At 58.0% G+C, this 265,582-nt stretch overlaps 24 protein-coding genes and 2 non-coding genes across 37 annotated transcripts; 11 read left to right on the forward strand and 15 right to left on the reverse strand.

The window, feature by feature from the left end:
• Positions 1-4,702: 4,702 nt before the first annotated feature.
• On the forward strand, positions 4,703-6,907 carry FIGNL2 (fidgetin like 2). Its single transcript, XM_054397130.1, has one exon. The coding sequence runs from the start codon at positions 4,721-4,723 to the stop codon at positions 6,905-6,907; it is 2,187 nt and encodes a 728-aa protein (XP_054253105.1). The 5' UTR covers positions 4,703-4,720.
• A 3,235-nt stretch (positions 6,908-10,142) lies between these two features.
• Positions 10,143-10,826, forward strand: TMDD1 (transmembrane and death domain 1). The gene has a single exon (XM_054397073.1). The coding sequence runs from the start codon at positions 10,143-10,145 to the stop codon at positions 10,824-10,826; it is 684 nt and encodes a 227-aa protein (XP_054253048.1).
• An 8,242-nt stretch (positions 10,827-19,068) lies between these two features.
• Positions 19,069-59,645, reverse strand: SCN8A (sodium voltage-gated channel alpha subunit 8). 5 transcript variants are annotated; one of them, XM_054397062.1, is made up of 26 exons: positions 59,364-59,645; positions 54,734-54,852; positions 53,209-53,298; positions 52,871-52,999; positions 49,969-50,060; positions 46,671-46,892; positions 45,633-45,696; positions 44,534-44,675; positions 43,621-43,827; positions 42,813-43,054; positions 42,045-42,477; positions 41,409-41,544; positions 39,937-40,175; positions 39,362-39,535; positions 35,565-35,921; positions 33,567-34,037; positions 32,915-33,032; positions 32,092-32,246; positions 31,474-31,647; positions 27,172-27,294; positions 23,313-23,597; positions 22,598-22,651; positions 22,260-22,397; positions 21,502-21,606; positions 20,840-21,110; positions 19,069-20,216 (listed from the first exon to the last, which is right to left on the reverse strand). In XM_054397062.1, exons 1-26 carry the CDS (start codon positions 59,643-59,645, stop codon positions 19,069-19,071), a joined length of 5,970 nt encoding a protein of 1,989 aa, XP_054253037.1. The 5 variants fall into 5 exon arrangements, with proteins under 5 accessions (XP_054253037.1, XP_054253038.1, XP_054253039.1 ...); XM_054397063.1 differs by having other exon boundaries at positions 42,045-42,404; positions 42,767-43,054; XM_054397064.1 differs by lacking the exon at positions 49,969-50,060 and adding an exon at positions 50,265-50,356 and having other exon boundaries at positions 42,045-42,404; positions 42,767-43,054.
• Positions 59,646-68,104: 8,459 nt separating this feature from the next.
• Positions 68,105-71,040, forward strand: LOC128979007 (putative methyltransferase-like protein 7A). Its single transcript, XM_054397074.1, has 4 exons — positions 68,105-68,153; positions 69,293-69,390; positions 69,493-69,978; positions 70,804-71,040. The coding sequence occupies exons 1-4, from the start codon at positions 68,105-68,107 to the stop codon at positions 71,038-71,040; spliced, it is 870 nt and encodes a 289-aa protein (XP_054253049.1).
• A 1,955-nt stretch (positions 71,041-72,995) lies between these two features.
• LOC128979069 (putative methyltransferase-like protein 7A) lies at positions 72,996-73,952 on the forward strand. Its single transcript, XM_054397165.1, has 2 exons — positions 72,996-73,499; positions 73,716-73,952. Exons 1-2 carry the CDS (start codon positions 72,996-72,998, stop codon positions 73,950-73,952), a joined length of 741 nt encoding a protein of 246 aa, XP_054253140.1.
• A 1,006-nt stretch (positions 73,953-74,958) lies between these two features.
• Positions 74,959-78,436, forward strand: TMPRSS12 (transmembrane serine protease 12). The gene is made up of 5 exons (XM_054397075.1): positions 74,959-75,454; positions 76,086-76,284; positions 76,897-77,168; positions 77,755-77,897; positions 78,191-78,436. Exons 1-5 carry the CDS (start codon positions 74,959-74,961, stop codon positions 78,434-78,436), a joined length of 1,356 nt encoding a protein of 451 aa, XP_054253050.1.
• A 3,844-nt stretch (positions 78,437-82,280) lies between these two features.
• Positions 82,281-86,616, reverse strand: ATF1 (activating transcription factor 1). 2 transcript variants are annotated; one of them, XM_054397159.1, is made up of 7 exons: positions 86,503-86,616; positions 85,761-85,889; positions 85,006-85,103; positions 84,607-84,737; positions 83,576-83,755; positions 82,897-83,056; positions 82,281-82,508 (listed from the first exon to the last, which is right to left on the reverse strand). In XM_054397159.1, the coding sequence occupies exons 1-7, from the start codon at positions 86,614-86,616 to the stop codon at positions 82,364-82,366; spliced, it is 957 nt and encodes a 318-aa protein (XP_054253134.1). In that variant the 3' UTR covers positions 82,281-82,363. The 2 variants fall into 2 exon arrangements, with proteins under 2 accessions (XP_054253134.1, XP_054253135.1); XM_054397160.1 differs by lacking the exon at positions 85,761-85,889 and having other exon boundaries at positions 86,503-86,613.
• A 7,066-nt stretch (positions 86,617-93,682) lies between these two features.
• Positions 93,683-135,989, reverse strand: DIP2B (disco interacting protein 2 homolog B). Its single transcript, XM_054397144.1, has 38 exons — positions 135,902-135,989; positions 120,568-120,639; positions 118,110-118,253; positions 117,622-117,747; positions 115,503-115,715; positions 112,763-112,912; positions 112,298-112,417; positions 111,853-112,050; positions 111,527-111,618; positions 111,305-111,415; positions 110,898-111,021; positions 110,176-110,285; positions 109,563-109,665; positions 108,660-108,724; positions 108,299-108,392; positions 107,871-107,990; positions 107,133-107,247; positions 106,558-106,697; positions 105,628-105,764; positions 105,277-105,357; positions 104,648-104,775; positions 104,250-104,364; positions 103,562-103,763; positions 103,109-103,218; positions 102,722-102,802; positions 101,419-101,542; positions 100,891-101,012; positions 100,163-100,274; positions 99,625-99,734; positions 98,948-99,078; positions 98,038-98,206; positions 97,051-97,221; positions 96,856-96,917; positions 96,651-96,708; positions 96,131-96,205; positions 95,192-95,369; positions 94,800-94,923; positions 93,683-94,330 (listed from the first exon to the last, which is right to left on the reverse strand). The coding sequence occupies exons 1-38, from the start codon at positions 135,987-135,989 to the stop codon at positions 94,078-94,080; spliced, it is 4,728 nt and encodes a 1,575-aa protein (XP_054253119.1). The 3' UTR covers positions 93,683-94,077.
• Positions 135,990-141,844: 5,855 nt separating this feature from the next.
• On the reverse strand, positions 141,845-157,512 carry LARP4 (La ribonucleoprotein 4). 5 transcript variants are annotated; one of them, XM_054397150.1, is made up of 16 exons: positions 157,483-157,512; positions 152,216-152,357; positions 151,104-151,262; positions 150,729-150,804; positions 150,131-150,267; positions 149,607-149,710; positions 149,013-149,123; positions 148,118-148,171; positions 147,327-147,536; positions 146,977-147,080; positions 144,792-145,025; positions 144,396-144,444; positions 143,689-143,847; positions 143,385-143,506; positions 142,980-143,148; positions 141,845-142,398 (listed from the first exon to the last, which is right to left on the reverse strand). In XM_054397150.1, exons 1-16 carry the CDS (start codon positions 157,498-157,500, stop codon positions 142,066-142,068), a joined length of 2,181 nt encoding a protein of 726 aa, XP_054253125.1. In that variant the 5' UTR covers positions 157,501-157,512; the 3' UTR covers positions 141,845-142,065. The 5 variants fall into 5 exon arrangements, with proteins under 5 accessions (XP_054253125.1, XP_054253123.1, XP_054253126.1 ...); XM_054397148.1 differs by having other exon boundaries at positions 143,385-143,524; XM_054397151.1 differs by having other exon boundaries at positions 152,216-152,354; positions 157,483-157,500.
• A 3,248-nt stretch (positions 157,513-160,760) lies between these two features.
• BAZ2A (bromodomain adjacent to zinc finger domain 2A) lies at positions 160,761-172,270 on the reverse strand. Its single transcript, XM_054397076.1, has 27 exons — positions 172,153-172,270; positions 170,671-171,252; positions 170,098-170,283; positions 169,369-169,548; positions 169,300-169,318; positions 168,423-168,531; positions 168,206-168,307; positions 167,917-168,124; positions 167,737-167,798; positions 167,145-167,210; positions 166,869-167,060; positions 166,523-166,777; positions 165,786-166,000; positions 165,599-165,673; positions 165,342-165,498; positions 165,195-165,254; positions 164,980-165,115; positions 164,255-164,871; positions 163,765-163,990; positions 163,501-163,656; positions 163,263-163,426; positions 162,717-163,000; positions 162,512-162,644; positions 162,285-162,431; positions 161,972-162,201; positions 161,698-161,841; positions 160,761-161,223 (listed from the first exon to the last, which is right to left on the reverse strand). The coding sequence occupies exons 1-27, from the start codon at positions 172,268-172,270 to the stop codon at positions 161,055-161,057; spliced, it is 4,992 nt and encodes a 1,663-aa protein (XP_054253051.1). The 3' UTR covers positions 160,761-161,054.
• A 1,685-nt stretch (positions 172,271-173,955) lies between these two features.
• On the forward strand, positions 173,956-174,855 carry LOC128979011 (translation initiation factor IF-2-like). The gene is made up of 2 exons (XM_054397077.1): positions 173,956-174,084; positions 174,295-174,855. Exons 1-2 carry the CDS (start codon positions 173,956-173,958, stop codon positions 174,853-174,855), a joined length of 690 nt encoding a protein of 229 aa, XP_054253052.1.
• A 1,679-nt stretch (positions 174,856-176,534) lies between these two features.
• Positions 176,535-180,020, reverse strand: ATP5F1B (ATP synthase F1 subunit beta). The gene is made up of 10 exons (XM_054397155.1): positions 179,876-180,020; positions 179,131-179,304; positions 178,624-178,798; positions 178,363-178,484; positions 177,950-178,134; positions 177,707-177,865; positions 177,460-177,582; positions 177,120-177,332; positions 176,824-177,025; positions 176,535-176,741 (listed from the first exon to the last, which is right to left on the reverse strand). The coding sequence occupies exons 1-10, from the start codon at positions 180,018-180,020 to the stop codon at positions 176,644-176,646; spliced, it is 1,596 nt and encodes a 531-aa protein (XP_054253130.1). The 3' UTR covers positions 176,535-176,643.
• Positions 178,206-178,279, reverse strand: LOC128979072 (small nucleolar RNA SNORD59). Its single transcript, XR_008489446.1, has one exon. It is a non-coding gene; the product is annotated as a small nucleolar RNA SNORD59 (small nucleolar RNA).
• On the reverse strand, positions 179,006-179,080 carry LOC128979073 (small nucleolar RNA SNORD59). The gene has a single exon (XR_008489447.1). It is a non-coding gene; the product is annotated as a small nucleolar RNA SNORD59 (small nucleolar RNA).
• Positions 180,021-180,693: 673 nt separating the features above from the next.
• Positions 180,694-188,943, reverse strand: PTGES3 (prostaglandin E synthase 3). Its single transcript, XM_054397167.1, has 8 exons — positions 188,784-188,943; positions 184,493-184,606; positions 184,315-184,384; positions 183,396-183,494; positions 183,119-183,208; positions 182,668-182,730; positions 182,224-182,248; positions 180,694-181,529 (listed from the first exon to the last, which is right to left on the reverse strand). Coding segments are annotated over exons 1-8 (483 nt in total). The 5' UTR covers positions 188,786-188,943; the 3' UTR covers positions 180,694-181,509.
• Positions 188,944-190,657: 1,714 nt separating this feature from the next.
• On the reverse strand, positions 190,658-199,297 carry NACA (nascent polypeptide associated complex subunit alpha). The gene is made up of 8 exons (XM_054397166.1): positions 199,264-199,297; positions 198,788-198,859; positions 192,352-192,437; positions 192,165-192,242; positions 191,612-191,758; positions 191,303-191,431; positions 190,933-191,055; positions 190,658-190,778 (listed from the first exon to the last, which is right to left on the reverse strand). Exons 2-8 carry the CDS (start codon positions 198,855-198,857, stop codon positions 190,764-190,766), a joined length of 648 nt encoding a protein of 215 aa, XP_054253141.1. The 5' UTR covers positions 198,858-198,859; positions 199,264-199,297; the 3' UTR covers positions 190,658-190,763.
• A 650-nt stretch (positions 199,298-199,947) lies between these two features.
• PRIM1 (DNA primase subunit 1) lies at positions 199,948-202,594 on the reverse strand. Of its 2 annotated transcripts, none has more exons than XM_054397156.1 (13): positions 202,492-202,594; positions 202,045-202,202; positions 201,834-201,940; positions 201,663-201,736; positions 201,297-201,433; positions 201,168-201,226; positions 200,985-201,094; positions 200,799-200,890; positions 200,571-200,715; positions 200,417-200,486; positions 200,256-200,338; positions 200,071-200,169; positions 199,948-199,967 (listed from the first exon to the last, which is right to left on the reverse strand). In XM_054397156.1, exons 1-13 carry the CDS (start codon positions 202,592-202,594, stop codon positions 199,948-199,950), a joined length of 1,257 nt encoding a protein of 418 aa, XP_054253131.1. The 2 variants fall into 2 exon arrangements, with proteins under 2 accessions (XP_054253131.1, XP_054253132.1); XM_054397157.1 differs by having other exon boundaries at positions 200,571-200,708; positions 200,789-200,890.
• Positions 202,595-203,367: 773 nt separating this feature from the next.
• On the forward strand, positions 203,368-205,088 carry LOC128979066 (retinol dehydrogenase 16-like). The gene is made up of 4 exons (XM_054397161.1): positions 203,368-203,683; positions 203,902-204,160; positions 204,560-204,723; positions 204,871-205,088. The coding sequence occupies exons 1-4, from the start codon at positions 203,368-203,370 to the stop codon at positions 205,086-205,088; spliced, it is 957 nt and encodes a 318-aa protein (XP_054253136.1).
• Positions 205,089-206,346: 1,258 nt separating this feature from the next.
• On the forward strand, positions 206,347-208,067 carry LOC128979067 (retinol dehydrogenase 16-like). Its single transcript, XM_054397162.1, has 4 exons — positions 206,347-206,662; positions 206,881-207,139; positions 207,539-207,702; positions 207,850-208,067. The coding sequence occupies exons 1-4, from the start codon at positions 206,347-206,349 to the stop codon at positions 208,065-208,067; spliced, it is 957 nt and encodes a 318-aa protein (XP_054253137.1).
• A 1,258-nt stretch (positions 208,068-209,325) lies between these two features.
• On the forward strand, positions 209,326-211,127 carry LOC128979012 (retinol dehydrogenase 16-like). Its single transcript, XM_054397079.1, has 4 exons — positions 209,326-209,641; positions 209,860-210,118; positions 210,663-210,826; positions 210,907-211,127. Exons 1-4 carry the CDS (start codon positions 209,326-209,328, stop codon positions 211,125-211,127), a joined length of 960 nt encoding a protein of 319 aa, XP_054253054.1.
• Positions 211,128-214,877: 3,750 nt separating this feature from the next.
• On the forward strand, positions 214,878-215,975 carry GPR182 (G protein-coupled receptor 182). Its single transcript, XM_054397158.1, has one exon. The coding sequence runs from the start codon at positions 214,878-214,880 to the stop codon at positions 215,973-215,975; it is 1,098 nt and encodes a 365-aa protein (XP_054253133.1).
• Positions 215,976-221,958: 5,983 nt separating this feature from the next.
• Positions 221,959-224,094, reverse strand: ZBTB39 (zinc finger and BTB domain containing 39). Its single transcript, XM_054397154.1, has one exon. It carries the CDS (start codon positions 224,092-224,094, stop codon positions 221,959-221,961), a length of 2,136 nt encoding a protein of 711 aa, XP_054253129.1.
• Positions 224,095-230,568: 6,474 nt separating this feature from the next.
• On the reverse strand, positions 230,569-237,889 carry MYO1A (myosin IA). Of its 2 annotated transcripts, XM_054397145.1 has the most exons (28): positions 237,767-237,889; positions 237,509-237,624; positions 237,274-237,368; positions 237,090-237,194; positions 236,933-236,979; positions 236,684-236,747; positions 236,517-236,615; positions 236,321-236,424; positions 235,842-235,989; positions 235,642-235,760; positions 235,470-235,556; positions 235,298-235,363; positions 235,065-235,169; positions 234,713-234,775; positions 234,391-234,591; positions 233,972-234,198; positions 233,695-233,895; positions 233,506-233,599; positions 233,140-233,289; positions 232,975-233,043; positions 232,311-232,397; positions 232,029-232,103; positions 231,802-231,936; positions 231,585-231,691; positions 231,369-231,501; positions 231,142-231,294; positions 230,941-231,068; positions 230,569-230,692 (listed from the first exon to the last, which is right to left on the reverse strand). In XM_054397145.1, the coding sequence occupies exons 1-28, from the start codon at positions 237,887-237,889 to the stop codon at positions 230,569-230,571; spliced, it is 3,225 nt and encodes a 1,074-aa protein (XP_054253120.1). The 2 variants fall into 2 exon arrangements, with proteins under 2 accessions (XP_054253120.1, XP_054253121.1); XM_054397146.1 differs by lacking the exon at positions 232,311-232,397.
• A 3,045-nt stretch (positions 237,890-240,934) lies between these two features.
• NEMP1 (nuclear envelope integral membrane protein 1) lies at positions 240,935-244,966 on the reverse strand. The gene is made up of 10 exons (XM_054397080.1): positions 244,863-244,966; positions 244,086-244,381; positions 243,389-243,510; positions 243,083-243,293; positions 242,719-242,791; positions 242,494-242,587; positions 242,225-242,339; positions 241,844-242,069; positions 241,404-241,577; positions 240,935-241,139 (listed from the first exon to the last, which is right to left on the reverse strand). The coding sequence occupies exons 1-10, from the start codon at positions 244,964-244,966 to the stop codon at positions 240,935-240,937; spliced, it is 1,620 nt and encodes a 539-aa protein (XP_054253055.1).
• A 2,138-nt stretch (positions 244,967-247,104) lies between these two features.
• NAB2 (NGFI-A binding protein 2) lies at positions 247,105-249,920 on the forward strand. The gene is made up of 6 exons (XM_054397163.1): positions 247,105-247,902; positions 248,115-248,248; positions 248,850-248,901; positions 249,170-249,311; positions 249,479-249,679; positions 249,826-249,920. The coding sequence occupies exons 1-6, from the start codon at positions 247,105-247,107 to the stop codon at positions 249,918-249,920; spliced, it is 1,422 nt and encodes a 473-aa protein (XP_054253138.1).
• Positions 249,921-251,495: 1,575 nt separating this feature from the next.
• STAT6 (signal transducer and activator of transcription 6) lies at positions 251,496-258,559 on the reverse strand. The gene is made up of 21 exons (XM_054397147.1): positions 258,444-258,559; positions 257,940-258,078; positions 256,016-256,099; positions 255,810-255,927; positions 255,660-255,697; positions 255,354-255,502; positions 255,096-255,227; positions 254,788-254,976; positions 254,622-254,709; positions 254,402-254,524; positions 254,174-254,266; positions 253,821-254,027; positions 253,650-253,744; positions 253,395-253,531; positions 253,154-253,300; positions 252,888-252,957; positions 252,541-252,648; positions 252,342-252,443; positions 252,159-252,239; positions 251,755-251,895; positions 251,496-251,673 (listed from the first exon to the last, which is right to left on the reverse strand). The coding sequence occupies exons 1-21, from the start codon at positions 258,557-258,559 to the stop codon at positions 251,496-251,498; spliced, it is 2,535 nt and encodes an 844-aa protein (XP_054253122.1).
• Between the last annotated feature and the right edge of the window lie 7,023 nt (positions 258,560-265,582).

The raw sequence follows: 265,582 nt of genomic DNA on the forward strand, positions 1-265,582 counted from the left end.
CAAAAGGCTGAGAAAACAAAGAGAGGCCCCCAGGGCTGGCCAGGAGATGGTGAAGCTGTGGGTGCTGAGGGCAGGGAAGGTGGTCCACGGGCACTGGGGATGGAGGCCATAATCCCACAGGGTGTGTGACAGGGACACACACACAGGCACCATGAGAAAGAAGCTGCAGAAATGCTGCAAGAGAGGACTTTTTTTTTTGCTCAGTACCCTGCGGAGCTGCTGCCCAGCAGAGCACCCAGGCAGAAAATAGAACCACGTTGTGCAGAGCTGGATGGGGCTGGAAGGCTCCTCGGAATTAGAGCTAATTAAGATTGATTCGCTGCGTGCAGAAGCTTGAGCTGGAGCATTGCTGCTGCTGCTGCTGCCGCGGACAGGCTCCGCTGCACGGAGCAAATTATCTCCCTGATGCAGCTCCCTTCCCACAGCCACCGCAGCCCCCGGCACTGACTCCTGCCCAAGACCAGAGATTGGAGAAGATAGACCGGGGGCTGGTGGCTTCTGCCGTGGCTTTTGCCCCTCAGGGGAGTTTGTTATTGGAGCTTCATCGGGAAAAACACTCTACGAGGAGGAGAAGGCTTGGGCAGGGGTGGGGGTGGGGTGCTTGCTCCTGGGGCCCCTTCCTGAGCTGCGAAGCATCTCCTGTGTTTAATGACCTTCATCCAAGGGCTTGTGGGGAGTTGAAACGTAGTGGCAGTGGGAAAAATCAGTCCTCTGAAGTGCTTTTCAGCCTCCTGGGTGTATTACAGGAGTTTGGAGACTCCCTCCACCCACAGGGGCTACCCATGGCACTCAGAGTGCTGGGTGTGGGTCAAACTGTGGCTCCCCGCGGTGCAGCATCTGGGCTCAGTGTCCAGCCCTGTAATGCTTCGACTTTGCTGCTTCTCATGATCTTGTAGTGGAAATTCCAGGTCTGGCATCCTTGAGGTGGGATCCCACCTACATCCTACCACACAGCATCACAGCTGCTGGCTCTCTGCTGGCTGCAGTCTGGTGGGGGCCATCAGAAGAGCATGCCCCACCCACCCCCTTGATCCTCCTTCTGCAAGTTCAGGTGGGGTCAGTCAGTCCCTCCCCAGTGGGGATGTGTTTGCAACAAGTGGATTTGGATGGAGTGAGCTCAGGACAAGGAAATTTTGAGAGCTGCTTCTGTCTGCTGGCAGCACAACCTTTGTGAATTGTCTGCTCCTGGAGCACAGCTGGAGGTGGTGCAGAGATGCCTGCCAGCTGTTTCTCTATGGACCACTTGAGGGTGCATGCTCAGAGCTGGGGTGACCTTAGAGCATCCTTCCAGTACCTGAAGAGGGCTACAAGAGATCTGGGGAGGGGCTTTTTAATAGGTCCTGTGGTGACAGGGCAAAAGATAATGGCTTGAAAGCAGAGCTGGGGAGGTTTAGACTGGATATTAGGAAGAACTTCTTTAAGTTCTGTGAGGGTTGGGAGACACTGGAAGGGGTTGCCCAGGGAAGTGTTTAGGACCAGGCTGGATGAGGTCTTGAGCAACCTGAGCTATCAGGTGTCCCTACCCATGGCAGGGAGCTTGGAAGTGGGTGGTCTTGAAGGTCCCTTCCAACCCAACCCATTCCATGACCATCAAAGAACATAAACAGCAAGACAGAGGCTGATTTGGGTTTGGATCCCTTTTATTGCTTCTTTCTCTCCCCTCCATCATCTTCTGTGCAAAGGTGGATTAAAAATTCCTCAGATGCCCTAATTGCCTCAGCTCCTTAGGGATCATTCCTGTATTTATTGCCATCTAGCCTGGCTCTGGGCATTCCCAGGGCCAGGCTCTCTGTACAGTTTCCTGATGGTGACATTTAGGTGACAGATGGGTGATGCTCAGCTGCTGCCAGCCTGCAGCATCCATATGAATTTTTCATTTGCTGGCTGGGTGCTGGGGCAGCACAGATGGACAATGTCCTCTTGGTCACTGGCTCCTGGTTCAGGCTGGTGTCCAGCTGCTCTGCACTTGATATATGAGTGGACAGAGAGGATGCTGGAGCCTGCAGCTTGTGCTGGCTGGGGGTATGGAGGTTGTTTCTCCAGGGGGTGGGGCGAGGGCATAGTGGGAGTTAGGCTAAATCCTTTTAATGTCTGTACATTGCTCCAGCTCTGATTGCAAGCCCACATAGGGTAGGAGGGGAATGTGGTGGACAAAGAAATACAGCTTCCCAATGGATTTGTCAAACAACCCCAATGTGCCTTGGGAAACCAGGTTTGTGCTCCAGCAGCCTGCTAAGAACTGGGCTGCAGGGCGAGGCAGGGGGTTTGAGCCTCTCACCCTTTGCAAGTGCTGCCAGGTGCCGTGCTTGGAAGGGACCTGCAAGATCACCCAGTTCCAACACCCTGCCATGGGCAGGGAAACCTCCCACCAGCCCAGGTTGCTCAAGGCCTCATCCACTGCTCCCTCCCAAGGGCTGGGAGGCTTCTGCAGATCCGCAGCAGCAGATCCCTTCCAACCTGATGCAATATGGGAATCTGTGACTGTGGTGCTGGGACATGAGCAGAGCAAACTCACATCCCTGTGTGTCCTTGGTGTGCTCTGCTACGAGGGCTGTGGATGAGATCTCACAGAGTGCCAGGTTGGAAGGGACCCCAAAGGTCATCTGGTCCAACCTTTGCTGGACGCAGATATCAGACTTTTGACAAGGGCCTGCAGTGGTAGGACAAGAGGGAACAGATTGAAGCTTGAGGAGGGGAGATTGAGACTGGAAATGAGGAAGAAATTCTTGCCAGTGAGGGTGGGGAGACACTGGAACAGGTTGCACAGGGAGGTTGTGGCTGTCCCCTCCCTGGAGGTGTTCATGTCCAGGCTGGATGAGGCCTGGAGCAACCTGGGCTGGTGGGAGGTGTCCCTGTCCATGGCAAGGGGCTGGAACTGGATGACCTTTAATGTCCCTTCCAACCCAACCCATTCCATGAATCCATCAACTTATGAACCTGAGCTCCAACAAAGCCAGCCCTGGGCTGCTGCTGGGGGCAGCCCTGTGTCCCCCCAGCCTGAAATCCCCCAGGCAGAGAATTTCCTGAGGGGGGGGGTTAGGGGGTGGGAGTGCACCCCATGGGCAGCGCCGAGCCGTTGGACACCCTCCGCGGAGCGCCTGGCTAGAAAGCCCTGAACAAAGGCCCAGTTGAGAGCTGCTGCTGAATAGATTAACGAGATTTCCATAATTAGGGCGGGTGGGAACAATGGGATTCTCCCCTGCCCAGCCCCCCCTGCCTGCCTTTGTCTTGCACTGGGGATAATGGGCAGCAGCGAGGGTGGGAACCAGCCTGGCCATTTGGTCACTGGACAGTAATTTTCTCACACTGCCAAGGGGAGCATTGAAACATCTGCCCTGCTCCACCGCCTCCTCCTCAGCCCCTTGCAACCCCCTGACAACTTCTCCCTGCCTGCTGGCCTTCCCCCCTCCTCCTCCTTTTCCAGGCCTTTGGGGGTTTGGGCTTTTCCCAAATCGTCTTTCATAGATCCGCAGAATCATGGACTGGGGTTGGGTTGGAATGGACCTCAAAGCTCATCCAGTGCCAAACCCCCTGCCATGGGCAGGGACACCTCCCACCAGCCCAGGTTGCTCAAGGCCTCATCCATCCTGGCTTTGAACACCTTGAGGGAGGGGGCAGCCACAACCCCTCTGGGAAACCTGGGACCATGGTTTGGTGGCCAGGGTGGTGTTGGGTTGATGTTGGGCTGAATGCACTTGGAGGCCTTTTCCAACCCAACCAATTCTCTGAGATCCAAGGCAGGAGCTCAGGGCTCTTCTCCCTTGTGCTCATTAAAAAGGTCCTTTTCCCACAGGCTGTGTCGGGGCCGTGATCCATCAGGAGCACTTTAATAATGGGCGGTAAATGCAGGGAGGATGCCAGATAAAGGCAGGCAAAGCTGCTGAGGAAATCCTCTTGTGGAAGTTTGATATCCAAAGTGGAAGCACAAATGCCTCCTAAGTCAATTAAAGCATCCAGTAATCGAATTGTATTGTGCTCCCAAAGTGGCTTAAAGGCTGAGAGCTGCACCATGTCCCCCCCTGGCTCCTGTCTCAGCTGTCCCTGGAGGTGCTGGGCAGAAGGACAAGGCGGGAAGGACTCACACTGGTGGGGGGCACTGACACTGTGAGCTGCCAGGGGCCACCTGGTGTTTGGGGGCTGGAGCAAGGAGGATGCTGCTGACCTCAGCATCACCATGATCGTAGAGTCAGAGTGTTGGTTTGGTTGGAACAGCTTCCTGAGATCACTGAATGCCAACCTTCAACCCAGCACCACCATGACTCTTAAACCATGTCCTGAATCACAGAGTCCTAGAGTGGGTCAGTTTGGAAGGGACCTCAAAGCTCATCTGCTCCAACCTCCTGCCATGGGCAGGAACACCTCTCAGCTAGACTCAGCTGCTCAAGGTCTCATCTGACCTGGCCTTGAACACCCCCAGGGAGGAGGCATCCACAGCCTCCTTGGGCAGCCTGTTCCAACATCTTCCCTCCGTTGCACTGAAGAACTTCGTCCTCAGCTCCAGTCTAACCCTGCTCTGCCTCAGCTCCAAACCATTCCCCCTTGTCCTTTCTCTAGACACCCTCATGAGAAGTCTCTCTGCAGCCTTCCTGGAGGATCCCTTCAGGCACTGGCAGGTAGCTCTTAGGCTCCCCTGGAGTCTTCTTTAGGGGGACCTGAAGATGCCTGTCCCTGCTTCTCTGCTCTCACCCTCAGCTCTCCTGTCCCCTCAGGTCTGTCGAAGATGCACTGGTCACCAGAGCATGCCCAGTCCCTAAACCAGTGGCCGGAGCAGCACCTCGATGTCTCCTCCACCACCTCCTCACCAGCACACAAGTCCGACCTGTACCCCAGCACCCGGCAGCGCTTCAACTACGCCTGGGCCAACGACGACATCTCGGCCCTGACGGCCTCCAACCTGCTCAAGAGGTACGCGGAGAAGTACTCAGGGGTGCTGGAGGCGCCCTACGAGCGCCCGGTGCTGAGCGGCTACGGGGACGGAGCCTTCGCGGCAGTTAACGGCCAGAAGGGGGACGGCGAGCCCTGGCCGGTGCCGCACGGTTCGGACGGTGCCTACCCCCTCACCCCCATCCACGATGGCCTGCCCGGTGCCAAGGGGGTGGTGCCGCCCCCCGTCCCCCCTAGCGGCGGGGCCATCGGGCTGGGCGGTTCGCCCGTGGTGTCTGCCAACCTCAGTGACCCCATGTACCCCGGCAGCTCCTGCGGAGGAGCCACCGCCAGCTCCGGTGGGCTGGGGGCATCTCAGGAGTACCCCTCAGGCTATGGTGGCACCTATCTGCCCTCCAGCTACTGCACCCAGCCGGCCGCGGCGCTGCCCCCCCCGCATCCCCCTGCCCTCCACGGCTCAGGGCTCCTGCAGCCCCCGCACCCTTCACCCGCCCTAGTGCCAGGCTACGGCTCCTCTGGCCCCATGTACAACTACAGTGCCAGCAGCTACCCGCCGCAGCCAGGCTATGGCACCATCCACCCTCCCCACCCCTCCGCTTCCTACCTGCCCTCCGGCATCGCGGCGCCCACCCCAATCCCGGCCCCACCGCCCCCCGCTCGCCCACCCGGAGTCCCGAGTTACGGCTACCAGGGTGCCGGCTTGGCTCCCTTGGCCGTGCCCCCCCTTGGCACCGAGGCAGCGGGCACCCTGAAGAGGAAAGCTTTCGACATCTCGGGCAGCGAGGACGCAGGGGAGGGTCGCTATCGGAAGTACAGCTACGAGCAGCCAAAGTCTCCCTACCCCCTTCCGGACAACGGCGAGTGCCGCGGCAACGGCTTCGGTGGCAGCGCCGAGTCCCCGCAGGTGGCCTTCAAGGCCGGGAAGCGGCCGGCCGGGGCCGGGGCCACCGAGGAGCACGGCAGCAAGTACGGTGGGCAGGCGATGAAGAGCGTAGTTTCGCCTCCCTACAGCGCCGGGGACGCTCCGCTGGGGTCCACGGAGCCCTTCGAGAAGTTCAGCCCCCCCCTGGCCAACGGGGAGCGGGCAGCCGAGCCGGGACCCCCCTTCCGGCTGCGGCTGCCCCTCAAAACGCCGCTCTTCGGTGGCCCGCCGGTGGAGGAGCAACCCAAGAACGTCGACCCTCTGGTCCTGGAGCTGGTGAACACCAAGATCGTGGACCGGGCGCCGCCGGTGCAGTGGGCGGACATCGCCGGGCAGGTGTCCGTGAAGGCCACCCTGGAGGAGGAGGTGGTGTGGCCGATCCTGCGCCCCGGCGCCTACAGCGGGACGAGCCGCCTGCCCCGCACCGTCCTGCTCTTCGGTCCCCGCGGCACCGGGAAGACTCTGCTGAGCCGCTGCATCTCCTCCCAGCTGGGCTCCACCTTGCTGAAGCTCAGCGGCACGACCCTGCTCTCCACCTGGAAAGCCGAAGCCGAGAAGATCCTGCAGACTGTCTTCTTCGTGGCCAGCTGCCGGCAGCCCTCCGTCGTGCTCCTCACTGAGGCCGAGGCTCTGTTGGCGGCTCGGGCTGCTGAGGACGGCGGCCAGGTGAGCAACCTCAAGTCGCAGCTCCTCTCCTACCTGGACAACGTGGCTACCTCATCCGAGCAGAACGTGGTCATCATCGGGACTACCTCCCGGCCCGGCAGCATGGACGAAGCCTCTCACCGGCGCTTTGCCAAGCGTTTCTACATCCCCCCCCCGGACAGCCTGGCGAGGCGGCAGATCCTGCACCAAGCCCTGGCCCAGCAGAGCTCCTGCCTGAGCGAGCGGGAGATGTCCTCCCTGGTGCAGCACACCGAGAGCTTCTCGGGCAGCGAGCTGGTGCTGCTGTGCCAGCAGGCCGGGGCCGCCACCCTACATGCTCTGCCCACCTCCTACCAGGACTTCGAGAAGGCTTTCTCCAAGGTGCGCCCGGCTGCCTCCCCCGAGGAGCTGGACCTGTTCCTGGAGTGGGACAAGATGTACGGCACCAGGCACTGACGGCAGGGACAGACCCTTCACCCCCACCCCAGGCTTTGCTAGGGGGTGGGGGGGGGACTGGGTTTGGGACTGATGGGCGCGGGGTTTGGAGGGGCTGGGTTGGGGTCCGTGGGTTCCTGCGCTGGGGGTGCAGCCTCCCTCCCGCGGCGATGCGTGGGGCCAGCCTCAGCAGCACCCACGGCGTCAGCTCCTCCGGCTGGCCTCGGACTGGGATGGGGTCTGCTCTTCCTCGGGGGGACTGGGATGGGGTCTTCTCCTCCTCGGGGCTTGGGGAGCTGTCCCCCACCCAACTCAGGATCTCCTATTTATTATTTTCCCATTCTCTGTCCCCAGAGCAGCGACGCAGGGCCGGAGGCACCTCGGGATCTGTGGGGTGCAGGAGCTCCCTCATCTCTGAGCTCCCCTCTCCCCACTCCCAGCTCCCCAGGGGCTCCGTTTTTATTATTATTAACTTTTTTTTTTTTCAGAGAAATACCTCAGGGGCATCCTGGGAGCAAAGCAGCCTCTTGCCCATGGCAGCCATGTCTGGAATGGGGGTGGGAAAATAGGGGGTGGGGGGGATGGGGTTAATCCACACCCAAACCCTGCCAGGGGGGTTTTGGGTTTAAAATGCTGTAGATTGTTTAATATCCTAGACTTGGGGGGGCTTTATTTTTGTAAGGTTTGTAGGATTTTTGGGGTTTTTTTTTGAGGGGGTGTGTTTTTGTTTTATATTTTTTTCAACTACTCAGGAAAATGAAATACCTCAGAAAAAAAAGAAAAGAAAAAAGAGGGGAAAAAAGAATGTTTTTAAAAACTGTTTTTATCTGCTCAGAAATGGGGGGAGAGGAAAAAAAACAACAAAAAAAGGTTTTAAAAAGACTTCTTCACACCTGGGATAAAGCTGCCTCAATTTTTTTGGTTTTGGGTTTTTTTTTGGCTTCCAAAAAATGGTGGAAGAAGAAAAATTGAAAAAAAAACAAAACACAAACCAGAAACTTGAAGCTGTTACAAAGATGCAAGTTGAATGCATTTTGGGTGTTTTCCATGCCTCTTATGCCAGAATTTTATTGGAATTTGTATTTTTGCTGTTGTTGTTGTTAATGTTGGAATTGTAGCTTTTTTGATGGAGCAAAGAAGTCTTCCAGGGCAGGAGGAGCAGGTTGGAAGCACCACTTTTGGATCAGGTTGGATCTGTCCATCAGGTTGGATCTATCTACCAGGTTGGATCCATCCATCAGGTTGGATCCACCCATCAGGTTGGATCTATACACCAGGTTGGAGCTATACACCAAGTTGGATCCATCCTTCAGGATGGAAGCATCCATCATATTGGATCTATCCATCAGGTTGGATTTATACACCAGGTTCAATCCATTCATCAGATTGGATCTATTCATCAGCTTGGATCCATCACCCCCACTCCCCCAGCAGCTCCCACTGAACCCCGCAGCTGGGGACTGGGGGTGCAGAAAGGTGGCAGCGAGCGTGGAGCTGGGGTGGGGCTGATCCTCCTCCCAGCATCACTTCTCAGCTGGGCCATGGGAGCCACCAAAGCTTTGCTGGGGGAGACTGTGGTGCTGCTGCTGCAGGGATTTGGAGCTCCCTTCTCACCCCCAAAAAAGGGATTTTTGGCTTCTCACCCAGCACTAGGAAGCCCACAGCACAGGCAGGAGGTGCAGAAATCACTTTTTCACTCTCCCTCCCCTACCCCCATCAGGGCTGGGTGTGGACTGTGGGGTTTAGCCCTGCATGTTTCAAGTGGCTGGGCTGTGGGGTTGGGGCTTTTAACAGAAATAAGGAATTTTTTAGTGATTGTTTTTCATTTAGAGCTCTCAGTTGAACTGGGGAGGTGGGGGAAGCTGCTCTGAGGCCATCCTGCTTGGAGCAACCCCCCCATGCCTCCCCATAACCTCAGGGTCTGCATTCAGGTGCAAGGGGGATGCACACCATGGTGGTTGTTCCATGGTGGGAGCGAGGTGGCTGCCAGTTTGGGGCTGTTTTCCCAGGATTTGGGGCTGATTTTCCAGGATTTGGGGCAGTTTCCCATGCAAACAAGCAGGGCAACGTGCAGGCAGCTGCCTGCCTAGGGCATTACCTCAAGGGAGGATGTAGAGGGGGGGATGCAACTCCTCCCAAAAGTGGTACTGGGTTCCTGAAGACCTTTTTTTTCTTTCCTTTTTTTTAATTATTATTATTATTATTAATTATTATTATTATCCTATTTGTACACTTCTCTGTAACCATTTCTACCTCATTTTGCAACGTATTGTACATGAAATATTTAATTCCTGGCTAATGAACGGCGGAGGCGGCGGTGGTGGCGCTTGCGCTGGAATTGCTCTACCTCAAGAAATGATGCTGTATTTTAAAAGAAAAATGATATGACACAGTATTAAAGAGATTACCTGAACCACACACCCCCCGCCCTCGTGAGACACCTCCCTAGTCCCCCTCAAGCACCCCCAGTCCCCTGAACCAGGCCCCCTGATCCATCCCCCAGCTGTCCTCAACCAACCCCCAGCCTTCCTGAACCAAGCCCCAGCCCTCCCGATCCACCCCCAAGTCCCCTGATCTATTCCCCAGCCCTCCTCAGCCAACCTCCAGTCCTCTCGATCCACCCCCAGCCCTTCTAATCCACCCCAGCCCTCCCCATCCACCCCAGCCCTCCCCGACCACCTTCCATCTCCCCTGAACCACCCAAAGCCCCCCCTGAACCACTCCCCAGTCCTATTGGGGTTCTGCCAGGAGGTCCAGGGAGGTTATCCTGCAGGGTGGTGTTGGCATCCCAGGGGAGCAGAAGCTCTTGGCAAAGTGCTGGCAAGGAGTGTGGGGGGAAGCAGCCAGCAACCACAGCAGGCAGGATACCCTGGGAAGCAGAGGCTGCTGTGCCTGGGTGGGTGGACAGACGACAGAGGAGATGCCCAGAAGCTCTTCTCAGCCAGCATTAAATCTCCAGCGCTTTGGTCTGGCTCTGATGGGAGTCTGGGGACCGTTTGTTTATCTCCGTGTCCCTGTGGTGCCCAAAAGGCCTGCTCAGAGGGGCTGAGCTCAGGAGGGATGGCAGGGGGGATGCCAGGCTGAAGACCAGCGGCGTGGACAGGAGGTACGCAGCCGGGGTGGGGACAGGATGGACAGACAGGACACAATGGGTGAGGGATTGAGTCCCTGGAACACGCCAGCTTGTGAAGTCAGATGAAGGCGGGGGTCGTTCTCTGCTCCCAGGCAACCCCGATGCCAAGGGGCACCCCCAGCCATGCTGGCACCTGCGGGACTCATCCTGCTCTTGCTGGCAGTGGGCGGCCAGTGCGAGGACACAGTGGTGGCCAGCGTGGGCCGGCACACCATGAGCCGCATCGTTGCCCTGCTGTCCCCCGCCGAGTGCCGCCAGCTCCGGGGGTGGCTGATGGGGCCCGAGGAGGCGCTGGAGGAGCAGCACCTGGAGCAGCTGTCGGAGGAGAAGAATCCGATCCGGCCCCGGCAGCGGCGGCATCTCCGAGGGCCCTCGCGGTGCTCGGCGGCGCTGCGGCATTGGCGGAGCACGGTGGGGGCGGCGGTGACCTGGGACCGGCTGGCGCGGGGGCTGCGCCGCATCGGCCGCGCCGACATCGCCCGGGAGCTGGGCAAGAACCTGAACCAGGACAGGAGCCTGGAGCTGCGCAGGAACGTGGAGGACTACGGCCGAGCCCTGCAGGGCCTCAGCTCCGGCCTGCTGCTGCCGGGCGGGCGGCAGAGCGCAGCGCGGGGCAGGAGGGCACTGCTCGGGCACCTCGGGGAGCTGCGCTTCGAGCGGCGGCCGCAGCCCCCCTACAGCCGCAGCCTGCTGGGCTGGGTCACCCCCCTGGTCTCGGGGGTCCTGGGCGGCTTCCTTGCCTCTGTGCTGCTCAGCCTGGTCACCGCCTGGTCCTGCCGCTGGGCACTGGGCTCTGGTGCCGCCTGAAGCTGAGGGTTACCCAAACTGGTACCCAGAGACTGCTGGAAGGAAAAAGCAGACCGAATAAAGCCTTGTGGAGGGACTGAGATCAGAGACCGACCCTGTGAGCTCCGGGCAGGGAGGGTCCCAGTCTAAGCTTGGGTCCTGATGGAGCATCCGGGGGAAGATGTCCCCCAGCCACCCTCATCCTCCTTGCCTGCACTGGAGGTGGCTTCAGTTGGCACTGGATGCCTTTCCCCACCTTCGATGAGCAGCCTGAGTCCCTTCAGGGCAGGGGCTGGAGCTGGATGCCCTGAGCCTGACTTTGTGAAGCCATTTGAGGGGTGGGTGTCAACATGAAGGTGCCAGGCACTTATCAGTGGTGCCCAGGGGACAGGACAATGGGCAATGGGCACAAACTGGAACTGGTCAGGAAGTTCCACCTGACCAGGAGGAGAAAATTCTTTGGTGTGAGGGTGCTGGAGGCCTGAAGCAGGCTGCCCAGAGAGGTTGTGGACTCTCCTTCTCTGGAGGCTTTTCAAATCCACCTGGCTGTGTTCCTGCGTGACCTGCCCTGGCTGCTCCTGTTTGGCAGGGGGGTTGGACTCACTGATCTCCACGGGTCCTTTCCAACCCCTGTGATTCTGTGATCACAGGAGTGCTGGTGGGTTCTACCCCTCCAGAAGTGACGACCTGGCTGTGCCAAGGGGCTGTGGGACCTGTGGAGCTGCAGGGTGGGGTGGCTGCTGCTGTGCAGAGGTGAACAGAAGGACAGGGCAGGCAGGAGGAGTTGTTAAAACCAGATGGGCACAGCTTTTTATTGCAAATTCCAAAGTAAAAAGATGTACAGTACAAAGGAACTCAAAGTTCTGACAGCAGACTCCCAGCCCACTTCTCTACCACATCCCTCCTCCTCCCTCCCTTCCCTGTCCAGTTTCATCCTCCTCCTTTCATCGTGTGAGACAGAACAGAGAATAAAAACCCAGGAGTGAAGGTGGGGAGCAAGTACAGCATCAGGAACAGGGAATACAAGGGGAGGGAAGCTTTGGCCCAGCTGGGCAGGTGGGCAGCAGGAGCTGTGCTGGCTCACAAGGACCTTTGTAGCAGCACTTCTGTCACCAGCCCACAGGCGCCCAGCTCCTGCTGCACAGCCCTTGGTGCCCCTGGCTCTCGGTGCCCTGCACTCAGCCCCTAGTTAAGCCTCACAACACCCCTGTGAGATAGGGAGAGGGACCCCCAGTTTACAGCTAGATGGAACTGGGACAGGAGGCTGGAGGGAGGTTTCCTTCCCTGTGCACACAAGGAGATGCTGATGCACCCCTCAGGGAAATGACAACAAGAGCAAAGTGGTACAGGGGGGGAAAAGGATTTTATGTTGTTTAATTAAAAAGATTGAAGTCATCTGGGTGCCATCTGGACCTGGCGAGGTGCAGGACAACACAACCACACTCTGTGCCCTGCAATGCCAGGGGTTTGCTGAAGCTGATTGGTTTTATTTGAGCAGCAAAATTCCCACCTCCTCCCCCCCCCCCCCCCCCCCCCTTTTTTTTTTTTTTTTACTAAATTGAACCCAAACTCTGATGGGAAAAATCATCTCAAGATGCCATCCTCAGCCATTTGACTTGCAACCACTTCAGGGGAAATCCTGCCCTCCAAGGAGGCACAGCTGGTACCTGGAACTTGTGTCCTGCTCAGCTGTTTGGGTCAGAAGTGGGAGAATCTGGGCTGGATAATGGCTGCAGCCCCAATTTAGGGCCCTTCAGCACCACTGAGCAGCAGGACCCTGCACTCATGCCCCAAGAGTGGGGGAAGGTCCCCACTGACCAGTCCTGCACAGGGCATCCCACTGGATGTATAGTTTCTGGGGAGCCCAAGCTAAGAGGGGTGAGAGTCCTGGGCTCACAGTGCTGTGCCCAAGTGAGGGATGCAGAAGGAGGTGCCCCTGGTTCCTGCCCTGCATGGCCAAGAGCAGGTGGCTGCTGGGGAAGGTCTCTCTGGCCTCTCTAGGTCTGCTGTGGCTCATCTGCTGAAGTAACTTCTGGTGCAAGTGTCTGGGCTGCAGGGTAAGAAATTGCCTGAGTTCCTCCCGTGCCAGAGCAGGGGCAGCAGCAGAGCTGTCCTCCATGCATGCAGCAAAGGGAGACATGCTGGAGGGCACCCCCCTGCTCCCCACACAGAAGCACTGCACAGGCATTGACCCCCACCCCTGACAGCATCAATCCCCACGGCCCCAGGGTGGGCAGCTCAGGATGGAGGAGAATGAGGCTGAACCACTGTGCACTACCAAGCACCCAGAGCCACAGCACCAAACACCCTTCCAGCAGCTCCTCCTGAGGCTGAGCCATGTCCAGCTCCAGGCACCCACAGAGCCCCAGCACCAAACACCCTTCCAGCAGCTCCTCCTGCAACTCCCTCTGCTCACCTGAGCTAAAAGACCACTACAAGGGCCTGGAAGGAAGCCTGGAGGAGGTGGAGCAGGGGGAGGAGAAGGCAACCAGTCGAATAATTGGGACACCAAGACAACCTGAACCTTGTAGAGTGAAAAGGGTAACATTTATTTAATTTTCTTTTGGCTTATAGTAACCTTAATTGTTAAATCATCTTGGGTAAGATCATTAAGAGCCACCATGCAATTTCTAATACACTAATTAATCTTCACTATTAATCTTTTACAGCTTGAACAAGTTTGGTTGTTTTAATTTTTTTCTTTCTTTCTTTCTATTTTTTTTTTCCTGCAGAAAATTAAAGAATTCAGACTGGGGTTGTGGCCTCTGTGGACTATCAGTGGTTTGGGTGGGTTTTGTTTTTGTTGTTTTTTTTTTTTTTCTTTTAATTTGGGGTTGGTTCAATGTTGGCTTCTCTTAAGTTTCAAAAAAAAAAATGTGAACAGGAGAAAAAGTGAAGAGAGTAGCTTTGGAATTTGTGGTTTGTGTTGTTGGGGTTTTTTTTATCACCCTTCCCTCTGCCCTTGGAAGAACTCAGTCAGAAATGAACCCCAAAAAAAGGAGGATTTTAGAGGTGGGCGAGGGAAGGCAGCTCCTTGTTGTAGTCCTGAATTTTTGGCTGTGCCTTTTTAACAGCCACCTCCCTCACTCCCCTCCCACAGCCCTGAACTCAGGACACCTTTTTTCCATGCACACCTTTGAATGCAGAGAGCTGTGTGGGGACACCAAGGTGGTAACACCAAGGTCCCTAAGGCTCCTTGACCAGTTTCCTCCTGTCCTTGGCTTCACCCAGAGCAGGGATGCAGCCCCAGCCCTGTTGCTTCAGCACCTGGGAGATGGGGTGGGTGCAGGTCTCTGCTCTGGGAAGGACACTAAGAGAAGGGAAGGGACTTTGGACAAGGGCTTGGAGTGACAGGACAGACGGGGACGGATTGGAGCTGGGAGAGGGGAGATTGAGACTGGAGAGGAGGAAGAAATTCTCTACAGTGAGGATGGGGAGACACTGGAACAGGTTGCCCAGAGAGCCTATGGCTGCCTCCTCCCTGGAGGTGTTCAGGACCAGGCTGGATGAGTCCTTCAGCAACCTGGGCTGGTGGGAGGTGTCCCTGCCATGGCAGGAGGTTTTGAACTGGCTGATCTTGAAGGTCCCTTCCAATCCAACCCATTCCATGACTCCATCCCTCTACAAAAAACAAACCCCCAAACTCCCTCCCTGTGAGACTTTGCTTTGAGCAGGAGGCTCAGCTCCAGGGATGATTCCTTCCCACCCTCAGCCAAGGCTGACACCAGCAGCAGCCTCCTGCACTCAGCAGAGCTCTGAGTGAAAAGAAGCAAATAAAAACAAATCAAAATATCTCTCCCCAGAGGTTCGAAGGGACCTTTTTATTTGGAAAGTAGCTGAATGAAGTTGCCAGCAGGAACTCTGAAGGTAGCCAAGCGTCACCTACGAGCCATGAGCCCAGCTGAGGAAGGGTCATGGAGCAGAGCCAAATCCTTGCATAGAAGTGGTCAAATTATTGCATATTGGAACCAAAAGAGAAGAGATTCTGCTGCCGCAAAGAGCACTGCAAGAAAGCTTAGGAGCTTCGAAATCTACTTGGGGAGCAGGGCCTTGACTGTCTGAGGTTTTGTTTCTCCTTTTCTTTCTTTGTCATTTTTTTGGTTGTTGTCTTTTTCCCCCCTGTTTTTCTTTGCTTGTCTTTTTTTTTTTTTTCTGTTTGTCTTTATTTTCTGTTTGTCCTTTTTTTTGTTTTTTATTTTTCTTTTCTGGGTGGTGGTGTTTTTGTTTAGTCTCTTTTTCCTGTTTGTCTTTTTTCCCCTATTTTTATCCTGTTTCTCTTTCTTTGTCTTTTTCTCTCTTTACCTTTCCCTTTCTTTACTTTTTTATCTTTTTATCTGTTTTTTTCTCTTTGTCTTTTTCTCTCTGTGTCCTTTCCATTCTTTACCTTTTCCTTTCTTTTTCTTTCTTTGTCTTTTTTTTTTGTCTCATTTTTCTTTCCCCCCCTTTTTTTTTTGTGGTGCCTTTTTTTCCTTTGTTTGTTTACAGTTGGGTTTGGTATTTTTTGGTTTGGTTTGGGGTTTTTGTTGGTTTCATTTATTTCTTCTATTCATTGGGGGCTGTTTCCTGGCTATCTAAAGTCTAAGGAAAACAGAGAAATCTTAAAAAAATAAAATTAACCATGGGCAGTGGCAGAAGCCAGAAGCCATTCTATCATTTTATTTCTTTTGTAGTTCTTTGTATTTACAAAAAGCATGCTGATAAAATAAAAGGATATCTTACACTATTTATAATGTTCTCTTAAAAAGTTCAACCACATTTCACAGCTATTTTTGCCTCTTTTTTTTGCTTTTTTATCTTTTTTCTTCTTTTTTATTTCTTCCTTTTATTTTTCCTTCCTTTTTTTCTTCCTTTATTTTCCTTATTTTTTGTCCTTTTATTTATTTTTCTTCCTCTCATTTTTCCTTCCTTTTAAATTTTTTCCTTTTATTCATTTTCTCTTCCTTTTATTAATTTTTCCTTCTGTTTGTTCCTTTTTTCTCCCCTATATTTATTTTTTCTTCCTTTTTATCTGTTAGGTTTTCTTACTTTTTATTTTTTCTTCCCTCCTTTTTATTTATTTTTCCCCCTTCCTTTTTATTTATTTCCCCTCCCCCCACCCCGCTTCTTTTTGTTTTCTTTTTCTGTGTTCTGGTTTGTGCTGTATTACAACGTAGCCTGTACAGATGGATGGGGTTTTGTTCCTGTCTTTATTATACAACTGATTCCTAGGAGCAACTGGAAGGGAGCAAGAGCTGCCAGGGGAGCGAAAAACAACCCAAAAAGGTTCCCTTGTGTTGGTGCTGCTGCTGGGTAGCAGCAGGAGCTGCTGGCACTGCCAGGGCGATGGCTTGGACAGTGCCGCCGTGGCACAGGTGGCTGCTGATGGCTTCCTGCGTGGCTTTGTTTTGCTAAGTGACTCCTGGCATTGATCTGGATCGTGAGATTCTGCAGACTGAGCTTCACCCCTCGAGTGTTTGCTGTCCTGGTTTGGTTTTGGTTTTCTTTTTCCCTGCTGTTCGAGGGACCCTGAAGTTGGTCCTTGCTCAGCCCTCGCTTCTGCCAGCTGCTGCTGAGCCGCGGGCGCTGCCCTCCTTACCCTGTGAGAAGACCCAGGCTGGCCCTGAAGGAAAACATCTCAGCCAAAAGCAGTGGCTGAGAGCTGGCTTAGGTATGAGGCCACCACGAAAAGGGAGCTGGGGATGTCTGAGTCTGACGCACAGAAACGGTTGGGCTTGGGGCGGGGATGGTTCTGTGGCTGCTGCAGCGACAGGGCTGAGGCAAGAGGTAGCTCGGGGTCCTACCCAGCCTGCGGAGCCTTTCGATGGAGGTGGGAGAAATGGGAATAAGATGAAGGCATCCAACAGCTGCTTCTCCACCTTGGTGCCCCAGGATGGAGCCCTTCCTCTGCTGCTTCTGGTTGCAAACCCTCCTGGCTACGGAAGGAAGGAAGCCCAGGCAGCGGCAAAGCAGAGCAGCAACAGCTGCTGCCAGGGGAGGAAGGGCTGAGGGGTTTGGAAAGCTCCTGTGGCTCCACCTCCCACCCAAGGCAGGAGTCCTGATGGCTGTGGACAAGGGAATGCTGTTAACCATGTCCCTGCCCCCCTGAGTGGGACCAGTTCGGGCAAGCTCTCCAGATTCCTACCAGCAGAGATGAGAGGCTGCTGGGTTTAGCACTTAGCTCAGAGCCCAAAGGTGTCCACACTGCAGGGTGGAGACTGAACCATCACCAACACCAGGGACAGACACTGCAGGACATGAAAGGACTGAGTGGCACTGAAGCCCTGGAGCTTGGTTTAACAGTGACATAGCAGAGAGATTCCTGACAGTGAGGGTGAGGAGACCCTGGCACAGGTTGCTCAGAAAGGTCCTGGATGGTGTTCAAGGCCAGGTTGGATGAGGCCTTGAGCAACCTGGGCTGGGGGAGGTGTCACTACCCATGGCAGGGGGTTGGAACTAGGTGGTCTTTAAGGTGCCTTCCAAGCCAACCCATTGCATGAATCCCTAAAGGAGCCATGGAGTCATTCCCAGTTCCGATTACCTCCCCTTGGCTGAGGTCCAGAGCAGCATTTGAAGTTTTGGTCTATTTCAGAGTGAAAAAAAAAAAACCAAAAAAAAAAAAAAAAAAAGAAAAGGGATGAATGGCTGGGGGGAAAAAAACAACCCAACCCAACAAACAAACAAACAAAATTATTTAATCTGCTTCCTTTTGGTGTTGGCTTGGAGGTTGTGTTGGTTTTTTTTTTTGTTTGTTTGTTTTTGTTCCCCTACTGCAAGAACTTGCTAAGAACTGAGCCGGGTGAGGGGCAAGGATTCTCCTTGAAATTTTATCTCTCAGTACAGTGCAGGGTGGTCAGTGGAGTGCCTCAAATTTATGGCTTAACAGATTGCTGTGGACAGGTCCTGGAGTGTCTGGTGGTGGTGGTGGTGGTGATGGTTCCTCGTGCATGGTCCTGGTCACTGCATGCCCTCATGCAAACTGCTCCTCTGCACTGAACAAGCAACTTTTGGGTAGGGGTGAGGGTGGTAGCGGGGTTGAAATCAGCCTGAGCTGGCTTCAGGCTGAAGGTACCCAACTGCCCCAGCTCCCAAAGCAGGTAAAGGCCAAGTGGGAAGTAGAATAGCTCATAAATAGCAAATAAAGGATGGCAAGTAAATGGCAATTCAATGGCAAGGGCTCAGTGGGGGACGTCCTTCTGGAGTTTTTTCCCTTTTTGTTGTTGTTTTATTAACTTTTCTTCCTTTTTTTTTTGGCCTCCTTTTTTCTTCATTTTTGATTTTTTCTTATTTTTTGTTGTTTGTTTGCTGCTTCTCTAAATGCAAATCTAATTTTGCACGACCCAACCCTTTCAACGTCATCACTTGGAGGTTATTTTGTTCTCCTTTCAATAATAACCAATCAAATCTACTTTTGCATGACCAAAACCCTTTCAACATCATCATTTGGAGACTATTTTGTTTTTCCTTCAATAATAACCAAATCTACTTTTGCATGACCAAAACCTTTCAGCATCATCACCTGGAGGAGGTTATTGTGTTCTCCCTTCAATAATAACCAATCAAATCTAATTTTGCATGACCAAAACCCTTTCAACATCATCACTTGGAGCTTATTTTTTTTTCCCTTCAATAACAACCAACCAAATCTACTTTTACATGACCAAAACCCTTTCAACATCATCACTTGGAGCTTATTTTCTTTTCCCTTCAATAACAACCAACCAAATCTACTTTTACATGACCAAAACCCTTTCAACATCATCACTTGGGGAGTTGCCTTTCCATAATAATCAAGAAAACAAAAATCCTTTTTTTTTTTTTTGGCTGCCTTGGAAAAACAGAAACAAAACAAACCTAAAATAAACCAAAAGATGAATCCCAGCAGCAGGTTCTGTGGTGTTTGGGGTGTGTGTGGTTTATTTTGCTTCTTTTCCTAAGTTGCACTGACTGCTGTGGAACATGCAGTATCCACCTGCCCAGACAATAGAAAATTCATCTTTTCATGATGTTTTGTTTTTTTTTTTTCATTTTTTGGGGTGTTTGAAGGTTTAGAGGGAGGTCCCTTGGACAGGTGGTGGAGATGCAACGCTGGCACACAGTAAGCAGATAGGTTTGGTATAAGATTTTCAGGGAAGTGTCTTCCACAGCGGTTCTGGGTTGATACATCTCAGGAAGTTTGTAAACAATCTGTGTTTGGTTTTCTGTTTGTTTGTTTATTTTCACTTGCAAATAGGTTGAATTTGTACAATTCTGCCTGAATTCTCAGCATTTATTATTTTTTCCTGTCTCAGCACTTGGATTCCCTGACATCTTTTGGTCTTTTGGCTCTCTCTCGTCTCCCCTCCTCCGCCCGTTGCTGCTTCTCCTTCTCGGGCTTGGTGACGCTGTCGTAGGAGGGCAGGGAGGCGGTGGATGGGGTCCCTTCTTTCTTCTCCCTGTTGGTTCCACCATTTTCCAGGTTTTTGGAGACAGGCCTGCGGCTGATGAAGCCTCGTCTGGCCAGACGGACCCTGTAAGCCCTCTGGATGACCACCGCCGAGACCTCCTCCTGCTTGCGCCGCAGCGTGGTGGTGATCGGCTCGTAAGACACTTTGGAAGGGTTGGACGCCACGAACCTCTCCTCCATCTGCTGCCTCAGGATGTCCAGCTCCCCACTGTCCCCCAGGACACGTTTGGTGAAGGCAAACAGGATATCCAAACAGTGGATCCTGTCCCCACTTACCATAGGCAGGTCCATAGCGATGAGTTCGATGGTGTTGGGCTTGGGGACGCGGAGGGGATGCTCCAAGGCATCGGCAAAGTCTGCCAGCTTGCTGTACTCAATGAACTGGGTGGCATCGGGGTCGAACTTCTCCCAGATCTCATAGAAGGTCTCAAAGTCATCCTCGCTCAGGGGGTCGGCGCTCTCCTCCGTCGCCACACTGAAGTTCTCCAGGATGATGGCGATGTACATGTTGACCACGATGAGGAAGGAGATGATGATGTAACTGACGAAGAAAAATATCCCCACCGAGGGGTTCCCACAGTCCCCCTTGAAGCCGCTGCCGGGGTGCTCCTTGTCCAGGTCGCAGTCCGGAGGCCGGTTGAGGATGGGCAGCAGGAGGCCGTCCCAGCCTGCCGAGGTGGTGATCTGGAAGAGGCAGATCATGCTGTTGCCAAAGGTCTCGAAGTTGAACATGTCGTCGATGCCGGCCTCGTGCTTGACGTAGGCAAAGTTGGACATGCCGAAGATGGAGAAGATGAACATGACCAGGAAGAGCAGGAGGCCGATGTTGAACAAGGCAGGCAGGGACATCATTAAGGCAAAGAGCAGGGTGCGGATCCCTTTGGCTCCCTTGATCAGGCGCAGGATCCGCCCGATGCGAGCCAGGCGGATGACTCGGAACAGGGTGGGAGACACGAAGTACTTCTCAATGATTTCAGCCAGAAACATTCCTAGAGAAGAAGGGAAAGGCACAAGGGTGAGCATGGAGGCATTCAGCTCTGCTGCTGAACATAGTCAAGGGATGGGGAGCACAGAACACCTTGGCCACATCTTGGGCCGTGAAGATGAGCAGAGGGCTGGAGAACCACCCCTGTGGGGACAGGCTGGGGGAGCTGGGACTGCTGAGCCTGGAGAAAGGAAGGCTCCAGGGAGACCTTAGAGCTGCTTTCCAGTACCTGAAGGGGCTTCAGGAGAGCTGGGGAGGGGCTTGTGACAAGGGCTGGGAGTGCCAGGATGAGGGACAGTGGCTTTGAGCTGATAGAGGGGAGACTGAGACTGGAGATGAAGAAGAAAGAGTGAGGGGTAGGGAGACTCTGGCACAGGCTGCCCAGGGAGGCTGTGGATGCCTCTTCCCTGGGGGTGTTCAAGGCCAGGTTGGATGAGGCCTTGAGCATCTAAGCCTAGCTGAGAGGTTTTCCTTCCCATGGTGGGGAGGTTGGAGCAGATGAGCTCTGAGATCCCTTCCAACCTGAGCCATTCTATGAGTCTAACACATCCCCATGGAGCTCTACTTTGTAAACCCAGAGTCAGCCTAGAGCTCAGAGCCCTCCAGCTGCTTTGGTGTCTCACTTACCCACAATGGACAGAATCACAACCACGAAGTCAAAAATGTTCCACCCGATGGTGAAATAATAGTGCCGCAAGGCGAACATCTTCAGCACACACTCACAGGTGAAGAAGATGACAAAGACCAGGTTAATCCAGTACAGGATGTCTTCCATCTGCTTGCTTTGTGTGTCTGTCTCCACCATCATGGTCACCATGTTGAGGCAAATGAGCATCATGATGACTATGTCAAAAGCTTGCTGGGTGACAAAGTCAAAGACAGCTCCTTGGATGCGGTTCTGTGCAAGAGGAGAGAGAGTGTGAGCCAGGAAGGCTGCAGCAGAGCTCCAGCAGCAGGCACCAGAGGTGCTCAGCACACCAGGGGATGTGGCCTCTTGGCACATGGAGGCTGCCCGGGGAGACTGTGGCTGCCTCCTCCCTGGAGGTGTTCAAGGCCAGGCAGGATGAGGCCTCTAGCAGCTGAGTCTAGCTGAGAGGGGTCCCTGCCCATGGTGGGGAGGTTGGAGGAGAGGAGCTCTGAGGTCCCTTCCAACCTGAGCCATGCTGTGGTTCTGTGTCTGAGTCATATTGAGAAGAACATGGAAATATGGAGACCAGCAGCAGCTCGACCAAAGGATCGTTCTGGAGCTAAAGCTCCTTTGGAAGTCTGCTCTGCTCTAACCTACTCACCAGAGGTCGAGGGATTGGTTTTTGAGGCTTCTTTGAGCCCAGTTTTTTCATGGCATTGTAATACTTCTTCTGTTCCTCTGTCATGAAAATGTCTTGACCTCCAAAGTAAAGGGGCAGAAAGGAAACTGGTTACAATTAGCTGCAGCACCAGCAGGGAAAGGTAAAAAAAAAACATCCTGGCTAAGTCAGGAGGACACCTGCCAGATGGGAAGCTGGTGGCAGCTACTTTAGACAGAAAGAATTTGTTCCAATAGCTAAGGTGCTCAGAATCTCCCCTAGAGAGAGCTGGGAGCAATTCCTATGGCTGCCCTGCATCCTTCCCCACCTCATAGGTGCTGCCCACAGGCAAATCCTCAGCTTAACTTGCAGAGAAGAAAAGCAGCACAGGACAGAGAGAAAGCAAAGGAAACCTATCATTAGCCTGGTCTTACCTCAGGTCTTAGCCTGGGATAAAACCCCCAAAATCTCTCATTTCCAGCCTGTGGACCTCAGCCCCGCATAAAAACACTCAACAGAAATGCAGGAAAATGTAGCCCATGGGTAACAGTTTTGAGTTTCCCACAGAGCTTTAGGCTGCCTCTTGTTTCTCCTGAGCCAATTCTCTGTGAGGCTGGGGAGGGAGCGATGCAAACAGTGCCTGTGGCTCTGTGTCCCAAAGCTCTCTGAGGGGAGGTCTGCCCCAGCCTGAGGCTCCTTGGCCTTTATGTTGCAGCAACCCCCTGCAGGCTGCAGCTCCCCAGCCAACGCAGATCACTTATCTTCTTCTTTTGCTGATTGAAGTTATCGATGATGACACCGATGAACAAATTCAGGGTGAAGAAGGAGCCAAAGATGATGAAGATGACAAAATAGATGTACATGTAAATGTTGTCCTCGTACTTGGGTTGCTCTTCTTGCTGAATGGGAGATGAGAGGAGAAAGAAAAGGCAGTTCAGAGTCAGTGCAGGACTGGCTGTGCTTGGGGAGCAGGAAACAGTCACAGAATTCAAGAGAATAGAAAGGATTTGAGGTTTTGGTTTGGTTTGGATTTTTCACTCTTGATTTTATCAAAGCAAAAGGAACTGCTGGGAGCAGACTTTGTGCTCATGCTCTTTACCTTTCTGGAGTCTACTGCTGCGTACATGATGTCCATCCAGCCCTTGAAAGTGGCCTGGCAAAGGAAAAATTCAACATAATTGACCCAAAGAGCAAATCTTTGGCAGCCAAGCCAAGGGATCCCTGGCACTCCCTGGGGGTGTTCAAGGCCAGGCAGGATGAGGCCTTGAGCATCTGAGTCTAGCTGAGAGGAGTCCCTGCCCATGGTGGGGAGGTTGGAGGACTTCTGAGGTCCCTTCTAACCTGAACCATGCTGGGATTCACTTGGAATGTGGAAACCTCTGGGCTTTGCTTTGGGAATTACCCAAACTGTGTGAAATCATCTTCCAGCCACCTCCTCCTCCTCCTCCTCCCATCCACGCTCTGGGCACCACCTCAGGTATCCAAACTCCCCAGGCACTGGTCCTAGACCACAGACTGATGACAAGGATCAGGCAGCTTGGCCTCGGGCTGGGTACCAGCTGAGGCTGGGGACCACCAGGGGTCCAGGGGAAGCCTGGAGGTGTTTGTGGGGCTGAGAGCTGTCCCATGGAGAACTTGTTGCCCACCAGGACTGCCAGGTCCTTCTCCACAGGGCTGCTCTCCAGCAGATCACCTCCCAACCTGTACTGCTGCTGAAGTTTATTCTTCCTTCCCAGCTGCAGGACCCTGCACTTATCCTTGTGGGACCTCATGAGGTTCCTCTCTGCCCAGCTCTCAGTCTGTCCACAACTTACTACTTGCAGCAGTGCCAAGTATCCTGCCCCCACGTTGTCGAAGTTGATTTTGACATTCTTCCACCGGATCTCCGTGGAATTGGGAGGCATCAGAGCTTCGCAGTCAGTCTTGTTGTTAACAATTTCGATCTCAAAGCGCTCCTCCGAGGTCTCATTAAAGCAGTAATGATATTTGCCAGCAAACAGGTTAACCCCCATAATGCTGAAAATCAGCCAGAAGATAAGGCAGACCAACAAGACATTCATAATGGAAGGGATAGCCCCAACCAAGGCGTTGACAACCACCTGTGTTGGAAGGGGTGGGAGAAAGTTTCAGTATAAACCAGGAAGGCAGGAACCAACAAGCACCAACACAGCTGCTTTGGGGGGGTGGAGATTGGAGGTGAGGCCACTGAGGGAGCCCTGGACTCTGCTCCAGGCAGTGAACTTATTCCCAGCAGGAAGAGACCAAATTCTGCTTCCAGGCCACCTAGCAAAGGGCTGCCTGAGAAAGCCAACAGGCCAGGGGCTGGCTCTCATCTGGGGCTGTCACTGCTTTCATCAACAAGTGGTTTAAATTGGTTGTGGTTGCCAAAAGGGAGAGAGGGGAACCTCTGCTGTGTGAGGCTCAGGCTCTCTTCTTAGCACCAAACAGGCTTCTGGCTGCAATTTTTCCCTAGAGCCATGTCTGAGGAAGCTTTTTCCTCACAGATTTGCTGGGGTTCAGCAGCCAGTGGTCCTTCCAGCCATTCCCCACTCTCAAAGGAGGCTGTCACCACCTCAGAGCCTGCCTCCTGCTCCCACCAAGCTCTCCAGCAACCTGCGTGGCATGGGCTTGGGTGGGGCCAGGAGCAAGCCCTGGCTCAAGACGAAGCTGTGAGCACTGCACACATCCAAAGCAGAGCTGCCAGCAAGCAAGGCCAGGCAGCCAGCTGACCATGCAGCTGGACAGACTCCAGAAGACAGAAAAGCCACATTCCTTCCTCTGAGCTGCAGCACAGGCAGTGGGGTTGGGCAGAGCTCCTCTCTTCCAGGGTCTCCTAATTTTAGCTGCTCCCAGTCTGGAAGCAGCATGTCCCTAAGCAGCCCTGGCCAACACATGACAATGGAAGCCACCAGGCTTTTAATAGAGTCAGGTCAGCAGCTATTAAATCTTTGATGATGATGAGCTCCTAATTTAGATTCCTTTAATAGATGAACAGAAGCTAAACTGGTTTGACCTCTCTGCCTTCCTTTGGAGAGGCTTCTCAGCTCCACAGTGATTCAGGAGGCCTCAGGTAGTAGCACCTGAGCCACAGACTGGTCCTGGCCACCATCAGTTGTCCCCTTCTCCTTCCATCTAGCACCTGTTTGCTGGATGCAGCCACCACAAGCATGTCAAGCTCTGCAGCAAGCACCTCATCCCAGTGGGCATGAAGGAAAACTGAAGACAGGAGGGATCTGGATGGGAAGTGGCACTGCAGCAACCTCATGGATTTATCACTGCAGGCCCATGGAGGTGTAAAGCCACAGGCCACAGCACAGCCTTCCAGGACACCTTCTCTTTCATCCTCCCATCACGCAAACAGGACCTCTGCTGCTGACCACCAGCACAGCAGCAGGACAGCTTTTAAGGTTCGAGATCCTTCAGGTGCTGGTTGGTGGCTGCAGCTCCTCATGGGAAGCTATAAGAGTGGCAGAACCTGCTGAGATGTCTTCCCCAGGGGCACCCTGGAGCTGAGAGGAGGAATGTGGCTTTTGTGTGCAGACTGTCACGATGCATGCAGGTTTCACAGCACCACTGCCAAACCTCCTTGAACTAGCAAGCTCTGGATAATGCAGATTGCTATGGAGTAGAGAAAAGCAAAGAACTACTCTTCTGTTTCCTTTGCCAAGCCAATTCCCACCTCTGTACCCTGCCTCAGAAGGCTTCTTCTGGGTTTCTTTCTGTCTGGATGGGGCAGATTTTTGTCTTCAAGTCCAAACCAAGGGACTTGGGGTCAGAGCTTTTCTTCCTATCACTTCCCCTGGAATCTGAAAGCTCCTGATCAGCTTTTTTTTTGCCTTTCTCACACTGGATTTGCTCAGCAAATCCCAAGGAGATCAGCTGGATCCAGACTCTGAAATAAAGCTGCAACTTCCCTTTTCTTAACCTGTGGCAGTTTAGGCTGGGTGCCCCCTGCCACTGCCGCATGAGATACACCTCTGGTGTCCTGGGTGCCCACCCACAGGGGTGGACACAGGAAACGACGTATTTCTACCCATAAATCCTGCACCCTATAAGGCCATCTGCAAAGTCATTCTCTTGCTCTTTCTTCCCTCTCTGCTCCCACGGGAGATGTCCTCTCTTATCGGGTAATGCCGGGGGAGTATCCTCAAGGCCTCTTAGGCCTGTCTAGGCCTAATGCCAGGAGGAGAATGGAGGGGGGGGCAGTCTCAGACCTGGCCAGCCTGAGACTTGCCTAGCAGCGGGAGGGGGAAGAAAGAGCCCTGGGGGGTTTGGGTTTACCCTCAGGTGGGAAGAAGGGAAGGATTGGGAAGCTTTGGGAATTCTGTGAGGGGTTCTGTACGCTTTGGGATACTCTTTGTCACTATGCTTTGTAGCTTGTAGTTCTCTGTAGCTTCACCAATTGCTTTTCCATTTAAACTTTCCATCACTCTCCAATCCGTTTGTGTGAGTCTCATTCTTTTGTCCCTTTCGGGGCAAGAGACGATCTGTCTGGCCCCAAACCAGCACATAACTAAAAAGACTTAAATTTTTCCTCTTGCAACAGCTCTAACTGTGAGCTGAGTGGGGTCTGGCCCAACAGCCAGGAACTGGGAACCCCCTGACACAGCCTGGCCTTTACCTGACAGAAACATCCAATCCTTGTGTGTGCTCTTCTAGGATCATTTCAATTCCAAATGGAAAAGAAAAAATAAACAAACAACCCAAAAAAGCACCAAACCCACAAAGGATCGGTGGCAAAGTGGGGGAGGCACTGCAGTGACCCCCAAGCCCCCAGCCAGTGGTGCTCTCTAACAATTTGAGGAAATCTTTGTTGAGTTCAATGCTTTGCTTGTGCTTTCTGGCTCATTCCACAGTGACAAGGACAGGGGACCATAAAGCATGGGAAAAAAAGGGGAAGGAGTGGAAAGGAAAAGCTTCACCATCAGACAAGGCTTCCAGTCACCACCAGACTGGACTGAGAACAACAAGGTGCAACAAGAGGAATTAAACCAAAGCCTTTGGGGTTTTTTTTTTGCTTGTTTTCAAAGAGCTGAGCTCCCCACCAGTCCCTTCCTGAAGGCTTGAGTGATCCCAGGAAGGAAGCAGCCTTCCACCCCCTTGCAGGCAGGTTGCATTTTGATCAACCAAAAAAACTCCAACCCCAAACCACCAAAACTCTCTCAGATCAGATTCTGTCAATCCAATTCCACCAGCAGCCAACACCTAGAAGGGGGCTGGAGACAACTGAGGTGGTTCAAATTCTGCTTCTTTGCACCTGGTGATTCTCCCTAGATAAAAAAAACCAACAAACCCAAAAGTTACAGCTGAGAAGCCCCCTCGGATGCTAGAGGTCAAAGCCAGGCTCGATGACAACAGCCAAGTGTCAACATCACCTACGAATGGCAGTGGATTGGGCCAGTAATTAATGTAATGAGGCAGCTGAATGCATCTCCCCTTTCGTTTAAGAGGGGAGGGTGCAGCAGTGGGCAGGGTGAGAGGACATCCACGGGAGAGGTGATCAGAGTCAGCAGCTGCATCATGAGATTCTGTTTGGAACTTTTCTTTCCACCAGTTTTGATCAGTTCTAGCATGCTTTAAAAAAAAAATAAAAACCCCAAACGAAAAACCAAACCCCCTCCCCCCTCCCCCTCCACAGGCATGCAGAAGGATCAGCTGCTAATGGCATCTTACCCTCATCCCCTCAAATCGGGACAACGCTCTTAAAGGCCTCAAAGCTCTTAGTGTCCTAAGGGACTTTATGGCACCTAGTTCCGAGTAGCCCAAGGCATTAGCTATAAGGCTGACTAAAGAGACCTACACAGGAAATAGAACACAAAAAAAAAAAAAGAGGGAAAAAAAAAAGAAAAGGAAAGGAAAGGGAAAAAAAAAGTAAAGGAAAAAATCAAAATGGAAAAGAAAAGAAAATAAGAGAGAGAAAAAATTTTAAAAAAAGAAAGAAAAGAAGAAAAAACAAAATAAAAAAAAAAGAAAAAAAGAAAAAAAAGGTTCCAGACTGTTAGAATGAGTCCCCTAGCACTGCTTGCCCAGCCCAGGCTGCCAGCCTGGGTGGCCCCCAGAATAAATACCGAAGACATGACACCAGCTGCCTACTTCACTTGACTGAAACGACCTGGAAGGAAATAATGTGGTTGAGAAAGGCATAAGAAAAGAACAGAGGGGAGAGAGAAGTGAGAGAGAGAGGGGCAGAGACACACAGACGAGGAGGGGGCTGGCCGAGGAAGAGCCCGAACAAAAACCTTACCCTCGCCCTTTCCTGTCTGCAGGATCCCAGCGGCTCCCATTAAACTTAAGCCAGACAAATTAAAGGTACCTATGAGAAAGAATACAGATAAATACAGACACTGCACCCCACTGCACCCCACTGCACCCCACTGCACCAGCAAAGCACCCAGCTCAGTGCTGCTCTGTCCTTGGCAGTGGCCTTCAGGGATGGGCTGAGGGAGCTGGGGGTGTGCAGCCTGGAGAGAAGGCTCCAGGGGGACCTGAGAGCTGCCTGCCAGTACCTGAGGGGATCCTCCAGGAAGGCTGCAGAGGGACTTGTCCTGAGGGTGTCTAGAGACAGGACAAGGGGGAATGGTTTGAAGCTGAGGCAGAGCAGGGTTAGACTGGAGCTGAGGAAGAAGTTCTTCACTGTGAGGGCGGTGAGACTCTGGCACAGGCTACCCAGGCAGGCTGTGGATGCCTTCTCCCTGGAGGTGTTCAAGGCCAGGTTGGATGAGGCACTGAGCAACCTGGGCTAGTTGAAAGATGTCCCTGACCATGGCAGGAGGTTGAAGTAGATGATCCCTGAGGTCCCTTCCAACCTGAGCCACTCTAGGATTCCCCACATGAGTCAATGGAGAGCTCTTTAGATTGGATCTGACATGACTTGGCCATGTGTAAGGAGCATCTACAGACACCAGCATCCCACCAGCTTCCTGTTTTAGCTAGCAGCACGTTACAGACACAGATAAGAACAGAGATGCCAACCTCTTCAAGGAGCAAAAGGAAAAAAAACATCAACGGACAAGAACAGATAATGGAAAGCCAGAGATCTCCTCCTGGAGCAGGCAGGGGCTGAGCTTCCTTCTTGGAACAAGACACTTCCTAGTTATCACTCTGGTTTAAAAGGGATATTAAGTTAATCATGGGAAACTGATTACAAGGATGATTCTTCTTCCACACACGCACCAGAGAAATTCCAGGACCAGATTGCAAATGCAAGGCCAGGCTGGAGGAGGCCTTGAGCACCCTGGGCTAGTGAAAGGTGTCCCTGGCCTTGGCAGGGGTTTGGAACTGTCTGAGCTTTGAGGTCCCTTCCAACCCAACTCATTCTATCAGTCTGCCCTGAAATACAGCACAGGGGAGAGGCTTCACTGACTCCTCACTTCCAGAGCTTCTTCCTCCTGGCTGCTGGGCAGGACACCAGGGCAGTGAACCAGCTAAAGGCTGGGGTGGCTCTCAGGGGGTCTGTTCAGTGTTATTCCCTTGGGACACTCCAACAGCAGACACAGCAGGCAGCGATGGCAGGCAAGAGGGACTCCAGACTGACTGAAATGCAGAAGCTTTCATTATTACCCAGACAATTCTCTTCACAAACAGACCCAGCAAGCCTGGGGAGTCAGAGGAGGAGGAGGAGGGTTACTGACAATGCTAGCAAACCTGAAAAATAACATTGGAGAGGGTTGTTACCAGGCAAAGGTTGAGTCCCTGCTCAGCACAGCTCCTACCCTGCCTCCGTTCCAGCCCCATCTCTGCTCAAATCCTGAGTTGTACCAGGAACAGGACATGGTGCTGAGCTGAAGATCCACTGAGTAACATTTTGCCATCTGTTTCACACTGCAGACAAAACTGAGCAGCTCTCCTGCCTACCAGCTGCAGGTGAAAGGAGGGATTCCTCCTACGGCACTGGGAATGCAGGAGCCTTGTTCCAAGTTGGGTTGGTCCTTGAGCAAGATGCTGAATTGGGTCCCTGAGGCTGTGGCTGCCTGCTTCTTGGAGGTGTTCAAGGCCAGGCAGGATGAGGCCTTGAGCAACCTGAGCTGGTGGAAGGTGTCCCTGCCCATGGCAGAAGGTTGGAACTGGCTGATCTTTAAGGTCCCTTCCAACCCAACCCCATTCCATGGATCTCTGAACATTCCCCTGCTCAATCCCTCTGCCTGGGAACTTCCTTATACTCACTCCCCCTGCAGCCAGAGAATTTGGTAAGCAAATGCAGCTTGTAGCACAATTGTCAACTGAACTGCTCTGCATTCCCAGCAGCTGGAATTCCACTCCCAAATGGGAAGCATAAGGGCTGGGAATGTTATTTCTGTGCTCAGCTGCTGCTCATCTTTTTAATTCAATACCCCAAAGGATTTCATCTGCTGAAAGCCTTCCCTCAGAGCAGCGCAGAGGGAGGGCTGGCAGCTCATGGCCCTCCCCATCTCAGCACCTTGCTCTTCATCTTAAGGCAGTGAAGGAGACCTTGGGATTACTGTCAGCAGAGTTACTACTTCAGGCTGTGTGAGGAGGAAAGGCCTTGGGGGCATCAGAGAGGACATTGGTTAAAATAATCAAAATATCTCAGAAGAAAGTTCAGCTCTCCCCAGGAAGTGGCGACATCCTGAGTCACTTCTGCCCCTGGATTCCAAGCATAGTTCCTCCACCTACTCAGGAATATTTCCAGAGTGATCATGGCAATGAGCAGCAACTTGGCATAACTGAATCATATCCAACATGCTCCAAATGAAAAGCTTGGGAAAAACTGGAAGTTTGGGTTTTTTTCCCCATACTTGTTGCTGGATGTTCACTGAGGACACCAAGACACAGCTGGCTGGGAGGAAATGTCAGGGGATGGGATAGTGGTCATGGGAGCTGGGTTATGGTTGGATTCAATCATCTTAATTAAAGGTCTTTTCCAACCTTAATGATTCCATGATTCTGTGTTTTACAAGAGAGGCACTTGGGATTCTAAAATCCTTTGGATCCCATCACTTCCTGCCACCTTGGGCAGCAGGAATTCAGCTGCAGTGCCCTTGCTGCATTCCAGGGCCACACTGATTGCTGACTCTCCTCTCTGGTGGGGCTGCTTCTCTCAATTCTCAAATTCATTCTCCCTGCCAAGATGTTCTGGGGGGGAACCCCAGGGCGATCATGGACTGGATCTGTCCAGACCAAACCTCATGCTATGATCTCCTACCAGCAAGATTTGCCTTTGTTGTTTGATGAGGTCCTGCTTCTATCTGCTGGGCATCAGAGCTCCTTGACAGAGGAGGCGAGATGTAGACATTAAAGGTGGTAGAACACTGGAGCAGGTGGCCCAGGGAGGTTGTGGAGTCCCCTCCCTAGAGGTGTTCAAGGCCAGGCTGGATGAGGCCTTGAGCAACCTGGGCTGGTGGGAGGTGTCCCTGCCCATGGCAGGGGGTGGCACTGGCTGATCTTGAAGGTCCATTCCAACCCAACCCATTCCATGAATCTCTGTTGTTAACTTTTGCATCCTGAGCTCTGAAAGCACTCAGGACTGTCCCAGACCCCTGTGCCCCATGTTCAGAAGAACAGATCCTGTTAGGTGGCAGGGTGGGGAGAGTCTGAACCCTGCCTCATCATCCCCTCATTAACAACACAAACTAATGACCACAGACAGGAGGTGTCCCCAAGGAGCCCTCTGTCTGCACAAGCTCTGCCCCTGGTCACACCTTCCAGTAGCTTGAGGTATAAGCAGAGCTCTTAGAAACAACATTTTCAGTGGAGCAGAGGAGCTCCAGGGCTGGGAAATCCTCCTCTGTATCTGCAGATAGCTCTGTAGGAGCTGCTGGGCAGCAATTCCATAGGCAACATTCCAAGGGCTCCAGGGTTTTATCCTCCTTGGTTTGGAAACCTACAGATATTGAACCCTCAATTAAAGCCAGGATCCAGTCAGGAGACTCCCCAGGAGTAGACAGGAGCTCAGCAATTCTTCTACCCAAGAGTTTTTTTTGTTCCCAGCAGAAGTAAGGAGGGGAGGATACATACAGCCACGATGAGGAAATCCAGCCAGCACCAGGCGTTGGTGAAGAACTTGACAAAGCCATAAGCACACCACTTGAGCAGCATCTCCAGGATGAAAATGTAGGTGAAGACCTTGTCTGCATACTCCAGGATGGTCCTGATGGTTTTCCTCTGCTCTATGTAAATATCCTCAAAAGCCTGTGGGGAATAACCAAGGCCCTGGAGTCACCACCTTGGGGTCATTCCACAGCTCAGCCTCATCAGCCAGAAGCTGAAACACCCAGAGCTGAGATGAGTACTGGAATCACAGCTCTGGTATGGCCCAGGGAAGGGGGAGCTGCCCCATCCCTGTGACCAGCCCAGCTCAGCTTGTTTGTGGCTCTGAGCAACCTGCTCTGGTTGGGGATGTCCCTGCTCACTGCAAGGGTTGGACAGAGTGAGCTTGGAAGGCCAGGCAGGATGAGGCCTTGAGCAGCTCAGTCTAGCTGAGAGGGGTCCCTGCCCATGGCAGGAGGTTGGAGGGGATGAGCTCTGAGGTCCCTCCCACCCTGAGCCATTCCAGGATTCTATGACTCCCCAAATTCAACTTTCCCAATCAGCTGTGCCCTGCTTTCACCCCACAGCTCCCTGCACATTACTCACCAGAGCACCACTGCTCAGGAGGATCATGAAGATGATGAAGGTCTCAAACCAGTTGTGCTCCACAATCAGGAAGCAAGTCTTCCTCAGGGTCCACCAGGACTTCCCCAGCCCTTCCTCAATGTTCACCTGGCAGCATTTGCAGCGCTGCACACAACCTGCAGTGGGGACAATGACAGAGGAGCCTCAGCCCAAGGGCTGCCGGGGGGGGGCACAGAATTTAATGTCAGAAGAAGAAATTCCCATTGTTTGGAAGCAGTTTTGATGCCAACAACACCAAACCTGCCAAGCTCCAGTTCAAACTCCTGGGTTCCTGGAGACTTTAGGATGATTTTTGCCACTTATCAGCCTGACCCCTGAATTACCACCACCCTGTGCCCAGGCTGGGCTCTCTCTAGTCAGGGTGGTGTCCACACAGCTGGCAGAAGGGGAATGGAAAACTTGCTGCTAAAATAACCTTGAACCACTTTGGAGCTTGCCATGGGAATAGCTTGAATGGATCAGCTGCAGAAAGGCATTGAGGCCACTGAGGAAAAAAATAAACCTGGACCAGAAGCCAGAATCTGATGCTTCTGAGGCCTCCAGGCTCCAGCTGTGCAGCAGAGCTCAGATTGCCCTGCCAGGGGTCAGCATCTCCAGCTCTGCAGTGGCAACTGCACCTCCATGGCCTGCACTCTGCAGATGCTTCTGAACTAGTGCAGTCCTGATGCAAGGTTCAAGAAAGGTCTCAAACAAGCTGGCAGCCAACCCTGGTCCAGATTGAGACCTAACCTCATCAGACAGGTCCTCCAAAGAGCTCAGAGGCTTCCAGTCACAGTCACCTTACCTTCTGTGAAGCAAGCATCTGGGTCCAGGTACTCCTCTGGTGCCTCCACAGGGACTTCTTCCACTTCAGGCTTTATGTCAATGGTGCTGCCCTCAGAGGAGCTGGTGTCATCCAGTTTCTTGAACACCAAATAAAACCCAACTCAGCTCATGATGAGCTCCCAGCAGATGCCAGGCACAGCAATTTCCTCACCAGATTTACTATAAATTTCCTCATCCAGCCTGGCCTTGAGCACCTCCAGGGAGGGGCAGCCACAGCCTCCTGGGCAACCTATGCCAGTGTCTCCCCACCCTCACCGCCAAGAATTTCTTCCTCCTCTCCAGTCTCAGTCCCCCCTCTCCCAGCTCAAATCCATTCCCCCTCATCCTGGCACTCCCAGCCCTTGTCCAAAGTCCCTTCCCAGCTCTCCTGGAGCCTTTCAGGTACTGGAAGGCAGCTCTAAGGTTTCCCTGGAGCCTTCTCTTCTCCAGGCTGAGCAGCCCCAACTCTCCCAGCCTGTCCGCACAGGGGAGGTTCTCCACCCCTCTGCTCATCTCTGTGGCCTCCTCTGGATCCTCTCCAGCAGTTTTCTGCTGGCTCCATTTCGTTCTCCCTCCCTGGATGCCTTCAGGCACTCAGATGACCTGGAGTAACTTTCAGCCTTTCCCCCTACCTCTTTGCTGCCATCAGGATCTGTGTCACTGCTGAAATCCTCTGTATTGAGGTTCTCAAAGTCTGACTCCCCCACGGCAATGGGCACCCTGACGGTCAGGTTGGGGTTATTGATGAAGGACATGTGGTCCTCGTCGATGATGTACTTCTCCACGCTGCTGCCGATGCCACTGGTGGTGCCATTGCCGTTCTTCTGGTAGTCAATGTCCCTGTTGATGTCAGCCCCTGTGTGGTTAGCAATGCAGTTCACTTTCTTGTCATAGAGCTCGTCCAGAGGTTTGACCTCGTCTGCCTCTCGCTGCTTGAAGTGAGCCTGCATGAACTCTCGCACCTTCGCCTTGGTCCAGGCGATGCCCTTCTTGATGCGGATGACAGAGATCTGCAGGTTGTTCATCTCCCCGTCGTCGTCAGTGGCTGCCAGGTTGTCAGCACTGAAGGAGCTCAGCAGCAAGGCCAGGAAGAGGTTCAGCACCTGCAAGAGGAGAGGCCACGCTCGGCAGGTGTGGCAGGCAGGAGCTGTGCTCCCCCGAGCGGAGTGAACCACCCAAGTCCTGCTGATGCTCACAGATTGATTGATCCATGGAATGGGGTTGGGTTGGAAGGGATCTTGAAGATCAGCCACTGCCAACCCCCCTGCCAGGGGCAGGGACACCTCCCACCAGCCCAGGCTGCCAGGGCCTCATCCAGCCTGGTCCTGAACACCTCCAGGGAGGGGGCAGCCACAGCCTCCCTGGGCAACCTGTTCCAGGCTCTCCTCACCCTCACTCTCCACAATTTCTTCCTGCTCTCCATCCTCAGTCTCCTCTCTCCCAGCTCAAATCCATCTCCCCTCATCTTGGCACTCCTATCCATTGTCAAAAGTCTGTCCCCAGCTCTTCTGGAGCCTCTTTCAGGTGCTGGAGGGCTGCTCTAAGGTCTCCCTGGAGCCTTCTCTTGTCCAGTGATAGTCTCCAAGACTTATTTTGTTGAGAAGTGCTCTGAGCAAGCTGCCAGCACTGCTCTGAAGCAGGCAGCTGCTCACACTGCCTCAGCCTTGCTCACACTGCCTCAGCCTTGCTCACATTCTCCTCCATAGGCTTTTCTCCTTCAAACCCAAGCCCAGAAGGAAACATCCTGCTCCATCCCAAGCTCCCACAGTCCAGGCGGTGCAGCTCCAGCAGCCTCTTGCACACCTCCTGACTGAGCCAGTGGGCAGAAACTTCCCAGCTCATTTTAACAGCTCAGGACGTTCCTCTGCTCACCAAATCACTTCCCCTGTTGGCATTTGAAACCAGGTCTGGCTTCTTTTAGGCTTCTGTTACCCACCCAGGCAAGGTGTGGGGGCTGTCCCCTTTGACTGAGGGGTTCAGACCTCCTGCTTGTCACAGAATCCCAGCATGGTAGGGGCTGGAAGGGACCTCCAGAGATCACTGAGTCCAACCCCCCTGCCAGAGCAGGATCCCCTAGAGCAGGTTGCACAGGACAGTGTCTAGATGGATCTGGAATGACTCCAGAGATGGAGACTCCACCACCTCCCTAAGCAGCCTGCTCAGGGCTCCACCACCTTTAAGTTAGAGAAGTTCTTCCTCATGGAACTTCTGATGTTCAAGTCTGTGCCTGGTACCCCTTGTCCTCTCCCTGGGCAGCACTGAGAAAAGCCTGGCCCCATCCTCCTGGCCCCCTCCCTTTAGGTATTGATCAGCATTGATGAAATCCCTCCTCAGTCTTCTCCAGGCTGGAAAGCCCCAGGTCCCTCAAGTCCCAGCTCCCTCAAGTCCCAGCTCCCTCAGCCTCCCTTCCCAGGAACATCACTGCAAAGGGCTTGGCTGCTTTACCCCTGGCCAGCAGCTGAAGCCCTGAGCCAGCACAGCACAGCTTGAGCTTTGCCAGCAGGGCTGCCCAGGGCCAGGGAGGACCCCACCACAGCTGACACACCACTGGCTAAGTCCTGGCCATCTCCCCACCTTCTCTCCCACCCAGAGGCAACCACCAAAGCCCCACGCAGTAACCATTTACTGACCACCAGGTTTCCGATGACCATGACCATCATGAAGACAATCAGGCACATGGCCTGGCCTGCCACTTCCATACAATCCCACATGGTCTCAATCCATTCCCCACACAACACACGGAAGACAATAAGGAAGGAGTGGAAGAAATCGTGCATGTGCCAGCGGGGCAGCTCACACTCCGGATTGATCTTGCAGACACACTCCTTGTAGCTCTTGCCGAAGAGCTGCATGCCCACCACGGCGAAGATGAAGACGATGATGGCCAGCACCAAGGTCAGGTTCCCCAGGGCGCCCACTGAGTTACCGATGATTTTGATCAGCATGTTCAGAGTGGGCCAGGACTTGGCCAGCTTGAAGACTCGCAGCTGGGAAAGGGGAAAAGGAAGGAAAGGAAGGAGGGAGAGAGAAGAGGAAGAGGGAGAGAGAAGAGGAAGAGGGAGAGAGAAGAGGAAGAGGGAGAGAGAAGAGGAAGAGGGAGAGAGAAGAGGAAGAGGGAGAGAGAAGAGGAAGAGGGAGAGAGAAGAGGAAGAGGGAGAGAGAAGAGGAAGAGGGAGAGAGAAGAGGAAGAGGGAGAGAGAAGAGGAAGAGGGAGAGAGAAGAGGAAGAGGGAGAGAGAAGAGGAAGAGGGAGAGAGAAGAGGAAGAGGGAGAGAGAAGAGGAAGAGGGAGAGAGAAGAGGAAGAGGGAGAGAGAAGAGGAAGAGGGAGAGAGAAGAGGAAGAGAGAGAGAGAGGAAGAGAGAGAGAAGAGGAAGAGAGAGAGAGAGAGAGAAGAGGAAGAGAGAGAGAGAGAGAGAAGAGGAAGAGAGAGAGAGAGAAGAGGAAGAGAGAGAGAGAGAGAAGAGGAAGAGAGAGAGAGAGAGAAGAGGAAGAGAGAGAGAGAGAAGAGGAAGAGAGAGAGAGAGAAGAGGAAGAGAGAGAGAGAGAAGAGGAAGAGAGAGAGAGAGAAGAGGAAGAGAGAGAGAGAGAAGAGGAAGAGAGAGAGAGAGAAGAGGAAGAGAGAGAGAGAGAAGAGGAAGAGAGAGAGAGAGAAGAGGAAGAGAGAGAGAGAAGAGGAAGAGAGAAGAGGAAGAGAGAGAGAGAAGAGGGAGAGAGAGAGAAGAGGAAGAGCGAGAGAAGAGGAAGAGCGAGAGAAGAGGAAGAGCGAGAGAAGAGGAAGAGAGAGAGAGAGAGAGAAGAGGAAGAGAGAGAGGAAGAGAGAGAGAGAGAAGAGGAAGAGAGAGAGAGAGGAGGAAGAGAGAGAGAGAGGAGGAAGAGAGAGAGAGAGGAGGAAGAGAGAGAGAGAGGAGGAAGAGAGAGAGAGAGGAGGAAGAGAGAGAGAGAGGAGGAAGAGAGAGAGAGAGGAGGAAGAGAGAGAGAGAGGAGGAAGAGAGAGAGAGAGGAGGAAGAGAGAGAGAGAGGAGGAAGAGAGAGAGAGAGGAGGAAGAGAGAGAGAGAGGAGGAAGAGAGAGAGAGAGGAGGAAGAGAGAGAGAGAGGAGGAAGAGAGAGAGAGAGGAGGAAGAGAGAGAGAGAAGAGGAAGAGAGAGAGAGAAGAGGAAGAGAGAGAGAAAAGAGGAAGAGAGAAAAGAGGAAGAGAGAAAAGAGGAAGAGAGAAAAGAGGAAGAGAGAGAGAGAAAAGAGGAAGAGAGAGAGAGAAAAGAGGAAGAGAGAGAGAGAAAAGAGGAAGAGAGAGAGAGAAGAGGAAGAGAGAGAGAGAAGAGGAAGAGAGAGAGAGAAGAGGAAGAGAGAGAGAGAAGAGGAAGAGAGAGAGAGAAGAGGAAGAGAGAGAGAGAAGAGGAAGAGAGAGAGAGAGAGGAAGAGAGAGAGAGAGGAGGAAGAGAGAGAGAGAGGAGGAAGAGAGAGAGAGAGGAGGAAGAGAGAGAGAGAGGAGGAAGAGAGAGAGAGAGGAGGAAGAGAGAGAGAGAGGAGGAAGAGAGAGAGAGAGGAGGAAGAGAGAGAGAGAGGAGGAAGAGAGAGAGAGAGGAGGAAGAGAGAGAGAGAGGAGGAAGAGAGAGAGAGAGGAGGAAGAGAGAGAGAGAGGAGGAAGAGAGAGAGAGAGGAGGAAGAGAGAGAGAGAGGAGGAAGAGAGAGAGAGGAGGAAGAGAGAGAGAGAGGAGGAAGAGAGAGAGAGAGAGGAGGAAGAGAGAGAGAGAGGAGGAAGAGAGAGAGAGAGAAGAGGAAGAGAGAGAGAGAGAGAGGAAGAGAGAGAGAGAGAGGAAGAGAGAGAGAGAGAAGAGGAAGAGAGAGAGAGAGAAGAGGAAGAGAGAGAGAGAGAAGAGGAAGAGAGAGAGAGAGAAGAGGAAGAGAGAGAGAGAGAAGAGGAAGAGAGAGAGAGAGAAGAGGAAGAGAGAGAGAGAGAAGAGGAAGAGAGAGAGAGAGAAGAGGAAGAGAGAGAGAGAGAAGAGGAAGAGAGAGAGAGAGAAGAGGAAGAGAGAGAGAGAGAAGAGGAAGAGAGAGAGAGAGAAGAGGAAGAGAGAGAGAGAGAAGAGGAAGAGAGAGAGAGAGAAGAGGAAGAGAGAGAGAGAGAAGAGGAAGAGAGAGAGAGAGAAGAGGAAGAGAGAGAGAGAGAAGAGGAAGAGAGAGAGAGAGAAGAGGAAGAGAGAGAGAGAGAAGAGGAAGAGAGAGAGAGAGAAGAGGAAGAGAGAGAGAGAGAAGAGGAAGAGAGAGAGAGAGAAGAGGAAGAGAGAGAGAGAGAAGAGGAAGAGAGAGAGAGAGAAGAGGAAGAGAGAGAGAGAGAGAAGAGGAAGAGAGAGAGAGAGAAGAGGAAGAGAGAGAGAGAAGAGGAAGAGAGAGAGAGAAGAGGAAGAAACAAAAAAGAGAAGAGAATCAACACAAAACAGAAGAAAACAAAACAGAAACCCCCCCCCAAAAAAAATCCCCCCAAAAAACCAGAAGGAAACAAAACAGAAAAAACCCAGAACAAAACAAAACAGAAGAAACCAAAGCAACAAAGCAGAAGTGGCAGTTTAGTTGCATCTTAAAGAGGGGACACCAGGCAGAACCTCCTGCCCAGCCCCGACCCGGTGTCACACAAACACAACCTGAGCTCCTGCTGCAGCAGGCAGAGGCACCAAGGGATGATTAACCCCCTTGGAGTTTGGCCTCCTGTGCTTAGTTATCTCCCAGTGGTCTCCCTGGAGCTTCTACCTTGCTTTGCAAACCCTGCAGCATTAAGAAGCCAGTTCCAGAGTCTCACCACCCTCCTACTGAAGAACTTCTTCCTCAGATCCACTCTAACCCTGCTCTGCCTCAGCTCCAAACCATTCCCCCTTGACCTGTCCCAGAGAAAGTCTCTCTGCAGCCTTCCTGCAGGATCCCTTCAGGTCCTGGCAGGCAGCTCTCAGGTCCCCCTGGAGCCTTCTCCTCTCCAGGCTGCACACCCCCAGCTCCCTCAGCCTGTGCTCACAGCAGAGCTGCTCCAGCCCTTGGAGCATCTTTGTGGCCTCCTCTGGCCTCACTCCAGCAGCTCTGTGTCCTGCTTCTGCTGGGGACACCAGAACTGGAGGCAGGATTGGTAGTGAGGTCTCATCAGAGCAGAGTCAAGGGGCAGGATCCCCTCCTCTGCCCACACTCCTCTGGATGCAGGCCAGGATATGCTGTGCCAAGAGACCTCCCAAGTCATTCTTCACTGCCTAAATGCAATCAGCTGTTGCTCAGACCTTGTAAAGAGCAGTTGTGAAGAGGAGACCACAAACATAACCCCCACTCATCACTCTCCTCCCCTCAAGCAGGGAAAAAAAACCAAAACTGGGTTTTGTCCTTCCTTCTGTCAAAGCTTCCTAGGAGCTCCCAGGTTTGGCATTCAAAGAGAAGCAGAAGAGGAAATACCAATCGGAAAGATCGCAGCACAGAAAGTCCTTCCACATCTGCCAGGCTCAGCTCCATTAAACTGAGGGAGACAATAAATCCATCAAAGATGTTCCAGCCTTCTTGGAAATAATAGTAGGGATCCATGGCAATGAGCTTCAGGAACATTTCTGCTGTGAAAATTCCAGTGAAAACCTGGAGTGGAGAGGAGGGAGACAAAGGACAGGCAAAGTTTGGGTTTGGTTCTCTTTCTGATCTTCAGGCTAAAGATCAAGCAAAGCAATTTTGGTCACACCAGCTCCAAGGTGTGGCAGTGCCCCCTGCTCATCTGCAGAGGTCTCTTCTCCTCTGGTGTAGCACCAGCAGCATTGCCCTGCTCTGGCAGGCCAGGGATTTACAGATGGATTTTAAAGGCACTAACAAATCTGGCCAGAAAAGTGCTCCCTCAGCAACCATCTCTGAGCTGCCACAGGCTGCAGTGAGGGCAGGCTCCTGCTGCTCAGTGCCCTCTAGAACCTGGGCAGTGCCCTCAGTCCAAGTCTACATCAACAAGCAACAGAAGCTGTGAGGGGCAGAGCACTTCCCACCACTCTTACCAGGTTTCCAACAGCCAGCACGTGTTCAAACTCTGGGGTCATGGGGTGGTGCTCCATGGCCATGAACAAGGTGTTCAGCACGATGCAGATGGTGATGGCCAAGTCAACAAAAGGATCCATGACAATCAAGTTCACTATCTCCTTCAGCTTGATCCAGTATGGGTGGCACTCCCAGATCAAGAAGGTGTTGGCAAATTTGTACCAGCAAGGGGGACACTTCCTCTGGGACTCCTCCAGCTCTGGAGTTGCAAAACAAAACCAGCAACAGAGTTCAGTGCTCAGCTGCAAGGCTGCTGGAGCTGCCTGGTGCTCAGCACAGCTAAGATCCTGTCTGGCCATGCCTGGCAGGAGCCCTTCTGCTGTATGCCTGCTTGCAAAGCAGCTCAGTGTTCTTGGCCCCACATCTTGGCCTCACACCTAAGGGGCTCCAGGGTGCTCAGCAACAGCTTGAGACAGAGTTACTGAGCCATGAACATCAAGACTACAGCCAGAACTGGAGGGGCTGGAAGGAGCCTCTGGAGCTCACCCAGTTCAGCCTCCTGCTAGTGCAGGTTGGCCAAGATCAGGTTGCACAGGAACACACCCAGGTGGGTTTTGAAGGTCTCCAGAGGAGACTCCACAACCTCTCTGGGCAGCCTGCTCCAGGGCTCCAGTATCGTCACTCTGAAGAATTTCTTCCTCATCTCCACTCTAAATTTACCCTCATCACAGACTCCCATGGGCACAGAAATGCCTTGGACAGACCCCTGGCATGTGTGGGATGAGAGCTCAGACTCAGGCCTGGCAAAGCTGCCCCCAAAAGTGGCATCTAGAGCCAGCAGAGGGTGGGACTTGAGGCTCAGGGGTCTTGCAAGGTTCCATTGAGGCTTCACAGCTGTTGGTACTGAGGTGGGTAGGGAAAGGTCCTCTGCATTCCCTTTCCCATTGGCTCCCTGGTTGCTTGGTGTTCAGTTGCCTGGGAATTCTAAAGTGGCAAGCGAGGAGCTGAGGAGCTCAGCACTGCAGCCTGAAGGCGTTGGCGCAGGAGGGGAGCAGCAGCAGAACTTTGCTCTGCTTCTGAGTATTTTTAGTTTTTCTCCAATTTTATTGCAGGAGACAACAGGAATTTGAGCTCATCAACCTCCTATGGCTGCTGCTCGTCAATGCTTGCTGGGTCCTGCATAACAGATTTGGAGTCTCAGCTCTGGGTGCTGCCCATTTCAGAATTCCCACCAGCCTGGAGTCCCTTTCCCTTTCTGACAGCTGTCAGCTCAGCTCAGCCTCTGAAGGGGACCTGCAGGAAGGCTGGGGAGGGGCTGTGGCGAAAGGATCTTCTGTGACCAGGCACAGGCCTGTCCCTGCAGAGGGACAGCCTGCACAGCTCCAGCAGAGGGAACCCAGGGCAGAGGTGGGGTGAGGAACTACCCCATGGGGAGGTCCTCTGCCTTCCCAATCGACCCCAACACGAAGGGCACAGCCTGGACCATACCTACCCTCCACAAGGGTGTTGGTCAGGCCGGTCATGACACTGTTGGTCCGATCCTTTCTTCCATAGGATGCATTCACCTGATCCATGGAGACCAAGAGGGACCCTCCAGGCTTCTTCCTGATTTCGATTTCAGTGGTGCCCTGAAAAATTCACCTGAAGATTAACACAAACTCTCCATCCTCCCAGGAGCTCCCACACCCTCAGCCTAGGAATGTGGCACCTTTGCTGCTGCTCTCCTTCTCGCTTCCCACCTCACATGAGGTTGGTTCCCCTCTGCCAGGCTCTCAACAGCTCCTTAGGAATCACCCCAGCATACGTCAAGGGTTCCTGCTCCTATCTGTTCTCACTTAAGGACTCCATTCCAAGCAGGAAGCCAGGAGGAGAAGGAGTTGGGTCATTGATTTTTGAAGAGAAAGGTGAAGCCAGAGCAGGGGGTGCTGAACCCAGCACTGACTCTGATGGGAAGCCAGAGCAGGGGGTGCTGAACCCAGCAATGACTCTGATGGGAAGCCAGAGCAGGGGGTGCTGAACCCATCACTGACTCTGTGCTCACTCTTGGGGCTGGGGGCAGCATTCAGGAGGGGAGCAGAGCCCAGCCCCGCGCTGCCTTCCTCCCTCTGTGCTCAGGACGCATTTTCACCTCGGGCAGGAGGCGTCCCCCAGGCATGCTGGAGGGGGGGCCCCCGATGAGGGACACGACGCCGTTGCAGTCCACGGTGCTGTTGCGCTTGAGGCTGCGGCGCAGCGCAGGGAAGATGCGGGAGGAGCGACTGCCCTGGCTGTAGCCGCTGTAGCCGCTGTAGCTGCTGCGCCGGTCGCGGCCGCGGATGGGGATGAAGAGGGAGTCCCGGCGGCCTTCGCTCTCCTCCACCGTGCTGTGCTCGTCGTCGGCGAACTCGTTCTCCGAGCCCGGGTCGCGGAACCGTCCCTTGTAGCTGAAGATGCTGCTCTTGCTGTTGTGCCGGGAGAGGAAGGGGGAGCCTGGGATGCTGAGGAGGGACTGGGGGAGAGAAGGAGATGACAGCGGTGTGAAGGGATGGGAAGGAAGAACTGCAGAGCTCTCAGAGGGCTTTCTGCCCTTCTCCAGCTGTGCACAAACCACCCCTGCTTGGACAACAGCCGTGGGCAGGGACACCTCTCAGCTAGACTCAGCTGCTCAAGGCCTCATCCAGCCTGGCCTTGAACACCCCAGGGAGGAGGCAGTCACAGCCTCCCTGGGCAGCCTGTGCCAGAGCCTCTCCACCCTTCTACTGAAGAACTTCTTCCTCAGCTCCAGTCTCACCCTGCTCTCCCCTCAGCTTGCCCACATCACCCTGGCTCAAAGCACAAACATTAGGGAATGTTTGTGGGAATGACAACTACCTGGTTCATGATGGAGAACTTCCTTCCCAGCCTGTTGTCTGGCAGCCTGAATGCCTTCCTCCTCATACCATCCTCGGACTCTGACTTGAACACCTTCTCATTGTCACACTTCTCATCCCCCTCTGACAGTTCCTTGTCCTTCCTTTTTTTCCTCCGGTTTCGCCGCTCCTTGGCGCTCTTGGAGCTGAGTTTGGAGATCTCCGAGGAGCTCTGGGACATCCTTCCCCCACCATCATCTTCCACAGCATCTTCAGACACTGTCCCTGCTGAAGTGACCATAGCAGCAGCCTGAGGGTGTAGGCAAGAGAAGGGGAAAAATCAATCAGATCTCACCACGATCAGTGCTCTGTTTTCTGCTCAGAGTGTGGCTCGGTGCAGGGTTTTGGGGCAGGACTGAGGTGTTTGTTCTCTTTCTCTTAGGAGCAGCTTGCAGCCAGGACTTGTAAAAGGTTTTACAGCCTCCTTCTGCAGGTAGTAAAACCTCCCTCAGTCCCTCAGGGTTGTTTCTGAGCTCTCCATTCAGGACTAACCAAGATGCACTGCTCTGTCTTGCAGAGATTCCCACACTGAGCTTGGGAACACTGAAAATTCCCTTCAGAGGGAGGGAGTTTCCCATCACAGAACAAACACTGCAGGCTTGCACACAACCCAGGTCACAGCAGCAGCAGGGCAGAGACACTGCACCATGCCAACCCTGGCCAGCAGCTGACACAATGCCAAGGCAAGCCAGACACAGCAGGGCTGCATTGTTTGATCCTACATCACTGCTCTGTAACCACAGGCAGAGAAACCTTAAAATATCCAAATGAATCAAAAAAGAAAAATCCAAAGAAAACAACACTGAAACCACTGACCTGGGCCTCCTCCTGCTGCTTCTTCAGTTGTTCCAACATGGCTTTAAATTCTGCCTCCTTCTGCTCTGCCTCCTCCAGCGTGGCCTGGTTCTGCTCCTCGTAAGCCATAGCTACCACAGCCAGGATGAGGTTCACCAGGTAGAAGGACCCCACAAAGATCACCAAGACAAAGAAGATCATGTAGGTCTTCCCTGCTGCTCGTAAGGTCTGCAGGGAGAAGACAGAATGGTGAAGGGAAGGCAAAAGTAAAAGGGGAAGCAGCCTCAGAGTGCCCCTTGATAAATGGACTGAGCCCAAGTTTCTTGACCTGGATGCCTTGAAGGAAACATCCTGGTGCTGGAGATTTAACAGCTCAGCACCCCCTCTGCAGAGCACCAAGGCACTGCACCCTCCTTAGCCACAAGCACTAAAGGTGACATCCTGCTGCTTCTCTTAAGGGAACATCCAGCCTGGAAGTGTTCAGAAGAGCATTGTGGGACCCGAGGCTTGGACTCCCTTAACACAGAACCCAGCAGAGGAAAAGCCACTTCAGTATCCTCAGGTTACAAGGAAACAACTCTGCCCTCCAAAGCACCTCAGTACCTTCTGTGAGCACAGCTGAAGTGCTCACAACCTCCTGCAGCAGCCTTGGCCAGAATTTATTCCCAGGCCAGCTCCACACCCCCTGAGGACCTCCCCATCCATCCCTTCTGCACTTCCAAGCACAACATCCTCCTTGCAGGCAATGTTCCCTTCCTCCTCCACACACCACAACTCCTTCTGCAGCTTCTTCCAGGCAGGAGGAAGAAAATGAAGCTTTGTCACCTTTCCCCTTGCCTGCTCTATCTCCAAAGCCTCATCCTGCACAAACCAGAGGACCTTTGGAGGCCCCTTCCAGCCCAGCCTGTTCCATGTCCTGTGGAACTTCACTCACCAGCTGGTACAAGTTCTCCCAGAAGTCCTGAGTCATGAGGCGAAACAAGGCCAGGAAGGCCCAGCTGAAGGTGTCAAAGCTGGTGTAGCCATAGTTGGGGTTCCTTCCTGCCTTCATGCATGTGTAGCCCTCTGGACATTGGCTGTGAAGGAGACAAGAGCCATTGCAGCTCACCCAGGCAGGCAAAGGCACAGAGCAAGCTGGCAGCAGGCATAGGAGGTGAGGGAGGGAGAGAGGGAGGGAGAGAGGGAGGGAGAGAGGGAGGGAGAGAGGGAGGGAGAGAGGGAGGGAGGGAGGGAGGGAGGGAGGGAGAGAGGGAGGGAGAGAGGGAGGGAGAGAGGGAGGGAGAGAGGGAGGGAGAGAGGGAGGGAGAGAGGGAGGGAGAGAGGGAGGGAGAGAGGGAGGGAGAGAGGGAGGGAGAGAGAGAGGGAGAGAGGGAGGGAGAGAGGGAGGGAGAGAGGGAGGGAGAGAGGGAGGGAGAGAGGGAGGGAGAGAGGGAGGGAGGGAGAGAGGGAGGGAGAGAGGGAGGGAGAGAGGGAGGGAGAGAGGGAGGGAGAGAGGGAGGGAGAGAGGGAGGGAGAGAGGGAGGGAGAGAGGGAGGGAGGCTTTCACAGCACTTGTCCTGCTCCTGGGTCAGACAAGGACAAGGGGCTCAGAGGAGCTCTCTTGAACAAGATGCAGCAGTGTGGAGAGGAGAAAGGGACAGCTTGGGCCACAGAGGGACAGCTCTGGCCAGAGAGGAAGAGCTTCTGCCAGCCTGCAGCTCTCCAGGCATGGGGCAGAGTGGCTGGAAACTGCCTAGCAGAAAAGGGCTTGGGGGTGTGGGTTGACAACAGCTGGAGATGAGCCAGGGGGTGCCCAGGTGACCAAGAAGGCCACCAGCAGCCTGGCCTGGATCAGCAACGGTGTGGCCAGCAGGAGCAGGGCAGGGATTGTGCCCCTGGGCTGGGCACTGGGGAGGCCACACACTGACTACACATTGACAGTAAGAAGCAGGAAACCTTCTCCATGGGCAATAGAAGGAAGCAGAAGGAAATATTGCAAAGGGTTTGCCAGCATCAGTGGTGCTTAGAGTCTCTCAATGAAGCTCAACACTCACCCTGCATCTGAGCTGTTACCACAGAGCAAAGGATCAGGGGCACCAGGAATTATGTAAAAATTTGCTGAAGAAGATGAAAAAGAGAAGATTAGAAGGTGAAAAAGCAAAGGCTGCAGACACACAAGAGGAGCCAGAGGGGTTTCCATCCCAGAGCACTCTGAAAACCTTCCCTGAAGACCCCTGGAGATCCCCTGCTGATAAATTTATCACTAAATTCCCTCAGCTCTCAGATCGGTGGCTCTGTGAATCCTGCTCTGGAAGCTGGGTTGGACTCAATGATCCCCACAGGTCCCTCCCAACCCCCAGACTGCATTAAGGTGGAGGGGACCCCTCAAAGCTCACCTTGTCCAACCCCCTGCAGTCAGCAGGGACACCTCCAACCAGAGCAGGCTGCCCAGGGCCACATCCATTCTCTCATTCCATGATTCTGTTCCCTGAGCCAGGGGTTTTCACTGGACCAAGCTGGACACCCCACACCCCACTGCATGTCAGCAATGGAGCAGCAGCAGCTTCCCTGTGCAAATGCTGGCCCCAGCTCTAGAGCCGGTTCCAGCCAACAGTTAAGTCCTGGTAGTGTTGCCAGGATCATTTCTACCTCTCTGCAGTGGAGCCCAGGGGAATTTGTGCTGTGGACTCAGGAGCGACCTGCACTGTGGTGTCCCAACAGGGAGGGCAATGCTACAGTGCTGCATGGGGAGCAAGGGTTAAGTACAAGTCACACAGAGGACTTCTGTGGTAAAATCTACTCTTGGCTTCTCTTCCATCTCCCCAGCCAGAAAAGCTGATGCAAAGTGTGGATTGGTTTCACAAAAATCAGTGCAAATTCCAGGCTGGATGAAGCCTTGAGCAGCTGGGTCCTGCCGGGAGCCCCTGCCCAGGGTGGGGAGGTTGGGACAGATGAGCTCCAAGGGCAGCTGGAGCTGCTCTGGGATTGCAGCAGAGGAGAGGAGAAGGCTTTGGGAAGGGTCAGTGCTGGAGCTGCTCTAGGATTGAGGGAGAGGAGAAGACTCTGGGGAGGGCCAGGGCAGCAATACCCACACATGTTGTTGGTGTACTCCTCCCAGTCGAAGCCCCTGGAGCCGTTGTCCAGGAAGGTCTCATTGACGTTGATGGGCCAAATGACACACTTGTTCCTCAGGTTGCCCATGAACAGCTGCAGCCCAATCAGAGCAAAGACACTCAGGCAGAAGACTGTCAGGATCATCACATCTGACAGCTTCTTCACAGACTGGATCAGGGCTCCCACGATGGTCTTCAAGCCTGCAGAGAAGGAAATGGGAGTGGAGATGACTCCTGAGGAATGGGGAGGCAGTGACAGCCCCAAGGCAGGCAGTGCCTCCCTGCTGCTGTGTGCTGGCAGAAGATGGGGGCTGGTTGGGTTCAGGGGGACCACCTCTGGGGACCTCATCTAGGAACCACCTCTGGTTTTTCCATAGGGAACACTAAAGGTGATGAATGTCCCAAGCTCACCACTCTCAGTGGTCAACCAGCAGTAGTTAGAACAAAAGAGCTGAACTGGGGGTGAGTCAGAGCCAAGGCTGCAGTGAGGGTGAGGAGACCCTGGAACAGGTTGCCCAGGGAGGTTGTGGCTGCCCCCTCCCTGGAGGTGTTCAAGTCCAGGCTGGATGAACAATGTGGGCTGGTGGGAGGTGTCCCTGGCTTAGCCCTGGCTGATCTTCATGTCCCTTCCTACCCATCTATGAAACCTTCCTATGCCAGCAGAGGTTTGATCCACAGCAGGAACCCCAAGATTCAAACCCACATCAACAAAAAGGGATCCCTGGGGAGGAACCTTTTCTTAAAGTGGCTTTTACTTCAACCTTCCAAGCTTCCCATCAGTGCCAAAGGTCTCCTCCACACAGAGCAGTCTCCTGCAGTTAGTTCTGGCTGCCCACCACTCCCACCCCCCCTGCATGCTCATCTGCACCACTCCCAAATGCACCACTCTGCACATGCAGCATCTACCCCAGCACCTGCACTGCTGCTTTGGATCTTGCTCTCTCCTAGGCAGAGAAGGGAATTTGGAAGCCAGGTGATAAACTGCCAGCTAGAGCAGCCCCAGGGCACAGGGCAAAGACAGCTTCAGTTGGGGTGTGGCAGACCCAAGCAGCCTGGGTCCTCTTTTAGGAGGGTCACAGGCTGGTGACAGGTGGAGGCTGATGGCATTGGGCAGTTCAAGCACCAGGAACCAAAGTGCCAATGGAAAAATCTTTTGGGGCACCACAGAGGTCTGCCAAGACATGAGGTGGCAGCAACAACTTTGATGTTGTAGCTCAGAGATGCCACAGCCTGCTCCTGCCACACAAACCCATCCAGACCCTCCACCACCTTCATGGAATTTTGCCCACAGACTTTTAATGTTCCCCACTTTGATCTTGTCTGAAAAAAAACCAACCACCCCACACTGAGGATGATTGCAGTTACTGGCAGCAGATGTAGCTGGCACTCCTCAGAGCACTGAGCTGAGTTTCTCCTGAGCTCAGCAGTGGTGAACATTCCCATTGTGTTCCATGTGCTGAAGCAGAAGGGGAACCACTTTGGGCTTCAATATGAAGTGGCTGCTAAAAAAATCACTTCTTGCACAGCACTAAATGCCAGAAAGAGCACTTTGTGCCTCAATTCATCTCAAAGAACCCTACAGGCCAATGGCACAAATGCTTTGCATTCCTCATTCCTGTGGTTAGTCACAGAAGGGAAAGGGAAGCAGAGCTGCAGCTGGGGGGATCCTGTCCCAGCTCCTCACAGCCAGATTCCAGCCCTGGACATGCTCAGTGTGCTCAGATCCCCACAGCTGTGGGCAGCAAATCTTCCCTTTGGGGATGCTGTGTGAGCCCTGAGTATGGCTGCAGAGAGCTTGGAAGAGCTCAGCTCTGCTCCTTTGGAATGAAAGGGGGGGAAAAAAATCCATTTGTTTGGAGTAGGATGGAGAGAATGCTACAAAACTGAGTTGCTCTGCTCCACAGGGCAGTGCTGCCAGCACAGCCAGCAACCAGCTCCCTGGAAGCTGCATCATCTTCACTTTGGAGGGTGGAAGCTTTTCCTGGAGCAAGCCAGTCAATACCAGTGGCAGGCTGGCAGAATCCCAACTGCACCTCAGATCCCTCCTGTGCAGGGCTCCCAGCAAACACCAAAGAGCTTTTGCTCTTTGTGCACTGCCAGAACACTGAGGAAGGCTAAGGAAGAACATTTATCCCAGCATCAGAGTCCTGTGTGGTGCAAGGGAAGCAGGCGCAGCATCATGCACAGCAGCCATGGACTTCTGATGGGTTTAGCAGTCTGGAATGGGGACAAAAGGGTTGGGTCCCTACAATTCCACAGCCTCTTCTCTGGCTATGTGCCTGGGAAAGCAAAAGAACCACGAGCAGGGAATGCATCATGGAAGAAAACACAAAGGAACAGAAGATCCAAACTCCTCAAGTGGTTCTTTGGGGAGGCTCCCTCCAGACAAGCCAAGCACCTGAGAACTGGCCAGCTGCAGTGCCTGGAAGAGCTGAGCCTTGAGCCTTAAAATCAGAGACACTGCTGAGAATCCAGCTGCAGGAACCTTCTCTAGACAAGATTTCAGGCTCAGAAGCACATTCCCAGCCCATAATAGGCTCTCACACTGAAGGCAGGGGCACCCAGGCTAAAAGTCTAGAAGTAGCTTTGTGAGTAAGCCCAGCTCTGGGGGTGGCTTGGGGGCTATGGATGAGGACTTGGGGCTTGCTGGAAGCATAGGCAGCACTTTGGGCCACACTCTCCTGCCTGCACTGATGGCTGGCAGCTGGTTCCACCACAGCACAGAAATACAAAAGCTGGCAGTGCCAATGCTCCACTGAGCTTCACCTACCCCAGGTGTCAGCACCAGTCCTTTCTGAAGGGCTTGAGGTGTTCAAGGCCGAGCAGGATGAGGCCATGAGCACCCTGGGCTCGTGGGAGGTGTCCCTGCCCATGGCAGGGGGTTGGAGCTGGCTGATCTTTAAGGTCCTTTCCAACCCAATCCATTCCATGGATCTGTGGATGAGTCACTGAGCAAGGAACCATTCAGCCCGTGCAGGGAGGCAGTGCCTGGCCCTTTACTCAGCTGGACCCAGACTTCAGGCCTGGCTTTCATTTCAGAGCTCAGATAGCCACAGGTGTCCCCAGGGCTGAAGCAGGACAGAGCAGCAGTGAGTTCATGCCACAATTTGATGTCCCAGAGGCCTTGAATTCAACCTCCTCCCTTCACAGACTGCCAAGCCCATCAGAAACATCCCAGTGCCACGTCTGAGAAACAAAGCAATGCAGGACAGGAGCCATGGAAAAGAGACAGACAGACAGACACAGAAACCAGGCTTCAATGCTGAAGGGTTCTCACCTGGAATCACAGAGATAGTTTTCAAAGCTCGGAGAACTCTGAAAGTTCTCAATGCTGAGACATTCCCAAGGTCCACAAACTCTGTGACATATCTGCAATGAGGGAGGTCACACACCAAAAAAAAAAAAAGGGGGAAAAAAAAGGGAAGAAAAAAAGAACAAAAAAAAAGGAAAAAAACAAACCCACAATGACAATACACACACCAAAAAAAAGAAACCAACCACTACAGACAAAGCAAATACAGCACTCACAGGGGCCTGCACCCAACAGCTAACACCAACCGGAGGCAGCCTTACCTGGAATTACAGAAATAGTTTTCAAAGCTCTCAGAACCCTGAAAGTGCGCAGAGCTGAAACATTGCCTAGGTTTACAAACTCTGTTATATACCTGCAGAATCAAACCAGAGTTAATGGCACCCTTGGGGTCACCTCCCCTTGCACCTAGACAGCTCTGTCTGCAGGGTACAGCCTGGGCGCTGGGAAGGCCTGGAGGAGAGGCAGGCTCAGGGTGGGAGAGGTGGGGGAGAGCTCAGAGCCTGAAGGCAGCTTGAGGCTCTCCATGCTGCCAGCAGCTGGTCCAGGTGCGTGGTTGGATGCCTGCAGCCTCACATTGAAGAAGCTCCCCTATGAGGATGGGCTGGGAGAGTTGGGGCTGCTCAGCCTGGAGAAGAGAAGGCTGCAGGGAGACCTCAGAGCAGCCTTCCAGTGCCTGAAGGGGCTCCAGGAGAGCTGGGGAGGGACTTGGGACAAGGACTGGGAGTGCAAGGACAAGGGGGGGATGGCTTTGAGCTAGGAGAAGAGGGGAGAAAGACTGGAGAGGAGGAAGAAATTCTTGACAGGGAGGGTGGGGAGACACTGGCACAGGCTGCCCAGGGAGGTTGTGGCTGCCTCCTCCCTGGAGGTGTTCAAGGCCAGGCTGGATGAAGCCTTGGGCAGGCTGGGCTGGTGGGAGGTGACCCTGCCCATGGCAGGGGTTTGGAACTGAATGATCTTTAAGGTCACTTCCAGCCCAAACCATTCCTTGAATCTATGAATTTATGAATCAATTTTATGACTTGAAAATCCAACAGCAGCTATCAGAACTGTGAGCAGACCTTGGTGACATCAGCTCCTGGCAGGGGGTTTGGTATCTTTGCTCCACTTCATGTTTTTAATATAAATGCTTTGATTTGCATCCTTCCTTTTAATTCTTTCTGCTTTACTACCTGTTGGTGAGCCACAGGTACCAGCATCCCCATTTTACAAGGGGATGAACCTGAGATACTCAGAGGATAAGAGGCTTAGAGCAAGGTTAATGGAGTTCAACTTTATCACCACTCCAAACCAGAGTATTTCTTCTGGGTTCTCTGGGGAGAAGCAGGGAATGGGGGAAAAAGAAAAAAAAAAAGAAAATGCACAACATTCAGGAAGTCTCAAAAGTGCTTCCCAAAGCCCTCCCAGCAGGATTTAAACCCTGCAGAGGGTTGGTGCAAACCAGGATCAGTTGGAGGCCCACAGGGCAACCTCTCTGGTGATGAGGAGGTTACAGAGTTAGATCAGCCAGAGGCTTAGCACAGTGATCCAAGAGCAGTGCCTTGGACCTTTTTAAAGCTAAATTACCAAGAAACAAAGGAAACAACCAACCCAGAGGTCCAGGTGGTCTGGGGGAGCCTCCCCAGCACAGGAGGGTTTGTGCACAGCAGGCCCCCAAACTAACCCCCAAGTGTCAATGAGCTACTGGAGAGCTGCCTCTTGCAGACCACCTCCAACTCTTTGCACAGCATTTAAAGGCACAACTAAAAGGCAGGCAGGAAAAAAAAAAACAACAACCAAACAACAAAGAGCAGGAAATTCAACAACCTTGAGTGCAGAACCCAGCCAGGAAAAGGCATTTTCAACCAGGACAGCATTTTGCTACAATTAAATGCAGGTGCTCTGAACCCTTGACAAGGAGGCTCCTGAGGCTTCCTACATGACCCCCCTCAAGTTTTCCTCTGCTGTTGTTGACTAGAGGAGCCCAAACATGGCCAAAAACAGATCCAAAAGGGTTTATTAACAAAAGAAATCTCTTCCACTGATGTCTGGGGCTGCCAGTGCCACACACCCAGCTCCAGGAGCAGCACTGAGCCTGAGCAAGGACCAACCCAGGGCAGTAAGGACCAACCCAGGGCAGTAAGGACCAACCCAGGGCAGTAAGGACCAACCCAGGCACCCAGGATGTACCTCCCAGCTCTGCCATGAGCTCAGACACCACCAGGGCTCCTCCCTGGCAGACTGAAGAAAGCTGAGCTGGTAGAAGAGAAAAGAAGGAGCAAGGAAAAGAAAGAGGAAGAGTCCCCTTTGCTGGCACTGCCAAGGAAAGAGCTTCCTGAGGGCTCAGCCTGAAGCTGCACCCCAGGGAATTCTCACATGGAAGCTCAAGGACAAAAGGAGTGGTAGAAACCAGAACTTGAGGGAATTTGGCTCCTGGTCCTGTGCACAGCAGCCCCAGCTGCCACCCTGGCACAGGAGCAACCTCGAATGCCAGCCAGCTCCCAGAAAACAAGAGGTGCTCTGCAGCAGCAGCAACTTCCACTGACTCCAGGCAGTTAGTTTAGATCTAGTTAGTTTGTTTAATTTAGTTAGTTCAGACTTGGTTTAGATTTAGTTCAGGTCCAGTTAGTTCAGGTTCAGTCAGTTCAGACTCAGTTCAGATCTGTACCTGTGCCAGGCTAAAGCCTTCTTCTCTTTTCCCTGTTCAAGGCTAGGACCCTACGACCTCTGCAGGTCCCTTCCAACCCCCAGCCAGAAAATTTGTGAGGCTTCAATAACTTTTCCTTGCTGTTGCTCTTTTCTCCTTACACACTCAGCCTCTGCCCAAGGGCCTCGTCCTCCCCTCCCTATTTGCCAGAAGGAGCTGAGAGGATCTGAAAGCTCAACTTACGCCATCATGATGACACTGAAATCCAACCAGTTCCAGGGGTCACGCAGGAAGGTGAAGCCATCTATACAGAAACCTCTGGCAATGATTTTCACAAGTGACTCAAAAGTATAAATTCCAGTGAATGTATACCTGGCAGGAGGCAAAGAGAGAGGAGTTTGTAGCCACAAAAGGATGAATCAAACCACGTTTGTTTGGCTCAACCCAGCGGATGCGAAAGGAAGCTTCAAGATAAAGGCAACAGGGGAGTAGGGACAGGGAAAAGGAAAAAAAAAAAACAACAAACCAACCCCAAACCATTCTGTGAGGTTCTTAAAAACACACAAAAAAGTTTTACTTACTCCACATTCTTCGACCATTCAGGTGGGTTACTAAAAGTCATGAATACACAGTTGGTCAAAATAGTGCACATAATGATCATGCTAAATACTGTAGAATGGAGTCAAGGAGCAAAAGGACTCCAGGGTGGCTCTGCCAATCCCCTCCTGGCTCCCTCCAGACCACTCCACTGCTCTAAACCCACTCCCCCAAGCTCCAGCCTGTTCTCTCTAGACTACAAACAGAGCCAAGATGCTCCCAGTCAGCATGAGAAACAAGAGCAGGGTGAGTGTGTGGCTGCTCTGTGTGGCACTTTTAGGTCACCTTTCAGTTGATTTGATCTTTTCTAGCACTGCCCTCACAATCCCCTAGTCAGCTGCCCACAGGAAAATGCCTCCCCAGGGAACTGCAGCTCTGCAGGGCCATCAGGACACAAGCAACAGGGCAGCAGCTGAGGGATTAGCTTGGAGGAAACCTTTCCAAGCAGCTGGGCTCTCTCCATGTGCTCAGGAGGTGGAAGGTGCTGCACTGAGTGGCTGCAGGAGCGTTGCAGGGACAGCAGCACTTCAGCACCAGAGCTTGGAGTGGATTTTAGCCACTGGATTGTTAGCAGAGTGGTGAAATCCAGGGTCAGCCCCAACGCTGTTTGAGGTCCCCAACCATTCAGGCAGATCCAAACATAGTTTAGATCAAGGCCCAGGACCCACTGCCAGCATCTTGGTCTCACTCTGACAGCTCTGCACCTCCCAGCTGCATCCCAGCACATCCAGAAGGGAGCAAAGACAGCAGTGACCCAGAAGCCAAAGCAAACATTGCCAGTCTCAGATGTCAAACCCACTCTGGAAAGATGGAAAAGCTTTTTCTGCACCTGAGATGCAGGAAGTAAGCACAGAGCAGCCTCTAACCCTGCAACTGAGTGCTTTAGAGTCACTTCCTACACATTAATAAATAAACAAGCAGGGCACAGCAGCTCAACCCAGACTGCTTGGGGATTTACTCTCCTCATATCCCCTGCAGCTGATGCTCCTGAAGCTGCCTGAGCTGCCCAGAGCCCTGCAGTGGAATCTTTAGGGATAGCTTTGCCATTAGGAGGAAGTTTGAGAGATGCCAAAAGAGCAATAAATGTCTGATTACACAGAAGGGATCTTTGGGCTCCTTCTCCAGCTACTGTACTCTACCACTCCATCCCTTCCAGCAGCTGGGCAAAGCTCAGATCCTCTTTGTCTCCAGCACAGCTTTCAATCAGGGCTGTCCCAAAGCTGCTCAGTGCCTGTGCAGAGATGGAAGGAAGGGCACAGGCAGGGAGGATTTAGCAGGGAAAAGAGACCCAGGGTTGCCTGGTCTGCCTGTACCTCAAGGCCTCTGCCTTCTCCTCTGAAAACATTCAACTTTCTGTGTGTGCTCTGAGGCCAACTCCACCTCCCCAGGTGCAGAGCTGTAACTCCTAAGCCACTTTTTGAAGAGAGCATCAAGAGGACAGAGGTTGAGAGGTTTTGTGCCCTCAACATCCAAGGGTCTGAAAGAGCTCAGCAACAATAAAAAGGATATGAATGTATCAAAATTTTAATTGCTATTCTTCTAAACAGATTAAAAGGACTTAAAATGTACAAGGCAGGTGTGGCACTAAATCGGAAGAGAGTTTTCCCTCTGTTTAGTACTACAAAGGTCTGCAGAGAAACAAAGGGAGAAAGAAAAAGAGAGAGAGAGAAAGAGTTAACAACATGGAAATCAAAGCAGGAATTGTGCACAGACAAGCAACTCCCCCAGGCAATCCCCAGCACTTTCTGCTTTGTAAAAGAGCAATCTCCTTGTGGGGGCTGCTGTGAGCATGAACCACACCCACCAGGGACACCAGGACCAGCCCTGCTCCAGAGCAGTCACTCTGCAGCAGGCACCTGCCAGAGCAGAAGCCAAATCTGCCACCTGAGAGCTCACAACTCGCCAGGGGAGGAGCAGAGGGGCAGCTGTGAGCACATGGATTGGGTTAGAAGGGACCTCAAAGATCATCTCCTCCAACCTCCCCACCGTGCCCAGGGACACCTCCCAGCTGGACTCAGCTGCTCAAGGCCTCATCCAGCCTGGCCTTGAACACTCCCAGGGAGGAGGCAGCCACAGCCTCCCTGGGCAGCCTGTGCTAGAGTCTCCCCTCCCTTACTCTTCCTTCCTCCTCTCCAGCCTCCATCTCCCCTCTCCCAGTGCAAAGCCATCCCCCCTCATCCCAGCCCTTGTCCCAAGTCCCTCCCCAGCTCTCCTGAAGCTCCTTCAGGTACTGGAAGGCTGCTCTGAGGTCTCCCTGGAGCCTCCTCCTCTCCAGGCTGAACAGCCCCAACTCTCCCAGCCTGTGCCCACAGGGGAGCTTCTCTAGCCCCCTGCTGCACCAACTGTCTGCAGTCAGCTGCTCTCCTTGCCTTTAATTAGTGCCACGTTGAGGCTCTGTGCTTTATACAGAACCTGTGGCATGAATCACCTCACCATGAGGAGAAACCAGTCCCACCCTCCCTCCCCAGACTTAAAATACAGCCCTGCTGCTGAGCATGCCCAGCCAGCCCACCCCAGGAAGGATCACACCAGCCAGATGGGGAGGCAAAATTAGAACCCTGCCTGCTTAATACCAGCACAGGCAGAGCCCCAACCACTCATCCTGCAGCAAGAGGAGCCAGGCTGTGCTGAGGAGCCAAGGCCCCTTCCCAGCACCATGTGCCCATTGTTCATCTTCTCCAGCAGGCTACAGCACCAGCAGGGCAGGGTAGACCCAGGGAGCTGCCAGGGATGGAGCAGAGCTGGGCTCGCTCCCGGCACCAGCCCACCACTTGGCACAGCCCCCAAACCTCCCCGAGCCCAGCATAAGGGAATTCACCAGGGCTCTCTGCCAAGGCAGCCACTGTGCCTCCCCAGGAGACTCACTCTGGGGGAATTTGTCATTTCCCTCCTAGTAAAGCAAAGTATTTGAGCTCATTTGGCTAAAGGAGACCATTGAGCAGTAAATTATTTGAAAGGGGAATCAAAATCAGGTTGAGCAGGGAGGGAGAAGGATTTGTTAGCAGGACCTCTGCTGCAGCTCCCAACACAGGCACTTAGAAGACAACCCTGGGCAGCTCTGGAATGGCAGCATCACGAATTAATGCCCAGCTCACCCTGGCACCGAGCACTGCTCTAAAAGGCTCTGAAGGTTTTCCAAACTGCAGATTACAGAGGACACCTCATGGTGAGCCCCAGCTGCCTCTCCTGACCCCACAAAGCCACCACACAAATCTTGTTTAAATCTTCCCCCAGTGTCCACAGAGCCATGGAATGGGCTGGGTTGGAAGGGACCTTCAAGATCATCCAGTCCCAAGCCCTTGCCATGGGCAGGGACACCTCCCAGCAGCCCAGGCTGCTCCTGACCTGACACAGAGCAGCTCCCTGGTTCCTGTTCCATGCTCTGATTTCTCTTTCTAGACCTCAATGCTCATTGCCTTTTCCCAGCCTCCAAAGCCACAGCCCAGCTGAGTCCATTCCAGTCCTGCTCATCCATTCCCAGGGGTCCCAGCTCTGCTGCTCCAGTTCCCCCCTGTACCTCTACAGCCCCCAGGTGAATCTCCTCTGGGTGTTGTCAACAGGAAGAGAGCACAAAGGCCAAGAAGTGTTTGGCAGCTGAAAACCTTCTCCTTGTGTTTTCTTTGTGCTGCTGGCATGAAAATTCCTTTCCAAAATGGCTGCAGGCTCTTAAAATGCTGCCTGGTTCAGGTCCAAGAACATCCTTAAGCCCTTTTAAGATCTGCTGAGGCAAAGCTCAAAACTCACAGGAGAAAGGTGATAGGTGGGGAAAGGCTTTTTGCAGTCATCTTCCTGGAGATGAAGCCTGCTGCAACTTTTAGAGGTCTCAGCTTGGTGATAAGAGCTGTGAGAAAGGCTCTGCCCTTTTAGCTCTCTGAGAGCTGGCTGGGAAGCTCTGCTCTGCAGCAACCAGCTCAGTGCCCACCATGACAGAGGGACAGTAGGGCATCCAGAGGGACCTGGACAAGCTGCAGAAGCAGGCCCAGGTGAACCTCTTGAGGTTCAGGTTGGCCACAAGGAACAATTTCTGTCCTGCAAGAGTGGCCAGGCACTGGAAGAAGCTGCCCAGAGAGGTGGTGGAGATGGTCCTGTTTCTCCCCTCTGCTCCAGTGACCTCCCTGAAGTTCCCAGCCCATTCCTGCCCTTGCAGAGCTCTTTCTGTCCCCACAGAAGCCATCAGTGAAGGCTCCCTGCAGCACATGCTAGAGCCAGAGGCACCTCCTGCAAGCTGCTTCCTCACATCCCTCTGACTGTCCCTGGTCCATGCAGCCAAGGTGACATTCTGGACCCGAGGGCCCATTTCCAAGGCATGCATGTGACTGGAGGAAGCTGCAAGTCACTCCATTGGCAGGCACTGGAGACATCCTCAGGTGCTCATCTGCAAGCTCTAGGTGACCTCCCACAGTCCCCTCCAGCCTGAGGCAGCTGTGGGAGGCAGAGAGCCTCCTAAAATCACAGGCTTGGCTTCTCCACTGGGTTCAATCCACCTCAGCTCCCAGCACCTTCAGGGACCTTCTCCTGCCTTGGAATTGGAGCCATGGCAGGAGCACAAGAACCTCTACCTCGTGCTGTGGCAAGCGTGAGATTCATGACGAGTGTTCAGCCTGGAGAGGAGAAGGCTCCAGGAAGACCTCAGAGCAGCCTCCTGATGCCTGAAGGGGCTCCAGGAGAGCTGGGGAGGGACTTGGGACAAGAGCTGGGAGTGTCAGGACAAGGGGGAATGGCTTTGAGCTGGGAGAGGGGAGACTGAGACTGGAGATGAGGAAGAAATTCTTGGCAGTGAGGGTGGGGAGACACTGTCACAGGTTGCTCAGGGAGGCTTTGGCTGCCCCCTTCCCTGGCCAGGCTGGATGAGGCCTTGAGCAGCCTGGGCTGGTGGGAGGTGTCCCTGCCCATGGTTGTGTCCCTGAACCTGGGACTCCTGAGTCCCTGTGCCATGGTTGTGTTTCTAGGTCACTGTTTCTCCTCTCAATATCAGTTACCAGGCTGCTGGAAAAGTTCAGCTTCTCCATCAAAATGCAGTTTCAGTTCCCTTAGCTAAACCAAGATCTCTGTGTCCTGCTGCAAGGAAAATCAACCAGCTGGTTGCATCCTCTGCATGCTGCAGGTGGAGCTGCAAAAGGAAAGCTCTGTGATGCAAAACCTTCTGGCAAAGGCTGGAGAGGTGAGGGAAAAAAACAACCAAACAACCCAAATCTTGGAGAACTTCCCAAGATCCACACAGATTCCCAGTTCCTTCAGGGAAAGGCCTTTTTTACACCCTTCAAACAGGAATTCTTGGTGGGAAGTCAGGGACTGCTCAAAGCAGCAGCACACACCTGAGCCAGCCCCGTCCTGAAGTGGCTGCAAGAGAAACAGAGGCAGGGAAATGTTTGCCTGCTGCTGTGGGAAGAGCAAGAACAGGAGGCAGGAGGCTGTCAGGGTTGTGGGAGTTTGGCTTCCATCTCCAGAACCTTCCATTCCATCTGCAGCTGCTCCAGCTCAGGGCAGTTTGCATCTCTGCATGGCAGCAACAGCTCTGCGAGCAGCTAGGTGCAGGGAGGTGCAGCTGCCTCCTGCAGGCATGGGAGATGCCTCCAGAACCAGGGATGTGGCTTCCTGTGCTCCCAAAATGGAAGATTTATTAATAGCTTTGTGTTGGGAGGCAAAGACGGAGCCTGGCAATGTGTGAGAGCCAATGGTGGTCCCTTTTGCCTCCTGCTTCTGGTGGAACCAGAGCCAAGAAGCCTTTGCCCAGCACTGCAGGCTGTGCCCACTGCCCTGGCAGCAGTACCAGGAAGAGCAGGGCCCAGCTGGCCCTCACATGGTGGCCACTCAGCTCCATGAGCACCAGGAGGGCACAGAGCAGCCCTGCTGGGGTCTGCAGCAGCATTTCACAGCAGCCACTCTGTCTGGCTGCAGGTGGACACCACCCTGAGTGCCCAGCCCTGGTTCTCCTCACTCCACCCAAGACCACCAATCCCTGTTACAGATCAACCTCTCTTAAACCCCGAAGATCTCCATACCAACCAAAGCAACCATCCAAGCCCCATCCAAAGACTCCACTCTTTGTCTTCTACTCAAACCAGCCCCAAACCTGCCACTTCCTCCAGAGAGAAAAAGAAAAGAAGCTGCTTTGGGGACTCCTTCCTTGCAGACTCACTTTCTGGGTCATATAATAAGGGTCAAAGTCCTCCAGTGGTACAGCAACCAGGCCTTTGGGGATGTCCCCGTAGATGAAAGGCAAATTCTTCCCTGCCTCAAGGTCACTGTTGGGTTTGGGTTTGCTGTCCTCATCCTCGTCCCGGTGGCTGCTGTCCTGCTTTGGGCGCTGCTTCTGCTTCTTCTTCAGCTCCGCGATGTGCTTCTCGATGTTGGCCAAGGACTCCGGGGTGAAGGGTTTGAAACTCTCAGGGCCTGGTGGTGCGAGCAGCCGTGCTGCCATCTTTTCATCCTGCAGCAGCTTCTTTAGTGGTGGTGCAGCCCGGGCAGGTCAGCTCTGCAGGGGAGCAAAGAGCACAGCAAAGTCAGAGGGAGCAGAGAGAGCAGCGAGAAGCCAAAGGCAGGGCCCTGGACCTCGAGTCAGGGAAGCATTGAGGTTGGGGAAGGCTTTTGAGGTCATGGAGTCCAACCATGACACAGTTACCACGGCCACCAAACCCAGCTACAATTGCCACCAAACCCAACCCCACTGTGGCCAGCAAACCCAGGTACCATGGCCACCAAACCCATCCACAATTGCCACCAAACCCAGGTACCATGGCTACCAAACCCATCCACAATTGCCACCAAATCCAGGTACCATAGCCACCAAACCCATCCACAATTGCCACCAAACCCAGGCACCATGGCCACCAAACCCAGGTACTATGGCCACCAAACCCAACTACAATTGCCACCAAACCCAGCCCCACTGTGGCCACCAAACCCAACCACAATTGCCACCAAACCCAGCTACAATTGCCACCAAACCCAACCCCCTGTGGCCAGCAAACCCAGGTACCATGGCCACCAAACCCAACCCCACTGTAGCCAGCAAACCCAACTACCATTGCCACCAAACCCAACCCCACCATGGCCAGCAAACCCAGGCACCATGGCCACCAAACCCAGGTATCATGGCCACCAAACCCAACTACAATTGCCACCAAACGCAGCCCCACTGTGGCCAGCAAACCCAGCTACCATGGCCACCAAACCCAACCCCACTGTGGCCACCAAACCCAGCTACCGTTGCCACCAAACCCAACCCCACCATGGCCAGCAAACCCAGGTACCATGGCCACCAAGCCAAACAACATCATGGCCACCAAATCAAATTACCATGGCCACCAAACCATGGCCCCAAGTACCATGGCCACATGTTTCTTGAACACCTCCAGGGATGAGGACTCCACCACCTCCCTGAGCAGCCTGTGCCAGTGCCTGCCCCTGCCCATGGCAAGAGGTTGGAGCAGATGATCTCTGAGGTCCCTTCCAAGCTGAGCCATTCTCTGTGCACTCAGAAGCTCTCCATGACAGAAGGAAAAGTGGACAACGTCCAGGAGCAGAGCTGAGAAGGGCCTTGCAGAACTTCCACCATGCAAAGCAGAGGGACCTTGGGCACACACAGCTCCTCACCCCCCTGCCCCACTCCTGCACAGCAGCAGAACTTCATCAGCATCCAGCCACCTGCAAACCTTCTGCAGCCTTGGTACCTTTTGCCAAGCTCTCTCTCTAGAGAACCAGCAACAAGCAGATCTTGCATGTCTGAGCTCCTGGTACCTCTTCAAGCTTTTCACACTCCAGGAGGAAGCCAAGAGAGGAGAGGAATTACAGAAGCCCTGCACTGATGCAACAGCACTGCAGTGCTGCAGGCTGCAATACCACCCAGCCCTGCCAGGGCTTGGCACTTCAGGGAGGAACCCCAGCACCAAAGCAGGAATGAAGGCAGGAGGAGAGGCAAAGCATCCACAAGTCCACAGCATGGAAGGGATCCAAAAGCTGTGTGAGATAAGGTCCCTCAAGTGAAGAAAAAAAAAAGATCATCCTAAGGCCAGGTATTTTACACGGCACCAAAACATCTCTGAAGCCTTTGGGATCTCTGGAAGAACTTCCCAATTCCTTGAAAACCATAGGAGTGAATCATAAAAATTCCACCAGCAGCCAGCACAGCATAGCAGGGGTGGGAAGGGAGCTCCAGAGATCATCCAGGCAGGACCGCCTACAGAAGGTCACAAAGGACCCAGGGTAGATGAGGCCTTGAGTCCAGTGGCACTGTTCAAGTGTGGTATCAGCCACCAAGGATCTCTGCAGCCCTTGGCTTTGAGGACCACACTGTGTCCAGGTGGGAATCTTCCACATGGTTCCCATCTCAGGTTTTATTTGGAGATCTCCCTCCTTATGTAACTGCAGAGCACAGCCTGGGCTGGGCTCATTTCAGAGAGCCTTGGCCACGTGCTTTTAGAGGGATACCAACAGAGACTCAAAGAAGGTGGCAAAAGGGAGAAGGGAAGAGCCAGCACCTTGGCCACATCACCTCTAGAAACACCAGGGAGGGGCCTGCTGACATTGAGGAAAAATTCCTTCATCCTGTTCCTGCAGCATTTGCATTTCACTCCCAAATTCCCCACATCCTGTGCAGCTCCAGAGCAGTGCTGGGGCTGTGCACTAATTGAGTGGCACAGATCGAGCTGGGAGCTCTGCATTTAGAAACCAAAGTAGCTCAGGGACACAGCACAGGAAAGAAGAGAGGGGAAAAGGGAAAATAAAGAAAGAAATGAAGGCACAAATGAACACCTGGGTTGGGTGCACAGCCCAGCAGCTGGAGACAACCAACTGCTCTGCTCCAGCAGGATCCATCCCACAGGGAACTCAGCTGCCTCCCTGGGAAACTCCCCAGGCTGGCAGTGTCCTTTGATTATTGCCCAGTGCTGGTCATGCTGGTTGGAAGTGCTGAGGCTGAGCACAGAAGTGCAGACGCAAACAAAAAGGCCTTCTAGGCCCTGGGGTGGTTGATTGAAGGATCAGGAGCACAGGAGGTGCTTTCTTCAATCCCTTCATCATGGAATGGCTTAGGTTGGGAGGGAGCTCGGAGAGGGGAGTCAGGACTTTGTCCCAGGCACCTGGAGCTTGGTGCACAGAAGCCCCTGGGGCCATGCTGGGTATTTGCCCACAGATTTCCTCAAAGACCAAAGATTTCACACCAGGAAGAAATGCTGAGCTCAGATGCCCAGGAAGGTTCCCAGCAGTCCATTTACTGGCACATTATGAAATATTCTAATCAATTATTCAAGCTGATTGTCAAAATAAATTAAAAACGCACTTTTGAGGCAATGTCTTTGCTTTAATACATTTCTTCATTTATTAATTTGCAAGATTCAGTCACTCCCAGCAGGTCTTCCAGTTCCTCCAAGACAGAGCCCTTCAACATGAGGCCAGGCTGAGGGAGCTGGGGGTGTGCAGCCTGGAGAGGAGAAGGCTCCAGGGGGACCTGAGAGCTGCCTGCCAGGACCTGAAGGGATCCTGCAGGAAGGCTGCAAAGGGACTTTGCGTGAGGGTGTCTGAGACAGAACAAGGGAAATGGTTTGGAGCTGAAGCGGAGTCCAGGGTTAGACTGGAGCTGAGGAAGAAGTTCTTCAGCAGGAGGTTGGCGAGGCTCTGGCACAGGCTACCCAGGGAGGCTGTGGCTGCCTCCTCCCTGGGGGTGTTCAAGGCCAGGTTAGATGTGGCCCTGAGCAGCTGAGTCTGGTTGAGAAGTGTCCCTGTCTGTGGTGGGGAGGTTGGAGTGGATGATCTCTGAGGTCCCTTCCAGCCTGAGCCATTCTAGGATCTTTTCTTATCACTGAGACAAAAATCACTCTCCCTTAATGCCAGCTACTGCCAGCCTGCCTCACGTTGCCATCCTGCTCCTGATTTCCTCAGACAGTCAATGAAAAGTTCATCTCCTGCTGGAAACACCCCTGGGAGAACAGCTTTTGGTGTACAGCCTCACCTTTCCAGGGTACTTTCTTTCCTCCCCAGGTGGAATACACCTGGGCTGAAGGACCTGTGTGGCACTTCAGTCACATCAAAGCACTAAGACTGATTAAATCCACAAATGGCCTCAGGACCAGGACCCAGCTCTGCACCTTCACAACCAAGCTCCTCTAGTTCAGAGCTGGCTCCTCTGAAGCAGTCTGAGGTTTAATGATTTTGAGCAAACACCTCTTAGACTTCCACAGAACCACTGGGAACTCACCAGGCCTGGAAATAAAGATACTTTTTATTATTCCTGCCTTCAGAATCACCATTTCCTCACCAAGCCTTAGGTATAAAAAAAATTATTTATGCCTGGGCAGTCCCTTAGCCATGGAAAGAAAATGAGTGGCAAGTTGAAGCTCTGGGGACAGCTACAGAAGCTTTTCATGAGAAGCTCCAATTGCTCTGTTTTCCAAGCAGCCTTCCTCAAAACCCAAGGCCAGAAACATCATTTCTAAGGCCAAGGAGGGGTAAATGTTGCAGAGTTTGCCCCAAGAAGCTGCAGGAGCTTCTGACTCCAAGCAAGCAGCATCAGGGACACAGAATCACAGAATGGCTCAGGTTGGAAGGGACCTGAGAGCTCATCTACTCCAGCCTCCTGCCAGGGGCAGGGACACCTCTCAACCACACCCAGCTGCTCAAGGCCTCATCCAGCCTGGCCTTGAACACCCCCAGGGAGGAGGCAGCCACAGCCTCCCTGGGCAGCCTGTGCCAGAGCCTCCCCAGCCTCACTCTAAAGAATTTCCACCTAATCTCCAGCCTCAGTCCCTCTTCCAGCTTCAATCCATTCCCCCTTGTTCTGTCACTCCAAGCCCTTACCCAAAAGTCCCTCCCCAGCTCCCCTGGAGCCCCCTCCAGGTACTGGGAGGCTGCTCCAAGCTCTTTATGCTTGCTCTCAGCTCAGGTACTTTTGTTCTGTTACTTTACTCCACACCTTCTTCAATCCAAACCATTTCTTTGCACACAAGGCTCAGATATTGATCCCAGTGTGGCTGTGGCTGTCAATGGCCACTGCAGGCAGTCTGGGAGGAGGTGATCAATGGTGAATGGGAACCATGTGGCCACAGGGAGACAGCGTGGCCAGGCCCACACACGGCCTAGGGGCCACGACACGTCCCAGGGGCCATTGAAAAGGAGGCAAAAGCAGCTGAGAGGGAAAGCCCCAGCAGCTCCTTTTAATGGAAAAACCAAACCCACCAAGGCAAGCAGGCAGCAGCAGGAGGAAGGCGATGCCATGACTTAGATTTTCCAGCTCCTTCATCTTCACTCAGTGCTGACTTTGTTTCTGGTTGTTGCTTGGTTTGTTTTTTACCTCCTCTAACGGAGGGTCCCAGAATGCCAGCTGGGAAGGGCCCCCAAGGCTCCTCTGCTCCAACCTCTCTAGGTGATGTGGAGTTGAAATGAGCTGGCCCAGCACCCTGGCAAGATGAGTCCTGAAACTGCCCAATGTAGGGGAATCCACCACTTCCCTTGGGAGATGACTCCAGTGTCTGGCTGTGCTCATGGGGAAACATTTTCTTCTGAATTCCAAGGGGAATCTCCCCAGCAGCAGCCTGTCCCCATCACCCCTTGTCGTTTCCCTATGTGAAAAGTGATCCTCCATCCTCCTGCTAGCCACCCTTTACATCCTGGCAATCACAGTGCATCCACACTCAGTTTCCTGCAGCAAGCAGTCACTGCCCTGCCCGTTCAAGCCCAAGCTCCCCTCCCCTGCTCACAGAACCTTCACACCATGACAGTTCCAGGGATCCATACAGCATCCATAGCAGCACCCAGCCGAGCCACACGTGTGAGTTATGTAACTGCTGAAGTGATTTGCAATTGGTCCAGGTTCCTTCACCCGGGGTGGGCGACACCCGAAGAGCTGAAACAGGTGACAAAGGCTCAGGTGGCCCTTCAGCCATGCTTGTGATTTAAACAGTCCCAAAGCTGAGAACGGAGCCTTTCTGTGCACACACAGCGAGTGGAAAACGCAACTCGTGGAGCTCTGAGAGGCCACACAAGTCCTTGGACGGGTCCCTGCATTACGGAGCACGGAGACCAGCCGGGGCTCCTCCGTTACTGCTCCGACATGCATCAACCCGTCTCCTGCCGCTCGCTAGCACCGGCGGCTATGTACAGCCTACGAGCAGCCACAGCAGCTCTCTGGCCCCAAGAAACGGCCAGAGCCCACGGGCGGCGACGAGCGGCGACGAGGGATCCCGGCTCCGGGAGGGCCGGAGCGGCCGCGGGGCCCGGGAGCTGTCCGCTTCAGCACCGCCCGCCGGGGCCGCAGCGGCTCCGCCGGCACCGGTTCCACGGGCACCGGTTCCACCGGCATCGCCCCTTCTTACAGGAAGACGAGGGGCAATAGCGAGGGGAACTCGCCCCCAGCGCCGCTCTTTCGGGAAGGTGGAACCATTGGGGTTACCTCCTGCTCCCCACCTGCCCTGCCGCACGGTGCCTTTTGCAAGAGCATCCATCACAACCACAAGAACCAAGCACTCTATGCAAGGATATTTCCAGGCCCCCTCCCTCCTAAACAAGCCTGGCAGCCATCACCCATCAGAAACCCACGGATGTGATGCTTCCTTCCCTTTTTTGCCTCAAAAGACACCACCAGGAGTGGGCACTCAGGCCCCTTGGTCCTCATAATGAAGCCTACCCCCACGTGCAATGAGGATGCAGGGGGTGAGGGAGTTCCCCTTGGGGGTGGAATGCTGCAGTGTTACAAGGCCCAGGTTCCACAGCCACACACAGCACTCTGTAAGCTACCCCCAACCTGTCCAGCTCCTCAAGGATCCCACACCAATGCCCTAGGACATGGCACACATGGAAACCCAGCGGGGGATGAACCACACCTGGGATCCTTCTCCAAAATCCAGCTCAAGGCCCTTGCAGCACTCCAGCTCCAGCTGTGCCAGCCCTCAGGCTCAGGCTTTGTGCTCACACCCCCTCCCCTTCCCGGCAGACTTTCAGACTTCACCTCAGCTCATCTGCAGCTACTGCTGTGGAGCTCTCTTCCAGCTTCCCCACCCCCACATCAGCTGGGCAGAATTTGCACCAGAAAGGGGAGGGGGGGAAGGGAAGAAGACACACAGATTTTTGATAGGAAAAGAAAAGAAATAAGCTTGTGAACATGCAATTCTCTCTTCTCGGGAAGGGAAAAATAAAGTAAAATAAAGCTGCCCTCATCGTTCCCCCTAGAAGCTGCACGGTGGAAGGAAGCACGAGCACAAACCGTGGTGCCTACATCTGGGTCAGGCTGGAGCCTCAACGCTGCCCCAAAAATCTCCCCCCAAAAACTCTGTCCTCCAACTTCTCCCCCTCTCCTGGCAGCAGGAGGCTCAGGGTGCCCAGAAGTAGGAGAAAAGCAGGGAGGTGGTGGAGGGCTGGCAGCAGCTCTGCAGCGAGGGCTGTGGGGGGAAGGGATGCCGAGCAGAACTCTGCTTCTCCTTCCTCTCTCCCTCCCCATAATGCAGACAAAGATCATAGGCCGCAATTTAGGGGCCTGGGAGAAGGGTTCCCCGGGCTGTGGCATGCATGGAGACGGAGGCCCAAACACAGCTTCCACTGCTCCAGCCTCAGGGTGGGTGTAGAGGGAGGTGCCCCCTCCCAGCAGCAGCCTCCCAGCCGGGGACAGGCTGACCTCGAGGCCGCAGAGCTGGCGGGAGGGCTGCCGAATCCTCCCCTCCTTCCCCGCGGGGCTGGGGGGCCCTCGGGCTGCAGGCGAGAGCGGGGGCAAGAGGATGGCCGAACCTTCCCCCACTCGGGGCAGGGGCCCCAGCTGCTGCTAGGGCGTGGAGGGCGGCGTTGGGTAGGGAGAGAAGCGAGGGTCACCCCGGTACCCCGCTCCCTGAGCGGGGGCATCCTTCGGGACCCAACCTCGTCTGAGGGATAGAGAGAGAGGAAGGGCTCCCGGCGCACCCCGTCCCCGCAGGCAGAGTTGGGGCAGGGGGCTCTCAATATCCGTGTCCCCCCCAACCCCAGAGCCAGCTCCAGGCTGCACCAGAGATAGCTCCCGGAGCCCGCCCAGGGCTGCCTTAAAATCGCTCTGCGGCAAAGCCCCCGCCCGAGGGGGGGCCGGGGGAAGAGTGCGCGGAGAGCAGGGGAAGCGGCGGGGGGGGGGGGGGAGGTGAAATTACCCAAAAAAATAATAAATAAAACAATGCGGGGAGCAAAGGCTGAGGCACCCCGGGCGCCCCCCGCCCGGGGCTGTCACTTACGGTGGCGGCTGCACTAATGCGACTCCCGTAAGGCGCTGCCGGACTGCGGAGGTGGGGGAGCTGCAGGAGGAACTGCGGTTGTCGCCATCTTGGTGCGCTGCCTGCGCTGCCCCCCCCCACTCCTCATCCCCTGCCTGCCCGCCCCCCGCGACGTGCCGGCCCCCGCCCCGCCGCTGCCTGCCGGTAACCGGCTTAGGGAGCGTGGCAAAACTCCCGTCCGCACCGGTGGGAGCCGACAACATCTTACCCCGAGGAGCAGCCCGCGGAGCTCAGCCCTACCTCGGGGGAAGGCGGACCGGTGCCCCCCACCCGGACTTGTGCTCAGGGAGGAGCGGGGCCTGCCCGGCCGGTACCGGCAGCACAGCTCTCAGCAGCAGCCCTCCCCCGCCGTACCAGGAACCGGCGCGGTGCCGGTGGGAAAGCCCCGCGGAGCTGCTGGGTCCTGCACGGGTGGGGAGGGGGCGAGGGCGCCTCGGGAGGAGCCATCGGCAGGTCCTGCAGCCGAGGTGCGCTGAGCCCAGCGCTCGGATCCGGTGCCCGTGCGGCACGGGCTCGAGAAATGGGGGCGAAAGTCCTGCAAATGACCCCCGGGCCGGTGTGACCGATGACAGATGTCATCGACCCATCAAAAGGAAAACTGCATCAGCCGAACACTTTTTCTTCTTTCTTCTCTTCTCTTTAGAACGCCAGAGCGGTCAGAATGGCTGGGGAAAGGCTGAATGAAACCGAACACAAATCCCCCCGCAGAGGTGAGCTGGGACTATGGAACTGGTCAGGGTCCCCTCGTGTCAGTGAGGCTCAATTAGCTGAAAACCTAATTAATTCCTCAAGGCAATCCTTGAGAGATCTGTTGAGGTCGGAAGAGACCTTTGAGATCAAGTCCAACCACTCGCCCAGAGCTCCCAATCCCACCACTGCAAATGTGAAAGAAGTGGAAATGAAATCACTGAAACGTGTTGGGAGGGGGGGCGGAGGGGGGCAGAAAGGGATAAAAAACTGCTGAGGAACAGGACAGCACCTCCCAAACACTGAGCAAGCATCCAAACACGAAACTTAAGTCACATAAGGTAAGAAACAAAGACCTTTTCCACCTGGTTAAGGGAGCTGGAAGCAGCCCGTAGCAAAATCCCAGGCTTGTTTTGGCTGGAAAAGACCCCGAGGATGATCAAATCCAATCTAAGATCATCAGATGCAGCAGCACGCTTGGGTTTCCAACTAGGGCACCCCCAGAGCTGCTGGGAAGGGTGGGCACAGGTCCCTGCGGGCAGACACGCACCAAAAATACTTCAAGGACATGCCAGGGCCCCGAGGGGGCTATTACAGTTAGCATCAGGTGGCATTAAGCAAAGTGCTTAAAGAAAGAAATAGGTCACTGCCCGCGAAAGGTGAGCAAAACAAAATCAACTTCCTAAATCGACCGAAGTGGTCCTGCCACAGCCCAGGTAAGAGGCAGGAAGTTCCACACAGTCCTGATCCAGAGTTACCTCCATCCAGCTGGCAGAACCATGGAGTTTGTTAGCCCGACCCAGATGGAGAGGGAATCCTCAGGAAATGGGCAGGGGAGGCAGCCAGCAGCTGCAGCTGGTGGGTTTGCTCGCCTGGAGTCACAACTAAAAGGCTGATAACAAACACAACCTCCTGCTTGGGCTGAAAAGAGAACAAACATGCCCAGAAGTTAGGCACCAGAACTAAGATAATTCATAGGATCCCAGAATGGGTTGGGTTGGAAGGGACCTTCAGGGGTTCCAACCCCCATCTGCCATGGGCAGGGACACCTCCCACCAGCCCAAGTTGCTCAAGGTCTCATCCAGCCTCGCCTTGGACACCTCCAGGGAGGGAGCATCTCTCCTAACGCCCAACCTGCTCCAGCTGTCCCCTCCCCGCTCAGGTCCCCTCCCCACTCAGGTGTCCCCAGCAGCTCTGCACAACCACAGTGCTGCCACTTTAAGAGAGCGCCAGGACAGACGGACAGGAGGACGCATCCGGGTCAGATGTGCCCCTAGGAACAGTCCCGGCTGCGACGGGACAGGACGGGACAGGTTGGGGTGTTCGTGCCCCTGCTGTCAGCCAGCTCCAGGGATGCTGCTCGTCCTCCTCCTCCAGCGCTGCCTCCAGCTCCTCCTCTTGCCCATCCACGCTCTGGCCTGCCTGGGCTTGTGGGACTCCTGCTACAAGAAAGTCTTCCCCTACGTGATGGCCAAGGTGGCTCCTGCCTACAACCAGAAGGTCTACAGCCAGAAGCAGGAACTCTTCAGCAGCTTAAGGAGATTTGCAGGGCCCTCAGGCCAGCTCAGGTTGCTGGAGATTGGCACAGGCACTGGCACCAATTTCCAGTTCTACCCAGCAGGCTGCCGCCTGACCTGCACCGACCCCAACCCCAACTTTAGAATGTTCCTCCTCAAGAACCTCTCGGAGAACCAGCACCTCAGGCTTGAACGTTTGGTGGTTGCTTCTGGCGAGGACCTGCACCAGGTGGCAGATGGCAGCATGGATGTGGTGGTCTGCACCTTGGTGCTGTGCTCTGTCAGCAGCATCAGGAAGGTCCTGGAGGAGGTGCTGAGGGTGCTCAGGCAGGTGAGGTGGGGAAGCAGGAGGGGGGCTGGGGATGCAGAGCTGGGGAGACAGAGGACAATGCTGTGTGTGCTGACCTAGATTGAGGATAAACAGCAGCAGCTGCCCCGGGCCAAGAGGGAGCTGAAAAACAACCATCCTGCCACTTACCCACCCACATGGAATGTGCTGTGCTGCTTCACCTGCAGAGGAAGGAAGCAGCTTGGCTGCTCCCTCTCTGCTTTCCCAGTCCCATGACTGCTGCACTGCCACATGTGCAGGTCTGGAGCACCTGGGACACAGTTCCTCAACCCAAGCAGCCTGGCTCCTGCTCCTGCACCTGGGCAGCCTTAGACTAGAGATGAGGGAGAAATTCTTGAGAGTGAGGGTGGTGAGACACTGGAACAGGCTGCGGAATCATCCAGTCCCAACCCCCTGCCATGAGCAGGGACACCTCCCACCAGCCCAGGTTGCTCAAGGCCTCATCCAGCCTGGCCTTGAACATCTCCAGGGAGGGGCAGCCACAACCTCCCTGGGCAGCCTGTGCCAGTGTCTCCCCACCCTCACTGCCAAGAATTTCTTCCTCATCTCCAGTCTCAACCTCCCCTCTCCCATCTCAAAGCTGCTGTCCTTTGTCCTGTCCAAAGTCCTTCCCCAGCTCTCCTGGAACCCCTTTAGATACTGGAAGGCTGCTCTGAGGTCTCCCTGGAGCCTTCTTTGCTCCAGGCTGAATAGCCCCAAATCTCCCAGCCTGAGTCCAAGTAGTTTATCCAAGATCACCCAAGGCAGAGAAAAAATCCTGCTGCCTGCAAGCCCTTCTAATATTTTTTTTATGGCACTGATTTCCAGGGTGGAGCTTTCTACTTCTTGGAGCATGTGGCTGCAGATCACTGCAGCTGGACCTACTTTTGGCAACAGGTCTGTGACCCATTCTGGAAGTACTTTGGAGATGGCTGTTGCTTGAGCAGAGAGACACAGGAGGAGCTGGAGAAAACCAATTTCTCAGAACTGGATCTGAGGCACTTCCATGTCCCACCTTGCTGGATTCCCACCAGCCCTCACATCATTGGGTATGCAGTGAAATAAATGACCCTGAGCACCATGGACTCAGCAGCTCCCTGCAGTGCTCCCTTCTTGCTTTACAGAAGGTTTTGCACCCTGCCCTTGCAGTCAGCCCCTCCACAGCAGCTGCCTACCCAGAATAAAAGTCTGGAGAACTTCCTGAGCACCTGTAACTCCTTCACTCTTCCACTTGTTCATTGGTTTTCTGGAGAGAGCTCTGGAACAGAGGCAAATGGCACAGAGGTCTGGACAACAAAAAACGTTGGAAGGGACCCTCCAGGGTCACCTTGTCCAGCCCTGTTGCAGTCAGCAGGGACACCTCCAACTAGAGCAGGTTGCTCCCCATCAGGTTTGACCTTGAATGTCTCCATGGGCTGGGGACTCCACCACATCTCTGGGCAACCTGTTCCAGTGTTCCACCAACCCTCGCTGTGCAGAACCTTCTCCGGTGTGGCTGCCGCACGGTGGAGATCTGCAGGCAGGGCTGGGTACGAGCAGCCCAGCTCCGAGGCGGCCCCGGGCAGCGTTCGCCGCGGTGCCAGCAGAGGGAGGAGACAGCTCTCGGGATTTTCCTCGGCAAAGCCGAGCGCCCTGGGGCGCTGCTTTCAGGAGGGTCCTCACCCTGCACCAGGCTCCCCTCCAGCACAGCAGCTCGGTTCCAGGGATTAAGCGACGCTGCTGCTGCTGCTGAGCCCTTTGGAAAAGCACCGCGAATGCTGAAGGGTTCACAGAATGCATCCAGCTTGGAGAGGGCTGCCCAGGGTCCAAGTCCTGCGAGGAGCAGCTGAGGGAACTGGGGGTGTTCAGCCTGGAGAAAAGGAGGCTGAGGGGAGACCTCAGATGGGGAATTTCAAGTTCTGAGGGTCCAGGTGGGGAACTCAGGCTGTGAGGGTTGTAAAACTGTCCAGGGATTTTCATAGACTCACAGAATGGTTTGAGTTGGAAGGGACCTTGAAGCTCCCCCAGTTTCTTTGTCTGAGATCCCTCTCTGGAAGCCCCTGCCTCAGGGTGCAGCACTGTTAGTTAAAGGACTTTACAGAAGAATCTCTTCGGGGTTTACTGATTCATCCGGAACTGAGCCCAGGGCCAGGGTGGCTCCACCCCGTAACAACCCAGCTGGCAACTCCGAGCAGGGGTCAGCTCCCCTGGCCAGCTCTCCCAAGTCTGCATACTGGGAATGACATCCTGAGGTATGGAACATCCCTTTGGCTGCCCTGGACGTGCTCTCTCCCAGCTCCCTCCCTGCTCATTGTGCTCCTGCTGGTTGGCAGTGCATGAGAAACTGCAAAGTCCTTGACTGGGGCTAAGCAGCTACTTAGCAACAGCTCAAACATCAGCGTTTTATCAACACCCTCCTCATACTCAATCCAAAACGCAGCTGCCAGGGAGAAAGTTAACTCTGTGTCATGGCCCAATGCACATTGAAAGATTTATTTCAGGTGTCCAAAGCACGGAGGGACTGAAAGCTGCTGTTGCAGAGAGAGCACAGAAGGAGGAGTTCAGGGTGGGAAAGAAATTCCCAAAGGGAATGTTGATCAAACTCCTCTCGAAACGCCTGCGGCAGCCCCGGAGCTCAGCTTCATGGCTCTCAGCTCACTCCAGCCAGGGGAGGCTGCTTTAAGAGGTGTGCCCTGCAACCTGAAACTGCCAACCGCCGAACAGGGGAACCTCCCGGCGCTGTGCCAGGTGCCATACGAAGTTGTACTGCTCAGCACACCCCAGTTGCATAACAGCCTGTCAGCTGCCAGTGCCGAGAGGCTACAGCCACTGGTTGCTGTGCCCTCCTGCTTTGCCCTCCCCAGCCTGTGACTGGACTTTGAAATCAGCTTTGGAGAAAAGGCTCCGGATCAGTGCAGGGAGCTGGAGACCCTTCAAGAGAACACAGCAAGCAGTGAAAGCAGCTCTGCCTGCATTCCAGGGGCTCTAACAGACAGGAGAATCAGTTCTGCTCAGCGCAGATCCTCTGCCCCACGCCGGAGATGGCAGAGCTCAGCATCCTCTTGCTCTGCGCCTGCTTGGCAGTGCTTGCCATGCCCATCTACCTCCTGTCCTTCCTGGGCATCTGGGAGCATTTCTGTGAGAAGTTTTTTTTCCCTTACATCTTAGAGAAGATTTGTGAAACTCACGATAGGAAGTCAAAGCCCCACAAGCAGGAGCTGTTCCGTAACCTACCCAACTTCACAGGCGCTTCGGGGGAGCTGAGGCTGCTGGAGATCGGCACTGGCCTGGGTGCTAACTTCCAGTTCTACCCCGCGGGCTGCAAGGTGACCTGCACGGACGTAAACCTCAACTTCCAGCGAGGCCTCCTGAGAAACATGGGCAAGAACCAGCACCTCCACTACGAGCACTTCCTGGTAGCTGCAGGAGAGGACCTGCACCAGGTGCCCAGCAGCTCTCTGGATGCAGTCATCTGCACCTTTGTGCTCTGCACCGTGAGGAGTGTGGATGAGACCCTGAAGGAAGTGCTGCGAGTGCTCAGACCAGTGAGTACCTAACACAGCCTCCAGACCAGTGAGTACCTAACACCCCCTGGGTGCTCAGAGCAGTCAAGTCCCTTCCAACCTGAGCCATTCTGTGCTGAGTGAGCAAACTGCACCTGCCCTGCTGTGTGTCTGAGAGGAGGTGGGACGGAGGGAGAAGTTCAGTGCAACCCTGGTGTCCTCTGCAGCTCTGTGAAATGACTTCTTTGTCTTCCCCAGGGAGGAGCTTTCTATTTCTTGGAGCACGTGGCTGCTGACCCTTCCAGCTGGAAGTATTTTTGGCAGCAGGTCTGCTTTCCCACTTGGAAACTCATCTTTTGTGGGTGCTGCCTCACGAGAGAGATCTGGAAGAATCTCGAGCAGGCCAAGTTCTCAGAGCTGAAGTTAAAACACATCAGCATAGCCCTGCCCTGGACCCCCATCCAGCCCCACATCGTTGGCTACGCTGTTAAGTAAGGCACAGGACCCTGCCAGGCCTCTTCCCTGCCCTCACAGCTTCCTTTGCATCAACCCCCCTGCAGCACAACACAGCCTAACCCCAGCATGCCAGCCTAGAAACCATGGTGAAGGACTTGAGCTTTCTGATGCAAGCTTCACTGAGAAGAAAGGGGCAGACTGCTGAACACCTTCGAAGCCTCACCAAACCCCAGCGCAGCCCACGGAGGATCCCAGGATTTTCACAGAACTCTTTGGGTTGGAAAAGGCCTCCAAGAGCATCCAGTCCAACATCAACCATAGCCACCAAACCCTGTCCCCAAGTGCCATGGCCACAGGTTTCTTGAACACCTGCAGCGATGGGGATTCCACCACCTCCCTAGACAGCCTGCACCAGCCCCTGACCACTCTTGCAGGACAGAAACTGTTCCTCGTGGCCAACCTGAACCACCTCTGGGGCAATTTGAGGCCATTTCCTCTCATTCTATCACTTGCACTTAAAGAGAAACTTCTCTGGTGTGAGGGTGCAATGCCTTGGGAGCAGGCTGCCCAGGGAGGCTGTGGAGTCTCTGTCTCTGGAGAGCTTCCAACCTCCCCCAGGGCCGTAGTGACTCTGAGCAAGCTGCTGTGGGTGCCCTGCTGGAGCAGGGTTGAGCTCCAGGAGGTCTCTTCCATTCTGTGGTTCCAGGAACTGCAGGGCAACATAAAGCAGCTCAGCAGGCAGCAGACAAATGCCTTGAGGGAACTTCTGCCTGCATCTGGTGTGCTCCGGAAAAGGATCCCTTTGGAGTTCCCCACGCTGGGCAGCAGCCAGGGCAGGGTGAGCCATGGAACTCTGCCCCTCCCCACCCTCCATCACGGCTGGGGAGGTTCCCGTTGGACTCCGGAAGAAAATTTATCAGCATGAGAACTGCCAGAGCCTGGAATCGTCTCCCAAGGGAAGCAGCAGCAGTCCCTGCGGAGTGCTCAGCTCGGCAGGCTGCTGGGACAGTTCCTTCCAGCTCCGCCATCATCGAGCAAGGACCGGATGATCCTTGGCGTTCCTTCCAACCTGGCATTCCGGGATCCTGTGCCCCTGTTCGCGTCCCAGCCCCGCCGCAGGCGCTGCCCTCCGCCGCTCACGGACAGCTGCTGGCGCCGGGGCGGGGGCGGACACCGCCTCGGCCTCCCGGGTCCAACGCCGCCCGCGGGGATCGCTTCTAACGCCTTCTGCAGCCAGAGCAATAAAAGCTCCGTGCCCGCGGGGATCGCTTCTAACGCCTTCTGCAGCCAGAGCAATAAAAGCTCCGTGCCCGCCGTGCCGCGCCCGGGGCCGTTACTTCGCGCTGCGCCGCGCCCTCGGCGGGAGCCGCCGCCGCTCCCTGACCGTTGGGGGCGCCCCAGGCCGCGCCGCCGCCATCTTGTCCGCCTCGACGGGAGGCTGCGGCGGAGGATGGGCCCCGCCACGGCCCTCCTCCCGCTGCTGCTCCTCCTGCCGGGCTCCCTGCCCGCCGAGCTGACCCCGCGGGCTCCCACCGAGCCGGGTACCGGGGTCGCTGCTCTACAGCGGCTGTTGGAAGGGCCCCGGGAGGGCAGGCGGGGCGGGGAGGGAGGGGGCAGGGGGCCAGGGTCGCACACACGCACAAAACTTTCGTCTAATTAACAAAGCAGCGGCGGCTGGAGCTGGCTGCCCCGCGCTGAGCGCAGCAAAGCCACACACAGGAGACGTCTGTGAGCGAAAAGTGTCTGTAAGCACCCCGGGGGGTGTTCAGGGCCGGGCTGGGTGAGCCTGGAGCAGCTGAGTCCGGCTGAGAGGGTCCCTGCCCGTGGCAGGAGGTCGGAGCGGATGAGCTCTGAGGTCCCTTCCAGGCTGAACCAGTCGAGGATTCTGCAAACGAACACATTGGACACAACCTCGCTTGTAGAAAATTCTCAGCATCACCAGAAGCTGCTGGGCTCCCACTGGAAACTTCTGGAGTCCTGCAGATATACTTCAAAGAAAACCACAACCAAACCTCCTCCTTCCCCTCCTCTTCCTCCTCCCAAACCAACAGCAGCAGCCTCCAAACAAACAAAAACACCCAACCCAATCCACGCCACCCCTCCCAAAGTGCACTGAACTGCCCCCAGAGCTGTGTGCCTGAGCAGTGGAACTCTCTGGGTTCTGTTTTGCAGCCTGCGGTCAGAGGCCATTCCTGGACAGGTTCTCCGTGTCCCGGATCGTGGGAGGCCACAACGCCCAGGTGGGAGCCTGGCCGTGGGCCGTCAGCCTCCAGCTCTCCGGAGGTCTCTTGCATTACTCCCACGTTTGTGGTGGGGTTTTAATTAACGAGAACTCAGTGCTGACTGCTGCCCACTGCACCACGGGAAGGACGTACGTAAGATGCTCATGGCTGCTCTGAGAGGGCAGCACCTGGAGTGGCTCTGGCGTGGGGAAGGGAAGGCTCCAGGGTGACCTCAGAGCTGCATCTTGATAGCTGAAGGGGACCTGCAGGAAGGCTGGGGAGGGACTGTTCAGAAGGGACTGGGGTGACAGGACGAGGGGCAATGGTTTGGAAATGGAGCAGGGCAGAGTTAGGTTGGACAGCAGGAGAAGTTCTGCACCATGAGGGTGGGGAGACACTGGAACAGGCTGCACGGGGATGTGGTTGAAGTCCCATCCCTGGAGACATTCAAGATCAGCCTTGGTGTGGCCCTGGCCAGGCTGAGCCATTCTAGGATGCTGCAATCAGCTTCAATCATTAATCTACATTTGTCTGAATTGGGCAAAGGGAGCATTTCACAGCAGGCAGGATGGTCCTGAGCCACACTGGTTGTAGAAAATGCTTAGTACAGAATTGTCAATGCTACAGAATTGTCAATGCTACAGAATTGTTGCTGCGTGTCCCTAAAGGTGCAGGGAAACAATCAGTTAGAACAACACCAGCAAGAAACCTCTGCTCCAGGAGTGTAAATAAAAAACCCTCCATGAATTCTCTTCTCTCAGGGACCCCTATTACTGGAGAGCTGTTTTGGGGGTGCACAACCTGTGGAAACCTGACAAGCAGACAGCCAGAAGAAGGATCAAAAGCATCAGAGTGCACCCAGGCTTCGACAGGCAGTTCTTTGAGCACGACATTGCTCTCTTTGAGCTGGCTGCTGCCGTCAGCTATAGCCCTTACATCCAACCCATCTGCCTGCCCCCTGCTCACCTCCACCCTGGCAGGGACAACGACACCAAATGCTTCATCAGTGGCTGGGGACGGACAGCAGAGAAAGGTAACAGCTGGCAGGTGGAGTTGAACAGCTCCAGAGCTGGGGTGGGCAGGGAGGTTGGATCAAATCATCCCTAAAGGTCCTTCCAACCTGAGCCATTCTGTGAGCCTGTGAATATTTCACTTTTTTACTTTGTTCTGCCCTGCTGAGACCTCACCTCCAATCCTGCCTCCAGTTCTTGTGTCCCCAGCTTGAGAAGGACACAGAGCTGCTGGACTGAGGCTAGAGCAGGCCACAAGGATGATCCAGGGGCTGGAGCAGCTCTGCTGTGAGGCCAAGCTGAGGGGGTTCAGCCTGGAGAGGACTCCAGCAGGACCTTATAGCTGCCTGCCAGTAGCTGAAGGGATCCTGCAGGAAGGCTGCAGAGAAGCTTTTGCTGAGGGTGTCTGAAACAGGACAAGGGGGAATGGTTTGAAGCTGAGGGAGAGCAGGGTTAGAGTGGAGCTGAGGAAGAATTAGGCCCTGTGTTATCTGCAGATCTAGAGACAGAACCATGCTTTAAACAGGGAAAAGGAGCAGGGTGAGAGCTGCTGCACATGACAGAAACTTGACCTTTTTTTTTTTTTTTAAATGCTGCCTTCTGCTAAAGGTAAAATTTCAGCTGTGTTAAAAGAGGCCCAGGTGGAAATCATCCCCTCCAGTGTCTGCAGCGGTGCTGAGGCTTATGGAGCTCTGGTGAACAGCAACATGATCTGTGCTGGCTCTCCTTCAGGAGGCACTGACACCTGCCAGGTGAGAGCAGCCTGCAGGCAGGGCCAGGCTGGCTCTGGGGAGGAAGTTCTGCAGGGTGAAGCTGGGGAGACCTCCTCCCCTGGGGTGTTCAGGGCCAGGCTGGAGGAGGCCTTGAGCAACCTGGGCTGGTGGGAAGAAACCCTTGGCTGTGCCCTGCTCCCAGCCATCCCTGTTGTTATTGATCCCCTCTCCAGTTATTGATCCTGAACTGAGCTGATCATAAAGAGTTAGAGAGCAGAGGTATGAGCACTGCTGGATGAAGTGCTCCTAGATTTTGTGCTGTTTATTTCTAGGGAGACAGTGGAGGACCCCTGGCATGCTACTACCCCAGCACAGACCAGTACTACCTGATGGGCATCGCCAGCTTCGGAGTGGGCTGTGGCCGGCGGAAGTTCCCTGGGATCTACGTCCGAGTGTCCCAGTACAGGGCCTGGATACAATCTGAGCTGCAGCTGAGCAGCAAGGCTGAGAGTCTTGTGAGCAAGGCACTCAGCACCCTCCTGGCTCTGAGCTCTATAGCACTTGTGTGGACCTTCTAAAGGGGTGAGTCACCCCCATGCCACCCCCTGGAGCTGGCAACTGCTTGGGAATAAACCTGAGAGAGGAGGGACTTCTGCCTGCTGCCTCAGAGTCCTGTTTACAGTTAGAGTCCCAGCATGGCTGGATTGGAAAAGCCTCCCGGAACCCAGCCATTAACCCAGCACTACCGTGGCCACCAAATCCTGTCCCCAGGTGCCATGGCCACAGGTTTCTTGAACATCTGCAGTGATGGGGACTCCACCACTTCCATGGGCAGCCTGTTCCAGCCCCTGACCACTCTTGCAGGGCAGAAGTTGTTTCTCATGGCCAACCTGAACCTCCCCTGGTGCAACCTGAGGCCATTTCCTCTCTTTTATCGCCTGCTACTGCCTTTGATACCCCTCCGAACAGGAGAGGCCACGGCAGCAGCCTTGACCCTAACAATGAAGCTGCCACAAAAGCCTTCCCAGCTGCCCCTGCCTTCCCAGCTGCTCCCTCCAGGAGCCTTCCGTCCAGGAGCCTTCCCTCCTGTCCCTGCCCTCCGGCCAGCAGCGGCTCCGGAGCCGCTCAGCAGCGATCCGGCTCTGTAGCTAGCAGAGAGCTCCCCCTGCTGGCCGAACTCCAGTGCAGCACAGGACGCGTCCGGCGCCAGGGCTTCAGCTGGCTGAGAACTGAATCAGACAGGATCAGAGCAGGGGACGGCTTGTCAGGGACAGCGAGGGTGAGGAGACACTGAACAGGTTGCCCAGGGAGGCAGTGGCTGCCTCCTCCCTGGAGGTGTTCAAGGCCAGGCTGGATGAGGCCTTGAGCAGCCTGAGCTAGTGGGAGGTGTTCCTGCCCATGGCAGGCGTTAGAACTGGATGGTCTTTGAAGTCCCTTCCAGCCCAACCCCTTCCATGGATCCATGAATGAAAATGAAAATCCCCAGGCAGCTGTTATCAAACCCCAGAGCCTCCATTTATGGTGCTGACCAAAACAGGTCTCCCAAAGGAATGAGAGCACAGCAGAAATCCCACAGAAATCAGAGCAGAGCAGAATTCCATTTCTGGCGACTTTATTTACCAAGGTCAAAATGTCTGCAACCATCCAATTGCTTGAACAAATATTTACAGCTCATACAAAGCTTTTCCTCCTGTTTGGAAACAGCCAGCAGAGGAGGATTAGCTACTACAGCTCTTACTCTTAGGATGTAGAATTTTACTCCCTTGCAATCTAGATTTGGAAGCAAATCCAGAGTAAGTACTTCATGGTCAGTGATTAAAGAGCAAACTCCTGGTACTATTTCATATCCCCATGATGAGGACTAAGCTGCTCTTTCCCAAGCACTACCTTAAGAGGATAAAAATGGACTAAAGTTATGCCTGGCAGCAGGAGGTTGGTTTCACTTGCTGAGTACAGAAAGGAGTGGCCACCAGCTTTTAACTCTTAACACTTGAAAGCTTTATTTCTTTATTTCTTATTCTGTATTACAAAAGAAGGGAAAGGAACAAGAGCACAGGGTGAGGATCAAAAGACCAGACAGAGGAGTTACCAAATCAGTTTCAGTACTGCAGGTCAAACCCTCCTAGCACACCTGAGGGGACATGGCAGGTCCTGCTCTTGGAGGTGCTGAGCATGTTCCAAGCTCTTCCACTGGCAGAAAGGAGGCACCAGAAGCCTCTTTTGGAGCAGCTCCCTGGCTCAGGACTTTTTCCAGATGTGCAAGGAGAGCAGCTCTGTGCTGCCAGCAGAGTGCATGCCCTGCAGGTAGGCCTGGGGGACACGGGGGGGGGGGGTGGGGGTGGGTGGAGCATGCCCAGCCCAAGCAGATTCTTAGAAACTTCAGGAAAACAAAACAAGTCCTTCCCTGCCCACCCCCCTGCCCCAGGAGGTGATTGTGGAATGCAGCAGAGCTCTGCTTGCTCACAAGTCCATTCATGAGTGAAACACAAAATGCTGGCTGGCCCTTGGCTAAGCAGGACCCAGGGAGGGGCAAGCAGAGTGCGGAGCACTCAGCCCTGAGCTGGCACAGCACACATGGGGCTCAGGCAGCAGGCTGGCAGCAGAGCCCAGCCTGAAATTTCCACTGACAGAACTGGAGACAAGACCCAACCCCAGCTCTGGGAACAGTGCAGAGTCCTCATGCAGCAAGCACTGCACACACAGCAGCACAGAGGGGGGAGCCTGGCTGGCATCCTCCTTGCTCAAACAGGGTCACCTAAAGCAGGCTGCCCAGGGCCACATCCAGAGAGCTTCTGAGTCTCTCCAAGAATGGACACCCCACACCCTGAAGTCCCAATCAAACCTTTAATTTCCACCTGGAACCAGCTAAAAATCACTCCAAGCAGGATCTCTGCCAGCAGTCAGCTCCAACCTGCAGGCATCACCACCTGTGGGGACACAGAGCCCTGATCTCCGGTTTGGGGTTTTTTTCCCTAATACACTTTAGGATCCTTTTTTTGTTTGTTTGGGTTTTTGGGGTGTTTTTTTGTTGTGGTTTTTTTTTTTTTCCTACAGACATACAAAATTAATTCAAATATCTCTTCACACCAAAGAGGATCTCATTTGACTCTGTACTATCCATAAAAATATATCCTTGAAAATCTGCTTCACAAAATAGTTAATTTGCTTACTAAAATGAAAGCTTAGAAACTGTCAAAATCTGTGTAGAAATTCAAGAGCAGGGTTGGCAAAGAGCAACAATTCAGCTACAAAATAGAGCAACCTTCTCCCTGTCTTCAGTAGAGGTTTGGCTTACAAACAAATATCATCTCCCTTACAAAATGAGTGCAGAGGTTTTGCACTGCTGCAACACACAAACCATCCACAGAACCTCAGCCACCCTTTGGTATTTATCTGCCTTTGCTTTCAGCTCTATTTGGTTTCAGGCTCCCAAAGGACAGTCGCAGCTCCAGCAAGCAGTGCAAGGTTCCACTGCTCATAGCAGCAGCACCTGAGCTGGGTCCACTTCTGGATGTTCAGAGTGCCCAGTGACCTCCAAACTCTGTAAAACCTTCATCACCATGGAGTCATCCTCCAGAACCTTGCTCACCAGCACCTGGTTCCAAAAGCTTTCCTGTAGGAGATCCCAAGGCCATCAGATCCCAGCCCACCTGGGCTGCAGGGGCTGGGTGACCTCCAGCACCCAGCCTGGATGAGGCCCATCCACAGGAGGCATGGGAAGGGCACCAGAAGTACTGAAAGAGCTCTCAGGTTCCCTCATTTCCATTCTCCTCTTGGAGCAGGTGGGAGGAGAGGCCCTCCCCATGCTGAGGTCTCTGTGCCTCAGGCATCTCCAGGACTGGGCCTCACTGGCTGCTTTCTTGCAGATCCTTCCCAAATTGCATAAACACAGCAAACATTCGGGAAAAAAACAAAACAACCACCACAAAGCCCAAGTTTGGAACCTGTCAGCTGAGAAAGAGTGAAGAAAGTTGATACCTCCAGCAAGCATCAGCTGCTGCTTTCAGCACCTGTGAGGAGCAGCTCCCAGGCTCAAAGGAAAATATTTACAAAGAACTGAAAGAGTAAGAAGGACTGGGGAAAAAAAAAAAAAGAGGAAGAACTGAAAATCCAACTGGTGCTAAATGAACTAAATGCCAGCCACAGAGGGGAGTCCACTGCAGCCACATCTGAACCAAATTCTCCAGGACAAGAGGAACTTCCAAAGGGATTTTCATCACCTCTCTGTCCTCTCACTGCAGCTGCAGTCTTCACTTGAGTGTTTCCAGTTGTGCCAGCAGGAATTTTGCTGAGGTTTTCTTGTTTCCTTTTTTTTTTTTTGTCTGTGTCACCAACAGGTTGTAATAAAATCTGAGTCTTGAAGCTGTGAAATTTGGGTAAAGTTCCTTTTTTTTTTTCTCTTTTTTTTTTTTTGACCTTTCATCTAGTTTAAAAAATTCAGTCTATAAAAAACCCCAAAAATTCTCCTCTGGAATCTCCACAGTCCACAGAAGTTTGACCTTTCCTTACACACTTTTATGGCAGTAAAGATCTTTCAAAGTTTTTAACTCTTCAATGAGAGTTTTGTTCTGGTTTTCCAGGACTGCCACTCGGTTCTCCAAGCACTTCACATATTCCTTCTTCTTCCTGCGGCACTCCCGAGCAGCCTCCCTGCAGCACACAAAGCAGAAGCTCTGAGCTGGGGATGTTTGCTGTGCTGTGAGGCTGAGCAGGGCCAGAGCATGGAGCTGGGCCTGCAACCATAAGCAAACCAAACTGGAAAGGACAGGTGGAGAGCAATGGAGGCCACTGAGATGGGCAGGGGGCTGCAGAACCTCCCCCGTGGGCACAGCCTAGTGGGGGGACACCCCCTGGGGCTGTTCAGCCTGGAGAGAAGGCTCCAGGGAGACCTTAGAGCAGCCTTCCAGTACCTGAAAGGGCTACAGGAGTTTCAGTTTCCAGCTTCAATCCACTCCCCTCGTCCTGGCACTCCAAGCCCTTGTCAAAAGTCCCTCCCCAGCTCTCCTGCAGCCCCTTCAGCCCAGGGGCCCTCACTCACCTGTTCTTCATCAGCCTGATCTCTCGTTTCAGCTGGGGGTCATCTGTCTTGCTGGTCTGTGATGTGAGAGTGACTGGAGAGGTCATCACCACAGTCTGGGGCAGGGAGGTGGTGGCTGGTGTGGTGCGGATCTGGTAGGTCTGCATGTCCCCTGAGGCAGCTGTGGTGACAAGAGCAGAGGGCACAGAGATGTGGCAGGGCTGGGAGGCTACACCTGAGGCAGTGATGCTGGCTGCTGCTCAGCTCAGGGACACAAACTTCACCCTGCCCCAGGAACATCCTGACCCCCAAACCATGCTGCCAGGGCTGAACCTTCATTTCTCATGGCAGCAGGAGAGGGAAACCAGGGACAGTGCCAGCTCTAGGCAGGGGGAAGGGGAGAGGGCCCCTCAGGGGCTGTGGGCTGAGCAGCTTGGGCTGGCGGTTTGCTGAGGGAGGTTCAGGTTGGACACTGGGGAAAAATTTCTTCCCAGCAAGGGTTCTCAGGCCCTGGCACAGGCTGCCCAGGGAGGCAGTGGAGTCCCCATCCCTGGAGGGCTTCAAAGCTGCCTGGATGTGGTGCTGAGGGCTGTGGGTCAGGGGTGGTGGCTGAGCAGCAGTGGTGGCACTGAGCTCTGGGTGAGTGCTTGGGCTGGATGGTCTCCAGGGTCTCCCCCACCATTCCAGGAAGGGTACTCACTCTGCACAACCACCTGGTTGCTGGGTACGAGGATCTGCTGCCCATCAGAGGTCTGTGCATACTGCAGGATAGTGGTGCCAGGCTGTGTGCTGCCAGTGCTGGTCATGGTCAGCGTCTGCAGGCCCTGCACACCCTCGGTGCCCGCCCCGGCCAGCTGCAGCCCGTTGGCAGCAATGGCAACTGCAAGGGGAGCAGACAACAGCAGCTGCAGCTGTGCATGGCAGCAGGCAAAGGGCAATCTGCAGCCTCTGCAGCTCTGCCTGCTGCTGGCAACACTGCCATGCCCGGATTGGCCAAGCAGGGCAGAGGTCTCCTGGGAGCATTCAGAGGAGTGTGGCCAGTAGGGCAAAGGAGGTTTTGCCCTCTCCCTCTGCTCTGCACTGCTGAGGCCACAGGTGCAGTTCTGGGGTCCTCAGTTCAAGAGGGACAGGGACACAGCAGAGAGAGTCCAGCAGAGGCTCTGAGGGTGAGGAAGGGACTGGGAATATCTGAGGCTGAGAGCCCTGGGGCTGTTTGGTCTGGAAAGGGGAAACTGAGAGGGACCTTGTTAATGGTTATGAGTATCTGAGGGGTGGGGGCCAGGCTTGTGCCAGTGGTGCCCAGGGACAGGACAAGGGGCAATGGGCACAAACTCAACATCAGAAGTTCCATCAAACATGAAAAGGAACTTCTGGAACTGAAGGGTGCTGGAGCCCTGGAGCAGGCTGCCCAGAGAGGTTGTGGAGTCTCCATCTCTGGAGTCATTCCAGACCCACCTGGATGTGTTCCTGTGTGACCCTCTCTAGGTGGCCCTGCCCTGGCAGGGGGGTTGGAACTGGCTGATCTTTAAGGTCCCTTCCAATCCAACTCATTCCATGATTCTCTCATCCTGAGTCTCCTGATCCCAGGCTGTTTCTATGCAGTTACTTTATTGCCTGTTGGCTAAAATCATCAAATCTTTCTGGTTTCACCTCTGTCAGATCTGTACCAAACCCTGCAGCTGAGGCAAGATGAACCCAAAGGTGTGCAGGCAGCAGGTTTTGGTCACATACTGTACTGTCCAGTGCTCGTCTGGTAGATAGGTGTGGGAACAGACATAGAGGTGACCGTGGAGACCCCAGGACTCTCCTCATCTCCCTTCCTCTCACGACTATCTTCAGAGGAGAGATCCTTCAGAATTTTTCTATTAAAGACAAGAAAAGAAAAGCAGAATTCATCAGCCAAACCTGCCCAGTGCTCTGCCTGCTCTGTGCAGCAGAAACAGAGCCTGAAACGTGCAGGTACAGCTCTTGGGGTTGCAATGTTGTCTGCTCACAGGAAAGGAGAGCTGAGGTGGTGACCTCAAAATGTTTGCTGTGTGACCCCAGTGCATGTTGCAAGAGAGAGAAAACCCTGAGAGTGTGAGAGCAGAGCTGCAGCAGCTGCTGTGTGCTCCTCCCCCCAGCACTCACCGGTAGGAAGGTCGCCGAGCGAGGATACCACGAGCCTTCTGCAAGGAGCCGATGCTGTCCGAGGAGTCCTGAGAGTCCTCACTCTCAGACAAAGAGACCTGCAGGACACAGCCCAACTGAGCCAGGACACCCAGAAGAGACCCCAGAACCACACAAGGGCAACCAACCCCCTGCCAGAGCAGGGGCACCCAGGGCAGGGCACACAGGAACACAGCCAGGGGAGGCTGGAGGCTCTCTGCACAAGGAGGCTCCACAACCTCTCTGGGCAGCCCGCTCCAGGCCTCCAGCAGCCTCACACCAGAGAGGTTTCTCCTCCTGTTGAGGTGGTTCCAGTTTGTGCCCCTTGTTCCTTGTGCTGTCATTGGGCAGCACCAACCAGAGCCTGGCACCTTCATCCTGACCCCCACCCCTCAGATATTCACAGACACTGATCAAGTTCCCTCTCAGCCTTCTCCTCTCCAGACCAAACAGCCCCGGGGCCCTCAGCCTCTCTTCACAGCAGAGATGTTATAGGCCCTTCAGCATCCTCACAGAGTCATGGAATGGGTTGGGCTGGAAGGGACCTTAAAGACCATCCAGTTCCAACCCCTGCCACGGGCAGGGACACCTCCCACCAGCCCAGGCTGCCCAAGGCCTCACCTAGACTGGCCAGTGTCAGCCTGCACTGTGGCAGGGCCTGCAGTATACCAGCAGCCTCCCCAAGCCTGCCACACACAAACCCCAGCACTGCTGCCAGGCAAACAGCCTGCACTCACCTGCACTGTCTGCACCTGAGGGGAGTGGATGACAGAGGAGGACTGAGCTGTCTGAATGACTCCCTGGACCTGGACTTGCTCCCCAGGAAGCTGAACAACTGTCAGGGGTGCAGGACCCCGCAGAGACATCTGCCAGAGACCAAAGGATCATTCACTGAAGCGTCTGCAGGTGCAGGCAGGCAAACCAGCTGGGGACAGGCACACCTGCAGAAGCTTCTGTTCAGTGTCATTATGTCCCGGATGGAGCCCTTTGAAGTGGGCATCTTGGGGACACACAAACAGGCTGCAGAGTCACTGCCATGCCTTAGTTCAGGAGGAAATGGGAGCTCTAGAATCTTGTGCATTAAAATGCTGCAACTCCAACCTCTGGAGTTCTGAAGGAACCACAAGGAAGAGATCTCTTCAGAGCCACAGTGCTGGGACTGAGCCAGCAGGGCTGCTTCCATCCAGCTCATGGAATGGCTCAGACTGGAAGGGGCCTCAGAGATCATCAACTCCAACCTCCTGCCATGGGCAGGGACACCTCCCCCTAGCCCAGGATGCTCAAGGCCTCATCCAACCTGGCCTTGGACTGATCCTGCGCTGTCCATAAACAACTCAGAGTCTTTTTCTGGGCAGCCTTTAGGGTTTCTTTTGTTCTCTGTGTGTTTCTAAACCTCAGGAATCAGTACAGTCTGGGGGACATTGAAAGGATGACTCTTAACTACCTCAAGTGTTTGCTGAGATTCGGGCCAGGCTTTACCTGTTGAGCAATATGAGAGAGCTGAGCTGCCTGTAGGGTTGTACCTTGTCCAGCTGCTGCCTGGGACGGCGTCACCGAGCTGTTGCTGCTGCTCTTGTGCACCTCTTCCATCATCAGCTGCAACACAGGAGTTAAACTCAGGTCAGGACACATCTGAGCAGCACTGCCCTGCTCCCCTGATGCTCTGGAGAGCCTCACTGCACACTGCTGGCAGCCCACCTGCAGATTTTTAATGATCTTTTTGTCCTCTGCTGTCACTTTCCATGAAGGGACCTTGAAGATCAGCCAGTTCCAACCCCCTGCTATAGGCAGGGACACCTCCCACCAGCCCAGGCTGCTCAAGGCCTCAATCCAGCCTGGCCTTGAACACCTCCAGGGAGGGGGCAGCCACAACCTCCCTAGGCAACCTGTTCCAGTGTCTCCCCACACTCTCTCTCAAGGATTTCTTCATCTGCAGTCTCAGCCTCCCTTCTCCCAGCTCAAATCCATCCCCCCTCATCCTGGCACTGCCAGCCCTTGTCCCAAGTCCCTCCTCAGCTCTCCTAGAGCCCCTTCAGGCACCAGGAGGCTGCTCTAAGGTCTCCCTAGAGCCTTCTCCTCTCCAGGCTGAACAGCTCCCCCAGCAGCACCCAGCCCTGCTCTGGAGCAGCAGCTGTGTCCCATTCTGCCCTGCCAGCTCCTGCACACTTGGCAGCACTGCCTCACATCTACCCCTGCTAAGGTTCACTGTCAGAGTTTCTGCATTTCCTGGGTTGCTGTTTGGTGTTTTGTTGGGTTTTTTTTGTTTGTTTGTTTGGGTTGTTTGTTTGTGGTTTTTTTGGTGAGAATAAACAAGTCAGGTCATGAGAGGCATTCAGAAAACCAAGATGCATCTCTGAGTAAAATAATTCTCCAAGGCACCAGCCAAACCTGTTTTCAAACATCTGAGGGTGCACAAATCCAAACAAAGGTTCAAGATGCAAGCAGGGAGATGCAGTTCCCAGTCCCAGCCCCTGCAGAAGTCACTCTGTCCCCAGCTGGCAGCCAGGAAAGCCTCTCTCAGCTCTAAGGTTTGATGTGGAACTGTTCAGGGAGTCCTGACAGCATCCCCCCGGCCACACTGCAGGTTCGGTGATGTAAAGAAGCAGGGGGAGAGGTATGGGAGAGTGGGAGGAGCAGCCCAGAGCACCAGAAGCTGCTGGGTGAGCATTAAACATTTTGTCACAGAAGGGCTGAGGCTGCTCAGGGGACAGTTGCTATGAGACTGGAAGTGACATTTCTTTCTGTGGAAATGTGAGTCATTGATTTTTCCCTGCTGAGATAAAACCACAGCTCTGCAGCCTGGCTTGGAGGGGAGAAAGTCAGCAGCGACCAAGAGCAGGATCTTCTGTCTCAGCCTCCCCTCCTCAAGATTCAATCCACTGCCTCTCCTCCCAGCACTACCAGCCCAGGTTAAACCTCAGCTTGAGTCTCAAACATCTTCCTTTAGAACACAAACAGGATCACCACACTTCACTGTGGGCAAGTTTAATTTATCCTCCCAAAGTTCATCTTTCTCCTTTAAACACTAAGTCTTACTTTGAACAACCCCTCAAGCACCACGACCACCCCCGTGGATGGCTGAGGAGAATCAATTTAAGACCAGTAAATAAAATGTGACCTTTTGGAGGCTTTAACATCCCCAATCAGCTGCCTTCAGCAGCCAGAGCTCTTCAAACACTATTAGCTTGATTTTGGAATCAAGACACTTGGGGAAAGTTTGTGTTTTCTCCAGAAGGTGGACAGAATTATGCTTTTTTTTCCAGGAATCTGTGACAGGCAGAGGAAAAGTGCAGCACAACCTCCCAGTTCATGCCAGCAAGCAAGTGAGGAGATTTGAGTCAACAGAGCCAGTGACGGGTTTGGAGTCAATTCCCCAACCACACTCATGGATACTGCTCGGGACTCCAAGAACACTTCCCAGTCCTCTTCCACTCACCCGCCCCGGCCCAGCCTTCTGCAGTGAAATGAAGCTTGATGCCCATCCCCACAGCAAGCGGCTTCAGCAAGCCCGCAGCCTGGAAACGTCTCAGCTGTAGGGACGCAGGGCTCGGAGCGTTTGCGAGCGGAAATCACCGCTGAGATCATTGACAAACGACCTGCGCCCAGCCGCCGTGAACCGACCCCGAACTGACTGCCTCGGGTGCGGCAAGGCAGAGCTCACAAACCCCGCGCCCAGCCAGGGCTAACGGCAGAGGCGATCGGCGCCGCCCCGGGACCACCGCTGCTTCTCCTCCGTTAATCGCAGAGGTCTCTGCGGAGGAGACCCCCGCGGCCCTTCCACTGAGTACCGACACAGAACCGAAACTCCCGGGCCCTCGGCGCCCGAGCTCTGCGGGGGCCCTCTCCCCACCCGCAGCGATCCAGGAGGCTCCTCCGCGGCGCCGACCCTGCCCCGAGCCTCGGGCAGCGGCACCCGGAGCGATGCGCGGCCTGGGCCCGGCGGCAGCCATAACACCTCGCCGGGAGAGCGGCGCCTCGGGCCCGGCGCACCTGGCCGGGGCGGCGGAGCCGGAGCTCCCCCGGGGTCCTTCGCAGTGGTCGCCGGCCAGGAAGGGCCTCGGAGGGCCTCGGCTGAGGGGAGCGACCGCGCCGCAGCCCTGTCCCCGGCCTGTAGCGGGGCTCAGCCATTCTCCCGCGGCCCTGAGCAGAGGAGGGATAGCGCCGAGGGCTGGGGTGAACGATTCGACCCGGCTGGGCCTGGTCTCGGCCCGGGGGCGGCGGCGGGAGCGGCCGGGCCCCGCGAGGCGGGGGGAAGGGGCGGGCGGGCCGAGGGGAAGGGGGGCGGCATCCTCCCCCTCCCGCCCGCGCTTACCTCAGAGGCTTCCCAGACCCCGCCGATGACCGCGCGTGGGGAGAGCCGCGCCCGCCTCCGCCTCAGGAAACCGGCGCCGGCGGCATCGTAAACACGGCAGGGCCGCGCGGGACGCTCGGGGTGGGCGGACTGCGACCATAGAGTCCCCGCGGAAGCCTCGCCTAGAAATCCACACCATAGAGTTTCCGCAGCATAGAGCTTCGCAGCCGGAAGCCAGAGCGGCCGCTCCGGCGCCGCCTCCAGCTGGCGGTCTCCATTCGCGGGACCATAGAGAGGCGGCGGTAGGGAACCGGTGGCAGAGCGCCGCCGCCGGCCCGAGGGCGGGAAGCTGCGTCCGGCAGCCCAGGCAGCGCCGAGCGCGCAGGCCGCGGCCTGATCCCGGCCGGATCAGGAGGCTGCTCCCCGCCCAGAGATTTGCCTTCGGCTTCGACCGGAAAATGGATCAGCGAAGGTGCGGAGCGGGGGCTACCGCCTCCGCCAAAGGCCCCTCTTGGCCTTGCGGCACCGCCGTGGGCCTGTAGCCCGTGGCTGCCTGGCTTTTGTTTCTAACCTTTAGCACAGCTGGATTAGGGAAAAGGAATCTTGGGCACTGCACAGGAACTGCTTCCGACTAAGCAAAGGTCAGAGAGGTGGAGGGGAGAGGATTTTGGCTACAGTTCCTCATTGGTTTTGCTCCTAACAGCCCTGGGGTGACAAATCCTCCTCGCACAGGGCCTGTGCCCCCAGCACCCATTAGGGTCACAGAGCAAAATGCAGGATTTAATTCCTGTCAAACACATCAGCTCCAGGCAAGCACCAGGAGGGGTGGAAATCTTCCACCTCGTTTCTATCTTTTTCCGGCTGCAGAGCCTGGATGCGACCCAGCTACTGCCACATGGTTGGAGGAGCAGGCAGAGAGTTACAGAAGCCCAGACTGGGTTGGGTTGGAAGGGGCCTCTCAAGGTCACCCAGTCCAAGCCACCTGCAGCCAGCAAGGACATCCCCAACTAGAGGAAGCTGCTCAGTTCCATCCATCCCCATCTGGCATGGCTCCAGGGATGGGGGCACCTCCCACTTCTCTGAGCAGCACTTCCCTCTCACCTTCCCCAGCAGACTGCTCCCCACTGTTTGCTTCCTTCAATCCCTCAGAGAAACAGCAGCTGAAGAGCAGAGCCAGGGATCAGGCATCAATATTTATTAACACAAGACAAAGGAAACACAATCAATGCGTTAATGAGACACTGTCCAGCCAGGTGTTAAAAACAGAGAGCTAACCTAACTTTAAATAAATAAAAACTTTATACATAATTACATAATGCTAGAGCCTGTGTTTGACAATGGTAAACAGGTTGAGAGAAATTAAAAGGAACAGAAAAAAAAAAAAAACGCATCTAGGGCTAAAATTGGTCTCATTTTTACAACCTTCTGCTTTAGGACAGTTAGTAGGACACAGCCTAATGACACTGATTTAAATCAGAAGTGCAGTGCAAATGGTAACAAACCAGGAGCTGACGTGACCTGTACCCACGTTCGGCCTAGGGAATATTCAAAAACAGTTAAGACATACAAAATTGTTGAGTTCAAAGTGTTAAGAGGTCCTAGGATTAAGTCTCACTGCAGCTGTTCACTTGGAATCTGATGGCCAAGAGTAGGAAATCATTTGCCTTCTGCAAGTGGCTAAGCTGCAAAGCCAGACTTGGTTTGGAGAATCTGGGACTCGGCAGTCATGGAAAAGCATCCAGCTGGACCTGGATGTGCAGCAGCAGTGGCACTGCCAGGCTCTGGCCCTGAGCATGAAGCAGCAGTGGCACTGAGCATGCAGCATCCATGGCCCTGCCAAGCTGCTGCAGTGCCTCTGTTCTCAGATAGCACAATGCTGAGCAAGTGTTGGAAAGCAAACCCAGTCCCATCTTGTGAGAGCCTTCCTGCAGCAACCAAAGAATCATTTCCCAGTCTGGAAGAACAAACTGCCCCCAGCCCCAGGGCTGGCAATGAGAACGAGGTAGCACTTAGTGCTGTACAGTTGGGTACCTCACAGGGATGTTGTAAGGATTTGGTCAGATCCTCACCTACGGAGGAAGAAACGGAAGGAGTGAGATGACCTCTGGAAGGTCTGTGGCAAGCCATGAGCAGAGCTGGAGTCAGGGCTTCCAGATCCACAGCTCCACTCTTCCTCATCTCCTGCTGCTTTTCACTGTGCCAGGCACAGCCACAAGCACTCAGCCAGGTCACAACTGGGCAGCTGCTCCTCATCACTTCTTGGCCAGCAAGGATGGAGCCTCTCTCCTCCTGTGAGCTGCACACTGAGAGCTCTCTAACAGAGAATAAAGAGTGAGAGCAGACAGCAAATTTGCAACATCAAACCTCAAAGTATCAGCACCTAGCCAAAGAAAATCAAGGGGAAAAAAAACCCCAAAACACCAACCCTAAAGGACTTCAGTGTATCACTCCAAACCAGCACTTCAGAAAGTCATCCTGCCACAGCCTGGGAATCTCAACCAAATCAAACCAAATCAATCTGAAAAGTCAGGATTCAAGCATTCCCAGAGCTGCATTTCAGAGCCACTTCAGTGGACAAGCCAAGAGTTTTCCTGAAGCAAAAACTCAGCTGTGAAGCTTCGAGGAAGAAAAAGGTGGAGACCATCAGAGTTTTTCTGTGGGCTGCAAGGGAAGTTTGTTGCACAGGAAAACACAAAGCAGAGCTGCATGGCAAGGCTGCTGTGCAGGAAACAACAAACAAACAAACTGCTGAGCAGAGGTAAGGAGAAGCCTTTGCTGGGTGCAAGAGGAGACTTGTGCCCGACACCCCAGAGAAGGTGCAGCACCAGCTGTTAGTAACAGCTACCCCCTGGCATTTTCTTCACTTTGCAACCAGGTTTGTTACAACTAAGCACAGCCCAGGAGCTCCTGCAGAGCTGTTCTGGGATGCAGAGCTGCAGGAGCCCCCCCAGCATCCCTGCTGCTGCCACAGGGACCCTCCCCAGCACAGCCCCACAGCAGCTGTGGGGAGACAGAAAGGGGTCCCAAAGCTGCACCTCAAGCGGAGCTGTTAACAAAGAGCTCTTCAAAGATTTCCCAGAACAGCTTCCAGTTTCTGAACCTATCTCCTACCAGGGATTTTTCAACAGCTAAGTTGTAACAGTCCTGTCCCCAGTGAAGGACGAACAGGAGGCTCCCAAGGCCAGAAACGGGCTTTGCTCACAGCTCTGCTGCTGAAGGCCACAGAAGCTGCAGAGGTTGTTCTGTAAATCTTCTAAAAACTGCCTAAAACCTTTGCATGAGGTAATTGTGAACACCTGAACCACTTTATTTACACTGCAGACCACCTCTGACTCACAAAAAAAAAAGACAACCCAGCAAACCTGCTGCAGCCTCTGGTATCAACTCTCATCCCTGGAGCACCTCTGCTGTGAGGCCAGGCTGAGGGAGCTGGGGGTGTGCAGCCTGGAGAAGGCTCCAGGGGGACCTTAGAGCCAGGAAGGCTGCAGAGGGACTTTTCCTGAGGGTGCCTAGAGACAGGACAAGGGAGAATGGTTTGAAGCTGAGGCAGAGCAGGGTTAGACTGCAGCTGAGGAAGTTCTTCAGTAGGAGGGAAGGGAAGACTCTGGCACAGGCTGCCCAGGGAGGCTGTGGCTGCCTCCTCCCTGGGGGTGTTCAAGGCCAGGCTGAGTGAGGCCTTGAGCAGCTGAGTCTGGCTGAGAGGTCCCTGCCCAAGGCAGGCGGTTGGAGCACAGCTGAGCGCTGAGGTCCCTAAGCCAGGCTGTGAGGACTGCAGAAGCAGGGAGCTGTGCTGGGTGTCCATCTACAGGAAGGTTTGCTTTAAGTAGAAGGTGCTGGAGTGGCTGGGGGCAGAGGCTGGCACTCAGGGGCATCGATCCAGGGGAGCATCTGGGACTTGCACTGCAATCCCTCCCCAGCTCCATGCTATTGATTCAGTTCAGCCTCTTTGATGTGCCTTGAAATCAGCTTTCTGCATGCTCTGAGACACTTCTGGCCAGCAGTAGAAGCCTGGACACTGATGGGAGAGGGCTGTGGAAGGTGTGGGGATTAACTATGACCAAAGAGAGCTATGCCAAGCACCACAGAACATCTCCTGTCCTTCAAACCTCTACCTTCAGCTGCCAGCATCAGCCAAGTTAATTTTCTAAGTGAATTATACAGAAGAATATTTACATATTTAAAATATAGGCAAAAAATTACTTCTTTTCTTTTTTAATTCAAGAAATGTCTCTGCAAAAGGAACTCTGAGAGTCTGTAAGGTCTGGACGTGGGCATGGCACAGCTGTCTGTGATCCCATGGAATGAGTAACTACAGTAAAGATGCCAAGGACATTAGAGAGCAGGGAACTGCAGAACTCTGGTGACCCTTTTCTGAATAGTTTTTTATTATCTTAACTAAATAAAGCCTCCCCTTATAGAATCCTACCCCAGGTATTAGATAAAAATACAAATATGTACAGCAGGGTGACCAAAGGAACACTACTGGCAAGGCCTTGGGACGCTTGGAGCTCACACCTGTGCCAGCTCTGCACCTCTAGAAGCTAAGGTTTCAGTAAACTCTGCTTCCAGAGATTTTCCACTGCCTGCCACATCTCCTCTTGTCTGCTGGCACTCAGAAACCACCTCAGGATTACCACAGGATGAGATGAAGGGAACATGGCAGCAATCTCCACCTTCAGATCAAGTATTGGGCAGTTTTTCACCAGCTTCGTTTCCACAGCCACCCTCTGTCTCTTGGTGGCTCCACAGAGCTCCTGGCTGTGTTACATGTTGTAGGCTACATAGATGGGGTCCAACTGGTCAGCCAGGAAGCTGTCTCGGAGGTGCATTCGTTGCTTCTCCCCCCTGGAGTTGATGGGAATGACTCCAGGGTCCACCACCACCACCACACCCACGATCAGGTAATGCTCCTCCAGGACCACATTTGTGACCAGAGGGACCAGGTCCAGGGCTTCCTGCTCACAGCCACACAGCTCCACCACCACCACCAGCAGGTTGGTCCACGTGAACACAGCACTGAAAGGGAAAAAAGACAACCAGGAGTCAGTCCCTTCCCAGACACAGAGCTCCCAAGACTGAACTCTATCCTGAGCTGTTTCCCACCTGCCTTGGGCTGCACTTCCAAGTGACCCAAATCCAAGAGGGCCAAGTCCTGACATGGCAAAGACCAGTTCAGAGAATCACAGAATGGGTTGGGTTGGAAGGGACCTCAAGGATCAGCCAGTGCCAACCCCCTGCCATGGGCAGGGACACCTCCCACCAGCCCCGGTGCTCAAGGCCTCATCCAGCCTGGCCTTGAACACCTCCAAGGAGGGGACAGCCACAGCCTCCCTGGGCAACCTGTTCCAGTGTCTCCCCAGCCTCTCAAGAATTTCTTCCTCTTCTCCAGCCCCAATCTCCCCTCCCCCAGCTCCAAGCCATTGCCCCTCATCCTCATTTTCTGGCTGCTCAGCTCAGGCTGAGTTCCCCTCTGGGGCTGTTTTACCACTCAGCAATGCTCCTGTGAGTTCGAGAGACGGAGGTCTCGATGTCGATGGGGTGGTAGCGCAGTCCCCTCAGCTCCAAGGTCTCATCCAGTGCTCCAACAACATAGAGAGCATCGTGGCGCTCTGCAGAGGAGAGGTGGGAGGTGAGGAGCATGGAGACCACAAACCAGAGAGTGAGCAGGCAGTGAGTGGTGTCTGGAGAGGGCAGGACTGGGTCACTGCCTGGAGCCGCAGTCACTAAGGCTGGAAAGATCTCCAAGATCCAAGCCAGCGCCTCCACAGCCACACCCCAAAGTGCCCCAAGGGACGGCAACGCCCCCAGCTCCCTGGGCAGCCTCAGCCAATCCCTGCCCTCCCGCCCCGCGCAGCTCCTGGCCGGGCTGGGCCCTACCCCCGCTGGCGGCGGTGAGCTCCGTGCGCCGCACGAAGCCGAGGTAGCCGGTGCGAGCCCACAGCGTCTGCGCCGCGTCGCCGAAGCTGAGCCGCGTGTTGAAGTGGTCTGCCTGCAGGCTCTCGCTGTCGTAGATGGTGTAGTAGCCACTGGCCGTGTGGGGGCTGTTCACCCAGATCTGCACAGCAGCAGGGCCACAAAAACCCCTCAGGGGCTGGCAGGGGAAGAGCCCTGAGAGGCTTCTCTGCTGCTCAATGGAACTGCTCCACACTTAGCTCCAACCGCCCAGCAGCCCAAACCCTTCCTTCCCTCCCAACCTTTTTCCTTCCAACCTTTTTTCTTTCTGACTTTTTTTCTCCTCAGCCTATTTTTCCCTCTTACCAACCTCCATTTCTCTCCCCAATTTCCTTTTTAATTACCAAGCTTTTTTCCTCTCCCCAACTTCCTTTTTCCTTCCAATCTCTTTTCTTCTTCCCAACCTTTTTTCCTTCCAATCTCCTTTTTCCTTCCCAACCTTCCTTTCTCTCTTCCCAGCCTCCTTTTTCATTTGGATCCCAATCCAGAATTCCTTTTTTTCCTTTTTTCAAACATGCACCTGGCAGATCCCTCTCCTAGTGCCTGGAGGCTGTACCAAGGCAATCAGTGATGGATTTTGTCAGCCTGCTGAGTCCAAAACTTGTTCCCTTGGAATCAAGGTAAGGAAGCAAAATGTAAATGAAGATGACCTTGAAGCCACTCAGACAAGATTCAGCCTGGACTAAACCTTCCTTCCCATCAGGATTTACTTTAATAAACCCAAACCAGTCCAGCAAGAATTCAGCTTCACAAAGTCTGCAAGCTGTCACCCAGCTGTCACCCAGCACCTCAGAGTCACACACATGGGCTGCAGCTCAAGCAGCAGGCAGCAGAAGGTGCCCAAAGAGGGAAATCTGCACTCACCTCCCCCAGGTGAGAGTCTCCAAGAGGCCCCTTGGTCTCAGGATTGACAATGACTACTTTGACTCCAGGCAGAATCTGAAGAGCAGAAGAAGGAAGATCTGACCTGTGAGTTATCTTCACACCCAGCTGGAACACAAAGGCTGCTCCTCTGCCTCCAGGAAACTGCAGCTAGGTATGGAACATGCTGGGACACAGCCCCTGAGGTGTGCTAATGGCATGAAGGAGCTTGTGTGACTCATCCCTGAATGCTTTGGGTTGGAAAGGACCTTAGGAACTCACCTCCTCCAATTCCCTGCCCCAGGCAGGGACACCTCCCACCAGCTCAGGCTGCTCAAGGCCTCATCCAGCCTGGCCTGGAACACCTCCAGGGAGAAGGCAGCCACAGCCTCCCTGGGCAGCCTTCTCCAGTGTCTCCCCAAGCCTTCCAAGCCCTCCCTTCCTGGCACTCTGTGATTCCCAGCTACATCCACAGGGTAAGGGGCATAAGGCCCAGGGGCTGTGTGCCAGGCCAGGATATTACCTTCCCAGACTCAGAAAGCAGCAGGCTCTGTGGAGCTCCTCGTTCCACCAGGCGCACTCTGAGGGTGAGAGAAGGTTGGGAGGGAAGAGAAGAGCTGAAATCTGCTGCAGGGGGGAGAGCCTGAAGGCAGAGAGCTCGAGGGGGAACAGCTCAGAACCACTACAACATTTTACAGAGCTGTAAAGTTTTGGCAGCCTCCCTGTACCTGTCATGTCTCAAGGATTTCAGATCCACATACACCGTGGTGGGATCAGGCCCAGACGTTCCCTGAAGAGTTAAAAACAAAAAAAAAAACAAAATAAAATGAAAGCCTCTGCAGAATCAGAGCCTCATGGAATGGGCTGGGTTGGAAGGGACCTGCAAGATCATCCACCAGCAGCCCTGGGGAGCAGTTGGTTACCTGTAAGCAGATGGCCACATTGACTCTTGAGCCAAAGGTGGTGCTGACAGCCCGGGGGGACAGCCCAAGGTCCTTGAAGAGCTTGGAAAAGGAGTGGGTGAGGGAGACCCTTGGCCGCTCCTCGGCCACCACCACACACGTCCGGACGCAGGACAGGTTAATGCCTCGGGCCTGGGAAAGGCACAGAGCCAAGGGCTGGGAATGCTCAGAGGTCCATGGAATGGTTGGAAGGGATCTTAAAGAGCAGCCAGTTCCAACCCCTGCCAAAGGCAGGGACACCTCCCACCAGCCCAGGTTGCCCCAGGCAGCCCCAACCCTCCCAGCCTGTCCCCACAGGGAGGTTCTGCAGCCCTCTGCTCATCTTTGTGGCCTTCTCTGGACCCTTCTCCAGCAGCTGGGGTGTGGGCAGCCCTGATGGGGGCACCAGACCTGGTTACCTCTGCCACACTGCACCAAGGCCTGGCCCCTCACCAGAAGGGGCAGTTTGTGTTTTATCCCCAAAAGCAGGGCACTGCTGCAGCAAAGCACTTTCTGGAGCTATTTTCCCCCCTCCTCTCAGCTCCAAGCAGGACACAGCTCTGCTTAGCAAACTGCCTCCCCTGTGTGCTCTGCATCCTGTGCTGGGCTGAGCCTCCACTGCAGACTCTTACATAAGCAATTCTTCTGCAGAGCTTTCTGCTGCTGCCATCCTCTCTTCAGGGTTTGCCCAGCACTCTCTGACACTCAGTGGCAACCTGCTGCCTCCCCTGCCACACAGACTCTGCTCATCCCAACCCTTCTCATTTCCTGGGGCTGCAGACAGCATTTTTGTTGTTCTCTCATGTTTGAGCAAGCTGTGGACTGGAGACTTGTAGAAGAGGAAGGCTGCTGGATTCAGAGACTCATGGAATGGCTCAGAGGGGACCTCAGAACTCATCTCCAACCTCCCCGCCATGGGCAGGGACCCCTCTCAAGCAGACTTTACATAATTCAGGACTCCTTTCTTACCTTTAACATTTCAACTTGGTTTCCAAGTCCCTTTGTGCACAGTTCCATGACTGAATAGGAACAGAAAGTGTCCCTTATTTTGTACTGGCTGACAGTAGATAACCAGAGAAAAAGGTTGGATTCCAGCTCCATAGGAGGAATTAAGATTGACTGGTGTCCAGAATACACACTGGGAATGAAGAACAGCAGGGTAGGGAAACATTTTTGTCAGCATGGAGATACCCTGAGATTAACATTCACTGCTTTTTCAGGTCACATCCACAGCCTTCCTGGGCAGCCTGTGCCAGAGTCTCACCACCCTCCTGCTGAAGAACTTCTTCCTCAGCTCCCCTCTAACCCTGCTCTGCCTCAGCTCCAAACCATTCCCCCTTGGCCTGCCTCAGACACCCTCAGCAAAAGTCTCTCTGCAGCCTTCCTGCAGGATCCCTTCAGGTACTGGAAAGGCAGCTCTAAGTTCCCCCCACAGCCTTTTCCTCTCCAGGCTGAGCACCCCCAGCTCCCCCAGTCTGTCCCCACAGCAGAGCTGCTCCACCCCTGCCAGTTTCCCCCTCACAGGTCTGCACTGGCAGAGGGAAGGAAGGGAACTGACTCAGCCCCAGAGTTTACAGAAGGAAACCTCCCAAACTGCAACAGATCATCAAGGAGGAAAGGCAGGGGAAAGGTTCTGGAGCCAGAAAGATTTGGCAGCACAAATCATTATCACCAGGCTGGGCTCACACCTTGCCAGCCTGCAGGCAGAGGCTGCTGTTGCTGTCAGCCCAAGACAATTCTGCCCTCACACTAATTACTTCTTTTGGTGATGTCAACATCCTCTGCCTGCCATCACCCCAGACAAAGCCAGGGGCTGCAGGCTGCCCTTCACAGCCAGCCAGGAGCTGAGCTGCTCCCTCCTTCCCCTTCAGAGTCCTACCTGCAAAGGCACCAGAGCACAAAGCCCAGCCCACAGTAGGGGTCCAGGCAGATGGCGATCTGCCGGGAGGAGTAGAGCTCACACTGCAGCTTGATGGCCCTGCAGAGGCCACTGACGGCCGCATGGGACATCTGCAACACAGGGAGAGGGCAGCAGGGACTCAGCACTTCAAAGGACTGCACCAGGACAGGGAGGCAAGGACCAGGACAGCAGATGCAGAAGTGCTGGCAAGGCAAACCCAGGCCTCTGCTGCCCTGAACTCCACGGCAGGGGCAGAGCAGTGCAGAACCCTCTGAGCCACAGCAAACCAGAAGTGGTGATCCCAGGAGCTGCAAAGCTTTGGGCACTTCAGGCTCCAAACACAGCTGAGGAGAGTTCAGAGCTTTCATTTTTTTAGTTTCTTATCCTCTCCTCTGTCAGCTGCATCCCTCTCCTGCTCTTGTGGGGAGGGAAAGCAGAAGCTCACAGCTTTGCACTACTCTCTGCCAGGCAGCTCTCCAGTGGGAGGCAGCAGCAGAGCTCCTGATGCCCACTGCAGAGCTCTTAGCAGCAGAGCTCCTGATGCCCACTGCAGAGCTCTCAGCAGAGCTTTCCCTGGAATCTCTCCAGCAGATCTCTGCCTCTCCTGAGCTGGGCAGCCCAGAAGTGGGCAGAGTTTCTCAGCCATCTGTCTGTACCTTCACCCCTGTCAGCATCCCTGTTGTGGAGACACTGAAGTCCAGGTATGCCAACATCTCAGGCGTGGGTGGTTTGTAGAGCTGAGCCAGTCGCTTCCTGGGCAAATCATCTGCAGAGGAGAAGAGCAAAGCTTGGTCACTCCTGACCTCTGAGCTGCTGTGTGAAAGCAGAACGCAACTCCAGCAGCCCAGCAGGGATGCTAAAGCTTCCTGTTCAATTCTCCTTCCCAAGGAGACAAGACTCCTGCCAAGCTTCCCATGTGGAAAATGATTTCTCCTCAGGGAGAGGGTGAGGAGACCAATTTGCTCTTAAGGCACTGCAGAGCTGTCTGCAAGGAGGCTTCTCAGTGCCATCACTGCCACCACACAGCTCCACAAATGCAGAGGAGATGTCAGGGAGCAAGGTCAGTCCCAGCTCACACCTCAGACTGCTTTTTAAACCTTCCAAGGAGTTCTTAAGGGCCCCTGAAATGAGGGACAGGCCCTCTGGAACCAATAGCAACCCCCAGGCAGAAATCTGGGGGCCCATGGAGCTCACCTGTGTCGATGATGGTTGGCCAGGTTTTGACATCCACAGCAGCTGCTGCCTCTCTGGATTTCAGCAGCCTCATTAAGGTCTGGGTTGTGAGGATGCAGGCAGCTTTGCTGACCTGGAAAGAGAAACAGGGACTTCTGGCTCTCTACAACTCCCTGAGAGGAGGCTGGAGCCAGGTGGGGGTTGGGCTCTGCTGCCAAGCACCAGGTGACAGAAGGAGAGGAAATGGCCTGAAATTGTGCCAGGGAAGGGTTAGGTTGGAGATATACCCCTGGCAAAAGTCCTTTCCCTGCTGCCCTGGAGCCCCTTTTAGGTACTGGAAGGCTGCTCCAAGGTCTCCCTGGAGCCTTCTCCTCTCCAAGCTGAACAGCCCCAACTCTCCCAGCCTGTCCCCACAGCCCTCTGAGCACAGAGCCCAATCAGCTTTCTCCCCCATGGCCCTTTCCTGGTTCCTGGGCTTGGAAAGCAGCTAACAGCAGGATCTGCAGTCGCCCAGCAGGGCATTTCAGGTGGGAACCTCCAAGGCTGGCACCTCCTGTGCCACAGCTCCTCCTGCCACACACCCAGAGCTGCCTCCCTCTCGCCTGGACAGCTGCAGACCCTCTCCTTCAGCTCTGGGATGTGCTTCAGTGGCTGCTGCCATGCAGCCAGCAGGGGTGTGAGAGGCTGGGGCTGGGTTGCTGCTGGCAGCAGGCTGGCTGGCAGCAGGCTGGCAGCAGCCTGGCACTCACCTCCACGATCATCCTCACGGTGGGCAGAGTGGCGCTGAGGCTCTGGGCGTGTGGCGGCCGCACGGTGACAGGCACACAGCCGGCATACAGGCAGCCATAGAAGGCAGTGATCAGCTCAATGCCTGCAGGGACAGCACAGGGCCCAGGCTGTGGGTGCAGGGCAGGGCTGGCTGCACACCCTGCTGCCAGCAGCCTCTGCCCTCAGCAGCTTCTCTCCAACCCTCAGAAGCAGCCACGGGCACCGGCTGCCCCCATGGCTCCGAGGTGCAGGGGGAGCAGCACAGCCAGGAGGCCAGGAGGGCTTGGGACAGGCAGCTGGGAAAGCAGAGGAGGTTTGGCTTGTCCAGCTCAACACAAAAACACAGCCTGGGTCCTGCCAGCCGTCCCTGGAGCTCAGAGCAGGGCAGAGAGTGATGCAGCCCCCAAGGCACTGCTCCCCTCCTCTGTTCCCAGAGCTCAGTGAGGTCCCAAAGGAAGGCCAGGCAGCATTCCCAGAGTGGGATGCAGTCCCCAGCCAAACTTGCTCACCAGGAGGATAGAGAAGCACCACGTTGTCTCCTGCATTGAGATGTCCTTTGTCACACAGCACTGATGCAATCCTCTCAGCCTTTTTGTGCAGCTGCAGGCAGGTGGCTGTGCACACAGTGGTTCCCTTCAAAGGAGACAGAAATGCTCTAAAGGAGGGCCTGGCACAAGACCTGTGCCAGTAAATGGCTGCTGCAAAAAGACAAAGGAACAAACAAAATAACCCAAACAAACCCAAACAAAGCAACCAGAACTCCCCAGCCAAACCCAGGACCCAGCTGGCTGCTAGTGTCAGTCTAGAGCTACTGCTGGCAGAGCTATGCCTAGAGGCTGCTGCCACTCAGGGAGCCACTCATCCACTACAGCATCCAGAAGAGAGAGATGGAGTTAGAGCTGCTCTAGAAAGTTCTACCTTCCAGGGAGTCAGTTCAGGTCTTCTTGCACCAAAACCTTGCCAGAATATACTCAACACCATTAAATGATACAGGAACCAGTGGGACCTACAAACAGGCTCAGTTTTAAAAGGAAGCACTGAACCATGGCAGTCCTGCAGGGGAGAAGACCTCAAGGCTCAGGGGTTCCAGTTTTAGGTTACAAATCCATGGGCAAAACCCAGCACAGGGACTAAAGAGAGAACCCTGGAGTGGGCAGAAGGTTTTAAACAGTCTCAAACTTGTGCTGAATAACAAACAATGGCTCAGGTTGGAAGGGAGCTCAGAGCTCCTCTCCTCCAACCTCCTGCCAGGGGCAGGGACACCTCTCAGCTAGACTTAGCTGCTCAAGGCCTCATCCAGCCTGGCCTTGAACACCCCCGGGGAGGAGGCAGCCACAGCCTCCCTGGGCAGCCTGTGCCAGAGTCTCACTGCCCTGGTGCTGAAGAACTCCTTCCCAAGCTCCACTCTAACCCTGCTCTGCCTCAGCTCCAAACCATTTCCCTTGTTCTGTCTCAGACACCCTCAGCAAAAGTCTCTCTGCAGCCTTCCTGCAGGATCCCTTCAGGTCCTGGCAGGCAGCTCTCAGGTCCCCCTGGAGCCTTCTCCTCTCCAGGCTGCACACCCCCAGCTCCCTCAGCCTGTGCTCACAGCAGAGCTGCTCCAGCCCTTGGAGCATCTTTGTGGCCTCCTCTGGCCTCACTCCAGCAGCTCTGTGTCCTCCTTCTGCTGAGGACACCAGAAGTGGAGGCAGGATTGGAGCAGAGCAAAGGGGCAGGACCCCCTCTCTTGCCCTGCTGCCCACACTCCTCTGGATGCAGCCCAGAGCTGTGGACCTTAACCAAACCCCAGCCCAGCTTGGCCCTGGGCTGTACCTTGGCATTTAACAGAAGGAAGAGTGGGTGGTCAGGAGTTGCTTGAGCTCTCCACTGCAAGACCTCTGTCAGGAACTGGTGCTGGAAGAGAGAGGCAGTAATTAACTGCTTGTGCTGCTCCTGCAGAGGCTTCCCACTGCTGCTCTGTCTTCAGCTGCAGGGTGAATTGTTCCTTGTTCTCCAGCTGTAACACATCACAGGGTCCCAGAATGCCAGATTGGAAGGGACCCCAAGGATCATCTGACCCTGAGTGGAGCTGAAATGAGCTGGCCCAGCCCCCTGCCAATGTGCAGACTGCCCAGCATAGGGGAATGCACTGCTTCCCTTGGGAAATGGTTCCAGTGCCTGCCTGTGCTCATGCGGAAGGATCCCCTCTGCCTGCCTTACCTTCTTCACCAGGTCATTGTCCTCCAGCTGCCCAAGATCCCTTCCAGAGGCCTGGGCAATTCGCTTGCCAGCCACCAGGTTGCCAACCATCACAGAGGCAGGGCCCACACCTGGGGACAGAGAGCACCTTTAGGGCTTGGAATGCAAAGGGGAAGTTGCTGGCCCAGATCTTCAGCACAGCAAAGGTACAGAGATCCTCTGGAGGCTCCCCCTGCTCCTGGGCATGGGTGCAAGAAGAGAGGCAATGAAGCCTCACTGATGGGATTCAGGCTCTGCTGTTCTGCTCATCAGCAGGGAGCATCCCAATGAGGTCAGAGGTAGGAATCAGAATTCCTGAGTGAGGCCTCAGGCACGCCCCAGCCACAGGTCCAGAGCAAGGAGGAGGCTCAGAGGCCTCACAGCCTGCTGGGTCTCAGGCAGGGCACAGCCACCACTGGAAGGGGTTGGTGTTACCTGGCTGCTTCTGCCTGGGCTTGGGCAGGTTGGTCACACAGGTGTGAGGACACATGAGGATGTTGCAGGGGTGCAGAGAGCCCTCCAGAAAGTGCTGCTTGGTTTGGGAGATGTGGATCCCTCCCAGGGGAGTCTTTGGCAAGGTGTTGGCTGGCACAAGAGCAAGACAGTAGACACCCACTTGGTGAATGCTGTCAATGGCCTGCAGAAAGGGAAGGAGGGCACTGAGCTCTGGCAGCTCACTGCACCAGCTGCCCTGGCACACTGCAGGCCAGTGCCTGTCAGCATCCCTGCCCTGACTCTGCTTCAGGTCCAACAAATCCATTTTTACAGCTTTCATGACCAAACCCCCAAACACACAAAGTCATCTGAGAGCCTCCTGCTTGAGCCAGAAGCAGGAACCTGCTCTCTGGCAGCCTGAAAGCAGAACTTTGAGACCATTGTGAGCCAAGAGTCAAAGCAGAACTCCTGAGCTTGAGCTTCCTGGTGGCCACTTCCCCAGGGCCTGAGCTGTGTGCTGCAGGCACTCTCCCAGGGGCCCAGAACCTAAGAGAGCAGCTTGTGCACAGCAGAGGCACCCAGCCTGTGGCCTTCTGCCAGGGTGGATCCTGAGCCTCTGCTCCCTGTGGCCTCCCCTGAGCTGCCCACACCCTGCAGAACTGCTCCTCCTCCCCTGCCAGGGGCTGACCTGCAGCACTCGACTCATCCACTGGAAGCTGTCCTCCTCGGAGGCATCCGGCCTCTGCTCTGCCACCACTACGATCCTCTCGTCATAGAAGACAGACACAGAGAACACAGCAATCCTAGGAACAGGAGAGAGCCACCCTGGCACAGATCCCTTGGGAACAGGAGCCAAGGAAACAGACCAGAGCCAGAACTTGGGAAAAAAAACCCAAAAACCTCATGGGGCAAAGACAGAGGAAAAAAAAAATCCATCAGACAATTCCAACTGAGTCAGAAAGGAAAGAGTTTGGGAAGTGCAAGGGATTCATTCCACCTCCTGGTGCAGCTTCCACCCAGCAGTCCCCTGGCCTCTCAGCCTGCCCCACTGCTGCTGCAGCCTGGGGCAGGGCTTGCTGTGCTGACCTTCCCCTGTAGACTGTCTTGATGGACTCCACTGCCAGCCCAGTGGCCACAATGTCATCGGCGTTGTGCCGGCGCCCGCTGACCGTCAGCAGCCCATCCATCTTCCCCACCACAAACACCAGGCTGCCCTGCCAGGGGAAAGGCTTCTGTCAGCAGCAGCCTGCAGAGCACAGGTGCCCACAGGTCTCTGGTGACTGCCACAGCTCATAGCTGCCTCCAGAGCAGCTGAACTGATGTGAATCCTGAAAGCAGTGAGCTGGGGGCTGGGCTCTGCTCCCCACTATCTGGTGATAGGAGGAGAGGAAATGGCCTGAAACTGTGCCAGGGGAGGGTCAGGTTAGCCACGAGGGACAACTTCTGTCCTGCAAGAGCGGTCAGGGGCTGGAACAGGCTGCCCAGGGAGGTCGTGGAGTCTCCATCTCTGGAGACATTCAAAACCCAGCAGTGTGACCTTCTCTGGGTGACCCTACTCGGGCAGGGGGGCTGGACTGGATGATCTCCAGAGGTCCCTTCCAACCCCCACCCTTCTGTGATCCTTCTGCACCCAGATGCTTTTCTTTTCAACCCTGCAGGCTCCCAGCCCACACCAAAGCACAGAGCAGTGCAAGCTGCCAGCCTGGGTCACCTACAGGTCCAACAAATCCCAGCAGGCCGGAGCGGACGAAGGGCACCTCGGCCACCGGGGAGCCCGCAGCGGTCACAGGGATCACCTGCAACAGAAGGCAGCAGGCTGGAGGCAGAGTGGGGGCCTGAGGAGAGCACAACACCTCCCACTAGGCAGAGATGAGGACAAGGGGAGGTGTTCAAGGCCAGGCTGGAGGAGGCCTGGAGCAGCCTGGGCTGGTGGGAGGTGTCCCTGCCCATGGCAGGGGGTGGGGATTGGGTGGTCTTGAAGGTCCCTCCCAACCCAACCCAACCCAACCCAAGACCATCAGCTTTGCCCAGGAAGCAGGGACAGATGCACTCTGCTGCACACCTACCTCAAAGGTGTTCTTTGTGACCCCTGCCAGCCCATAATACATCATCCCTCCTGCTCTGGAGCTGACACAGATCTCCCCAATCTCGTCGGTCTTGCAGAGCTGGGGAGCTCCATCAGGCTTCACTATGCACATCATGCCTAGGGCACAGCACAGCTCGTCAGAGGCTTCCCAGGGATCACAGCTGAGCTGGGACAGGGGGGACACCACTGCCTGGGGGCTGCCCAACCTCCCCCTCTGCTGAGCATGAACATGGGAGGAGGCACCAAGCAGGCCTGCTCCTTGTGGACATGGCACCTGGGGCCATGGTGATCCTCGGCTGACCTCAGCTGGACTCAGTGACCTTAGAGGTCTTCTCCAACCAAAACTCTGCTATGGTGAGACCTCACCTGCAGTACAGTGTCCAGCTCTGGGACCTCCAGCACAAGAGAGACATGGAGCTGCTGGAAAGGGCCAGAGGAGGCCACCAAGATGATCAGAGGGCTGGAGAACCTCTCCTGTGGGGACAGGCTGGAAGAGTTGGGCCTGGAGAGGAGAAGTCTCCAGGGAGACCTTAGAGAAGCCTTCCAGGACCTGAAGGGGGCCTAGAGGAAGGCCGGGGAGGGACTGCTCAGAAGGGCTTGGGGTGATAGGCTGAGGGGCAATGGTTTGAAACTGGAGCAGGGCAGATTTAGGTTGGACATCAGGTTCTGCACCATGAGGGTGGTGAGACCCTGGCACAGGCTGCCCAGGGTGTGACTGAGGCTCCATCCCTGGAGACACTGCTGTGGCCCAGGCAGCCTGCCCTGGTTGGAGATGTCCCTGCTGACTGCAGGGGGGGTGGCCTTGGAGGGTCCCTTCCAACCTGAAGCGATCTGGGAATCTTTGGACCAGTTCCATGACCCTAGAACCTCTCAGACCATGTGCAAAAAGGAGACTCCTGCAGACTGTTACCTCCTGGCATCACATGGCCAACATCCTGCACAGTGAGAGCAGAGTTCTTGTCCTCATTGTTGACTCGAATCACACCGAAGCTCAGCCCTTGCATGGACAGGATGGCTCTGCCAGGCAGAGGAGCCCCAGGGACCCCAGGCCTGTGGAGGACACAGGATCAATAGAGGGGATCAGGCACACAGAGGCTATTATTAGACTGGGCTGAAGCTCACTCAGCAACAGAAACAGTGCAGATCTCAGGCTCTCTTCTCTGGATAACAGCCTGAAAAGTGAGGTGGCAGCAGGGGCTGCCTCCCAGGAAAGCCTCATGGGCAACAGAGAAACCTTTGGGCAAATGCAACCTGCAGCCCCCCCAGGAGCTGTGCAAGTCAAGAGCAGGACAAAGCAGGGCACAGCTCTGCCAGGCACTGCTGAGCTGTCACACACCTGAGAGGACAAAAGCTCTCATGAGAAAGGTTTCACAGCTCAGCAGCTGAGCACACAGCCAATGGCAGCAGAGCTTCTTCCATGCTCAGGTCACCTCTGACCAGCTGCTGTGAGACCAACCCTCAGCCTGACTGCTGCCTGCCCCTTACCTGCGTATGGCAATGGTCATCGCTTCTGGAGAGGTGGCACAGGGACAAATTGCCTCTGGCTTAAGCCCATGGCTCTGAAACAAGCTCAGGAAGGCATCACAGGAGGAAACAGACCCTGGAAAGAAGGAAGGGCAGATGCCACCATGACTGGATAGAGAAAACTGTCTGTAGAATAACCTGAAGTGCTGAGCACCCCCAGAGCACCGCTCCTGAGAGCTCCAGACAGCAGCTCCCCAGGCACCAGGGAGCAAGGAGCTGAGCTCAGAGCCTGCCCAGTGGGAACTGGGAACAAGCAGTCACTGCCTGTTCACTCCCAGCCTGCTTCAGAGCTGTTCCAGACTGAAGTTTCAGCAGGCTTGAAACCCTTCCTGGACGGATCAGTGCAGGCAGGGAGGGACTGCTTTCAGGCATAACCAAAACAGGGCCAGATGGTGCCATGCAGACAAACGTTCCAGGAGGCCACAAAGGAGGAGGGCTGAAGAATCTCTGCTCTGAGGACAGGCAGAGAGAGCTGGGGGTGTTCAGCCTGGAGAGAAGAAGGCTCCAGGGAGACCTCAGAGCAGCCTTCTAGCAACTGAAGGGGCTGCAGAGTGCTGGGGTGATCCTCAAGGTCCCTTCTAGCCCAACCCATTCCGTGCAAGACCCCAGAAACTCTGCAAGTCTCCACAAAAGGAGCCAAGCTTGGGCCTGTGAGGCAGAGCTGGGCAAGCCCTGGCCAGGGCAGCAGGGCAGACTCACAGGGGTTGGCACCATCAGTCACCACCAGCATGCGCAGCGAGCTCAGGCTGACGTCCCTCTGGTCCCTGTGAGCCATCATGGCCCAGTGCAGGTCTCGGCACTTCACCAGAGCCACTTTAGCTGCAAACCAGCACACAGGAACCCCATATCAGGACAAAGAGAAGCTTCCCATGAGTCATTTCCACATGAAGACACAACTCCAACACTCCCAGGTGAGAACATTCTGACTGAAGCCTTCCCTGACTGAGCCTGCAGCAGCAGCGAGCTCAAATCTGCTGGGGCACGCAGGGCACCTGCCCACCCCTGAGCCAGGCTCTGCCACTCTGGCAGCCTTCCCTTGGCAGGGGGTGGGAGCTGGATGATCTCTAAGGTCCCTTCCAACCCAACCCATTCCATGGACCTTCCAGCTGTGGGGCACACAGAGGTACCTTTGTGGGCATGGACTCTCTGCACCCAGGAGAGGGGGCAGGTTTTCATCACAGAGTAGGGCACACTGATGGTGTGCAGCTTGTTCATTACATTCTGGAAAGCAGAAAAGAAGGGTTTTAGGTAAAGGGATGACAAAAGCAATCCTGAAGCACAAATAGGAGTCACCCTCACTCTCCTTCACCCCTCCCCCTGGAGGTGTTCAAGGCCAGGCTGGATGAGGCCTCGAGTAGCCTGGGCTATGGGAGGTGTCGCTGCCCATGGCAGGGGGTTGGGACTGGGTGGGCTTTAAGGTCCCTTCCAACCCAACCCACTCCAGGACTCTCCGAAAGGCTCCAGGAGGCCTCTCCAGGCCCAGCTCACCGTCAGAATGCCATGCCACAGGCCTGCATCCTTCTTGAAGTCCAGAACATTCACTATGGTTTCACCTGGGAAGAGAAAGGTGAAGCTTGGAAGTGAAAGGTGCCAGGAGAGCTGTGAGCTGCCCTCTGAAGCCATCACTTGGCTCTGTCAGATCTGCTCCAGCAGGTGCAGATGCAGCAAGTGCAGAGCCTGGTTTGGACATCTCAGCAGTCAGAGCTCCTTGTTACGCAAACCACAACTGAGCAGCACCTCTGGAGCTGGAGCAGAGCCCTCAAGGTGCCAGGGAGGGACCCTCCCAGCCTGTAATGCACAGCAGCACAGCAGGCAGGGCCTGGACCTCCTGAAGCACAGGCAGCAGGCAGGGGAGGAGCAGAGAGCATCACTCAAGCACTGCCTCCCAGGAGCATAGGGAATAAAGTGAAGGCTTCCAAATGCCAAAGTCTGCATTTTCAAGCAGTGTGACACATAGCTCTGAAGAGAAAGCCTCAGTCATGGATACATCAATCAGCTTCCCAGGGCAGCCCAGGCTGAAGCACATCCCACAGCAGAGCTGCAGTGAGGCCAGAGGAGGCCACAAAGGTGAATCAAGGGCTGGAGCTCCTCTGCTGTGAGCACAGGCTGAGGGAGCTGGGGGTGTGCAGCCTGGAGAGAAGGCTCCAGGGGGACCTGATAGCTACCTGCCAGTACCTGAAGGGATCCTGCAGGAAGGCTGCAGAGGGACTTTTGCTGAGGGTGTCTGGAGACAGGACAAGGGGGAATGGTTTGGAGCTGAGGGAGGGCAGGGTTAGACTTCTTGTGGCCTATTGTTGATTGGCCACTGTTAAAAATCTGAGAGGCAAGCCCTGGAAATGATGTTTGCTGTCTCCTTCCATCACTCCCTGATGTCTCTGTGACTTCTCCTACCTTCAGAGTAGTTGCAGGCCTGGGACAGGGCCTGGCAGTGAGCCAGCATGGCCATGCGAGACACTGTGACCCCCATCACGCTGCCCTCCTTGCTGGTCTTGTACTGCAGAGAGGGAAGCAAAGTCTAGAGTGGGACTCTGGATGCCACACACGAAGGAAACCAAGCCCTGGGACCCACATCCAATCAAGTTTTGTTTCTCTGAAGCTGCTAAAACAAAGGCATCTGCTTGGAGCAGGGCTGTCAGCAAAGTTCACTACTCAAAATGAGTTAACTCAGGCAGCAAACACACTGAGGTGACTCCAGAGATGGGAGAGAACTCCAACTGCTGCTGGCCCCAGGGCCTTCAGAAGCTGTGCTCAGGCACATGGCCTCTGAGAGCTCTCTGTAACCAGAACACTGCTCCAGCTCCTTCTGAGCAGCACTCAAGGCCCCAGAGGCTTTCACAACAAACCCCAGACCCCCCCCTAGCAGGCTGGGCACAGGGAAAGGTTTGTGTCAGTGGCTAGAAACTGAGAAGTTGAAGGTGGTGAGGTGCAGGCTTTACCCCTCTGCTGATCAGAGCAGAAAATTCAGGTCAGAGGAGCTGCTTTCCATTGCCCTTTCATTCCTCACCTCAATGTATGCTGGCTCAGGTCCTGCAGCTGAGATGTTGGGCTGCCAGTCCTTGGGAGATTTGGAGAGGTATTTTGAGTCTGTCACAACCCACTTGAGCCTGGGCCAGCCTGGAGCCAAAGTTAAAAGTGCCACATTAGTATCAGTTTATTTCTTGAGGGATTTTACATCCTGCAGGAATGCACTGCCCCCCCTCTCCTGCCCAGTTACACAAGCAAAGTGCCAGGCCAAGCCAAGCTGGTAGCCACAAGGTTCAGCTTGGTTCTCTTCAGGGGGTTCAGTGGGCAACAAGGCAGTTCCCCTGTGCAGGAAAGCCTCCTGCAGCCTCTTGTGTCCTTGCTAAAACTGCTTTGGATCTGCCAAATGCCACTGAAGGGATCTGAGGACAGCTCTGGCTAGTGAGGGGGAGTCCTTCTGCCCCTTTGCTCTGCTCTGACCTCAATTCCAATCCTGCTTCCAGTTCTGGTGTCCCCAGCACAAAGAGGACACAGAGCTGATGGAGTGAGGCCAGAGGAGGCCATAAAGATGATCCAGGGGCTGGAGCAGCTCTGCTGTGGGGGCAGGCTGGCATCTGTATCAGTGCACACCCAGTGCAGAGCTTACCCCAGCAGAAAAGATTCTTTCCTTTGCCTCCCTAAAATGCATCCAGGCCTGTCCCAGCCACTCCCCCACAGTTCAGCTGCAGCAGGAGAGAATCAAAGGAAGCACAGAAGGAAGCCAACCTTTGAACTGCACAATTTCTCCATTCTGGGTTTTTGGAAGCCCTTTCAGACAGACTTCAGTGGTGAGGGCCAGAGCAATGCCACAGCTGCCCAGCAGAAAGCCAATCTGCTGCCCACCAGCATCCTGAGGGAAGAAGGAGGAAAAGTCATTCCTGTTTAAAGCTGAGAGAAACCAACCCTGCCCTTCCCAGCCCCCAGGCTCTGGTGATGCTCTGGTAGCTGCTGGTGACATTATGGAGCAGCAGGGGAGGAGGAGGAAGGAGCAACCCAAAACACCCAAAGCTTTCCCTTTGCTTTCCTCCCACATCCAACATCTGGCAATGGTTTGAAACTCCAAGGCCAAGCAGAGCTGTGCAGGGCTGGGCACAGCCCCCTCAGCCTGCCCCTCTGAGGTCCATCCACGTTACCTTTCTGGTAAGAGGTACCTCTATAGGCACTGGGATCACCTCTGCCAGCAGACAGCCATAGAAAGCCACCATGAACATCACTGGGTCGTTGTTGGGGTACACCAGAGCCACCTGCCAGGCAGGAGGGGCACTCAGCTGGCATGCCAGGAAAACACTGCAGGGAGCAGCTCTGCAGTGACTAACAGCCAGAGAGCTCTGTGCTGCTGCCCCCTCCAGCATTACCCTGTCTCCAGGCCTCAGCACAGGCTCATTTTTGGTCCCCAGTTTGTTCAGCAGTGTGTAGGCCAGCTTGAGACTTCTGCTCCACAGTTTGCCTGGAACACAAAGAGGAGACTTGGGCAACTCTAAAGCAACCAAACACTGCACCTCCTGAGAGCTTGCAGCACCTCCAGTCACCTCCCCTGCTCCAGCCACGCTCCCAACACCCAGCCAGGTCCCTGCAGCCATGCCAAGAGCAATGCCCCTGCAGTGCCCCAGACCTGGGCAGCAGGCAGGGCTGCAGGGGGGAGCAGCAGGGCTGCAGGGGGCAGCAGCAGGGCTGCACTCACCATAGGTCAGGGTGTACACTGGTTTGCCTGTGACATCCAGGGCTGTCAGGCAGGGACACTTGGCCTGTGTGGTTCCCCAGCGCTGCAGGGCTGCTTCCAGGGCAGGAGGCCAGTTGCAAACAACCCCCAGGGGCTCTCCCTTCACAGGAGTCATCTGGCGACCCTCAGGCTTGGGCTGGTTTGGGTCAGGCTGTGGAACTGAAGGGAACTCAAATCATGTCTGCAGCTCTGCTTTGCTGCTGGACAGCTGAACTGAAGGAGGGACTGGAAACAAAGGCTTCCCCTCATCACCTTTAGCCACCTCTGCCACCTTTCATTCCCTAGGAGGCCCTGGGGGTGTTCCAGGCCAGGCTGGATGAGGCCTTGAGCAGCTGAGTCCAGCTGAGAGGGGTGCATGGCTGTGCCCTGCCCCCGTCATTAACAACCCAGAGATGGAGGCTGTTACCTTCCACAATTTCTTCAAAGTCATCCACAAAGAATTCTTTCAGGGGAGGCCTTTTAGGTCTTTTCAAGGTGTTGAGCAACTGCTGAATTTTGGTGGAGACTCTGCTGCTCACAGGAACACCTGGAGGAGAGAGTTTGTCTAACACAGGAGCTGATCACACCTGGGAGCAGCCACACTTACCTCCTGCCACCCAGGGACACTCTCCTGCACCCACCCAGCCAGCTCCTGGCTTCCACACATAAAGGCTGCGGCAATGCAGGATACCAGCAGCAGTGCCAGTGCAGGACACCAGCAGCAAGCACTGTGCCAGTCCTCTATTGACTGCGTGGTCAGGAAGTGCTAGCAACAGCAATTCCCCCCTGAAGCATCCCCTCCTGCTCTCCCTGTCTCTGCCACACCTCTCTGGTGTCTCTGGCACAAGCCCAGGGCACAGCAGGGCAGGGCAGGGCTCTGCCAGTTGCCTACCATCAGCAGTGTCCATCAGGCTGGAGCGGTTGGAGCCCTTGTGCATGCCCTTCACGATGCCCGAAGGAGGAAGGTCGACTGCTGCTGGCCGTGCTGAGGAGGAGGAGGAGGAGGTAGTTGCTGTGACATCTGGAGGAACTGAGAAGTTTTCTGCAAGCAAGGAGGATTGAGATGGCAATTAGCAGAGCCCTGCTGCTGGCAGGTGGAGCAAGCAAACCTCAGCGGCCTGGTGCCAGCAAGCTGCATGCCCTGGGCTGGCTGTGAGCAGCTCTGAGCAGTGCTCATCACCCCCAGGTGAAGCAGCTCCAGGAGCTGCACATCAGCACTCCTGGGGGATGAAAACCAAGGCACAAGGTGAGTGGCTCTGTCCATTTCAGAAGTGCTTCACCTAAAGAGAATTCCTACTCCTGCTCTCTAACCTTCCCAGCAAATCCAATCTCTTGATCTTCAGCACTGTAAAAAAAAAAAAAACCTAAACAAAACCCAAACCCCAAAACAAACAAAAAAAGAAAACAAAGCAAAAAGTTTGGCATCTACAGGAGCTCAGCCCCAGAACAAAACTCTGCAGCACCCTTGCAGCAACTCTCCTGCTAGAATTCTGCTCTTTGGGTTTTGGTCAGTGAGAGCTTTCCAAAACACAGCACCCAGCAGGCTGGTGACCAAAGCAGGTTCAGACCCTTCCAGCTGGGTGCCTGAGCAGCACCAGCTGGGCCAGCAGTGAGCAGCCTGAGTGGCTGCAGCAAGCTGCTTACTGCTGCTTTAGGTAGCAAGAACACAGCTCTGCTGCTCAGGGGAGTCTGCAAGCTGCCAAACAGCAGAGGAGTCTGGGGGGGGCAGGGACTCTCCTGTTAACTTTCCCTTCAGTAAGATTTTTCTTAGCTGGGAATTCTGCATGGGACACAGCAGGCTCAGTCATCTGATGGGGCAGGAATGTTCTGTTCCAGCTTAGCAGAACCAGCAGCTGCTGACTACAAAGGGAAAACCACTCAACAGGGGCTTGGTTTGACAGGATGAGAGGCAAGGGATTGAAGCTTGAGGAGGGGAAATTTAGATTGGAGATGGGGAAGAAATTCTTGAGAGTGAGGCTGGGGAGACACTGGCACAGGTTGCCCAGGGAGGTCCTGGATGCCAGGATGGATGAGGCCTTGAGCAGCCTGGGCTTGGTGGGATGTGTCCCTGCCCATGGCAAGGTGCTGGGACTGGCTGAGCTTTAAGGTCCTTTCCAACCCAACCCATTCCATGGATCCCTGAAGCTGTGCTGGCTTGCACAGAGGAGGCTGAAGGGAGTCAGGCCCTGAGTAATTCCCACAGAAAGGCTTTTGTGGTTGATTCTCTGCACCCCAACTTCCAAGGAGGGCAAAACCCCCTCCCTTTGTGCACACCTCTGAGGATAGGTGGCCAGGAATATTTCTCCACCAGCAGGAAGGACTTAGGTTTAGTACAGTTCCAAACCTTTGCAGGACTTTTTATTGCTCTCTCCAGAGCTGTTTAAAACCCCAGAGGTGAGAGTCTGGAGGCCTCCAGATCAGATGTGCAGCCAGCAGGAAGGTTGCATCTGCATGGCAGAGACAGCTGCAGCAAAGCTGCAAAAGCTCTCTTTAAATCCTGGATTCCATCAGGCAGGAGCTTCTCTGCAGCAGGAGCTGGAGTCCTCCCTCCCCTCAGCCCAGAAGGTAATGTGGCTGTCTGGATGCCCAGGTCAAGCCCAGCTCTCTGCTCCACAGACACATCCCCCATGCCAGCTGCATCAGATGGGCAACTTCCCCAGCTTCCCACCCCAGAGAACTTGCATCCCAGCAAACCAACCAACAAACCCCACAGCAACAAACCCCCCAACACCAATCAAATGCAGGAGAGCAGCTCAAAGCAGCATCACTGCTGTGCGCTTCTTGCCCCAACCCAGTTAAGCAGAAGCAGAGAGCACACAGCACAGACATCTCTCAGGGGCAGTCACTTCCTCCCCAGCAGGGAAAAAACAGACAACAGACACAGAGCAAAACCAAACTGCAGTTGCCAACAGAAGCAGCAGCAGCAAGGAGCACCTCAAAGCCTCAAAAAACTGAGCCTGGGGTATCCAGATCCTTAGATCCTGCTCTGTCTTCTCAGGTCCTGCCTGCCCCAAGTGTCCCTCAGCCTTGGCATGGCAGCCCTGTGCTAAAGGTTTGCTCTGCTGGAGCCACTCCTGCCTACTGCTGTGTTCCTCTGCTCACATCCACAGCTGGCTTTGGCCCTTTGGCTTTTGTTTCTGTCTTGCCCTCTGACACAGCCATCAGCAGGGCTCACAGCACCACCAGAATGTTAAACCACAGCATTGCCCCTACTCCACAGGCAAACCCACCCCCCCTGCTGTCCCTCAGGACACAGATGCCAAATGCTATTCACAGGTGGTGGCTTTGCACACCCAGGAGCTCCAGATGCTGCAGGCACAAAGCCCCACAGTGAGCAGCAGCTTGTGCCTGCTTGTCCTGCACCCACAGCCTGCAGCATTCCCTACCTGGGTAACCTCCTGCTCCCCACCTCCCCTTCTGCAACCATCTCAATATTCTGCAATGCTTAGGGGAAAAAAACCAAACCAAACCCAAACCCCCCTGTGATGATGCAACTGCACCAAGGTCCAGCAAGTTCCACCAAACCTGAGCAAGCCCTGGGGCTGAGGTTGCCCTGCAGCAGCAGCCAAGCTGTGGCTTTAGCAACACGACCTGGACTCGAAGCGGTTTGCTGTTGGTTTCCCATCTCCTACCTATTCGAGTATTGGCAAATACATCAGCTAGAGACCCACTGGTCCCTTTGCCTTCTCCATGGGAAAGTGTAGAAGATGCTGATGAGGATGTGGATGACCCCTGAACAGATCTGTTGATCCAAGACTCAGCATTCTGTAAGCTCTGATGCAATGCAGCAGAAAGAGCAGCCTGGCGCCTGAGCGAGCCCTCGTCCTCGGAGGCAGAAGATGTGTCTGTGTGGAAGCAGAAGAGAAAATCCAGCTGCTGGGGGAAAGGCACAGTGCCCTGGGCATGCTCCTGCCAGGGCACAGGTCAGTGGTACAGGCTGGCAGCAGGAGGTTGTGTCAGGAAGGTTACATCCGAAACATCCGATCCCAGAGGGGCTGAGGGGCTGGAGGGAGGGAGGGTTTGAAACTGGAGGGGATTGAGGCTGGAGAGGAGGAAGAAATTCTTGAGAGTGAGGGTGGGGAGACACTGGCACAGGCTGCCCAGGGAGGCTGTGGCTGGCGCCTCCCTGGAGGTGTTCAATCCAGGCTGGATGAGGCCTTGAGCCACCTGGGCTGGTGGGAGGGGTCCCTGCCCGTGGCAGGGGGCTGGCACTGGCTGAGCTTTGAGGTCCCTTCCAAGCCACAGAATCATGGAATGGTTTGGGTTGGAATGGACCTTAAAGATTCCCCAGTTCCAACCCCCTGCCCACCAGCCCAGGCTGCTCAAGGCCTCATCCAGCCTGGCCCTGAACACCTCCCAGGGAGGAGGCATCACCCCCTCAGGCTCCTTTCCCTGGGTCCTTCAAGTTTATTCTCCAACTCATCACTTCTCCACCCACCCTCTACCAGCAGCTGCTGTGGTGCCTGATTGGTGTTTCTGAGATGGGAAGTGCGGGGTCAGTGTCCTTTGTCAAACCTGAGCCTCCACAGCAAGACAGCAGAGTGCAGGCACTGGAGAACAAAGGTGCTGAGGCCACAGACAGAAAATGCCTTTGTCTGGGCTGCTAAATGGGTCCCTTTCAACTGCAGAAAACAACAAACCCTCAAACAAACCCAGAGCAAACAACAGGGAACTGCACCCTGGGGTTGGGAGAGAGCAGCTGCCTGCTGTGTCCTAAAGCTGGGCACCAACTGTGTGATTCTCACTCCCTGCCTGCTCTCTGCAGTTGTGCAGAGCCACAGAGCAGCCCTCAGCTAGGCCTGGACCTATGGCATCCTCCAAGTGCTTGCTGTCTGTACCCCAGCTGTGAATCAAGCTACCACATCCCCCTCTGCCCTCTTGCCAGAGAAGGATGCAGCCATGAGCTGAGCAAAGAGACTGACTGCAGGCCCAGGTTAGTGCCAGCCTTCAGTTGTGTGCCCACAGCTGCAGCCCTGGACAAGTTGGTACAAAGCTGAGGCCCAAGCAGACAGCAGAACATGCACTGGCCCCAGGAGAAAGGGGAGGAAACAAGCAGGGATGGAGGGAAACAGGAGGTACATAGTGTGAGGAAAGTGGCCTAACAGAGCAGCTTCAGAGAGATGAATTCACAGTGAGAGATGAATCCATAACCTTCAGGTGACTTCAGCAACCAAATGGCTGTGATGCTTCTGGACAATGGGAGACAGGACAGAAGTAATTGCTGAGAACCAGAGACATTCATCCTTGGGGCAGTGCACAAAGCTGCTTGGAAGCAGAGAGGTTCAGCACCTGCTGCACATGCACTTACCCAGCTGCCCTGCAGGGATGGCTTAGGAAGGAAAAGTCCTGCAAGTGGTGGAATCCCCCAGGACCCTCCCTGCAGGGTCCTCGTTCAGAAATGTGCATTGCTGCAAATCCCTTCCCTGGATGTTGATTATTGACTCTTAACCAAACCAAAACATGAATTATGCAACCAAAAGAGGTGTGAGGGAAGCAAGAGAAGCCTCAGTCCAGAAAGCCTGCTCAACCCTTGCCAACTGATTGGAAGCCCCCAGGAGGAATCACCTCCACAGCCCTAACAGCAGCCCCAGGAAAACAAGAAGCTGCTCAAATGCAGCAAGAGAGCTGCAGGAGGAAGACAGCATCCCCAGCTCTGATGGAGAACTTCAGTATTTGGACAGCTGCAGCCTCTGGATAGGAAACTGCCCCCAGTTCCTACCTTGAGATGCCCACAGACAGCAAGAGCCTAACCTGGGGGAGTGCAGGCATCAGCTGGAGACTGGACAAAGGTGGATCTCCGTTTGGTTGGCATGGGCAGGGCCATCTTCTGCTCTTTGTGCTTTGCCAGGGCTGCCTGAACTGCTTCTGTGTGGATGTCTGCAAAGAGTACAACACACACAAGGCTCACACATGAGCAACTGCTGCTGCCAGCTGGATCCATGCAGCCCTCCTCTCCCAGCACCTCCCCAACAGCTGCATTTTGCCATCTCAGGAGGATCACTTCCCTTTTGTTCTGTTGAAAGAGGGAAATGAGCTGAGGCTTGGGAAGGGGCCAGGCTCTGGTTGGTGCTGCCCAGTGACAGCACAAGGAACATGGGGCACAAACTGGAACCACCTCAACAGGAGGAGAAATTTCTCTGGTGTGAGGGTGCTGGAGGCCTAGAGCAGGCTGCCCAGAGGGGTTGTGGAGTCTCCTCTGGAGAGCCTGCAAGGCCCTGCCCGGGGCTGCCCTGCCTTACCTGATCGGTAGCGCTCATCCCTGGCTCCTCCGGAGCGAGCTCGGTGGAACTTGGATGAGGATGAAGCTGAGGATGCTGAGGATGGAGCTGCAGATGGAGCAGGCATCTGAGTTCTGGATTCCTTCTGTGACGCTGGATCAGCCCCTGGAAAACAGCCCACAGCTCCCTGAGAGCAGGGAACAAAAGCAGCAGAGAGGAAAAACACCAACACAGAGCTCAGCAAGGGAGAAGCTTCTCTGGTGTGAGGGTGCTGGAGGCCTGGGGCAGGCTGCCCAGAGAGGTTGTGGAGTCTTCTTCTGTGGAGACTTTCAAGACCTGCCTGGATGTGTTCCTGGGTGCCCTGCCCTGGCAGGGGGCTTGGGCTGGGTGACCCCTGAGGTCCCTTCCAACCCTACCCTTCTGACACTTCTGGTTGGGTTTAATTGCCTTTGGTTTTGAAAGCAGCACTGAGAGCTTTGTGATCCTCACCTTTTGGAGGATGAGGTTCAAGGATTTAGAGACTGAGAAACTTTTTTTCATTAAAAGATTTTGTAGATGAAAAGAATCTTTAGAAGCACCAGCAGGGCTGCTCACCAAGGGGAGGTTTGCAGGAACAACCAGGGCAGCAAGTGCTGACTGCAGGAGAGGCAGCAGGCAAACCTGTTCCTCTGCTGCCTTTGCATACAGAGCTGAACACGAGAGCCAGAGCTGGGCTGGCTGCTCCTACCAGGATGTTTTCCCCAAGCAAGGTGCCTGTAAAGATCATGGAAATAACAACTCAGGTACCTGGGGCTTGCAAGGCAGCCTGGGCAGCACCTCCAGAGCACAGCAGCAGGCAGGGCTGCCCCAGCTCAGTGTGACTGCTGCTGCCTTCCAGCACTGGGAAGGCTGAGGTCTCACCCCAAGGTCTCTTCCAAGCCCAAGAGCTGCACAATTCCGTGGCTCCATGAGGTGAGGCCAGGTCAGCCCTTCCCTTGGCAGCTGGTTAGGCAGCAGAGTGACAGGGAAGGAGGCTGCCTGTCCTCCCTGCTCTGCTTTGAGCAGCAGTGGAAGCAGCAGCACTTCACAAGCACAGCCTGGGAAGCTGCTCCAGATGCTCTCTTCCAAGCCCTTGTGAGCAGCAGCCAGCAGCTATCAGTGGGGCAAGCACCCTGGGCTCAGAGCCCCACCAGCTCCAGGCACAGCCATGGCTGCAGCAGGGAAACTTTGTGTCTGTAGGTAATTAACTGCAGCCTGGAAGCATGAGGCAGGCTCCCAGAGGCAATGGGAATGCAGCAGAGGTTTAGCAATCAGCATCTCCCCAGCTGCACTGCTGACAGGCCCTGACCTGCCACCACAGCCCCTGCCCCTCCTTTCACATCCCTGAAATGCAGCCAGCAGCAGGAAGGTGCTCCGAGAACTGTGCTGCACTGAGCCCTCCTGCTGGGGACTCCACAGGGCTCTGCTCCTCAGCCAGGGGACCTGCTCCTGAGTCACTCAGGCATGGCTCCAGCAGGCTGCTGACAACAGGAGATGCCCAGATAGGGGACAGCTGGAGCTAAGAGGTATAAAAGCTGAGGGCTGAGCCAGGGAGCAGTCCAAATGCTGTCTTAATTGGTGACCTCCCTGGGCCTCTTCCTGAACTTTGGCTCATTCTGCAGCTTTCAAAAGCACAACAATTAAAAGAGCAGGGCACAGGCGGCCTTGCCAAGCACTTTTGGTTCCCCCCCTCCTAATTAAACAGCAGTTTGTGAGACAATCCAAACCTGCATGCAGAGTGACAGGGATGAGGGGCACAAGGTCATGGGGAGACACTGGAACAGGTTGCCCAAGGAGATCGTGGCTGTAATCCCCCCAGGAATCCCACCCTGCCCAATCCCTGCCCAGCAGAAGCAGTGCCTGTGGTCAATAAATGCACTTTCAGCCTTCACTCTTGTAAAAGAATTGTTGGCAGCAGCTCAGAGTCAGTACATTCCAGTAAGCCCAGTCAGAACTGGCTGCCCAGAGCAGACACAGCAGCTCCTAATGGTTCCCCAGCTGAGGGTGGCAGCAGTGCAGCCACTGGGAGCATCCCCACAGTAATTAGCAGGCAGACTTGCAGCCATGTCCTTCACTTCCCAATTAGCTGCAATTATCCTGCCCTGCTGCCAACCGTCCTGAAACCAAGAGCAACAGATGGAAATGAAGTGCAGGAATTCAGCTCCTCTGGTAAAGGGAAGCCAGAAATGATGGGAATTGGATCTCTGTGATTCCTGCAGCTGGCAGGCAGAGGCAGGGCACACACAGCACTCACCACAGACCCCCAGACAGCTCTGCAGCTGCCAGAGATCCCTCGGGGTCATCCTGAACAACTGGAGACAAAACATTGCCTGTGACTGCATGGCCTCCATAGTGTCACTGTCAGGCAGCTGAGGCAGCACAGCAAGAGCTCACAGATCCCTGAAACCTCAGATCCCTTTGGCATCAAGGCTAAGGCAAAGCAGCTGAAGGAGGAACCTACCTTGGGTTTGTGGAAGGTAAGGAGCCAGCAGCTTTGCTCTCTTCTTCTCATACCCCTTCTGTGTGATGTCTCCTAGAACCAAGCAGAGAGAGCTCAGTTCAGCAGCCTCTCATCTTGCAGCCTGAGCTCTGCCTGCTTTGCTCTTCAGTGACAGGAAGGCTGCACAGGAACTCAGGTGAAAGACAGCAGATGCTGGAGAAAACCTGGACTCAAAGGTGAGGACTTTGATTTCCTGCAGTCTCCAGAACTTGTGCAGTTTCCCTTGGGATCCCAAGTCTGCCCTATTTAAATGCAGGGATTTGAATCAGAGCAGCTATCTAAATGAGCTATCAGAGCTCTGAAAACCTGAAAAGGGAAATTCTGAGCTCATGCAAATGTTCTGCAACCACACAGCCAGCTCAGGCTAACCAAATGGAATCATCTCCAAAAGCAGGGCAAAGGGAAAGGGCAAATTCAGAGCCTTGGCTCCAGTTAATCAAATTGAGAACAGCTTTTAACAAATGAAGTGAAGCCACTGCAGGAGCTGCTTAGGGCACCTCTGGAAAGCAAGGCAAGGCTGAATGGAGCTGACTCTGTCGACTCTTCCTCCACTCTATGAATCTATGAAATGCTCTGAAACGGTGCCAGGGGAGGTTCAGGTTGGAGAAAGGAAAAAGTTCTGCCCTGCAGGAGTGGTCAGGCACTGGCACAGGCTGCCCAGGGAGGTGCTGGAGTCCCCAGCCCTGGAGGGGTTCCAGAACCCTGTGGCCATGGCACTTGGGGGTGGTTTGGTGGCCATAGGGGTGCTGGTTGGACTGGATGCTCTTGGAGGGCTTTTGCAACCCCAACAGCTGTGAGGCTCTGTGGGAGCCCAGCAAGCACAACCTGTGACCTAGGAGAGCCACAGCAAGCTGGAGGGCTGAGTGCTGCTTGGGTTTTCACCCTGCTGCTGGCTGCAGCTCCACTCTTTGCCTGCTGGCAGAAGGAACAGGACACAGATGCTTGAAGACCCCAGGAGGAAGAACTCCAGAGCAGAATCAGTCCTGCTGAACTTTTCTCTTTTGAAAAACCCCTAAGCTGTCTGATCCTGCAGATCAACCATCTGGCTGCTGTCTTTTGTTTTAATTTCTCACATTACATCAGAACCACAAGAAAGACTGAAACCTTGAAGGGATTACATCAAAAAGCCCTGCAGCATTTCAAGCCTTTCTGCAGCCTAACCTGCACTTGGAGCCTCTTGGTGCTGAAGGGCTGGGGTTGATCAAGCACAAGGCAAGAAGCAAACTGCCCTTTGGTGCTTCTCAGGCTAAGGCTGAGCCTATTTCTGCATCCCAGCAGGACCCCCGCCTCACAAACTGCAGGTTCTTTGCTCTGAGCCTGATTATTGCAAGGCAAAGAGTCTTAGACACTGAGCAGCCCAGGCCACTGCATTTGCTGCCTGGCAGCATCCTCCTGCCAGACACTTCCAGCCTGATCTGGAGGGCCAGGGCAGGAAAGGCTCTAAGCCTCCCAGCACCACCAGTGCCTCTGCTCAGGCATTCCAGCTTTGGGCATTCTGGTCAGGAAGGTGACTCTGCAGGCCTGAAATGCTGGGCAAGGGGCTCGGCTTGGCTCCTTGTGCTGGACACTCCAATCCCAGTGCCACCTGAAATGCCCAGGCTGAGCCTTGGGGCTGGAATGAGAGCTGAACTGCTTAGAATTTGATCTCACTCCTCTTGCCCTGAGTCAGGCCCCAACAAGTCCAAACAAATCCAGCAACTGAACATCAGAAGGTCCATGGAGCACTGCAATGCCAGCCAAAGCCTTCATCTCTGCCTGACTGCAACACAGCCCAGAGGTGACTCCAGCTCCCCCCAGAGCTCTGCTGCCAGCTTCAACACCTGAGCTGCATGAAGGGAGAACAGGAGGCTGAGGGGAGACCTCAGACCAGTCCCACGGAGGTGGAACCAGGCAGCAGGGACTGAGAAGGTTTGAAGGCACCAGCTGGAGCTCTTGGGCACTAACAGAAGAGATTTCTGTGCCATGAAGCTGCAGCAGGACACAGGCACTGAGGCTGGCAGGTGTGAAGCCAGCTCCACACAATCAGCATCTAATTGCCACAAGCACAAGAACTGAGCCCAAAGTGCCATCTCAAGTCTTGGGAGCCAGAGTGCATGAGTGGAAGGAGTTTCTCGTGTTGGCCACTCTCCTCCTTGGGCATCATCCAACTTTGGTACCAACCCCCTGAGAAACCAAAGAGTCACCAGGAGAGAAATCTTCCCTCACCCTGCCCCTTCTCTGCTGATGGACAGGAACTGGAAACAGCTCCATCTGAACCCCCTCCCCAGTATCATCAACCACTGCAACAGGAAGACAACAGCAGGGCTGCAGCCTCCAGAACCAGCCCCTCCTGCTACACAACCCTGGTCAGTTACCAACCTCACTTCCATCAGCTAAAGCCTCTGTGCCATTTCATAGAATCATAGAGTCAGTCAGGGCTGGAAGGGACCACAAGGCTCAGCCAGTTCCAACCCCCCCTGCCATGCCCAGGGATACCTCACACTAGATCAGGCTGCCCAGAGCCTCATCCAGCCTGGCTGCAAACACCTCCAGGGATGGGTCCTCAACCACCTCCCTGGGCAACCCATTCCAGGCTCTCACCACTCTCATGGTGAAGAACTTCTTCCTCACTTCCAGCCTAAATCTCCCCAATTCCAGCTTTATTCCATTCCCCCCAGTCCTATCACTCCCTGATATCCTAAAAAGTCCCTCCCCAGCTTTCTTGTAGCCCCCTTCAGATACTGGAAGGCCACAAGAAGGTCACCTCAGAGCCTCCTCTTCTCCAGACTGAACAGCCCCAACTCTTTCAGTCTCTCCTCATAGGAGAGGTGCTCCAGCCCTCTGCTCATCCTGACCTCCATCAGGGACCTCCAACCTGGACTGAAGGTGCAAGAGGAAGGACTCAAGTGGCAGGGCCAGCAGAGGGAAGGGGCTGGGAGAGCAGAGCAGGAAGCAGGGCACAGCACTGCCCAGCCTCCATGCTCCACCTCCACTCAAAGGATGCAGCAGAGGAGGCTGCAAGCTGAAGAGTGCCAGCCCCCTGTGCTGCCAGGCTGCTTTCCAGCAATTAAGAGTTGCTGATCTGCTCTCCCTGGTGGTGCTCAATCAGTGCAAGGTGGTAACACCAGCCAGGCCTGCTGGGCCCAGACAATGCTCCTCTTTCAACACCCTGCCCCCCACGGAACACTGAATCATTGAGTGTCTCACAAAACCATAATTACCCCGTGGAGAAATTAAGGAAAATGATCACGTAGTGCAGAGCAGCTCCCAACAAAGCCTCCAAACACTGAGCTGCATCGAGTTGGAGAGTCAGATCTGGAAGCACTTTGCATGGATTTGGAAATAATAACAATGAGGAAAAAAAGTTTTGCATGCCTTGAAAATCAGAGAGCCACAGAGTGGCTCAGGCTGGAAGGGAGCTCAGAGCTGATCTGCTCCATGCCAGGGGCAGGGACCCCTCTCAGCTGGACTCAGCTGCTCAAGGCCTCATCCAGCCTGGCCTTGAACACCCCCAGGGAGAGGGCAGCCACAGCCTCCCTGGGCAGCCTGTGCCAGAGCCTCACCAGAGGCTGTGTCTGACTTCACCACAAGCCACTTGCTGTCTGTGCCTTCAGCCCCTGCAGATGTGCTGCTGCTTGACCTCTGCACAACAAACAGAGCTCCTGAAGCTCTGCTGCAGCCTCCTCTGCTCCCAGCAGCACTGCAGCTGCTGCACTGTCCCCAGCTCACCCAGCCGGGGCCAGCACTGCAGGCAGTAATCTCAGCTGCCATGTGTGAGGCATCACCACCCTGGGTGAGGTAAGGACAGAGGTCAGCAGCCTGTGTGTGTGGGCAGGGGGTGACCACTGACAAGGAAGTGTCACAGATCAGTGCTGGCCAGAGAAAGGCAGACACCAGGTGACTGTCACTGCTATTACAGCTGCTGGCACTCCCCAGGGCAGCAAAAGGACTTCACAGAGTCACAGAATTGTTTTGGGTTTTGCTCATCAACTCCAACCATCGACCCAGCACCACCATGGCCACCAAACCCTGGCCCCAGGTGCCATGGCCACAGGTTTCCTGAGCACCTCCAGGGATGGGGACTCCACCACCTCCCCAGGCAGCCTGTGCCAGTGCCTGACCACTGTGGCAGGACAGCAACCTGTGGCCATGGCATCCAGCCTGGCCTGGAGCACCTCCAGGGAGGAGACATCCAGAGCCTCCCTGAACCTGTTCCAGTGTCCCACTACCCTGTACTGAAGAACTTCTTTCTCAGCTCCAAACCATTCCCCCTTGTCCTGTCCCCAGACACCCTGATGAGAAGTCCCTCTGCTGCCTTCCTGCAGGATCCCTTCAGGTGCTGAGCAGCTTCACTCTTGGCCTGAGCTGAGCAAAGCATCCCCCAACCCCTGGAACACCCCAGACAAGGTGATTTTACTCTTTGCTGACTAACCTCCTGCTCTGGGAGACATTTGTCTGTGTTTAATGCTCAGACCCAGCCCTCCACCACTAGACAGAACACCAAAGTTTCCCAGGAAATGACTAAAGTGGATGCCAGAGTCACAGCTCAGTGACTCAGCTCCAACCCAGCAGGCAGGGACACCACTGCCTTGCTGCAGGTAGAAACTGAGTTATCAGACAAGGGAGTGCTGATAGCCTTCTCCCAGGAGTTGTCCATCCAGCCCAGCCAGAGGGATTGCACACCCAGGGAGCCTCTCTGCATTCCACACAGCAGGCACTTTCCCCAGGACACAGCCCTGCTGCCCTTCCAAACCAGGCTTGCTGTAAGAACAGCCAGGACCATGCAGCCCCCCAGGAGATTTTGTATTCTGCCACAAGACACTTGAGCCACAGGAAGATTTTTCCCCATGAGAAGAATAGGAGATTGGAATCATTTCCCAAGGGAAGCAGTGGATTCCCCTACACTGGGCAGGTTTAATTCTGACAACCATGGAATGGTTTGGGTTGGAAAAGGCCTCCAAGCTCATCCAGTCCAACATCAACCCAACAGCACCATGGCCACCAAACCATGGCCCCAGGTTTGTGGAACCCCTCCAGGGATGGGAACTCCACCACCTCCCCTCGTCCTGGCACTCCCAGCCCTTGTCCCAAGTCCCTCCCCAGCCCTCCTGGAGCCCCTTCAGGTCTGGAAGGCTGCTCTAAGGTCCCCCTGGAGCCTTCTCCAGGATGAACAGCCCCAGCTCCCTCAGCCTGTGCCCAGAGGGGAGGGTCTGCAGCCTCTGATCATCTTCCTATCCCTCCCAAGTCTCCTCACACCTTTCCTGCCCTTGCAGGAGCAGCTCTGGCTGCAGCCACACTCAGCAGGAACCAGTCCTGCTCTGGGACAGCTACCATGCAGCAGAGCTATCACTGGAGCAGGATTCCACCACTCACCCCAAAGCACTACAATGCTTAACCTTTCTTTCAGCCTCCAACCCAGGCCCAGCAGCAGGGATCTGACTCCCAGCAAGCTGCAGCAGCAGACCCCCAGAGAGCAGCCAGCACTGAGTACAACCCAGCTAGGCTGGCTGCAAGCTGGGGAAGCCAGCTCAGGACAGAGCAGCTGAGACCTGCTCTGAGCAGCACACAGCAGGCCCTGAGCTCAGGACAGGTTGTGTTAAGCCTTCAGTTTTGTTTACCTCAGCAAGCCTGGCTTTGGAGGAGCTGCACTAAGGAAACCCTCTGGCATGGCACCAGAGAGGGCAGGGAAATCCTCTGCTCTCAGCTGCAAACCAAACACCATGCAAGGAACAACTTCAGGGCTCTCTCAGCAGGCAGAGGCAGAGTCAATGTCTGCTTCAGAAGCACTTTGTCAGGGGCTGGGCAGCAGGATGTGGCAAGATGCTTCTGCCTGAAGAGCCTCCAAGCTGCACAGCAACCAACAAGACAATGGAGAAAGCAGCAGAAGTGAGAGCCCTTAGAGCACAGCTCAGCAACCCAGCTGCATGCTGCCAGCCCACACAGCCCTGCTGGCACATCCAGCCCTTGGTACCCCAGGAGGGCAGACAGCACTCAGCTGTGCCTGCTCTGGGTGCCTTCAAGGGGCAGAGTGCCCACCCCTGATGGGCACAGCTCACCCAAGCCTTTGGACACAGTCCTCAGCTTGCTAAACTCCCTGCAGAACTCTGCTGTCTGCCCACCCAAGGACCATCCCAGCTGAACTCTTACTCCTCTGATCTCCAACCCAGGTCAGCCCCTGTGCTCTCCACTGCCCTGCTCCAGCACCATTCACTGTCCCTCTCCAGCCTGCTTGCTCCTTGGCAGCACAGGAGATGCCAACCACCTGCTGACTTCCCAAGCTTCCTGCTGAAGAGCTGAGAACTGAACACTCCCTCTCCTCCCTGCTGCAGCTGACAACATGACAGCTACCTGGCTAGCTGTTCCTGCACCTAACCCAGCCATGATCAGGAGACAGAATCCACTTCAAAGCTCACTAAAAGGAGGATCAAACCTGGGTGTCAGTGCAGGGAGATGAACAGGGAGAGACTTTTATCTCCTTGGTGAAACAGCATCTTCACAGCAGGCTTTGCTTTCAGCTACAAGCACAAGACACTGGGCTCTGACAGGCACCTGAAGCACCACAGACAGCACTGCACGAGCTGGGGGAGCAGAAGGGCTAAGCAGGAGTTGACAGCAGTGATTTAAGGCAAAGTATTCTGCCAAGAAAGAGAAATAAAAGAGGCAGAGAAGGTTGGGCCTGATAATCTCTGAAGGCTTTTCCAGCCTTAATGATTTACTCTGCTCTGCTGAGACCTCCCCTCCAACCCTGCCTTCACTTCTGGTATGCCCAGCACAAGGACACAGAACTGTTGGAGGGAGGACAGAGGAGGCCACAAAGATGATCCAAGGGCTGGAGCAAACCCCTTCCATGCTGCCTTCATCTTCCTCACAGATGAGGGCAAGCAAGCCCCCAGGGCTCTGCTAGTGCCTGAACAGGGCACAGGTTTCCTCCAGCCTCTAACAAAGGCCTGAAGCAGCTGGCAAGCTGCCCTGGCCTGGCTGCCTCCTTCCTTTTCAGCTGTGCCTCCATCCCTAGATAAGGCAGGGGAGGCTTTCAGTTTGCACCCTGCACAATCAGAGGCAGAGGATATCAGAGGAAACCCAAAGCAGCTTTTCCCCTCCATGAGGTCACTCCCTGGAACAAGCAGGAGAGATTGCAGTGCTGGAGCCAGCAGCATGGAGCTGAAGCAGCAGCCAAGGTGTGCAGAGCCCAACTCTGACTGGTTCAGTGAGTTAAGGCAGAGATGTCTGCAACTGCTCAGGGCAGAACGTGCTGACGGAGCAGAAATCCACCTTTCAGCTGGGGATCTCTGAAGCAGCTTCAAACAATCTCTTTAAAAGATGGACACAGTCCAACAGCTGCTGGCTTGCTCCAGTGTGACAGCAGCTCATGGAGACTTCTTGCTCAGTCTCTAGAAGAGGAGAAAAAGAAAAGAGAAAATCCCCAGCTCTGCTCCAGGCTCCATGCAGAGCAGAGGGAGCCTCCATCAACAGGCAGCATGCACTGGAATGCACTGGCACAGGCTCCCTGGAGGCGTTCCACAAACCTGTGGCCATGGCACTTGGGGACAGGGTTTGTGGCCATGCTGGGGTTGGTCTGATGGCTGAAGCAGAGGATCTCTGAGGTGCTCTCCAACCTGAGCCACTCCATGAATGAAGCAGGAGGACACAGACAGTAACCACAACCCACCAAGCCTGGTCTGCAGCTCCAAATGCTTCTCTTCCTGGCTTCCATGCTCCATGGCACTGCTGAGAGTGTCTGAGCCAAGTTCTGTACAAGGAGGAGCACATAGGAGGGTGATGACAGCTTCCTCTTTGCTGCCCCAGCCAGACTTTGTTTTTCAAAGGCCTACTGCAAAAAGAGTTGCCTTGAAACCCTTCCAAGGCAACACCAGCCTCAAGGTTTTGTGGGGTCTGTGATTTGGGGGAGACAGGAGAGCAGCTGAGCTGTGCCCCAGCACAGGCATCCCTGCCCCTGCTCCAAGTCACTGCCACAGGGTGAGTGTCCTGCACTGCTGCAACTCTGCAGCAGGACTAAACAAGCAAAGTGTCTCAAACTAGGCAAGAAGCAGCCAGAGCAGATGTTTGCTGAGGGTTTCTAGGTGTGTCTGCAGCCAGGACTAATGGCATTATTTGCACCTGACTCATTGGCTTTGTCTCCATCCATGGTTCTCCCTCTTTGGGACTCAACCATTTGATTTCTTTTCTGACTTCTTACATTCAGGACACCTCCAAGGACTTGAGAATTCAAAGCAGAGAGAAGTTCCACAGCTGGTTTGTATCAGTCTGAGTTCCACTGAAAAGCAGCTCTGAGGTATCCCTGGAGCCTCTCCTCTCCAGGGTGAAGAGCCCCAACCCCTGCAGGCTGTCCCCATGGCAGAGCTGCTCACAGCCCCTGGCTCTGCCTCACTTCTGTGCTGCTCAGCTTCCTGCCTGTGCACTGCCAGTGACACCACTTCCCCCTCTGCCCTGCTAGTAGCTTCCAACCCCCAACTGCCTGAGCTCAGAGGTTTCCATTCCAATGACAATAAGGATTGTTCCTTTTCCCTTCTTTTCCTTAATCCACAAGGGATCACTCAAAGTTTCTGCCCTAAGAACAAACAGAGGCCTCAGTCTGACACAGCCCTGACCCCAGCACTGCAGCATCATGAGACCCACTCCCTGCTAACCCCAGGCAGGCTGCAGGCCTGTGGGGCTGTTTTTCCAAGGAACAAAGCCTGCATTCCAGGCTTTCATCCACTGCCCTCTGCCAAAGCTCACAGCTTGCAGAGCCAAGCTGCCTGTGCTCCCAAGAGGGAAGGGAGAGAGGTGCTGGGAGGTGAGAGCACCTTGAGCCATGGCTGCTGCCTAAGGCTTTGGTCTAGAAGCAAAGCTGCAGCTCCTGAGGATATCCCCCAGCCACAGAGCTGCTTTTCTCCAGCTCAGGGACACAGCACTGAGCCATCTGGAGCAAACCTTCCAGCAACAGCTTCTCATTCACAAAGTGCTGCAAGGAGCTCTGCATTCAGCCAACCAAACTCTATAGCATCAGAGAAGGCTTTGGGGTTGGAAGGGACCTCCAAAGCTCTTCTAGACCAACCCCCATCCCTGGATGTGGCTGCCCCCTGCCTGGAGGTGTTCAAGGCCAGGCTGGATGAGGCCTTGAGCAAGCTGGGCTGGTGGGAGCTGTCCCTGCCCATGGCAGGGGGTTGGGACTGGATGATCTTGAAGGTCCCTTCCAACCCAAGCCATTGGATCTTGCTCCAAACACCCCATGGGACATGCAACCATCTTTGGTTCCTTTCATGTCAGAACTGGAACACTGCAACAGGCATCTTCCGCTTGCATTCAAGTAAGGAAGAACATAACCCCCCCAGCCCTCCCCCCAGCACAGGTCAGTCAGCTGCAGGAGTGTTTGCTCCTCTCCAGCAGCACTGAGGATCAAGGACATTTATCTCCTGCTCTCATCACCTGACTTCAGTGCTGGTGAATAATCCCAGGCTGGAATTTGCCATGTCACTTCCCAGCTCCTCAGAGCAGCTCTCCTTCTCCTCACACAGTGGCAGTGCACACTGTGAGCAGCAATGTCAGCTGCTGCCCTGCAGCACAGAGCCCTGCTGGCTGCACCCCTTGGCAGCAAGGCAGAGAGTGCCCTTGGCCAGCTGGCTGTCAGCTCTGCTCCTACCTTTTTCTAGAGAGCATGCAGGGAACTTCCAAGCTTCTCTCCCCTCCCCAGGGTTGCTCTTGGATGGGCACCTCATCTGTGTCATCCTTTCCATCCACAGTGTGATTGCAGTGCCAGGTGATGAAGCAGCAGGAAAGCAAACAGCCTCAGCAGGACACCCACACTGGCAGAGCTGCACTGCCAGCTGTGCCCAGGGAGCAGCTCCCAGGGCTCCACAGATCCATGGAATGGGTTGGGGTGGAAGTGACCTCAAAGCTCATCCAGTTCCAACCCCCTGACATGGGCAGGGACACCTCCCACCAGCCCAGGTTGCCCAGAGCCTCATCCAGCCTGGCCTTGAACACCTCTGGGGAGGGGGCAGCCATGACCTCCCTGAGCAACCTGTGCCAGTCTCTCCCTACCCTCACTACCAAGAATTTCTTCCTCCTCTCCAGCCTCAACATGCCCTCTCCCAGCTCTAAGGCACTGCCCCTCGTCCTGGCACTATGCACAACATTCCCTGTACAGAGCAAAGGCAGGAGAAGCATCCAGGCCATGCCCTCTCCATGCTGCACTTCAGACCTGCTGTTTGACATCAGCCCTGACCCCAGGGGCACAACAGGAGTGCTTCATCCACTCAGCCACCCAGCCCCAGCCACCCTGCCTGCAGTGCATCCCTGCTGCATCCCAACAGATGCCTCTGGAGGCACCAAGCCATCCAGCTGTGCAGAGCCAGATTACAGGAGACCTAATTTTATCAGGCAGGGACACAATTCTCCTGCCTGTTTTTTGCTCCCTAGGGCCATGAAGCTGCTGAAAGCAGGTTGCCTGTCTGCTGGGGAACAATTGTGTGAGGCTCAGTGGCTGATCACTGAGGCAGGAACTCCATCCCAGGCTCACTAAGTGTATTAATGCATGCCCTGGGGGCTCTTGGGGGCTGCCAGCCCCATGGAATTCCAGGGCCAAAGACCTAGTTTGTCTCAGCAGCTCTCAGATCAACAAGGACTGGAAGAAGTTAATGTTGGCAGAGTGCTGCAACCTCCAGCAAGCTCTTCATCAGCTTGGAGCCACAGGAAAGAGCAGAAGGTGTCTGCTCAGAGGAGCAGCAAGGGAGGTGCAGTCACTGCTCCACTGCCTGTGGTGTGAACAACCTCTGCTGCCTCTGCTTGCTCTAAGCAGTGTTTGAGAAGCTCTCAGCTTTATAAAGCTGAAGAAAAGGCAATGAGAGCAACAGGCATTTTCCTGAGCAAACATCCAGGTGAGAGCAGTGCCCCAGCACTGGCAAATCTACTCCAAATGGGAAATCCACTTGGGAGGCTCTTCCCACAACTTTCCATGGGCAAAGTCCTGTAGCAGATGGACTGCTGCTGCCTGCAGAGCATCTTTAGCTACAAATCAGCTTCCTCACACAGGGCAAAGTCAGAAGTCTTCCACTCTCACCACTGGAAGGAGACACCCTGGCCTGGGGACCCTTCCCTGATCTCACAAGCTCTAAGAAAAGTTTTGAACTGAACCAACCTCAGCAGAGGAAGGTTTCAGTTCCTCTCCCTTCTAACCCAGGTCCAAAATGCAGCTGAGCAGCTCACCAAGAGACTCAGGAAATGTTTTTTATGACTGTGAGCCATACAGTGCAGAGAAAACAATTTAAAGAAATTATCTGCACACTGCATTTGAAACAAAAGCAAACAGGAAGCTGCTCAGCTTCTGCTGGCACCTCTGGGACTTCTCACTTCACCCTCTGGTTTCTGAAACTTGCTACTGAACAAACATGATAAAGCAGTGAGCAGAAAACTCCATGACAAAAGCCAACCCAAGGGAGGGCAGGACCCACCACAAGGAACCAGAGACACCAGGGGTCCTCTGCAGCAGCCTTTCCTCAGGACCTCCAAGCACTGTCCAGTCAGATGTGTGTTGGGAAGAGCAGCAGCCCAGCTCCATGCAGTTCCACCACCACCCAGCACATTCACTGCTGAATATTTCATGCTCCAGGATTTAAAATAGAAAACTGAGTTTTCTAGGACACCACCAAATGCAGCTCCAGTGCAGATGTCTCAGGTCTGATGAACACTTCCAGCCCAAGGATCCATCTGAAGCTGCAATTCTCATCCCCAGCAGAAGTTGCAGGGATCACAAAAGACAAACCAGGAGTTGTGGCTACCAGATGTCCTCTCCATCTGACTGAGGAGACCTGGGGTGAAGTCCAGCAAAGCTTCAGAGGAACAATGAGGGAGGAGGTGGAGAACTCTTTCTAAAGCCTCTCATTTCCTGCTCTCCCCAAGGCAAAGGGTCAGAGCTGCAGCTTTTAAAAATAGCCCCAAATTTGCTCATTTCCTAAAAAGGGACACCACTAAAACATGCAAATCCTGAAACTCTGCTGGCTTGGCCTTGCCAGAGCAGCCTGGATGCTCCCAACCCCTTCACCACAGCTACGGGCCTCAAACATCTCCCAGCAGGAAAATTGACTCCCTCACAGCAGCCAGAAGAACTCTTTCAATATCTGCATTTCACTCTCTCTCTCTCCAAGCCATTAATCATTTAAATCATTCTGCTCTCACCATCTGCATGGTGGCAATCTGTGACCATCCTAGGGCCCTTCTGTGTGAGGTACTGGGCACAGATTTGTTACTCTGCTCCTCTTGGTCATGCCTTGAGCAGTGAGACACAGACCCTGCAAGGAACCCACCTGCTGCTGTGCTGGCAGAACCTCCTCCTGGGCTAAGAACAGACTCTGCCACAGGTTGCCCAGGTTGGTCCTGGGTGCCCCCTCCCCAGAGGTGTTCAAGGCCAGGCTGGATGAGGCCTTGAGCAAGCTGGGCTGGGGGAGGTGTCCCTGCCCATGGCAGGGGTTTGGAACTGGATGAGCTTTCAGGTCCCTTCCAACCCAACCCATTCCATGGAACCATGAAGGCTCTGCTCAGGATCTCTGTAAAGCCAAACAAGGCAGGAATGATCATCTCAGAGTCTGCATAAACAGTTCCCTACCACATGCTCCCAAAGGCTTTTGTGTGCATTTCAAAGCACTGCCTCAGAACTGCACCTCTGTGGGCTGCACACAAAAGGCTGTCAAAGCCATGAGCAGATCTCTGGTGCCCATCACCTGCCAGTCCTGCTGGGAAATGAAGGAAGCAACATCAAAACTTTCCCATTAGTAGTTTTGCCTAATGCAAGCCTTGTGGGTGAGGTGCTGCATAAATGCACAGAACCCACCTGTAGGTCCTGCTAGCTGCAAGGCAGCCAGAGCTGACTTGCTGATGCTCCTCTGCAGCCTCCTCTGTGCTCCAGCCACAGCTCCCTGCTGCTCAGCAGGAAAGGAACTGAAACCTTTCTGCTCACTCAGCACAATCCCCTTGGCCAGTCCTTGCTTGGACAACTAATTCCTTTGACTCTAATCTGTTTAAATTCTGTGCTTCAGCTACTTAGATCTGTAAAAAAAACCCCAAACCCCAAGTTCCTCACCTACTTTGCTAGGTGCCTGGCAATCAAAGAATGAAAAATGAAACTCACAATTTGTGGAAGAACAGAAAAATTCCCCTGATTCTATAAGGAAATTCCAAGCCAAACAAAATAAAGACTCTACCCATTTGCTGGGATCAACATGTTTTGATCCCAGCTCTATCCTACTTGGCTGCCCTTCAGTCCCAGGTCTCAGCTCTTTTGCTGATGCTACGTTTTCCTCACATGCCACCATCCCTACTATTGCTTCAGCTTCTGAAAGCCTTCATGCAAAGGCCTCCTGCCTGGGGGTGTTCCAGGCCAGGTTGGATGAGGCCTTGAGCAGCTGAGTCTAGTTGAGAGGGATTCCTGCCCATGATGGGGCGGTTGGAACAGATGAGCTCTGAGGTCCCTTCCAGAGTGAGCCATTCTGGGATTCTGTGTATGTCTGAAGCACTTCCTTCTATTTTTCTGAAACTTGTTTCTGGTGCTCCTGGAGGCTCATTGCAGTCTGCCCCTGGACTATGCAGCACCACAAACCCGAACAGGAACAATGAAATCCTTTGCTGAGTGGCTGCTGTGACATCAGTCTAATCTAGAACAAGCTTCTCAAACAGATTAAACTTCAGTGCTGCTGAGGGAAGTTTTTCTCTGTTATGTAAGCAACTCTCTGAATGTTAAACCCACAGCCCCACGCTGGCTGCAAAGCTCTGTGGGGTTGGTTGTCCCTGCTGGGGACACCAGAACTGGAGGCAGGGCTGAGGTGGGGTCTCAGCAGAGCAGAGCCTAGGGGCAGAATCCCCTCTCCTGCCCTGCTGCCCACACTCCTCTGGCTGCAGCCCAGCACACAGCTGCCTGCTGGTCTGCATGAGGGCACTGCCAGCTCCTGGGAAGCTGCTCAGCACCCAACACCCCCAGATCCCTTTCTTCAGCGCTTCTCTGAACCCACTCTGCACCCAGACATTCAGCAAGGTCTTCAAAACCACAATTAAAAGTATTTCCTATGACACTTTGAGCAACACAAGAAGATATTCTTCAATCCTCTGTGATCACGGAGTGCCCAAACCCAAACAGTTAAAAGTTTACTGAAAGTGCAGCTGAAAAATCTTTGACCAAAACCAAACCCAACAAATGCAGAACAAACCAACAAAAAAACCCCAAATAATTAACCTCAGAAGTTTAACTACAGACTGTGTCCAGAAAGCATTACTGAGGCCTTTTCATTTGCACTGCCATGGCCTTTTCATCTGGCAAAACACCAACGCAGGCAGCGGGGGCTGGCAGCCCCCAGCTCAGGCACTGAATTCCTCATCTTCTAAACCTCAAAGAGGTTCCCTTATGCACTCCCTGTTTGGAGGCAAAGTGACAGAACAAAGAAAGATGTCACTAAAACTTCATTTTCCATAAGTTTTCTGACTGCAGCCATGCAGAAGCTACTGACTGGCATCAAGATCCATACCCTGATGGAGGGAGAAACGGCAAAGAGACACAAACCAGAGGCAGCTGCTCTGCAGCCTTCAGCCCCTGCTCAGATTCACCTCTCGCTCACCAGTCAGCTTCGCAGGGAAGCTCTGCCGAAAACATTTTTAAGCACTGGAAACAAAAGCCATGGCCACGCAAAAAAAGGAAACAAACCCAAGCGCATGCTCGGCCCCCGACGATGGATAAGCAAAAAAACTTACTGAGAGAGCCGGCAGCGCTCCGGGTTTGCCTTTGTTACACACCCAAAGTCCCCCCCACCCCAGGACCGCGGCCCGCCCCTGCTCTCTCCCTCCCACTCCACCTTCTTAACTCGGAAACTGCACGGAAGAGGCCACGAGAAAGAAAACCCTCCCTGGAGTGCTCACCTTCGACAAGCGAAGGGTCCCCGCGGGGTCAGCCTGGGGATGCCACCCGCCCACAGAAGCGTCCAGCACTCAGTGTCCCCCCCGAGACACGACCCCACCCGCGGGCAGGGCCCTTCCGTCCCCCACAGGCCGGTCCTGGCCCGCACCACACAGGGCCCCCCTGCACCCCCTCCCGCGTTCCCCTCGCACACGGGCACCGGCCCCTCCGCAGGGAGCCTCCCGCACAGCCCGGCCCTCGCTCCGGGCCTCCTCTCCCGCAAACCCACGCCAAGGCTCCCTCCTGCCCCCCCCACCCCGCACCCCTCACTCGGAAGCTCCCCCGCGCGCGGGGCCGCAGGAGGCCGTGGCGGCCAGGCCGGCGCCCCGGGAGCAGGGCAGGGCGGGCAGGACCCGGCGCGGCCCGGCGGCTCCTCACCTTCCGAGAGCTCCAGCTCCAGCTCGGCCAGCTGCTCGCGGACCTCGCGGGGCAGCGAGGAGACGCTCGCGGCTGCCGGCTCGGCCATGGCGGGCGCAGCAGAGGAAAGGGAAGGGGAAGGCAGGTCCGGCCGGCGGCTCGGCTCGGCGCGGCTCCGGCTCAGCGCCGGCGGCTCCGGGGCGCAGCGGGAGCGGCCTCCAGCTCCGCCATGCTGAGCGCCAGCACCGCCTGCACGTCACGGGGCGGGACTCGCGCCCCGCGCCCCCTAGCGGCGCTGCCCGGCACAGCTCGGCCGCTCCGCTCTGCTCCGCCCGCCCCAGTGGCAGCGCAGCGGCGTCCGGCAGCGGTCCTGGGCAGGCTGATGGCGGCGGCCAGGGAGACCCCCGGCAGCGGGACTAAGGGCACCCAGGCTCCCCTCGGAACTGGCCGCTCCTCTCCGTCGGGGTGAGGGGCCTCGGAGCAGGGGAAAGAGCAGCTGCAGGCCCCTCACAGCCGCCGCAAAGTCCCGGCTGGGACAGAACTAAAACCGTTCCAGAGCGCACAAAGGCCTCTGCTGCCTGCCCTGGCCGAGAGCTGAACTCGAACTCAGCTCCCGAGCGCCGGTACCAGTACCAGGAGGGTAGCAGGGTGGGCTTGGCACTGATCTTGTGCTTGGCCCCGAGGCTGTGCCTTTCCGCACCCCCCAGCTCCACTGACCTCAATCCCTGAGGGTGGGCAGCGGCAGGGGGCAAAGCCCCCAGGGCAGGGCCCTGCAGGGCAAGGACTGTTTGACTGTTTGCTGAAGGGCTTGACCCTGGCCCGGGGCTTGAGATAGAAGCAGAGAGAGCCAGAGCAACACCACAGCAGCAACACGAGGCACGGAGCTGGGCTCGGGGTTTGGTTGTAGTTGAGTTTTTTGGCTTGTCGTTGGTTTGTTTTTTCCTTCTTTTAAATCAGCTTTATTTCTCTAACTGTTATTTCAATTTCCCATAGCACCTTGGCAATGTCAAAAACAAATACAAAGACATGGATTAGCATTGGAACAGTTAAAGCATGAACCTACTTTACACAGATTTTTTTTCCTTGTTTTTTCTTTTTCCTTTTTTTTCTTCCTTTTTTTTTCTTCCTTTTTTTTTCCCTCTTTTGGACACTTTTGACAACAGGAAGATACCAGAACAGACAAAAAAAGCATAGAAGCCAGAAAGGTTGCTTTGTTATTTTTTTGTTTCTCCTTCCACTGAAGCCCTACCACTTTTTGAAGAGAGAGATCAGCAATGCCAAGGGGAAGCTGGATTCATCCGGGAGGAAGAAGATGGCTACAAGTAAGGTGAGCTCAATATATTATCTGAATATTTTGTATTCTATAAAAATTAGAACAAAAAAAAAAAATCCATTTATGCACAGTCTGTTTACAGTGGAAGTTGCAGTATTATTATTTCCCCCTTTTTTTTTTTTTTTTTTTTTTTTTTTGGAAACTGTATCCCACAACTGAAGCTCCATAAAAATAAACCTCTGGTTCTTAAATATAAAAATCTTAAAGTTGTTACAGGTGAAGTTTGCAGATGGATTTTTATTTTTCCTCAGAAATAAAGTTGACTTTTTTTATTAACTCCACTTCAAGTCTCCTCCCCAACTGTACATTAAAAACAGGCTCCCTGCAACCTCTTGGAAGTGCCAATGATAAAGGGGCACTTCAGAGAAGAGCCAAACTAAAACACTACAGCAAACCAAAAACAAAATGATGATGATGATGCCACTCTAAGGAAGCTCAGCCCCTATGGACTATATACACACACAGAGAGCATGAGGAACTCATTCAGATTCATGGCAACCACAACCTTATGTTCCAGAAGGAAATCTCAAAATGAGGACCAAAAGCAGAACAGCCAAAGCCTTCCCATTGCATATCTGTAGGAATCAAGGATTTACAAAAAATAAAACTGATCAGAAGCAAGTTCCCCCCCACCCCCCAGCCCCACAAGTGCATTCTGTTGCATGGTCTGGAATCCACGGGTGCATTTACAAAGCCCAACAGCATCTGTCCACACCAGGCAGGGGCTTGGCTTCCCCCCGGGGGAACTCACATGGGGAAAGAGTAAGGATCTTGGACAGGGTCAAGACAAGGAAGCAGACACAGAGAGTCCTAAGGCCAGAGCTACTCAACTGCAATGCAGCATCCATGAGGATCTGCTGCTCCTCTGCCACAGCAGCACTTCACTCCTCTGCTTCACACAGTGGGGACTCTTTTTACCTCTCTTTTTGGTTTTTCTCCTTCCTGTTCCCCTCCCCCCACATTTTTTCCTTTCGTTGTTTTCCTACCTTTAATTTTTCATTCCTCCCTTGACTTCTTCCCCTCCTTCCTCCCTCAATTTTTCCCTTCCTCCCTCCCTTCCTCAATGTTTTCTTTCCTTCCTTGATGTTTTCCTTCCTTCATTTTCCTTTTTTTCTTTTAATTTCTTTATTTTTCCTTCCTTTTTTTCCTTTTTTTTTTTCTTTTTTTTCTTTTTTTTTTTCCTCGTTCAAGCCTACTGCTAAAGCTGCACTGCCACACTGTGCCAGGCTAACTTCTTCTGTTTAAAAAACCAAAACCCCAAAGATAAGAGGAATGTAAGATACTATAAAACTAATTTAACTTTAGAAATCAAAATAAAAACAAAAAACCTTTTTGCACTTTAACTTCACTACCATATGCAAACCATCACTTCTCTTCCCAGCTCCCCAGCAGCACGACAAGGGAGTGGCCCCAGCCTTTCCCATCCAGGATCAGTTGGAAAAGGTCTTCAGCTGGGGAAGTTTAATTTCCATAGCTAACAAAAAAAAAAAAAAAAACAATCAACAATTCTGAAAACAAGTCACAGGTCATAAACTGAAAGCTGTGATCTGCACCTCCTGGGGTTTGGGATAAGCAGCGCAGGAGGGTGGGAAGAGCCTCGTGGGAAGAGCCAGGAGAAACCCTGGAGACCTGAGCTGCCACTTCCAAGAGCACACTGAGGGGGGGACACCTCTGCTGCCAGCAGTGAGCTGGGCTAGCAGCTGCTCTGCCTCCCAAACCAGCTCTGTCCCAGTTTCCTCCAGTCTGCTGGACCAGGCAAACCCAGTGGGCAGACAGCAGCCTGCCCATGCCTGTCACAGGGGGGAGAGAGCAGCAGCCTGCCCAAGGTCTGTGCCAGGCACCCCAAGTGCTGCAGGAGAAGCTGCACAGAGCCAGGGGGCTCACAGCCTTGACCTTCACCTGGGTACTTCCCCCCACACACACAGGGCAGAACAAAACAAACACAGCAAACCCCACAGCAGTGAGTGGCAGTGGGGAGGGGGAGAAGGGAAATGCTGCTGGGAAACCCTTGCAGGCAGGTACTGAGTAAATAAAGAGTGCCCTGACCTGGCACCAGTTTGGCTGTGCTGAGCTTGCAGCCTGCTCTGTGTGCCCAAGAACCAGGGCAGCCCTTCCAAGGTTTTCCAATCACCTTCCAGGAAGGATTGAACTGCAGGTTGGGTTTCTCCTTAGCCAATAAATGAAATTTCATCTCCCAATCATCAAAACTTCATCTACTGCAGCCCTATGCACTGCACTGCTGAGCAGGATGAGACCAGCTCTTCACCTCCAGAGGCCACACCAGCATCTGCCCCAAGTCTCTTCCCAACCACCTCTTCCTCCAACAGCCACCAGCATCCCAGCACTTCCCAGCTCTACCTGACAGTGCACATCCAGCACCATCTGGGACTACCACACAGGTTTGGGATTGGTTTTTTTCCTACCAGTTTGACTGCTTCCAGCTTTCAAAATACTTCAAAATCAACTTTGACTTCATTACAGAACTCTTACCACTTGAAATATTTCCACCCCTCTAGTATGAAATGGGGAGAAATGGAGAAGGGCTCTGTGGGGTGTTACTAAATTGAATCATTTGACTAAATTCAGCATCCCCTAAAGTCTGGATGTGAATTTTATACTAAATTAAAGCATTTTGCCTAAATTCAGCATCCCCTAAAGCCTGGATGTGAACTTTTATACTAAATTAAAGCATTTTGCCTAAATTCAGCATCCCCTAAAGCCTGGATGTGAACTTTTATACTAAATTAAAGCATTTGACTAAATTCAGCATCCCCTAAACTGTTTTTTTTCACTGAATTAAGAAAAAAAAAAAAAAGGACTAAAAAACCACCTCCCAAACCCAAGTCCAGGTAGTTTCAAATGAAGAATGGTTTTGGGGCTTATATATCTATTACATATATATCCAATATACATAAAAATAGAGAGACTTTTATATATCAATATATATCTAACAGATATATAAAATCCCTCTTGAAGCACATGCCTGGGAATGAAGAGTTAACTGCAGCACTGCACCACCACTGTGTTAGGAATCCAACCCAAAGCAACTGCCAAGCTGCAGAATAAGTTAGGGAAGTGCCAGCTCTGCTTTAGAGATAGCTCAAGAAAAAGAGATCTGAGTGCTCTCCAGAGCCAAAGCTGCTCAGAGAATGGCTACTGAGGAAAGGAAACTGCCAGGGGTTCCTCTGGCTAAGCAATCAGAAGCTGAAAATGTTCACAGTTGGTTTTCACTGCCACTTACATTCACTCTATGGCAACAGCAGGATCTTGGACTAAGCTCTTTCATGGAGATTCATTGAGTTGGTTTTTGGTTGTTTCTTTTGTGGTTTGTTTTTTTGTTTTCCAGTGTTCACAACTTTACAACCTTAAATGTGTACATTTGCTATTCACTAAAGAAAAGGAAAAAAAAAAACCCAAAGGTGTGATGCTTACTGCTAGAAGCTGCTTTGCCCTAAGGCTTTAGAGAGAACTTTGCCCTCTCTGCATGCTGCTCTGGGCAGATTAATGCACTGAATTTTCAGTCATTATCCTGATCAGCTCTGAATTAAGCACTCACTACACAAAAGTGTTGCAAATTCATTCAGCACACAGCCACCTTTCATGTAGCTCCTCTGAAGAGGAGAATTTTTGTTTAACTTTACCTTTAGCTTCACTTTGAACAGGTACAAGAAGTCAGTTTGCTACCACATCAGCTGTAAACAAGGAGAGCCCTGCGCACACACAGACCCTGCCTGGCAGCATGCAGCACCCACAACAGCAGCACAGGGCAGCACTCATGGCTCTGACCTGCTGGGCACTCAGAGCCATCAGTGTGGCCCTGCTGCTGGCACACACAGCTCTGTGCTCAGGGTTCCTACCAGCCAGGCAGAAATCCACACCTGCAGCTGCACTGCTCCTGATGCTAACATCAAGCACTGTGTGGCCACACATCAGCCCTACAGCTGGGCCTGCCTCAGGAAAACATTATCAAGATAAATGCACAGAAGTCTGTAATCAAGAGATTAGAGAAAGTAACAAGCAAGAAAAAAAACCTCACCAGGCCTCAGAGTTGCCCTCCAAAGGAGGTGAGGAAAAGGGCAAATGAAAAACTCTGATGTGCTGCCTCCTGCCTCCCTCCAACTGCATCTAGAGCATCACTTTTGCTGTCCAGGTGCTCTGATCTACAATCCAGTAGCCTGTAAAAGTTAACAGCTCCCAAAGCTGGCAAATTAGTTATTAGTAAGGTCAAGAGCCTGTACCTGAAGCTCAGACACAGCTCCCTCCAGCAGTACATTCAGTCACTAAGTCCTGCCAGCAGCATCTGGCTGCACTCACTGCACTCACACTGCCCAAGCACCTCAGCTGCAGATGTGCTCTGCAAAGCAAAGCCATCAGTGGCAGACACCTCAGCCACCAAGCCAACTGTTAAATAGGTTAAAAAAAAAAAAAAAGAGTTCTAATTGTACAGAAATCCTCATTCTTTAAAAAATAATCTTCTCTCAGCCTTTTCTCCTCCCACACCGAGGGACAGCTCCATTGCTCAGTTTGTGTCCTTTCACTTTGTCAAAACACTTTCACAGCCCCAAAGCTGATTCCAAGCAGGAAACCCTCTGCAAATTAAAAACAAAAACAGAAAAAAAAAAGAAAAAAAAAAAAAAAAAAAACTGATAATCTGTATTTATATTGATTGGAATCCTCCAGCATCTCTGAAATCACTTCTCCAGGTGAAGTTTGGGACCCTCCAACGCTTCTCTGGCACACAAACCAGGCTGCATTCCCCTTCATGGATCAATTCTTCTCAGTGTCTCTCCTTTGCTGCTTTAATTAAGTTCACAGCTCAAATTAAATAAGAGAGCAGTTGGCTGCCCAAGTGTTACTTTGGTGACCGTGGTGGCACGAACTGCTCCTTGCCCAGGCGTCGCGGCGCTCCCTGAGGCGATGCCCTGCGGCCGAACTGCCGCAGCCTCTGTTCCCTGATTTTCCCAGCAGCTCCCCGGGGAGGCCCTCGGAACCCAGAGTAATCCTTCCCCCGACCTTCCACCTTCTCAGCAGCCTTCTCTGGAGCCTTCTCGGGGCTGCCATTTTCCTCAGCTTTGGCAGGGGGGACGATGTTGGCTCGGTGCTCCCTCAGAGGCTGGACAGGAGCTGGAGGAGGCTCCTTTGGGGGCTTCTGGCAGACTTCAGCATAGCTCAGCTTGCGAGGCTCCTGCGGGAACACAGGAGAGCAGCAGGGGTTACACGCCACAGAGGGGCTCAGCTTGGGAGGGACCTCACAGCTCATCTACTCCAACTTCCCTGCCACAGGCAGGGCCACCTCTCACTGTGACTTGGCTGCTCCAGGCCTTGCCCAACCTAGCCCTGAACAGCCACACTGTGCTCTTCCAGAACACCCAAGGCACCCTGGCAAGAACACAGCCAGAGATGGCAACACAGCTCTGGCAAACTGCACAAGAGAAGCTCCTGGGTAGGGCCAGGGGTTTGAAACTGGAGCAGGGAAGATTTAAGTTGGCCATCAGCAGGAACTTCATAGTGAGGGTGGTGAAACATTGGGACAGGCTGCCCAGGGATGTGGTTCAGGCTCTGTCCCTAGAGGCATTCAGGGTCAGCCTGGATGTGTCCCTGGGCAGCCTGCTCTGGCTGGAGCTGTCCCTGCTGCCTGCAGGGGGCTGGACAGGATGCCCTTGGAGGGTCCCTTCCAACCCAATGCAATCTGTGACTCTGTAGCTATCAGCACACCCAAGAGCAAGCTCCCCATACTCCCCACTGCCCCCCTGCCCTGGGCCCTACCTGCACCACCACAGCAGGAGCTGTGCTTGCACTGACTGAAGGTGAAAGGAGGTTTGTCCTTGGTGGCTTTGCAGTGCTGACAGGAGAGACAGAGACTGGAGGGGAAGCACGGCTGGGGACATCCTTCTGAGCAGCCACTTCCTCTGGTTTGCTGTCTGGCTGAACCGTGCTGTCAAACCAAGAACAAGTCCCCAGTGAACCCAACCCAGCTCAGACATTCATCTCTGAGCAAGGTTTGGCTTCCTCTGAAGCAGAGTGGCTCAGCCACCACCACCACAGTTTGTCACTTCCATCTAGTGGCCTCTAGAGAAACAGCCTCCCACAGACAGAGGAAGCAGCAAAGTGGCCACCAGCTGGAGGCTTCGCTGAGACACTGCCAGAGCTCCACTCAGGCCCTCTCCATACCTTAACACCACAGCCTCAGGCTGACTTGGTGAGCTGGCACCAGGCACAGACTGTGGGGCAGGGCTGTGCATCTGTTCTTCCTGAAGAGGAGCTGAGCAGCTGGGCACCAAATCCTTGCTTTCCTCCACAGAAAGGGAAAGCTGCAAAACATGGAAAGATCACAACAGGGCTCAAGTTACTCCTCAGTACATCACAGATCCATGAATGGGTTGGAAGGGACTTCCAGAGATCATCCAGTCCAACCCCCCTGTCAGAGCAGGGGCACCTAGAGCAAGAAGGAGCCACCTGCAGAGTGTGCTGATACCTTTTCTTTGCAGACTCCTTTCACAATGTCTGACATCCTGCTCTCCAGCACAGGCTCTCCTGGTACCTTTGCTGTGCTTCCAGGCAAAGGTGGGAAATTTGATGCTAGCAAGTCAAACTTTGGTGTCTGAGTCTTTGTTTCTGCTGAAGGCTGAGGTCTCTAGAGAAGGGAAACAGCTGTTAATGAAGCCAGGACCCCCAGCCTGAAAGCACAGAGCAAGGGTCAGGGAATTAACCAGAGCATGGCTCAGGCTGGAAGGGACCTGAGAGCTCATCTGCTGCAACCTCCTGCCATGCCCAGGGACACCTCTCAGCTAGACTCAGCTGCTCAGGGTCTTATCCAGCCTGGCCTTGAACACCCCCAGGCAGGAGGCAGCCACAGCCTCCCTGGGCAGCCTGTGCCAGAGTCTCACCACCCTCCTGCTGAAGAACTTCTTCCTCAGCTCCAGTCTGACCCTGCCCTGCCTCAGCTCCAAAACATTTCGCCTTGGCCTGTCTCAGACACCCTCATGAGAAGTCTCTCTGCAGCCTTCCTGCAGGATCCCTTCAGGCACTGCAAAGCAGCTCTAAGGTCCCCCCAGAGTCCTCTGGGCTAGAGACACTGAAACTCCTGAGTGTAATCCAGAAGCCTGAGGACTGTGCCCTTCCCTCAGTAAAAGCCAAGCCAGCAGCCAGCCCTGGGGCAGCTGCCCCAGGCAGGGCACTCACTGGGACTCGCTCCTCTTCCCGTCTCCGCCGGCCTCGGAACACATTTCTCCTGGAAAGGCAAAGGCAGGCAGTGAGGACATTCCTCCTCCTCTGCACAGAGGGGAAGCTCCTCAAGCTCCAACCCATTCCCTCTCATCCTGCCACCACAGCCCCTTCCCAGCCCTCCTGCAGATGCCCTTCAGATACTGAAATGCAGCTCCCAGGGCTCCCCAGAGCCTTCCCTCACTCCCAGCTGAGTATTTAGCACATCCAGCTCATTTCAGTGCCTCTTCTCCCCTGGCCAGTCACTGCAGAAACATGGATTGTGCTGGTGCTTGATGACCCTTGGAGCCTCCAGCAGCCTGTCCCAGCTGCACTGCTGTGTGACAGCAAGAAGCAGCAAACTCAGCTCTTTACCTGCCCCTCCCAAGGCCATAATCTCCATTCTGCTCCATCTGGGTGGCAGGAGAATCCTTCTGGGAATAGCCTTGGTCTTGGTGCCCAGGTAACGTGCTGCTGTGTCTCTCCATCACAAAATTCCTCGAGCTGGTTCTGCTTGGTGGTCCTTCCCCCACTGGCATGGTGCTGGCAGCAGCTGGACCCTCCCCAGCGTGTTCTGAGCTGCTGGAGGATCGGAAGTGAGGCTTCACCCTGCAGGGCACAGAGCAGCAGCTGAGTGAATCCAGAGGGTAAAGAACAAACCAAACATCTCCCTCTGACAGCTCTGAGGGCTCAAATCACACTACTGGACCAGAGCCATTTCAAGTTACCCTCTGGATGGCCAGCCAGACAGATGTGAGTCTAACCAATACCGGCACTGAGGAGTCCCTGTGTTAGGACAACTCAACCTCCCTTTCCCACAAGGATGCTGCCACAAATGCAGGCAAAATAAATAAGAGAGGCTTAAACAAGTGTTTAGCTACAGAGAGAGAAATAAATCCAGTGCTTGGCCATTAACTGCCAAAACAAATCAAGGTTAATGAGCCAGGACAGAGACCCAAAGGCAGAGAGGGATGAAGCTCTTCTGCACTTCAAGAGAAGATAACTGAACAAAGAGCAATTCAGGCTCTGCAGCTTCAAGAAACATTAAGGATCAGTTTTAAGGCCCCAGTAAGGTGAAGTTTTCCATCAGCAAAGAGCAGAGGGAGGAGGAGGAGGAGGAAAATTAACTTAATTCCTTCCTTTTGCTCAGTTGGTTCTCGAAGCCAGCACTCAGCCCTCAGATCTCATAATCTCAGCTATCACAGAGAAGGCCACAGCCTGGTCTGGGCAGAAGAGCAAAGCAGAAAAGATAAGGAAGGATAATGAAGGGGAAAGCAGAGAGGAGAGGAGAGGAGAGGAGAGGAGAGAGCAGAAGGAAGCAGCATGAAGTGCAGGCTGCCCAGCCCAGGGACTGCTGGACCTGTCCTCTCCTAGCGCGATACTTGATCATCACTGGGCCAAGGCTCCAGGGCTGGAACTGTCTGAGGCACAACTGCAGCCTGCTGCCAGCATGGCAATGTTCATGGCTGCATCAGCAGAGCTTTGTACTGGCACCAAGGCTGAGCAGGAGAGAGACAACAGCCAAGGGAAAGCAGCAGCCCCTGCACAGGCTGCACCCCAAAGCTGTCACTGCACCAGGGCTGCAGTGCCACAAACTGAAGTCTTGGCACAACCAGAAGGGTTCTGAAAGCAGAAGGATTCCACAGATGCGATTCACAGGGCACTGCAGCTGGGAACACACAGCTCTGGTACAGCGTCAGCATTCACACTTCTGAGAGCCTAAGGGTTTTCCAGGCTTTAGGTCTGGGCACAAAACCAGCACAAGAACCTTTAAAAAAGCTCTTACCTAGGAGCCCAGCACCTGAGCCTGGATCCCCACACCACCAGCATCACCCACAGCCTGCACCAAGACCCCTAAGACCAAATCCTGCAGTTCACCTTCTGCCAACAGCCACAGCCCTGCAGTGCCTCCCAGTCCCACTTCTGGCACTGGCAGCTGAGTTCTCAAACACATCCAAAGCAATTCCCCTGCTGCCAGCCCCCAGGCTGAAGGCAGCGAAGGAGCCTGCAAATAAATCAACTTTTACCCACACAAACTACTCCATTGTGTTTACACAGAGTAACTGTCCCAGCAAACACAAAGCTGTTTCCTCCTCCTCAGTGTTTGTAAGTGTGAGGACTGAGCTGAGATGCCAGGGAAGATGAGGATAAGGCAAACAAATCCCAGGAACAGCATCAGGCAGTTTTAGCATCCAGCAGTCAGTTGCACACTGAGTGGCTCTCTGCAAGGCTAATCACACAACAGGAGTGGCTGACATTTGTGCTGCACTAGTTTGTAATCAGTGTGTAACAAACAGCATTAGAAGCATTACCTCAGGAGGAAGCCCTTTGTCTGCAGAAATTCCTCTGGGTCTTTCTAAGGAGCCACCTCTGCTCCCCCCAGCACACACAGCCAGCAGCCTAAGTTCTTAAGCTGCCACACTGATGCCTTTATAAACCAGGCTGAAAAACTTCAGACATCTGAGCATCAGAAACAGCAGCCCAGTGGCAGCAGAAGGGCTGCAGCAGTGCAGGAAATACTTCAGATGTCAGCAGCACAGGAGGGGCAGGGGCAGCTTACCGAGTCCTGTGGAAGGGGCGCCCGATGCTGAGGGCTGCAGCGTTGGCTTTGTAGGAGCCTGGGGTGCTGAAGCCATTCACAAAGCCACCGTTGGGGAAGGGAGCCTGAAATAGACACAGAGGAACAAGGGCTTGCAGCTTTAGGAGGCTGGATGAGGCCCTGAGCAGCCAAGTCCAGCAGAGGCGTCCCTGCCCATGGCAGGAGGTTGGGGCAGATGAGCTCCGAGGTCCCTTCCACCCTGAACCATTCCACAATTCCACACCTGGAAGCCCACTGCCCCCCCTGCTTTATCAACCAAATCCCTGACATTTTGGGCTGACCTCCTCTCACTTGCATCAGCTGTGACTCACCAGTGGTGTTTCAAAGTAAGGTGCAGGATTTGGAGACCAGGTCTGAGGCACAATGCTGTAAATGGAGTACTGCTGAGGGCTATATACAGGCTGCATGAAGAGTGGGGAGGCAAACTGTGCTTGTGTCTGGACTGGCTGAGGGTACACACTGGAGTCCACCACCCGGTACCCATTCTTAGCAAAAAATGTGTTGATGGCTTTTATCCTGGCCTGCAAGAGAAGAAAGCACATCACAGATATCAGCTGGGGAAAAAGGGGAAGCAGAACATGAAAACCTTCTTGAAAGAACAGAAAGGATGCAAGGAGGAAGTGAATTGATTCCTGCTGGCAAATAAAAACTGCACTGAAGTGCCTGAAGGGATCCTGCAGGAAGGCTGCAGAGGGACTTCTTGTGAGGGTGTCTGGAGACAGGACAAGGGGGAATGGTTTGAAGCTGAGGGAGAGCAGGGAGCTGAGGAAGTTCTTCAGTATGAGGGTGGTGAGACTCTGGCACAGGCTGCCCAGGGAGGTGGTGGAGTCCCCATCCCTGCAGGTGTTCCAAGAACTTCGTGGCCTCGGCACCTGGGGACAGGGTTTGGTGGCCATGGTGGTGTGGGGGTGCTGGCTGGACTGGATGCTCTTGCAGGCCTTTTCCAACCAAACCAAGTCTCTGATTCTATGACCTAGTTCAAGTCAAGTGCCTACAGAGCAAGTGCTAGGAACCATCCACTGCTAACTCCTCACTGCATCCTGCCCTGAATGCACAAACAGAGGATCCCATCAGACAGAAACCTCACACAAAGCAGCCTCACCATTACTGGCTTGCCCTGAAAAGTTTTCACTTCCTCCCTTAAGTACTTAAATGCCTGCAGAGACAAAAAAAAAAAAAAAAAAAGAGATCAAAATTAGAATATCTTGGTACAGTTGTGCTTGTTTGAGTCCTGAAGGGTCTGACAGCAATGTGCTTCCCTTCAGTAACAAGATCGTCAATAGTAACAACAGCAGGAATGGCTTTGGGCTTCTCCCTCCAAGTAGGACATTGAGGGGCTGGAGCAGGCCCAGAGAAGAGCAACAACGCTGGGGAAGGGTCCTGAGAAGAAGTCTTACAAAGAGCTGGGGCTGTTCAGTCTGAAGGAAAAGAGGCTGAGAGGAGAGCTGGCTCTCTACAATTCCTTGAAAGGAGGCTGGAATTAGGTGGGGGTTGGTCTCTTCTCACAAGTTACAACTGATAGGACAAAAGCAAATGGCTTCAAGTTATGCCAGGGAAGGTTTAGGTTGGACACTGAGCAAAGCTTCTGTACCCAAAGGGTTCTCACAGGCCAGAGCAGGCTGAGTTGCCATCCCTGGCTGTATTTAAAAGCCATCTGGATATGGTGCTCCAGGGTGTGGTGTAAAGTGGCCGTGGCAGAGTTAGGCAGGGGCTGGGCTTGAGGATCTTGAAGATCCTTTCCAACCAGAGTAGTTCTGAGGGTCAAGTTCAGGATACTGGATGCCAGTTATGGCTGGAGAGCACCGAGCCAAGAGGCAAAGAAGGGAATTCTGAGCCTGCATCTCTCCTGTCTGTATTAATCAGAACATGCAAATCATCTCCTAAAAGAGCAGAAAGGTCAGCAAAGCAACTTTGTTTAGCTCCAGGAAGCAGAGAGGGGAACCCCTGATGAACAATGGAGGTGCTGGGGTGAAGAGAAGAGCTGGTGGCAGCCTTACCTGCTGTGCATCCGTGTCTGACTGGAATGTAACGTACCAGTTGTTGTTGTGAGCAAACTCACAGCTGATCACCTTGGGGCAGTTCTCATTCTTAAACAGAGCCTTCACCTCCTGCAGGGGACAACAAACCAGGCAGTAAGGGGACCAGGCTCTAACCTGTAAGCTGAACACGAAACCCAGGAGCTTACACTGCAGTTCCTCAGCTGCACTTCCCCTTTGACCAGGGAATGTGTTTGACCTCCTCTGACAGGCACCAAATTATCCTTTGTGTGTTCAGGGAGAAATTCTGTACAGTGATGGTGGGGAGACACTGGCACAGGTTGCCCAGGGAGGCTGTGGACACCCCCTCCTGGGCTGGTGGGAAGTGTCCATGGCAGAGGGTTGGGACTGCATGACCTTCCAGGTCCCTTCCAACCCAACCCATTCCATGAAGCCAACAGCTCTGCAATGGGATTTTAAAGGGAGAGCAAAGCAGCTGTGCAGCATCCACACAGAAAGAACCAATTCCAGATGCCAGCAGACAAGCAGCCTGGGCTGCAGCTGAACCATTCTGCCAGCCAGCACCAAGCCCCTGCTGAGCTCCTGTGTGCTCACCTCTATGGGAGTTGTTTCAGGAATCTCACGGAGGATGATGATGCACCTCTTGTGGTTTGGTCTCACCTTCTCCCCTCTCTCATCCACCTGTACCATAGGAGAAGCTGAAACCAAAGCACAAAAGTTGTTTTAACAGCGGACACTGCAGGGCAGAGCAGCTCAGCAGTAGCCTCCCTCACCCAAGGGGTAACAAACTGTGAATGGCTCTGCCTGAGGAACCAGACTGCATCAGCTCTGCTCCCAGAACAAAACTTTCACTACTGTGGAGCTCTCCACTTTCCCCTCTCCCCTGGGCTGCTTTGGGGCTCTGAGAAACCTGCTCTGGGGACATCCCTGCTGGCTGCAGGGGTTGGACTGGATGGGCTTGAAAGGTCCCTCCCAACCCAAAGCATTCTGTGAATCTCTGGAGCTCTGCAGAACAAGGATCCTGTCACCAGTTACCAGAGCATGGCTCAAGCAGCCAAGAGACTGAAGGAAGGATTCTTTGTTTTAATAACCCAGGCACCAAACCACCCCAGGCTTACATCTCAGCACTTCAAGAATCAGATCCATGTCAGTTGTCAGCTTCTTAATGCCTTCCATGTTGGCAATTGTCCAAATTGGGACAAACTGATCACTGTCCATCTGAGACATCAGGTAGAGATCCTTTGAGAGATTCTCACTGCCAAGACAGAAGTTGGTTAAATCCTGACCCTTGTTCACAGGAGCATCTGAGGCTGAAATATCCAGCCAAAATGGCCTCAGGTTTCCCCTCCTGGCAAAGCCCAGCAGAGATGAACACAAACCAGAAGAGAATTCAAACACTTAAAGCCAGAGTGCTCTGCAGGTCAGTGTGCAGAGAGGACCTGGCCAAAGAGACCTCTCTTGGCAATACACAACTCAGTGACCTCCACAGCTCACAGCTGTGAAACACAGAAGTCAAACTCAGGGCTCACTGAGGGACAGAAGTGAAGGCACTGAAAGGTACCACAGGGCACTCAGCAGCCTGGCTCCATACCACCCCCAAACCCCACTCCCAGCTGCTGCTGGTGAGGATGAGAGCACAAAAAAAACCCTAGAAAGTAACAGGCTGGCAGCAGTTCACTGAAGGGCTCCCAGGAGGTTGAGGTAACTCTACTGTACCGGGAGAAGCAGAATTCAAGTTGCTTTTTCAAACATTCCCTGATGTCTTCTGTGGACACTGTGGAGCTGCCTTCACCTGCAAGGGACCACATTCAGCATCAGCCCTCAGCCTCCCCATGCAGGAAGATGTTTCACTGCACAGTAAAAGAATGAAACCTGCTGGGAAAGACTAAGAGGGAAAGGCTAAGACACCCTAAAGACCACACTGCACATTCCCAGAGTGGCTTGGATCCTACAGCTGCCACCCCCTTGCCCAAGTGCTGTGGCTACCTTGGACCTTCTGGGACATGCACTGAATGGAACCTCTCCAAGTTCCTCCTCCAGATAATCACTGCAGAGGAACACAGATACTGAACCCCTGCCTTGAACACTCACCAGACACTTCATAGATTTGGTATCCAAGCTCTTCAGTTGCCAGGACAATTCCATTGGCAGATGCTTCATCAACTCCTGTGCCATTTCTGGTGGCCTCACAAGCTGGGGGATACATCACTTCATACTGCTTGCAGCTCTCCTCTGAAGCCTCTGTGCTACCTGCCAGAGGGACACAGCAGCAACACAAACCCCAGCACAAGCTTCAGGATATTTGCCACTTGAGAATGTTGCCTGCCAACAGCAAACACTCAAGAAAGCTGCAACTGAAGTGCCTGCACTTAGTCTGCTTCTCAGCCTTTCAGCATCTACTTACAGCTGTGAGGACAGGCTGAGGGAGCTGGGAGTGTGCAGCCTGGAGAAGGGAAGGCTCCAGGGGCACCTTAGAGCTGCCTGCCAATATCTGAAGGCATCCTACAGGAAGGCTGCAGAGAGACTTTTCATGAGGGTGTCTAGAGACAAGGCCAAGGGGGAATAGTTTGGAGCTGAGGCAGAGGAGGGTTAGACTGGAGTGAGGAAGAAGAGGGTGGTGAGACTCTAGAACAGGCTGCCCAAGGAGGCTGCAAATGCCTCCTGCCTGGGGGTGTTCAAGGCCAAGCTGGATGAGGCCTTGCGCAGCTGAGTCTGGCTGAGAAGGGTCCCTGCCCACAGTGGGGAGGTTGCAGCAGATGAGCTCAGAGGTCCCTTTCAACCTGAGCCATGCTCTGACGAAGATCTCACTGATCTGCCAGGACTGTAGGTGGCCCTCAGACCTTATCTTCCTGTTCACAGGGTCAGGAGTGTGCCAAAGTGCAGCAATGGTGACCATCTCACAGGCTAAGCACCTCCCTTCCCTCTTAGCGCGTTACTCCGTCATCACCGAGCCCCTTGGGTCCTCTGAGCTGCTGACTTCTGTCCTGGCACAGCTCTGGACACCTTCCTGACCTCCTCAACCAAAGCTGCCCTATGCAAAGTGCCTTTTCAAGCTCATTTAACACTTGTTGCTATGTCAGCACCAACAACCTGCAGTGCAGGAGGTTGCTCCTCACCACTAACTCCTGCAGGGAAGCCTCAGCCCTGCCCAGCAAGGGCTGCACCACAGCCAGCAGGCAAACAGAGCCCCCCCAGCACCTCACCCTCAGTGGGAGTCCCTTGTGCCGCTGCTGTGTCTTGCCACGAGTGCTCTGCTCCATTTGTTGGTGCCTCACTGCTCCCCTGGGGTACTTCTTGCCAGACCTTTGCATTGGGGTTCAAGCCAGCACTCTTGGATGTTACCTGCTGGGGAGAGCAGAGGCTGCAGTTAGCCACAGCCAGGACTCTGCAGGGCTCAAGCCAGACAGCAGAGGTGAATTTAGTGATTGGCTATCAAGTTCCACATCTCCAGTCTCTACCCAAGCTATTAAGCACCTATGTGATTTTTTCATTAATTAAAAGAGGAAAATCCTTGGTGTTTTCCAAGTAGTTCATTTCTACCTCCATGAGAAGTGTTGCCTTCACCCCCTCTGTATTGACATCCGACAACACCAGCAGCAGACGTGGCTTAGCCGTCAGGGACTCGGGGACCTCCTAAGCTTTTAAAGGCTTGGCTGCCATAATACTCCAGGCCCTTTTCACCAGAAAGGGAAATTTTCCCTTCTCCAGACCCCTTCCTAGAAAGGAAGGTAAAAAAACAAATTTCAAGGACAAGAAACTAATGACTTTCTGAATCAGAGACATCTGTGCTGATCACACACGACCTGGGCTCCCCCTCGGGGACTTACCTGAGATCCACCCAACCTCCCCAGGACTTCACCTACAGCTCACACCAAAAATTTCTCCTTCTACTTGGAACCAAGAGATTCAAATTTGTGAAGTGCCAAGACAAGCACACAACCCTCACAGCCTGCTGGGAGTTGGGGATCAGACCCCTCAGAGAGTGGGCAGCAAGGGCCATAATCAGAGCATGAAGGTAAACAGTGAGCGAGGAGAAACTGCTGGATTCCAGTCTGGACCCTGGCAGCAACAAACAATCCTACAGCAGAAGATGGTGGCCTCCAAGGTCCCTTCCTCAGAGCTGCTCAGAAGCTCATTTGGGTAAGGAGTCCAACAACAGCACAGAGGATAAGCATTGGAATGGCTTCTGCCCCATTGCGATTCAGAGATCCAAGGAATGCCTTTGGAAGGGACCTCAAAGAGCAGCCAGTTCCAGCCCCCTGCCATGGGCAGGGACACCTCCCACCAGCCCGGGCTGCTCAGGGTCTCCTCCAGCCTTGAACAGCTCCAGGAAGGGGGCAGCCACAGCCTCCCTGGGCAACCTGTTCCAGTGCCTCCCCACCCTCACTCTCAAGAATTTCTTTCTCCTCTCCAGTCTGTCTCCCCTCTCCCAGCTCAAAGCCATTGTCCCTTGTCCTGGCACTCCCAGCCCTTGTCCAAAGTCCCTCCCCAGCTCTCCTGGAGCCCCTTCAGGTACTAGAAGGCTGCTCTAAGGTTTCCCTGGAGCTTGCTTTGCTCCAGGCTGAACAGCTCCAACTAAGCCACTCCACACAGACAACAAAACTTTACTTTTGCAAGAATTCTCCTCCCCAGAGCTCCTAAGCAACCCCAAGCAGCTAACAGAGTCTCCTCCAGCACTGACCAATGCCAACTTCACTCACACTGTGCTTGAATTTAAAAGGCAAAGGCCACCAATGCCAGCTCCTATCTCACTGACACACAAATAAGGAAGTTTGATATTTCAGAGGCCAGCCTCCTGGAGTCTGAAATTAAGGAGTGGCTTACTCCCAGGCCTCAAACAAAGCAAAAAGGATAAGGAAGCAGTTGCAAGAGCTTTAGAGATAATTCCTCTGCCAAGGTCACATCTAGTTCCAAAGCTATTTGCAGCAAGGACAAGCCCAAACTCAGCAACAGGGAGGCTCTGGATGCCCCCTCCCTGGGGGTGTTCAAGGCCAGGCTGGATGAGGCCTTGAGCAACCTGGGCTATGGGAGGTGTCCCTGGCATGGCAGGGGGTTGGAGCTGGGGGATCTTTAAGGTCCCTTCCAAACCAATCATTCCATGGATCCCTGACCATGCAGTGAGCTGCCCTGCAGGAGCAGCCCTGCTCTGCTCTGCCAAGCAGCTCTTCTGAAGAGGCCAAAAACCAATTCCCGCTCATTTCACTGAGGCTGCCAAGCACTGAGCCTGCTGGGCTGGCTGCAGGGCAAACCCCCAGCTGCTATCGGGAACTTTCATGATGAGGTTAAAGCTTTACAGAGTGACAAAGGTTAGGAACACTCTCTGGCAGCCACCAGCTGACGAAGCTCTCCTCCCCTCAGCACAGCCTCCCTCCACTTTGTGCCTCTCTGCAAATGGGGATCAAAGGTTTTCCTTCAGCCATCCCTCAGCACTGCCTATGGAAGCATCCATCCCAGTTTGGAAGGGCAGCAAAGAGCATTTTTCAGTCTCAATTCCATTTTACAGCTTCAGTTAAGGCAACAAAGATGAAAATGCTCAGCTCCTTCCCAAGGATTCTATTGTAGTAGCAATTCAAATCAGCCTGCAATCAAAATCTTAACTCTGAGCTTGTGACAGGTTTCCCAGAGTCTCTGGAAGGGAAAAATCTAGAAGAGAAGTCACTAAAGCTTGTGAGGTGAGAATCTGAACATTTTGCAGAAGGGGAAATGTGAGCAGGGAGAGAAAAACAAAACCAAACCAAACAAAGCCTGAAGGTCAGCAAACCTAGGAAAGGAACCTTGAGCTGTCCTGAAGACAGGAGAGGAAGGGAAATCTCCATCTGTGTCACACTCAGATACAGGCCAGCAGAGCTGCCTGCCACCTTCTCAAAGCTCATCCAGATTGTGAAAGGAAAACAAAAGACAGAGCAAGCTGGGGTCAGCCCGAAAACAACAGGCAGAGCTGCCCTGGAACTGACCACAGGGTTCCAGCCAACAACAGCTCCCTGTTCTGGAGGCCCCAGGTCGTTCTCAGGACAATCAATGGCCAGAGTTCCACCACTGCATGCAGGGCTTCCTTTCACCAGCCAGTGAGCACTCCAGGACCAGAGCTGTCTCCTTCACCCCTCAGCAAAGGCACGGTTGACAATGGCACCACCCTGACTTGTGCCAATGTGCCCCTCACTTCTGGGTGAAGAGGGACAGCCAGGGGGGTTCTCACCCAGAGGAAAGCAGGAAGCCTCCCCTGCCAGGGAAAAGGGACAGCAAGACTCAGTGCATCCCACAGGCCTGGTTTTCCAGCTAGGCAAGATTGCTGCTGACACCTGGGGCAGCATTTCCCTCACCTGAAATGCCCAGGATGCAATCTTCACCATCCATTAGCAATACACTGCCTCAGGAACAGGTGGCCTGCTGAGCAGACCCCAAAGCAGGCACAGCAAGGCAGCAGCAATGACACTTCCCCCAAAGCATTTAGCAGCAGGCTGGCCAAAGACCTGCAGCAATCAAGAGTGCAAGCAAAATGCTCCCTCGCTGCAGCAAGGGCTCTGAGCTGACAGATACAGGGAAGCACAGGTGCTGTGCTGGCATCAATGCACAACCACCACGGGCACACCTCAGTGGTGTCCAAAGCATGCAGCAAGTCAGCTCAGCCTTCTGAGAGATGCAGCACTTCCATCACAGCCCAGCTCTGCACCTTCTCTGTCAGGCAGCCCCAAAGATCCCAGGATAAAAGCTACACTTTGCTTCCAAGCACCCTGACTGCAGTGTTCCAGAGCACCTGGACAAGAGCTCCAGTTCCCTATCCTGGCAGTGCAAAGGCAGCTTCAGAAAGTCCACACTGTCCCCAGGAGCTCAAATGCAAACACTGTTGATGCACCCCCAACGAAGACAGAAACCAACTCGCAGGGCTGTGAGTGGGAGAGGAAAACCAAACAAAGCTCCCCAGGTCAGCTCAGTTTGTCCTTGAACAGTATTCCCTACACTCCCAGATGTCTGCTGTCTGGATTCACAGGCTCCTCATTTGCTTCAGGTCCCTTCAAGCAGTCTGAGCTCCATCCACAACACAACCACTCCACATCACTGCTGTGGGTTCCAGAACCTGCCTGGAGAGGCCACCAAGGATGGGGCTGGCTGCTGGCAGCTCCTGGCTGCTGGCAGCTCCAAGCAACCTGAATAGTTCCTTTCCAAGTTACAAGCTGGAAAACCAAGCTCCTAAGAGCTGTCTACTCTGTACTCATGAAACCTTTTTTTTCTGCCTCTCCAAGCAAGTCAACTAACGTCCAGCTGAAAACAGAGATAATTATTTGCAGAAAAAGAAGATGGTGTCCAAACCTTTTTATTTTGAGGTTCTTAACCACAAGGATGCTGAGATCCATGTAAAAGAGCAGCAGCACCACACTGGACACACCACTAGCAGGACAAAGGCTTCCCCCAGTTACTCAGGCTGCCCAGAGAGCTCCTCTGGAGCCTTTCAAGATGTGGTCCTAGGTGACCCTGTTCTGGCAGGAGCGCTGCACTCGATGATCTTCAGAGGTCCCTTCCAACCCCTACCATTCTGTGCTTCTGTGATTCCTTCTCTAACCCAGCAGCTGTTTGCTTTCCGAACAAAACGTACTGCAAAGTTCAAAGGAGCTGCCCAGCTGCCTGCGTTTGTCCAGCAAATGCTGGAACTGCTCCACCGAATCCCGTGAAACGCCGCAAACAAGCCAAGCACGGGCACCGGCTGCGGACCCAGACCCGGACCAAGGCGCTGCCCCCCAGTCCTCCTGCACAGGGAGTGACACAGCAACACCCAACTCGCCCCGCGCCCTCCCCCGGTGCCCCGCTGTCTGCGGGCGGGCCTGCCGCGCTAGCAGCCGGGCCCCACGCGGTCCCCCAGCCGGCCGCATGCAGCAACGGTTGGGCCGCTCCAGCCGAGCCTTCTCCCTCCGCTGTTACAAAATCACCTCCGCTCCCGCCAGCCCCGGGGATTCCATTCCTGTGTTTAAGGCAGCACCGCTGCCCCCGGCGCGCCCAGGCGCCAGCGTGCAGAGGCTCGGGGCGCCCGTGTGCTACCGAGGGCCGCCGGGCCGGGCCTGCCCCGCTGGCGCCGCTCTGCTCCCCGCTGCCTCACCGGGCGCAAGGGGCCCCATGGGTCTTGGCGGCCGCCGACCGAAGCTGACGCGGCGGCCCACCAGCCCCAGGGCCCCAGCCGCGCGTAACCTTCAGGCCAGGCCGCGGTGCGGCGGCTCCCCCGGAAGGTCACCGCAGTGCCTTTCACCCGCCCCGCGCCGCCCCCACTCGGAGGTCGCGGCGCCGGCGGAACCTTTCCGAGCGCCGAGCTCCCCCACTCCACCCGTCGGGCCCACGGCCGCCGCCCCCGGATTTGCTGTGTCAGCCCCGTCCCCTCCCCCCGGCGCGGCCGGCGGAGCGGAGCGGCGTGCGCGGCCTCCCCGCCACATGGCCCAGCAGGGCCCAGCCTGGCCTAGCCCGGCCCGGCCCCGCTCCGCCTCACCTCCACGAACAGCAGCATCCTGCCGCCCGCTCCCAGGCCAGCGGGCCCGCGATCCGCGCCGCGCTCCCCGCTGCCCGGCGGCGGTCGCGCCAGCAATAAGGACACTCGGGCTCCGCCTCCGGCTCCTGCCGCCAGGGCCCGGCCCCCTCCTTCCTGCCGCCACTGACCGCCTCCTCCGGGGCACGCCGAGGCCTTCCGGGGCAGGGGCGGGGCCGGGCCGGCCTATTCCACGCGCAGGGAGGGGTGGGAACCGCTGTGTGAGGGCCCGCTGCGGCTGCACTACTGCACGGGAAGGGAGCCCAGCCTCCCCCCACGCGGGAGTGGGCTGCCCCAGGCCCTCGCAGTCGAGGCTCGGAGCGCGGTTAGAGAAACTTCCAGGCCTGGGGGATGATTTTTATCCCCGTCGCGCTCAGTCGTTCCGCACGAACGTGGTGCTCAAGGCTTCTCTAGACCCGCTCCAGCCCCTCAGTGCGCTTGGAGGGAGGGGCCTAAAACTGAATCCAGGATTCAAGGTGCGGCGCAGAGGGGGACACATTCCTGGTCCCCCGACCACACCATTGCGGATCCAGGCCTGGCTGCTGGGCCCACGCTCGTTCCTGTTCACCTGCTCTCAACCAACCCCTGGAGTTGGCTCCCTTTTGCACTACCTTTAAGGCCTGGCCATCAGCCAACTTTTAGCTGGGTGAGGTTTCCATCCACCTGAGCCAGGAGCAGCCAGTGTCTCCAGGAGGATGCTGTGGACTCAGTTTCTAAGGCCTTACCACACTCTAGGTGGACACAGCCACAGCCTTCCCCTCATCCACCAAGCAGGGCACCTGGCCCCAGATCAGGTTGGCTCAGCAGGACCCACACTGTCTGGGCCAAATCATCTTGTCCCATGCATGACCAAATGGCCTTGGGAGGTGCCTTCCAACCCAGACCATTCTACGATGTCCCTTAGGACTTGCTCCATGCCTTTCCCTGGCACCAAGGTCAGGCTGACAGGCCTGGAAGTTCCCAGATCCTCCTTCTGGCTGTTCTTCTAGATAGAATCACAACAGCCTGGGGGTTGTGGCAGCACCTCCCCAGCACCTCACAGCTCCCCCAAATCACCTCCTTTCAGCCTGTGACAGGGTCCCTGCAGCCATCCAGAGCCCACAGGCCCCTGCAACATCTCCCAATAACCCAACCCCCCCCCATAGCCCAGCACCCCCAAAAACTATCACAAGCCCTCACCCCCAAACACCCCAGGACCCCCCCAGAGAGAGCCTGGACCACTGTGTGTCTATCAAACGTGAGTTTTTTATTTCTGGGGGGACGCGACACGCGGGGGGGTCCTACAGCTCATGGGGACATCAACAGGCAACTGGAGGGGGAGAAAGGAAGGGGGGGTGTGACACAATGAAGCTGCCCCTCCCCCCCTCCTTCCCCCTCCCTCTAAACCCTGATTAAAAACGAGATTGGTCCTAAAAATATAGAAAGAAACGAGTTGAACGTCACCAAACCTGGACATTATCAAAAGGTCACTAACCCAGCGGCTGCTCTAGAAAAGGAGGCAGGCTGCAGGGGGCTGCAGTGCTTTGGGGGTGGGGGGGGCACACACATACACAGAGTGCTCCCCAGAACAACAGGAGGTGAGGGGGGCAAAGAGAAACAACCCCCAGCCCCCCTCAAATCCCCACCACACCCCGACTCAGCAGGGCTTGGGGAACAGGGAGGTGTTAAAGTGGGGGGGAGGGGGTTGGGAAGTGGGGGTGATGGGGGTTCAAAGTGGGGGGGAGGCAAACTGTTGGTGATAAAGATGAGGAGAGGGAGGCAACATTAAAGAAACAAACACACGAGACCGATACGGAGACTCCCGGAAAGATTTCCCATGACAAAAAAAAAAAAACCAAAAAAAAAAACAAACAAAAACCCCAAAGCAAACAAAAAACCCCAAACCTCCAAGACTGAAAGGTTTTGGGGGGGATGGAAAACAAAAAGAAAAAAAAATAATAAAAAAGAAGCATCAACTATAAAAAAAAAAAACAACAAACTCAAACCCACCCAAAAACAAAATCCCACGAGAAGGGTCGGGCACAGCGCGGATCGGTAGAGAAAAATATAAATATTTCTGGTTCCGTACAAAGGTCCCAAGAGGCTCCAGATCGCCACTTCCAGCGCAAAGCAACAACAACAAAACCAACCCAAAGGGCTCCTGGCTGAGGTTCTCTGAGAGAAAAAAGGCTACTTGAGAGAGCTGGGGGAGAGAGAGGGGAGAGGGGAGGGGGCTCAGGGTGCTGCCCCTACCCCAGGTAGGTGAGTTGTTTTCAGTGCTCTGTAGGGTTGCCCTCCACTCCCACCCCACCCCCCAAGTCCCCTCCGGCCACTGAACCCCCAGAGCAAGTACCCGTAATAGCCTGGCCGGGGGGGCTGGGGAGGGGGCTGAGGGAGCAGCTGGGCCCCTCCCTGGCTGCCCACTGCATGAGGAGGGGGAGCTGGGGGTAGCAGAGAGGGGGTGGCTTAGCCTCCACCTCAGCTTGAGCCACCCCCCCCCCCAATCAGCCAGGGAGGGTGTCCCCCGACCCTGCACCCGCTGCAAGCCCCCACGACCTGGCAGGGGTCTGGGGGAGGGGGGACACCACCTGAGGCTTCAAGTCCATATTAGAGGGGGTGCCCCCCCCAAGCCCCGGGGCCTGCAGCAGCATCCCTGAGGGATCCCAATTAGGGGCGAGGGGGCAGCCAGGACCCCGGCCCAGCCCCCCAGGGCTGATGGGGGTAGGAGGGGTCCTTGTGCTGGGGAGAAGGGGGGGAAGGAAGGGGAAGGGGGACAGGGCAGGCTCTTCCTGAGACATGGAGGCAGGGAAAGGGGCTGTGGGGCCCCCCCACACCATCCCCAGTTTGATCCCTGGAGCCAGGTGGGGAGGGGGACAGCACCCACCCTTCATCCAGGGGGCTGCAGGAGGTGGGTGGAGGAGGCTACACCGGGGGTCTCCCCTCCCTGTAAAGTGTCTGCATGGGTGGGGGGGTCCCGGCTCGGGGGGGCTAAGTCCACTTTACTGGCCATTAATGCCTGTAGACACCGCACAGGAGTGCTCGGACACATTCACTACAACTATTGCTATTATTAAATATTCCCAGCAGGGGGGAAGTTACTTCCCTCTTTTTTTTTTCTTTTTTTTTTTTTTTTAAAGGGGGGGTAGGGAGGGAAGGTGGGGGGAGGGTAAAGGATCTGTTTCTGCTCTTAATTGGAAAATAAAATTTAAAAAGAAAAACTAAAAAAAAAAAAAAAAAAACCAAAAAAAAAAAAACACCTCTTGTTGGTTTTTCTTCTTCTTTTTGGCTTACAGAGTCGGTGAGCTTGGTGGTGCTGGGGGGGCTGTGGTGCTGGGGGGTCCAAGAAGAGGCTGGGATTTAGGGGAGGGGGTTCCCGGTCAGCAGGAAGGGGGGGGTGGAGTTTGGCCCCCACCGTGGGATCAGCAGGCAGCGAGATCAGCTCCAGAGGAGTCAGTTCTTGTTGGGGGGGAGCAGAGGGGAGATCCCAGCCCCAGTCGGGAAGATGGTGGGATGGGGGTTGGGTGAGGGGGGTGGCGGGGCCGTGTGCCCCCCCTCGCTCACGGGTGGAGCGCTTGTTTTCCCTGATAGAACTCCTCCCACCGGCTTTGGAAGAACTGCCGCATGGCCAGCCCCGCCTGCCCCACCGCAGAGTCGTCCTCGTTGAAAGTCCGGCAGTTGTCAAACACCAGCAGCGCGTCGGCAGCGAACTCCTCCGAGCTCGAGTACCTGCGGCCGGGGGGAGGAAGCACAGCTCAGGGACCTCCCCAGCCCCACGCAGGGCAAGGACAGCGCAGGGACCCTCCAGCCCCAGGGAGACCATCCAGGGACCTTCATCCCCAGTAGGCAACACTCAGCACACTTTGGACTCCAGCCCCAACAGGTACCACAAAGCCACCGAGGGACCTCCAGCCCCGGAAACGACCCCAGCATGTCCAGAAAGGACTCCATCACCCACAGGAACAATGCCTTGAGGCTACCCGGGGACTCTCATCCCCAGGAAGGGACTCCCCCAGCTCACTCAGCAACCACCCTCCAGGAAGGACTCCCTAAACTCACTTATGACCTCCAGCCTGAGGAGGGACACAACCAGCCTTAGGAAGAACCCTCAAGCCGCCTAGGAGGAACCTTCCATCCCACTTGGGATCCCTAATCTACCCAGGAGCCCTGAGCTCAGGAAGGACCCCAGGCCCCTCTGCTCACCCTCCCTGCAGCAGCCGCGTGCGCATGGTGCCGAAGTCCATCGGGTTCTTGATGATCTTGCGGTAGCCAGGGACCAGCCGGGGGTTGACAGGCTCCAGGAAGGGCCATGCGTCCTCATGCGACTCCATCTCCATCAGGATGATCCTGGGGGCGGGGGGGGAGGGCAGCAGAGTGAGAGGGGGGGAGCAGGGTGAGGGGTGGGGGAGCAGGGTGAGGGGAGGATCTGGATGTGCCCCACATGGCCTTGTTCCCCCCCCCGCCAGGCCCCACTCACTCGCAGAAGGTGAGGTCGCTGGGCTGGCCCCGTGCCATGGTGCCCCTCCGCTTGCTGGGGGGCAGCCCCTGGCCCACACAGCGCGGTGCAGGCAGCCCCTGGCGGCGGCGCGAGGCCGGCCGGCGCCGAGGGCTCTCCTCCTCCTCCTCCGGGAAGCTTCCCGCAAACGGACGTCCTCGTTTCCGTTTCTTGCCTCGCCGCGGGGAGATGGGGTCCCGGTACGCCCCTGACTGTGGGGAGGGGATGGGGTGGGCGTCACCACTGCAGCCTGGCGTCACCACCAGCCCTGGGGGGTAGGTCCCCAGTGACCTACCCGGGAGACGCAGACGGAACAGAACCAGTCGCCCTCGGGCACCTCAGTCATCCTGGGCCGGTGGCAGTAGAGGTGGCAGCCGCGGTCGCAGCCATCGCACAGCAGCAGCTGTTCGTCATCATCCCCTCGCCGGCACACCAGGCAGGTCTGCAGGGGGCACAGCTCAGCCACAGGGTCCCCACCACCACCTCCTCAAGGTGCCCCCACCCACCAGCCCGGGCTCTCACCACCCTGTTGACCGACTTCTCCCAGGCGATAGATTTCTCCAGCTGGTAGATGCAGAGGGACACCTGCGCCGCGCTCCGGCAGCGCTCCAGGGTCTGCCGCCAGGTCCGCACCCGGGGGGTGATCTCGTAGGCTCTGTCGGGGTAGGGCACTGTCAGCCACAGCCACCCGCGGCACCGGCAGGCGAGGGAGGGACTCGGGGCTCACATCTCAGTGGGACCCAGGCTCAGCTCCTCAGGGCTGCTCAGCACCACCTTCTCCACCACCACCTCGTGCAGGGGCCAGAGCGGCTCCTTCAGGTAGCGCCGCTCCACGTTCTGCTCCAGCGCCGCCAGCCGCAGCACTGCCAGGTCCAAGGGGTTGGTTGGCTCCCGACACAGGGGCAGCCCCTCCCGGCGGCTCCGGATCGTGATGTCCTCTAGTGGCTCCACCTTGTGCTCGCAGTACTGCAGGTCAGCCCGTGTGGAGTCGGGGCTTGGGCACGTCCAGCCCTGCAGGTGGAGAAGGGGAAGAAGAGATGAAGAGGAGTAGGAGAGAAGTAGAAGGAGCAGAGAAGGAGAAAGAGGAAGAGGAGAAACAGAAAAGGAGCACAAGAGGAAAAGAGAAAGGGAAGCAAAAGAGGGAGGAGAAGAAAAAGAAGAGAGGAAAGGAAGAAAATAGGAGAGAAAAGAGAAGGGGTGCAGGGTGAGTGCCCAGCCAAGGGCCCCACACTGCCCAAGCCAGGGCCATGCCAGCAGCCAGGCTGGCACCCACCCGGATCTGCAGGTCAGCCATCAGCACGCGCTGCTCCAGCTCCTCCACCCACTGCAGCACGGCCAGGTCGGCCTCGTAGGCTCTCTCCATCACCGACCACCGGGCCAGAGCTTCCTGAGACACGGCGGCTGCGGCTGCCTCAGGGCGCAGGTGGAAGATGGGGTCTGGGAGGGACAAAAGGTGAGGGCTCAGTGGGGCTGGGGGCAGGCAGCAGCCCCCCAGCACGGCCTGCTCTTACCAGTGGTGGCCCTCAGGCAGACCTCCCGCAGGAACTCCTTGTGCTTGGTGAGGTGCTTGTGCAAGGCCTTCTCCCGGATCCCCCGGGGGTGCAGCGCCCGAGCCACGGCCTCCAGCTCCTCGGGGTCCTGCAGCCACCACCAGCCGCTCTGCATCTCTGCAAGGCAGTGCCGCAGCGCTCAGCACCATGCCAGGGCTCAGCATCGTGTCAGGGTTCCACCAGCACCCCCAAGCCAGGGATCCTGGGGTTGGGTGGGGCTCTCACCAGGGGGAACAGGCTGCTCCGTCTGCTGGGTCAGGTACTTCTGTTCGATCTGCTTGAAGAACTTGGTGGGAGGTCGCCCTCGGCGCTTGGGCTGCCCCGGTGGGTCCTGGAGCTTCTCCAGGCTGCCCCGGCTTCGGGGACAGGCACCTTGGGCCGTGGCACCAGCAGGCACCGGTGTGGAAGCGAGCAGGGGAGTGGTTGGGTCATCCACGGGGAGGCCGTTGAGCTGGTGGAGATGTCACAGGACCAAGCTCACTCCATGGCCACTGCCCCATGGGCCCACAGCCCCCAGTCCTCAGCCTCCGAACCCCCTAGTTTCCAATCCTGCAGCCTCCCCAGTTCTGGGGCTGTTTCACCATGCGGGCCAGGGGCAGCAGGAGCAAGCTCCAGGCACCTCACCACAAGCAGAGCACCCCCAGCCCCAAGGCGTGCAGTGCCCAGGCAGAGTGTTCCACCCAGCTCCCTGCAGAGAGGACCCCAAGGTTGGTACCTGCCGGGCTGGGCCCTTGGGCAGCTCACTGCGGGGCTGGGCGCGGGGCTGGGCGCTGGCTCGTGGCAAGGGCTCCGCAGAGGAGGTAGCGAGGGGGGCCCGGCCATCACATGGCGTCCGGGGCAGCAGGTTGAACCAGGGGCCCTGCTTGTCAGCAGCCTGAGGGACACTTTTCTTCTTCTCTTTCTCCTTCTCCTCCTCCTCCACCTCGGAGGGATCAGGAGGGGCCTCGAGCAGGGAGGAGCCACCCGTGTCCCCTTTGCTAGGGCTGCTGTCTGGGGTGAGGACAGAGTCCCTGAGCAGGGAGGACTGGGTCTGGCTCAGCCAGGAGAGGAAGGCAGACTGGCTGAGGTCATGCTGGCTCTGCCCAAGGGGCACCGGCTCCTCCAGGACCCCATTAACTGGCGGGGGCCTGGGCCCGCAGTGCTGGGGCAGTTCCTCTTTGCTCTTGCGGGGGCGGCCGCGGGAGCGCGAGGCTGTGCAGCTGGTACGGCTGGGGATGGGCAGGGCCAGGGGCTCCTGCTTCAGGGGCTCCTGCTTCAAGGGCTCCTGCTTCAGGGGCAACAGGCGAGGGGAAGGCTTCTCCTCCATGGGCTCCTGCGGTGCTGGCTCGGCCGCTGCCAGGGCAGGAGGGGTCAGATGATGGGGAGCAGGGGATGGAAGGCAGGATGGGGTCTCTCCCAGCCAAGACATCCCCCACCCACAGGAGCCCCTTCCCTGCTCACCTTCCACACCCTCCACGAAGATGCCACCGAGGTGGGGCAGGACCCAGTAGCGCCTCCGGTACCGGTCTTGGCCCAGAGAAGCTGCTCGCAGCGTCTGCGAGGAGTGCAGCAGCTTCTTGCGGAAGAACATCTGCCTCTGCAGGGGCGAGCACAGGGTGGGAAGGGGTCCCACAGGGACAGGACTCCCCCCCAGGAGCCCTCTGCTGCCCCCTCACCTTCACCAGCTTCTCAATCTGCCTCTCGAGCTCCGGGATGCTGGACGCAGCTGTATCAGCCTGGGGAAGGGATGGGACCGTCATAGACCTCCGAGGGTGGCATCCCCACCTCTGCCCCCAGCAGCGAAGGACCTGTGGCCACCTCACCTCCTCCTCCCTGCGGGATTTCCGTCCTCGGCTCTCCTCCTCCTCCTCCATCTCCACCTCCTCGGTCAGCCGGGAGCTGCGCCGCCGCCGGCCCTCCTCCCAGCCGCTGAGCTCCGCCTCAGGCCGCCCGGTCCTCTTGGCCAGGGCCACCTTCAGCCTGCCCAGACACAGCCAAGGGCTCCACTGCCCACCCTGCTGGCCACCCTGCTGGCCACCCCAGTGCCCACCTCACTGCCCATAACCCCCTGCATGCCCACCTGCGCAGCCGGCCCTCAATGATCCACTTGTTCTTCCTGTAGCTAGACATACTCTCCAGGGTCTTGTCGATCTCACTGCAAGGAGACAGGGCTGGCTGTGGGGGAGCTGCCCTCCCAGTGTGGAGTGCCCCACACCAGTGCCAACATGCCCACCAAAGGGCCCTCTTGCCCCCACGCCATGGCTCACTTGATGATGAGGGCACTGCTGTTGAGCTCGTTGACCAGGAAGGCCAAGATGGAAGCTTTCTGCTCGGGGGGCAGTGCCTGGAAGGGTTTGGTGCGCAGCGCCTGGCACAGCTCCTCGCCCGCGCCGTAGGCAGTCAGGAAGCAGCGCAGGACCTCGGAGACTGTGTCACGGTTCAGGCTGATCTCAGACACCTTCTCCCCCAGGATCTTCAGGGACTGGGCAGAGCAGAGGAAAGGAGCAGGTCAGAGGCTTGACCCAAGGTTGGGTTTGCCAGGTGGGGGCAAGAAAAAAAACTTCAAGCTAGGGAGGAAGACAGCACCAGGATAGGAAAACCAGACCAGGAACACAAATCCGAGTGGGAACATGCCCAGGGGCGTCCTGAGCACAGCCAGGCCCCTGCAGCAGGATGGAGGAAGGAGCCCCCCAGAAGCTGCCAAGGGCCAGGAGCCAGCTGGGCACAGGAAGAGAGAGCAACAGGAGCAGCACCTCCCAAATCTGGGCTCCCCCCTCCAGAACCTGCAGCAGCTACAGCCTTGTGAGCACAGAGAGCCCAGACTTGGCAGGGGAAGGTGCCAGGGCAGAGTCTGGGGTGGGGCAAGGAAAGGTGCTGGAGCAGGCACTAGGATCATGGCATAGAAAGGTGCCAGGGCAAGGGCCAAAGAAGGTGCCAGGGCATGGGTGGGGCTGGGGAAGGTACCAGGGCAGATTCTGGGGCAGGGGAAGGTACCAGGGCTCACCTGGCAGTAGGGTGGCATCCCAGGGTCATAGAGCGCAGCCTGCAGCAACCTCACCAGCAGATCCTGCACCTCGCCCGCACTGTCGCCCACCCCCAGCAGCCCCTCCTGCAGTGCACACAGGCTGGGCACGTCTTTGGCAGGGTCAAAGCCCAGGACCTTGCCATAGCTCTGGAGGAACTCCACCACTGTCAGGCAGTTGGAGAAAGCTCTGCTCGGCAGGATGAGGCCTGGGATGCGGGAGAAGGCTGGCAGGGGCTGCAGAGGAGGAGTAGGAGAAGGGTTGGTCAGGGCTGGTGGCAGGCTGATGGCTTAGCCAGCCAGGCACACCCCCACGGCCCCTGCCCACCTGGTGGTCCCCCAGGCACATGTCCTCCGTGGGCTTCTTCATCTCCTCAAGGATGAGCTGCTGCCGCCGGCGCTCCTCCAGCCGCCGCTGGGCCAGGAGGCCTTTGTCTGCCTTGCGAGGCCCTTTGCCCTTCTTCTCCTTGGGCCGTGCCTTCTCCTTGCCCTTCTCTGCCTTGCCCTTCTTCTCCTTGACCTGAGGACAGATCCCAGGGTGTGTGGCCAGAGCAGCTCTGTCTCCTGCCCCCTTTCCTGGCCTCCTTGTCCCTCGCAGACTGACCTTGGACTTCTTCTTGATCTCTTTTACTCTGGGGGCTTTGGCTTCCTGCTTCTGCTTGTTCTTGGCCTGGAAAGGACAAAGCTGGCTCAGGGACCCAGTGCTTGGCCTGCACTGGGAGTCATGGGACCATGAAGGCACCTTTAAGATCAAGTCCAACCATTGAGCCTACACCACCATGGCCACCAAACCACGTCCCCAAGTGTCATGGCCACAGGTTTCTAGGCCACCTCCAGGGATGGGGACTCCACCTCCCTGGACAGCCTGTGCCAGTCCCTGACCACTCTTACAGGAGAGGAATTGTTCCTCATGTCTGACCTAAACCTTCCCTGGAGCATCCTGAAAACACTGTCTCTTGTTCTGTCACTTGTTCCTTGGATGAAGAGACCAACCCTGACTCCACTCCAGCCTCCTTTAGAGAGTTGCAAAGAACCAAAAGGCCAAACCACATCTCCATGGCTGTAAAACCCCTCCAGGGATGAGGTCTCCAACCACTGCCCTGGGCAGACAGGGCCAAGCCCTGACAACCCTTTTGAGCAAGCCCTTCCTTACCCCCAGAAGGGTCCCAGAAGCACCCTCGAAGGTCCCCTCCTACCTTCCGCCTCATTTTCTTCTTGATTTTGCTCATTTTCAGCTTGTCCTCATCGCTGAGCACCTCTGCAGGAGCACAGAGGGAGGGTGGGTGGTGAGGGACCAGCCGAGGAGCTCCCAACAGAGCCAGGCTGCAAGGGGCTGTATCAAGCCTCCCGAGCCGTTGGGGCTGGGGGGGCTGTACCTTGGGCTTCCAACTTCTTCAGCAGCCGTGCGTCTGTCTTGCTGAGCAGATCCATCCTGGCCTTGGGGGGCCGCCCCCGGCCGCGCTTGGCAGCTGGGGGCTCCCTGGCCTTGGTCTTCTCAGCATTGCGAGGCCTCCCGCGCTTGCCCGTGATGGCTTGGATGCGTGCAGGGATCTCCTCAGGGCTCAGCTTCACCCACTGCAGGCCCTGCGGCACCCACCTGTGTCACCTCCCGCAGCCTGGCACAGAGGGGAGGGGGCCAGGGCGGCCCAGACCCCCCAGACTCACCTCCGCTGTGTCTCGCTCCTCATAGAAGTCTCCCACCGGCATGCGAGGGCTGAAGCTGAAGTGCTCCCGACGGACGTCCTGCACCACATTCCTGTTCAGATACTGGGGGAGAAGGAAGGCTGTGAGGGGTGTTCAGCGCTCTGCACCCCACAGCAGCATCTGGGGGCTCTGGCAGAGCTGGGGGCTGGGTTTGATGAGCCAGGACTGGGGTCTGTACCTTGATCACCTCTGGGAATTGCTTCATCCTCTTCCCGCAGGGTCCATAGTACCAGGTCTCACCCTGCCAGCGATGGTTCCCCCTCTTGATCCTCACCTCCCGCCGCCACCTGGGCACACAGAGCGTCAGCCCGGGGCCAGGGGACAGACAGGAGGGAGGGGGGACGGGGGGCTAGGGAAGTGAGAGGGAGGGGTGGTGGGAAAAACATGAAGTATTGATGATAGAGGAAAGAGTTAATAATAGGGGGGGGAGGTTGGGGAGAAGCGGAGAGGGTATTAATAAGTAATGGGATATGGGTATAGGGGGGTGAGGGGGGATATGAAGCGGTGGGGTATGAATGGGGTATGGGGCGCGGGTGTGGGGGGAGATTAATGGATAGTGTGAGATAGGGGGAATAAAGATTGAGAAGAAGGGGGATAGGTGGAGAAAGGGGTATGGAGATATAAGAAGAAGAAGAAGATGAGGAAGAAGAAGAAGTAGGGAAAAGAAGAGAGTGGGGGGAGTTAGAGGAGAATTGGGTATTGAGAGTGTGGTGAGGGGGAAGAATGAAAATGGGGAGGAAGGGATTAGAGTATGGGATAGGAGGTAATTGGATGGTGGGTATTATGGAAGAGAGTAAATTGTGAATAAAAAAGAAATAAAAGAAATGTAAGGGAAATGATGAAAAGAAATGTGAAAATGGAAGATTGAAAAATAAAAACTGTGGGGTAAGGAGTGGGATGGAAGGTATAACACAAGGATCATTGATTGGAAAATGGGGGAAAAACAAGAAAATGAAGCAAGCACAAGTAAAATAAGGGGGAAAAACTGTGCAGGACACAAAGCTGCTGCAGCAGCCTCCAAACAATTCTGAGGGGAGTGACTGAACCCCCCCCACTCCGCCATCAGGGGGATAGCTGGGAAAGGGGGCAAGCATCTGGCTGAGGGGCATCAGACTGGCACATACCGGGCAGGGCGGGTGGCAAGCCAGGGCCCTCCAGCAGCTGGGTGGGCGAGGGGCCGGCGGGCAGCAGCCCGAAGGGACCAGCAGCATGGAGCGGGGGCAGGTCCGGGGGCTCCTCCAGGGGGGACTTGTCGCTCACCAGCTGAGAGTCGTCCATGGCATAGAGGTCCCCGGTGCCAGGGTCTGGAGTGGGGAGCAGCAAGACCCGGGCTGGGGGCACGCAGAGCCACATCTCGGCTCCCCGGGGAGGGGGTAGGGCAGGGTGGGTGCAAGGGTGCCGCAGGGCTCCCCGCAGACGAAAAGGCACCGGCAGGAGAGGGGTTAAGGGGCTCAGAGCCCCCAGCTCCGCCTCCCGCTCTGGGAAGCGGAGGAACCCAAAATGGCCGTGGCGGAGCTGTGCCGAGGCACGGAAGTTCCGCGCTGAGTAACCACCGCGTCACGGAGCCGGGCAGGGAGCGGAGAACGCTGGCGCGGGAGGGGCGCAGCGGGGCCGCCGCCCGCCCCTGCCCGCACGGAGGAGGCCTCCGCCAGCGCCACCCTCACCGCAACCACCATCCCCACCGCCACCGCCCCCACCGCTGCCACCCCTATCGCTGCCACCAGCACCCATCCAGAGGAGGCAGAACTGGGCTGGAAGCCAGGGCTAGAAGCCAGGTCCCAGGGCACACGGAGCAGCCGGAGGTGCCTGTGCCAGCCAGGTGCAGGCAGCTGCCCACCCTGCCACTCCCCTACCTCTGGCCAGGGACTCGAAGGGCTCCAGAGGATCCTCGCTGAGGATGGGGGTGTCCTCCAGCCGAGGGGCGATGGGCGACGTGCCCCCCAGGCAGCCACTGCCCGTGCTGGGGGCCAGGACAGGCCCCTCCTGCCCGAGCGACACCGTGCCAGGGCCGGAGCCGTTGTAGCCGCAGATCTTCAAGTCTAAAGGGAACAAGCAGCTGGAAGCAGAGCTGTGGCAGTGGGGACAGGCAGGTGACAGAGCCCAGGGCACAGCCACGCCCCCCCGGGGTATCACCCAATGCAGGAGGCCACCGATCCCTGCACCAGGGCGGTTGGCTGCCGGGTCTTCCCCTGGCACCCAGCTGCCCTGGGGGAACGCTGGCTGTGCCAGCAGCAATGCCGCAGGCTGTGCCCAGCCCCCTTTAATGTGACCCCAACACCAGCTCCGAGTGGGAACATGGGACAGGAGGATCACAGGGGTCAGCTCTGCCCAGAGACCACCAGGCCCAATGCCACTGACCTAGGTTAGACTCTGGCACCTGCTAGTGCCACAGCCCAGAGCTCTGCCAGCCTGCCCCAGGCTCCTACCTGGCTGTGCCTCCTCCAGCTCCATGCTGCCCACCAGCCCCTCGCTGTTCTCCGCGATGCCAGGGGGCATCTCTTTGGCAGTGCTGGAGTCTCCCTCACCAGCACCAGGCTCCTCAGGCGGGCCTGGGGGCAGCGGGAAGGGCTCCGTGGCAGAGCCCAGCATGGGGGAGGGCTGGGAGGCTGTGTAGAAGCTGTCAGGGCCGTTCTGCATCAGCTCGAAGCTCTGGTCGGGGAAGGAGTCGTAGAGCTCCTGCGAGTCGAAGTTCAGCCCCATGGGGCCAGAGGTGCCATTGCCCCAGAACTCCTGCCCAGCTCCCCGTAGGTTGGCGCCGTGCCCAGGGGACGCCGGCCGGGAGCCTCCTGCCACGCCGTTGAGGGGCAACTGTGCGAGGCCGGGGAGTGGCACGGCGGTGGCACTGCCATCCTTGAGGCCTCCGGACGGGTAGGCTGCGTAGTCCCAGAGGCAGTCGTAGGTGCGCAGCGGCGGCGTGCCCGCGGGCGGCGAGCCAGGCACCAGGGTCCCTGAAGTACTGGGGTGAGATACAGTAGAGAAGCCATTGACATTCATGCCCCCGTTCAGACCTGCAAGGAGCCAGAGGAGAGATACAAAGGTCAGTGGCGTGGCACAGCCTGGCACAGCATGGCACAGGTGCTTCTCACCATCCTCCCTCACCAAGCTGACCACAAGGTTTGAGGACAGACAAACAGACAGGCTGCCCTGGCAGCCACCATGGAATGGTAGGGGTTGGAAGGGACCTCTGGAGCTCCCCCAGCCCAACCCACCCAGTTCCAGCAGGGCACCCACAGCAGCTTGCCCAGGGGCACAAAGGCCAGGGGGAGTTGGAAGCTCTCCACAGCAGACTCCCTCTGGGCAGCCTGCTCAAGGCCTCCAGCAGCCTCACACCAGAGAAGTATCTCTTCCTGTTCAGGTGGCACCTCCTAGGGTCCAGTTTGTGCCCTTTGCCCCTCATCCTGTCCCTGGGCACCACTGAGCAGAGTCTGGCCCCATCAGACCCCTCTGGGGCTGCTTTTCTCCAGGTTCTCAGCCCCAGGGCTCTCAGTCTTTGCTCCTCAGAGCTGCTCCAGGCCCCTCAGCAGCTTCCCAGCTTCCACTTCCTGAGGTTCCTCTGCACCTGCTCTCCAGCCTGGCCAGGTCAAGCCTCCCACCCCCTGCCCCCCAGTGCTGCCATAGCCTGTGTCTGGATGCTCACATCCCCAAGACCCCCAGCTCAGATCATAGAATCCATTCCCAGCAGGGAGCTGCAGCAGTGCCGGGGGGGAGCCGCAGGATGCCAGGGATTAGCCAGGAGCTTGGCCTGGCTGCACCAGATCAGCTGAGCAGCCAAATCCAGGCACCCCCAGCTCTGGCACTGCTGTGTTTCTAGGCCACAGACACAGACCCCCAGATGCAGCCCCTCTGTCCCCGTGGTGCCAGTTTAGGCTGTGCCTGAGGGGGGGCACAGCCTGGGGGGGGGCACTTACTTTTCCCCTGGTGGGGGAAGCCGAGCGGGGAGCCGTGGGCGAAGGAGCTGTCCCCTGAGGCAGGCGTGGGCTTGGGTCCTGAGGCGGCAGAGAAGATGAAATGGTTGTTTGTTTCCATTGCTGCAGGGGGGACAAGAAGCACCAAGGTCAACCTCTGGCAGCACCCAGTCCTGCCACCCAGTGCCAGCACCCATGGTGGGCACCCTCAGCTCCAGCCTCCAGCTTCCTAACCCAGGGCAGGGTGAGTGCCTGACCCAAGAGAAATGTGATGGGGCTGGGGGTGGGCGTCAGTGAAAGTTCCCCCTCATGACTGTGGTGCCCTGTGCCAGGCCTCACAGCGCTGCTAGTGCCACTGGGAGGAGGTGCCACCTGCATGAGCACATCTTGGCACAGCTCCAGCATTCCAGGGGATGCCATCACCATGACCCCCCCAGCTGCCTGCCTGTGCTTCAGCCAGCATCAAACTCAAGCACTTGGCTCGCCGGTGCCACCAGCCCAGGGCCTTGCCACGGGGTGACCCCACAGGAGCTCCAGAAGGCTTCTGGGCACTGGGCCCACAGAGACTGATTCCCAGGGAAGCATTGGCACCTCCACAGCTGCTCTGAGACCCCATAGGGCCCCAGCACACAGTGCCCTTGCCATAGCCAGAGGGTACCCTGTGCCCCATGGCATCCCCAGGGATGTCACCATGGCAGGCTGCAGGCTGGCCTCATGTTGTAGCCAGGAGCAAACCAAAGCTAGAGCCACAGAGCTGGCTCAGCACAGCCAGGGACAAGCAGGAGCTGCTGGTGACCTTCACTGCCCAGGAGCAGCAATGGTCCCTGCAAACCAGAGCACTGTGGGGAGTGCCCCAGGACAGGGTCCTCAGTGCCACTAGCACAGCTGGCAGCTACCCAAAGGGGCCCCGGCACAAGGAGCAGAGGAGCGGATGGTGCTGGGTAGCCTTCAGGGATGCCCCATGGCCCTGCCCCACGCCAAACCTGCCCTCAGCCAAGGCAGTGCCAGGCTCTCCAGCAGGGCCAACGCTGCCCCAGGCTCGGTGGGCACAGAGCTTTGGTAGCCACTCATGGCACAGCCTGTGTCGAAACCCAGGTGGGGATTTCATCAACCCCGTGCCCAGTGGGGGCCAGAGAGGCACCAAGCTCCCTGCCGGCCAGGGACTCACCCACCGAGAAACTCCCAGGGGCAGTGCCGCAGCTGGCACACGGTGCTGCCAGCCGGCCCAGGACAGCCCCGCGCCCACCACCCCCCACAAAACCTGCCCCGACCCCGGCCCCGCGAGGGCACCGGGAAGCCGTTTGGCCTCAGGCTGGCCGAAAAGAGCCTGGGGCCCTTCCGGTGCCCCCCGCGGGCTCGGTGCTGCCGGCGGCAGGGCCGTGCCAGAAGCGGACAGGTGGAGGCCGCAGGTCAGCGCCGCAGCCTGGGCCGGACTGGGCACATGCCAGGAGCAGGGAGGGGACGCAGAAGGGAAAATGGAAACTGGGAACCGGCTCCGGCGAGCTGAGCGCGGCTGGGAAAAGGCCTCCGGGCTCGTGGGTGGCCATGGACAGGGCCCGGGGGCTGCAGCAAGTCCTCGCTCCGGGGACAAACGCGGCCTGGCCCCGCGTGGGGACGACCTGGGCCCTGCGGCTCCCGGAGCTGCTCTCGGTGGCGCCGGGACCGCGGCCAGAGCTGGGCGCGGTGCGGGCGGAGGCCGCCGCCGCCGCCTCCCCGGGACCGGGGCTCCCCCCGCCCGGCAGCACGTGACCACAAACTGGGCCACAGCGGTAACCGGAGCCGGTGGCGAGCAGGCAGCAGCTGGGGATGCACCGTCGGTGGGACAGGAGCCCTGGGCCTGGCGGCACCGCCGCAGACTCACCGGGGATTACACCCCAGTGCCCACCGGAGCGGGCAGAGCAGAGGTGGTTCAGCCGGTGTCACGGCCCAAACCCGGTGCCACCGGCACCCAACTAGGGCTCCTTGCCAGCTGCTGGTGCCAGGCAGGGACACGGCGCTCCCGGAGCCGGAGCTTTGGGGGCGGGGGGAGGTTCGGGGGTGTTGCTGGTGAGGTTTAGCCCTAGCACGGAGTTTGGTCCCCCCCGCCTCCCCGGTCCTGGTAGCACCGGGGGACCCCGGGAATGAGATGCGACCTGATTAAAAAAGGACGTTTCAAAAACAACGAAACGCAACGAGCGGCTGCCATTGCCCGGCCACTTCCTGCGGGGGGGACGGACACAGCCCCGGGACCGGCAGCTCCGTGCCGCACTCAGCGGGAACAACCCCCCCAGCACCTCCCGTTCCCTGCGGCAAGGGCAACCTCCTCTCCCGCCCCGTCCCCAGGAGTCCCTCCAACAGCCGCCGCCGGGGGGTCCCGGGCATGGGGGTAGCGAATGGGGGCAGCAGGGTGTGTGTGGGGGGGTCGGACACGGACACGCCGCTCGGCCGGGGGGGGGGTCTCCTTCTAACGTCCGGTATGCGAAAGCACGGGGCGGGGTGGGGGGGAAACACACCGGTCCCCGGAGAACTGGGAGGAGAGCAAGTGGCTCACAGGGGACCGGTAACGGAGGGTTGAAGGGGCCAGCGTCTCCCCGGTCACCGGAGTACACCGAGCTGGAGCGGGAGAAGCGTCTCACCAGGATGGGAAAGGGAGAGTTAGTTCCAGAGGGGCCGCCCCGGCCTCCCACCCCGGTCCCAAACCGCTCCCCGCCACCCCTCAGCCGTTAACGGCCACCGCTGTCCCTCCCCCTCTCCGCCCCGCTCCGCTCCCCACCCCGCACCTGGCAGGCGGCAGCACGGGCCCGGTGGGTTCCCCCCCCCGGGCCCCCCGGTTCAGGCGGCGTAGGGCGGGAGATGACTCTGCATGGCGGGGAGCGGGGCCGGGAGCGCACCGGGCCCGCCGCACCGAGCCAAGCCCGAGACAGCGGCGGAGGGCAGGAAGCACCGCGCGCCGCCGGGCGGGCCCAGCCCCGCGCCCACCCTCCCGGTGTCTACGTCACCACCGCCGCGGTGGCGTCACCGGGAACGGCGCCGCGCGTCACCGGAGGGGCGGTCCGCGTGCCCACGTGGGAGGGGATCCCCGCCCCCGGCGGGGTCAGGGCGGGGGGAATCCCCACGCGGGGCCGTGCCCCCCCCTCCCCGCAGCACCGGGACGCCCCTCTCTGTACCGCGTTCTCCTCCCCGGGGCTCCCCCGAGACCGCTGCACCCCCCTGTCCCGGTACCGCCCTCCCGTCGGTTCCCCTTTCGTTTTCCCTTCGCTCCCCCTTCGCCGCAGCCGCCGTTCAATCCCAGAGAACTGGAGGAGGGGGCGGCCGCGAACCAGGACCCCACCGGGACCTGGGCACTCCCCGGCTCGGTGCGGCCATGGGGACACCGGCAGCCCCCCAGCCGCCCCCCGGCCTCCCGGGATTCCCGGTGACGTCACGCGGCACCGTCCAGGCCGAGCTGCGCAGGGACCGAGGGAGCCTCCCGGTATCGGGTCGGCGGTGGGGAGAGGAGGGTCTCGGGACCGGAAGGTGGCGGGGGATTGTCCCGGTGTGGCCCCGGGGGTGTTCTCGGGGGAGAGGAGGGAATCCCTGCCCGGTGCGGTGCTTCCGTTGTCCAGGCCGGTGTAGGGGGTCCCCGAGCAGCAAGCCTGACCCTGTGCGGGTCCCGGTGCGGCGGCGGTGCGAAAGGAAGGGGGGGGGGCGGCTCTATCCCCGTCTCCCGTGCCCGTACCGACCGCTGCGTACCTTGGGTGCGGCGATGCCCGCTTGGCGCCAGTGCCCGCCCGGTGTGGTGCCGGTGGTGGTGCCGGTACCGGGCGGCGGCGCAGGTGCTCCCGGCCCCTCGTGATGTCAGCGCCACCGCCCCCTCCGGCAGCGGGACGCGGCGCGGCGCCATTTAAAGGGACCGCGGCGCTCCTGGGGTTGCTGCCGTTCCTCTCAGCACCTGGGTCGCGCCAGGCTCCTCAACCTCTCCTTTCCGCTCCGGTCCCGGTGCAGGGCCTAGCCCCACGGGGGTGGGAGATTGGGGGGGAGGGGTCGTCCCCGCTGCCCTCGCCGGTGTGGCCCCCCCCCCAGGACCCCAGGACCCTGCGGACAAAGCCGCAGCTGCCGGGGCGGGGGCGGCCCCAGGATGGTTCTTTGTGCTGCGAAATGGTGGAGCTGGAGCGCGGGGATGGCGACAACGACAACAGAGGCGGCAGCAGCAGCATCTGGACACCCCCTCCACACCTCCCTCCGACCCACGCCCGAGGGTCCCAGAGCCCAGCTCAGCTCCACTCCCACTACACAGCAGAGAGGACCCCAAAGGAGCCTGGGGGTGACCCCTCCCTACAGGACAATGCATCCTCTGTGTCCCCCAGGGCTGTGGGGGGCTCACAGGACAGCCCCAGCCCCAAGCACTTCCCACAGCACCGTGTTTCCAACGACGTTTTTATTGGAAATGTTAAATATTAGGAGGTGGCCCCAGAGGGAGCCTGGGGGTGGGGGAACAGCAGGGAGGGGACAAGGGGACAGCCAGCAGTGCCCTCCTCATGCATGCTCCTCTGCCAGCTTCTCGGCCTTGGCCACTGCCTCCTCGATCGGCCCCACCATGTAGAAGGCCTGCTCGGGGAGGTGGTCGTATTCACCTGGGGGGACAAAACGTGTCAGGGGGAGAGCAGGGTGCTGAGCCCCGCCCAAGACCCCATCCCTCCTCCAGGGCCACCTCACCTGCCAGGATCTGCTTAAAGCCCTTGATGGTCTCCTTGAGGGGCACCAGCTTGCCCATGTGGCCAGTGAAGACCTCAGCCACCTGGAAGGGCTGGGACAGGAACCGTTGGATCTTCCGTGCCCGAGCCACTGTCAGCTTGTCCTCCTCCGACAGCTCATCCATGCCCAGGATGGCAATGATGTCCTGCAGGGACTTGTAGTCCTGGAGGGCACAGGCAGGGGGTGAAGGGGGACTGCTGGGCCCTGTGTCCCCAGCCCAGCACCCCCATGGTGATCTTGCCCCAGTTCCCCCTCACCTGCAAGATCTTCTGCACCCCTCGGGCCACGTCGTAGTGCTCAGGGCCTACAATGTTGGGGTCCATGATACGGGAGGTGGAGTCCAGGGGGTCCACAGCTGGGTAGATGCCCAGCTCGGCAATGGCACGGGACAGTACCGTGGTGGCATCCAAGTGGGCAAAGGTGGTGGCGGGAGCAGGGTCAGTCAAGTCATCAGCTGGCACATAGATAGCCTGGGAGGAGGGAAGGAATGGTGGGCACCCAGCAGAAGGGGACAGTGAGCACAAAGTGGGAGGGGATGGTGGGCCCAAGGCTAGCACCATGGCATGCCCTGGGCAGCGGAGCTGGTGGTGCCCTCACCTGCACTGAGGTGATGGAGCCCTTGCGTGTGGTGGTGATCCTCTCCTGCATGGTACCCATGTCAGTGGCCAGCGTGGGCTGGTAGCCCACAGCCGAGGGGATTCTCCCCAGCAGGGCTGACACCTGGGAGGAAACACAGCCCATTAGGGGTGCCCAGGGCAAGGGGGACTCAGCAGGGGTGCCCAAGGCAGGGGGGACACAGCAGAGGTGGCCTGCCACCGGCACTGTGCTCAGCACCAGGGCAAACCTCAGAGCCAGCCTGTGTGAAACGGAAGATGTTGTCGATGAAGAGCAGCACGTCCTGGCCCTCCTGGTCCCTGAAGTACTCTGCCACCGTCAGCCCAGTCAGTGCCACCCTGGCACGGGCACCCGGGGGCTCATTCATCTGCCCGTAGACCAGGGCGACCTGTGGGCAGGACCCAGGCGGTGGCACAGTGCTGCTGAAGCACTGCCAGCACCCCCAGCCCCCTCTGGTGCTTCCCCAGCACACCTTGGAGGTGGCATCCTTGAGGTTGATGACTCCAGACTCGATCATTTCATGGTAGAGGTCGTTGCCCTCCCGTGTCCGCTCCCCGACGCCGGCGAACACGGAGTAGCCACCGTGGGCCTTGGCCACGTTGTTGATCAGCTCCATGATCAGCACAGTCTTGCCAACGCCAGCACCCCCAAACAGGCCTGGCAGGGGACAGGAGCCCTGCTCAGCCCCGAGCCCCCTGGCCGCCTGCAGCCTCCCCCTGTGGCCCTTTCCTCCTCAGGGCACTCAGGTGGCTTCAGCGCGCTCAGAAGAACGAAAGTCAAAACCTTCCCTCATCAGCGAAGGAAAGCAGCACAGGCAGCAGGGCTGAGCCTCAGGGTGGCAGGGCACCCCCTCCCCAGACACCCCTTCCCCTGGGGGCTCCATACCGATCTTGCCGCCCTTGGCATATGGAGCCAGCAGATCCACCACCTTGATGCCTGTCACCAGGATCTCCTGCTCCACACTCATCTCCACGAACTCCGGGGCCTCGGCGTGGATGGCAGCGAACCTGCAGCAGGAGGAGCGAGGCTGAACTGGGCCCCGAGTGCTGCTCCTGCTCGACACGCAGGGCAGGGGTGCAGAGGGGACTTCCCCACTCACTCACTGGGATCCCAGACCCCACAAACCCAGCGCCCAGGCTCACTCACTGCTTGGTGGTGATGGGGCCCCTCTCGTCAATGGGCTCCCCGATGACATTCATGATCCTGCCCAGGGTCTCGGGGCCCACAGGGATGCGGATGGGAGCGCCGGAGTCCAGCACCTTCTGCCCCCTCACCAGCCCCTCCGTGCCATCCATGGCAATGGTGCGTACTGTGTTCTCCCCTGCCAAGGCACAAGGACTTGGTCAGTGACCTCCAGCTGACCCTGGGGACAGCTGCTGGTGGCTTCCTCAGGCCCTGCCAAGGGAACAGGGAGGGGGACCGAGAGGAGCACCAAGACCCGGGAGCAGAACACCACAGAGAAAAAACGATCCCAGGCCATGCTCAGGCTACAATTCTGAAGGCCAGAGCCCTCCAGCAGCCATTTTCTCCTCCTCAGATTGAAATCCGTGGCTTCAGCAAGCTCAGAAGAACGAAAGTCATGGAGATGCATCATCACGGGAGGACCCCTCCCTCCCTCCCACCCTCTGCAGCCCTCCTGTGGCAGATGCTCACCCAGATGCTGAGCTACCTCCAGCACCAGCCGGGTCTCCCTGCCCTGCACCTCAAGGGCGTTGAGGATGGGAGGCAATCCCTCATCGAACTGAACGTCCACGACCGCGCCGATGACGGCCACGATTCGGCCGGTGGTCGAGCCGGCCTTGGCGGCCGGGGCTGCATAGTCCCGGCCTGGGTAGGAGGAGAAAAGGACGGATCGAGGTCAGAGGAGCTAAGGGCAGCTCCGGGCTCCTGAGTGCCTTGGAGATGCGGAGCTGGGGCTCACCGGAGACAAGCCCAAGGCTCCAGCAGCCCTTTCGGTGCACCCAGAACCCTCCGCAGCCCTCAATCTGCCCAAAACCCTCGGTGCACGCGGGACTCCTGAATCTCCTCATCGGCGCACCAGCACCCCTGTACCTCATCCCCGGTGCGCCCAGGAGCCCTGAACGTCTTTCTCGTTGCATCCAGGGTGCCCCACACCCCCTTCCTCCTACACCCCCTTCTCGGTACCGGGTCGCCCTGCACCACCTCCTTGGTGCACCCCAAACCTGAAGGCTCCCCCTCGGTGCGCCCACAGCCCGCTGCTCCCGCCACGCCCTGCTAGCGTAACCTATTCCTTGGCCTCAACAGCATGGCACAGCGTGGCACAACCCATCCCGCCACATCCCGGTAATGGGACCTCGGTAACAGCACTCCACAGCCGGTTCCGGCGCCCCCGGCCCGTGCAGGCCCCAAGGTCACCCCGCACCCGCCCCACACTCACGCGCCCCGACGGCGGCGGCCGGGCCGGCCCCGCGGCTGAGGAGCAGCGGCAGGAAGTCGTGGCCCTGCCCGGCCCCACGATGCAGCAGCGGCCGGGCGGCGGCGGCGGCAGCGGCGGCCGAGCAACGACCCGCGAGCCCCAACATGGCGGCGCCGACTGAGCCCCGCGTCCCGCCCGCCCCACACGGACCCCGGCGGGGCGGGACCGCTGTTTACGTTACCCACCACCGAGCGAGCCCATTGGTCGCTACACTGAGCCGTACCGTCCGCATGCCCACTCCCATTGGCCTTACTTTTCTACTTCCTCTCAATTGGGTAGTGCTCCTATCCATCAAGGAAAGGTACGAATCGATAGGACCTGCTCGAGGGAATGGGCGGACCCTGACCGAGAGGCGCCGGAAGCAGCACCGCACGTGCCGCGCGCTTGTCCTTGGGGCTGGCGCCGTGACCGCGGGAGTAGGCCTCATGCTCTCCGCGCGGCCAACGCGGCCGTTTCCCGGCCCGCAGTATTGCCCGGGTTGGGGGAACGGGGTCGCTGCGCAGCAGCAAGCCAGCCCCAGCGGGTGAAGAGACGTAGTCCAAAACTCAGCTCTGGTCCGTGAAGGTCCCAGGGTAGACCCTGGCCCCTGGGAGCTAAGGCCCGGGGCCTCGTGCTTCTGCCCTCATGGTTGAACGCCCTGGTCTTGCACCCCGTCTCGGCCACAGTGGGTGAGGGAATGGAGCCCCAGAATGTAAAGGCACAGGAGCCCCAAGGCCCACCCCAGCCCTGGGCAGATGAAGGGACAGGGCCCAGGCAGGAGGAGAGCCATGGGAGTCTTCAACAGTTTATTAGAAAGAATGCAGACATTAAAAAAACCCCTGCTGCTCTGAACAGAAATTGAGGTTTTTCAGCCCAGTTCAAGCCGCCGATGGTCTGCCCCTCGCTTCCACACCCACAGTGCAAAGATGATTTGGCCTGAAGGGATCAGAACAAGCAACAACCTCCACCCGCCCGCAGCCCCAGGAGGGGGAGATGAAAATAAAGCCTCAAGTGGGGGAGTCACCGGGGCACACAAACACCAAAACACGAGGAGAATGTTGTTGCCTTTTCAATACAAACTTTAGTGGAACAGCCCTGAAAAGACCACAAGGGCAGGAGGCAGCGCCCGCTCCGCTCGCTGAGCCAACACCAGCAGCTGCGCTCGGCCACGCTGGTTCCCGCTACAGACGGACAGCTCTCAGGCCAGAGAAAGGGGGACAAAAAAACCCAAAACAAAATAAAAACGTTTAAAAAAGAAACTGCTTTACCATTTTGGTGTGAATTGAGGATTCTCCCTTTTGTAATGAGAGCTGCTGCGAGGCAGGGAGGAGGAGGAGGCTCTGTAAACTTTATTGCGACTGCTGGGGATCGCTGGCCCTGCGCCTCGCGGGGTTGGAAGTCTGGATCAAGGGTTCATGCAGAACGTTATTGCCTCTCGAGACCGCCCCGTGCAACGGGAACACACCTACCATCAGTGAAGCCATTTAAAATGGACTGAAAATGGGTTAAAGGATGCAGGATCTCCCTTTAGGGCTATCAACTCAGGAAATTCTTATCTCAATTATGAAATGTTGTGATGAAGCTCTTTCCCCAAACCCTGAAGACGACAGTTTTGTTTACTCCAGATCTGGCATTTCTGGAAAGAAAGAGAAGAATTAATGGGTTTGGTCTTGTTTAAAGATCTCCCCAACCCTCCTCATCAGAGAATGCTTTGGGTTGGAAAAGTCCTCTGAGATCATCGACTCCAAGTGCCCACCCAGCACCACCACAGGCCCATTAAACCATGTCCCCCAGGGCCATGCCTACGCTGGCTTTGGACATCTCCAGGCCTGGTGACTCCATCACCTCCCCAGGCAGCCTGTTCCAAACCCTGACCACCCTTTGTCAGTAAAGAATTTTCTCCTAATATCCAACCTAAACCTCCCCTGGGGCAGCTTGAGGCCAAAATACCAAAGGGACATGAGTAACGATGCAACCCTCAGCTAGGGTCACAGGGCAGTTGGAGACCTGTCCTCAGCGTGGTTCTGGAGAAGATCCAAGCACAGCAGCCACTGGAGCTGCTCAAGCAGAGCCAGCACCAGACAGGGCTGCCCTGAGCTCCCAGAGCCAAGCCCAGGACACAGCAGCTGGGAAGGTCAAACTGGTATTTCACACTGGTGCGGAAAGGGCTTTGGCTGGATTATGTCTGGGGGCAGGCACCGGCTTCAGGCAGCAGCCAGGATTTAGTGAGCAGCAGGAGGAACATCTGCTGGCTCTGGCTCAGCCAGGAGCAGCCAGTGAGCCCCCAGAGAGCCTCACAGGATGTGGGGACAACCAGAACCAGGACTTACTTTCATCATCACTGTCTGGTGAATCCTGGAAAGAAGAAGAAACATCATCTGGAGCAGACTGTGCTGGAAGGTGCTCTTCCACCACTGGCCCGGCCAACCCTTCCCAGAGTCCCCAGACCATGGCCACCAGGCTCCCCTCTCCCTCAAGAGGAAGAACTCCAGGTTCCAGCTGCATCTGTCCTAACTGCCCAGAGCCTCACACCCACAACAATCAGCACTGAAGGTGACACCAAGCTGTGTGGGCACAGTGAAAATCAGCCCCACCACAGGAGCAGGGGAAGGTGACCTCAGGAGATGACTTCAGCTCCTCCAGACAAGGCTTTGGTGCTATCTAAACTTTTCACAGCACTGAAGGAGGAGCAGGAGGTTGACTCCGTGGGGCAGCAGTGACTGCACAGGGAGCTAAAGCAGCCTGACCTGTGTTTATTGCAGCCAAGCACTTACATCATCTGCGCCATCTACTTCTGGCAAGTCTACGTCGTCATCTCCGCCCATGTTGTTCATCATCTGTTGGGAGACAATGGCCACGTTAGAGGGGAAGCCAACCCTGTGCTCTACAGCAGCACTGCAAGAAGCTGAGAAGAGCTTAAAATCAAAGAATCAGAGACTGGTTTGGGCTGGGAGGGACCTTATAGGTCATCCAAGTCCAACCCCCCAGCCATGAGCAGGGACGCCTCCCACCAGCTCAGGTTTCTCATTGCTCCACCCAACCTTGGCTTTGAAAGCTTCCACACTTGGAGCCCACACAACTTCTGTGGGCCTCACTACCCTCACTGGGAGGAATTTCCTCCTAATGTCTTATCTAAATCCAGCCTCCTCCAGGCAGCTCCTCCTCCTCCAGCTCAGCTCCTGTGTGCCCCAGCAGCAACCCCAACCCTCCAGCCTCTTCCCCTACCTCAGAGAAGCGATCGAAGTTGGACATGTCCTCATCTGAGTCATCCTCCCAATCCTTCCAGTTGTTGAAGTCCACACTGAGCCAGTTGAGCTGCACAACACAAGAAGTTTTGTAAGGACAAGCCAGGACTGAGAAAAGTTAATCAGAACCACTCAGCAGCACGGGAAGTGACCCAGTAACTGCTGCAGAATTTAAACATGACCCAAATGTGACCCAAAAGGACAAAGCAGGGCAGGAACAGGCACTGCCACCCCAGCCCCACAGGGCCCAGCCCTACCTTCGCCCTCTCTTTCGTTAGCCGGGGCCACGCCTGCCCAGATTCCCCTTTCCGTAGGCAGCACAGGATGGATCTGTCTGTCCTTTTGTGCTTGGACTCCTGCAAGAGAGCAGAGCAGCTGCTGGGTTGACCTGCACCAACTGCAGGCTTCATGGAATGGCTCAGGATGGAAGGGACCTCAGAGCTCATTTCCTCCAACCTCCTCACTATGCCCAGGGACACCTCTCAGCCAGACTCAGCTGCTCAAGGCTACATCCAACCTGGCCTTGAACACCCCCAAGCAGGAGGCAGCCACAACCTCCCTGGGTAGCCTGTGCCAGAGTCTCACCACCCTCCTGCTTAAGAACTTCTTCCTCAGCTCCAGTCTAACCCTGCTCTGCCTCAGCTCCAAACCATTCCCCCTTGGCCTGTATCAGACACCCTCAGCAAAAGTCTCTCTGCAGCCTTCCTGCAGGATCCCTTCAGGGACTGGCAGGCAGCTCAGAGGTCCCCCTGGACTCTCCTCCTCTCCAGGCTGCACAACCTCAGCTCCCTCAGCCTGGCCTCACAGCAGAGCTGCTCCAGCCCTTGGATGGTCTTTGTGGCCTCCTCTGGCCTCGCTCCAGCAGCTCTGTCTCCTTCTCATGCTGCGGACACCAGAACTGGAGGCAGGATTGGAGGTAAGGGCTCAACAGAGCAGAGCAAAGGGGCAGAATCCCTTCTGCCCTGCTGCCCACACTCTGGATGCAGCCCAGGACATGATTTGCCTTCTGCACTGCAGGAGCTCCTAAGCTTTATCCCCCAAAACCCCACCCAGAGATGGTTTTGTAGGCCTGACTCTAAGCTGTGATGTGAGGAACAGCTTGCCCCCAGGGCTGGAAGCAGATGAAGGATTTGTCAGCACTGAACAGAAGGAGAGGAGAGCCAGGAGGATACTCACGTTGGGATCAATATTATTAAAAAGGTCAATTTCGTTTAAATGTTTGAAGTTGTCACTTCCTCCCAGACAGCTGCAGGACAAAACAGAATCTCTGTGAACACAAAAGCTTCAGGAACAGAAGGTTTTGCGTCAGCATCACCCTGAGGCCATCCCCCAGCACCACCCCCCAGGCACCTACCTGAAGGTGAGTTTGGACTTTTCAAAGTTTACATTGACATCTTTGCTGTCCTCCACGCAGAACTCCACGAAGACGTAGTCCCTCCGGTCGTACCACTTCGCAGAGGCAGGCTGCCTGCAGACACAGGGCTCAGCTCACCCCTCAGGCTCCCCCAGGGCAGGAAGAAGCCCCCAGCACCAGGACAGAGAGGGGTGACCTGCTGGGAGGCAGCTCAACAGAGCTGGCAGGGGACAAGCAACCTGCCGTGGTTGCCAAGAAGCAACCAAGAACCCCAAGGGTGTCCTGGGGGCAGCGGAAGAGTGTGGCCAGCAGGGCAAGACAGGTTCTGCTGCCTCTCTGCTCCACCCCAGGGAGGCCACAGCTGGAGGACTGGAGCCAGTTCTGGGCTCCCCAATTCAAGAGGGACAGGGAACTGCTGGAGGCTGGGAAGCTGCTGAGGGGCCTGGAGAAGAGCAGCCCCAGAGAGGACCTCAAGAGTCAACGCCTGACACAAACCCTTCTGGGTGTCTGCACTGCTAAATGCTGACCTGCTGCAGATTTGGGACCAGGGAGTCCCCAACACAGCTCTGAGCTGCAGAGTGGCTGCTGGGAGCTCTCCTTACAGCCTTCTTTGTGCAGAGACCTTCACCCCTGTGCCCTCTTGGCATCCTTCTGGCTTCCCACAGCCACCACAGGCAGGAGCCTGCCCAGGGTGCCAGGCAGCTCTGAGGTGAGGCCTGGGTGGCAGCACTCAGGGGCAGCTTCCCCATCACAGGGGGAAAGAGGCCTCAGCAAGGGCTGGGCCACAGCCTCCCCACTGCTCCTGACTGCTCTCCTGGCAACCTCCAGGCCAAGCCCACAGCTCAGCATCCGCATTCCAGCAGACAGCAAACAGTCATCCAGTGCTGGCAGGGCAGAGACCTTGAGGGCTTCCCCTTGCCCAGGTGAGGGGCAAAGCTGGGATGTCAGAGCTCACACCCTGGAGACCTGCAGGATGCTCCTGAAACCCTCACAGATGCCCCTGAAGGTCAGAGTGAGGTTCAGTGCTCCTCACACAGCTTTGCAGACACCCCCAGCTCCTTCCTGTCCTGTTCCCCTGCCCACACAACCACTGCAGGGCACAGGCAGCTCAGGGCACAGCTGGTACAGCAGGAGCAGGCCATGACCTGCTCCAGCACTGGAACCATTCCTAGTGCAGAAGACACAGGAAGCATTTCACTCCTGAGAGCCTAGACCCCAGTAAGCTCTGAATGGAACCTGCAAGGCTGAGCAAGACAGGGTCCCACTGGATGCAAACCCAACCCTCCTGCTCATTCAGATCAAATGTGGGAGCAGAGCAGCCAACTCCTTAACTGGGGTGTGTTAAACTCCCTGCTGGACCCAAGTTTGCTCTTCCAACAGGGAACAAAAGGCTGGAGGACAAGCTGATTCTTATGACAAGCTCTTGGGACATGGCTCAAGCACTCTGTATCAGGACAGAAATCTCAGTGCCCTTGCCCAGGACAGCACAGGGGCTGGTGCTGAATGGCCTTAACGCTTCACAATCACTTCCCATGTCAATGGAGATGTCTCTGACCTTCCCAGGCAGCTGCCACACACATTGCTCAACCTCACAGCTTTGGCCTGACTGTGAACTCAGTTATCTGCACCAAGATCAGGGAACTGAGGCACCAGCAGCATTTGCAGCGCTTTCAAAACCCCTCCTGAGCTGCCCTAGAGTTGCAGAAGACTCACCTGCCCCAGAGGGGAGTGAAAGAGCCTGGAAACCATCAGCCAGAACGGGACCCATGTCTACAGCACTAACCCCCACTGCCTCCCTGGGTGTTCAGAGCTCACCACCCAGAAGGTGCTGCTGTAGCTCAAGGCAGGCTGGAGCTGCCTCCTGTTCTGTTTATCTGCTCTGCCAATCTCTCATCCTTCCCAAAGGGAGGCTGGAAACATTCCTGAGGCCTGGGACATGCTTCAGTCAGGGCTCAGCCTTCAAACCAGTAGGGCAGGATACGCTGGAACTGCAAAGCCACACCAGGGAGGAGGCTGAGGCCACGCTGGGTTTGTGTTGCCTACACAACACAACAGCAGTTTCTGGAGGAGAGCTGCACCCCCACAGCTGACAGGAACAGGACCCTGTGCTCCTAGATGGGTGCCCCACACCCACCGTGCTGCCAGGCTCGTGAGCATCCTCACTTGGCACACAGGAGCTGCACACTCCCACCTTGATCCAGATCAGTCCCAGGGAGCTCAGCCGCAGGCCCAGCTCAGCAGCTGCTTCCATCAGGAATCCTCCCCACACCCTCAGGGGAGGCAGAGTTCCTTTGAAGATGCTGCACCCCAGGGAGCAAGAGCCCACAACCCAGGAGCAAGCTGCCTGTGCCCCACATGCACCCAGGACATGTCACCTCCATGCTCAGGGCCACCACGTGGCTGAGCCCTGCCCACCTCCTCCAGCCGACAATCCTGACCAGAGCATTGTAAAACACCTTCTAGAAGCTTCCCAGCAGCACTTTCCCACTGGCAGGGCTTCAGCTTCACCCAGGAGCCCCCAGCACTCCCAGGGCTCCGAGCTGCTCACCCTGGGAGCTGTGGTTCTGCCATGGGTGTCCTGGTGTCCAGCTGAAGCCAACAGCACAGAAGCAGCTTCCCACAGGCTGCACTCAGGAGCTAAGCCCCAGGTGTTGCTGTTTGCAGTCTGGTGCCATTCCAAAAAGTTCCAAACCTGTCCTCCTGTTTCCCATCCACTCTTGCAGACTGCACCCAGGCAGCCATCAGGAGCCTGTTTTTCTCCCTTGGACAGTATCCTGCCAACTCCTCCAGCCTGAGAACTCATCTGCTGGCCAAGATCTTCACCCCCACAGCAAGGAAAAAAAAAAAATCTCTATTCCAGAAATAGTTTTACTTTCATTTGCGAGCCCTGGAGAGCCAATTTTTAACTAGAAATTCCCAATCTCACACTCTAGACACTCAGAAGTGGGCTGCAATCCTGTGGTACCTTCAAAAAGATGCATCTGGTGGATATTAAAGGAGAAGCTCTCCACTTGCCCACGTTCTTCTCTCTTCTAGTCACGTCCAGACGAGGCAGCCCCTGAACTCAAGGGTTTCAGGACTCCAAACATCTCACCAGGGGCAAAACCCAACTGGCAGCAGCAGCCTTTGTCCTGAGCCTGTGGCAGTGACCTTTCTGCCTGCAAAACCCTCAAAGTGTTCCCATCCTGGGGCACTGCGGCCAAACACGTGGGGATCCCGACCCGAGCAAAGCTGCCGCGAAGCCAGAGGCAGCAGCTCCTCAGCAGCCAGATCCCTGCTCTTAAACGCATCACACGGCAAAACTCGGCTCCTCTTTGATTTGCATCGCTACAGAACATCGGCGGCGACAGGAGCTGCTCCCAGCTGCTGCTTTTGGGTCACTGAAGCAGCCCCCGTAGAATAAAGGCAGCTAATTAGGGCTCCCCGACACGACGCAGGGGCTGCTGAGGCGCCGGGGAGAGCAGGATTCCGTCTCGGGGTGCGCGGGAGCCACGCTTGGGAGTGCAAATCCAGCCACTAAGATCCCGAGGGCACGGTCAGCACCGGAGGGGTGCCGGCTCCCCCACACCCCCGAAACGGCACCCCGAGGACAGCGACAGCAGCGCCGGGGATGCTCCAAAGGGGCTCCATGGTCACAAATGCCTTTTCCTCACTATTCGTGGGGCTATGTGGAGATTACGAACAGGTTAACTACTCACCTGCACGTTCTGCGCGGCGGAACGTTTTACTTACCGGGAATCTTCTGCCGTTTCCGCCACTCCCGCTCCAGCAGTACCGATCGAACCACCCAGCAACGCTGAACACCCCACACCCCGGTCTCCATCCTGGCCCTACCCGCCGCGGAAAGCCCCGGGAGGGCTGCTCCGCCTCGGCCCATTCATTCCGCACACGGTGGCGGGAGTTCCCCGCCCCGGTCGCTTTACACCGGGGCACAAACAGACAAACCGGACGCGATTTCAACCGCCGGACCAAGGCGCTCCGACCCGCCGCAAGCACCTCCCTCACCACCGGGACGGGCGGCAACGGCGGAGAAAGCTCAAACGTGCCCGAGTTACCGCGGAAACGCACCGGGCCGCGGCGGAGGGGACCAGCCAAGGTCATCACGCGGGCCGGTGAGACCCCGCAGCCCGTTTCGCGTTCCCGAGACCCACGAGACAGAGTCATCTTCCTCCTCCTTCAGCAGCTTGGCTTGGCCTGGCCGGGCCCGGCCGGGCCCAGCAGGGCCTGGGCCGCGCCTCACACCGCCCCCCCATCCCCCTCGCGCCGCCGCTCCCCACCCCTTGGGCCTCACATGGCGAATGGCGGCGACTCCGACTGGTGCTGGTGGAGTGGGAGCGGGGTGGGGAAAGCCCCGGCTCTAAGCACTGTTCTATGCGGTCAGCGGGGCGGGAGAGGGGAAAGGCAAGGCCGGAGCTCCGGCGGCGCGGCAGTGGCGGCAGACAGCAACGGCGGCTCAGGACGCGGCGCGGCCTCGCTCCCACAATGCCCCGCGCGCTCCGAGCGGCGGCAGCGGCGGCGCCCCAAGCGCTGGTGACGCAGCAAAATCCCCGCCGCGCCGCCTCCCGCCACCACCTCCTACGCATGCGCGGCCTCCGAACCCCCTCCCCCCGAGACCTCGGCGCGTGGCCCCCGGTCCCGCCCCCTGCTCGAGCATGGCCCGGCCCCGCCCCGCCCCCGGCGCGTGTCCGCCCCCTCCTCCCTTCTAGCAGCTTCTGGAGGCCGCCGCAGGCGGGAGGGAGGGCAGCGGAGGAGGCGGCGGTTACCGTGGAGATGGGGCAGCCGCTGGGGCAGGGATGGCGAGGGAACGGCTTTGCTTCCGCCCAAACCCGGTAACAGGCAACGGTGGACCCTCGCCCGGCACTAGGCCTGTTCGCAGACGGGCTGGTCCCTGCTCCGTGAGCCACAGGGTCCTGGCCGCATCGTCTCGGTCTGGGGTGGGCTCCGGTCTCCACCGGGAAGGGCACCGGTGGCGTCTCACGGCCAATGTGGCCCCCGATGCTCCTGCTGCCGTGGTCCTTGCAGAGGTCCCAGCCCCGGGCGCTATCACCAAGCCTGGCTCTGTGTCGCAGCTACAGCCCCCCCTCCAGCACCTGAGCTCACCTCCAACCACCCTGGGATGGGCTTTATCCTCTCAGGCTGGTCCAGAGCAAGCCAGTACTCTGCTGTGCCCCCCTGCCAGGACAGAGCCTGGGGCCAGGTCAGCCTTTGCCTGCTGCACAGCCTGTTCTGTGCGCCCAGCTGCAGAGAGGGACTCTGGTGCCAGACCTTGCCAGAAGCCGAGGCGGCTCAGCCTGGGAGCTGCAGTGACTCACGGCCAAGGCATCTCAGCTTGTCACAAGGAGCAGCACTGGGGACACAAGCCCCCACCTACCAGCTGAGCCATGGGCTGGCAAAATCCCGGGGCAGGGATGAAGTGCCACCAATTCACAGCACAGGAAAAGCGAGTGGCACCACTGAGAGCTCTGCACCAAGCAGGTGGAGCCTCTCCAGGTCTGGCTCCTGCCTGCGGCCTCCAAATTTGACCTGGAAGCTGCTGGGGAATTCCAACGCTGCTCCCTGTGCTGGCAGCTCTTCAGGTTCTTAATTAAAGCTGTCAAATGCTGCTGCACAAGCCCCCAGCTCGATCCCACTCCAGCTCCAACCCATGGAAGCTCTGCCCACCAGGGCTGGCATGGGCTGGCTGCTGGGAATGAAGGCTGCCAGCTGCTATTTGCCTGTTATTTCCACTTGGACCCCTTGCTGGCTGCCTGTGACCTGGCTGCCTCTGACCAGCTGTTCCAAACTCAGTTTCAACAATGCAGGGAAGACAAAATGCTGCTGAGCAGCAGCACAGAGCCTGCTTCCACAGCTCCAGCCTCTGTGCATTTCCTGACAGCCAGGACTGGGGGTGAGTGGGCATCAGATTCTGCCCTCTGAGGTGGGTAGAGAGGTGTCTGGTACCTGTAGCCTGGGCTGAGGCCAGTGTCCCAGCAGGGTGCTGGCCCTGGAGCTCAAAGCCACTGACCTTAGGGACAGGAAGGAAAGGAGGGAAGGGGCAGCTGTTCCTCCAGACAGGGATATCGAAGTTGGGATCTTCTTGGGGAGGAAGGCTCCACCCTGGGGCCCTCAGCACCCAGTGAGGGGAAAAGAGCAAAGCCAACAAGGGATCAGAGAAGTGTTTCACCAACAATAAGCCACAACTTTTACTAATGGATAGAAATAGTACAAATTTTAAATTTAGTTGCATTTTACTCCGCTCTGAAACACGCAAAAAGCTTTCTTCCTCTGGCAGCTACATCGTCAACTCCTGCGGGGAGAGAGAGCAGCATCAGGAGCCAGCCCTGCACTGCCGTCTGCCCCCCAGCACCACCCCCCAGCACCACAGCCCTGCGCGTGTCCCGCGGCTCAGGCTCTGCCCACACCCTGCCCCCCTCCCAGGGACGTGCCAGGCTGGCGCTCACCATGATGGCATTTACGATGTCGTTGCTGTTGTTCTTCAGCGCGCGGACAGCCTTGGCCCGGGACACGTTGGCCTGGGACATCACAAGCTCGATGTCTTTCACTTCCACTCCAGTTTCATCGACCTGCAGCAGAGCACAGCCCAGGATGTGTGTCAGCCCCACGCAGTTTGCTCTCTGGCTGGCAGAGGAACTGGGGTGCCTCCCGCTCAGGTCACACAGGTGGAAGCTGTACCCAGCCCTGCGGACAGTCCCATGGCAGTGCCAGGACCAGAGCCCCCCAGGAGAGGCCCTGGCACTTTCCCTTTGACAGGTCTCAGCCCAAACTGCTGACTGGTACAGGGCTGCAGGGACAGGCTGAGGAAGGCATTACCTCCTCTTCCTCACTCTCCTCCTGCACAGTGGGGGTCTGTGTGTTCTCCTGGATGTTTGAAACAGCCTCTCCTTGCACTTTGAACTTCTCGGCGGCTGCCAGCTGGGCCTGCTGGGACAGGTCTTCGATCTGCACGAGGGAAGGAAAGGTAAGCAAGGGCAGCCCAGGCTCCAGGAGCTCCATGGCTGTAGCGCTGCCAGCACCTCCTGTGTCTCTGCCACGGAAGCTGGCACAGACCCTGGGCCTGCCCACATGGCCCTGGTGGGCACACGGCAGCTTGAGTAGGGGTTAGCAGGGGAGTCAGCTCACCTTTGCCTCCCCAAAGACTATGTAGGTGTCTGAGGCTGGGCTCTTGTACACGTCTGGCTTTGTGATGACAAAGAGAATGTTCTTGGATTTCCGGATGGTGACTCTGGTCACTCCTGTCACCTGGCGAAGGCCCAGCTTAGACATGGCCTGAGACACACCAGAGAGGTTACTGAGGGCAGGAAGAGTGAACTGAGAGAATCCACTCACTCATCTGCCCTCCAGGGACACAGCTCCAAGAGAAAACCTGCATTTTCCTGCTGCATTCCCAAGCTTTTAGCTGGAAGCCTGGGAGGGAACTCTCTGGGCCAGGCCTGGCTGATCCACAGCACAAGCCCAGGCTCTCCAGAGGGCTTTGCCTGTGACCTGACTGGGGGCCTGAGAAGGGCAGGAAGGTGCACAAACCCCTCCCAGCTCCTGAAGTGCTGCTCCAGTACAGGAGGAGTTGCAGTCCCCAGCTCTTGGAGATGCCAGGCCAGACCCCAAGGCAGAGCTCAGCTACCCAGGGCAGATTGTTGGCTGCCCTCAGGCTTGATCCAGCCACCCCCCCCCTCACCTTCCGAGCTTTCTTTTCACTCCGGCTCTGTTTTGCTTTGCTCACAGGTTCCTCATCTATTTCAGCTGCTGCTGCGAGCTGCAGGGAGAGAAAAATCCCTAAGAATCCTGAGGCAGAAAGCAGCAGCAGGGACCCTGCTCTGCTGCTGCCAGGTCAGGGGCAGAGCCGGGAGCTGCCCCCAGCCTACCTGCGCCTGCTGCGTCGTGGCCTGCGTGGAGTCCTGCTCCTCGAGCTCTGGTACGGATTCGTCACTGTCAGATTCTGTTCCGGACCCTAGGGACACAAACTGGCATCACTGCCCAGCTCAGGGGGGCCCATGGCACACAGCAAGGATCCAAGGAGCTGGTTTTGTGCAGCTCTGCTGCCAAGGGTTCTCAGTCTGATGGAAGAAGCTCTCCCTGCAACCCCGAACACTGCCAGCAGTGGTGGCACAAGACCCTGACTCTGAGCTCTCACAGGGTGGCAGCCAGGTGCCAGAGCACAGCAGGAGTTTGGAGCTGGCTCAGGAACACAGAGTCCCCATTTCAAGGCACTGAGCTGGCAGCATGGCAGCCGGCTTGAGGTTGGCATTCCCTGGTTGGTGAGTCAGCCGCAGCCTGGCACTGCCAGGGCCTCCCTTGGTACACCACAAACCTGTTCCAGCAGCAGTTCAGACACACCAAGACCCAATTCACAGAGTCCTGGCGCTGCTGGTGCTTCCTGCAGCATCACCGTAGGGAACGACTTGGAAGGACCCCAGAAACCCTCATCAGGGAAGGGCATCACAGGCTGCTCAGGTTGGCCTCTGTGCCAGGCAGCTGGGAGTGCTGCCAGCTCCTGCACCAGCACCACAGTGCCACCATTAGCTTGTGAGCCATGGCACAGCCACACCAGAGTGAACACAGCAGAGCTGGCAGCCTCCAGCCCCAGGGCAGGCTGCAGGGGAACAACAACAGCCTCAAGTGCAGCCAGTACTTGGATCCAGTCCTGATTCCATGCTGTAAAAGGGCCTCATGGCACAGGGCCGGGCTTGTTGTGGTGCTGCCCACAGCTGCCTGCTGCTGGGCACAGGGAAGCCACAGTGGATGCCAGACACACTCACCCCCCGCTGGCACATGGCAGCACTGCCCAGAGCCTCAGCGTGCAGCCAGCTGTGTGCCACTGCCTGTGCCACTGAGTCCCACCATGCTCTGTGCCCCAGGACACACATTAGTGACACTGAGCTGCCAGCATGGAGCATGCTGAGCCCGCAGCTGCCCGGTGCCTGCCCTCCCCTCCGCCCCTCCTGGCTCACCGGCAGCTCCGGCATGGCTCAGGCCAGGCTCCACCGTGGCACTGCCACAGACTGCCATGCCAAGGGCTCCGTCTAGGGTTAGTATCCAGTGGGCAGGCAGTGACACGCCATGCACACGGCAAACCAAGGTGCCAAATACCCTTCTCGTTCTTCAGCACAGACTCAGCCAGAGCCGGGGCCTCTGCGGGGACCGCGGCCGCGCGGGCAGGGATGTCCACCAGGAGGCGCTGTGCCGGCGGAGCGCTGCCCGGTGCTGCGCTGCCCGGCGCCTCAGGGGGCAGCAGAGGCGGCAGGTCGTCCTCGTCAAGGATGCTGGGGGCTGGCGCCTTCGAAGGGGATTTGGAGGGGGGTGGGCGAGAGGCCGGCTTGGCAGCCTTGTTGGCGGGGGTCTGCTTCTTGGCAGGGGCAGCGCTCGGTGAAGAGGCCGGCGGCGGGCGGCTCACCATCGGGACAGAGCCGGCAGCACCGGATCCTGGCTTCGGGGGAGCAGGGGTGGTGGCATGATCAGCTGATGGTTTCAGGGGAGCACCAGGAACCCCTGGGGTGCCAGCAGCCAGCGCAGGGGCTGGTGCGGCTGCAGCAGAGCTCTTGGAAGGGGTTTTAGCTGCAGGAGGGGTGGCTGCAGAGGGAGCCACACGGCTGCTCTTGGGTGGCTTTTTGGCTGCTGGAGCCGGTGGAGCTGCAGGAGCTGAGGTGGCAGCAGCTGAGGGAGCAGAAACAGGGCTTGAGGGAGCAGTGACAGAATCTTTGGGAGCTGCTTTGGCTGCAGGAGGGGCAGCTGGAGCTGGGGCAGCTGGAGCTGCAGCAGCTGGAGTAGCAGTGGCAGGGCTCTTGGGAGCCACTTTAGCTGCTGGAGTAGCAGCTGGAGCTGGTGGAGCTGCTTTGGTCACAGCAGGGGCAGCTGGAGCCAGTGGAGCTGGGGTGGCAGCAGCCGAGGGAGCAGCAACAGGGCTCAAGGAAGCAGTGACGGAGCCTTTGGAAGCTGCTTTAGTTGCAGGAGGAGCAGCTGCAGCTGGTGGAGCTGCTTTAGTTGCAGGAGGGGCAGCTGCAGCTGGTGGAGCTGCTTTGGCTGCAGGAGGGGCAGCTGCAGCTGGTGGAACTGCTTTGGCAGCAGGAGGGGCAGCTGCAGCTGATGGAGCTGCTTTAGTTGCAGGAGGGGCAGCTGCAGCTGGTGGAACTGCTTTGGCTGCAGGAGGGACAGCTGCAGCTGGTGGAACTGCTTTGGCAGCAGGAGGGGCAGCTGCAGCTGGTGGAGCTGCAGAAGCTGAGGGAGCAGCAACAGGGCTCAGAGGAGCTGCTTTGGCTGCAGGAGGGGTGGAGGGAGCTGGTGTGGCAGTGGCCAAGGGAGTAGTGCCAGGGCTTGTGGGAGCTGCTCTGGCCATAGGAGGGGCAGCTGCAGCTGGTGGAGCAACATGAACTGAAGTGGCAGGGCCTGATGGAGCAGGAACTGGGCTCATGGGAGGTGATTTGGCTGCAGGAGGGGTGGCAGGAGCTGGCATAACTGGTGTGACATGCAGGGAACTGGCAGAGGGAGCAGCAACCAGGCTTACAGGAGCTGCTTTGACTGCAGGAGGGGTGGTAGGAGCTGGCATCACTGGTGTAGCAGGGGCTGGCTGCACTGGTGTGACAGGCAGGGAGCTGGCAGGGGCCAAGGGACCTGTGGCAGGGCTCATGGGAGGTGACTTGGCTGCAGAAAGGGTGGCAGGGGCTGGCAGCACTGGGGTGGCAGGCTGGGAGCTGGTAGGAGCTGCAGCTGTCAGTGGCCCTGGGGGACATGTGGCAGCTCCTGGTGAGGATGTGGATGGGGCAGGAGCAATGATTGCTGCCACCTGAGGGCCTGGGCTCCCAGGAGGTGTCCTGGCCACGGAGGGAGGGACAGCTGGGGCCACTGGGACAGAGCCTATGGGGCTGGTCTTGGCCACAGAAGGAGCAACTGGGACCAGAGGAGGGACTGAAGCCCCAGAGGCTGGGCCTGGTGGGACAGCAGCAGGAATGCCAGGAGACATCCCAGCTGGCAGCAGAGGGACAGGGGGTGACAACGGGGCCAGGGCCATGGGGGCAGCCAAGAAGAGAGGAGGAGAGATGGCCCCAGCCAGGGCTGGGCGCTGAGTAGGAGTGAGGGGGAGCAGGGGAGAGGTAGGGACAGGGCTGCCAGGGGACACTGGTGCTGCTGTGGGCAGTGGGGGAGAGCCAGGGCTCTGGGGACAAGCTGCAGCCTCGGGGGGCACAGCAGGAGCAGGCAGAAGTGTGGCAGGCACTGGTGGGGGACATGCCACAAGGGGAAGGGAAGGAAGTGGGGGGGGAGCAGCTGGGCCCTTGGAAGGAGCAGGGACAAGGGCCAGAGCTGCCCCAGGGCCCTGGGAAGGGGCAGGGAGAGGGGCTGGGGCTCCAGCTCCCGTGGAGCTCAGGGGAGTGGCAGCAGGGGCAGCTCTCAGGGGAGGGGCAAGAGTGGCAGGAGGAGAGCCAGGGCTGACCGGAGGGGTCGGGGGGCACACGGTCACGGCAGCAGCAACAGCCACAGCAGCTGACCCTGGGCTAACTGGGGCTGGCCCTGGGGATCCTGGGGCTCCAAAGCCTGCTGGGGACTGTGGAGCTGGAGCAGGGACAGCAGGAACCGGGAGCTGCAAGGCTGGGGCAGGGAGCAGGGGGGGCACTGAAAACACCGGGATGGCCGCAGCTGGGACCACGGCCAGGGACACAGGGACTGGGGGGGCAGCAGGGCTGGGTGGCTCCACCGGGAGAACAGGGCCCAGAGATGGAGCCAGAGATGGGGAAGGAGCAGCATGAAGAGCAGCTGAAGGAGAGAAACAGAGTGAGGCCATGAGAGGAGGCCGGCAGGAGGGCTGCAGGGCCTCCCCCAGCCCCCCTGCCTAGCTGCTGGAGCAGCAGAGGAAGATCTGTCCATCCATCTGTCCTGCTGGGCACCACCTCCCTGGTTGGAGCAGCTGCTGCCCAAACCCTGCCATGGCAGGAGGTGGCACCTAAGCTGGGCACAGCAGGAACTCAACAAGGCCAGGGCAGGGACCGGGCTCTGCGGCCAGCTCTGCCCTTGGCTCTTCCCTGGCCCAGGGGCTGCCACCTTTGCGGAGACCTGGCCAGACCCAGGTGCCACTCCTGAACCTGTGACATTGCACCCTGCGCTGGCAGGAGCAAGGGGTGCCCAGAAGATGGGCAGGGGAAGCCCAGCTTACCCCACGGGCATGCAAAACTCCTCTGGGAGCTGCGGAAGAGAGCAGCTCCCTCCCTCCCACACAACCAGATACCTGCTGGGGACAAGGACGCACAGATCACCCACCCTAAGGTGTCAGGACCCGACACAACCTGTGCTCCCCTCTGCAAGCAGTTAGGGTTAATGAACTGCAACCACCCAGAACAGCAAACTGGTTAAGTGGCACACGGGTTAGGAGGGTACCTGGCGCTGCGGCAGGAGCGGTGCCGGGGGCGGCCGGAGCTGCCGGGGGAGAACAGCAGAGATGAAGGCAAAGTTCCACAGAGCCAGAGGCTCCTAGCTGCCCCTGGCACTCCAGAGGCTGCCCCTGGCACTCCCAGTGCCAACTGGAGATCCAAGGGAAGCTCTCGGGGCAGGGGCTGAGAGCAGCTCCGGTCTGACCGGTGGAACCGGCACCCAGCACCACCCTGCCCTCAGCAGCTCCATCCCTACAAACAGCATGGGCCCCGGTGTCACCCACTGCAGCCTCTTCTGTGGGTGACATCACTTCCTCTGCTTCTGAAGCTCCACTTCCCCCAAAAACAGGGAGGAGAGGCAGCAGGATCCTGCCCAGAGCTGGGCAGCTGCTCAGTGAACACAGCCACCAGTGCCTTGTGCCAGCAGGCACCAGGACACTTCCTGCACCTCAAAACAGAGCCATGAGCCCTGCAAGGGCCAAGCTGGTCCCCAGCTCATGGAACCAGCTGCACAGCCACAGCCTCCTCTGGAAAGCTCCTTAATTCCTGACAGCTCCTCTCTTCCTGCTCCACCTCCACCAGCATCGTTTAGAGACATTCCCAGGATACAAAAACACTTCCACTCCACCACCTCTGCCTGCTGGCCCTGCCCAAGCAGGACTCAAAGCACATCAAGCTCCTGAGGGATGCTGCCAGCATCACTACCATCTGCAGCCTGGCACCACTGGATTAGGGTTCACTCTGCCCAACCCTACAGTCTTCCATGGACCAGCCAACCTCCAAAGAGCCAGAGGAACGTCAAAGGAACCTGCCAGAACTTGCACCCACAGGGTGATGGTGAATTCTGTGCCAACACCCCCAGCCCCAGCACTGCCAGAACTCAGAACACACCAAACCCTAACTCTCCCCCAGGAGCTGCTCTGCACCCACCAGTACTGCTCCCAGAGCACCCCCTGTGTCTCCCCACATCTTGGGGAGTCCAGGGGCAGCTCCAACAACCCTCAAGTGCTCCTCGAAGTTGGTAGAGACTCGAGAGCAGCAGAACTCTGAGGGAAAAAAAAGTGGAGTTGGGAAATGGAGGAAACAGTACCCTGGGATTGGGGGGGGCAGGCTGAGGAGTGACCCCACCGCAGGAATCCCAACCACGCCTGGAAAGGGACCAAGAGCCCAGCAGCTCCCCACCAGGCGATGCCACAGCTGTCCCAGCGGTGGCCGTCACTCAGCCCTGGCCTTCCTGCGCCCCTGGCCACCAGGAAGCTCCCATTCCTTTCGTGGACCCCAAATCCAAAACACCCCTGACCCAGACCCCTCCCACGCCATCGCACCCCCCCGGGTGGGTGACAGCACTCAGCGACATCACTCCTGCAGCATGTCCCTGGGGCAGTGTTCACCAACGGGACCGTGGCAACCCAGGACACCTCGGAAGGCACCAGGCAGGGGGTCCCAACGGAGGCCTGGGGCCAGCTCCTGCCCCACGGGAGCCAGCCCGCACCCACCCGCGGGTTTTTGGGGAGGCCCCGAGTCCCGATAACCGCAGAGCGTGAGGCCGGCGACCCTCCCCAGCTCCGCTGTGACAGAACCGTGCAGCACCTTCCCAAGCCTTCCACAGCCATCGTTAAACGTTTATCCTCGTCTCCACTCGTCCCTGTCACCTCGCAGCCGTAACCCGACCCAGCCACAGCCGTCCTCCTCCCGGTTCCCCCGCTCCAAGCCGTAATGGGATCGTGCAAACGAAGCAGCGAGCGCAGCTGCCGTAACACTCGCCCCAATACTTGGGGACATGAGGGGCCGTAAGTGACGTCCTTCGTTACGTTTCCCCTACCAAAAACCGATCCATGTTTGGGTAGGAAACAGCCGCGCGAACCCATGACCAGGGGTCCGGGGCCGTTCCCGCTCCGCCAGCCCCGGAGCCCCAGTGTGGTCCCCCCAGCTCTCCCGGTCTCACCTGTCTCAGCCTGCGGCTGCGGCAGCTCCTGCTCAGTGGCCGGGACGGTTTCTGTCGCTTCGCCGGGCATTTCTGGGGAGAGGGGGAAACCAACAGGCCCGGGCTCACCGGAGGTCGCACGGACCGAGCGCGGCCGCCGGTAACTCGCCCTTCAGAAAGCCACTCGCGAGTCTCCTGCCCAGAAACACCAAACGCCTCCCGGTACCGAGGACTCTGCGCACACGCCTCAACCACTTAGGCGGTATCGGACTCCCCGCACTCTACCGGAGCTCTCTCCACCTCTCCCCACTCCCGGAGCGAAAGGTCTTTTTCCGGTGCGCGGAGCCGTCCCCACCGGCCCGACCACGGACCCAGCGGTGGCCTCAAACGGGCCTCCGCCGCCCTCCCGCCCTCCCTCCCAGCCTGGTCGCGGCTCCCGCAGCTTTTCCGGGTCCCCTTAGCGGTGGATGGAGGCGGATGACGGCAGCCGAACTCACTGTGCGGGGAGCAGGGCCCAAGATGGCGGCGGAAAGGGAGCGAGCGGCGGATGGAGCAAGTTCCGGCAGGAGAAGCACTTCCGGGGCAGGGAGCAGCGTCCCACGCCCGTCCCGTCCCGCCCCGCCCCGCTGCCCGCGCGCCGCCGTTCCGGGGCGGGGCCGGGCCCCCAAAGCGTGGGGCAGGAATCCCGCTGGGAACGGCACTAGGAAGGGTGTGGGGCTGAGACGCCATGAACGTGAAGCCTGGCCCAGGGTGCGGGACGAAGATCCCCTGCCCGGGTGCGATCGGGGGCCCCGCGGGCAGGGTACAGGGCAGGGGTTTGGGTTACAGGGCAGGGCAGGACCCGCAGCGCCTCTCTCCCGCCTCTGCCCCGGGATCCCTCCTGCCTTGGCATGTCCCAGGGCACAGGCACACAGGTGACTGAAAACATTTTAATGGTCTTTGCGTAGAAAAAGTTACAAAAAGGCACAAACACGCAGGAGAGGCCCACGTGGGGTCTGTGGGTGCTGCAGCCACTGGCTGCTGGCATTCTGCGACAGGGCCCCAGGACCCCAAACACCAACAGAGGTGACAATGGCAGAGGTGACAATGGCAGAGGTGACGATGGCAGAGGTGACGATGGCTGAGGTGACGATGGCTGAGTCGGTCCCTTGGTGTCCCTGTGGCCCCATGGAAGTGAGGACTCAGAAGTCTCCTTGCAGGTCTGCAAAGAGGAGAAATGAGCTTTAAGGAAAAAGAGACATTTCTCAGAGCCAGGAGGAGCCTTTGGGGCCTCCCAGCCAGCTGCAGCACATCCCGGCTCTCACCGCTCCTCCGGAGCAGCTCTCCCCTCCGGACATGCTCCATCTCCTCCACAAACTGCTCAAAGACCCTCACATAGGGTGCCAGGCTCGTCCTCTTGTAGTCTGGAAGATTTGGGGGGCGCTGAGAAGGGGCAGGAACAGGTGGTGGGGACCCCCCCCATCTGTGCTCTGGCTCTGGCCCTGCTCACCCCGCACATGGCGCTTGGGCTCCGTCTCTCCACTGTCCTGCTCTCTGTCACCACTGGCCGCATCCAGCTCCTGGCACAGGGAGCTGTGGGAGATGGGGGGATAAGGTGGAGGCCTGCTGACAGGGCTGGGACCCCGTGTGCCACCAGCCCCACTCACGTACCTGATGGTGGGGACAGCGAAGGGGTCAAACTGGTCCAACCTCTGCAGATCCATTGGCACCGAAATGCGACCTGCAAGTGAGTGGAGTCATCACTGGGGATGCCCAGCCCCAGGGATGCCCATGGTGTGTCTGTCCACCACGCTGCCAGACCAACCTGTTTTGGGGTGGACACTGAAGGGGCTCTTCAGCAGATGCCCAACACCTTTGCTGACATTGATGTCGAGGCGAGGGAAGCAGAACTGCAGCATCACCTCCCAGTCTGCATAGCACGGAGTGCTCTTCCCAGCCCCTGCTGCACGCTGCAGGCACAGGAGGCTCAGGGGGCAACAGGGTAGGGGGCAGCACGCAGCCCCCGGCCCAAAGCAGCTCTACAGCCACTCACCCGTGTCCTCTCCATCCTGCCCTTCAGCAGCTCCCAGCGCTGCACTGAGTCTCGCTTCTTGGGGAACTCAGCCTGCAGCACCTCACGGTGCTGTGGGCAGCAGTCAAGGCTGACTACAGACACTGTTGACCCCGTTCCCCCCACAGAGACCCCCCCAGCACCATGGGGCCTCTCTGGGAAGGATATCCTCTGGGACAAGGGCCAACACCTTGTTCCACCTCTCGGGGCTGCCCAGGATGTCCTGCCCCTCCAGGGCATATGCCTCGAAGTACTGCTCCACCACATTGACTGACCTCCTGCAGCAGAGCAGGAAGAGGCTCAGCACCCTGCAGCCAGTGATGGCTGAGCAGGTGCAGGGTCTCTGCTGACCTGATGAAAGGGTGGATGGGCTCAGAGAGGTTCACCTTCTTCACTGTCTCTGCTCCACCCTGGGGAGACAGCAGTGGTCAGCTTGGGGGGGGGGCAAGCAGGTGGTACCTGGCTCCCTCCCACACCCACCTTAACCAGGGTCAGGTACTCCACAGCAGCTGCTCGCAGCGTTGGGGACCATTTCCGCACCGTGTCATCACACACCCAGCAGTGGACACCCCTCCGGCCAGAGTAAACCCACAGGCGGTGCCTCACGCCCAGGTCCTCTGCAGAGGGAACAGCTGAGCTGTGGGGCATGGCAGGGCAGGCTGCCAGCTCCACCCCAGCCTGGCAGTGTGGCAAACCAGCTGCACAAACCTCACCAGGTACCAATGCATCCTCTGCTCCCCCTCAGCCTGCCTTCTAGGGTGCAGGCACTGCTGTGGGGCAGAGCATGGCCAGGATGAGTCCCCTGGGCACAGGGACAGAAACTACACAGGTCCCCCAGGCTCTCACCCACGAGCGCTCGGTCGAGGACGCAGACAGCAATGGTCATCAGGGTCCAGCACTTGGAGCAGATCTCGGCCGAGCTGGTGGCACAGCACCGGGGGTCAGGCTGCTGTCCTGTGCCCCAGTACTCACCCCCCACCCCCCTACCCCAGTTTGTGCCATGAGCACCCCCAGAACCTGCAGCACGTGCGGACGTCGTCATAGTCAGTCATGTCGATGTCAAAGACCAGCTCCTTCTCCCGCGGCTGGAAGGTGCCCAGGCGTATGGTGCTGTGCTGGCTGGGCTGCAGGACAGGATGAGCTCAGCCCCGGGAAAGGACCCCGCAGGTTGCGTGCACAGGGAGGTCTCCAATCCCAGCCGGGGTACCGCGGTGGGAGCAGGACTCACTCGGTGGGAGTAGACGGCGCCGATGTCGATCTTGTAGGGGTTGACCTTCTGCAGCTCCCGCTCCAGCTCCTGGGGGCTGCTGAAGCACTGGAAGCGCAGGTAGACATCGTCGCGCAGCGTGAAGGAGAATTCGCGCAGCTGGAAGTAGTTTTTCACCACTGCGGGGGTGCAGATGGGGTCAGGGTGGGGGGGACAAAGCCCTGGACACACCACCACCCACCACCACAACGGGAGTCCCCCAAGCCCTCTCCCTGCCCTCCTGACCCTCCATCATTGGCATCCCCCAGCCCCCTTCATTGCCTGCTCCTCCCGGTGCCCTGATCCCGGTCCATACATCCACCGACGCCCGCCCGGGCCGCACCCGGGCCCCTCCCTGTGCTCCTGGATCTGGTATCGGTGCCACCGAGGGTGCCCTCCGCCCGGTATCGGTGTCCCCGCCCCACTTACCGCCACCGTAGCCGAGCCAGCGACCGTAGACGCCGTGCGGGAACAATCGCCGGTAGAAGACCGGCAGCAGCTCGGGCAACGCCGCCGGGTCAAACTCTGCCATGGCGGGAAGAAGCCGGCGGGAAGTGGCGCGGGCGGGATCCCGGGGGCCGCCGGGAGTTGTAGTCCTGCCCCGGGGCGGCAGAGCGGGGCGGGGGGCGGGGATAGGGGCACCGTCAGGCTGCGGGCACCAGGAGGTTCGGGACGAGACGAAGATGCGCAAAACACTGGAGGGAGCCAGGGGCTGCCTACGCCCGGGGTGTCCCAGCGGGGTGCGGGAGATGCCCGGAGGATGGAGGGTTCTCGGGATCCAGGGGTGACCAGAGTCCGTGAAAGTCCCGGGAGTGCCCGGGATTCGAGGAGATTACGATATCCGAGGGGGTGCTAGACGTCAGGGTGGGGTCCGGTGGTGTGAGAATCCCCGGGCGCTGCCCCGCTCCGGGTACCCGGCGGCCACACAGCTGCGAGCGGACGGAACCCTACCCGAGGGCACGGCTGCTGCCGGAGCGGAGCCCCGGGACCGCTAAGGAGCCCGGAGCAGTATCCGCAGTCCCGGGACCGGATGCCCACCGGGCTTGAGGCGAAAGCACCGAGCCCAGGGGGGCTGACGGCCCGGGGCAAGGAACGGCCACTCCCGCGGCGCGATAGTGCCGGGCGACGACCACGAGGTCTCCGGGCAACCGTTACGCCACGGCCGCTCCCGAGCCTAGGGCCCCGCTAATTAATCATTGACAGCGGACAAAGTCGAGGGCGACCCCTCAGCAACAGCTCCCGTGGCACTCCCGGTGCTGTTCCCCGTGCCCGTTCCTCCTCTAGACCAGGTACCGGTACCCGAGGATGTGGCTGTGGCTGGCGGCGGTGCTGGCAGGGCTGTACCTGCTGCGGCGCTGGCACCGGGAGCGGCAGACGGTGCCCGGGCTCTCGGAGAAGTTCGTGTTGATCACAGGCTGCGACAGCGGCTTCGGGAACCTGCTGGCCCGGCAGCTGGACGCGCGGGGGCTGCCGGTGCTGGCCGCCTGCCTGACCGAGGCCGGCGCTGCGCGGCTGCGGGCGGAAGCCTCCTCCCGCCTGCAAACCGTCCTGCTGGACGTCACCTCCAGCCAGAGCATCGCCGCCACCGCCGCCTGGGTACGGGAGCGTGTGGGCAGCCGAGGTACGTTGGGGACACCCCATCCTCACCTCCATCCTCACCCCCATCCTCACCCCCATTCTCACCCCCAACTCACACCCCATCGTCATCCCCATCCTCACCCCCATCTTCCCTCCTGCCAGCCTTGCTGCTGCCTCACAGTCCTGTGTGGGCACAGCTGGTGCCAGATCAGGGCTGTGGGCAGAGGAACAGCCCCAGTCACCCCTTGCCCTCTTCTCCAGGTCTCTGGGGACTGGTGAACAATGCAGGGATCGCTATTCCCACTGCCCCTAATGAGTGGCTGTCCAAGGAGGACTTTGCCAAGGTGCTGGATGTCAACCTGCTTGGCCTCATCGAGGTGACCCTGAGCCTCCTGCCCCTGCTGCGCCAGGCTCGGGGCCGGGTGGTCAATGTGGCCAGCGTGATGGGCAGGGTTGCCTTTTTTGGTGGGGGGTACTGCATCTCCAAGTATGGTGTGGAGGCCTTCTCCGACAGCCTCAGGTAAGTCCAGCATGGCACACACCAGCCCTGGCTTCCCAGTCTGAATTCCTAGGCTGTGGCAGGCAGAAGGGAGGCCCTGCCCACACCAGCTGGCACCGCTTGCCCTGGCAGTGAGCCTCACCCATTGGACTTTACCCCTGTGTCAGACCCTGCCAGCAGTGGCCGTGCTATTTGCTCTGAGCAGTCCCATCCAGGCCATACAGATGTTTGCTCAGACATCTCAGACACATACTGGGATTGACTGGTGGCCCACTGGGGTGATCAGGCTCTCTGCCAACCTCTTGCATGAGGCCGCAGTGCATCCCCCATGGTATCTGGTGCCCATGCACAGCCCATGCCAGTGGCCAGTGAACGCCCTGGGCACTGCTTGCCTGTTCCATGGGGCTTGATCCCTTCCAGGCTCGAGGTGCGGCACTTTGGGGTGAAGGTCAGCATCATTGAGCCAGGCTACTTCAGGACAGACATCACCAGCAGCCAGAACGTGGAGAAGCAATTTCACCGTGCGTGGGAGAAGCTCCCACAGGAGACCAAAGCCATTTATGGGGAGAGTTACCTGCAGGGCTGTAAGTAGCTCACGTCGAGGTGCAGTCTTGCTGCTCTCTCCTGACACAAGGCACATCCCCAGGGCCTGGGGGTGTCCCCACAGCTTTTGGCTGCCTTTGGCTCAGGGCTCCAAGCCCAGCAGCCTGAACACTGCTTTCTGCCTGCAGTTTCCGTCTCCCTAAAGATGATGCAGAAGAAATGCAGCTCAAATCTGGGGCTGGTGACCGACTGCATGCAGCACGCTCTGACCAGCTGCCACCCCCGTGCCCGCTACTCAGTGGGCTGGGATGCCAAGCTGTTCTACATCCCACTCAGCTACCTGCCCTCGGCCCTCACTGACTTCATCTTCAGCTGCTTATACCCAAAACCTGCCTGGAGAGCCTAAGGCAGGGACCTGGCATCAGCAGCTGACTGCTGTGGAATCAGAGCAGTTCCTGCTGCAGAAGCCCTCTGAGATCACCCAGCCCAGCTGTAACCCCAACCCCACCATGGCCACCCAAACATGTCCCCAAGGGCCATCTCTATTCTTGTCCTGTCTCTTGTTCCTTGGCAGAAGAGCCCAGCCCCCACCTGGCTCCAGCCTCCTCTCAGGGATTTGAAGAGATCCAGAAGGTCTCCCCTCAGCGTCTTCTTCTCCAGGCTGAACACCCCCAGCTCCCTCAGCTGCTCCTCCCCAGCCCCTGTTCTGCAGATCCTTCCCCAGCTTGGTTGCCCTTCTCTGGACCTGCTCCAGCCCTCAATGTCCTCCTTGGACTGAGGGGCACAAAACTGCCCACAGCATGCAGCAGCAGCAGCCAGGCCCTAGCTGCGCAGGGTGGGATGGGCATTGCCCACAGGCAGGGCCATGCCAATGGGTTCATGATGTTCTAACTGAGTGTAGCTCTCACTGTTCTCTGATCACAGACCAGTTTGCTTCTCAATAAAGACAATTTCTGCTCCCCACCTACTAAGGCTTGGCTTCAGCTGAGGCTGCAGCCCTGCTCCTCCAACAGAAGCAGTGTGGCTGCTGGCAGTGCCCTGCCTGGGGCCTCTGTCTTGTCCCCCATGTTCCCACTCTGTGCAGGGTGCAGTGCCTGTTGGGTGCAAGAGCTGCTCCCTCCTCAACCTGCTTCTTTGCAGACCCTCAGTGCTCTGGCAGCAATGCCTGCCCTGCTGCAGCCAACCACAGCCAGGCATCAGTGCAGCTGGGGACACTCTTTTGCCCCTGCCCAGGCTGTGGCTGCAGACAATCCTTTGCCTGTGCGCAGGCTCGCTCCAGTGCCTTGGCTGCCTCCTCATGCAGGACCAAATCCAGGCGAGTGCAGTCGATGGGAAATAGAAGTCGGGGATCAAGTGCTGCCGACCCCGTCTGGAGAGCTGAGCCCACGGGGCGGCTGGATCCACCTTCCAGCACAAAGAGCCGTGAAACGCCAGGGCAGAGCCCCGGGCACGCAGATCCATGTGTGGTGAAGTCGGGAATTGCAAAATCAGAGATACGAAATCTCCAGGTGCTGCTGCAAGCCTCTCCGCCCGCCTCTGGCCGGGCCGGTCCGGCTCCAGCCACAGCACTACCCATGGCCCACCTGGGGCTGGTCCTCTGCTTGCAGCCCCTATAAATGCGGCAGGAGCTGGGGCTGGGCAGGGGCTGGTACCGGTACCCGAGGATGTGGCTGTGGCTGGCGGCGGTGCTGGCAGGGCTGTACCTGCTGCGGCGCTGGCACCGGGAGCGGCAGACGGTGCCCGGGCTCTCGGAGAAGTTCGTGCTGATCACAGGCTGCGACAGCGGCTTCGGGAACCTGCTGGCCCGGCAGCTGGACGCGCGGGGGCTGCCGGTGCTGGCCGCCTGCCTGACCGAGGCCGGCGCTGCGCGGCTGCGGGCGGAAGCCTCCTCCCGCCTGCAAACCGTCCTGCTGGACGTCACCTCCAGCCAGAGCATCGCCGCCACCGCCGCCTGGGTACGGGAGCGTGTGGGCAGCCGAGGTACGTTGGGGACACCCCATCCTCACCTCCATCCTCACCCCCATCCTCACCCCCATTCTCACCCCCAACTCACACCCCATCGTCATCCCCATCCTCACCCCCATCTTCCCTCCTGCCAGCCTTGCTGCTGCCTCACAGTCCTGTGTGGGCACAGCTGGTGCCAGATCAGGGCTGTGGGCAGAGGAACAGCCCCAGTCACCCCTTGCCCTCTTCTCCAGGTCTCTGGGGATTGGTGAACAATGCAGGGATCGCTATTCCCACTGCCCCTAATGAGTGGCTGTCCAAGGAGGACTTTGCCAAGGTGCTGGATGTCAACCTGCTTGGCCTCATCGAGGTGACCCTGAGCCTCCTGCCCCTGCTGCGCCAGGCTCGGGGCCGGGTGGTCAACGTGGCCAGTGTGATGGGCAGGGTTGCCTTTTTTGGTGGGGGGTACTGCATCTCCAAGTATGGTGTGGAGGCCTTCTCTGACGGCCTCAGGTAAGTCCAGCATGGCACACACCAGCCCTGGCTTCCCAGTCTGAATTCCTAGGCTGTGGCAGGCAGAAGGGAGGCCCTGCCCACACCAGCTGGCACCGCTTGCCCTGGCAGTGAGCCTCACCCATTGGACTTTACCCCTGTGTCAGACCCTGCCAGCAGTGGCCGTGCTATTTGCTCTGAGCAGTCCCATCCAGGCCATACAGATGTTTGCTCAGACATCTCAGACACATACTGGGATTGACTGGTGGCCCACTGGGGTGATCAGGCTCTCTGCCAACCTCTTGCATGAGGCCACAGTGCATCCCCCATGGTATCTGGTGCCCATGCACAGCCCATGCCAGTGGGCAGTGAACGCCCTGGGCACTGCTTGCCTGTTCCATGGGGCTTGATCCCTTCCAGGCTCGAAGTGCGGCACTTTGGGGTGAAGGTCAGCATCATTGAGCCAGGCTACTTCAGGACAGACATCATCAGCAGCCAGAATGTGGAGAAGCAATTTCACCGTGCGTGGGAGAAGCTCCCACAGGAGACCAAAGCCATTTATGGGGAGAGTTACCTGCAGGGCTGTAAGTAGCTCACGTCGAGGTGCAGTCTTGCTGCTCTCTCCTGACACAAGGCACATCCCCAGGGCCTGGGGGTGTCCCCACAGCTTTTGGCTGCCTTTGGCTCAGGGCTCCAAGCCCAGCAGCCTGAACACTGCTTTCTGCCTGCAGATTCCGTCTCCCTAAAGATGTTACAGAAGAAATGCAGCTCAAATCTGGGGCTGGTGACCGACTGCATGCAGCACGCCCTGACCAGCTGCCACCCCCGTGCCCGCTACTCAGTGGGCTGGGATGCCAAGCTGTTCTACATCCCACTCAGCTACCTGCCCTCGGCCCTCACTGACTTCATCTTCAACTGCTTATACCCAAAACCTGCCTGGAGAGCCTAAGGCAGGGACCTGGCATCAGCAGCTGACTGCTGTGGAATCAGAGCAGTTCCTGCTGCAGAAGCCCTCTGAGATCACCCAGCCCAGCTGTAACCCCAACCCCACCATGGCCACCCAAACATGTCCCCAAGGGCCATCTCTATTCTTGTCCTGTCTCTTGTTCCTTGGCAGAAGAGCCCAGCCCCCACCTGGCTCCAGCCTCCTCTCAGGGATTTGAAGAGATCCAGAAGGTCCCCCCTCAGCGTCTTCTTCTCCAGGCTGAACACCCCCAGCTCCCTCAGCTGCTCCTCCCCAGCCCCTGTTCTGCAGATCCTTCCCCAGCTTGGTTGCCCTTCTCTGGACCTGCTCCAGCCCTCAATGTCCTCCTTGGACTGAGGGGCACAAAACTGCCCACAGCATGCAGCAGCAGCAGCCAGGCCCTAGCTGCGCAGAGTGGGATGGGCATTGCCCACAGGCAGGGCCATGCCAATGGGTTCATGACGTTCTAACTGAGTGTAGCTCTCACTGTTCTCTGATCACAGACCAGTTTGCTTCTCAATAAAGACAATTTCTGCTCCCCACCTACTAAGGCTTGGCTTCAGCTGAGGCTGCAGCCCTGCTCCTCCAACAGAAGCAGTGTGGCTGCTGGCAGTGCCCTGCCTGGGGCCTCTGTCTTGTCCCCCATGTTCCCACTCTGTGCAGGGTGCAGTGCCTGTTGGGTGCAAGAGCTGCTCCCTCCTCAACCTGCTTCTTTGCAGACCCTCAGTGCTCTGGCAGCAATGCCTGCCCTGCTGCAGCCAACCACAGCCAGGCATCAGTGCAGCTGGGGACACTCTTTTGCCCCTGCCCAGGCTGTGGCTGCAGACAATCCTTTGCCTGTGCGCAGGCTCGCTCCAGTGCCTTGGCTGCCTCCTCATGCAGGACCAAATCCAGGCGAGTGCAGTCGATGGGAAATAGAAGTCGGGGATCAAGTGCTGCCGACCCCGTCTGGAGAGCTGAGCCCACGGGGCGGCTGGATCCACCTTCCAGCACAAAGAGCCGTGAAACGCCAGGGCAGAGCCCCGGGCACGCAGATCCATGTGTGGTGAAGTCGGGAATTGCAAAATCAGAGATACGAAATCTCCAGGTGCTGCTGCAAGCCTCTCCGCCCGCCTCTGGCCGGGCCGGTCCGGCTCCAGCCACAGCACTACCCATGGCCCACCTGGGGCTGGTCCTCTGCTTGCAGCCCCTATAAATGCGGCAGGAGCTGGGGCTGGGCAGGGGCTGGTACCGGTACCCGAGGATGTGGCTGTGGCTGGCGGCGGTGCTGGCAGGGCTGTACCTGCTGCGGCGCTGGCACCGGGAGCGGCAGACGGTGCCCGGGCTCTCGGAGAAGTTCGTGCTGATCACAGGCTGCGACAGCGGCTTCGGGAACCTGCTGGCCCGGCAGCTGGACGCGCGGGGGCTGCCGGTGCTGGCCGCCTGCCTGACCGAGGCCGGCGCTGCGCGGCTGCGGGCGGAAGCCTCCTCCCGCCTGCAAACCGTCCTGCTGGACGTCACCTCCAGCCAGAGCATCGCCGCCACCGCCGCCTGGGTACGGGAGCGTGTGGGCAGCCGAGGTACGTTGGGGACACCCCATCCTCACCTCCATCCTCACCCCCATCCTCACCCCCATTCTCACCCCCAACTCACACCCCATCGTCATCCCCATCCTCACCCCCATCTTCCCTCCTGCCAGCCTTGCTGCTGCCTCACAGTCCTGTGTGGGCACAGCTGGTGCCAGATCAGGGCTGTGGGCAGAGGAACAGCCCCAGTCACCCCTTGCCCTCTTCTCCAGGTCTCTGGGGATTGGTGAACAATGCAGGGATCGCTATTCCCACTGCCCCTAATGAGTGGCTGTCCAAGGAGGACTTTGCCAAGGTGCTGGATGTCAACCTGCTTGGCCTCATCGAGGTGACCCTGAGCCTCCTGCCCCTGCTGCGCCAGGCTCGGGGCCGGGTGGTCAACGTGGCCAGCGTGATGGGCAGGGTTGCCTTTTTTGGTGGGGGGTACTGCATCTCCAAGTATGGTGTGGAGGCCTTCTCTGACGGCCTCAGGTAAGTCCAGCATGGCACACACCAGCCCTGGCTTCCCAGTCTGAATTCCTAGGCTGTGGCAGGCAGAAGGGAGGCCCTGCCCACACCAGCTGGCACCGCTTGCCCTGGCAGTGAGCCTCACCGAGCCATTGGACTTTACCAGTTTGCTTCTTTACAAAGACAACTTCTGCTCCCCCTCTACTAGGGCTGAGGCTGAAGCCCTGCTCCTCCAACAGAACCAGGTGTGCCAGGTAACTTTGACCCACTTTTCCCACAGAGGGTTTTGTGTCACTCCCAGTGAAATCCATCCCCGTGGGTGGCACAGGCTGGGGGTTTGTGAAACACCAACACAGCTGCCCACAGGTTGGGAAACCAGGGCATGGCCTAAGCAGCCATTGTGCAAACCCTGGGCAAGGTGAGGGCTCCCCTGCACTCCCCAATGGGATGGTGCTGTGCCCACGGTAGGGTCACAGGCTGCCCCTTACCCTGTGTAGCTCAGTCCCTGCCCCAGCTCAGCTCAGGCTGGCAGCTCTAGCCCCAGGGCTGACGTCCCCTCCCTGGGCAGGCATGAGCTGTGCCCTTTTGGGGTGCAGGTCTCCATCATTGAGCCTGGCAGCTTCCGCACCAGCCTGACCAACCCCTGGGCACTGCTGAAGAACTTGGAGCACCTCTGGGAGCAGCTCCCGGCAGAGGCCAAGGCAGCCTACGGCCAGGGTTATGTCCAGTCCTGTGAGTACTTCCCTGTGTGGCCCTGGCACTCCACTGCCAGCATGCCAGGCTGGGCTGATCCCCCACCTCTGCCCACCCAGACACCAAGGTGCCTGTGCAGCTGTACCCCCTGATCAGTGCCTGCCTGTCCCACATCACTGATGCCATGGTGCATGCCCTGCTCGCCTGCTATCCTCACAGCTGCTACTCAGCCAGCTGGGACTCCTGCCTCCTGTTCCTGCCCCTCAGCTACTGGTTCAGTGATGCCCTCATCAGCCTGATCCTGCCCAGCATACCCAGGGAGCTGCTCACACGCCCCTGAGGGGTGGTTGCTGAGACAGGGAGGTGGGCACAGCACCCATGGGCCACCTCTCACCTCAGGTCCCTGGTAGTGTTCAATAAAGCTGGTGCCAAGCTGGGAGGTGCCCACACTGAACCCCAGCCTTGGAGGTGGCTGAGACCTTCCTGGCCACAGTGCTGGGTGACCTGCCCTGCTGGGGTGACTGGGAGCTGCTCTGAGCTCCCACTCTGCTGCATCTCTGTGTTTGTTCATCCCTGTGTTTGTCCAGCTCAGGCAGGGTGCTCCACACCTTCTTCCCTTGCTGGGGTAAACCCAAGAGCAGCCTGGAAACAGCTCTGTGGACCCCCTGCTGCTCAGAAGCCCTTCGGTACTGGTTGCCCAGTTCCTCCATGGGCAGCCATGGATTCAGCCCTTGCAGCCAACTCGGCTCATTGCCCACAGTGTCCTCTGGCACAGAGTGGTGGTCTTGTGGGCACAGCAGAAGCTCTCTGTTGTTTGTCTGCAGCCTCAGCAGCACCTAGCTTACAACAACAAACCCAACAACCACCACTGCTGCTCGAGGCTGAGCCCACATGAGACCAGGACACCCCTGGGGCCATGATAGCTGAGGGGGCAGCAGGCAGGGCATTGTGCAAGCTGAGTTACAGCTCACTGAGGCAAGGAGGCTTTTCTAAAGGCTCTGCTCAGCTTAGCAAACCAGCAAGACGTCCCCTGCAGCCCCCACACATCACGTTTCAGGCCCACATGTCCCCAGAGTGCCAAGCTGCTGGGAGGTGGCACCACAGCCTTGGCTGCCTCTGCCTGGGGGACCCCTGAGCCCACATTCCTACAGTAGCATCCCAGAACCTGGCACCTGGCAGGTGGAGGAGGACCCAGCCAGACCATTATCAGCCTCCTCACCTGCCTGCACACCCTGATCCACCAGGATCTGATGGATCCACTTGGATCAAAGCAGCTGCTCTCCAGAGAGGAGATGGCCTTCTCCCACCTAGCTGCACACAAAGGGGAGAACCAGCACCTCAGGGGCACTGGAGCCCCCTGGCACCCAGCCTTTCTTCATCAGTCAGAGGTTCTAGCCCCCTCATCATCTTCATAGTCCTTTGCTGCACCCCCTCCAGCAGTTCCCTGATCCTCTTGAACTGGGGAGCCCAGAACTGGTCCCAGTAATCCAGATGAGGCCTTGCCAGGGCAGAGTAGAGGGGGAGGAGAACCTCTCTTCCCCTGCTGGCCACACTCTTCTTGAAGCACCCCAGGATGCCGTTGGCCTTCTTGGCCACAAGACCTCCTTGCTGGCTGCTGCTCAGCTTGTTGCCTACCAGAACACCTCTCCACCTCTCTCCCCAGAGCTGCTGTCCAGCAGGCGGCCCCCAGCCTGTCCTGGTATAGGAGACTGATTCCTCCCTAGGTGCAGGACCCTCTGCTTGCAACCCCCCGCAGCCCCCTGCCCGTGACCAAGCCAAAACTTGTCCCAAAGCCACCGAGTTCCTGTTTGCAGCCCGGGCCCTCGGTGCGGCTGGGCTGGGTACCTGCACAAGGGGTCACCGGCGCTGGGCTTGTTGTTGTAAGCCCAAACTTATCAGTGCCCTGGCGCTTCCCCGTGGCTCTGCCTTCCTTCCGAGCCGATTGTTGAGCCCAGAGTCTTGTCTGCGCTCGAGAAAGGAGATTTCCTGCCATTGTTTTGCAGGACTTGCAGCTTCATGCAAAATTTTTTGCCTATCAGCCCCCTCCCCAGTGCCGGGGCACGGCTTGAGCCCCCTCCCTTCCCCTGCGCAGCTGCCAGGCGGTCACAGCAGGGTGATTGATTGCGACCCGGCCAGAGGTGGTGGTGTGGTGACAGCCATCTGCCAGCCCCCCGCGCCGCGGCAGCTCCAAGTGACCTGGCAGAGATGTTCGGCTGCTGTAGAAACACAGAATTGTTTGTATCCCCCTCTAAGATCCTCCAGTCTAACCACAACCCAACACCACCGTGCCCACTGAACCATGCCCCCAGGTGCCATGGCTCAGTCCTTTTCCCCGCCCAGAGAAACACTGCGCTCGCCCCAGCATCGCACCGGGGACAGCTGGTGGCAGCTTTACCTTAACTCACCCCGACCCCAGGGCTGGGGGAGGACCTGGCTCACCTGGGGCCATCCCAGGGGATGGAGTTTCCCCTCCTGTCCACTGCCACAGCAGGACGCGGGCAGGATCCAACCCCTGAAATCAATGGGCCCTTTGGGAGTCACAGTAGAGGGAACTTGTTTGAGGGAGCCCCGAGGAGCTCCACTGCATCCTCAGCCACCCACAGCCTCGACACCGACACCTGCCCAGGGCCTCTCCATCCCTGCACCAAAACCAAACGGGAGCCGAGTCCCAGGGCTGGAACCCGAGTCAGATGTCCCCGGGGCTGGGCTGTCTCAGGATATCAGCCCACGATGGTCATTTCCTGCTGGGAGGCAGCCAACAAGCCCACCCCGAGCTCCGTGCTGCCTCTGCAGCTGTGCTGTCCCAGAGGCGCGGGAGCCACCGAACAGAGAGGATTCATCCCCACGCTGCCCAGCAGCCCTCTGCCAGCCTTTGGCCCTGCCACCGGTGAGCCACTGCCTGTCCCTCCCTGCCCATGTCCCTCTGTCCCCTCTCTCATCGCCTCTTGCAGAACAAGCAGCTTGGCAAGGGCAAGAGGCTGAGAAGCCTCAGGTATGGGGTTCCAGTCCTGGGGTCACTTCACTCTCCTCTTCTTCATGGTCTCTGGAAGGGGTGGGTGGGTGAGTAGCAGCCATGGGGCTGATGCTCTTGCAGGTGATGCCAGGCTCCGTGTGCCATGGAAATGCCCCCATGGCTCAGCATGACATGGCACAGCATGGCACAGCATGGCACAGCACACTCCTCCAGGGGGGCAGAGGGTCCTGAGAGCTCTTCCAGTGGCACCAGGATGGATGGGGTCCATGGCGTCCTGGCCATGCGGATGCAGCTGTGCTGGGATCCCAGCTCCACTGCCTGGGGCAGTTGAAGGATGTGAAGGTCAACCACATTTCCTTTAACTTTATAATTTTGTCACCTACTTGGAAGTCCCAAAGGCTCCCAGTGAGGCAGCTGTGGGCTGGGCAGAGTGAGAGTGGCCACCTGGGTTAATAAAGCTGCTCACAGCTGGGGCTGGGGGTTGGGGCCTTTCCCACTGGCATGGAGTCCAGCAGATGTCACCCCCACCTTCAATGTCTCTGGAGCCTGCCTGTGCCATGGACACAGAAGGGCAGAGCTGGGGTCAGGATTTCTACAGGCTCCAAGGCAGCAGGTGAGCTCTGGAGGTGTCAGGGGACAGCAGGAGCCTTGGTGTGGGGAGCTCCCTCCCAAAGGTAGCTCTGCTCCAGAGTCATCAGCTCTGCCCTCAGGTCATCAGCTCCATTTCTGCAGTGACCAATGTCACGGAGGCTTGGGGCTGGCAGTTCCTCTCATCTGTCCTTTCTCCTAGTGCTACCTGTCCCTGGTCCCCACCCCAGCTGGCAATGCTGTGGGACAGGGGACAGGCACCACCTGGGAGCACATGTGGGCGTTTGTGGCTTGCACCTCATGAGGGCCAGGAGGTTGTCATCTGGAGCACAGCACCTTCCGAGGGTCAGTGTAGGAAGCCACCATAGCAGTAAAAACTGGACCAAAGCTCCCACCCAAGGGTCCCTCTGGAGCCTCCCACAAGGACAGGATCCCAGGGAGCTCTTTCTTGGAGCTCACAGAGCTTTCCCTTTCCTTGTAGCCACTGAGCCTCAGCTCAGAGCTTTCCCTTTCCTTGCAGCCTCCAGGATGGCTGAGATAACCACAGTCGCCCCCGAGACCCACACCCTCCTGAACGAGTATGGAGATTACCACAACTGGTCAGAGCTCTTCCACCTCCTGAACTACACCTACAGCTTCTGCGAGTTCAGCCTGGATGAGAACGTCAAGCGGGTGGTGCTCTTCATCCTCTACCTGATCATCTTCGTGGTGGGCCTGGTGGAGAACCTCCTGGTCCTCTGGGTCAACTGGCAGACGCGGGGCAGCAAGAGCTTGGTCAACCTCTACATCATCAACATGGCTGTGGCCGACCTGGGGGTGCTGCTCTCGCTGCCTATCTGGATGCTGGAGGTGGTGCTGGACTACACCTGGCTGTGGGGCAGCTTCCTCTGCCGCTTCACACACTACTTCTACTTTGCCAACATGTATGCCAGCATCTTCTTCCTCACCTGTCTGAGCGTGGATCGCTACCTGACCCTCACCAGCTCCTCCCTCTTCTGGCACCGGCACCAGCACCGAGCGCGCCGCATTGCCTGTGCCTGCAGCTGGTTGCTGGCTGCAACCATCCCCTTCCTGGAGGTGGCTCACATGCAGCTGGTCAACACCGGGGAGCCCATCTGCATCTTCATGGCCCCCTTTGAGACCTACGACGAGTGGGCGCTGGCGGTCAGCTTGGCCACCACCACCATCGGGTTCCTGATCCCCTTCCCCATCATCGCCACCTTCAACGTGCTGACCGCCAGGTTCCTGCGGCGCTGCAAGCCGGGGAGCAGGGGGCACTGCCTGCTCATCTACGCCTACATCGCTGTCTTCCTGCTCAGCTGGCTGCCCTTCCACATCCTGCTGACGCTGCTCACCCTCGATGGCAGCCACATCATCCTGCACTGTGCCTTTGCACACTTCCTCTACTTCTTCTACGACATCATCGACTGCTGCACGCTGCTGCACTGCGTCCTCAACCCCATCCTCTACAACTTCCTCAGCAAGAGCTTCCGCAGCAGGCTCCTCTCCGCCGTCGTCAGGTACATCCCCAAGGACCAGGGCAACCAGAAGGCTGCAGGCAGCTCCTCCTCCAGCACGCAGCACTCCATAGTCATCACGAAGGACAACAGCAATTCTCCCAACTAAGGGTGTGGGGGGCATGGATGGTTCTGCTCATCCCTGGCAAGGGGGCATGGGGAGGGGGCTGCTTCCTGTGCTCCCAGTGCTCCCCCAGGTTGTTTTTCCTGGTGGTAAGCAGACACTTTGCTCTCAAAAACCCTCCTGGGATGGCCACCTTCCGTGCTCTGAGGGCAGAGCAGGGTGGCTGATGTGAAACGGGATGGAGCTAGAGACATCTTTCTTCTGGTGAGCTGTTCCCTCAGCTCTCATTAGCCACAGAAGGTAGAAGGTAAAGAGGGAATTCCTGTTTGCCAAAGATAAAGAGCAATAAAGAGCCTGACCCCAAATCCAGCCCCTGACCCTCCAGCCATGGGGCTGGGCCACGCAATCCTTTCCCTTTCCAACTGCTTCTGCAGCCCCCAGCTGTCACTGTCACACCAGGCCTGTTGTGCCCCCTCTACCAGGATGCCAGCCTGGGCAGCAGGGAGGTTTCACAGATTCATGGAATGGTTTGGGTTGGAAGGGACCTTAAAGACCATTCAGTTCCAACCCCCTGCCATGGGCAAGGACACCTCCCACCAGCCCAGGTTGCTCAAGGCCTCATCCAGCCTGGCCTTGAACACCTCCTCTGAACCTCAAACCTCTCCTCCGGTGCCCAGCCCATGGATGGAAGCCTGATTGAACCAAAATGAAGGCAACATGACCCTGGGGGGCTGAGCACCATGCAGGGCTTCAAGGAAGGGAGGAATATCTGGAGACCAGCAGTTGTGTGAGTTAGTGATGGTTAGACTGGGTCTGACTGGGCATAGCTGCTTCCAAATGCAACCAGAGCAGCAGAGGTGTGGCTCTCAGTTTGTGTTTTATCATAGCATCACAGAATTCCAGAACAGTGAATACTCTGGAATCATGGAATACTGGTACAGGCTGCCCAGGGATGTGGCTGTGGCTCCATCCCTGCAGATATTCAAGATCAGTCTTGCTGTGGCCCAGGGCAGCCTGCTCTAGCTGGAAGTGTCCCTGCTGCTTGCAGGGGCTTGGATGAGATGACCTTGGGGGGTCCCTCCCAGCCCAGTGCAATCTGTGAATTGTTTTGGTTGGAAAACCCTCCAAAATCATCCAGTCCAACCTTCAACCCAACCCCACCATGGACCCAGCTGCCATGGCCACACTTTTCTTGAACACCTTCAGGGATGGGGACTCCACTACCTTCCTGGGCAGCCTGTGCCAATCCCTGACCACTGCTGCAGGACAGAAATTGTTCCTCATGTCCAACCTAACTCTCCCCTGGAGCAATTTTGCAGGAGAAGACCCCTCCCATGAATCCCAGTCTCCTTTAGAGCATCTGCAGGCAGGTTTCTGAGGGCACTGGGAGTGTTTTGCGACTGGCTGACTCCAGCAGCTCTTCCACCGAAGTGACCCTGAGGCAGGTCCCGGGGCAGTGTGTGCAGAAAGCCTCGGAGCTGCCAGAGGGGCTGGGCGAGACCCAGGAGCATCCGGAGAGGGTTCAGCGCTGCCCCGGGTCAGTGCAGTCACGCGGGGGAGGGGTGTCAAGCCCTCGGCAGGGGAAGGTGAAGGAGTGACAAGTCCTGGAAGGACTCATAAATCTCCCCAAGGCCTTGAGCTGCTGAAGGAGCAGGGTCTGGAAAAGCCAAACGTAAGCAGATCTGGGGACAGGATGTGCAGCGCGGGGCGGGCGGGAGCAGGATGTGAACCCCGGGGTTGGGCGAGCAGGCGCCTGGTTATCAGCGACCGACCGGGAACGGCTCTGCTGCTGCCAGGGGGAAGCTGACTCGGTGTGCCCTGAGCAGCCTGCTCCTGCTGGGGGTGTCCCTGCTGACCGCAGCAGGTTGCAGATGAGCTTTGAGGATCCCTTCCCGGCCGATGCAGTCTGGGAATCTGGGAATCAGCAATGTCTAAGGGCTCCGAGATGCTGCTTCCTACTGCCAGTGATGGGAGGAGACAAATCTGACCCACAGCAGGGGAGAAGCCCCCCAGCAGCACCCTGCTCAGGGCAGCTCCCCATGGCAGAGCCTCCTCCCTCAAGCAGATCAGCTCCCACCCAGCTGGGTGTCACCTGCAAACCCTCTGAGGGTGCCCTCAGGCTCCTCATCCAGACCATTGATAAAGGTGCTGGAACACATCCTCCTGCTGACCCAGATGCTCCAGGAGGAGGCAATGAGGAAAAGGCTCCAGCCTCCTGAATCTGTGCCACAGCTCCTGCACAGGAGCAGGGTACCAGGAGGAGCTGCCAAGCATCCCCAGAGCCTCCTGAAGAGCCCAGAACAGCTCCCATGAAAGGTGGTGGCTGAAGGAGGGAGGTCCAAGAGGTCACCATTTTCCATTTTATTATTCTAAATAAAAACCACACTTTGTGCTGAACAATGGAGTAGAAAAGAACCTGATGTACAACCATTGCAGACATCTACTGTCGGGGGGAGGGGGCCTGGGGGGGTCAAGTTTACAAAATATACAAAACTTTACAGCAAATAGATAGTAAACACTTAAATAGGAGGTCAGTACCTACGATTAACTTAACAGACAGGTTAGACACAATTCAGCTCCTCCTCCTCCTTCTCCTCACATCATTCCAGCACAAGGCCTGGATCCTTTCAGCTCAAGGGGGAGAACCAAAACCTCAGGATGGTGGCTTGGAGATGGGGCTGAGACCAGCCTTGAGGTGGGGAGAAGGATTTCCTGTCAGGATCTGTGCCCACTCCACCCCCCAGCACAGCTCCTGGGCAGCATTTCCCCTCTTGTAACCCTCCCTCCCAAGAGCCCAAAGCGTTTTGCAACCAGGACTGGAAGGTCCCAGCTGCCCCAGGCGAGGTAGAATCATAGAGTTGGTTGGGTTGGAAAAGGCCTCCAAGAGCATCCAGTCCAGCAGCAACCCAGCACCACCATGGCCCCAAGTGCCATGGCCACACATTTCTTGAGCACCTCCAGGGATGGGGACTCCACCACCTCCTGGGCAGCCTGTGCCAGCCCCTGACCACTCTTGCAGGACAGAAATTGTTCCTCATGGCCAACCTGAACCTCCTCTGGCACAGTTTCAGGCCATTTCCTCTCCTATCACCTGACACTGGGGAGAAGAGCCCAACCCCCAGCTCACTGTGTCCCCAGACTCTGGGAGGAGGATGAAAGGTGGGAGCCTGGCAATGGCCACACCTGGATCAGAGCTTTGGCTCCTGGGGGCAATGCCAAGGCCATCACTCTGCACCCAGCCCCTCCAGCTCCAAGGGTTTCCAGGGGGAGGCTGGAAGTGCCCTGTCAGGCTCTGGGGGAGCCGTGCTCCACCTCTCAGGTTTCAGTGTAAAATTTTCTCTTTTTGGTTAATGTGCACAAAAGGTTTTTGCTTCACAGCTTTGCTAGATATGAGCTGCAGATACTGCCCCATGGCAGTGCCCCAGCCCATCACCACAGCTTCTGGGACATGTTAGGAGGATCTGGGGGCTTTAGGGACTTGGCTCTCCCAAGCCTTGCCGCCTCCACCTCCCATCCTTCATCTCTGGAGCAGGGAGATCTGTTCCTGCCCACCAGCCCCATCCTGGCACCACCAAGACAAGGACAGAAATGCCAGAGCTCCAAAAGGCTCCTCAGAGGAGCCTGCAGAGGACCCCCAGCAGCTCCCCGGCCGTCTGGGTGTGCTCAGAACAAACTGGTTTGAAATTCAACAAGACCTCAGCTAAAAATGGCTCCAGCTGGAGATCCTGGACCACAACCTGGCAGCTGACCAGGGCTTGAGGAACAGAGCTCCAGTGGCACATGGCACAGCCTGGCAGCCTTCAGTGCCTCTGCTCCTTCTCTCTGGTTTGGCTCCAGGCTGTGAGCTCCTCCTGCTCATCCAGCTGATGGAGGGGACCTGCTCTGGGACCCCCTGCTGTCCCTCAGCACACACTGCCACCCCCCCCCCCCCAGCCCCTCAGATATAGGGCACAGAGTGGTCCCCACCTTCCTACCTCACTACAGAGCTTGTTTCTCAGGACTGTGATGGAGACAGGGCTGAAGGGAAATGGGGAAGGCTGGAATGGGAGCAAACTGCCCTGGCCAGGTCCTGGAGCTGGTGCAGAACAGGAGAGGATGAGGCTGTCCCCTCCGAGGAACACCAAACACCAACACTCTCCCAGCTCTCTGCATTCCCCCCACGCCTGGCAAATCCAAGCCAGCAACCTTCAGCAGGCTCCAGGAGGTAGGTCGGGACCACAAGTGTCACCACCCTCATTTTACAGATGAGGAAACTGAGGCAAAAGAGGTGAAGTGACTTGCCCAAGGCCACAGCAGGGCAGGGGATGGGTGGGGAGAGACCCCCAGAATTCCCAAAGCAGCCCACACTGCTCCCTCTGCCACGGGGGTGTCCCAGCGAGAGGAGGGGAGGTTGGGGGGACTCTGGAGGGGTTGTGTGGTAGTTTCCTTTCGTTTCGTTCAGCTTTGTTTAGCTTCGTTTTGTTTTGTTAACAGCATACAAGGTCCAACAGAAGCACAGCAGCCATCTGAGCACGGCCGGGGCCGGCTGCAGAGCCCCCAGGGCTTCCTGTTTGTGAGGTAGAACTGAGTTACCTAAGGGCAGCCATCGGAAACCTCTGCTCCTCTCCACCTCTGCCCCACAGCAGGAGCATGGGAACAAAGCTGCTCCCCACCCTTCCTGCTGCAAACCCTGCCAGAGCTGGCCTGGCCAGCATGCCGAGGAGGGCTCCCCAGCCAAGCTTTGCCCCAGTCGCCATCACTGCTGGAGTGGTTCTGCCGCAGCCACCACGCACCGGCCGGCCACAGATGAACCAACTCAGCATTGTGCCAATGCCACCCTGCAACACCTCTGCCACCAGGCACGTCCAGGATGTGGGGATCCGCAGCAGCAGCCATGGGGAGGGGGCGATTCCTTCAGCAGAGAGAAGAGTCCTTGAAGGAACCTTCCTGGGAGTTAAGGCAAGGGCTTGGCCGCATTGCTGGCACCTGTGGCACCCTGCCAGCAGAGGAGAGCTGAGGAGATGTCAGCAAGCGCTTGATGGCTGAGGTGAGGCTCAACTGTGCCACCAGGGGATCCCTGCCCAGGAGCAGCTGAGCCCATGGCACAGACCTGCTGCCCTGCCCTCTCCAGACAGGGACTCCTCCGAGCTCCCTCCGCTCCAGCTCTTCGCAGCTGTGGTGCCACTGCTCCACCTCCTCTTTCAGGGATGGCTCTTGGGATACAGTGAGCAGCAGGTCACAGCCTGGCAGAGGAACCACACAGCTCAGGCTGGGCTTCTGGTGACCCCATGGCACTGCCTAGAGCTGCTCATGTGAGCAGCAAGCACCTTGGTACTCACCGCCAAGGACCCCTTCTCATCTTCACACCGCTCACCACCTCCCCTGCAATGCAGCAACCATCTCCAGGCTGCTTCTGTGCCATGCCATGGACCTTGCTCCTCTCCTGGAGATAGCAGCAGAACCCCAGCAGTGCCCAGGACAAGGCTTTTCCTTTTTCTCTTTCCTTCTCTTCGAGTCCAGCACCATCCTGCTCTGGCTCAGTCCCTCTCTACTGAGGTCAGGTATGAAAAATCTTAGCAGCATCAGTTTGTGGACAAGCTCCAACTGAGGGTGAGCCTCAGCCAAATTGGCTAAAAGGGTTAAAAAAAACAAGCAAACAAAAAAACCCAACCAAAACCCAACCAAATCTAGATTTAAAACCTAGAGAGAAATACTAAAACCACAGAAAACCTCAGCCCCTACCAGGGCCAGAGGTAAGGAACCACCACAGACTTCTCGCAAACAGGGACGCAGCCTCCACGCTGCTCAGCTGTACAAAGCAGAAAGAGCCCCAAGAAGGCCAAAAAAAAGAAACAAACCCAAACAACACAACCCCAACCGAACCAAAATGAGAGAAAAGGAGGATTCCACCCCCGACCAGTGCCTGACCACTCCAGAAACAAACAACACTTTTTGTTTTTCTGTTTTTTGTTTTGTTTTTCCCTTCCTCTTTCCTTCCTCCCCAGCTGCCTTCGCTTCTCCGCTCGGCCCTGCCCTGCCCTGCCCCCCATCAGCTGTCAGGGCTCTTCTCAGCCTCTTTGGAGTGGATGATGTACATGAAAGTCTGCTCGATGGTGAAGTCAGGGGGCAGGCTGCCCTTGTGCACCCCGATGTGTTTGCTCATCAGGTTAAGGGTGGAGCTGTAGTGGCCGCAGACGGTGCAGCGATACATCAGCGCCCCCGAGTGCGTCCGCAGGTGGCACTTGATGGTGGAGCGGCCACGGAAGAACTTGTGGCACACCTTGCACTGGTAAGGCTTCTCCCCGGTGTGGATGCGCCGGTGGTAGTTGAACTCGCTGGTGTGGGCGAAGCGCTTGCCGCACACCTTGCAGCTGTACTTGCTGTTGCCAGGCTGGCTCTGCAGCGCCAGCTCCTCACTCAGGAACTCCTCCGGCAGCTTCCTCTTCTGCAGGCCCTGCTGCTGGAGGCGCTCCCCGAGGCCGGGGCGCAGCTCCAGGCTGCCCCCACACTTGTGCTGGCTGACGTGGTAGCGGTAAGCAGCCTCCAGCTTGAAGCTCTGGCTGCAGAAGTGGCAGCGGAACAGAGCCTCCTCGGCGCTCTGGTGCAGGGCTAGGTGCTTCTCCAGCAGGTGCCGGTCCACAAAGCTGTTGGCACAGACGGAGCAGGAGAAGACAGAGATGCCCAGGTGGGACAGGGTGTGCCACAGGAGGCTGCAGAGGCTGAGGTGCCGCTGGTCACAGACACCGCAGGTCTGGCTCTTCAGGCTCACGTGCTCCAGGATGTGGCTGCGGACAGTGTGGAAATCTTTGGCCAAGGGCTTCCCACAGGCGGCGCAGGCCAGCTCCAAGCCGGCTCCCGCCCCGAACGTGGGCACCTTCCCGGGCAGGGGGTCGCTGGGGTGGACGATGATGTTGTTGTCAAAGACCCCCTCCCGCCGGTGCAGGGTCAGCTGCCACTGCGTGAAGAACTTTGTCTCGCACATGTCACAGGAGAAGAGGAAGATGCCAATGTGGGACAGGACATGAGTGACCCTGGAGTTCCGGTCCTGGAAGTGAGTCTCGCAGACCTTGCAGTTGCCGGTCAGCAGGTCCACGTGGTCCCTGGCGTGCTGGCGGATCAGCTGGATGTTGGGCTCCAGCACCTTCTTGCACACCTGGCAGGGCATGGCCTTGCTGTCGCGGCCGTCGCCCTCGAAGGGCAGCTCCTCCTCACTGTCATCGCTCAGCTCGATGACTTCCTCTGAGGGCCCCAGCTCCTCGCTGGCATCCTCAAAATGCAGCTCATCCTCGGCCAGGTCCTCCAGCTGGAGCTCATCCATCTGCCCAAAGCCCTGCTCTTTGGAGTGGTCACTGTTGCTGGGACAGGAGTTGCTCCCCGTGGACATATCCAGGGAAGGGTCAGCAGGGAAGAAGCCTCCCCTGCCGTAGTCACCGTTGCTCTGGACCTTGTACTGCTGGCAGGAGCCAGGAGTGGTTTGAAGCACCACGTTCACGTCGCCCAGGCCAGGCTGGGTGGCCATGCTGCTGGCAGGAGCAAACTGTCCTTGCTCCGACTCCTGCTCTGCCTTGGGAGGCTGCTGTGGGTGCACAAGGGGCAGGGCCTGGCTGGCGCTTGCCGTGCTCCTGTCCTCCTCCTTGTAGCCTCCTGCCGCCTCCCCGTGCGTTCCGCAGCTCCGCTCAGGGCCGAAGTGCTCCCCTGAGCCCCGGGCCTCACCTAAGGGATGGCTCTGCTCCGAGGAGCTGCTGCTCAGGGGCCCCGGGCGGCCCTCACTCACGGACAGGGCTGGCTGTCTGGTGATGGCTGAGCTCTCCAGGTCGGGGAAGGTGGAGTGGCAGGCACGCAGCAGGTCCTCCATGCCCAGCCGCTCTGCCACTTCGTAGATGACTCCCACGTTGATCAGGTCGGTGAAGAGCTCCGAGGTGTAGACGAAGCTGAGGATCTTCTCGAAGTTGGCTGGCGTGATGAAATCCACCACGTAGGTGCGGGCGGCGTCCAGCCCCGTGTTGAGGAAGAGGTTCTGGAAGTAGCCTGCAGCGCAGGCCAGGACGGCTTTGTGTGCGGCGAAGGAGCGGCTGCCCACCAGGATGGTGACGTCACACATGGTCTCTGACAGCCGGCACTTGTTGAGCTCCTTCAGCAGGTTGTTGGGGTGGTTGGTGCTGTGCAGCTTGATCCTCATGCCCATCTTAGCAGCTGCTTCAGAGCCCTTCTCGTGGTCAGCTGCTTCTTCACGCAGTCACCAGCCGCGTGGGCAGGAGGTGCCTGGCATCCAGGAACTGGCAGGGCAAGGGGCTCTGGGCAGAGGAAAGGCACAAAAGGGTTAATGCCTGAAGAACCAGAGGCAGCTCCACTCACACCTCAGATCTTCCACTTCCCCATGGGCCACAGGGAAGCAGCAGCACAGCTGCTGAAGGTGGAGGAGGACTCGAAACCATCCTGAAATTTCTGAATGAGTCTTTGGGAAGCAAAGGGAAAGATGCAGGGAGGGAAAGGTGCCAAGAGCCAACGCCTGAAGCCACCCACTGCAGGGACAGCCTGAGGAGCCCACTCCTGCCTGGATGGAGACCCTGCAGCCTCGCAGCTTCTCAGCTCTGACCCCGAGCTGCAACTGGTGCCTGCTGCACAGACAAACCCTCCCTGAGCTTCAGGCTCTGCACCCTGGTTGGCTTCACCTCCAGCCCCAACCACGGCAGCCCCGCAGGACAGCTGCTGAGCCCTCAGTGGGTCAGGAATGCCAAGGGACTTCAGTGCCCTCCAAGACCAAGGTCTGAAGGCAGGCAGACCAGGACCTTACCCTGACCCTGGGAACTTGAGGTTCCCTGCTGGGCTCTCCTTTCGGACTCACCCCCAGCTTCTCCAGCACTCCCAGGATTTCCTCCATTACACCAGCACCTGCCCAGTATTCCCTGCCTGCCACTGGCCTCCCTTGCCAGCAATTCCCACCCCAGCTCCTCCTGCCAGCTTGTCCCACTGCTCAGGACGCTCAGGGACTTAAACTCATCCCGGGAGCTCTGTCCCTGGTCCTCCTGCCCCTTCTCCCCATGGCACAGAGGGACAATCCCAGAAACCAGCAGAAAGAGCCAGAGTTTGGCAGAGACTGCAGGGAACCAGGATGCCAGCTCCCGGGAAAGGTAGAAAGGAGCCGAAGACCGGCCGGGAGGTGCCGAGGGATGGCGGCAGGGCCGGTCCCTGCCCGAGGAGGCGGCGGGGAAACACCAGGCACAGCCGGGGAGGATGAGGATGGTGGGGAAGGCTCTGGAGCAGAAAAGCTGGATGTGTGAAATTCCTACAGTGTGGGGATCCCAGGGGAATGGGACAGGACGGGAAAAAAGACAGAGAGGGAAGGGGGGAAACCGGGACAGGCCCCGGGGGGAGGGGGAGGGCGGGCAGGCCCGGCTGCCTGCAGGCGGGAGAGGCTCCGGTAGGTCCCTACGGGGAGACCGGGAATCACGGAGCTCCCCCGGGAGAAATGGGAGCAGCGGGCGGGTGGGACACACACACACACAAGGCCCCCCCCCCGGCAGGTGGGGGGGCGGCGCCGAAGGAGCCACGCGGGACAGCGGCGGGGGGGACCCACGGGAGGGAGCAACGGGGAAGCGGTGAGGGGAGCCGGGGGAGGCGGGGAGAAGCTCCCGGGGGGAGCCGCGGGAGGCCCCGTGCGGCTCCGTAAGAGCGGCGGGAGGCCCCCAGAGGGAGCGGCAGGAGGCCCCGGGGGGGGAGTAGCGGGAGGTGCGGGGGGGGGGGGGGATCGCGGCGGGGGGAGAGGGCGGTGCGGGCTCTCCCGGGGCTCGGAGCGGGGCCCGGCGGGAGGGGGCTCGGTAGTGACTCCTTACCCGCCCGTGGCCCCGCACCATCCCGGCTGCGCTCACACAAAGGCACAGACCCGCCCCCGCCCGCCCCGGCCCCGCCGGAGCCGCCTTCCGCCCGCCGTGCACGGCGGCTGCCACAGCGCCCCCAGGCGCCCCGGAGGAGCGTGGCGTGCGCGGGGGGAGCATGGGCACCGGAACGGGCACCGGTACGGGACACTGGCACAGACATGGGCATGGGACACGGACACCGGTACGGGCACCAGATCGGGCACCGGCACGGGCATCGGTACGGGACACAGGCATGGACATGGGACACGGGCACAGGCACCGGCCACGGGCACCGGCACGGGCGTGGGACACGGGCACGGGAACCGGCACCTCTTCACTGACGGGAGAGCAGGACCTGGACGCTGTAGCCCACGAGCACACGGGCTCCTGGCCCGGTCCCGCTTTCTCCCGTGTTCCCATCCCCGTGGGTTCATGCCCTTCCCCGGGGGCTCGTCCTCTTGGCCCCGCCCCACACACACGTGTCCCAGGCACGGCGGGTCCCGGCGCACCGCAGCCAAGAAGACACAGAGACGATGCAGACGCGTGTCCCGCACAGGCACGGGTGGGTGTATCGGGGGTACCTATACGGGGGGATGTACACGGGCGGGCACAGACACGCGTGAGTGGAGCGGGACAGCAGCGAGCGCGGCTCCAGCCCCGGCGGCTCCCACGACGGCTCCGTGGAGGCGCCCGCAGCCGGTGTCCCAGCCACAGTGCAGCCGCCGGTGCCGGTACTTCGGCCCGGGAGGGGCACAGGTCCCCCGTGGTCTTTGCCCGCGGCTCACGCTGCTCTTCCACCGGGCGAGGGGGGCCCCGGGGACCACCGAGGGGACGGTTCGCCGCTTCCACGCCCTGACGGTCTCCCGGGTTCCGTCGCCCGCTTTCCCATGAGCCCCACAAAGAAATCGTGCATGTCCCCTGCGGAGAGACCCGCGGTCAGCGCCGCGGGGCCCGGCTGCGGGACCGGCGCCGGCACCGGGCGGGACTTACGCTTCTGCGGAGCCGCGGGGGGACCTAGAAGACACCGAAGCTGGTGAGCGGCGGAGACCGGGACCGGACGGACCGACTCTCCGCACATCCCCATCCCTGTGCTCTCGACCCCACCCTGGTCCATCCCGGTTTCTCCGCCCTTACCGGCGTCCTCCTCCCGCAACAGCTGCAGCACGGCGGCGTAGGCGGCCCCAGGGCTACCGGGGGCTCTCCAAAGCATCGGCTCCGGGACGGGCATCCTCTGCGGGCAGCAACGCGGTGAGTGGAGTGAGGGGGGGCGGGGTCCGCCTGCCTTTTCCACCTCCCCGACGGCCGTTACCTGAGCCGGGAGCGAAGCAGCGCCCGGCGGGGCGGCGGCGGCGGCGGCGGGAGGGCGGCGTGCGAGGACGAACGGCAGCGCCAGAACGAGCAGCGCAGCCAGCACCGGGCGGCTCCTCATCCTCCGGGGAGGGGGCGGCCTGGGGGCAGCGGTCAACGGCGGAGCGGCAGGGTCCCGGGGACACCCCGAGCCGGTGGCCCGGGGCGAGCCCAGAACCGGGCCAAGAGCTGGGGAGGGAAAGAAGGGACACGGCGGGGGGGGGGAGGGCAAAAGGGGGGGGGCGGCGGAACCCCCGCCCGTGGCTGTGGCTGGAGGAGCTGCGCTACTCCCCCAGGTTGGGGGCAGACAGGAACCACCCTTCCAAATCAGCAGCCTGGGGTGGGGGCTGCACCGAGGGCTGCCTGACAGGGACGTGAGGCACGGGGGGACGTTACAGGGGGTGCATCACAGAGTGCAGGGGGACAGCCCAGGGGTCCTGTGCCACCCTTCGTGCCTGTGGTGCCACCTTTGTGTGGTCACACCGGGCACAAAGGGGCTTGGGCTCAGTCCTGCATGTCCACCTGTGTTCCCTGGCACACACCTTGGCACATGCACGTTCCCTGGCATGCCCCTTGGCACACAGGTGTCCCCTGGCACACACACACACACAGGTGACCTGACACAGGTCCTGGCATGTATGCGTCCCCTGGCACACACACATCCCCTGGTGCACACACATCCCCTGGCACACACACTCTTGCTTCCAGGGCTCCCCAAACCCACTCCAAAATCGGCAGCACCTTCACTCCATCTCTCCATGGCCTGTGCCCTCCCTAGCACCTTCACCAACCTCCCCTCTCCTCCCTCCTGCCTTCCCCAGCCCAAGCTGGACAAGGATAGGGCACAGGAGCCCCACCTGGAGCCGCGGGAATCCCCCAGGACTGAGTGCTGGGGGGCACAGACCTGCTGAGCCCTCCGGTGGTGCCCAGTGTGGAGCTGTGGGCAAAGTGCCCCTCACTGCTGGTGGCTGCAGAGCTGGAGAAGTGGCCAGGCGAGGTGGGCAGCAGTGGTGAGGTTGGCAGTGGTTGAGGTTGGCAGTGGCTGAGGCTGGCAGCAGCCACAGGCTGTGCCGATGGCTCTTCAGTGCAGGCTCAGCCAGGAGGTGAAGCACCAAGGTGCTGGCTGCTAGGCGGCGTTAAATAAGGAGCTCTGCCCATGGCACAGTGTGGGTGGGCAAGAGGAGAGCTGCCAATGGGGGCCAGGGGGTGTGTGTGGGGTTTGTGGTACCCCCACCCTACAGCTTCACGCCCACACAGGCACCGTGTCACCACCAGGCACCCGCAAAGTCACACCACGATGCCATCGCCCACACAGGCATGCCAGCTCCTCACCATACCCCGGGGCTGGGGGGGGGGGGGGGGGGAGGCCGTGCACAACACAGCCGTCGGGTGGCACATGGGAGGGTACACATGGTGGGAGCAGTCCTGGCTGCCACGCTGACATCGCTGCTGGCACTGGCTCTGGCACCGGGCTTTGGGAGGTCTCACACCACAGTGGGCACCCAGCTCATCTGCACATGCCAGCACACGTGTGCCCACACCCCCCCTCCCCACCACACACACTGCCCATGCCCCCCAGCCCCACCCCAGTGCTACCCATGGAGAACCACCAGCCCCTGGGTCTGGCAGGCTCTGGGTCTGGCCCCACACCCCCTCTGTGACCCAGACAGGGCCACCAGCACCACCTCAACTTTGTTCCTGTGAGACAGGATTGATCCTGCAGCCTGATCCCCCCATCCTTGGCCACCTCAAGTGCCTCCATAGCCTCACCTTGGCCAGGGGTGTGCAGAGCTGGAATCTGGGAGGGAAGAAAAGGTGGAAGATGGAGGAGGAAAAGGTGGAAGATGGAGGAGGAAAAGGTGGAAGATGGAGGAGGAAAAGGTGGAAGATGATGGGGGAGGAAAAAGTGGAAGATGATGGGGAAGGAAAAGGTGGAAGCTGGGGGAGGAAAAGGTGGAAGATGATGGGGAGGAAAAGGTGGAAGATGACGGGGGAGGAAAAGGTGGAAGATGATGGGGAGGAAAAGGTGGAAGATGACGGGGGAGGAAAAGGTGGAAGCTGGGAGGGAAGGAAAGGTGTAAGCAGATGAGGAGAATGTGGCAGATGGGGAGGCAGAAGTGGGATGAAGCCCTGGGAAGACTCAAGCCAACAAGTGAGAGCTGCCAGCTCCAGCCCGACCTGGTGCCCCCCCGGGGAAGGCGGCCGGGCAGCGGCGGCTCACGTGGCAGCGTAGCCTGGGGCAGGGCAGCATCTGCAGCGCTGAGGATGTTAATTAAACCGGAGCCCGGCCAGAATCGGCCTAATTAATTAATAACACCTCCTTGTGTGGTGCCAAGCGCGCCGCAGCCGCGAAGAGCCTCCGTGCCCCGGGCTTGTTTACAGCACTCGGCCCCCGCCGCGCCCGGGAGAGAAGGTCCCCGAGCCAGGAGCTGACACAGCCCGCGGCGGGAAGCGGGGAGAGCCCTGGGGACCGGGACACGTCCGCCCCGTCGAGTGTCACCCGAGCGCGCACACACGTGCCCCCCCCCACGTGCGCAGGCTGCCCAGGTGCCCCCCCACGCGTGCCCACACACGGCACCCACACACATCCTCCCTCTGCACGACAAACCGCAGCGGAGCTCCAGGGCCCACCTGGGAGCTGGTGCTGATGTGGAGTTGTCAGCTCCTGGAGGTGACGCAGGTGACGTGGGGGGGGGGGGGACAGGAAAAATAACCTCTGCCGGCGCTTGATGAGTGCGAGAGGGACGGGGAGGGGGAGGGGAATCAGCAAGCTTCGGGGGCTCCTAGGGGCTCCTGGGGGCTGCGGGCCCGGCGCAAGTCCCCGGGCACCCCGGGTGGCAGCAGTGGCACTGGGGCTATGTGCTGGCTCCTCTCTGTCCCCCTGCTCCGCTCCGAGCCGCATCCCCATCCCCAAACGCGGCTGCAGCGCCGTGCGGTGCCAGCCTGGGGAGGGCTGTGGGCGCAGCTGGGTGAGGGGGGCACAGCGGGGGCACTCTGCAATGGGGACGAGCAGCGCTGGCAGGCGGGTGCCAAGGACCTCACGTGCCAGCCCCCCGCGGCCGCCCAGAAATTGCCTCTGCAGCGGTGAGGCACTTAATGGGCAGAGCGGCCGCAATTTGGGCCCTTTCCAATCACCGCCAGCCGAGCGCCGCCGCAATCAGGCGGCAGGGAAGGTGGGGGCCGAGGTGGGGAGCGGGGCTCCATCCCTGCAGTGTGTCCATCCTGGGGGGCTCTATCCCCGCAACTGAGCTCTGCCCACCCACCCTGTGCCATGTTCTGGGGCTCCAGCACTCTGGGTCCCTCTGGCCATTGCTGATGGGGGTCACCCAGCACGACACCTTCCGAGGAGCAACACCAGGGCGTCATTTAATGGCTCTGTAGCAATTCCCGAGTGGTGCAGGGGTGGGGGGGATTCTTGGGGAGGGGGTGGGTCCCACCAACAGGTGGGGGTCCCCTCAGTGGACCAGGATCTCCATCTTGTGGCTGCCTCGCTTCTTGCAGACAGGGGCATCGGTACCTGCCTTGGCCGACTCCACCACAGTGACAGCCATGTCACCCTTCTGGAAGCGGGTGGAGAACCTGGGGGGAGGCAGTGGGAGTGGGCCAGGGTCACACCCAGCCACCTCCCACCTCCTGCCTTCCTTACACTCACCTCTCAGGGGCTGCCTGCTGCAGCCAGTCAGGACCCCTCCACCCTCTGAACCCCATCCTTGCAAGCTCCATCCCACAAGCCACACTCATTCCTCCTCCATCCTCATGGGCTCCACCCCCTTGCCCCACCCTGCAGACCCCACCCCTGGTACCCCCACCCCTTGTCTTGCCCTTACTGGTCAGTGATGTGCAGGGACAGGCCCTGAGAGGTGGCATCCAGGAGGGTCTGGTGCAGGCGTGTGATGAGCTCAATGAGGTGGTCACTAACGAGCAAGAAGTCCCCCTTGCCCCCGCCTGTGGAGGTCTGTGGGGAGAAGAGGGATGGGTCAGCCCTGTTGAGGACCCCCCCAACCCCCGGGAACCCCCTCTCCAGGTACCTCCTTGAGGTGCAGCACCAAGAAGCCATCAGAGAAGCGAGTGACAGAGACGCTGCGGATGTCGCTCAGGCTGAGCACAGTCTTGGGCTGGGCAGCCTTGGGGTCAGCCAGGACCAGGTGCTCGGTGGTGAGCAGCAGCAGGCGTGGCACAGTCTGCAGGGTGGGGGGTAGTCAGCAGGGCCCCCCCACACCTCACCTGCTGCAAAGGAGGCTGGGCCGGGGCTCACCTTGCCGCTGGCTCTGTTCACCTTCCTCACGGTGTCAGCCATCACCAGCTTGTCCTTGGCCACGGCGTGAAGCTTCTGGTACTTGGGGTTCTGTGTCAGCCCCAGGTACTCACCCTGGAAGGGCTGCTGCAGGCTGGGGATGGAGGCCATCAGCTGGCACTGTCCCTGCATGTCCCCTGCCCCCCTCTAGCCCCACCAGCCCCCTGACCCTGGCACCTTTTGGTGTAGAGGGACTTCTTGTCCTTGAAGAGCTCGCTGGCGCAGAGCTTGGCTTGCAGCAGGGCACGGCGCTCCGGCGAGAGCTGCTCCCGGTACTGCTTGCACTGCCGAGGGCCAGGGCCATTCGGTACCGCCACAGACCCCTGGTGCCGGTCCCCTGGACACAAGGTCCCAGGCCAAGCCCCCCCCATCGTCCACCCCTTCCTGTTCTCACCTTCCAGCGGTAGAAGATGTTCCTCAGCTCCTGGTTGGCCTCAGCCAAGAACTTGTATGGTGCAGGGGGCCAGGTCTGGTCCAGTACTGACAGGGGTGGGAGGTTTTTCTGCAGCTCCACCAGGAACTTCTGCACCTGGGGACAACAACGTGGGGGGATGTCAAGAGGGTCCCCTGGCTGAGGGGCTGGGAAGGTGCCATGTCCCCTCTGTCCCCAGCCCCACTCACCAGCCGCTGGTAGATGAAGTTGGCCAGGCAGGCGCTGGCCCCGGAGCGGAAGAACCTCCTGTACTGCCTGCGGGTCTGCCGGGGGCACAGCAGCAGTGGGGACATGGCACCTCACCACCCTCTCTCTGCCAGCCCCCGTGGGACCCCTTATCCCCATTCAGCCCCAGTGAGAGGAGAACTGCTGCAGCCCGACAGGGTGGGCAGGAGCCAGGGTGGGCAGACAGACAGACAGCCCTGGACACAGTGGCACGAACAGCAGGACAGAGGCAGCGGAACCGTTACCTGATACCCTCTCCAGTAAGCGGCGATGGTGCTAGCGGCTGCCTGGCGGCGACGCTGTGCCTTCAGCTCCCGGAGGAGCCGGCGGGACTGCGAGGGGTGCGAGCCCCAGGTGGGGAGACAGCAACACAGATAGGGAGAGAGAGGAGGAGAGCAGGAGAGGCAAGAGGGAAGGACAGAAAACCACAGAATCATAGAATGGTTGGGGTTGGAAGGGACCTTCAGGGGCCATCTAGTCCAACCCCCCCTGCAGTAACCAGGGACGTCCCCAACTAGAGCAGGTTGCTCAGAGCCCCACAAGCCTGAGCTTGAATGTCTCCAGGAATGAGGCCTCCACCACCTCTATGGGCAGTCTGTTCCATTGTTCCACCACCCTCACAATGCAGAACTTCCTCCTGATGTCCAACCCAAATCTGCCCTGCTCCAGTTCCAAACCAGTGCCTCTCATCCTCTCATCCCAGACCCTTCTGAACAGTCCCTCCCCAACCCTCCTGTATGTCCCCTTCAGATATTGAAATGCAGCTCTGAGGTCACCCTGGAGATGGGGAGAGGAGATAATCTGGTCCCACCATGGGCTACATGGAGCCACTAGTCCCTCCCACCCCACTTCCCACAGTTGGAGCCCCTGCTGGGCTTGGCCACTGAGCCCAGGGTGCCCAGCCCTCACCTTCCAGCCCCGCACATACGCCTGCAGGATCAGCGCCGAGCGCTTGGTCTGCTGGTACTTGTTCTTTTGCTACGGTGGGGAGATGCGAGGTGAGCAGGGGGGGCTTGAGCCCTGCCTGGGGGATGAGGGATGGGGCAGACAAAGCCAGGACCTCTCCTTCCTTACCCTGTGGCCCCGGAACCAGGCGGAGATGAGGATCTGGCTCTTGCGCATCAGCTGGTACTGGGTGCGGCACCGCCACCCGCGGAACATCTTCTGGATGAGGGTCGCCAGCTGCACCACGCGGTCCTGGCGCTGCTTCTCCAGGTCGAAGAGCTGCGGACAAGCAGGGGGAGTGCCGAGACACGGAGTAGAGAGAGCGACCCCCAGCCAGGAGCCACCTCCGCGAGCTGGGAGCCCAGGATCAGGGCTGCCAGCTAGGCTCAGGGACCTCTGGGGCAATTACTTGCTCTGGGCTGGCTCCTGCTTCCCCCCACAGCAGCCAAACAGCCCCAGAGAGAGAGTCCTCCTGCTCCCCCATCCTCAACTCACCGTGCGTGGCGAGCGGATGAAGATCTTGGTGTGACCAAACGCCAGCTCCTCAGGGGCGTACCCCAGCTCCGCCAGCAGCACCTCGGTCCCCTCCCTGCGCCGCAGTGGGAGACAAAGTCGGTCAGAGCCCCACAGCCCCCGGGGTCGAGGCTCCGCCGGACGCAGCCGCGGGCTGGCCCCGCCCCGTACCTGTCACTCCCGGTCCAGCGAGGCCAGGTCCGGGGGCTGAGCATCTTGTAGCGGTCCAGGAAGGAGCTGTAGAGCTGGCGGAAGGCGTAGCCTGCACGCCGCACCCGGACGTTCTCCATCAGGCCCAGGTACCGCACCTGCGCCAGCACCAGCTCCGGCGTGAAGAGCATCGGCGCCTTGCTCTCGTTGGGTTTGATGCACCTGGGCAGGACAGCTGTGGGCAGGGGGTGTCCTGCTGCTGCCAAGGATGAGGTCAGGGCTCCCCCCCGGGCTGTACCTGATATAGTTGGGGTTTTTGGAGTAGAGGTTCTTCATGAGCATGGCCACCGAGGCCTTGAACTGGAAGCCAGCTGTGGGGGGCAGCTTGAGGGAGACCTTCCGGGGGTCCCCCTCGGGGAAGAGGGAGCGCAGCAGGGTGTGCTGGGCAGCCCACATGGCCTGCGAGAGGTCACGGAAGAGCAGGTCGTTGTTCTTCTCGATGAACCCCCTCACGTTGTAGGTCACCTGGGCATGGAAGGGGGGGCAGAGCTCAGTGGGGTGCACAGGAGCAGGGGCAGAGCTCAGTGGGGTGCCCACATGCAGTGTCTCCATCCCCATTCCCAGTCCAGCCCCACAGCTTCCAAGCAAAGCTGGGAAGAGGACCCAGGGCACAGTGGGGCTGTGGGTGGCAGTGGGCGCCCGTGGGCGCTGGCAGACCTTGCCAGCGTAGTGGTGGATGCGGAAGCAGTGTGGCAGCAGGCTGGCATCCATGACCCGCCGGGCGTTCTGCGTCTCCCTGCTCTCGTAGTGCTTGTGGCTGGCGAAGAGCTGGTTCAGCTTGCTGAGGAAAGTGTCCTCGTTGACCACGCCGGGGCGCAGGCACTCCTCGTCCAGCATGGCCAGGATCCCGCCCTTGCTCTGCTCCAGGAGGGGCAGCGTCACCCCAAGCCAGCCCCACCACGCTGGGGTTGCTTCAGGCTCTGCTCATGCTGGGTGCGATGGGAGGGAGCTGGGACCCCAGCCCCAGGGAGCAACTCACGTTCTCGATCAGGTCACAGATGATGCTGTTGTCAAAAAATTCCACTGGGGTCCACGGGATACCCTGGGAGCAGATGGGGGTCAGAGCCCTGGACATGCAGATCACCCAGACCCTGCCCCATGGACACCCCCACGGCTGATGTGTGGCAGGAACCAGACATCCGGCCACGGGGAGGGGATCCCAGCTCCCTCCCTGCCTTCCTGCCATTGAATCTGATCCCAGCAGGGAGTGGAGCGAGGGAGGAACAAGTCACGGAGGTGTCTCCAGCACTTCCCCATGCCCAGGTGGCCAAGGCTGCCTGGCACCATGCAGGGGGGCTGTATCCAGCCTGACCAGGGTGGGCTGAGGGTACCTCCCGGACATATTCCTCCTGCTCCTCCTTCAGGGTCATCAGGATGAAGATCTGCTGCAGCTTCTCATTGCAGTAGTTGATGATGAACTGCTCAAAGCCATTGTCCTGCCAGAAAAGTGTCCTGAGTGGCAGGTCACACCCAAGCCCCTGGCCCAAGCCCCTGGCCCACCCCCCTGTCCCCGCTTTGGACCCTCCACAGCATCAGGATGGGGCCAGGTGGGCCCTGCACTCACCTGGAAGATCTCAAACCCGTAGATGTCCAGGACACCCATTACCTTCCTCTGCTTGCCTGGCTTCACCTGGGGAGGCAGCAGGGTGCAGAGGCCTGTCCTGGCCCATGTGGGGCAGGGGGCACAGGGCAGGGGGCAACAGGGCAGGGGGCTCAGGGCAGGGGGCTGTGCTCACCTGGATGCTGGCATTGATGCGGTTCACCAGCCAGTCGAAGAGGCGACTGTAGATGTTCTTGGCCAGCGCGTCCCGGCCGTAATAGCCCTGGAGAGGGGGACAAGGGGCTCATGGCAGCTCCTGGGGGGCTGCTGGGCATCACCCCCATGGCAGTTTGGGGGCTCCCACTCACCTGGGGGACACTGAGGGTGGTGAGCACTGTCTCGTTCCGTGCCCTCACGGTGCGGGAGCACAGTGCCTGCTCCAGCACGCTGGGGTCCAGCCCGATCAGGCTGCAGATCTCCTGCAGCTCTGCAGGGAGGGAGCAGTGCCCAGGCTGAGCTGGGGGGCCAAGGGGGTGCCCACTCACCCTGTCCCTGTCCCCATCCCTACCCTGTGGCTCTGCAATGCTGCAGGCCTCCATTCCATTGGCCTGGTAGCTGCTGCTCAGCTGCACGTTGCCCAATTTGAGCACCACGGCTGCCACCTCCAGCAGTGCTGTCACCTCGTCAGGTGAGAAGCCAATGACCCTCATGGCATCCTGGGGACAGACACAGGCAACCCAGGGCTGTCACCCTTCTGTCCCTGGCTAGAAGTGTACTGCTAAGGTTGTCCAGTGGCAAGAAAGGGCTCAGGCTGAAGGGCTCTGAGCTGACCTTGTTCCTTTCAGGTGGCTTTGGCCCTGAAAGAGCTTTCCCCAGCATCAGAGCCTCTCAAGATCAGCTGTGCCACCTTGTCCTGACTCTGCTTTTGCTGAGTAAGGTTGGACCAGATGATCCTTGGGGTCCCTTCCAACCTGGGATTCTATGGTGGGGTTGGCCACAGGGTGTTCTGGGGGAGTCTCAAGGCTCCCCAGCCCCACTGGTGGTTACCTGCATGGCATGGAAGTTGGCTGCGTCGTCCATGCCTGGCACATCGGAGGCCTCCTGGTTTAGGTAGGCATAGTGCCTGCAGTCCTGGCGGAGTTTCAGCTGCTCTGGGATAGGGAGGACAGGAGGTGGCTCAGCTGTGGCCATCCCAGGACCCCAGCCCCACCCTGACTATCCATACTGGGGGATCTGGACCTACGGAGCAGCTGCGCCGAGCCCCCAGCCAGGAGCTGGTAGAAGATGTGGAAGTTCCTCTCGCCCCTCACGTGCTGCACGATGCGAGACTTCTCCAGCAGGTCTGCAGGCAGGGGCAGTGTCATGGAGGTCTGGGAGGGGGGACCCTCGGGGTGGGTGAGGGCTACTCACAGTTGTTGATGACCCCTCCCAGGGGCTCCCCTTTGAAGTCGAACTCCACATCCATGTACTTGCCCTGAGGGATGGGGCTGGGGTCAGGACAGGGGGCAGCAGCTCTGCTGCCCATGGCCATATCCTCATCCCCTGCCATGCTTGCAGCCCCATCAGGGTGTGTGTGACCCCATGGGAGTGTGTGACCCCCATCAGGGTCTGTGTGACCCCATCGGGTCCAGTCCCACCCCTGGTTCCCTGGGCACTCACAAATCTGGAGGAGTTGTCATTCCGGACAGTTTTGGCATTTCCAAAGGCTGTGGGAGGTGGACAGGGTCAGGGCATTGTCCAGGGTGGCTGTGCCAAGCCCCAGAGACAGATGCAGGGTGTGAGGGATGTGCCTGGTGTGCCAGGTGTAGGCTCTTACCCTCCAGCACGGGGTTGGACTGCAGGAGCTGCTCCTTCACCTTGTCCACCTCCTCTCCTTTGCTGCACACAGCTGCCACGTAGGACATCACCAGCTTGCTGGCCTCTGTGAGTGAAGGGCTGTGGGTGCTGGGGCCGTGCCCACCTACCCCTCAGCCCCTGGGAGCCCCCAGCAGCAGCTCTACCTGTCTTGCCAGCCCCACTCTCGCCAGTGATGAGGATGCACTGGTCCCTGTCCCGGTCCCGCAGCGAGCGGTAGGCATCGTCAGCGATGGCATAGCTGGGGGCAGGGCAGGGTCAGAAGGGGGTTGAAGCACCCCAGGGGCTTCAGAGAACACCAAGAGCCCCAATTATGGCTACGAGGAGACTCCTCCAGAGCCCGAAGCCTCCGGCAGCATCCCTCGGGCCGGCCCTGCTCACATGTGAGGCTTCACAGCGAAGAAGTTGCAGTTGTGGTACTCCTGCACCGCCTCGGGGCCGTAGATGGGCAGCGAGCGGTAGGGGTTCACCGAGATCACCACGTTCCCGATGTAGGTCTGCGGGCAAGCAGGATGCGGTGGGCACGGGGGACACCTAGCCCAGCTCCTGGTGCTCCCCACGCCAGAGCCTGTACCCTGCTCCCTACCCCACGCCCCTGCCCCTTCTGCTCGCCCCTCCAAAGCCCTGCTCGGTGCCCACATAGATGTCCCCGCGGCGGAAGCGTTCCTGCAGCGTCTGCAGCAGCGACTCCTCGGTCAGAGGGTCCAGCAGCACCAAGTCCCCAACTGCCGCCACGTCCAGCCTCGAGTCGGTGGCTTCCATGGCCGGGCAGCTCCAGGGCAGCTCCGGGGCAGCTGGAGCAGAGGATGGGACTTCAGCCACGGATGTGCAGCCCCTTCCCCAAATATCCCCCCGCCCCCTAGTCCTCGGCGGCCTCCGTTCCCCTGGATGCCCCCCACCCTTAGGGGCTTAGATGGGTCCCAGGGAGCACAGGGTGCCCCAGTACCCAGGGGGCATGGACTCGCTAAGGGTCCGGTGTGGGGCAGGACAGGATGCAGCCCTTGACTGCTGCCTACCCCTGTGGTGCCCAGCTCGCACAGGCACCCCACGGGGGCTGGCAGCCTCCAGGACAGGGGAGAAGGCAACCACGCATCTGCCATGACACAAAGGGGCCCTTCTTGGGGCACCCTGGTGGCCAGAACCCCATGGTGGGGATGGGGGTAGGACGTTTGGTTTCTGCCCTTTGCCGTGGGGGAAGCGAGGTCCTGGCCAGGAAATGTGGACACCTGGATCCTGCTCTTGGGGCAAGGACGGATTCAGCCTCCGCTTCCTCCCTCCTTCCTGGCAGGGGAAGGTGGGGCAGGGAGGAACAGCCCACACCCCCCCCCACCAGCCCTGCAGCCAGCAGCACCCAGGGGCTCCCGCGACAGATTGTGCTCCTTTCCCACCCCTGCGCTCCACCCATCCCTCATCTTTTTACCCGGGGTGACCTTCACCCCCGCTTTACAGCCTGGGCACAGCCTGGGCACAGCCCGGGCACGGGGCTGTAAACCCAGCCCCACTTATCGGTGCCCTGAGCAAGGTCAGCAGCGAGGAGGTGGGGAAGGATGAGGTGGGGAAGGATGGGGTGAGCGAGGAGATGGAGATGGCTCCAGCAGCAGCTGCCGAGCTGGAAGCAGCCTCCTGAGAAGACAACAAAGCTTCCCACAAGTGCCTGCAGCCTCCCCAGGCACAGGACGCTGACACCGAGACCCCAGTGTTGCTGACTGTGAGACCCTAGGGTGAGTACCCACGGGTGGGAACTAGAGCAAGACACCCCTCTGCCCCAGGGCACTCGCCCCAGTCTTGCCTATGGTGGGGGTCTCAGAGCTCCCCACGAGGTAGAGGTCTCCTGTGGTGGAAGCACCGCGGGGCTGTGGGCACACAGTGCCCCGGGCAGCCCTGGGGTGCAGGGGGGCTCCGGTTCTTCAGGCTGGGAGCAGAGGGAGGGGTCCACAACTCACCTCCCGGTCGCAGAGCAGCAGCTCCTGGCGTGGCTTCAGCTGGGGCAGCTGATGGGGCTGAGTCCAGCCCAGCACCTGGTGCCGGCCCGGTCCAGCCCTCGGAGGGGCGGGGGGGCAGGAGGGCCCTCCCTCAGGCGCCGCACCCGCTGCCAGGCAGGGAAACTGAAGCACCAACACAGCTGCCAGCAGCCCCGGTTTGCCCACCAGCCCTGCACGGGGGCCCGGCCCGGCTGGCACCACGCTTCCCTCCCAGAAGCAGGAACAAGCAGGGGAAAAAAACCGAATCCCTTTCAGCCAAGCAAACAAAGAACTTCCTCCAGGGAAGGGAAAGCAGCACAAGGTACAGCGGCTGGCAGAGCCCGGCGCACCCAGGGCTGCTCCAGGGAGGACACCACCTGGCACCACAGCCAGAGCAAGGGCTGTGCCCAGGGTCAGTCCTGCCTCTGCTCCGGGGCTGTATAGGGAGCCTGGCACCCAGGGTCTGTCCTTGAGTCCCCCCCAGCACCGTGCAGCATCCTCAGCGGAGCCAGAGCCGAGGCCAAGCCCTGGGGTGAGTGCAGGATGGAAACAGGAAGCTTCTTACCTACAAAACACATCTTTATTAAAAAATAAAACCGAGGAGAGGGGGGGAAGGGAGGGACACAGCAGGGGGCTGCTCCCAGCAGAGCAGGGACAGGAGCACAGCAGAGAGCAGGGGCAGAGAACCTGGGCCAGAACCAAACCAACAGCAGAAGCTGCAGCAGTGGCACAGGAGAGGGTCAGGCTGGAGCAGCAGCCATGGGGCAGCAGCAGCTGGGGGAGGAGGGTGGGCAGCAGCAGCTAGGGGAGGAGGGGGGGCAGCAGCAGCCTGGGGGGCCGCTTATTGCTTGAAAATTGCATAGACTGGGGGGCTCTGTGCTTCAGCAAGGCCACCGAGGCCCCTCCTCAGGGTGGGGACTCAGACAGAGATGTCCCCAGCCAGCAGCAGCAGGGTGGCAGGGACAGACCCCACATAACAGCAGGTTTAGGGTGGAGGGCATCAGCTCATGGTGACAGGGAGCTGGCAGCCAGATGCAGTGTGGGGCAGGGAGGAGGAAGCACATCCACACTCCTCCTCCTCCTCCTCCTCCTCCAAAGCACAGAGGTGAGGGGAGATGGCAGCTTCAAGGCTGCCTTCACCTGAGCCCCAGGACATGCAGGGGGAGAGGCTGCCTGAGCCAGGTCTGCACCAGGGAGGGGTTTTTGGTATCCACACAGGAGCAAAACCAGCTCTGGCATCTTTGGTAACAGCAGAAGGAGGAGGAGGAGGAGCAGATGATCACCTGCTGCTGCTCCCTCCTCACAGCAGCCTGGCAGCAGGAGGTGCTGGGCACACAGGCAGCAGGAGGGCAAGTCCAAAGTTCCTCTTGTGCACATCACCCTCACAGGTATCCGTGGGCAGGGCACAGCCTTCACTGTGTCTCCACCCCAGCAGGCAGTGACACACCTGGCAGAGCCGGGGGGAAGAGGAGCAACCCAAAGGTGCCCAGGGACAAGCCTGGGGTGCTCACAGCACCCAGGCCTGAGAAGGAGGTCCCTGACCCTACAACTGACACCTTGAGAGCTCACAAGCACCAAGAGCCAGGGTGGCTCCAGTTCACCTCCAGCCAGGACCCCACAGCTCAGGACCTCTTGGTCCCCAGCTGGGGTCAGCTCCCTGCACCTCTGCCCTGCCAACAGCCCAGGCTGGCTGACAGCTTTCACACCTGGCAGTGGCACTGAAGGTGCCAGGAGAAGGTGCAGCAGCTGTCTGGCAAATGGAGCTTCAGGGCTCTGTGAGCATCAGGACAGTGGGGAGGCAGCAGCAGCTCTGCCCCTTACCCCCATGGGTCCCAGGCAGCCGAGCTCATGCAGCACCCACGTGGTTGTGGGCCAGGGAATAACTTGTGTGATTCCTGTCCAAGAAGTCATCTCCCTTCTCCTCCTCTTCCTCTCCATCCTCCTCAAAGAGTTGATCCTCCAGGAAAATGCCACCCAGGCCATACTCCTGCTCGTGGAGAGAGACCTCACTGGGGGTGACATGACTGGCACCATCCACAAACTCAGCAAACCTGGGAAGAGGCCACAAAGCACCACACTGTGCAGGGCTGCCCAGGGCCCTGGCACGTGTGGAGCCAGGGTGCAATGCTTCAATGCCAGGCCCTGGCTTTATCTGTCCCTGCCCTGTGGCACACCCTGGTGCCACACACCACAGACCTATGCCTCCACCTCCCTATCTCTGCAGCCAGAGGTGACAGCACAGAGCCACCGCAGGCTTTCAGAGGCACACAGAGGCATGAGCTGGCAGCCCTGGGCACGCTGCCAGGGCACCTTACCTCTTGGGGGACTGGATGCGAGACACCACAGACCAGGCAGAGATCTTGGGGCTTTTGCAGTCGTTGCGAAGCTCCTCCAGGGCCCTGCGAGTCTCCACCTCCCCCTGCAGCCTGTACTCCTCCTCTGTCAGTAGGCGAGGGGGGCTCGGGCCCTGCCTGGCACTCTGCACTCTCCTGCCAGTGGAGCAGCAGCAGTAACTGCCCAGCCAGCTGGGGCAGGATGCCCAGCACAGTGCCAGCACCCTCCAGCCTGGGCAAGAGGAGGAGCAGGGCACTGTCCTGCAGCAGCCCCAGGGGTAAAGGGACACAGCCCCTCCTGCAGCCCCAGCCCAGCCCCAAAGCACAGTGAGGACCATCCCAGCCTGGTGACAGACTCTGCCCAGCAGCTCCCCCAGGCCAGGTGGCAGTCAGGAGGAAGCAGTGGTGCCAGCTGCCCTTACCTGTAGACAGCAAAGGCCCAGCGCAGAGGGTAGTCCACATTCTTGGTGCAGATGGCAACAACCACCAGGGCCAAGGCAATGGGGTGGATCTGGATGCCTGAGTAGAGCAGCAGCAGCCCCAGCAGCTGCAGGGCCCAGGACAGGAGGTTGATGCTGCGCTCGTTCTCCAGGGGGCCGTACCGGTAGCAGACCCCAAAGCTCACCAAGCCCACCAGCAGCAGGTAGCCTGCAGGGGAAGAGAGCATCAGGCAGGCACAGATCTGGGGCCCAGCAGCTTCTGCCAGGGCTGCAAGGAAGGCTCCATATTCTCCAGCAGCTCACTGCAGCTGCAGCAGAGGTCAGGCAGAGTGCTGGAGCAGAGCCCCAGGGGCTCACACCCACCCAGGAGATACTGCCAGTAGGACTTGCAGATCTCCCGCAGGTTCTTGAAGATCAGCTGGAGCAGGTAGAGGGAAAAGGACCAACCTCCCACCAGCAGGAGGTAAACAGGACTTTTCTAGAAGAGATGGGAAATCAAGTCAGGCTGTGGGGCAGCCATGGCAACCTCCTCCCTACAAAGCCAGACCCCCAGCCCAGCATCTTATCTTGCAGCTCCCTCACTAGAGCAGCCCTGTGGGTGTTGGAAGGGTCACAGCTGTGAGGTCTCTCACCTTGGGCATGACCTTGGACATCACATAGACAAGGACCAGCAGTGAGGCCAGCAAGCCAAAGCTAATCCCAGCTGAGTAGTAGAAGAGCTGGCTCCTGCAGGGGTGCAGAAGGTGTTTTAGAGCTCATGGATGTCTGTGCACAAACATGACGAGCAACCACCCAGGCACTGCCCACCCATGCCCACCCAGCCTCCTGTCCCCAGCCCACCAGTAAAGGTGACTCACCTGCTCAGCATGTCCCCACAGAAGAACAACAACAAGCCCAGGAAGGAAACCAGGAACAGCTTAGGGTCAAAACCTGGAAAGAGAGTGAGGTCAGGCTGAGAGAAATCCTGGCATGAGGTCCTCCAGGTCAAGCTGCTGCCTGCCTTGTGGCCACAGGACAGGCTGTGTCCGAACCTCCGCCGAGTACCCTAAATTCCCCCACACCATAGCCCAGACAGCGATGTGCTTCTCCCTACAGGTCCATTTTTCTTCTCTAGGAAGGACCAACCCTGCTGTCCCTCAGACCACGCAATCACTGCCTACATCCTTGCTGGCTCCTCAGGAGCACAGCCAGGCCCAGCACCCCCCCGCAGAGCAAACCTACGTCGGAAGAGGACAACGCAGTACTCGGTGTTGGTGTCCAGCAGGTCGACCTTCAGGCAGGTTTTGTTGCTGTAGAGATCTACATCGATGCTGGTGTCATTCAGCTTCTCCTTCAGAAAGGAGAAGAGGACACTCCACAGGCTGAAATCCTCCAGCTCCTCCTCGCTGTCCACCTGGGTGACTCGGATCATCCGGCTGCTGTTGACCCGGATCTGCGCAGGGGAGGGAAGCAGACAGGAGCATGGCCATGGCTGCTGGAGCAGCCTGGCCCAGACAGAGCAGGGAGGATCCTTCCCTGGCCTCTCACCTGTGTCCGTGTCCATATCTCGTGCCACTGTGGGACGCGGGTGTTGGTGTAACAGAAGCGGCGGGGGGCCTGGTACTGGGACAGGAAGCCCTCATAGAGCAGTACGATGCGATCCTCGGCACCTGTGCGGCACAGAGCAGGGCTTTGGAGCAGGGATTCGCCAACACCAGGCTTCTGCTCCCAGTCCACCACCCACCAAAACACAGAGGGTCACTTTTCCTTCCCATCGTCCCCCCAGTTAAGTGTATTTTGAGTGGATAAAGGTAAAAGTCCCTCCCCTGTTTGCCATGGAAGATGCTCTCTGGGTCTTCGCGGAATAAGCCTTCTGCTGGGGCTGTCACACACAGCATAGCTCATCCCTGCTTTCTTCTCCAGTGCCAGTCCTCCTTCAGAGGCTGTGTCACCTACGGACTGGCAGAGGGAGCCTCGATCCCCCTCATCCACTGCTTGGGGCTCCGGGCCACGGGAGGCGATCAGGTTGATCAAGCAGGACCGGCGGGTCCCAAACCGGCTGCTCCTGCGCTCCCCGGCGGTTCGGTGCCGCCGCTTCCAGCCCATTGTACCGCTCCGGGTCGATAGGCCGCAGCCTCGGGGCTGCTCTCTCTTCACTCAGCGAACGGCTAGAGCCCCCCCAAGTTAGCCATCTCCTCCCTTCAGGACACTTAACGTGGCCACCCTCCCCCCGCCATGACGTTACCGTCGTTGTTGTCGCCGCCGCGCCGTTCCTCGCCCGGTGACGTCGCACCAGCGCCCCCCAGCAGCACCGGAGGCAGTATGAACACCATCAATACTCCCAAGAACCGCCGCGGCCGGCCCGGACCCGGTTTCATTCCTCCCGCCGCGGCCACGCCACCGATTTCCGCTTCCGCCCTGCCAACGGCCGCAGGGGCTCGCGGCGCGCTGACACTCAGAAGGCGCTGACCAATCAGAAGGCTGCCGTGGCCTCTCTGGCGTCCAACCGCTGCCTGCAGCGTTGACTGACAGGGTGTCAACCTATCAGCGCAGTATAGGCAGGAGGCAGCCGTGATCCCGCCCCTGTCACCATGGTGACACCAACAGACATATTTAATCAGGGCCCGCCCAGCCCCTAGCAACCGCGAGCCCCGCCTTACCAACGATTCCGACAGGCAAATCTCTCAGCCTATCAGAGCAGAGGACCGGCCGTCAAGCCCTCCAATCCCCCTTGACTTTCGCTTGATTGACACGCACCTCCTCCTATCAGGAAGCGCTCTGACATTGTTTGCGTAAGGGGGCCACGCGTGGGAGGTACACAGGTCGTGACCCTCCAGACCCCAGCTCTCCAGGGCTGCGTCTGACCTAGGGCCACCCGGTCCCCGCGGCCCGGCCTGGTCTCCACATAACCGATACGCACGGTCCTGCCCGCTCCCCACGGCCCCGCTGTCCACAACCCCACCCGGGGCAGAGCTCAGCCATGCCGGTGCCGTACGTGGGCCTGGGACCAGGAGCCTCTCACCGGCCGAGCCGCCGAGCCCCAACGTGCCCGCGGGAGGCAACCCGGACCGCGTTCCGTGGGACCGGGGCGACTCCTAGCAGCGTTGTGGGGGGCAGATTCAGCATCCCACGGACTCGCTGGCTCCATGCCCTCCGCGGCCTGCACACGATGCCACTCAGTTCTCCCCGGTTCCCTCAGCCCCGGGAACGCTAGCGGCGGGAGCCAGGACGGCGGGTGCGCCGTGGGCCCGTGGGCGGTGAGCGGGCTCAGGCGCACCCCCCCGCCCCGCCTCCCCCCCGGGGCCGTGGGCGGCGGAGCCGGGAAGCGGCGGGGCCGTGGGCGGAGGATGTGCGTCAGCCGGGGGCAGCACCGGGCCTGGGAACGGCCCCGCCGCGCCGGACGCCTTGGTCGTGGCGGGGGGGTTGTGGTGTGCGTGAGGGGGTCGGCCGGGCAGGGCTTGGGGGTACTGAGGCAGGACACTCACGTCGGGGACTGTGTCCTGGGAGGGAGCCCCGGCTGCCCCTCGCCAGCCCCGGGGACGTGCCCCGGACCCCGTCACGGTCTCCCCCCGCCGGGCAGAATGGTGCGGGGGCGGCTGGACCCACGCCAGGCGCCCGGCCGCGGTATAAATAGCGCTGAGCCACGCAGGGGTGGGGGCCGTGACGCTCCCGCGGGGCCCGGGGGTGCTCTCGGTGTGGGGCTCCTGCTGCGGGTGGGGGGCTTCGGCATGTCCCACCCCCAGTCCGAGAAAGCTCCGGTGCAGCTGTTCTGGGGCAAGGCTGCACTGCGGAGCTGTTCACCCTGAAGCAAATCGACAGCAGCCCCTGCCTGTGCTGAGCCGCAAGATGCCAGCCCTCCGCAAGGGGCTGTGCTCCCGGGACCATGCCGGGATAACGGCGACAGCGGTGCCCCGGGAGCATCGTCGCGCCTCGCCGGGTTGCTACAGGAACCGGAGATGCTGCGAGAGCAGCCCGCAGGATCCCAGCTGGTGAGGGAGGTGCGGGGCGGGGGTTCAATCCTGCATCCCTCAGGAGACCGTGGGGGACCCGTGGGCACGGGCCCGGGTGCTGGGTGGCCACGCCAGCAACGACCACCGAGTAACTGCGAGTCCAACCCGAGCTCTGCACCGGCGGCGGGGCGCCCCGACCCGCGTTCTCCCCGCCCGTGATGGGGGCGAGGTCCTACCTCCCTCCACGGCTTCCCAGTACCTCGCGTGTCCTCCCCACCCACCACCTCAGCCCGGTTCCCGCTCCTCCTCCTCCCCCCGGGCTGCAGGACCCCCGGTACCACCAATCAGGGCACCGGCAGCGGTTCCAGTTCCCGGTGTCGCTGCGCCTCCCGCCCCGGGGGGACGAGGGGGTAACTGGTGTCACCTCTCCCCCCAGCTCCCTCCCCCCAACCGCGGCCGCCCGCGCTGCGCTCGGCGGGGGCGGCAGCCGCGGGATCCGCCCCCGGGGCCTCCCACGCCGCGGCGCAGCCGGGGCCGCTGCTATTTCACGGTACCGCCCGTGTGGGCGGCGCGCAGAAGCGGCGCGGCGCGGCGGAGCGAAAGCGCCCGGTCCGGCCGCGGGACCCCCGAGCCCCGCCGGGACCTCCCCCCTCCCCCTCACCGGACCCCTGGCCAAGCGGCGGAGCACAGTTCCGGAGCCCCCGCCGGTTCTTCCCCTCCCCTCCCTGGCCCAGGGCGTCTCCAGCGGGCGGTGAGCGAGCAGGGAGAGGCGAGAGGGGATAAGGGGTCCGAGGGGGGACCGCGGAGGGACCGAGCACCGGATGGGGTTCGGGGCAGCGGGAGGCGCTAGGGGCCACTGATCAGGGCGGGGGGCACGGAGGTGGGTGGCACCGATGGGACCGGGACAGCAGCACATCCCCGGCACCGAGCCGTCGGGGATGGGGAGGGCTGGGGCAGCCCCGGGCGGGCGGGGGGGCTGACTGGGGGGGAGGGGGGGAGAGAGGGCGGAGCTGGGCACGGCAGCGGGATAGGAAGAGGGGAGGGAAGAGAGCCCCACTCGTGTCTGTGCCGTGTCCGAGGGAGCTGCTGCCGCGGGTTCCGTTTCAGCGCGGGTGGACCTGGGCGCACCATGGTTTTTCAGAACCCTGAGACACCCCACGTCCCCCCATTCCTCGGGGTATACCCCCCTGCCCTGTGCCCCCGGGCCAAAGGTTGGGGAGGGGGCTTCTGCGTGTCCGTCCGTCCCCTGCGGTAACGCTGTCGGTGCCCTGCCGTGATGCCATCCTCTCAGTCCGTCTGTCCCGCAGGCTCGCCATGGCCCTGCCCCGCACGCTGGGCGAGCTGCAGCTATACCGGGTGCTGCAGCGTGCCAACCTGCTAGGCTACTACGAGACCTTCATCCAGCAAGGGGGGGACGACGTTCAGCAGCTCTGCGAGGCGGGCGAGGAGGAGTTCCTGGAGATCATGGCGCTGGTGGGCATGGCCACCAAGCCCCTGCACGTCCGCCGCCTCCAGAAAGCCCTACGCGAGTGGGCATCCAACCCGGGGCTCTTCAGCCAGCCGGTCTCGGCCGTGCCCGTCAGCAGCATTCCCCTCTTCAAGCTCTCTGAGGCCGGTGGGCGCAAGGCGCTCAGCAATGGCCACGCCAGCCCTGGCGAGGCCGCGGGCAAAGGTGGCGGTGGCACCGGGACGCCCCCGGCCCGCAGCCCCACGGAGCCTGGGGAGAAGCTGTCACCGTCGGCGCTGCCGCCGTGGCCCGGGAGGAGCACCCCCGAGTCAGAGGGTGGTGGGGATGAGGAGCCAGGGGGTCCCCCCTTCTCCCCTGGCGGGAGCGGTGGCGAGCAGCCAGCGGGCACGGAGGTGCTGGAGCCGGAGCTGGTGAGGACGGTGGTGGAGAGTGTGGAGCGGCTGCTGCAGAGTTGCCCCCGGGGTGGTGAGGCCGAGCTGCGGGCCCTGATGAAGCTCAACAAGAAGCTGGCCAAGGCCGTGGGGCACATCTTCCAGCTGGAGGACGGTGACCGGCACAAGGAGGAGGAGATCCGCCGGCACAGTGCCATCTACGGCCGCGGCGATGCCCGGCGCCGCGAGGGCAAGCAGCTCACCCTGCACGAGGTGGGCAGCGCGGCAGGGACCACGCCTGGGGGGCTGCGGATGTGGAGGTCGGAGTGGGACTGGTTCTGGACCGGGGAGGAGGTTGGGGTAGGGACATCAGCATGGAGTGGGCAAGAACTGGGAAGTGCTGGCGTTTGGCGGCATGGAGCAGACATTGTGGCATCCCGTGGGTGCTGCCCCCGTCCCCGCTCACGCGTGGTCTCTGCCCCCAGCTCATCATCAACGAGGCGGCAGCGCAGTTCTGCCTGCGGGACAACTCTCTGCTGCTGCGCCGTGTGGAGCTCTTCTCGCTGTCGCGGCAGGTGGCCCGGGAGAGCTCCTACCTGTCCTCGCTGAAGGTGGCCAGGTGAGCCCGGGCCTGGCACAGCCTCTCCTCACGGCCCGGGGGTTGTGTGTGTGCGGTGGGAGGGGCCCCGGCTGGCACCCCCCTCTGCACCCCCGGAGGCTGCACCACAGCCTGGCACTTCTGGACCCAAAGTTCCCTTTGCCCTCGCGTGGGATGTTTTCTGCCTGACCTCGGAGGTGTGGGACGTGGAGGAGTTGGATGCCAGGCGCTGGGTGGGGTGCTGGGCATTGGGGGTGGGGGGATGTCTAACACTAAGGGAGATGCCAGTCAATAATGGGGATGCTGCTGGGGCTGCCCTGTCCCTTCCCCTCCTCCCCCCAAGCCCCTGCCCACGGTGGGGCTGTGCCCGGGCTGCCTTTTCCCTTCGCTCTCCAGCTGCTCCCCCCTTTTGCCACCCCCGGCTCCATCTGTGCCAAAGCCTCGATGTGCGCCGTCCCGCGGCACCGCCCTGCCTGGGCGGCCGCCCACAGCCTGCGCGGCGGTTGGCACTGCCCCGTAGTGTGGCAGGAGATCAGGAGGGCCATGCCCGTCGAGGGGCCTCTGTGCAGGCATCCCCACGCCTGACGCAGCCCCTTCTGCACCCCTCCTCTCCCTGGCACAGGGCACATCCCGAGGAGACTGGAGCTACCGTGGCCAAGCGACTCAAGCAGGAGGTGGGTGCCCACCCAGGGGTGTTGGGAGTGGGGGTGGGTGGGTGCTGGTGTGCACACCTGTGTGCGCGGCTGGCTGCTTGCCCACGCGCGGGTGGGCTGCTGCAGTGTGCCTGGGGCTGCCCATGGGGGCTTGGACTGGCAGCGAGGGGCACTGGGAGTGGTGCTCTGCGTGCAGCTGTGGCCTTCCTGGGGGGTGGGCAGTGCAGGGTCCCCTGGCAGGGTGGGCTCCATCCAGGGTTTCTTGTGCTCACCCACACTCTCCTGGCAGGCAGGAGAGCAGAGCCGCCCTGAGCTGCTGCCGCTGCCGGTGGTGCCGGTGGGACCGGAGCCCCCTGGTGCCGCGTACCGAGCTGGGCTCGATGAGGACACCGGGAGCATCTCCGGGGAGAGCCTCGATGGCCACTTGCAGGGTGAGTCGGGGCGTGGGGAGCTCCTTTTCCAGACTGCCTGTGGGGGTCTTTTCCTTGTCTGAGGGCCTTGTGGGGGTCCTTTCCGTTCCCGGGGATGCCTGCGGGCAAGCAGTGGCCGGACGCTCCCCGTCGCCCCTCGGTGCTGACTCTCGCCCGTCTCTCCGCAGTGGCAGGGGGCTGTCCCCGGTTGACCCCCCCACCCGTGGCAGCCCCCGAGGTGGCTCTCGGCCTACCCCCGCACGGGCTCTGGAGTCGCCACATCCTGCAGCAGACGCTGATGGACGAGGGGCTGCGCCTGGCCCGCTTGGTCTCACACGAACGCGTGGGGAGGCTCAGCCCCTGCCTGCCCGGGAAGCCCCCGGCGCCAGGTAAGCTCCCCGGGTGGGTTGTCATAGCCAAGGGGGTGGATGCCAATCCACGGTGGTCCCAACGGTGTTCTGGTCCCGTTGGCACCGCCGCCTTCTCCCCACGGAAGCAGTGCCTTGATGCCATCCTCCCTCTTCTCTCCCCACAGAGTTCGAGGATGGGCTGGCGGAAAGGGGTCCTCCGGCCCCCCCGGATCCCCCCCGCAGCACTATCAAGGTGGAGCAGGAGACCAGCCGCCAGTGAGGCCCCTACAGCCCCCTCCCCCCCCCTCCTTCCCCCCATTAACGAAGCAATAACGTGCTGGGGGAACGGGTGCCAGCGGCGCGGCGGTGCTCCGGGTGCGGGGAGCCGGTGAGGGCTTGGCCATGGGCCCCCCCCCCCTTCTCAGGGGTCCCGACCCCTCCCGCACCGACGCTCTGCCTACCTCAGCCGCGGCGGGACGCGTTCCCCGCAGCAGCAATACCCTGGTCCCCGCCAGGCTCTGGGCACTCCCCGGGGCTGGGAAGCCCTCGATGGACTCAGACCCAGTGTACAGCCACCCCCCCCCCCCCTCCATCCTGTTGTGTGTGCCCCCCCCACCCCCTACCCCCAAGCCTCAGCCCCCCCCCCCCCCCCCCGCAGGGACAGCCGCTGCGCCACGTGCCGCCCCGCGTGCTCCCGCGTCACCGCCGCCACCCACGCCGGGCACACGGTGCCAGCACACCCTCCCCGCGCACGCCCCCACAGCGCCCACGCTGCAGCCGCCAGCTTCAACCCACCCCCCACCCACTACCACCCCGCCCCAAATCCCTGCGGCACCGGCGAGTTGCATCCTGCACACGCAGCGACGACTCCCTCCCCACCCCCCCCCCCACAAAATCCCTGCAGCGCCCTGCAGCATTAGAGCTGTAAATACCCTCCCTGCCCCCAGCCCCTGCACGCCCCCTGCAGCGCCCCCCCTGTCCCCCCGCATCACCCCCGTGCGCTGCCATGCATGGTCCCTGTGCCACGGGGGTGCCACACGCACGCCGTGGGGGTGCCACACACACGCTGTGGGGGTGTCACTCGTGTCACCTCACACTCCCAGCACAAAGCAGGTGGTTGGTGGATGCGGGGGGGGATGCGACTCCCACCCCCCACCTCAACCCCTTGGGGTGCCTCCTGCCTTTCCCCTGCCCTGTGCCCAGCCCCGGGGTCCCTCCCCCCTGTCACTGTCCCCCCCTTAGGACTGTGTGGTGTCTTTTTAGAGCATTAGCAACTCTTCCTTTGTACTGTGTACAGTAGATTATTTATTTTGTTATTTTGGAATAAAACTTTATTTTATGGCTTATTTTCCTGCCCCCATGCCTCCCCCCCCACCTCCCAGCTTCCCTCTCCCTGCCGCAGCCCCCCCTCTTGGGAAGAGGGGAGGGGTTGGCACCTCACATACCCCAAAGTAAGTGCCAGCCATGGGTGTCTGAAGGGTCCCTGTGGGCATTGTGTCCCCCAGCCACTGCAGGGGGTCATGGTGCACCCCCATCCTCCAGCCCTGGCACCTCCACCCCAGCATGTTGCCTACTGCCACCTCCTGACCCCATGGGTGACTCATGGTGTGGGCTGTGGGCACCCCACAATGCCTGCACCCCTTCCCTGTGGACCCCAGCAGCAGCTCTGTACTCCAAAGTGCTGCATTTGCACAGGGCTGGGAGAGGATCAGAATGTTATCCAAAGTGCTATTCCCCCAAAAATTCCAACCCCCCTCCCCTGCCAGAGCTTCATCCCAGCACAAGGATCAAGTCCAGGAGCCCAGACAAGGCTGTGGGGGGGGGGTCACAGTCCAATGTACTCCCCCGAGCCCCCTCAGGCATGCCCTGGCCGGACGCTGTCGTCCCACCGAGCCTCCCCCAGCCCCCAGGCAGCAGCGCTTGGGGGGGGGTAGCCACTGCGCTGCGGGGAGGGCACGAAAGGGGGGCACAGGGGGATGCCCAGGAAGGAGTCCAAGTCCGGGCCAGGCACCAGGTCCATGCTGGGTGGCATCCTGGGGAGAGAGGCAGGGGGGGGATGACTCAGGGCAGCCTCCCTCAAAACCCCTTGCTGACTGCCCCCCCCCAATGCTTACCACCGTGGGGAGCTCTGCAGGGCTGGCTCCAAGGGGAATGGAGGCAGCTCAGGCATCTCCTCGTCCCCAGGCTCCTGAGAGGGGCCTCCAGGCAGCATCTGTGGGGCTTCCTCTCTCAGGTACTGGTTGGGCATGAAGGGCCTGGGGGGCAAAAAAAAGGGGGGGGGGGCATGCAGATGTAGGCCGTGGGGCACCACCTCCCTGCCCCTGGAGTGCTTTGTGTTCCCCAAGGCATGGGAGGGAAGTGTTTGGGTTGGGGGGGACTGGGGGTCTCCCTGTAGGGAGCACCAATAGTGCAGAGCACAGGGCAGCTGGGGAAGGTCCCCTGTGGGCTTGCTTGCCCAGGGAAGAAGGGGTAGGGGCATGGCAGGGTGCCCCTTGCCAGCCCCATGCCAGGGCCTTACATGGGGTTCCCAAAGCTGAGGTCTGGGTGCTGGGGCAGCGCCGGGTCTGGGAGCAGGGACGGGGAGAGCATCGGTGAGGTGCTGCAAGGAGAGGCAGGAGGGCTTGGAGGGGACACACACACACTGCACCCCCCTGGCCATGCCCAGGGGCAGCACTGTGCCCCCAGCTGACATTGCTCCTACCTGGGGAAGGATCCAAGGCCTTCGGGGCCCATCATGGTGATGTTGCTCTCAGCTGTGGGGTAGCCTGGAGGGATGGGCTGAGGGCAGAAGGGAGCAGGGGGGCTGCAAGTGCAGACAAGGGGGGGGTGACATCCGTGAGGCATTCACCACGGCCCCCACCTCAGTCCAGGGCATAGCTAGCACAGAGCTGGGCACTCACCAGATGGGGCTGAGAACTGACTGCAGGCTCTCAGGCTGCAGCAGGGGCAGGTTGAACGCTGGGGTGGGCTCTGGGGCTGCCCCTGGAGCACTCTGGAGCTGCTGATCCCTGTGAAAAGGAACCACCTCCATCAGCATGGGCAGGAGCTGCTCTGCCAGACCCACATGGGCACCCCAGTGCTTGCTGGCACACTGCTGCAGCTTGGGGCATTCCTGCCTCACAAGCACAGCCCCAGCCTGCCCAATCAGGAATGTCCCTGCCCAGTAGTGAAGCACAGGTCAGCCCAGCAAGGTCTGGGCAAGCTCTGGCCTGGCACAGCTTGGGCACTGTCACAGCCTCTCACCCACCTTTCGCTTTCCACTGTCATCTTGATGGTGGCAGAGACGTAGCCGCGGCCATCCTTGCCCATCTGCTCCTCTGCTCGGGAAGGAGAAGCATCCATGGAGCACCACCCCCCACGGGGCCACGCTGTGCCAACCCTCTGCCACCTCTCACCCTCCTACAAGCTTTGGGGCCAACAGGGCCTGGGTGGGACCCAAACCCCCCAAACCCGGCCCCTACTTGCTGGTGGGGGGCAACTGCCCAGGCCCCATCTCTGCTGCCAACCACTCACTGTTGTAGTGGCTGCCAAAGGCCTGGTCCTTGGGGATGTTGGGGTAGAGGTTGCGGAGCTGCCCCAGGTCACGGATGCGGTCCCCAAGGCACCGGATGGACAAGTCCTTGGCAGAGAAGGGTTGGATGTTCTCCACTTGGCTGGACCCTGTGGAGGAGACACAGCCCAGGGCTCCACCCTGCTGTCCCCCTGATGCCCGAGGTGCCCAGGCCGGGCTGGCATCCCCCAGCAGTGCCCTCACCGTCCTGGCCACGGATGAGGTGGGCGATGGTGACGCCGCCGAGCTCCGAGTCACTGAAGCGCAGCAGGAAGGTGCCCTGGGGCTGGGTGCTCAGCAGCTTGCAGACATACTGCTTGCTGATGAAGCCAATGATCAGCCTGCAGGGACAGGCAGACGGAGCGTGGGGCAGTGCCAGGGCGCAGGGCTGGCACTAGGACTCCCCAGGCCTGCCCTCGGAGAGGCCACCAAAAGCCCACTCAGCCCCTGGGCACTCACCGGTCTGACCAGTAATTCTTGAGGCACCTCTTGGTGAGGTCCAGAACTCCATCAAACCACTGCCAGAAGGTGAAGCCCCGGCCAGGAAGGATCTCCTGGGGCAGAGAGAAGGAGTGAGGCTCCCCTGGGCTGCCCAGGTCCCTTCCCACCCTGCCCAGCCCTCCTGGGCACCTTGTTGAACTGGGCCCACGAGACGCTGCGGCTCTGGAAGTCCTCGAAGCTGGCATTGTGGTCATTAAAGATCTTCTGGGCCAGGAAGAAGTAGTGCTCCTTGAGCAGCCCCTTCGTGGTCTGCACCTCTGCCATGAACTTGAGGTTCAGTGTGTCGCACATCTTCTCCCAGGGCACTCGCTCGGCCACCACGAAGGGCACCCGGTCCTGTGGCAGGGCCAGATGGCACCAGGGCAGGGGCTCCACTGCATCCTGGAGTTCAAGCTCCAGCATGGAGGCTGCTCCCGACCCTGCAGTCCCAGCAGCTCCCTCCCTCCCTGTCCCTGTGCCCTCCCCAGCAGCATGGCACTCACGATCTCGGAGAAGGCATTGTCCCACAGCACCGTGGCCTTGGCATTGTTGTCCTGGTTCCCGTGCACGATGACCACGATGGGCAGGGACAGGGTCTGGGGGCAGAGTGTGGTCCCCCCTCAGCCTTGAGGCCACCCCGAGTAAAGCAGGAGCTATGCCAGGACCGTCTCAGGGCTCTACACAGAGCTGTCTGGGACAGGGCTGGGGCATCCCTGAGGGGAAGGTGGTACCTGGAGGTGGACTGAGAGGTTGGCAGGGCTGAGTGCCAGGCTGGTGCTGAACAGCACTGCACATTTCTCCTCCGTCACCGACTCGGAGCCCTTCCGCTCGCAGCGTTTGATCTTCTTCAGCAGCTGGAGAGAGGGAGCTCAGCACCATCCTTGGGCAAGCCTGGGGGACCCCAGCCCACCCCCAGCCCCCCCAGCAGAGCCCCTTGCTGGTGGCACTCACCACGTTCTTGAAGTTGGCACAGCAGGTGCCACTGGTGGGGTTGGTCTCCAGGGCCACCACGTTGTGCATGATCTCCCCGGTGCTCTCGCTGGGCAGAGCGAGGGGGTCAGGTCGGCAGGGAGCTGTAGTAGCCCCAAGCCCCCACGGGGGCCCCCCGGCTGCTCACCTCAGGACACTGCTGCTGGTGCTGAGTGCCAGCTCCCGTGCCTGCTTCTCTGTCACCATCTCTGCCCGCACCAGGTAGGGCTTGGCCGAAGCCTTCAGCAGCTGCGGCCCCAGGAGGAACCGGACACTGGCCTGGAACTTGGTCTGGGTCTTCAGCACCTGTGGGGGCTGCTTCTCCACCAGGAAGGAGCTGGGGGACAAGAGGGGGAAGGGTGGTGGCCAGCACAGCACAGCACCCCCAGCAGCTCTGCCACCAGCATCTTGCAGACCCCCTCACCCCTTGCCCTCCAGGTTCTCCCAGCCCCTCACCTCTTTACCAGGCTGGACAGGACCTCATCGAACCTCTCCAGCAGCCTGGGCAGGAGCTCAGGTCCCAGCTCTGCACTGGCTGCCATCACTTGCTGGTGCAGCTGGAAGTAAACCTCGACCAGGCTCTCGCATCTGCCGAGGGAGCCACAGGGCAAGGGGCACCTTCAGCTGCAGCAGAGCCAGGGCACTACCCTCCCAGAGCCCCTCAAGATGGGGGGATGGCTCCGGGTCCCCCACCTCTGCCCAGTGCCACCTCACCTCTTCTGCAGCGGGGCCAGGTTCTCCTCGAAGGGGGCTCCATTCCCTGCCAGCTGCTGCTGCCTCTTCCAGATTTGGATCCTCTTCAGGACCTGCTGCTTGGCTGCCTCCAGCTCCTTCACAGCCTCCAGGATCAGGCTGGGTAGATCCTGTGGGGCGGCACCAGCCATGGGGCTCTGCATTGCACTGTCCTCCACGGGGCAGAGACCACAGCCCTACACTCACCCCACCCTAGGGCACCCAAACCCTCAGCCCTGCTCTGCCCCCAGCCTCAGAGCTGGTTCAACCCCAGAGCCCCTCACTCACTTCCAGGGGCTTCATTTCTGTCTTCAGTTGCGGGGAGGCTGTGGAGGAAGGATGGGGGTGAGATGTCTGCCACCCAGCACTCCATGGGGGGGGTCACACCACCCCCACCACACCCTATGGCAGACCCCCACCCCCGGCCCTGCCCCTCACCTCTGGGGCCATCCAGCAGTGCCTGGACCTCGTGGATGCGGTGCTGCAGCCGCTGCAGCCCCAGCCCAAACTTCAGCTCCTCCTGGCGCCGGTGGAAGCTAAGGGGCAGGTGGTGGTCCTGGGGCAGAGCAGAGCAGGGTGAGTGGGGGTCTGGTGCTGGCCCCATGCCTTGGGTGCCCGGGGCGGGGGGAACAGGGACCACGCACCCTCTTGAGCACCGCAGCCTTCTCCCCCTCCAGGATGGCTTTCAGGACGGCCACCAGGCGCAGAGGGTCCTGCCGGTAGATGTTCTGCCAGGAGCCAGGGGGTCAGCAGGGCAGGACACCCCAGCCCCCTCCCAGCACCTTTTGGGGCCCCCTTCCCACCATAACACCCCTGGGGTTTCATGACCATGAAGTTTCTTTACAGTGAGGGTGGGGAGACGTTGGCACAGGTTGCCCAGGGAGGCTGTGACTGCCCCTTCCCTGGAGGTGCTCAGGGCCAGGCTGGATGAGGCCTTGAGCAACCTGGGCTGGTGGAGGTGTCCCTGCCCATGGCAGGGGGTTGGAGCTGGGGGATCCTGAAGGTCCCTTCCAATCCAACCCACTCTGTGCTGCTATGGCCACAGGTCACCACTGGGCTGATTTCCAGCTTAAAACCACTTCAAGCTGTGTGTGAACAAACCTTGAATCAGCCTCAGATTAGAAACCCCCAAAGACTCACAACTCAACCCAAAGCTAATTCTCTCTTTCTGCATCTCCTCCTGCCCTGACACCCAGGGCAGATTCTCCCACCTGCCCCAGGCTGTGTGGCTCAAAGCTTCCCACCCAGGCCAGGGAGAGGAATTTCCTTGCTGGTTCTGGCTCCCTGTGCCAGCTCCTCCGGCCCTTGCGTGCTTCCCAATTTAGCTACTTCCCAAAACAGCAGCAGAGCTCAGTGCTGACCTACACCACACAGCATGGCTGGTGGCCCAGAGGCTTCCTGTGCTGGCCAGGAGGCAGCTCCATGACTGACACCCCCCAGACCCTCAGGACTTGCCCCCAGGGACAATCCCTGCCAGCCCCAGGGTGTCCAGGGGGTGAAGGGCCCAGGTTTGGGGTCCCACCAACCAGTTCTCCCCTGACCCCAAGCCCTGCCTTCAGCCATGGTGTGGGACAGCACACAGGCCCCACCACCCATGTGGCAGAACCCACAGGCAGTGCCTCCCCTCCCTTTGGGGGGCAGCCCCTCCAAACAGCAAGAAGAGAAAGGAGGGTTCTGAGGGCTGGTGGGCATGGCAGCGTGGCTCCTCTTGAACTTCTTCAACCCACCCCCAGGCTGAGTCATCTCTGTGTTTTCCTAACCACGCTTGGGAAAGTTCCCCCCCCCACATGCCCCAGAAGTCATGACTAAAGCTGACCCCCGCCCCCCCTGTGTTGTAGATTAAAAAGGTTACCCAAAAAGCAAGGTTCTCACCCCAAACAGGGCCCTGGGGGCAGGCAGCCCTCAGTCCTTATGCTGAGAGCATGGCTGGCAGGAGACAGAGCACAGGGGATGGATCTGAGGTCAGAGGGTGGAAGAGCGACAGAGCAGCTCAGACAGACCTGGAGGAGAGAAAGAGCCCAGGAGAGGACACCAGGACAGCTCAGACAGACCTGGAGGAGAGAAAGAGCCCAGGAGAGGACACCCAGCTGAGCATGCCCCAGGCAGGAGGAAATGCAGCACAGGGGAGAAGTCAGAAGCTGGAACAGAAAATGAGGAACATTTGGTGCAGAGGCCACCTGGGTGCTGGCAGCTGGAGCAAGCAGAGCCAAGGTGGGGGCCTGATGCACTCAGGAGGGTCTCCATGGGGTTAGGGTCCCCAGACCAGGAAGAGGAATTACTGAACATAAGAGGTTTCATCTCAGCATGAGGAGGAACTTCTTTACTTTGAGGGTGCTGGAGCCCTGGGGCAGGTGGTGGAGTCTCCATCTCTGGAGTCATTCCAAACCCACCTGGATGCCCTCCTGTGCAACCTGCTCTGGCAGGGGGGTTGGAATTGCATGACCTTGGAGGTCTCTTCCAACCCAACCCATACCATGAATCTATGAAACCTCTCTTGGCACGACACAGCCCCGAGGGTCCCTGCACCTGGCCAGCCCCCGGGGGTCCCTGTGCCCAGCCCCTGCCTACCTCGATGCTGCTGACTTGCTGGAGGATCTGCCCCTGTTGCCCCTCACTGCTGGCAATGCTGTGGAGCTTCTCCACCATGGCTGAGAGCAGCCCCCTGGCCATGCTGGTGCAGAAGGCATCTGAGCCACTGATGAACTCCCTGGAGAGGGGTAAGGATTGGGTGAACCGACAGGAATCCTCCTGCAGATCCAAGTCCCAGGCTCATTCCCCTTCCCACCATCCCTTGCCCTGCTGGCCACACTCTTCTGAATGCCCTCAGGACACCCTTGGAGCCTTCTTGGCCACTAGGGCAGGTTGCTGGCTCATGGGCACCTTGCTGTGCTCCAGCACTGCCAGCTCCTTCTCTGTGGAGCTGCTTCCCAGCAGTAACCCCAGGGGGTTCCTCCTCCCCAGGGGCAGGACCCACACCATGCCCTGGCACCCACCTCTGCCCACACCTGCTGGATGCTGTGGGTGGTGGGGAGCCATGGCAAAGGGGGTGCCAAGGGCACTGGTGGCACTCACCAGGGCTGGTTCTCCAGCCAGTCAGCCAGGAGGCAGCGCAGGCTGCGAGGGAACTCTGCAAAGAGGCCACAGAACTGCTCTGCTGGCAGCTGGGACACAATGCTCCAGAGGGACATCTTGGGAACTGCCACCTGCAGAGGAACGAGACGGGGGCAGGAGCAGGGCAGCCTGGGCACTGTGGTGGGTGCGACACCCAGAGCCCCCAGCACTCTGCCCAGCTCCAGGTGAGACACTGGCACAGGAAGCCCAGGGAGGTTGTGGCTACCCCCTCCCTGGAGGTGTTCAAGGCCTGGAACAACCTGGGCTGGTGGGAGGTGTCCCTGCCCATGGCAGGGGGTTGGAGCTGGATGAGCTTCAAGTGCCTTCCAGCCCAACCCATTCCATGAATCCATGAATCCTCCAGGAAGGTGGGTGAAGAGCTGACACCCATCCCTCCCCTGTCCCAACCTGCTGCTTGGGGGGATCAGGACAGCTGAGGAGCAGGAGGAGCAGGAAGCCCAACCCAGGAGCAGCCTCTTGGGCAATCCTGGGCAGAGAGCAACCTACTGCTGGCTCAGTTTCCCAAATTTCCAGGGAATCCCTGCACCTCCCACCCTGGGTCATGCAGGCAGAGGGACAGGCACCAGGAGCAGGCAGAGTGAGACCCCAGAGCCTGTCAAGGCTCTCTGCTGGGGGCGTCACTCCTGAGACAGCCCGGTTGCCCCCCAAAGGAAGGCAACTTCTTTAGGGATGCCCCAGCCCCCCTGGAATGGGAGGCTCCAGAGTTCATGGGGAGGCAGGAGGAGGACTGGAATGAGGACGTAGATGGGAAAATCCAGAGGGAAGGCCTGGGATGGGGAGGGCACAGCCACCTCCTTCAGCCGAATACTACAGCCCTGACTGTCTGCCCCCCCCGCCTGGCCCCAGCCCCTAGCAGTGCCAGCAGCTTGCCTGTGCCATTCTGCCCATGCCAGGCCCTCTCTGCCCATGCTATGCCTCCTCCAGTACATGCCACGTCCATTCTGCCCACACCGTGCTCAGCTTACTCACCCCATGTCCCCTCCTGCCCACCCCGTGCCCCTTCCTCTTCACCATGCTCTCACCTTCCTGCCCCTCACCACAGCCTGGTCCCTTCGATGCCAGCTGGGAGGGGTCACAGCTGCACCTCGCTGCCAGCTTCCCCAGCACCAGGCAGGGCAGAGCCCGGACTCCACAGCGGGCACAGAGCGCTGCTGCACAGAGCGCTGCAGCCACCCAGCCAGGGGGCCGGGGCCAGCAGCTCCTTCAGCCGCGGCGCTTCCCGTCCCCGGCAGCGACCGGCGGCCGTCACGTGTGACAACTCCGGGCGGCGGCGCCGCAGCCCAGGGCGGAGGAGGAGCTGCCGGAGCCGCGGAGGAAGCAGGCGAGGGCAGGAGGCCGGCAGGCAGCAAGGCAGCCCCGGCACAGCCGCGGCACGGCCTCGGCCGCCCCTGTGACCACCCCGACGGTGTTGCTGAGCAGGGCAGCTTGGTACAGCCCCGGGTGCCACCCTAGCGAGGAGCTGTGGTGGATGGAAGCCTGACCCCACGGCAGGCCAGGCCACCAAGCCGCTTTTGACTGAGGTGTGCTGGCCAGAGCAAACAGATCGTGAACCCCTCCAGGGATGGCGACTCTGCCACCTCCCTGGGCAGCCTGTGCCAGTCCCTGACCACCTCAGGCTCCTCCCCAGCCCTGCTCTCCAGACCCTTCTCCTACTGCAGAGCTCAACCCAGGGTTTGGGTTTACTTGTAGGGGTCAGTGCATGGTGGGGAACACCCCCAGCGCTACCCAGCTGTACCCTGCTGAGATCACCGCTGCTGGGAACCAAGGCAGGTGGGAAGAACATCCTCCTGCTCTGATCCTCATCCTCCTCACCCCCACCCCCCACTCAAACCTGTATTTCTGCCTGGCCCTGGCTGGCAGGTGCTGGCTGAACATCAGCTGGGCATGCCTGAATCTGTGAGAGGCTGAAGGAGATGCCATGCTCCTCCTCCTCCTCAGCTCCCAGTTCCCACCAGCTCAGGGCACAACATTGGAGCTTGGGGCAGGGTGGGGGGCAGGTTCGTCCCCTCCTGGCATTACTCACAGCAGCTCCTTCAGGTCAGCCATGCCCTGGGTCCTGGAGACTGCCACCTCCTGGGCAGCGTGCTCCAGAGCTCCACCACCCTCAAAGTCAAGAAGCTCCTCGTCACGTTTAGATGGAACTTCCTATGGTCAAGTCTGTGCCCATCACTTCTTGCCCTGTCATTGGGCACCACTGACACAAGCCTGGCCCTATCCTCCTGGCACCCAGCCCTTGAGTATTGATCAGCAGTGATGAGATCCCCCCTCAGGCTGCTCTTCTCCAGGCTAAAAAGCCCCAAGCCCCTCAGCTTTTCCTCATCAGAGGTGTCCCAGTACCCTCAGCACCTTCACAGCCCTTTGCTGTGCCCTCTCAAGCAGTTCCTGCCCTTTTTGATCTGGGGAGCCCAGAACTGGACCCAGTTCCATGGCAGCAAGCTGTCAAGATGTGGCCAGGGACACCCAGGTCAAAGCCCTGAGCAGCAGTGAGGTTCCAGCTGCCTGTGGAGGCATCATCGGCTCGATGGCAGGGCAGAATATGGCCCTCAGGGAGCGGGGGCAGCCACCCTGTGTGTGCTCCACGCCCCCTGCTCACTCCCCATTCCCAAACGTTTTCACTTCCTCCCTCCTGCAACCGTTTTGCTTCCTTGGTGAGTACCCAAGGTCAGGGGGTTGGGCAGGAGGAACCTGGGTGCAAGGGGGGGTTGGTGACATCCATGCACCCTGAACAGGTTTTGCCTGCTCATGGGGCACCGGGAAGCCCAGTCAGGGGCACCGGGGGCCCAAGTCACCGTGCCCGGAGCACCTCGCGGCGGTTGCTCATTCCTCACCGGCACTTCCTCAGCCCGCGGTCCCCCACCCCTGGGGCCACCTCTCCCCACCCCATGCTTGAGGGACCTGGAGCATGAGTCCTGGCCAGCTCTCCTCTGCCCTCGGTGATTTCCCAGTCCACTGCCAGAAGCTGGCAGGGTGGGGAAAGAGCTGGGGCTGGCAGGCTGTGGGCACACGTGTCCCTCCACACCCTCCTCATCCTCCCAGGTGCCAGGCAGAGATTTCCCTGGGGCTTTCCCAGGGACGGATGCTCAGAGGTTTTGCAGCACTTGACACTCAAGACACTTGAGCTCTGCCGTGGCTTTGCCTCCTGCCAGCCGTGGGGATGGAACCCAAGAGCCTTCACTGCCCCTCAACATGCCGCAGTTTCCCTGGGGGTGCTGGGGAAGCCACTGCTGCTTAGCACTCTTGGCGGGGGAGGTGGGGGTTGGGGGTGGGGAGGGCACCACGGGGGGACACCCCGGAGCCTGCAGGGGGGCCGCCACCGCGGGCAGTGAAAGCTCTTCCGCTTCGGAGGAAGAGGAGCTGGGCCAGCTCCTGCCCCGGCTCCAGCGTGACTCACACCGAGGAATCCGAGCTGGATCCAGCCCCGAGCTCCCACCCCAGGACCTGGGACGAAGTCCCACCTATGGCGACCAGGAGGAGAGGGTCCAGCGCCCTCCATCACGGCCCTCACCGAGCACTTTTGCTTCATGCCACGCACCCTCTGTTCCCAGACACCAGGGTGCCCGCAGCTGCACCCACCTGGCAGCTGGGTGTTGTGGACTTTGGGTTTGCCAGCCCAGCTGGGCACCGGGCTGGGCTGTGCCATTGCCGCCACCGCCTTGATGCTTGCAAGTAGGGCACCTGCCCGGGCTCCGGTACAACCTCCCCACCCCAAAATATCCCAGCGAGGGCACGTCCCGGCCAGTGCCAGGGCTGGATATTGCTCTGCTCCCCTCGAGAGACCCAAACTCATCTACCAGGGGGGGGTTTGTCTGGACTCCTGCCCACGACCATAGCCCTGCAGCTGTAGAGAGGACCGCCTCACACCTTGAGCAGCCCTCAGTGGGCGACCAGACCACCAGACACTCGCCGTTCCCCCACACCCCTCCTCTCCCCCCCGAGACCTCGGGGACCCCGCAGCAGTCCCGCTGTCACCGCCGGCCCCCGCGACCTCCGGGACCGAGACCCCGGGATCGGATCGGTGCCGAGGAAGCCCTGAGCTCCCGGGGGGGCTGCCGCGGCTGGACCCCCACCGACACCCCTCCACTCCTCCCTCCTCCGGCCCCGCCCGGTTCCCCCTTCTTTGGGGTGCGGTGACGGAAGGGCCCTGTGCCCCTCGCCGCGCCGTTACCTGGGGGGAGTCGCCGCTGGAGGACGAGCGGCCGGGCGGCTGGGCGGGGGGCGGCCGGGTCAGGCCGGGCCCGCGGCCCCTCACTCCATGGCGGCAGAAACGGCGGCGGCAGGCGTGGCCGGACCGGCTCCGGGGCTGCCCCTCTCCGGCGGGAAGTGCTGAGCGCCGGAAAGGGGAGGAGACGAGCGGGCAGGGGTGGGGAGGTGGCCACGGCGGCACCGAACGCGGCTCGGAGGCTCCCCGGGACCGCGATCGCGACCCGGACCCGGCTCAGCCGCCGGGCTGCGGCACCCACGGACCTTCCACGATCCGTGTCTGATACTCAGCCACTGTGTTCACCCCAACTCATGACAGCCCAACTGGTGCCTTCCTGCCTGCCCCACACCACCCCCCATTGCTCCTACCCCATATCTGCTCCCCATCCGTCCCGTATCTGCCCCCCCTGCCCCCCCGTACCCCCTCACCTGCTCCACATCTGCCACCCAGCCCTGCTCCTGCCCTACATCTGTCCCCCTTCCCCACAAGTGCTGTCCCAGTCCCTCTCCGCCAAGGATACCCTCGGGTCGGTCCTGGACCAGGGCAGCTCTCCGCATGCCCCCTCCCGCCCCAGCTCCTTTGCTAAGGGTGTGTGCCAAGCACCCCTAAACCCACAGAACAGGGGAGATCCTAGGTTGCACACCACCGTCTGAGCCCCCATCCTGCGGTGTGAATTACCTTCGGGTCTACCAGACCGGCCCCGGGGCGTGAGCGGAGTCCCCGGGGGCGTACCGGTTATTTTAGGGAGTGCTCGTTTCATGGAGGTACCCAGGGCTTGAGTAGGGGGCGTTGCTTGCCCCGGGAAGGTCCTTGGTGGGCACACACAGAGAACGACACCCGCACCGGGAAAGGTCATCCCGGAGGCGCCAGGGGGCGCTGCAGCATCGCCCGCAACACCGGAGGGAGGAGTGGACCGGGGCCGTAGCAGAGGTTCAGGCCTTGGGGGTAGTCGATATTGGGTCGGTGGGGCCGGTTCGGGAGGCTGGTGCGGGGCTGGTCACGGAGCGGCGGAACCGATCTTAGGATGGGGGACTCGGTCCCGAGACTGCGAGGCCGGCCTTGGGGGAACCCGCGGGCTCCACAGCCCCGGAATCAGGTCCCTTCGTTCCCCCCGCCCCCGTCGCTCCTCCCCATGAACCCGCTGTGCTCGGGGCTCTTATGAGCACCAGAAGAGCTTCGTCCCAGTAACCCGGGAGGTCTGACATCCTCCACCCCGCCGCGGTGTGGGGCAGCCCCAGCCGCAGGCAGCCGCATCCTGCGGCGGTTCGGGGCTGATCAGCATCCCTGAGCGGAGGGAGGTGAGAAGGGGCTTCCCGGCCCTGCTAAGCCCCCTTCAGGGTGACCCAAGCAAGGGCATCCTCCCCATCCATCACTCCAGCCGGGATGAGCCCTGGCAGCCTGTGTGCTCGGGGGGGCTTTCGACAGACCCCCACTCACTGCCCGGTGCCGGAGGGGGGTGGTGGGTTTGGAGCAGCCCTTCCCCAGCCTCCCACATCTGCAAGGAGTCCCCCCGAAGGAAAAAGCTCTGGGGGTGCGAGGGGCTGGTGATGGGCAATGGCCTTTGTGCTGCCAGCTTTGGGGGGGGATTGAGGTACCCTAGAGGGGGGGACAGCAGGGCCAGGCAGGACCCATAAGACAGGGGGCGTGTGGGGAGGGGGGGGCTGGCTGGGGGCCATGCGTGGGAGGAATCCTGGCAAGCGTGGCCAGAGCCGCGCCGGCCACCTCTGTGCCAAGGGCCTTGCGCAAGCTCTGGGGCCTCTGGTGCAGCGAGGGGGGGTGGGGAACAGAGTGGCCCTTTGGGGCCCCCCATGTTCCCTGGGGCATCCCCTGCCTGTGACCCCCACCTCGACCCTTCCACAGGGGTGACTTCCTGGGAACATCTGGACCTTCCTCCCAAGCATCTGGCCCAGCAGCAGCCCAAAACAACATCCCCCCTATGGAGCCCCCCTCGCCAGCACTGCTGCCTCAGCAGGGTGGGGTGGGCCTGTGATGTCATTGTTTCAGCAGATGACATCATCGGCAGGGTTGCAGGGAGCTGCCCAATGCTGGGTGCCCACCCTGCTCCCCCCTGCCCCCCCCCCCCCAGCTCGTGGCTCAGCCCCCAGCAGGCAGTGGCACAGCAGTGGCGTGGACATGGCATGGCAGTGGCATGGTGAGAAGTGGCAGATGAATGGCATCATGGCTCTGGTCATGACGTCAGGGCACTGGCTCTGAGGTCACTGCCACAGCTGCGGTGGCAGGGGGTGACCAAGGGCTCTCCTGGGGTCACCATGGGGCGGCTGCAGGAGGGACAGAGTGGTCTGAGCCAGCTGGATCTCCAGGGCCTGTTGAACTGGTGCCAAGCAGACCTGGCACTGGGGAACATGGCTTGATGGCTGTGGTGGTGTTGGGCTGAAGGTTGGACTCGGTGACCTGGGAGGTGTTTTCTTCCAACCTAGTCCTGTTTCTGTGATCCCAAAAAACCGCAGTCTGTGGTGCTGGAGACCCAGAGCCAAACGTCCAGGGCAGGACGAGATGTTCCTGCAGGGACAGCGATGTTCCGGTGCCAGCTGAGAGCCGCGTCCCTATCCATACCCCTGCTCCAACCATACCGCTGCATGCCTGTGCCATACCCACACAGTACCCACACCATACCCGTCCCCTACCCATGCCATTCCATACCCACACAGCACATCCTACAACCATACCCTTGCCCATTCCGTCCCGATGCCATCCCCATCCCATGACCATTCCTCGCCTCTCCCTACCCCTGCCCACCCCATCCCTTTCCTTACCCCTGCCCACAGGCGCATGCGCACAGGACTCCCCCCCCCCCCCCTTTCCATCCCCGCCTTCCCCCCTCCCCAAACTCGCCCCCCCGGCCCCCTCCCTTTGCCTC

This window comes from Indicator indicator, chromosome 41 (assembly GCF_027791375.1).
Source record: "Indicator indicator isolate 239-I01 chromosome 41, UM_Iind_1.1, whole genome shotgun sequence".
NCBI classification, from domain to species: Eukaryota; Metazoa; Chordata; class Aves; order Piciformes; family Indicatoridae; genus Indicator; species Indicator indicator.

Excerpts from the sequence above, each read along its gene's own strand:
- FIGNL2 (XM_054397130.1), top strand. The coding sequence starts at position 4,721 with ATGCACTGGTCACCAGAGCATGCCCAGTCCCTAAACCAGTGGCCGGAG.
- TMDD1 (XM_054397073.1), top strand. The coding sequence starts at position 10,143 with ATGCTGGCACCTGCGGGACTCATCCTGCTCTTGCTGGCAGTGGGCGGC.
- SCN8A (XM_054397062.1), bottom strand. The coding sequence starts at position 59,645 with ATGGCAGCACGGCTGCTCGCACCACCAGGCCCTGAGAGTTTCAAACCC. Across the intron at positions 34,038-35,564 it reads TGGTCATCGGAAACCTGGTG|GTGCTGAACCTCTTCCTGGC; the intron begins GTCAGTAAATGG and ends CTCCTCTTGCAG. Across the intron at positions 23,598-27,171 it reads CCCGATTTGAGGGGATGAGG|GTGGTTGTCAACGCCTTGGT; the intron begins GTAAGATGCCAT and ends CTTCCAACACAG.
- LOC128979007 (XM_054397074.1), top strand. The coding sequence starts at position 68,105 with ATGGCTGGGGAAAGGCTGAATGAAACCGAACACAAATCCCCCCGCAGA. Across the intron at positions 68,154-69,292 it reads ACACAAATCCCCCCGCAGAG|GTCCCCTCCCCACTCAGGTG; the intron begins GTGAGCTGGGAC and ends CTCCCCGCTCAG. Across the intron at positions 69,979-70,803 it reads TGCTGAGGGTGCTCAGGCAG|GGTGGAGCTTTCTACTTCTT; the intron begins GTGAGGTGGGGA and ends ACTGATTTCCAG.
- LOC128979069 (XM_054397165.1), top strand. The coding sequence starts at position 72,996 with ATGGCAGAGCTCAGCATCCTCTTGCTCTGCGCCTGCTTGGCAGTGCTT. Across the intron at positions 73,500-73,715 it reads TGCTGCGAGTGCTCAGACCA|GGAGGAGCTTTCTATTTCTT; the intron begins GTGAGTACCTAA and ends TGTCTTCCCCAG.
- TMPRSS12 (XM_054397075.1), top strand. The coding sequence starts at position 74,959 with ATGATCCTTGGCGTTCCTTCCAACCTGGCATTCCGGGATCCTGTGCCC. Across the intron at positions 76,285-76,896 it reads CACTGCACCACGGGAAGGAC|GGACCCCTATTACTGGAGAG; the intron begins GTACGTAAGATG and ends CTCTTCTCTCAG. Across the intron at positions 77,898-78,190 it reads GAGGCACTGACACCTGCCAG|GGAGACAGTGGAGGACCCCT; the intron begins GTGAGAGCAGCC and ends GTTTATTTCTAG.
- ATF1 (XM_054397159.1), bottom strand. The coding sequence starts at position 86,616 with ATGATGGAAGAGGTGCACAAGAGCAGCAGCAACAGCTCGGTGACGCCG. Across the intron at positions 84,738-85,005 it reads GCTCGGCGACCTTCCTACCG|AAAAATTCTGAAGGATCTCT; the intron begins GTGAGTGCTGGG and ends TGTCTTTAATAG. Across the intron at positions 83,756-84,606 it reads GACGAGCACTGGACAGTACA|TTGCCATTGCTGCCAACGGG; the intron begins GTATGTGACCAA and ends CTCCCCTTGCAG.
- DIP2B (XM_054397144.1), bottom strand. The coding sequence starts at position 135,989 with ATGGCCGAGCCGGCAGCCGCGAGCGTCTCCTCGCTGCCCCGCGAGGTC. Across the intron at positions 105,765-106,557 it reads TGGCCATGTGATGCCAGGAG|GCATGATGTGCATAGTGAAG; the intron begins GTAACAGTCTGC and ends GCTGTGCCCTAG. Across the intron at positions 104,365-104,647 it reads AAGACAGTCTACAGGGGAAG|GATTGCTGTGTTCTCTGTGT; the intron begins GTCAGCACAGCA and ends TCCTGTTCCTAG.
- LARP4 (XM_054397148.1), bottom strand. Across the intron at positions 149,711-150,130 it reads GATTCTTGAAGTGCTGAGAT|CTTCTCCTATGGTACAGGTG; the intron begins GTAAGCCTGGGG and ends CTTTGGTTTCAG. Across the intron at positions 148,172-149,012 it reads CAGACACGGATGCACAGCAG|GCATTTAAGTACTTAAGGGA; the intron begins GTAAGGCTGCCA and ends TTGTCTCTGCAG.
- BAZ2A (XM_054397076.1), bottom strand. The coding sequence starts at position 172,270 with ATGGAAACAAACAACCATTTCATCTTCTCTGCCGCCTCAGGACCCAAG. Across the intron at positions 165,499-165,598 it reads ATTGAGGGCCGGCTGCGCAG|GCTGAAGGTGGCCCTGGCCA; the intron begins GTGGGCATGCAG and ends GTGTCTGGGCAG. Across the intron at positions 163,991-164,254 it reads CCAAGGGCCCAGCCCGGCAG|CTCAACGGCCTCCCCGTGGA; the intron begins GTACCAACCTTG and ends CATCTCCACCAG.
- LOC128979011 (XM_054397077.1), top strand. The coding sequence starts at position 173,956 with ATGCACCGTCGGTGGGACAGGAGCCCTGGGCCTGGCGGCACCGCCGCA. Across the intron at positions 174,085-174,294 it reads GGTGTCACGGCCCAAACCCG|GACGTTTCAAAAACAACGAA; the intron begins GTGCCACCGGCA and ends TGATTAAAAAAG.
- ATP5F1B (XM_054397155.1), bottom strand. The coding sequence starts at position 180,020 with ATGTTGGGGCTCGCGGGTCGTTGCTCGGCCGCCGCTGCCGCCGCCGCC. Across the intron at positions 178,485-178,623 it reads GGCCCCATCACCACCAAGCA|GTTCGCTGCCATCCACGCCG; the intron begins GTGAGTGAGCCT and ends CTCCTGCTGCAG. Across the intron at positions 177,866-177,949 it reads TCAAGGATGCCACCTCCAAG|GTCGCCCTGGTCTACGGGCA; the intron begins GTGTGCTGGGGA and ends TCCTGCCCACAG.
- PTGES3 (XM_054397167.1), bottom strand. Across the intron at positions 184,385-184,492 it reads AAGTCCAAACTCACCTTCAG|CTGTCTGGGAGGAAGTGACA; the intron begins GTAGGTGCCTGG and ends TTTGTCCTGCAG. Across the intron at positions 183,209-183,395 it reads TAACGAAAGAGAGGGCGAAG|CTCAACTGGCTCAGTGTGGA; the intron begins GTAGGGCTGGGC and ends TGTGTTGTGCAG.
- NACA (XM_054397166.1), bottom strand. The coding sequence starts at position 198,857 with ATGCCCGGCGAAGCGACAGAAACCGTCCCGGCCACTGAGCAGGAGCTG. Across the intron at positions 192,243-192,351 it reads CCACGACGCAGCAGGCGCAG|CTCGCAGCAGCAGCTGAAAT; the intron begins GTAGGCTGGGGG and ends CTCTCCCTGCAG. Across the intron at positions 191,056-191,302 it reads AGGAGAGTGAGGAAGAGGAG|GTCGATGAAACTGGAGTGGA; the intron begins GTAATGCCTTCC and ends GCTCTGCTGCAG.
- PRIM1 (XM_054397157.1), bottom strand. The coding sequence starts at position 202,594 with ATGGCAGAGTTTGACCCGGCGGCGTTGCCCGAGCTGCTGCCGGTCTTC. Across the intron at positions 202,203-202,491 it reads CTGGCTCGGCTACGGTGGCG|TGGTGAAAAACTACTTCCAG; the intron begins GTAAGTGGGGCG and ends GCACCCCCGCAG. Across the intron at positions 200,709-200,788 it reads GAGGACACGGGTGAGTGGCT|CAGGGGCTGGGAAGAGCACT; the intron begins GTAGAGCTGCTT and ends TGCAGCGTGCAG.
- LOC128979066 (XM_054397161.1), top strand. The coding sequence starts at position 203,368 with ATGTGGCTGTGGCTGGCGGCGGTGCTGGCAGGGCTGTACCTGCTGCGG. Across the intron at positions 203,684-203,901 it reads GGAGCGTGTGGGCAGCCGAG|GTCTCTGGGGACTGGTGAAC; the intron begins GTACGTTGGGGA and ends CCTCTTCTCCAG. Across the intron at positions 204,724-204,870 it reads GGAGAGTTACCTGCAGGGCT|TTTCCGTCTCCCTAAAGATG; the intron begins GTAAGTAGCTCA and ends TTCTGCCTGCAG.
- LOC128979067 (XM_054397162.1), top strand. The coding sequence starts at position 206,347 with ATGTGGCTGTGGCTGGCGGCGGTGCTGGCAGGGCTGTACCTGCTGCGG. Across the intron at positions 206,663-206,880 it reads GGAGCGTGTGGGCAGCCGAG|GTCTCTGGGGATTGGTGAAC; the intron begins GTACGTTGGGGA and ends CCTCTTCTCCAG. Across the intron at positions 207,140-207,538 it reads GCCTTCTCTGACGGCCTCAG|GCTCGAAGTGCGGCACTTTG; the intron begins GTAAGTCCAGCA and ends GATCCCTTCCAG.
- LOC128979012 (XM_054397079.1), top strand. The coding sequence starts at position 209,326 with ATGTGGCTGTGGCTGGCGGCGGTGCTGGCAGGGCTGTACCTGCTGCGG. Across the intron at positions 209,642-209,859 it reads GGAGCGTGTGGGCAGCCGAG|GTCTCTGGGGATTGGTGAAC; the intron begins GTACGTTGGGGA and ends CCTCTTCTCCAG. Across the intron at positions 210,119-210,662 it reads GCCTTCTCTGACGGCCTCAG|GCATGAGCTGTGCCCTTTTG; the intron begins GTAAGTCCAGCA and ends CTCCCTGGGCAG.
- GPR182 (XM_054397158.1), top strand. The coding sequence starts at position 214,878 with ATGGCTGAGATAACCACAGTCGCCCCCGAGACCCACACCCTCCTGAAC.
- ZBTB39 (XM_054397154.1), bottom strand. The coding sequence starts at position 224,094 with ATGGGCATGAGGATCAAGCTGCACAGCACCAACCACCCCAACAACCTG.
- MYO1A (XM_054397145.1), bottom strand. The coding sequence starts at position 237,889 with ATGGAAGCCACCGACTCGAGGCTGGACGTGGCGGCAGTTGGGGACTTG. Across the intron at positions 236,980-237,089 it reads GTCCAACCCCGTGCTGGAGG|CCTTTGGAAATGCCAAAACT; the intron begins GTAAGAGCCTAC and ends CACCTCCCACAG. Across the intron at positions 234,592-234,712 it reads TCTGTGACCTGATCGAGAAC|AGCAAGGGCGGGATCCTGGC; the intron begins GTGAGTTGCTCC and ends CTCCTGGAGCAG.
- NEMP1 (XM_054397080.1), bottom strand. The coding sequence starts at position 244,966 with ATGCTGAATCTGCCCCCCACAACGCTGCTAGGAGTCGCCCCGGTCCCA. Across the intron at positions 242,070-242,224 it reads CTACTGGCAGTATCTCCTGG|GCTACCTGCTGCTGGTGGGC; the intron begins GTGGGTGTGAGC and ends CTTCCCCTGCAG. Across the intron at positions 241,578-241,843 it reads TGGGCCTTTGCTGTCTACAG|GAGAGTGCAGAGTGCCAGGC; the intron begins GTAAGGGCAGCT and ends CTCCACTGGCAG.
- NAB2 (XM_054397163.1), top strand. The coding sequence starts at position 247,105 with ATGGCCCTGCCCCGCACGCTGGGCGAGCTGCAGCTATACCGGGTGCTG. Across the intron at positions 248,902-249,169 it reads CCAAGCGACTCAAGCAGGAG|GCAGGAGAGCAGAGCCGCCC; the intron begins GTGGGTGCCCAC and ends CTCTCCTGGCAG. Across the intron at positions 249,312-249,478 it reads CCTCGATGGCCACTTGCAGG|TGGCAGGGGGCTGTCCCCGG; the intron begins GTGAGTCGGGGC and ends GTCTCTCCGCAG.
- STAT6 (XM_054397147.1), bottom strand. The coding sequence starts at position 258,559 with ATGTCCCTCTGGAGCATTGTGTCCCAGCTGCCAGCAGAGCAGTTCTGT. Across the intron at positions 258,079-258,443 it reads TGGCTGGAGAACCAGCCCTG|GGAGTTCATCAGTGGCTCAG; the intron begins GTGAGTGCCACC and ends ACCCCTCTCCAG. Across the intron at positions 252,649-252,887 it reads ATGACAGTGGAAAGCGAAAG|GGATCAGCAGCTCCAGAGTG; the intron begins GTGGGTGAGAGG and ends TCCTTTTCACAG.